Source organism: Jaculus jaculus, chromosome 1, assembly GCF_020740685.1.
Source record: "Jaculus jaculus isolate mJacJac1 chromosome 1, mJacJac1.mat.Y.cur, whole genome shotgun sequence".
Classification (NCBI taxonomy): Eukaryota; Metazoa; Chordata; class Mammalia; order Rodentia; family Dipodidae; genus Jaculus; species Jaculus jaculus.
The window spans coordinates 164,242,415-164,518,013 of record NC_059102.1 but is presented as its reverse complement, the minus strand read 5'-3'; the positions used below and the strand labels follow the sequence as shown (position 1 = coordinate 164,518,013).

General features: G+C 51.0%; 5 protein-coding genes, 1 non-coding gene and 1 pseudogene across 11 annotated transcripts; 5 read left to right on the top strand and 2 right to left on the bottom strand.

Moving 5' to 3' along the window:
• Positions 1 to 27,250: 27,250 nt before the first annotated feature.
• On the bottom strand, positions 27,251 to 27,357 carry LOC123458130. The gene has a single exon (XR_006635428.1). It is a non-coding gene; the product is annotated as a U6 spliceosomal RNA (small nuclear RNA).
• A 5,529-nt stretch (positions 27,358 to 32,886) lies between these two features.
• On the top strand, positions 32,887 to 51,947 carry Naa40 (N-alpha-acetyltransferase 40, NatD catalytic subunit). Of its 2 annotated transcripts, none has more exons than XM_045139688.1 (8): positions 32,887 to 33,013; positions 40,555 to 40,650; positions 43,279 to 43,331; positions 47,486 to 47,557; positions 47,642 to 47,800; positions 47,911 to 47,994; positions 49,322 to 49,399; positions 49,661 to 51,947. In XM_045139688.1, exons 1-8 carry the CDS (start codon positions 33,008 to 33,010, stop codon positions 49,800 to 49,802), a joined length of 690 nt encoding a protein of 229 aa, XP_044995623.1. In that variant the 5' UTR covers positions 32,887 to 33,007; the 3' UTR covers positions 49,803 to 51,947. The 2 variants fall into 2 exon arrangements, with proteins under 2 accessions (XP_044995623.1, XP_004656642.1); XM_004656585.2 differs by having other exon boundaries at positions 47,462 to 47,557.
• Positions 51,948 to 63,069: 11,122 nt separating this feature from the next.
• Positions 63,070 to 66,897, top strand: LOC101597781 (cytochrome c oxidase subunit 8A, mitochondrial). The gene is made up of 2 exons (XM_004656587.2): positions 63,070 to 63,258; positions 66,566 to 66,897. The coding sequence occupies exons 1-2, from the start codon at positions 63,145 to 63,147 to the stop codon at positions 66,659 to 66,661; spliced, it is 210 nt and encodes a 69-aa protein (XP_004656644.1). The 5' UTR covers positions 63,070 to 63,144; the 3' UTR covers positions 66,662 to 66,897.
• A 4,671-nt stretch (positions 66,898 to 71,568) lies between these two features.
• On the top strand, positions 71,569 to 73,022 carry LOC101617122 (annotated as a pseudogene).
• A 6,920-nt stretch (positions 73,023 to 79,942) lies between these two features.
• Positions 79,943 to 91,874, top strand: Otub1 (OTU deubiquitinase, ubiquitin aldehyde binding 1). Its single transcript, XM_004656588.3, has 7 exons — positions 79,943 to 80,079; positions 86,506 to 86,567; positions 86,798 to 86,896; positions 90,636 to 90,754; positions 90,978 to 91,062; positions 91,175 to 91,369; positions 91,493 to 91,874. Exons 1-7 carry the CDS (start codon positions 80,022 to 80,024, stop codon positions 91,688 to 91,690), a joined length of 816 nt encoding a protein of 271 aa, XP_004656645.1. The 5' UTR covers positions 79,943 to 80,021; the 3' UTR covers positions 91,691 to 91,874.
• Macrod1 (mono-ADP ribosylhydrolase 1) lies at positions 86,268 to 268,067 on the bottom strand. 4 transcript variants are annotated; one of them, XM_045153885.1, is made up of 11 exons: positions 267,628 to 268,067; positions 248,088 to 248,189; positions 246,917 to 247,033; positions 107,187 to 107,216; positions 94,252 to 94,410; positions 93,757 to 93,878; positions 93,624 to 93,654; positions 93,442 to 93,515; positions 93,099 to 93,180; positions 92,742 to 92,819; positions 86,268 to 87,100 (listed from the first exon to the last, which is right to left on the bottom strand). In XM_045153885.1, exons 1-10 carry the CDS (start codon positions 267,929 to 267,931, stop codon positions 92,782 to 92,784), a joined length of 1,059 nt encoding a protein of 352 aa, XP_045009820.1. In that variant the 5' UTR covers positions 267,932 to 268,067; the 3' UTR covers positions 86,268 to 87,100; positions 92,742 to 92,781. The 4 variants fall into 4 exon arrangements, with proteins under 4 accessions (XP_045009820.1, XP_045009824.1, XP_045009812.1 ...); XM_045153889.1 differs by lacking the exon at positions 86,268 to 87,100 and adding an exon at positions 92,986 to 93,020 and having other exon boundaries at positions 92,681 to 92,819; positions 267,628 to 268,065; XM_045153877.1 differs by lacking the exon at positions 86,268 to 87,100 and having other exon boundaries at positions 92,681 to 92,819.
• Positions 130,331 to 223,453, top strand: Flrt1 (fibronectin leucine rich transmembrane protein 1). Of its 2 annotated transcripts, none has more exons than XM_045153872.1 (4): positions 130,331 to 130,459; positions 201,678 to 202,636; positions 213,296 to 217,505; positions 223,120 to 223,453. In XM_045153872.1, exon 3 carries the CDS (start codon positions 213,345 to 213,347, stop codon positions 215,367 to 215,369), a length of 2,025 nt encoding a protein of 674 aa, XP_045009807.1. In that variant the 5' UTR covers positions 130,331 to 130,459; positions 201,678 to 202,636; positions 213,296 to 213,344; the 3' UTR covers positions 215,370 to 217,505; positions 223,120 to 223,453. The 2 variants fall into 2 exon arrangements, with proteins under 2 accessions (XP_045009807.1, XP_045009803.1); XM_045153868.1 differs by having other exon boundaries at positions 221,947 to 223,453.
• Positions 268,068 to 275,599: the final 7,532 nt, after the last annotated feature.

The following is a 275,599-nucleotide window of genomic DNA, read 5'->3' as shown; positions in this document are numbered from 1 at the left end:
CAGGGGGACCCCCCTTCATGCGCCCTTGGGGGCCAAAGCGGATGGGAGGCCGGACTGGCGCGGGATGAATTTCTCCAAGAGCTACTGGGCCAGAGCCTGACTTCTGGTGGATCTGTGGGTCCCCAGGGGTCACCCCAATTCCTCTTAACTGTTGCAGTTTGCACCTCAAAACAGTGGCACCAAAGACTGAGGGATGAGAATGGAAGGTATAGACGAAGGTCTGGGCTAAAAGGGGGGCGGCTCTCCCCATTGGGTCCACTGTCACCCCAGCTGGAAGCAGCATCCCCCTCCCCCCTGGACAAGCACGGGCAGAGTGACAGACAGGGAAGCGGGTTGGGAGGCACAGACGGAGATGGGGGAGGGGGTGGGCAGAGACTTTCAAAGCCAGACCCAGCCACCCTGCCAGGCACACAAAGAGCCAGCGCACTCACCGGCAGCGGCTCGAAGCCTGCGAGCTGCGCCCATGCCCGTCCCCCCTGCCCGGGGCACGTGCTGCAGCGCACACAGGCCGAAGCCCTCGCCCACCGCCCCTCCCACGGGGAGACCGGGACTCCTGGACACGCCTCTACCCGGGCACACCCCGCTGTGTGCCCAGATCGAGCCGAGCCTGCACTCGCGCCCTCCTCTGCCTTCCCTTCCTCGGCCACTCTGTAATCAGATTCCTAAATTTAGAAGCAGCCCAGGGCCCAGCCGGGGATCCCTGCCCCCACCCACAGACTGCGGCTGACCCGCTGGGGTCCTGTGGTCAGGCCATGACCTGGCTGGGGCCGCCTATTCCTGGGGGGCTCCTTGCCTGCGGCCAGCAAAGTCAGGCAGGGCCCCACTCGGATCCTGCGCTGTCGGGCCACATAGGGCCACCCAGACAGCGGCCACGTTGCCCGCCACACCTCCGGCCAGGGCTATGGGGCCTTTTTTCCTCCTCTTAAATCATGGCTTGGGCACCAAGCCTCAGGGTGGGAAGATGCCGGACAAAGTCAAGAGAATGAATGAACCAAAGGCGATCTAAGCTAAGAGGGTCTGTTCCAAGATGCAAAGCATCTTCTAGCCTTCCCTCCTGAGTGGCAAAGAGCCAGCCCTGTCTCCAACACCTCCACCCTTTAGGGAGGTGCTCTCATTTCTATCCCCTTCTGCCTGGCTGGCAACCATTGTGCACACTACCCTCTCATGATGGCGTCTTTCATCTTGCGGCTGGCGCCCATTAGGCAGGGCCTCCATGGGGTCTCCCATCCCCCACTGGCCTCCTTCCATACTCTCAGACCTAGGGTCCCGGGCCAAATGCCCCACCTCGCTACAGGCCTCAGCTTCGTGCTTATTTCTTGCCTACTCCAGGGCTGTGCTGGGTGCCCACGCACATGCCCTAGCAAGGCTCCCCAGCCACTGGCTTCCCTCTGTCCGTCAGCCTCCCACCCTTTCCACACACCAGGACCTAATTTGGTTCTCCCTTCTCTCTGGAGCCAAGCACTGGGGCCAAAGGAAGATCCTACTCTGGAGGTGGGGGCAGGGAGAATTCTTAGAGTAAGGGAATGGTTCTGGGTCCTAGTGTTGTGAGCCTTCTGCCAAGGAGGTGGACACAACAAGGAGGGGCTTTCGAGGAGCCTGGGGGCCACAAGGTCCAGAGGGGTGGGACGCTCAATTCCCAGCGAGCAACCTCCTCCCAAAGGGGCAAAGGCACAGGGGTGGGGGGAGGGGGGAGGCCCCCACCCCTCCCACCTGCTGCAGCCGCCCCCTCCCCAGCTGGCCCCCTCTTTTGTGCGAAGGCACACAAAGGACAAGGGGCCCCGGCCGGTCTGGCCATCTGCTCCCAGCAGCCTGGAGGCTCTTAAAGAGACAGCACCCCCTCCCTGCCGCCCTGGGGCTGTGGGGTGCGACTATACCACAGGACAGAGTCCCAGGACGACCTCAGATACCACTCACCTTTCCCTGGTTCCCCAAGTTCCCAGGTCAGAAATCCACCTCCCCCAGGCCTTTGGGGGACAGAGGTGCCACGTGGCCAGGAACTTGGGGTGTGGGAGGGGAGAGAGGCAGCCGGGGACCAGCCTTTCCTTTCATCCAGCCTGAGGAAGCACAGAAGCAGCAGGCCCAAGAATGGTTACCCTCACCTCCCCGAGGCCACCTGCCAGCTTGCTGAGAGCACAGGTCTCCCGGGAATGCCCTCCCGCCATTTTGACTGATGAGCTTCTACTCCTGCAGTGGGAGAACGACCAGAGCCGGCCACAGCAGCGCCTTGCTTTCATCTCAGGGTTGCAGGCCCCCGCCAAGCAGACACACGACAGGCGGCAGCCCACGATCAGGCACATTTCTCCAGATGAGGACCTAGGTTTTGCTCAGCCCCACGCAGGCTCCTGCCTCTCTTGCCTAGGCCCTGAAAAGATTCTTCAGCCCTCAGGTCCCCAGAGAAGCCTGCCCTGGACCAGCCAGACGAGAACAGCTCAGCGATCTACCACACAGCACAGGGACGCAAATGGGCTTGCTATGTGAGACTGGCCAGCGTTCTCCCGTCTGGCATACAGCAGGTACTCAGCATTTGCTGAGGGAAGGGATGTCAGGAGCCCCACAGAGCTTTCCCTTGGTGGGACCCCTGGGTACTTGACTTGCCTGGCATCTTGCCTCCTCCCTCCTCAAGGTGAGGCAGAGGGACAAAGGTTGTACAGGGATGCTGGGAAAGAAGAGAAGGGTGACCTTGGGTGAGGCACCAGCCTCCCCTCCTCCCAAAGGCGGGAGCAGCTCCAGCCAATCCCGAACTGGCCAGCCCTGCCAGACAGACTGGGACTGTCCCTGAGCCCAGCCGAGGCTGGAGGCTGGCCTCTGTGGTGTGGTGCCTGGGACCCCCGCCAGGCCCTCAGTGGCCAACGCCAAGGGGCTAAACTTGGGGAGGGAGGCAGGCTGGCAGGCCTAGGGTGGAGGAGAAAGGGGAGCTGGACCATGAGAGAAACCTAGCTGAACAGTTGGGGGGTGAGGGGTGTTTCCCCTTGATAAAGAGAAGCTTGGGAAGAGGGCACTCCAGTGGAGTTGGCCCTCCTCAATGCTGCTCAGACTGGAATTCTTACCCTCCGGCCCTCCTGCTCCTGGGGGCCTCATGGCTCGCTATGGACCCCGGGGTGCTTCCCTGCCCATCTCTGGACCCTGTTGGTAATACCCCCACTCGCCCAGATCCACCTACCCCACCCCCAATGGTGGAGGGGAAGGGCTGAGAAGTGACAGAGGTAGCAATCTGGTGTTGACACCATCTCAACGAGATGCTAAAGGAAGCACCCGGGCAAGAGCAGGAATAGGCATGAGGTCGGAAAGGGGACCCCCAGACTGCCTGACCCCTGAGGTCGGGAAAATCTGACTCTCTGAGCTGAGCTAAGCTGGAGCTGGGGAGAAAAGGGTCCATGAGAGCTCGGCTGACGTAGGACAGGAAAACAGCAGGGGATTCCACGACTGCAGTTGTGAGACCCAGGAGCCTCCTTGGGTTCCAAAAAATATCGGAAGGGGCCTTCCCCTTACCGGCTCCTGGACGGCAGCTGCGCCCTCTGGTGGTAGCAGCGTGGACCAGAGGGGACCACCTTCACGCGAGCACAGATGTCTCCCAGGGAGGCTGTGCCTGGTAACCTAAGGAGCCTAAACTCCCCGGATTGGTGTCTGGACCTTAATCCCCACTATGGGCCACTGGAGTCACTAAGCCTTACTAGATCTGTTCCCAGCAACCCCCACCCAGAACCTCCCAGAACAAAGACACATGCAGCAGAGAATAGCAGGGACACTCAGAACCAGAAAGGCCAGGAAAGCTCCCACATGAGCCCCAGCTCTGCTTCTCCCTAACTGTGTGGCCTTAGGTGAGATATTTGTCCTCTCTGAGCCTCTATTCTGTTCTCAGATGTCTAAAAGGGAATGAAAAGGCTCACCTCGTTGATTATGAAAGGATCCAGTAATGTCTTGGAATGTGGGAAAAACATCCATCAATGCCAGTCTCCTTCTGAAACCAGGGTTGCCCGCCCCCAGCGCCCTGGCCGGCTCCTGCGGCCCTGGCTCACTGCCATATGAAGCAGCCTGTAACCTATAGGCCAGCTCGAGGCCATCCCCTGGTGTGATGGACCTACAGACGGTCTCCTGCAGCTCTCTGAACAAAGAACGCTTCCTCCACATTACCTTCCCTTTAGGCTTGCCAGCAACTCATGATCTCTGTCTTGGTCTGATCCCTCCAGCCCATCATGTGCACATAGCTGCAAATCCTTTTCTAGCCCAGGCTGGCCTGGAATTCAGTATGGAGTCTCAGGGTGGCCTCGAATTTACGGCACTCTCCTCCTACCTCTGCCTCCGGAGTGCTAGGATTAAAGGAGTGTGCAACCACACTCGACTGGACGCAGATTCTTCAATACTCCTTCCATTGTGGCCCACCCCAGCTCAATAACCTTCCATGGTTCCCCACTATCTTCCAGCAAAGCTCTCCCAGCCTCATATTCAAGGGCTTTCCAGCCTGTGTCTGATCTAGCCAAACAGGTCTGTTCACCATCCCCTGAGCCCCACCTGGTGCTCCAGGATGCCTCACCCACCCTTCAAACACCAACCTGGCCCACCCATCCTCATGCCCTAGGCCCAGCCCCTCCCTCAGGACTGCTGGGCCCTACAGGTGAGCTCTGCTATGTCGGGGAACCCTCCTGCCCCCCTTCATGGTCTCTCACTACCCCTACCACATGGCCCTCAGCACATGGCTTGCCTCCCACTTCCACAGTCTGCTCCTGAGCCCCAGATTCAGCTGTTTCCCTCTCCTTGGACTGTAAGCGTGCCTTCCCCCATCTCACCCCACTCCCAGGCTGCCCAGCCCTCAGAGCCTTGGTTCCCTCAGAATTGCTTTCCTCTCAGAAACCTGCTTCATGTTTCCATCCTAACTCCAGCCTTGCCCTCATTAGCTGCCTGCCGCTTTCTGCTAAAGCCACTGCAGCCTTTCCCCTGCCCTCCCAAGGTGGAATGATTTTCGCACCCATCTACCCTTTTTCTCACCACCCACTCAAGTCCCCAACCTGTGCAGTGCAGTATTATCCAACAGAAGCTGTCCGCCAAGGACACCAGTGGCGGGGTGTGGCTATTTCTAAAAGCAAAGGTCTTTAGGAGATGCTCATTCCAGTCACGGGTTCCTCCTGGCTGGCCTATAGACCAGTGGTGCTCTTTTGGACTCCATCTGCACCTTCCATTCCCCAGGCTCTCATAGAACCTTCCCTGCTATGCCCTCAAGCTCCCTATTCCATAGTTTCATGGGCTGTCTCTCAGGTCAGTGCAAAACTGGTCTGAGTCTTCCATCTGCCCAGCCTTCTCTTCCTTCCCTTTCCCCAAGATTATCCTCCCTTGCCTGTGCTTCTCAGTCCTCACTGGCCAGTAGCTGTAGCTGCTGCTCCTCCCCAACTACTGCTCACTGGCCTCTTTCCACCATGGAGCACTGCCTGGCCTCCCTGTCTCCTTTGCCCTCTTCTTTATTCCACATCTGGGATATTTGTTTGTTTGTTTGAGGTAGGGTCTCATTCCAGGCTGACCTGGAATTCACTGTGTAGTATCAGGGTAGCCTTGAACTCACAGCAATCCTCCTACCTCTGACTCTCGAGTGTTGAGATTAAAGGCATGCGCCACCACGCCAGGATGATCTTTACAAAACCCGCTCTAGGGACTGGGACGTAGCTCATCAAGTAGGAGCCTTGCATGAGGACCTGCGTTCTATCACCACATAAAAAGTTGGGTGTGGTGGCGCACACCTTTAATCCCAGCACTCGGGAGGCAGAGGTAGGAAGATGGTCATGAGTTCAAGGCAACCCTGAGAAAAGAGTGAATTCCAGGTCAGCCTGGGCTAGAGTGAGACCCTACCTCAAAAAAAAAAAAAAAAAGTTGGGTGGGGCCACACATGTCTGCAATCCCAGTCTTGAGGGGGACAGATAGGGTAGGACGGGAGAATTGCTGAGGCGCACTAGACAGCCAGTCAACCCAAACTGGAGCTCCAGGTTCAGTGACTGTTTCAAGGAAGCAAAGCAGAAGAGCAGTGAAGGAGGATACCAGTGTTCTCTGGCCTCAGCATGTGTGTGTGTGCACGGGACGCATGCATGTGTACACACATGTTTATACACTATGCACATGCCACATATACGTACAAAAATTAAATTAGGGCTGGAGAGATGGCTTAGCAGTTAAGCGCTTGCCTGTGAAGCCTAAGGACCCCAGTTCGAGGCTCGGTTCCCCAGGTCCCACGTTAGCCAGATGCACAAGGGGGCGCACGCCTCTGGAGTTCATTTGCAGAGGCTGGGGGCCCTGGCGCGCCCATTCTCTCTCTCTCCCTCTATCTGTCTTTCTCTCTGTGTCTGTCGCTCTCAAATAAATAAATTTTAAAAAATTTTTTAAAAATTAAATTAAAAAATGCTAGCACACACCTCGGGAGGCAGAGGTAGAGGATTGCTGCAAATTCGAGGCCACCCTGTTACTACATAGTGAATTCCAGGTGAGCCTGGGTTAGAGAGAGACCCATTCCTCGAAAAATAGAAAAAAAAAAAAAAAGCTAAGACCCACTCCAATCAATGCTCTGTTGGTTCATTACCATGAGCTTATCTTCAATTTCCTTAGCATGTGTTAACCACCTTCAAAACCTGTCCTGTAACATATATTTCCCTTTCCCTTTTCTTCTTTTTTAATTATATATTTGCAAGCAGAGAGAGAGAGAAGTAATCAGTATGCCAGGGCCTCCAGCTGCTGCAAATGAGGCAAGTGCCTTAACCACTGGGCCATCTCTCCAGTCCCCCTTCCGTTTTCTTGTTTAGAGGTCCATGTAGTGCCATGGACTTGCTGGGGTGTGTCTCAGTGGATGCAGTGCTTGCATAGCATGTGTGAAACCCTGAGTTCCACCCCAGAGCCAAGTAAAGTAAGTGTTGTAGCACATGCCTGTAATACCAGTGCTCAGGATGTGCAGGCAGAAGAACCAGAAATCAAAGACCATTCTTTTTCTTGTTTTTTCGTTTTTGTGTTTGTTTTCTGCTTTTGTTTTTGTTTTTTATTTTTCAAGGTAGGGTCACATGCTAGCTCAGGCTGACCTGGAATCCTGGAATTCACTATGTGGTCTCAGGGCAGCCTCAAATTCTCCGTGATCCTTCTACCTCTGCCTCCCGGCTGCTGAGATTAATGGCGTGTGCCACCAAGCCCGGCAAAGCCCATTCTTGACTACATAACAAATCTGAGACCCGGCTGGACTACAGGGTAAGATCCTGACTCAAATGAATAGGAAGGAAGGGAGGAAGCCCTCTGGGTATAATGGCTCACACTTTTAATCCCAGAATTTGGGAAGCTGAGATAGGAGGCTGACCTAGGCTAGAGTGAGACCCTTCCTGGGCACTATAGGAGGGAGGGGAAGGAAGGGGGGGGGGGAGAAAAAAAATAAAAATAAAAAAACAGGACAGAAGTAAAGAAAACCCAACATTACACAGGCACCATTAAGAGATGGAAAAAAAAATGAAAAACTGGATTTTACAGATATCATTGAGTCCTCGGGCCCACCTGCCCTGAAGCCACTGAACATCTGAACCACATTTTCTGTATGCTTGAGCGTGTTTCATGTCTATTTTCTGTCACTTTCCTCAGGAAACAATGCACGCTTCCACACCCCTCCACCCAAAGGCGCTTCAGCCACTAGCAGCCCTATGGCTCCCAGCACACACTCCCCAGAGGCTCTGCCCTTGGGATTGCTGCCACCCGGAAGGCACTTAGCTTGTTTGAAAATGAAGCTCAGGTGTCACTTTGTCATCTCAACACTGACCACTGACCTGTTTATCTGGCTGTCGCCTCCAAGAGGCCGAACCTAGACAGGATGGAACCTCCATGTTACACACCAGCGCATCCCCAGCTCCTCCCGGGAGGGTTAGCACAAGAGAGGTTGTTGCTGTATGCCGGCCGAGTGCCTCCACCTCTCCAGGAAAGCTCCAAATTGTCCCTGGTCCTCTCATTCCACAGATAGCCACACTGCTAGGTCCCAGGTCACCTCGGTCAAGCTTGCCCTGATTTCACCAGCATATTAGCAGTTGCTTAAAGCCAAAAACTTCAATAGTAATAGAAGTAAGAATGAACTTGAAGGGCCTATTAGTTGGCTTTTCACACTACATTCCCAGACCCTAATTAGCAGAAGTACATAGCGGGTGCTCAGTAACTATTATTGAATAAATTAGTGGATGAATAAGCAAGTGAGTTGAATGCTTATGCATAGTGACTGCTGCATGCAAAATGCCCCACCTGTGTTTGTTTACTGTTTTGTTTTGTTTTCTTTTGTTTTGTTTTGTTTTGTTTTCAAGGCAGGGTCTCTCTCTAGCCCAGGCTGACCTGGAATTCACTATGTAGTCTCAGGGTGGCCTCGAACTCTCAGCGATCTTCCTGCTTCTTCCTCCTGTATGCTGGAATTAAAGATGTGTGCCACCACACCCAGCTCTGCTTTGTGTACGTGCTGAAGATTGAACTCAGGTCCTCGTGCTTCGGTGGCAAGTGGCCTTATCCATTAAGCCATCTCGTGGCCCTGTAACACTTGAATTTGGGAGGGAACCCACCTTCCATAGTATGGCTGCTAAGACACAGTGACGTACCACCATCCCAGGCAGAGCACTCTCCCTGCAGTAGTGTGTGTCTGTTGACCGAACGAGCATTAGAGTGGAGTCATCCCCTTCCCTGGCAGGTCTAGGCTTGGGCCCTGCAGTCAAGGCCCACAGATGAGACCTCATTTTCTGATGGACCTAGCAATGAGTGTGCAGAGACAGATAACCCAGGACAGACAGGCAAATGAACAGATTGCAGAGTGTTTGTAGATTAGATGCATTCAAGGGTTGAAAAGATGGCTCGGCAATTAAAGGTGCTTGCTTGCAAACCCTGACAGCCTGGGTTCAATATCCAGATGCTCAGAATGGCACATGTGTCTGGAGTTCACTCGTTTGTAGTGGCAGGAGGTTCTGGCATGCCCACACTCTCTTTCTTTCTCTCTCTCTCTCTCTCTCTCTCCCCACTTGCAAATAAATAATAAATAAAATATTTTGTAAAAAATGGATGTATTCAAGCACTCATTCAACAAGCACTCACTGTCCATCTCCCCAGTCTCCGCCTCTCCTCTGCAAGGTCTTACCCAGCGGATATTGGCTGGCAGCGTGCCTGGAGACTGTGCTGATGAGGACTCTGGTCAGGAGCTTGCTTCAGCAGGAAAGGCTGCCAGGCAGGATTAGTAATGTCTGCCACGGGCACAAAATGGGATGGCAAATAGGCAGATGGAAGGAAAGAGGCCAGATACAGAACAAATTAGACACAGAAAGACCTTGACCCTAGGGAAGGGATCCTAGCTGGGCGTGGTGGCACACACCTTTAATCCCAGCACTCAGGAGGCAGAGGTAGGAGGATCGCTGTGAGTTCGAGGCCACCCTGAACCTACAGAGTGAATTCCAGGTCAGCCTGAGCTAGAGCAAGACCCTGCCTTGGAAAAAAAAAGGAAAAAGAAGGGGCTGGAGATTGCTTAGTACTTAAGGCACTTGCCTGCAAAGCCTAAGGACCATATTCAACTCCTCAGATCCCATGTAAGCCAGATGCACAAGGTGATACATGAAAAAGTTGTGCATATGCATTAAGGTGGCACAGTGCCTGGAGTTCAATTGCAGTAGCTGGAGGCTTGTTTTTGTTTTGTTCAGGGAGGGCTATCTTTGTTTTGTATATATACATGTGTGTATACATATGGGAACACATGTGTATGTAGATGTCTATGTATGTGCATACATGAAGAGGCCAGACGATGATGTTAGGTTTCTTTTTTAATCTGTCTCCACATTATTATTATTACTATTACTATTATTTTGCTTGCTTGTGTGTGAAGGGAGATAAGGTATGTGGTATGAATGATTATGCACATGAGTGTGTCCATGTGGCACCCCATTCGTCTGCAGCCTATGATGGGTGGAGCAGGGGTCCTACTCCATTGCTCTTCCACCTGTTCTTTTTTCTTTTTTTTTTTTTTTTGAGGTAGGGTCTCACTCTAGCCCAGGCTGACCTGGAATTCACTATGTAGTCTCAGGGTGGCCTCAGACTCATGGTGATCCTCCTACCTCTGCCTCCTGAGTGCTGGGATTAAAGGCATGCACCACCCGGCTCTGTTCTTTTTTTTTTTTAATATTTTATTTTTATTTAGTTATTTGACACAGACAGAGATTGAGAATGGGCACGCCAGGGCCTACAGCCACAGAAAAAAAAAAAAAAAACAAAACAAAAAAACCTCCAGATGCGTGTGCCCCCATGTGCATCTGGCTAACATGGGTCCTAGGGAATCAAACCTGGATCCTTTGGCTTTGCAGGCAAGTGCCTTAACCACTAAGCCATCTCTCCAGCCCTCTTCCACCTGTTCTTATGTGAGCTGGAATCTCTTACTGACCCCCGAGCTTGTCATATGTGAGTCCTGTGATTCTCAGGTCTCTGTTTCCCCTACTGGACAGAAGTTACATCTGGCCACACCCAGATGTTTTTGTAAGCACTGAGGACCTAACTGGAGCAGTGTCTCTCAGGCCTCCTCAGGCCCTTATGTTTGCAGAGGAAGCGCTCTTAACTGCTGAACCGTCTCTCCAGCCACCAATTGAGACAGAGTCTCTACCAAACCTGTAACTCACCAATTCTGCTGGTCTACCTAGCCAGCAATACTCAGGAATCCACCTATCTCTGCCTCCCCAGGACTAAGATAATAGATGCCTAACACCATGCCCAGCATTTACACAGATGATAGGTATCTAAGCTTATACAGCAAGCCCTTTACCCACTGAGCCATTCTCCAACTTTTTTTTTTTTTTTTTTTTTTTTTTGTGTGTGTGCATTTGCAATGCCCCATGTGCACATCTGTGGCTGGTGGTGTCTCTCTCCTTTGCTTTTCTGTCCATTCTCATTTTGAGCGAGTCTCTTACTGATACCAAAGGTTTTTTTTGTTTGTTTGCTTGCTTGCTTGCTTGTTTTTCGAGGTAGGGTCTTGCTCTAGCCCAGGCTGACCTGGAATTCACTATGTAGTCTTAGGGTGGCCTTGAACTCAAGGCCATCCTCCTACCTCTGCCTCCCGAATGCTCGGATTAAAGGCGTGCACCACCACACCTGGCTAATTTTTTTAAGTATTTTATTTATTTACTTTATTTATTTACTTATGAAAGAGAGTGAGGGCTGGAGAGATGGCTTAGCGGTTAAGCGCTTGCCTGTGAAGTCTAAGGACCCCGGTTCGAGGCTCAATTCCCCAGGACCCACATTAGCCAGATGCACAAGCTCATTCTCTCTCTCACTCTCTGCCTGCCTGCCTCTCTCTCTCTTAAATAAAAAAATAAACAAACAATAAAAAAAATTAAAAAAAAAAAAAGAGAGTGAGATAACGGGTATGCCAGGGTCTCTAACCACTGCAAACGAACTCCAGACGCATGCATCGCCTTGTGCACCTGACTTACATGGGTACTGGGGAATTGAACCTAAGTCCTTAGGCTTTGCCGCCTTAATAGCTGAGCCATCTCTCCAGCCCTGTCCTGTTCTTTCTTTCTTTCTTTCTTTCTTTCTTTCTTTCTTTCTTTCTTTCTTTCTTTTTTCTTTTCTCTTCTTCTTCTTTTTTTTTTTTTTTTTCTAGTTGGCTTTTGGAGGTAGGGTCTTACCCTAGCCCAGGCTGACTGGAATTCATGATGTAGTCTCAGGCTGGCCTTGAACTAACAGCAATCCTCCTACCTCTGCCTCCCAAGTGCTGGGATTAAAGGCATGTGTCATCACACCTGGCAGTGTGTGTGTGTGTGTGTGTGTGTGTGTGTGTGTGTGATTTATTTGCAAGCAGAGAGAGAGAGAGAGTGAGAATGGATGCACTGGGTCTCTTGCCACTGCAAACAAACTCTAGACACATGCACCACTTTGTGCATCTGGCTTTAGGTGGGCATTGGGGAACTGAACCAGGGTTGTTAGGCTTTGTAGGCAACTCCCTTAACCACTGAGCAATCTCTCCAGCCCCTGGTTTGTGTGTGTGTGTGTGTTTTTAAAAATATTTTATTTAGTTAGTGATTTGAGAGAGGGGGAAGGTGAGACCGAGAGAAAGGAAGAGGCAGATAGTGATAAATAGGGTGAATGGGTGCACCAGGGCCTCTTGCCACTGCAAATGAACTCCAGGTACATGTGCCAACTTGTGCATCTGGCTTACATGGGTACTAGGGAACTGAACCTGGTCCTGAAGCTTTACAGGCCAGTGCCTTAACCATTAAGCCATTTTCCCAGCCCAATTTAATTTAGTTAATTAAGTTATTTATTTAAAAGAAAGAGAAAGAGGCAGAAAAAGAGAGAGAATGGGTGCACCAGAGCCTCTAGCCACCCAAATGAACTCCAGACACATGTACCATCTTGTACATCTTGCTTTACATGGGAACTAGGGAATTAAACCTAGGTCCTTTGGCTTTGCTGGCAAGTGCCTTAACCACTAAACCATCTCTCCAGCCCCATTTTTTTTTTAAATTATTTATTTGAAAGAGAGAGAGACAGGGTGCACCGGGGCCTCCAGCCACTGCAAATGAACTCCAGACACATGTGCCACCTTGTGCATCTGACTTATGTGAGTCCTGGGGAATCAAACCTGGGTCCTTTGGCTTTGCCAGCAAATGCCTTAAACCTCTAAGCCATTTCTCTAGCTCCGTTTTGTTTTGTTTTGCTTAATGCAGGTTCTCATGTATCCCAGGCTGGCTTTAAACTTGATAATGTAGCTAGGAATGACCTTGAACTCCTGATCCTCATGCCTCCATCTCCCAAGTGACAAGATTACAGGTGTGCACCATCCTGCTCAGCTTGAAGATGTGGTCTTTACAGAAGCTGGGGAGAGGGCTCAGCAGTCAAAGATGTTTGCTTGTAAAGCCTGTGACCTGGGTTCAATTCCCTAGTACCCACATAAAACCAGATGCTCAAAATGGTGCATGTGTCTGGAGTTCACTTGCAGTGCCTAGAGGCTCCCATTCTTTCTCTCCCCTTCACACCCAAGAGGCCTGGACACACTCATTTCTCTGTCTCTCCCAAATAATTTTTTTTTTTTTCTGTTTTTCAAGGTAGGGTCTCACTCTAGCCCAAGCTGGCCTGGAATGTAGTCTTAGGCTGGCCTTGAACTCACAGTGATCCTCCTACCTCTGCCTCTCAAGTGATGGCGTCTTTTAAAGGTGTGCATTGCTACAACTGGCTTCCAAATAACTTTTTAAAAAGGAAACAACCCAGGCTGGAGAGATTGCTCAGTGGTTAAGGTGCTTGCCTTCAAAGCCTACCAACCTGGGTTCAATTCTCCAGTACCTACATAAAGCCAGATGCATGAAATAGTGCATGCATCTGGAGTTTATTTCCAGTGGCTAGAGGCACCTATTCCCTCTTTCTCTTCCTCTTTTTCTCTGCTTGAAAATAAATAAATTTAAATATATATATATAATTATTTTAAGCAACCTAGGGGCTAGAGAGAAGGCTTAGTGGTTAAGCGCTTGCCTGTGAAGCCTAAGGACCCCGGTTCGAGGCTTGATTCCCCAGGACCCATGTTAGCCAGATGCACAAGGGGGCACATGTGTCTGGAGTTCGGTTGCAGTGGCTGGAGGCCCTAGCACTCCCATTCTCTCTCTCTCTCTCTGCCTCCCTCTTTCTCTCTCTGTCTGTTGCTCTCAAATAAATAAATAAAAATGAACAAAAAATTTTAAAACAAAAGCAACCCAGTTACAAATTAGGTCAAAAAAAAAATTGCCCCTGAGACTACATAGTGAATTCCAGGTTATCCTGGACTAGAGTGAAACCCTACCTCAATAAACAAAAACAAAAACAAAACAAACCAACAAAAATGAGGTCATTAGAGGACCTTGATCTAATAACTAGTGTCTTCACAAAAAGGGGGGGATTTGGACTCAGCACCCCATATGAGAATACCATGTGATCACCGTGACAACAGCTGGGAGCCAAGCAGGGAGAGCAGGGGCAGCTCCTCCTGCCGCCCGTCCCGCCAGTCCCTGACTTTGCACTGTTAGGCTGTGAGACAATGAACTTTGTGGTTTAAGCCACTGGGTCTGTGATACTTGGATCCAGCAGACCTAGCACACTGATGATGCATCATGAAGTGGCCTGTGTGGATGGGGCTCTGTCCAGATTGGTCATGAGTTACCTAGACAAAGAGCTAAAGAGGCTGGGCGTGGTGGCACCCACCTGCAAGGCTAGCAGTTTGGAAGTGGAAGATGAGGAATGGGAGTCAGCCTGGCCTGTGCAAGACCCTCTTTCTCTCTCTCTCTCTCTCTCTCTCTCTCACACACACACACACACACACACACACACACACTCCTCAGAACAGGTCATGGCGACACACACTTGTTCTATCAGCACTGAGGAGGTAGTGGTAGGAGGATAAAGTTCCAGGCCTGCAATTTACAGACATCCTCTTGCCTTTGTCTTCTAGGTGCTGGGATCATGAACAAGTTTTTGTTTTGTTTTTAATTAATTAATTTTTTATTGACAACTTCCATGATTGTAAACAATACCTCATGGTAATTCCCTTGCTCCCCCCACTTTCCCCTTTGAAACTCCACTCTCCATCATATCCCCACTCCCTCGCAACCAGTCTCCCTTTTATTTTGAGATCATGTTCTTTTCCTCCTATTATGATGGTCTTGTGTAGATAGTGTCAGGCACTGTGAAGTCATGGATATCCAGGCCATTTTGTGTCTGGAGGGAGCACGTTGTAAGGAGTCCTACCTTTCCTTTGGCTCTTACAGTCTTTCCATCATCTTTTTCACAATGGACCCTGAGCCTTGGAAGGTGTGATAGAGATACTGCAGTGCTGAGCACTCCTCTGTCACTTCTTCTTGGCACCATGGTGCCTTCTGAGTCATCCCAAGGTCACTGCCATCTGAAAAGAGAAGGTTCTCTAACCAAAAGTAAGAGCATTAATATATGGGTATGAACATTAAGAGAAGTGCTTACTGGGCAGTTTGGTGAGCATAGTATATACATTTAGCCAGACAGCAGCAGATGTTACACCCCTAGGGCTCATGACCACCCCTGCTGTAGGTTTTCAGTATCAAGGATGAATTCCCTCCCATGGAGCAGGCCTCCAGTCCAATTAGAGGGCAGTTGTTTTCCCCATAACAGATGTGCCACTATTGCACCCATTGGCTCATTTGGCCTGGCTGGCCAAATATAAGGCTTGCAGTGACAAACGGGTTTTTGTTTGTTTGGTTTTAGTTTTTTTATGGTAAGGTCTCACTCTAGAATTCACTACAGAGTCTCAGGCTGGCCTCAAACTCATGGCAATCCTCCTACCTTTGCTTCCCAGTGCTGGCATTAAAGGTGTGAGCCACCATGTCTGTCTAGGAAGGAACAATTTTAACTGGTGGATCCTGACTTGGGGTTCCCTATGAGACTAAGATGTTGGCTAGGACATCAGTCATTGGGAAGTGTGATGGGTGCTGGTCCATCCTCTTCAACATGGTTGCTCAGTTGGCAATAAGTCTCCATTTCTTGTCACATAGAGTTCTCCATGGTGTTGCTTGCATAACCTGGCAGCATGATGGCTGGCTACCCCAGTGGGAGTAATTCCAAAGAACAGGCAGAAACTAAACTGCAGTGTCTCTTAGAATCTAGTCTTTTTTTTTTTCTTTTTTTGAGATAGGGTCTCCTTCTAGCCCAGGCTGACCTGGAATTCACTATGGAGTCTCAGGGTGGCCTCGAACTCACCGCGATCCTCCTACCTCTGCCTCCCACATGCTGGGATTAAAGGCGTGCGCCACCATGCCCAGTTTTAGAATCTAATCTTGGCAACCATCACCTCTGCAGGATTTTCTTGCAGAACAGGTCAGCCGTATTCAACATGGGAGAGACTACAAAGGAGCTGAGAGACATTGGTGTCATCTTGAGGGCTGGCTGCTACAGGCCACCATTATTAGTTTCTTATGGCCAGAGTCGTGAAGCAGCACACACCAGAAAGACAGCGTTTCCTTTTCTCCTGGTTCTAGAGGCCAGCACACCAAAGGTCTTCCACGATGCTTTCTGCTTGGTATTCCCTGGCTAATAGCTACATTGGTCCAGTCTTACCTCTGTCTTGATATGGCCACTGGTCATATTCCGTGTGTGTGTGTCTCTGTGTGTGTCTGTGTGTGTGCATGCGTGTAAAACCTTCCTCTCCTTTCTCTGATAAAAATACCAGCCATTAGATTTAGGGTCTACCCTAAGTTCAGGATGATGTCATCTCAAGATAATATTTGTTTGTTTGTTTGCTGTGAGACAAGGTACTGTGTTGTCCAGGATGACCTCAACCAAACCCATCGTGTAGGTGAAGGTGATCTCGAACCTCTTCTATCTTCCAAGTGCTGGGATTGATTATAGGCTTGTACCACCACGCCCAGCCCAATATTCTATTTTTTTTTTAAAAAAAGGTTTTTATTTAGGACTAGCATGATGGTACATGCTTTTAAACCCAGCACTGGAGAAGCAGAGATAGGGCTAGAATGAGACCCTATCTAAAAAAAAAAAAAAAAAAAAATACTAGGAACTATGAACTGAAGAGATGGCTTAGTAGTTAAGGTGCTTACCTGCAAAGCCAAAGGACCTAAATTCAATTCCCCAGGACCCACGTAAGCCAGATGCACAAGGTGGTGCATGCATGTGGAGTTTGTGCGCAGTGGCTAGATGCCCTGGCACACCAATTCTCATTCTCTGTGTCTCTATCTGCCCGCCCCTCAAATAAATAAATAATGTGTAGGAACAGGTGTGGTGGCACGTGCCTTAAATCTCAGCACTCAGGAGCCTAATGTAGGAGGATCACCATGTGTTCAAGACTAGCTTGGGCTACAGAATGAGGTCCAGGTCAGCCTAGGCTACAGGGAGACTCTGCTACAAACACACACACACACACACACAATGGCTAGAGAGATTGTTCAGTGGTTAAGGTGTTTGCCTGCAAAGTCTAAGGACCCTGTTTTGATTCCCCAGTACCCACATAAAGCCAGATGCACAAGACGGTGCATGTGTTTGAAGTTTGTTACATTGCAGTGGCTACAAGCCATTGTGTACCCATTCTCTCACTGTGTCTCTTTCTCTTCTCCTCTCTCAAGTAAATAAATAACATAATAACATAAAGAAATTTTAAAATGCCCATTTTAATCCCAGCACTTGGGAGGCAGAGGCAGAGGAAGAGGTGGATTGCTCTGAGTTCAAGGCCAGCCTGAGACTACAGAATGAGAGTCAGGTCAGCATGGGCTAGAGTGAGACCCTACCTTGAAAAAAGCAACAACAACAACAACAAGTCTAAATATCTAGGATGGAAATAATGTAAGAGCCAGGGCTGGAAAGACGGCTTAGCAGTTAAGGTGATTTCTGGCAAAGCTAAAGGACCCAGGTTCAATTCCCCAGTACCCATGTAAAGCCAGATGCACAAGGTGGCACATGCATCTGGAGTTTGTTTGCCATGGCTAGAGGCCCTGGTATGCCCCTTCTCCCTCTCTCTCTCTATCAACCTTTACCTTTCTCTCCTTCTCTAAACTAAATAAATAAAGAACGTAAGAGACAAAGGATAAGGAGACTTTTGGAACACTGTTTTCTAGAAACCAAAATGGCCATTGCATTCATGACCTCACAAATACTGTTGTTACCTGCACAAGACCTGCATGATATTGGGCCCATCAACATATCATCATAGATTGGGAGTGGGGGGGGGGAGACCTCAAGGTAAAAGAAGGACTAGTTGGAAAGAAGGGGCTCAGTGAAAGGGCTATAGGGAGAAGGGGACAAAAGAATGTAATGGAAGGGGATTATTATCAAAACACATTATGTAGCCAGGATTGGAGGCTCATGCCTTTAATACCAGCATTTGGGAGGCAAAGGTAGGAGGATCGCTGTGAGTTTAAGGCCACCCTGAGACCCTACGTGGAAAAAAAAAAGTGCATTATGTATAATAGAAAATTAATAAAGCACATCTCTGGTTGTGTCTGTGAGGGACTTTCCAGAGAGCAGTAGATCATGATGACTCTGACTTAAAGATGAGATTGTCCATTGAGTGATTCATAATATGATGACATTACTGGGAATACGGTAAAAGGTAGGAGGTGGGTGTGGTTGGAGGAAATAGGTAACTGAAGGCATATCTCTGGGTTATATCTTGACCTGGCATCTTCCTGTATGCTTCCTTTCTGCCGAGAAGTAAACAAGAACCTCCACCACACACATCACCATGATATTCTATCCAAGTACATAGGAACAAGTTAGCATGGGCTTAACCCTCCAAAACCCATGAGCCAAAACAAATCTTTCAGGCCAGGTGTGGTGGTGCACACCTTTAATCCCAGTACTAGGGCGGCTGAGGTAGGAGGCCATGAGTTCGAGGCCACCCTGAGACTACATAGTGAATTCCAGGTAGGCCTAGGCTAGAGTGAGACCCTACCTTGAAAAACCAAATTACAAAAATAATGGGCTAGAGATGGCTTAGTGGATAAGGCAATTGCCTACACAGCCAAGAAACCCAGGTTCAATTCCCCAGTAGCAACATAAACCCAGATGCACAAGGCTGCACATGCATGTGGAGTTCATTTATAGTGGCTGGAGGCCCTGGTGCACCCATTCTCATTCTTTCTATCTCTATCTGCCTTTCTCTCTCTCTACCCCCCTCCCCAAGTAAATAATTAAATGAATTTTTTTTTCAACAATAATTTTTGCTGGGCGCGGTGGTGGCGCACATCTCAACCCCAGCACTCGGGAGGCAGAGGTAGGAGGATCGCCATGAGTTCAAGGCCACCCGGAGACTCCATAGTGAATATTCCAGGTTAGCCTGGGCTAGAGTGAGACCCTATGTCGAAAAAACAAAAACAAAAAAATTATTAACAACTTCCATGATTATAAAAAATATCCCATGGTAATGCTCTCCCTCCCCCACTTTCCCCTTTGAAACTCCACTTTCCATCATATCCCCACCCCCTCTCAATCAGTCTCTTATTTTGATGTCATGATCTTTTCCTCCTATTATGATGGTCTTATGTGGATAGTGTCAGGCACTGTGAGGTCATGGATATCCAGGCCATTTTGTGTCTGGAGGAGCACGTTGTAAGGAGTCCTACCCTTCCTTTGGCTCTTACATTCTTTCTGCCACCTCTTCTGCAATGGACCTTGAGCCTTGGAAGGTGTGATAGAGATATTGCGGTACTGAGCACTCCTGTCACTTCTTTCCATCACCCTGATGTCTTCTGAGTCATCCCTTAAATGAAGTATTTTAAAAATAATAATAAAAATAGGGACTATGAGCCCTAGGGGTGTAACATCTGCTGCTGTCTGGCTAAATGTATATACTATGCTCACCAAACTGCCCAGTAAGCACTTCTCTTAATGTTCATACCTATATATTAATGTTACTCTCACTTTTGTTTAGAGAACCCTCTCTTTTCAGATGGCAGTGATCTTGGGATGACTCAGAAGGCATCATGGTGCTGAGAGGAAGTGACAGAGTAGTGCTCAGCACTGAAATATCTCTATCACACCTCCAAGGCTCAGGGTCCATTGCAGCAGAGGTGGCAAAAAGACTGTAAGAGCCAAAGGAAGGGTAGGACTCCTTATAACATGCTCCTCCAGACACAAAATGGCCTGGATATGCATGACCTCACAGTGCCTGACACTACCCACATAAGACCATCATAATAGGAGGAAAAGATCATGACATCAAAATAAAAGAGAGACTGACTGAGAAGGGGAGGGGATATGATAGAGAGTGGAGTTTCAAAGGGGATAATGGGGAGAGGGAGGGAATTACCATGGGATATTATTTACAATTATGGAAGTTGTCAATAAAAAAATAATAAAATAGTGGCTGGGCATGATGGCACACGCCGTTAATTCCAGCATTTAGGAGATAGAGATAGAAGGATTATCATGAGTTTGAGGCCACCTTGAGAACTCATAGTGAATTCCAGGTCAGCCTGGGCCAGAGCAGAAACCCTACATCAAAAATAAATAAATAACCAGGCGTGGTGGTTCACACCTTTAATCTCAGCACTCAGGAGGCAGAAGTAGGAGGCTTGCCATGAGTCCAAGACCATGCTGAGACTGCATAGTAAATTCCAGGTCAACCTGAGCTAGAGTGAGACCCTACCTTGAAAAACAAACAAATAAATAAATAAAACAAATCTTTCCTCCCTTAAGTTGTTTCTGTCAGCTATTTTGTCCACAATGATGAAATATCTATACAGAGGCTAAAAGTCCAAGAACAGTCAGCTTCATAGGTTTGGCTTCCGGTGAAGGTCAAATAAAAAAGATCTTTATGGCAGGAAGGCAGCCAAGGAGAGATCGTGTGACAGGACAGGAAGCAGGAGAAAACAGCAGGGATCAATATTGCTCTTGTTCTTTTTTTTCTGAAGTAGGGTCTTTCTCTAGTCCAGGCTGGCCTAGAATTTACTATGTAGTCTCAAGGTAACCTCGAATTCATGGTGATCCTCCTACCTCTGCCTCCCAAGTGCTGGGATTAAAGGTGTGCGACCACGCTCCACAGTATTGCTTATTTATTTATTATTTATGACACTGTGAGTGCACCAAGACCTCTTCCCCTTGTGAATGAACTCTAGATGCACATGTCACTTTGTGCATCTAGCTTTATATGGGTACTGGGGTATCAATTCCAGGCTGAAGCTTTTCAAGTACGTGCCTTTAACCTTAGTCATCTGCTCAGCCCATCTTGCTTTTCAAAGAAAAAGAAAAAAAGGCTGGAGAGATGGTGTAGCAGTTAAGGCATTTGCCTGCAAAGCCTAAGGACCCAGGTTCAATTCCCTAGTACCCATGTAAGCCGAATGCACAGGTAGTGCACGCATCTGGAGTTCGTTTGCAGTGGCTGGAGGCCCCGGTATGCCCATTCACACACACTCTCTCTCTTTCTCACTCTCTATTTGTGTGTGTGTGTGTGCCCCTTTCTCTCTCTCTCTCTCAAATAAATAAAAATTTTTTTAAATAATAATAACTGGAGCTGGGTGTGGTGGCGCACGCCTTTAATCCTAGCACTTGGAAAGCAGAGGTAGGAGGATCACAGTGAGTTTGAGGCCTGAGACTACATAGCGAATTCCAGGTCAGCTTGGGCCAGAGTGAGACCATACTGCAAAAAATAAAACAAAACAAAAGCAAAAAAAATAATAATAATAACTGCCTGGCATGGTGGCACCTGTCTTTAGTCCCAACACTAGGGAGGCAGAGGTAGATGGATCACTGTGAGTTGGAGGCCACCCTGAGACTACATAGTGAATTCCAGGTCAGCCTGGGATAGAGTGAAAACCTACCTCGAAACAACAGCAACAAAATGTATGTATGAATATATTTTACTTTCCTTGTGAGCCAGGAGGAAGGAGAAGAGAAAGTGAGTATGCACCTGGGTCTTGTGCTTCTGTAAGCAAAGTCCAGGTGCAGGTGCCATTTTGTACATGTGGCTTTATCTGAGGAATCAAACTTGGGCTGGCAGGCTTTGCAAGCATATTTAGCTGATGATCCATCTTTCCAGCCCAGTCTTAACTCTTACAACTCTTTTCTAACAGGCCATTATTGTAGCAACTAACTTGGATCTCAAGAGAACTACCTCAATCCCTTCCTGGTGTAGTTCCCCAGTGGTCTAATTAACTTACAGTACTAGCCTCCACCTTTCAAAGGTTCCATCACCTCCTGACATCATCATACTGGGAGAAAGTTTAACCCACAACCCTGGTGACAAACTTAAGCAGTAACATACTGTAAATCACTTACATACAAATAAGGTCATATTTATAGGTACCAGAGGGTTGGGACTAGGACATCTCACTGAGGAGGACACTACTCAAACCACCAAGGGAGGCACATCACCGTAGAGGGGCTTGATGTCTCCATCTGCTTCACCTCAGGTGCCACCTTCTCTACAGAGCCTGCTACCTTTCCTTTGTGACCTGCGATGGCACCTGTGCCTGCCACCCTTCCGGCCTATTAGTCCTTCAACTCATATTTACCAGATACCAGCTGGGTCCCAGGGGCACAGTTAGGGCTGCCCAACTTACAATAGGAAAGTAGGGGCAACTGGGTCCAATGGCAATGTCAGATGAACAGTAAGTTGAAAGCTGTCCCAGGTATTGAATCTGCAGCCGTAACAGGAGTAGCAGAGGAGCACCTAGTCCTCAGTGGCAGCTAGCTGACGAGAAATGGAGGCAGGGACTGGAGATCTGGCTCAGTTGGTGGAGTGCTTGCCTAGCACACAAAAGGACATAGGTCTAATCCCCAGACCACATAAACCCAGCGTGGTAGCACACATCTGTATCGCAGCGCTGAGGAGGAAGAGGCAGAAAGTTAATGAGTTCAAGATCATTCTCAGGTATACAGGGAGTGTGATGCCAATTTGGGATATATGAGACACTGTCATGGGAGAAATAGTAAGGATAAAGGATGTTGGGAGCCCCTGGACAATTCACCTAGGCCAGCCCCATGGAGGGAGAGAACTCCTCCACCAACTAAGCTGTGCAGAAGGAAAGAGAAAGCTTCTGACAGGGGGAACAGCATGGGGCAAATTTCAGGAAGAAGGCTGTGGATGTAGTTCAGTAGTCCAGCATTGCCTAGCATGCATGGGCTTCTGGGTTCAGTACCAGAAAAGGAAGAAAACCTCAGTGAGAACCTAGTACTGGAGGAGGAAAGAAGTTCAGGGGCTATGACCTGTGTGGAGAGGGGGGGTGCTGGCTGGGCAGAGACCCAACATGAAGGACACGGAGTTTACTATGCAGTTCAGGTTGGCCTAGAACTCACAAGCTGCTTGCAGTGTGTTGCTTGCCCTTCCCCACAGCCTCTCACAGGCAGCGCTGTCTCCTTACTTGTTCCCTGGCCCGCAAGGCAGCACAGACTTTGCCAGGCCCCGTGCCTTAGCTGAGCAGAGGGAATGACTGGTACCAGGACGCCTGAGAGCTGAAGGGCAAGGTGTTTGGAGGAGAGGCTGTCTTAGAGGACAGGCAGCAAAGAAAAGGTGGGAGAGTGTTGGTGTCTTGGAAACCTTTTTCCTGGGTAGCACAAACATACTCGTTGGACCCCACAAATGACAGAACAAAGGACAATGACACCAAAACCAGTTTTGGTGAACCAGAGTTTAGTGGCATTAATTACCGAACAGAGGCAGTCAAATCACAGAAAAGCCCACCTGAGCACAGCTGGGATTAAAGGTGTTCTCTACCTCTCACAGGAGAGAATTTTTTTGTTGTTTGTTTGGGTTTTTCCAATCACTCTAGCTCAGGCTGACCTGGAGTTCATTGTGTAGTCTCAGGGTGGCTTCGAACTCATGGAAATCCTCCTACCTCTGCCTCCTAAATGCTGGGATTATAGGCGTGCCCCAGCATGCCCTGCTAAGAGAGAATATATATATATGTTTTTTTTTACACAAAAGCAACAAATTTATCTTAAGAAATATTAAGTATCATATTCATAGCCTACTCCTAATTATAATTACTTCTTTTTTGTGTGTGATTTCTTGGTTCACACCCAATAACTTTATTTTTTTTTTAGGCAAGCTTAACCGACTGGCTTTATTTTTCTTTTAAAATTTTTATTAACAACTTCCATGATTATAGATAATATCCCATGGTAATGCCCTCCCTCCCTTCCACTTTCCCCTTTGAAACCACATTCTCCATCATAATCCCTCCCCATTTCAATCAGTCTCTCTTTTATTTTGATGTCATGATGTTTACCTCCTATTATGATGGTCTTGTGTAGGTAGTGTCAGGCACTGTGAAATCATGGATATCCTGGCCATTTTGTGTCTGGGGGGGGAGCACGTTGTAAGGAATCTTACCCTACCTTTGGTTCTTACATTCTTTCTGCCACTTCTTCCACAATAGACCCTGAGCCTTGGAAGGTGTGATAGAGACATTGCAGTGCTGAGCACTCCTGTCACCTCTTTCCAGCACCATGATGCCTTCTGAGTCATCCCAAAGTCACTGCCATCTGAAAAGAGAAGGTTTTCTAACAAAAGTGAGAGTAGCATTAATATAAGGGTATGAACATTAAGAGAGGTTGGGCTGGAGAGATGGCTTAGTGGTTAAGCGCTTGCCTGTGAAGCCTAAGGACCCCGGTTTGAGGCTCGGTTCCCCAGGTCCCACGTTAGCCAGATGCACAAGGGGGCGCACGCGTCTGGAGTTCGTTTGCAGAGGCTGGAAGCCCTGGCGCGCCCATTCTCTCTCTCTCCCTCTATCTGTCTTTCTCTCTGTGTCTGTCGCTCTCAAATAAATAAATAAAAATTAAAAAAAAAAGAGAGGTGCTTACTGGGCAGTTTGATAAGCATTGTATATACATTTAACATGACAGCCCCAGACATTACATGCCTAGGGCTCATGACTACACCTGTTTTACGTTTTCAGTATCAGGAATGTATTCCTTCCCATGAAGTGAGCCTCCAGTCTAATTAGAGGGCCGTTAGTTTCCACCATGACAGATGTGCCACTATTGCACCAGTTGGCTCATTTGGCCTGGCTGGCAAAATATAAGGCTTGCAGTGTCCACTCTTGAGTATCTTCACTGGTGATTTCTCTCTGCCATTGAAACGCATGCAGAATGGCTTCTTCCAGCTTTCTGTCAGGTGGTCTACATAGAGGAGATGTTTAGCTCAGCTCCAGCAGGATTTCTCAGTGGCCTTGCAGCCCAAGTATGTGGAGTCTTCAGCAATATGTAATTATTTCTTAAAGCAACATTTGTCTTTGTTTACAAATTCAGCAGCAGGTGATAAAACCTAACATCTCATATTGCTTACAGTTCATAGTACAAACGTGTACATCTCAAATCACATTTTAGGCAGTTTAACTTAAAATGCATAGACAATTACACACACCAATTTTGCTATTATTAAGTAAATGAAATAATCACAATTTCTAGAAAAAAAATTTAAAAACCCTTTATATAGCACACATAAGAAGTCATGACTTTTTAATTTTTTTTTTTTAATTTGAGAGCGACAGACAGAGAGAGAGAGAGAGAGAATGGGCAACAGAGCCTCCAGCTACTGCAAATGAATTCCAGATGCGTACACTCCCTTGTGCATCTGGCTAACGTGGGTCATGGGGAATCGAGCCTTGAACTGGGGTCCTTAGGCTTCATAGGCAAGCGCTTAACCACTAAGCCATCTCTCCAGCCCAAGAAATCAAGTTTATTTAATGGCAACAAGTCAGTATCTGTTAATCAGTGACAGGCAGTGAAAGTGCTTTTATCCAAAAGAGAGAAAGGAGCTGGGCATGGTGGCGCACACCTTTAATCCCAGCCCTTGGGAGGCAGAGGTAGGAGGATCTCCATGAGTTCGAGGCCACCCTGAGACTCCATAGTGAATTCCAGGTCAGCCTGGGCTAGAGTGAGCCCCTACCTGGAAAAACCAAAAAAAAAAAAAAAAAAAAAAAAAAGCAAAAGAGAGAAACGGGAAATATACTATTACTTTGCACACTTGAATAGTTGCACTGATGAACACTACACTCTTGAAAGAGACTCTAAAAAAAAGTATATCATATTTTGTCCTTTAAAATGCTCCAAAGCAGGCTGATAATTTCCACCAGCAGCTATCTTCTAATACTTTGTACCTAGGTAACCAATCATGGGTATAAGTATTGAGTTTTGTAAGGTCACCAACCCTAGACTGAGCCTCAAGAACAGGGATTGCTTCCATCTCTAGGGGGAGTATTTTAATTCTAACTGCTATACAACAGTTGGTATACCCCTGTGGTCCCAGTGCTTGAAAGACAGAGGAAGGAGGATCAGGAGTTCAAGGCCAGTCTCAGCCACATTGTTTGAGGTTAGCCTGGACTACATGAACCCTGTCACAAACAAACAAAAAACAGTATCATTAACAATAAAAGGCCAGGGGTGGTTGTGCGTGCCTTTGATATCAGCACTCAGGAGGCAGGGATAAGGAAGATGGCTGTGTGTTTGAGGCCAGCTGGGGCTACAGAGTGAATTCCAGATCATCCTGGGCTAGAGTGAGACCCTATCTCAAAAAACAAAAGAGGAGGAGGAGGAAGAAGAGGGAGGAAACTGAGTCTCACAGCTTTTAAAGTCATAAAGCCAATGAGATGCAACAGAGGTGTTTAAGGTCTAGCTGGTCTGGTTCCAAGACAGGCTCTGTCTGCCATTGTAAAGACCAAAGAATCCCCAAGTAGAAGGGAAATCCACACTTGGGGCAGCACCCAGGGAGGATGTTCCCTTAGGGGCAGGAATAGGGCATTAGGCCTTCTCAGGCTCCTAGGGAGTGGGGGAGGGCAGCGAAGTGCCTGCCATCTACTCAAGGGGCTGTTCTCCTCACCTCCTAGGACTTGTCTAGGCTCCAGCAAGTTGCAGGAGGCCTGGGGATGTAGCTCAGTGGCAAAATGTCTCCCCTGTATACGTAAGGTGCTGGATTTGATCCCCAGCACTGCAAAAGCCAAAGCCAAGAAAACCAGCAGCAGCAGCCCTCACGGTGAGTATGGTGGCTGCCCCTGCACTGTCACAGTTGACTGTGAAGCTCAATGTGGAGAAGGAAGGGGACAAAAAAAAAAAAAAAAGCCCAAACAGGATGGGGCTGCTCTGGAGCCGCCTCCTTCTTTTCCCAACTCTTTTTTTTTTTTTTTAACTAACTTAATTTTTTTTAAATTTTATTTTAGGGCTGGAGAGATGGCTTAGCGGTTAAGTGCTTGCCTGTGAAGCCTAAGGACCCCGGTTCGAGGCTCGGTTCCCCAGGTCCCACGTTAGCCAGATGCATAAGGGGGCGCACGCGTCTGGAGTTCGTTTGCAGAGGCTGGAAGCCCTGGCGCGCCCATTCTCTCTCTCTCCCTCTATCTGTCTTTCTCTCTGTGTCTGTTGCTCTCAGATAAATAAATAAATAAATAATTTTAAAAAAAATTTTATTTTAGAGAGAGAATTGACCCACCAGGGTCCTCAGCAGCTACAATTGCACTCCAGACACTTGCACAACCTAGTGGGCATGTGCGATCTTGCACTTGGGAGCTGGATCCTTAGGCTTTGCAGGCAAGCCATCTCTCCAGTCTCCAACTCTTTTTTAAATTTGTTTGCAAGCACAGAGGTGGGGAGCGGGAGGAATGGATGCACCAGAGCCTTTTGCCACCTGTGAATGAACTCCAGATGTATGTGCCACTTTGTGCATCTAACTTTATGTGGTTACTGGGGAATTGAACCTGGGCCATCAGGCTTTTCATGCAAGTGACTTTAACCCTAATCCCCCAATTCTTTCATGTTTTTCTGCTCTATACATACTGTTTTCATAGGATTTTTTTTCTTTCTTTTTTTTTTTAATATGGAACGCTTCACGAATTTGTGTGTCATCCTTGCGCAGGGGCCATGCTAATCTTCTCTGTATCGTTCCAATTTTAGTATATGTGCTGCCGAAGCGAGCACTCATAGGATTTTTTTTTAACAAAAAAATTTTTTACAATTTTTTTTCCAGGTAGGGTCTCACTCTAGCCCAGGCTGACCTGAAATTCATTAGATAGTCTCAGGGTGGCCTCCATCTCATGGTGATTCTCTTACCTCTGACTTCTGAGTGCTGGGATTAAAGGGTTGTGCCACCACACCTGGCCAGGATTTTTTTTTTTTTAATGAACAAAGTTTTTATTAGACTTAGCATGTATTCAGTGTACAAACTAATGGTGTTTATTATGATGTTTTCATATGTGCATATTCTCTTCCTCATTACCTAGTTTGTCCTCTCTTGCTGATCTCCATCCTCTTTCCTAGTATTACTCACCCTTCTACTTTCCTGACAAATGTATATATATGAACATATATATATTCTGTCTTATGGATTTTTTTTACAAAATTATTTGTAACCAGAGAGAGAAATAGACATTGAGAGAGAGAGAGAGAGAGAGAGAGAAAGGGAAGAACACAAGAGAATGCACACACCAGGGCTCTTCACTACAAATGAATTCCAGATACATGCACCACTTTGTGCATCTGGCTTAACATGGGTACTAGAGAATCCAACCCAGGTTGTCAGGTTTTGCAAGCAAGCGCCTTTAACCACTGCTCTGTCTTGTGGGTTTTTTAAAAATATATTTAAGCCAGGAGTGGTGGCACACTTGAGAGGCAGAGGTAGGTGGATTGCCATGAGTTTGACGTCACCCTGAGACTACATAGTGAATTCCAGGTCAGCCTTGGCAAGAGTGTGAACCCCTACCTCAAAAAAACAAATATATATATACATATGCATAATTTGAGCCAGAAGAGAATGGGTGTACCAGGACCTCTTACCACTACCAGGGCCAGCAGGCCTTGCAAGCAGGCACTTTAAACCACTGAACCATCTCCTCTCTCGTTGGAATCTCTTGACTATGAGTCCTCCTCCTCCTTCAAGGGCTCAATGGCTCCTCTGCCCACCTTAGTCACCCTCTTGCCCTTAGCTCCCTCTCCTGGTGTCCAGAGTGCTAGCAGCAGCAATACATTTTCTGACCTCTGTATAGATGTGCACTGAAGTTTCATTCCTGTCTCACAACATTTGCGTACTCCTTGTTTGTTTTGCTTTGTGTGCATGGGTGTGTATGTGTGTGTGCAGGTGCATTGCCTGTTGATTAAAGGAGAACCTCAGGTGACATTTCCCCCTCCCCCTTTTTTGTGGGTTTTTCGAGGTAGGGTTTCACCCTAGCCCAAGCTGCCCTTGAATTTACAGTGATCCTCCTACCTCTGTCTCCTGAATGCTGGGATTAAAGGTGTGCAACACCACACCCGGACTGGATTACTTTAAAAAAAAAAAAAGTTATTTGACAGAGAAAGAGGGAAAGAGAAAGAGAGAGAGAGACTGGGTATACCAGGGCCTCCATCTACTGCAAACGAACTCCAGACGCATGCGCCCCCTTGTGCATCAAGCTAATGTGGGTCCTAGGGAATTGAATCGAACCTGGGTCATTTGGCTTTGCAGGCAAGCACCTTAACCGCTAAACCATCCCTCCAGCCCTACTTTAAAAAATATATTTATTTTTAAAAATTTATTCACTTGATAGAGAGAAAGAGGGAGAATGGGTGATCCAGGGCTCCAGCCACTGCAAACAAACTCCAGACACATGTGCCCCCTTGTGCATCTGGCTTACGTGGGTCCTGGGAAATTGAACCTGGGTCCTTTGGCTTTGCAGACAAACACCTTAACCGTTAAACCATCCCTCCAGACCCCACTTTTTTTTGAGACACACTCTCTCATTGGCCTGGAATGCACCAAGTAAGGTAGACTGGCTGGCTGGTCTGTGAGCTACGGGCATATACCTTGTCTCCACCTCCCCAGACCTGGGATTTCAAGCAAGGACCACTATGCCTAGCATTCATGTGGGTAATGGGAACTGAATTTAGGTCCGCATGGTTGTGGTAGGCACTTGATCCTAGCCCCCTCATTTGCTTTAAATACACCCAAAACAAAAATCCCCGATCTTCCTCCTGGCCCACACTGGGAAGAGATCTTAAAGACTTCTCTTTCCCTCACACCCTACATTCAGTCTGCAACACGTCCTGCTGGCTCCAGCTTCTTCCCCACCTACTGTTAGCCAGCTGTGGGGGACTCATTCCGTGCCTCAATTTTTTTATAAGAATTTTTAATTTTTATTTATTTAGTTGAGAGCAACAGAGAGAGAGAGAGAGAGAGAGAGAGAGAGAGAGAGAGAGAGAGAGACAGAGACAGAATGGGCGCGCCAGGGCTTCCAGCCATTGCAAACAAACTCCAGACGTGTGCGCCCCCTTGTGCATCTGTCTAATGTGGGTCCTGAGGAATCGAACCTCGAACTGGGGTCCTTAGGCTTTACAGGCAAGTGCTTAACCACTAAGACATCTCTCCAGACCCTCAGTTTTTTTTTAATTAACTTTATTTATTTATTTATTGTTTTTCGAGGTAGGGTCTCACTGTAGCCCAGGCTGACCTGGAATTCACTCTGTATTCTCAGTGTGGCCTTGAACTCATGGAAATCCTCCTACCTCTGCCTCCCAAGTGCCGGGATTAAAGACGTGTGCCACCACACCCGGAAACTTATTTTTTATTGACAACTTCCATGACTGTAAACAATATCCCATGGTAATTCCCTTGCTCCCCCCACTTTCCCCTTTGAAACTCCACTCTCCATCATATCCCCACCCCCTCGCAACCAGTCTCCCTTTTATTTTGAGGTCATGATCTTTTCCTCCTATTATGATGGTCTTGTGTCAGGCACTGTGAAGTCATAGATATCCAGGCCATTTTGTGTCTGGAGGACCACGTTGTAAGGAGTTCTACCCTTCCTTTGGCTCTTACATTCTTTTCGCTACCTCTTCTGCAATGGACACTGAGTCTTGGAAGATGTGATAGAGATATTGCAGTACTGAGCACTCGTCTGTCACTTCTCAGCACCATGATGCCTTCTGAGTCATCCCAAGGTCATTGCCATCTGAAAAGAGAAGGTTCTCTAACCAAAAGTGAGAGTAGCATTAATATAAGGGTATGAACATTAGGAGAAGTGCTTATTGGGCAGTTTGATGAGCATAGTATATACATTTAGCCAGACAGCCCCAGACATTACATGCCTAGGGCTCATGACTACCCCTGTTGTAGGTTTTCAGTATCAGGGATGAATTCCCTCCCATGGAGCAGGCCTCCAGTCCAATTGGAGGGCAATTGGTTTTCCCCATAACAGACATGCCACTATTGCACCCATTGGCTCATTTGACCTGGCTGGCCAAATCTAATGCTTTCAGTGTCCACTGTTGAGTATCTTCACTGGTGATTTCTCTCTCTCTCCTATTGAACTGCATGCATAATGGCTTTCCCCAGCTTTCCGTCAGCTGGTCTACATGGAGGAGGTCTTCAGCTCAGTTCCAGCAGGATTTCTGAGTGACCTTGTAGCCCAAGCATGTGGAGTCTTCAGCAATAGGGTCTTACCATCTATTCCTGGTGGGAAACCAAGGGCCTTGACAATGGCCTGTAATGTTTTGGGGGCTGCCACAGTTTTTGTTTTTTTGTTTTTTGAGGTAGGGTCTCATTTTAGTCCAGGCTGACCTGGAATTCACTATGTAGTCTCAGGGTGGCCTCGAACTCACTGTGATCCACTACCTCTGCCTCCTGAGTGCTGGGATTAAAGGCGTGCGCCACCATGCCCAGCTGCCTCAGTTTTAACAGTGGTTCTCTACTGCTCTCCCTGAGACCTTGCCTCCACCCTCTTATGTTAACCCAGCAGTTAAGCTAGTCAGTTGGCTCCTCCATTCAAACTCAATAGTATCCGTACTAAGTTCCAAAGCCTTTCCAACCTATGATCTCTCCTTATCCCTCTGTACCCATTTCCTGCTAAATTCCACATCTGTCCCAACCACCCAATCTTCCTGGAGTTCCTTTAACAGGTCAATCACACCCCTGCTTGAGGGGTCTTGTACTTGCTGCTCTTGGAATGCCCTGCCTTCTTGCCCCTTCAGGTCCTGGCTCACCTATCACCTATTTAGTTATCTGCCTATTCCTCTCATATTTTGTTTTGTTTTGCTTTGCTTTGCTTTCTTCCTTCTTTCCCTTAATTCTTCTTCTTCCTTCTTTCTTCTTCCTCCTTCTTTCTTCCTCCTCCTCCTCTTCCTTTTCCTCTTCCTCCTCCTCTTCTTCCTTTTCCTCCTCTTCCTCTTCTTCTACCTCCTCCTCCTTCTGTTCCTCCTCCTCCTCCTCTTTTTTTTTTTTTTTTTTTTCAAGGTAGGGTTTCATTCAGTCTGACCTGGAATTCACTATGTATTCTCAGGGCAACCTTGAACGCAGAGATCAACCTACCTCTGCCTCCTGAGTGCTGGGATTCAAGGCGTTCGCCACTATGCCCGGCTAAATATATATATTTAAGTTACAGAGACTGGGGAAATGGCTTAGCGGTTACGGTATATGCCTTCGAAGCCTAAGGACCGTGGTTCGATTCCCCAGGACCCATGTAAGCTAGACGCACGGGGGGGGGGCATCCATCTGGAGCTCCTATGCAGTGGCTAGAGGCTCTGGTGTGCCCATTGTGTTCTTTTTCTCTGATAAGTAAATAATGAAATAAAAGTTACAAGGAGGCTGGAGAGATGGCTTAGCAGTTAAGGTATTTGACTGTAAAGCCAAAGGATCCGGGTTTGACTCTCCAGGAACCCATGCAAGCCAGGTGCACAAGGGGGCGCATGCATCTGGCAATGGCTGGTGGCCCTGGAGTGCCCATTTTCTCTCTCTCTGCCTCTTTCTCTCTCTCAAACAAATAAATAAATATTTTTTTTAAGTTACAAGAAAGCAAAGACTCTGGCTCCCCCTTGAGATTCTGGGTTAGTCTTGTCCTGGGGACTTGCGCTTCCCAGGTGTTTTTCTTTGCAGGTCAGGTGGGGGGGGTCATACACATCTACTGAAATGAACACTCCCAGGACAGCTGAGGTCTCGTTGTAACTACAAGCTGCATTTTAACAGCTCTTAAGCAGTGTTACACGCCCATTTCCCCCATAAAGCGAGGTTTTGGACTACAACAGCTCGTTGCTCTCCGTGGCCGCTGGCTTGGGCGCGGCAGAGGCGCTCGTAAAAGCCGAAGTGAAGGGCGGTGGATGACCGCGCGGCCCGCGGAGGGCTGAGTGCTACAGGACTAGTGCAAGCGCGCCGCGGGGGTCCGCGGGAAGACAGCGGGGGCGGCGGGCGGGCTTTTCAGGGCGGGGGCCGCGCTTGGGGGCGCCGGGAGGGGGAGACGCGGGGCGCGGGGCGACTCCGCGCTGGGCGCCCGCCGTCTGGTTCCGCGTGGCCGTTGCCATAGCTACAGACACAGCCGGGCGAGGGGGCGGGGCCTGGGCGGCGCGTCATCCTAGCGCGACGCTGCGGCGCGCCTCCCGCCTTTCTGGCCCGAGACCCTCCGCCGGCCGGCGGGCGCTCCACCTGCGCGCTCGCCGCCCGGGCCCGCCCGGGTTCTGCGCCGGCGCGGGGCCCGCTGGGGCGCGCGGGGGAAGCCCACGGCACGCATGCGCAGTGTGGGACCCGCCGGACCGGTGTCTTTGCGGCCGCGGTAGCCGCCTCACTGCCAGCTAGTGCGAGCCGGGAGGAACCGAGAGGGGCGCCGCCGCCATGGGGGTAAGTGAGGCCGGGCGAAGAGATGGGAGGTGCAGAGGCTCCCCTCGTTACCCTGCCCCGCATTGTTCCTTGGACCCCTTCACGTGACCCCAACCCCCGCTAGTCTCACGTGATTCCCCCAGCACCCCCCCCCACATGACCCGACACCCCGTTGTAAGGGTCTTCATGTTTAGCCTAGTTTAGGAATCCCCGAGGAGCCCCGCGGCCCCTCGCGTCACGCCCGCCCCCTCCTCCCTCCTTGACCCCAGCCGGTCTCCCTCCTCCCGGACCCCCCGCACGGTCCCTGAGATTATCTCCCTGCTCTTCGGGTCACTCATCAACTGGCTGTCACTGGCCCCGCGGCTTCCTACGACGGAGACCATCCTGCCTTGGAGGGAACTGAGGCCCGGAAAGAAGGCGCGCGGCCAAGGTCACACCGGCAGTGGCTGGGGCGTCAGACCCTCCTCGAGTCTCCTCAGTCCCCAGTGAGGTCTTTCTGTTACTGGAGCCCCGGCCTACCCGGTTTCCCCAACACTTTTGAAATCTCGCAGCCCCTGATCCTCAGAAAACATAATCTTCCTTCCCCCCCCCCCCGAGGCCTGCCTGCGCAGCTCCTGACAGCGATGAAAGTAGTCCTAGTTTGCACTAGAAATTGGGTTATTGGTAGTCTTTGCAGGTGGGAAGGTTTTGCAGGTGAACCCTTAGGATGGGGCCACTGGTGATAGCCCTAGCTTGGTCATAGTGACGGCATGTTTGTGCTGGCAACAAGAGAGGTGCATTTTAATGCCCTTTCCTGGTATGTGTAGATTATGCAGTTGGGCAGAGCAACTTCATGTTTCTGTGAGTTTACTTTCCTAAAAACATAGCTAGGTAACTGTCCCTCTCCTGTTCTGGCTCACTGGTATTTATATAGAGCTTTCACTGCCTATAGGGAGGCCTGACTTTGGGCCCCAAGGCACCCCAGTGCCAGCCCTTCAGTGGTTAGTAACATGATGCCATGCCAGGAACACACCTATATAATGGGGTGATGAGACCTCCCCTTAGGGTAGTGGTGAAGATACAAGATAATGGATGTAGGTAGCCAAGTAGGCTTATATGCTAAATATGCAAAATAACAGTTCAACGACTGTTATTTTGCCTGGATTCTTAGTCTTCATTTTAGTGATCTAAAATAGATTTGTGCTATTTTTATCCCACTGGGCTTTTCCCTATTGTTACTAACCTAGATTTTCCCCTTCTCACTCAAATATTTATTGACTGAACAAAACAACGTATTAGACAAAAATAGTTGTTTAGTTCATGTCAGAACACTTGAGCTGGGCTGAAGAGATTGTTCAGCAGTTAAGGCGCTTGCCTGCAAAGCCAAAGACCCAGGTTCATTTCCCCAGAACCCATGTAAGCCAGATGCACAAGGTGGCACATACATCTGAAGTTCTTTGCAGTGGTTGAAGGCCCTGGCACACCCATTCTCTCCCTCCCTCTCTCTGCCTCTTTCTTAAATAGGTAAAATGAACAAAAAGTTTTTTTAAAAATAGTTAAAATTTTTGAGGTAATCCTTAGCAAAACAAACGCTGGGGGTCTGCTTGTAACCCAGCAGTACAGTGTATGCTTAGCACATTTGAGGTCCTGGGTTCAGTTCTTCAGTATCCAGAAAAGATTCTGTGAGCCAGGTGTGGTGACACACCCCTTTAATCCCAGCACTTGGGAGGCAGAGGTAGGAGGACCACCATGAGTTCGAGGCCACCCTTAGACTATGTAGTAAATTCCAGGTCAGCCTGGGCTAGAGTGAAACTCTACCACCCCAAAAAAAAGAAAAAAAAGAAAGAAAGAAAAAGATTCTGAGATGTTTCAGGCAGGAATATTGAGTGATATTGACCTCAAATGTAGAAATCAAGTTTAAAGACTTTGAGTATATTTAACTTAGAGTTTAGTGAAAGGCCCAGTCCTTAGTCCCCGTTGTAGTAGCCCAATGAAACCTGTATCTCCAATACTATCCAGTAACTGCCCAGAGTCAGCCACAGCAGACTAAGCCCTTAGCAAGAAGCTGGTCCCAGCACTCCTCATCACTTGAGTTCACAAAGAACAAGGTCCAGAGGTGCCGCAGACTTTGCTGTCTTTGTCTTTCCCAGTCTTAGTCCTCACACTTCAGTTATTTCTCTAAATGGCCCCTTCCAAAGTCTCTTCTAACTTAAAACTCACTGCCACAGTGGCTCGAATTCTTCTCACTAGATCAGAGCTGGCACCTGCTCATTACCCTCATTCCTCATCAGTGGGGGTGCCCCACCTGAGTGGCAGGAAGTTGTTAATCCTACTGCTCTGCTCTCCTGCTCAGGCTGATAGAGAGGGACATCAGGTGGAGCATCTTCTCTTCAGAGTTCCCCCCTCCTACACCAGGGTGGCCTGGAGCTCAAGGCTATCTTCCTAACTCTGCCTCCCTATGTTGGGATTAAAGAAAGGCATGCTGGTACCACCACACCCGGTTCTTAAGAGTTCTTTTGCCTCAGCTGCCTCGTGTCATTTAAGAGTTAGATGTTTGGTCTCTTGCCTGCCCTTCTCCGAAACCATGTTCTTTCCCTATCCTGGATGCTGTGTGGGCTGGAGATGTCAGATCCTTTTTGTGGAAGATGCTTCCTGTCTCCTGTTTCTTTTTCTTTTTCTTTTTAAATCTCTCTTCTTGACCCCTGATGGTCTTAGAACTGTGTGTGTAGTTACTGCTTTGATGAAACTAAGAGGAGCTTACATATATAAACACAGCTACATATAAAAACAGCATTTACATGACATTTACATAAGTTATAACAAGAATGATACGTGATGTAATGGGAGGAACATAGAGTTTAGGATTCAAACCTGGATTTGCATGTTGAGTAATTTATTTAACCGGGTGTTTTCTGTTCACTGAGCAGTGGGTATACGTTGACAAATAAAGCAGAAACTGCCTCAGCCTAGTGGAGCAGAGTCTGGTGGGGGTTGGTAAAACCTCTGAGAAGTCTGCTTACTGGCTCTGGTACCTGAAACTTATTTAGCCCTCTGTGTGCCTCAAATTTCTCATCAAAGAAATGGGCATACATACCTTGCAGAGCTATTGTAAAGATAAGTATACATGATCATCATGAAAGCACTGGCAGAGGGCAGGGGATGGAACTCATTTGGTAGAGTGCTTGACTAGCATCCTGGAATCCCAGGATTTGATCCTCAGCAGCTACATGAACTAAGCATGATAGTGCATGCATGCCTGCAATCCCAGCACTGGAGAGGTTAAGGCAAGAGGATCAAAAGTTCAAGATTGGACTGGGGAGATAGCTTAATAGGTGAAGTGATTGCTTAGCAAACATGAACTATCAGATACCCAGTACCTACATTAAAAAACAAAACAGAAGCCAGATGTGGTGGCACACTCTTTTAATCCCAGCACTCTGGAGGCAGAGGTAAGAGGATTGCCATCAATTCGTGGCCGCTCTGAGACTACATAGTGAATTCCAGGTCAGCCTGGACTAGAGTGAGACCTTACCTGGGGGGGGAAGGTGCGGGGGGGGGGGGGCGGACAGGCCTGGTGTCTCCTGTAATCCCAGTGGTGAGGAAGTGGAGACAGGAAAATCCCTGGGGCTTGCTGTCTAGCTAGTTTTACCTCATCCATGAGCTCCAAGTTCAGTGAGAGACCCTGTCTCCAGAATCAGGTGGAGAGCAGTTGAGGAAAGCTACTCAATATTGATCTCAGGCCCCCCACAAGCATGTGTGTGCAAACACGGACACAAAATAAAATAAATAAATAAAAACTGGGAGGCTTTGGCTGGAGAGATGGCTTAGTGGTTAAGACACTTGCCTGTGAAGCCTAAGGACCCATGTTTGACTCTCCACATCCCATGTAAGCCAGATACACAAAGGTGAGGCAAGCGCCTGGTGTTCCATTGCAGTAGCTGAGGCGCTGGTGTGCCAGTTCTGTCTCTGACTCTCTAAAACAAAATTTTAAATTAGGGGCTGGAGAACGGGCTCAGCAGTTAGGTGCTTTCTTCTTTTTTGTTTTTATTTTTTGAGGTAGGGTCTCTAGCCTAGGCAGACCTGGAATTCACTATGTAATCATAGGCTGGCCTTGAACTCGAGGCCTCCTCCTACCTGTGCTTCCCAAGTGCTGGGATTAAAGGCACGTACCACCATGCCTGCCTTATTGTTTTTATTTTTTATTTTTTGTTTTTTGTTTTTATTTTTTGAGGTAGGGTCTCCCTCTAGCTCAGGCTGACCTAGAATTCACTTTTTTTTTTTTTTTTTTTTTTGGTGTTTCAAGGTAAGATCTCACTCTAGCCTAGGCTGACTTGGAATTCACTATGTAGTCTCAGGGTGGCCTTGAACTCACAGCAGTCCTCCTCCTGCTGAGATTAAAGGCTTGCACCACCATGCCTGGCTTAAAGGGGTTTTCTTGCAAAGCTGACAACCCTGGTTCAGTTCTCAGGTACTCATGTAAAACCAGAAGCACAGCTGCACCATCTCCAGCCCAGTGAGTTCAAGGCCACCCTGAGACTACATAGTGAATTCCAGGTCAGTCTGAGCTAGAGGGAGACCCTACCTCGAAAAACAAAAACAAAAAACAGGAAAAGGAAAAGAAAGCGCTGTTAGTGACACAAGTGGGACCCTGTAAAGCCATTTCTGGAGCTGGGAATATAGTTTAGTGGTAACAAACTTTCCCACCGTGCTTGAGGCCTTTGGTCCCATTCCCAGAATGGCCAAAAAATCCAAAAAGATTTTATAGCCAGCACAGCAATCCCTTGACTATTGGTGTTGGTATTGTTAACCCCATGTTATGAGTAAGGAGACTGAGATTCAGAGAAATCAAGTAACTTGCAAAAGGGTTTTATGTAGCATGCCTAAAGTCACACAGCTATTAAGTGAAAGAGCTGAGAATCAAATCCAGGCCTCCTGACTCAAAAGCCCACACTCTTTATTATATAAAGCTCCCCTGGGAAAGACACTTAACCACAATGAGCTTTACTGTTCACTGTGCTTATTTCCCATTTTAATTAGGCAAGTTTTCCCATATCCCTGCAGGACAGCCTTACCTCCACAAGGCTTCTGTGAAGCTAATTGGAACCGTAGGAGACCACTCTTCTTGGGGCTTGCTGGAATTGAGCGAGAGCCCCTGCCTTTCTGGCCCAGCCTGCCTCTACTGTGTTCAGGCAGCTGAGTGCTTGAAGGGGTGCTTCCGTTAAGCCCGTGTCTGGGGTGGCCGCCGTGAGCCTCACTGCGTGTTACCATTCTCTCCAGTTCCCGTGTGAATGAACAGTGTACCTCCTGGAGGTTCAGGCTGGCCTTCTGGTGCTTGTGCTTAGGAATGAGATGCTGTGGAGGGGACCCAGGTTTCCTGCTTGCTGGGTTCTGGGGGTCGCGCTTGCATTATGTTACGAGACGGCGGCTCTGACTGTAGGGTGGATGGAGATGGGGAGCTTGCCTCTACTGTGGTGTGCTAGCGTCTCACCTACTTCACAGCTCTTGCAGGAGGCCAGCATTTGCATGCCCAGCTTCCTGGAGGGGGAGTTGTTTTCACAAGCCATGCTGGGGGTGCCAGGAATGGCATCAGCCTGGCCTGGTTGATGCCTAAGCTCATATTTCTTGTGCCCTTTTGTGTACCTCTGGAAACTTCCATCTAGGCTTTCTCTTTTCCCTACTACCTCTGCAGAGGGCAAGGGTTGCCTTATGTTGGCAAACTGTAGCCAGGTAGATGAGCAATGAGAAATGAGTTACTGGGGGCACCTGAGGCTCCTGGCCTTATCACTCCCTGCAAGGTGTGAGGCCTTTGGTAACTGACTGAGAGTCAGGCATGCTAGGCAGGCTCTCCCATGGTGAAACAAGACTGTGCATCTGTGACCTAGCCCTGAGGTGGTCTCCCTTTGGTCACTCACTGCCTGGTGGACTCTCCATGAGCTCAGGTTTGTGTAAAGGGAGGCTGTGATTTCTTCCCTGAGAACTAAGCCACATAATGTTTGGGAAAGTACTTTGTAAACTGTATCTCAGTGTTGTCTTGAAGCCCAACCAGAGAAAAAGATACTGTAAAGCCAATACAGGGCATAAGGGATGATTTTGTTCTCGGATTGCAGCTTTGTACAGACAGTGCAGATCAGTGCTAGAGCACTGGGCTAGCACGCACAAGGCCGTGGGTTCCATCCCAGCACCACAAAAACAAAACAAAACAAATCCATTCTCTTCTGTTCTCTGTGTGTTTTCCTGTAGGGAGATGAGCTGGGAACTAACCTGGCTTCCAGCTGGGTGCTCAGCTCAACTACAAGCCGGTTAGCTCGTACTGGTGGCATTTGTCCCTATCAGAGCAGTTCCTCCTAGTGAGTTCCTGTGTCATCCCTCTGCTTCCTGGTTGCTTGTGGTAGGAAGTGAACAGTGTCTGTCATTCCTTAGAACATCCAGGCTGTTTTCCAATTATCCTTAGAAGCTTGCCTAATAGCTGATTCTGAGTGCCCCGTCCTGTCAGGGCCAGGTTATCACTGGGCTTGTCAGACTACTTTCCAGTGAGCTCCCCGAGAGAAGTCCAAAGACCTGGGCAGGGCAGCACCTCTGCCTGCCTGTGCTGCAGGGTCTTCTGGAAGTGAGAACGAACACTAAGCAGATGTCAGAAGCAGCACGCTCAAACCCACTCAGACCCGAGGAGGTGGCACAGAGAAGGGCTGAGTCTTGTTCTAGGACCTGGCTGAGTAGGAAGAGGCTCTGACAAGTAGCTGCTCCTGTCTGTGATTTTCATACTTAAGAGACTGAGGCCAGATTGCCACAAGTTCAGGGCACTTAGTTTCAGGCCTGGCTCAACAGCTTGTTACCATAGGGTGAGAGGGTCCTTTTAGGAGAGAACCTCACCGTAGTCTCAGAACAGGATCTGGTTAAGATGCAGTGCTGGGCAACTTGCCCTGTGCCTTTTGCCTGCTGCCTCAATGTTGTAGTTTGATCTTGCTGACCATGTTGTACCTCTGCCCTGAGGGGAACTCCTTGGAGGTCCTTACCTCTGTCCCATTGTTCCTAGGTGCATAGTGTGTCTGCCACTTCCTGGCCTTGGCTGAGTAGGGCTTCTGGGGAATGACTGTGTATTCCAAAGCCAGCACACCCTCCTCCTCATGTAAAAATGGGGCCAGCTTCCCTCAGGGTTACCCCTGTCAGGCCATGTCTCTTGGAGCTAGAAGCGCCAAAGGAACAGCCACCAGCAGCTACCTCAGATGCCATGTCGTCTCAGAAAGCTCCCCTAAGTGGACTGATCAGTGGATGCTTGTGAAGGAGTAACTGAGGGGACATTCCTCACTGCTGGGGCCAGCTTGGCCACAGGCAGTCATTACTTTCTTGAGGGCTGCACAGTGACCTGGTACCAGTAGAGTCAGTATTCTTCCTGAAAGGAAGTGGGGGAAGTCTGGTGAGCCTCCAAGATCACAGTGATGGGGAAACAGTGTTCCCTGCTTGCATCACATGCCAGGTAGAGAGCAGCCTGGGTGGGAGGTTTCTTGCACAGGGTCCTGGGTTTCTTCAAAGGGACAGTCAGGACCACAGGCCTTCTCGATAGTGTTGTTTTTCCTCTTTTGCAGAGGAAGTCGAGCAAAGCGAAGGAGAAGAAACAGAAGCGGTTGGAGGAGCGAGCGGCCATGGATGCTGTGTGTGCCAAAGTGGATGCTGCCAACAGGGTGACTGACTCCAGTTCCTGCCTTCTGCAACTTCAGCTTCGTTTCTTCTTTTTCTTGTTCAGCTTGATTTTTAATTTCACTTCGTTTGGTGCCACCATGTGGCAGAATTGTGACAGCACCCACCCAAGGCCTCTGCCTCCTTACAGTCCAGGCAGCACTGAGAGGAGGGGCCGGCAGTGGGCCCGGGTGTTCAGGGAAGTGTGGGCTGCTTCTCCTCCCAGTGGTAGAGACTGGAGAAATTTTTACTAGAAATTTGATTTGGGGGAGGGAACCTCCATAAAGCGTGGCGGACCAGCCTGAGAGTACAGAGTGAATTCCAGGGCAGCCTGGGCTAGAATGAGACCATGCCTTGAAAAACAACAAAGCAAAAAGGCATATGTTTTCTCATTCATTCCCTCAGAGGTTATTGATTGCCAATGAAGTGCCGAAAGCCATGCCACACTCATGGATGTAGTGGCCTCATCCTCAGTGGGTCAGTCAGGGAAGCAGTAAATGTGAATGGGCATCAGATTCAAATAGAACCTAAAGAGTTCTGACCCATGGCACACCTCATTTTTTGTTCTTTTCCCTCATAGTAAACACTGCACTTCTTTAAAGATGCTGCTCAGTGGGGCTGGAGAGATGGCCTAGCGGTTAAGTCATTTGCCTGCAAAGTCTAACCACCAGGATTTAATTCCCCAGATGTACAAAGTGGGGCATGCATCTGGAATTAGTTTACAGAGGCAGAAGGCCCTGATGAACCCTTCTCTCTCCTTGCAAATAAATAAGTACTATTAAAAGGCCGGCGTGGCAGTACATGCCTTTAATCCCAGCACTCTGGAGGCTGAGATAGGAGGATGGCTATGAGTTCAAGACCAGCCTGGAGCTAGACTGAGTTCCAGGTCAGCCTGAGCTACAGTGAGTTAATACCTTGAAAAAAGGGCTGTAGAGATGGCTCAGCAGTTAAGGTGCTTGCCTGCAAAGTCTAATAACCCTGGTTTGATTGCCCAGTACCCCTGTAAAGTCAGATGCACAAAGGGGTGCATACACCTGGAGTTCGTTTGCAGTGGCTGGTGGCCCTGGTACACCCATTCTTTCTTCTCTCTGTCTCTCTGTATGCAAATAAATAAACAAATAAATAAAATACTCTTTTTTCCCCCTTCAGTTTTTTGAGGTAGGGTTTCACACTAGCCCAGGCTGACCTGGAATTCACTATGTAGTCTCAGAGTGGTCTTAAACTCATGACAGTCCTCCTACCTCTGCCTCCCGAGTGCTGGGATTAAAGGCGTGCACCCCCACACCTGGCTAATAAAATATTCCTTAGAAAGAAAAGGCAAGCCGGGCGTGGTGGCGCACGCCTTTAATCCTAGCACTCAGGAGGCAGAGGTAGGAGGATCCCTGTGAGTTCAAGGCCACCCTGAGACTACATAGTGAATTCCAGGTCAGCCTGGGCTAGAGTGAGACCCTACCTCAAAAAACCAAAAAAAAAGAAAGAAAGAAAGAAAGAAAGAAAGAAAGAAAGAAAGAAAGAAAGAAAGAAAGAAAGAAAGAAAGAAAAGGCACAGGTAGGAGGATCGCTGTGAGTTTAAGACCACCCTGAGACTACATAGTGAATTTTAGGTCAACCTGGTCTAGAGCAGACCCTACCTCAAAAAAGAAAAGGAAAAACAACAGATGCCATTCGGGCATGGTGGTGAACACCTTTAATCCCAGCACTCGGGAGGCAGAGGTAGGAGGATTGCTGTGAGTTCAAGGCCACCGTGAGATGACATAATGAATTCTAGGTCAGCCTGGGCTAGAGTAAGACCCTACCTCCTCAAAAAAGTGCTTAAAGCTGGGCATGGTGGTTCATACCTTTTGTTAATTTTTTTTTGTTTATTTTTATTTATTTGAGAGTGATAGAGAAAGAGGCAGATAGAGAAGAGAGAGAATGGGCATGCCAGGGCTTCTAGCCACTGCAAATGAACTCCAGACGCGTGTGCCCCCTTGTGCATCTGGCTAATGTTAGTCCTGGGGAATTGAGCCTTGAACTGGGGTTCTTAGGCTTCACAGGCAAGTGCTTAACCACTAAGCCATCTCTCCAGCCCAGGTGGCTCACACCTTTAATTCCAGCACCCAGCCTGAGCTAGAGTGAGACCCTACTTCGAAAAACCAAAAAAAAAGAAAGTGCTCAAGCCGACTGTCTCACCTCTAGTTTAACTGAAATGGGAACAGGTGTTATCATGACCCCAGGCCAGTGAAAGTGGCTGCCACCTATCATTAAAAAAAAAAAAAAAAAGCTGAATTTACCACCAGGTGTGGTGGTGGATGCCTTTAATCCTAGCACTCAGGAGGTAGAGATAGGAGGGCCACCAGGAGGATCAAGTGAGTTCGAGACTACATAGTGAATTCCAGGTCAGCCTGAACTAGAGTGAGACCCTACCTCAAAAAACCAAAAAAAAAAAAAAAAAGTTGAACTTGGTCTCATGCCTGGTCACCAAAGTCTCCATTGTCCCTGTAGGTTCAGAGCTGAGGCAGGTGGGGGCCCCTGTGTGGCTGCCTCTGGGCTTGCCTTCTGATGCTGAAGTAAACTGCCCCTAGGCAACCAGGTTCTCAGGCAGGGTCAGCATTTTTGCGTATCTGTCTGTACTATTTTCCTTCTCTCCACAGCTTGGAGACCCACTAGAGGCATTCCCAGTGTTCAAGAAGTATGACCGTAATGGGTGAGTCTCATTGAGCATTCCTAGAAGTTGTCTGCTGGAGATCCTCAGGAACTCAACTCTCCAGTATACACTTCCTCACACCTACATTTTCTTCATTATTAAAAAGCAGGAACTGGTTGGTACCTCTTGCTGGTGCAGTCTGTTCTTATAAATGTTTTTTTGAGGTAGGGTCTCACTCTAGCCCAAGCTGACCTGGAACTCACAGTGATTGTCCTACCTTAGCTTCCCAAGTGCTGCAATTAAAGATGTGCGCCACTGTGCCCAGCTTTTAAATTTTATTTTATTTTATTTGTGAGGCAGGATCTATCTCACTTAAGCCCAGGTTGATCTAGAATTCATGGTGATCCTCATACCTCAGCCTCCTGAGTGCCAGATTACAGGCATGAGCTACCTAACAAACTCATTTTAATATTTTTTTATTTTATTATTATTAGTAGTAGTACTAGTATTGTTTTTTCAAGGTAGGGTCTTGCTCTGGCCCACGCTGACCTGGAATTGACTCTCTAGTCTCAGGCTGGCCTTGAACTCAAGGCAGTCCTCCCACCTCTGCCTCCTAAGTGCTGGGATTAAAGGCATACGCCACTGCGCCCAGCTGTTTTATTTATTTTTGAGAGAGCGGCAGATGGAATGAGCATGCTGGGGCCTCTAACCAGTGCAAACAAACTCCAGATGCATGTGTCCCTTATGCATCTGGCTCATGCGGGTACTGGGGAATCGCACCCAGGTCCTTAGGCTTCGCAAGCAAATGCCTTAACTGCTGAGCCATTTCTCCAGCCCAATGGGAAACTGAGGATTACAGAAGTTGAATAAATGTTTCTAAATTTATGGAGTTTGCTTCTCACAGATGAGGCTTTTGTTCTGTTTTGTAAGGTAGGGTCTTACTCTAGCTCAGGCTGACCTGGAATTCACTATGTAGTCTCAGGGTGGCCTCGAACTCACAGTGATCCTCCTACCCCTGCCTCCCAAGTGCTGGGGTTAAAGGAGTGTACCACTACGTCTGGCACAGCTGAGGAGGCTTTTAATTACCCAGTCAAGTGCTGTTTCCTGGAATACATCGTATAATTGTGTTGGTTATTTGTCTTTAGTTAAATCACTTAACCTTTTTGGGCCTCATTTGAGATCCTATCTCAAAAACCAAGGAAAATAAATGACCATAGTAATCCTTCCTCAAGAGTTAGGATGGCTTGAACCCTGCATAGTGGTGCACACCTTTGATCCCAGCACTTGGGAGGCAGAGGTAGGAGGATCACTGTGAGTTCAAGGCCACCCTGAGAATACGGAGTGAATTCCAAGTCAGCCTGTGCTAGAGGGAGACCTTACCTCAAAAAAACAAACAAACAAAAGTTAGGATGGCTTAGCAGTTAAAGTGCTTGCTTACAAAGCCTGTCAGTGTGGGTTTAATTTCCCAGTACCCACATAGACCCAGATGTACAAAGTGGTACTTGTGTCTGGAGTTCATGTACAGTGACAGGCCCCGGAACAACCCTGTACACGTGCTCACACTCATTCTCCCTCCTTGAAGGTAAGTTGTTAAAAAAAATAATAATTAGAAGCTGGTTGTGGTGGAACATGTCTTTAACTCTAGCACTCAGGAGGAGAAGGTAGGCAGATTGCCATGAGTTTGAGGCCACCCTGCAATTACACAGTGAATTCTAGGTCAGCCTGGGCTAGAGTGAGACCCTACCTTGAAAAACCAAATAAATAAACAAATAATAAAGAGCTAGGAGGCTTAGATGCAATGCTTTGGCTCCTAGAGCCTGCTGACAGGACTATTGTGACTTCTGAACCGCTTACTATTGGGTTGGATGAAAGGCTCTTCCCTCTATCTGCTCCAGTCATGTTTCTGCAAAGTGCTCTCGTCTTGAGGATGTGCACGGCTTCTCTGTATTAATGGGTTGTATATTGGCTGGGTCTGTTACTACCTCCACTTGGATAAGTCACCTTCACTCGTCAAGTCTTGTTTTTGTAAACCTTTTGTGTGTGTGCGCCTGTGTGCTTACACATGCCACAGTGTGTGTGTGGAGGGCAGAGGACAACCCGGGCTGTCAGTCCTCAGCCTCCACCTTGTTTGAGCCAGTGTCTCTTCACCACTGCGTTTGGCAGGCCACTTGGCCTGCAGACTCCTGGGATTCTCCTGCTGTGCCTCCCATCTCAACATAGGAGTGTTAGGGTTATAGACATGTGCTACCATGTCTGGCTTTACACCCGTTCTGGGGATCCCACCCAGGTCCTCACACTTGTCGGCAAGTGCTCTATCCATCGTGCCATTTCCCCAGCCCAAACCTTGTTTTCTTGCCTGTCAAATAGGATGACGACAAAAATTACAGGCTGTGTTAGGGAGGAAAGAGAAAATATCTAGGGCAGAAAGTGACAGAGAAGGCGCATAGATGTGGATGTGTGAACTCTGCAGCTCTTGTTTGCTTCTCACGACTGCATCAAGTTTCATAGTATGGCATGGGCGTGCAGGGCCTCCAGCCGCTACAAATGAATTCCAGGCACATGTGCCACCTTGTGCATCTGGTTTTATGTGGCTATTGGGGGATTGAACCTGGCCCGTGAGGCTTTGCAGATGGCACCTTTAATCAGACACATTACATGTTACAGTTCCTGGAAAGTCCTTGGACATGGTTTAGAGATCCTTTCCTGAGATTCTGGTGTTTCCATAGGCTGTGTTCCCAATTCCAGCACAGCTCCAAAGCAGCCAAGCTAATGGACTTAGTTTTCAATGCCTTGAATTTTGTGATTTTTGTTTGTTTTGTTTTTTGAGGTAGGGTTTCACTCTAGTCCAGGCTGACCTGGAATGCACTGTGTAGTCTCAGGGGCCTTGAACTCACTGTGATCCTCCCACCTCTGCCTCCCAAGTGCTGGAATTAAAGGTGTGCACCATCATGGCTGGCTTTGTGTTTTGTTTTTTTTTTTAATATTTTATTGGCCAGAGGTGATGGTGGATGCCAACAGGAACATCCTAAGGGTAGTATCAAAAGAAAGGTATTGCCAGGCATGATGGTGCAGGCCTTTAATCCCAGCACTTGGGAAGCAGAGGTAGGAGGATTACCATGAGCTCGAGGCGACCTTGAGACTTAATTCCAGGTCAGTATGAGCTAGAGTGAGACCCTACCTCAAAAAAAAAAAAAAAAAAAAAAAAAAAGATACTGATAAGGCAGTTCATTAAAGGCTTAAGCAAGTGTGTAATCCCAGCGCTCAAGAGAGTGTTCCAAGCCAGTCTGAGCTACAAAGACCCTATCACAATCAAGAAGGAAAAAAAAAAAAAAAAAGCTTAAATTTTGCTGACTTAAGATTTTACAAACTGGTTGGGAAGCTTAATGTATTTTACTTAATTTTCTTAGAAACAAATATCTGAAGATATCATGGTGCATACATCATTTGTGAGTGCAGGGACCAGAAAGGTGGTTAGACCTTGTTCTACCTATTTTAGTAGCTATCAAAAGTCTCAGGAGGAGGGGCTGGAGGAATGGCTTAGTGGTAAGACATTTGCCTGCAAAGCCAAAGGGCCAGGTTTGATTCCCCAGGACCCATGTAAGCCAGAAGCACAAGAGGGGCTATGCATCTGGAGTTCGTTTGCAGTGGCTGGAGGCCCTGGCACACCCATTCCCTCTCTGTCCCTCCCTCTCCCTTCCTCTCAAGGAAGGAAGGGAGGAAGGGAAGGAAGGAAGGAAAGAAAGAAAGATGTCTCATGAGGAAGAGGCTGGTGGGACTTACTGCCTAGCTGGTGTTGAAGGAAAGATTAGTAAATGATAGGGCAGAGGTCCTCTGAGAGCCAGCTAGTGACAGCAGGCGCAAAAATAAAAGCAGCAGGAGAAAATGCCTCAGGCAGGAACTAGGGAACAAAGAGTGTTTATAACAAAATATGGTGGAAGAACAAGGAGGTCTGCAAAGAGGTAGCAAAGGAGGAGAGAAGTTGCTGGAGTGCCAAGTCTGACAAGGACCACTCAGGTGAGGCCAGAAATGGGCCTTTGGTTAGGGTAGCAGGCCAGGTGATGACAGTTGTTAGTAGTAAATCTTGAATTTGGAAAGCTTGCAGGTCCTGATACTATTGTGCTTTCCTGTCACTTTCAGGGAGGAACACCAGATTTCTGGCCAGCTCTAACCCCTTCCTGTCCACTTCTCAGGTTGAATGTCTCTATTGAATGTAGGCGAGTATCTGGACTGGAGCCAGCCACTGTGGATTGGGCCTTCGACCTGACCAAAACGAATATGCAAACCATGTAAGCACGGCCTGACCTGAGGGTGCTTGTTCCCTGGTGGCTACCTCTCAGACTGCCCTGTCCTGACCAACCCAAACTTTACAGGTATGAGCAAAGTGAGTGGGGCTGGAAGGACCGAGAGAAACGCGAGGAAATGACAGATGACCGAGCGTGGTATCTCATTGCTTGGGAGAACAGTTCTGTCCCCGTTGCCTTCTCTCACTTCCGGTTTGACGTGGAATGCGGGGATGAAGTCCTGTACTGGTAGGAGCCAAGGCTTGGAGTCAGGTCCAGAGCTTGGGAGACCAGGGGCCATAGGCTCCTCTGGCGGGTCTTTGTGCTGTCTGTGCACTCACCCTCTGCTCTTTCCTCAGCTATGAAGTGCAGTTGGAAAGCAAGGTGCGTCGGAAAGGCCTGGGGAAATTCCTCATTCAGATTCTGCAGCTCATGGCCAACAGGTAAGAACCCCTGTCTTAGGAGTCAGCACATCACTCAGGAGGAAGAAGCTGCCACTGATTGAGGTGACTGCTGGTCTCTGAGTTTCTTGGGAGGACAGTTGATAGAAAGTTATCTGTATCCTGTGTGACTCCAGGCTTTGGCCTGTGCTCAGTGCAGAATTTATTTTGAGGGTTTGGCCTGTGCTAAGTTCTGTGCCTTAGAAATGGGACTGCAAAGCCGGATGTGGTGGTGCACGCCTTTAATCCCAACACTTGAGAGGCAGAGGTAGGAGGATTGCTGTGAGTTCAAGGCCAGCCTGAGAGTACATAGTGAATTCCATCCAGATCATCCAGGGCTAGAGCGAGACCCTACCTCAAAAGAAAAAAAAAGAAGAAGAAATGGGGTTGCAGAGTGTGAGGTCCATGACACCTGAGCGTTTTCACCAGCCGGTGGTAGTGGGAGGGGCCGAGTACCATGGTGTCTAAGACCTGCAGATTAGAGAAGGGACTTGAGGACATCTCTTGTGGCAGATAGGACATAGCAACAGAGATCAGAGGGAGAGGAGACCTAGCTTTAGTCTCGGTTATCTTTTTTGTTTGTTTTTAATATTTTATTTTTTTATTTGAGAGAGAGGGAGAATGAACACACCAAAGCCTCTAGCCACTGCAAATGAACTCCAGACACACGCACTACCTTGTGCATCTAACGTGGGTCTTGGGGAATCAAACCTGGGTCCTTATGCTTTGCAGGCAAGCAGTGAGCCATCTCTCTAGTTCTTGTTTGTTTTCCCGAGGTACGGTCTCAGTCTAGCCCAGGCTGACCTGGAATTCACTGTGCGGTCTCAGGCTGTCCTCGAACCCACTGATCCTTCTACCTCTGCCTTCCAAGGGCTGGGATTAAAGGCATGCACTACCATCCCTGGCTTTATTTTTGCTTTGTTTTTTTAAAGACAGGGCTCTGGGGCTGGAGAGATGGCTTAGCGGTTAAACACTTGCCTGTGAAGCCTGAGGACCCCGGTTTGAGGCTTGATTCCCCAGGACCCATGTTAGCCAGATGCACAAGGGAGTGCATGTGTCTAGAGTTCATTTGCAGTGGCTGGAGGCCCTGGCACACCCATTGTCTCTCTCTGTCTCTCTCTCTCTATTTGCCTCTTTCTCTCTCTGTCTGTCGATCTCAAATAAATAAATAAATGATATTAAAAAAAAAAAAGACAGGGTTCTGTAGACCACACTGCCCTTGATCTCACAGCAGTTCTCTTGCCTCAGCCTCCTAAGTGATAAGATTATAGGTGTAAGCCACTGTGCCCAGTTTCTCTTTCTAAAAGATGCTCACCTTGCTTTATCTCAGCACACAGATGAAGAAGGTGATGTTAACGGTGTTTAAACACAACCACGGTGCCTACCAGTTCTTCCGAGAAGCACTACAGTAAGGAGCTGGGCCCTGGTGTGGTCCTTCAGGTGGTAGGAGGTACTGCCCTCTGTTGTTTGCCAGTGCTAATCCCTCAGCTTGCACTCAGCAGTCTGGTGGGCTGTGGGGCTTGGGTTGGGGAGATGTTGTGCCACTACCCTCTGACTTGGTCCCCTGAGCCTCATCCCAGAGGTCTGAGGACTGTTGGGGAAGTTCTTGGCTCAGGGAGGAAGGCATTCAGCTGCTAGCAGTCAAGCCTCTCTTCTGTCTGCCTTGCAGATTTGAAATTGACGACTCCTCCCCCAGCATGTCTGGTTGCTGTGGGGAGGACTGCTCCTACGAGATCCTGAGCCGGAGGACCAAATTTGGAGACAGCCAGCACTCCCACACAGGCGGGCACTGTGGTGGCTGTTGCCACTGAGCCGGAGTGGCTTGCAAGTGCAACATTCTCCTTAGGGCTATCCTCTTCTTTGGTGTCATGCAGCTTGCCAGGTATCCCCAGAGCTGTGGGCTCCTCAGGCCTGAAATGCACCAGGTGTACCCTGAGAGCACAGAACCCTGGGGAACAGTGGTCCAAGCTCACCTCTCTCCTGGAAGAGCAGAGTGCCAGGAGGGGGCTGCAGAGGAGAGGGTGCTGGGGGGAAGAGCTGACATCAAGGTCCCCAAGCCTGTCCTCAAGGAGCAGCTGCCTCCACACTCCACTCTTGCTCAGGCCCTCAGATGGAAGGGTCCCCACTTCTCTGCAGCTGGATTCCATGCCCCAGATGGACAAGTGGAATGTTCACACCCACCTCTGTGAAAGTTATGGAGTCTGCTGATTCCCAAAGAGGATTGCACTCTGAGATCTGAGCACAGAGCTGACCATTGGAGAGAGTAATGCCCTGGGGACTGTGTAGCCCTTTGATGCTGAGGTGCAAAGGGGCTCTCCAGCCACATGAGTTCTTATGCATCCACAGAGTGGAGTTGTCTCAGGGGACCGGCCAGTTCTAGAAGGAAGGCTGCCTCTCCATCGCTGTCAGTGAGGGGCTGAGGACCACAGGGGTGTCTTAGTGGCCAACATGGAGACAACAGCTTCTCTGGGTTTTTAACTTTGCTGCATCTCCTTGTACTTCAGAAAGGAAATCAGAGGTCCAGCCTTTTGTCTGTGTTGTCCCCTCACTCTCCCCTGCCTCTTGCCTCAGCCAAATACCTCCGTTTTCAGTCTCAAGGGGGAGTAACATCAGGGAGCCCTCATCTTCCCCAGAAGGACCTCATTCCTGGTACAGTTAATGTCATTGCCTCTCACACTTGGTGCTGATACCTCTGAAAGTGGGGTGCTCCTCACCATCAGAGACCCAGCCAGCAGCAGGCCCCTCTGCCTGCACTCCTCATTCCTGCCCCCCACTGCCTCAGTGAGGCATTGGTGCCATTGTCCTGGCCCAGCTTGGCCTACAGCAGGGAAGCCCTTCAGTGGCCCAAGTAGCTGCTTTTCTGTCCCTGGTATCGCCCTGTACTAGCAGGCTAGAGCAGGGAAAAGCTTTTTTTTTTTTTTTTTTTTTCCTTTTTCAGAAGATGTGGGCTCAGTATTTACATTCATCCCAAGCTCTAGGCCTTGTTCCTCTTCCAGGGAAGCAAAACCAAATCCTCCCAGGAAAATGCACTTGCTGCTTCTGGTAGGCCTCCCTGAGGAGTGTGGTGTAGAGCTGTCCTTTGTGTGGTTGCTCTTTTGGGGAGAGTCTGTTCACCCCACCCTTTATCCCGATTCAGGCTGTCTGTCTTGGAGAAGTTCCAGAGCAATCCTCACTTGCCTAGATCTCCTGCTGGGGCGGAGACTTGGGCACTTGGGGTCTGGCTTTTTCCTGAGCATCCTGTGCTGCCTTGACTTTGTCACCCTTGGGGCTGGGTGCTACATGTAGAGGCCCTTGCAGTTTCATGTTGGAATAAGCCTGCCTTTGCCTCCCCAGTGGCCCCTGGGGGACCGTTCCCCTGGTGAGAGGAAGCTGCCTGGAGGGGTTTGGTATGCTTCTACCCAGAATCACATGCTGTGGAAGTTTTTCCTCTGGTTCCTGTCTCACAGGATACCAACTGACAGCTGTTATCTTAGACCATGGATTTCTGATGCCTTCCACTCAAGGAAACCCCAGTGCATACCCCATGTGAGATGAATTTAGTATGTATGGTCTTGTCACTGGACACCTGGCACTGGGGCGCACATGAGTACTCGGTACCATGCCCTGCACCTTTGTCTCTGCAGGTCACGTCCTGAAGGGCCCTTCAAGTTCTGCTGGGCCAGAGGAGCACTGGCAGAGTCGAGCAAATCACTCCTGCCGGCCCTGAGCCTATTGGTGTGTCAGGCACCAGTCTTCCTTGGCCTTCCTGGGTCTTGGTTTTAAGAAGCAGCAGGCCTGTACCAGGCTTTTGTGTTTTGTTTGGGGCATGTTGAAATACTTTTTTTTGGTTTAAGTTGTATCTATCCTATTTCAACTTATTTTTATTGGTGTCAAATGTGTATATAGCATATATGGTTCCTTTTAACCTTTGCTGGTTTTTAGAGGACACTTGGAAGATAAATTTCTTGATATATATATATTTTTTTCTCTTTCTTTCCCTTAGCAACTTGTTATCACTGGACCCAAAGAGAAAAAGTGATCTCTTTGCATTGGTTGTATTTACCACTAACAGAAAACACCTGTCTTCTGCTCCTGGGTGGCTCCCAGCTGCTGGGGTGCCACGGGCAGTGAGCATTGAGCACTGGGCTTAGGCCCTGGGAGGCACATGACAGTGCTGGTGACGTCCTTCCTTTCAAGGAAGCCTTGGAGTGTCTGGAGTCTCAGCCAGAACTGGAGACAGAGAGTGCATGATTTTGCTACTTCCCAGAACTTCTGGGGAGAGGGCTAAGATCTCTGAGTGTTGTCTGCCTAGCATCTTGGAGCATAGTCCCAAGCCAGCCATTGTGACATTTATCATAGGCAGCCAAACATAAATCCCAGTGCCATGGGCGAGAGGTGAAGAGATGAAACTTCGTTTCCTCCCTTTTACTTACTGGCTTACTCAGAATAGCTGTCTCCTCCCTCCCTCACAGGACAAAAGCTCAAAGGAAGGGTAAGTCATGTCAGGCCTGATGGGAGGAAAGTTACGAGCTGCCTCCTGTAGTGTGACAGATGGAGTTAGGTAGCTTGTCCCGCAGGCTCCTGCCAGTTCCAGGCTCAGGGAGGGCTGGGTGGAGAGAGAGGATGTGGGCCCATGAACTGGAGCTTAAAGATCCTTCCTGTGAACAGAAATGGCCAACTTCATATGTTCGGTGACCTTGGATGGGAAGTGGAGAGGGAGGCCCTGATCCGCAGGAAGAGTTTCCCTCTGATAGCAGATGTGTGGAAAGGAGAGGGAATGTCCAGTAGGTTCCAGAGGCACCAAGTTGTGGCCTCTGCAGCTCATGCTCTGGGTGGCATGGCATGATTGTCCTGTCTTTGAGGCCCAAAGAAAGGCATCACAATCCTTGGGAAAGAAGGAGCAATTTTCTGGACTAACAAAATTCTCACAGCACAAAATCCTGCCCCAAGAGTGCTCTGATTCCTTTGGTATGTGTAGGAGAAAAAGACTTGGCGTGCCAGGGTCTCCAGCCAGTGCAGCTGAACTTCAGACTTGCGTGCATGTGCATCCTGTGCGCTTCAGTCACATTGTGCATCTCTGGCCTACGTGGGACCTGGAGAGTGGAGCATGGGTCCTTGGGAATTGAACCTGGCTCCTCAGACTTCACAGGCAGGCATATGCCTTGATGCTAAGCCACCATCATCCCTATTACCAATTTTGTGTGTGGGTGGACATGAGTGTAAATGTGCATGCACATGTGTGTGGAGGTAAAAGTTGACATGGGTGTCTTCCTTGGTCACTGCACTTTGTTTAATGCAAGTTCTCACTGGACCTCCAGAGCTCACTGACTCAGTGGATCTAGCTGGCTTGCTGGGTTTATAGGCTGCCTGGCATACATGGGTGCTGAGGACCTGATCTGAAGTCCTTATGATTGCATGGCAAGTACTGTACCATCTCTGTAGCCTTTTGGTGATAGGGTCTCAATGGCTTGGAGTTCTAGAGATTCCCTGTTCCCACCTTCCCAGCTCAGATTACTAGCCTGTGCCTGGCATTCCTTTTTTTTTTTTTTTTTTTTTTCTTTTTTAGTATTTATTTGAGAGAAAGATTTAATAGAATAGTTGTGCCAGGGCCTCCAGCCACTGCAAACTCCAGATGCATGTACTACCTTTTGTGTCTGGCTTTATATTGGTACTGGGGAAGCTGTGCAGGCTTAAGGACTCATGGGGATCCTCCTCACCTCTGCCTGCCGAGTTACTGGGATTAAAGGTGTGCGCCACCACACCCGGCAGCCTGCCTTCGTATTTTTATAGTGCTGGTGTTGGAACCCAGTGCCCTATGTGTGCTAGACAAGCACTGGTGCTGAGCTAGAGCCCCAGTTCCTTCCCTCCCTATGGGCATGCCAGGGCCTCTAGCTTCTGCAGATTAACTCCAGGTGCATGCCACCACCATGTGCACCTGGCATACATGGACACTGGAGAATTGAACCTGGGTCCTTTGGCTTCACAGGCAAATGCCCTAACCACTCCAACCCCTAAAGCCCCAATTTTTTTTTTTTTTAATTTTTTGTTTATTTGTGAGCTACAGAGAGAGAGAGAACAGTCGTGCCAGGGCCTCCAGCCACTGCAAACGAACTCCAGACATGTGCGCCCCCTTGTGCATCTGGCTAACGTGGGTCCTGGGGAACTGAGCCTTATACTGGGATCCTTAGGCTTCACAGGCAAGCACTTAACTGCTAAGCCATCTTTCCAGCCCTAATGCCCCAATTCTTGAGAAAGGAAAAGGATTGTGTAATATAACGTAAGTCTGACCTGGAATTCACTAGAGAGCCAAGGCTGAACTCAAATTTATGGTGCTGGGATTGCATTCCAGGTTTAGAGGATGTCTTAAGCCCAGGCAATTTTCTCTGGGTGTTCATCTGACTTCAGGGTAAATTGGAAGAGCTGGAAGCTGGTAACCTGGAAACCCCATGGTTGGCACCCACTTTCTGCCACCTTCCTATATGGCTGCTCCCCCTCCTGCTCTTCTGCAGTGTCTCTGACCCAGATGTGGTACGACTCCTAGGTTGCCACCCAGATCCCTGCTTCACTCAGGACACAGATGGAGCAAGAGAGACACACCTACTAGCTGAGTCATCTCCACTGCAGTCACCTTTGCTGTTTGGAAAGAGGCTGGGTCTCAAAGGCAGGGGCACCGACAGTTTCTATAGCAAAGTTTGGAGATAGCTCAAAAGGCTGGGATAATAGCTAGGCTAGGTGGTGCATTCCTTTAATCTCAGCAGAGGGAGGAGGATCACTATGAGTTCTAGGCCACCCTGAGGCTACATAGTGAATTCCAGGTCAGTCTGGGCTAGAGTGAGGGGTGGGGGAGGGACATGCTAGTGAAATAAGTGCTCTTAACCTACTGAGCCATCCCTCCGGCTCAGTTTCTCTAGTTTTTGCTAAAGTCTTCCATCATTAAGCTGTTCCTACTGCCAAGGATGAGGGTCTTTTTCGGAGGGAAGGGTATTGTGGGCAAGCCTAGCAGACCACAGCCTGGTGAGATACCACTCCTGGACTGTGAACTGGCAGGAAACAAGCTGGTGAACTCAAACCGCCTTATCCTGCTATTGGTGGCCTTGCTCTCAATGTAAAGATCAGAAAACAGCAACTTCTGCAGTCTCAGTAGTGCGCAGCAGAGCCAGGACTTGTGCCCAGGGCAGGGAGTGCTGTCCCCGCTGCAGTCTGCATCTCAGAAGGGTGAGGTGGCATCCTTCCCTTCTGCGACGGTCCCACCTACCTCACATCAGAACACTGCCCTCGCATCTTACATGATGGGAGGGGAAGCATTCCTGGAGCAGGCTGTGTCTTACACATTGGTTTCAAGGGGTTAGGGGTTCTGGACTAGGGATTTAACTGCAGTGTCAGGGCCCACTGAAGGCCTGCCACTGAGAGTGGATTAGAGGGAGGATGAAAAGAAGTGGGGAACTAAGCAGTTGGTCCCCAAGCAGACAGGTGACTAGGGACTGGAATTTAGGACTCCACTCTGGAGGTCCAGTGGGGGTTGGATACGCCTGCTCGCAGCGGGGGGGCGGGTAGTGTCGGTGTGTGGTGCCAGGTCTTTGCCAAGCTTTAGGCATCGTCCCACTGCATCACAGATGGCTGGTTGTGGTCTACAGGCCCCAAAGGGTTAACGGCTGGTACCCCAGAGTCCTAGTCACAGATGGCTGCACAGCAACATTCCCTCCTGCAGCTGCCAGATCTCAGGGTGCCAGGCCAGACATCTGTGCCTGTGGGAGGAGCAAGCAGCACCCGTCCTGCTTACAGCTGCATCAAGCCACCTCCGGATATCTGGCGCCTGGTGACAGCTGTGCCCCAGCAAGAGCAAATACTCCTCGGGGACCCTGAGTCACTGTCCCCCACCCCCACTGCTCTGCCACCTGCTTAGGTTCCCAAACCAGCCACCTTTTTCTTCCAGTGATCCAGCTCCTCCTGCTGCTGGGCTGGACTTTGTTGAGGCCAAGAAGGGAAAGGACATTCTTTAATATATATATATATACACATACATACATACATACATACATATATATATATAAAATCAGCCACTGCAAAAAAATGAACTCCAGATGTATGTGCTACCTTGTGCATCTGGTTTATGTGGGTCCTGGGGAATTGAACCTGGGGGTCCTTTGGTTTTGCAAGCAAATGCTTTACCTGCTAAGCCATCTCTCCAGCCCAGGACTTTGGTTTTTTGAGGTAGGGTCTCTTTCTAGCTCAGGCTGACCTGGAATTCACTATGTATTCTCAGGGTGACCTCCAACTCTTGGTGATCCTCCTATCTCTTCTGCCTCCCGAGTGTTAGGATTAAAGGTGTGTGTCACCACACCTGGTGGGACATTCTTGAGCCATTTGGTGATCAGCCCACACCGATTAGCTGGAAGGAGTCCTGGCCAGGAGGAGACTGCAAAGAAAGAGCCCAGGTTCTAAGCTCCATGCAAGATGCTCTGGTGGTGGTGGTAGCAGGAGGACTTATTCCTGCTGCCCCTCAAGACCAGGGCAGACCCCTCCCCATGCTTCATAAGCTTTATATTTGATCATTATCCGAGGTACTATTGAGTCCAAGCTTCTAATGGGCAGCAGTGAGCCCTGGGGTGGAAGACACCCAGTGTTTATTCAACCTGTATACAAAGTGGTGTGTGGGACTACCTGTGAGATGGGACCTTTCCAGTCTGTGTATGTCTATTAGGCACTGAGGGCTGAAGCATGAAGCTCGTGTGCGAGCCAGGGACCATTTCCTTGGCCCATCTCCAAGACTGGAAATTCTTCCTGGTATCCTGTTAGGAAAGGGGCAGTAGGGTGGAACCACTGGGAGCTTTGAATCAGAGGCAACATCTCAGATCCCATCTTACACCTTACTTTATGGCAGGGAGGTTACCAGCGGTCAACATGGCGGAACATCTCAGGATAGGGGATGGGGCTCCTCATCCTTAAAGGCAACACAATTAGCCATGGTGTTAGAAGGAATTCTCCATAGCTACTTAGCCAGGTATGGGATTCACAACCATAATCCCAGCAGAAATTGCCACAAGAGATCAGCCTGGGCAACAAAGTGAGAGTTGGGGGAAAAAAAATAGTGGGCCAAGTAGATTGTTTATTTACTGTGCACAAAGTCCTTGGTTGGATCCCCAGGCATAGTTAAAGCTGGGCGTGGTGGCGCACGCCTTTAATCCAGCACTCGGGAGGCAGAGGTAGGGAGGATCGCCATGAGTCCGAGGCCACCTTTAGGCTGCAGAGTGAATTCCATGTCAGTCTGAGCTAGAGTGAAACCCTACCTTGAAAATCGAAAGAAAAAATATTAAATGGCAAATACTGTGAGGGTATAAGGAAAGGAACCCTTCTCTATTATTGGTGGAAACAACATAAACTGGTATAGCAATTGTGAAAATCAGTGTGGAGTTTTTTTTTTTTTCTTTCGAGGGTTTCACTCTAGCCCAGACTGACCCGGAATTCACTCTCTATTTTCAGGGTGGCCTCAAACTCATGGTGATCCTCCTACATCTGCCTCCCAAGTGTTGAGATTAAAGGCATGTGCCACCACGCCTGGCTTAAAATATTTGCTTAATTTATTTATTTGGGGTGGGGGAGAGAATAGGCATGCCAGGGCCTTTAGCCACTGTAAACAACTTCCAGACACATGTGCCATCTTGTGCAACTGGCTTACATGGGTTCTGGGAAATCGAGCCTGAGTTCTTGGGCTTTGCAGGCAAATGCTTTAACTGCTAAGCCATCTCTCCAGCCCTCAAAATAATTTTTATTTATTTGGAAGGGAGAAGGAGAGTATGGGGGTGCCAGGGCTTCTTGCCACTGCAAATTAACACCAGGTGTATTTACCACTTTGCACATCTGGCTTTACTTGTGTACTGAGGGACTGAGTTCCAGCCTCCAGGCTTTGCAAGCTCCTTTAACCACTGAACTATCTCCGCAGCTTCCCTCTATTTTTTCATTTTTCAAGGTAGGGGTCTCACTGTGGCCTAGGCAGACCTGGAATTCACAATGTAGTTTCAGGATGACCTTGGATTCATTGTTACCTACCTTTCTGCCTCCTGAGTGCTGGGATTAAAGGAATGAGCCACCATATTCAGCACATACCTGTCTCAACAACAAAAACAGCCAGGGCTGGAGAGATGGCTTAGTGGTTAAAGTGCTTGCCTGAAAAGCCAAAGGACCCAGGTTCAATCTCCAGGATCCATGTAAAGCCAGATGCACGGGGTGGCTCATGTATCTGGAGTTTGTGGTGGCTGGAGGCTCTAGCATGCTTATTCTGTCTGTCTCTCTCAAAGCTAAAATTTTTCTAATGTTAAAAAAGAGGGGGGGCACTGGAGAGATGCGTTAGTGGTTAAGGAGTTTGCCTGTAAAGCCAAAGGACCTTGGTTCAATTCCCTAGGACCCTTATAAGCCAGATGCACAAGTTGGCTTGTGCATCTGGAGTGAGTTTGCAGTGGCTGAAGGCCCTGGTGGCGCCCATTCTCTCTCTCAAATAAATAGCTAATTTAAAAAATTATATAAAATAAACAAAAAACTGGAGCTTGAGACTGAGTAAATAGGTCAGTTAGTAAAATGCTTGATTTGCAAGCATGAGGACCTGAGTTCAATCCCCAGAATCCATGCAAAAATGCCAGCATGGAGGTGTGTTCTTGTAATCTCAGCCCTAGGGAAGAAGACAAGTGGATCTTGGGCTCACTGGTCAGCCAATCTAGACTACTGGAGTTACAGCCCAATGAGAGACCCAGTCTCAGAAAAAAGTGGATAACCTCGAGAAATGATACATGAGATTGTCCTTTGGCAGGCAGGCACACACACAAAATTTTCTTTTTCTTTTTTTTTTTTTTGCTTTTTTTTCATAATTTTTATTAACATTTTCCATGATTATAAAAAAATATCCCATGGTAATACCCTCCCTCTCCCCCCCATTCCCCCCTTTGAAATTCCATTCTCCATCATATTACCTCCCCATCTCAATCATTGTACTTACATATATACAATGCCAACCTATCAAAATTTTCTTATAAAGTGCTCCTGTAGATTCTGTCTTTGAAGCAGCTAGTTAGTGCCTTGGTGAAAACCTGGCTTCAGAGCTCTCACCTGCTGCTCTGAGCACATCAGCCTCAGAGCTGTGTGGTCTTTACTAGTCTGTTTCTGCATTTCTGAAATGTTGCTAGCTCAGTTCACAACACCTTACAAAGACACAGTGGAGTATACAGCTTACAGCTAAGGTCTGGCTCTGTAGCTGGCACCACACGCCCCTCCTCCCTACTTAAATACCATTCAGTCCCCATAGTTCATAAACATTCTGTGAGGTGTGTCAAGCCAATGGGGAGGTGGACACAGGCTAGTGCTGTCACTGGTGCTACTGGACACAGGAGGCACAGGCCTGCGGTGGTCAGCAGAGGTTCCTGAGATAGTTTCACCTGTCACTTCCTACGGAGTGTGGTTTTATTTTCACTGCGGCCCTTAGGTAGTTTCTCACTAATTGTTTTTATTTATTTATTATTAAAGCATTTTATTTTTATTTATTTGAGACAGAGAGGGAGAATGGGTGCTCCAGGGCCTACAGCCACTGCAAATGAACTCCAGACACATGCACCACCTTGTGCATCTGGCTTACATGGGTCCTGGGGAATCGAACCGAGGTCCTTTGGCCTTGCAGGCAAACACCTTAACTGCTAAGCCATCTCTCCAGCCCCTCACTAATTGTTTATTTTCTTTTCCCTCTGAATTTCAGTTCTGTAATAAGCATTATCTGAGTATGGGCCTTTAGTATCAGCAATGGGGAAGCAGAGGTAGAAGGCCACCCTGAGACTATATAGTGAGTTCCAGGTCAACCTGGGCTAGGGTGAGACCCTACCTTGGAAAGCAAGAAGAGCCGGGTGTGGTGGCACAGCCTTTAATCCCAGTACTTCGGATGCAGAGATAAGAGGACCTCCATGAGTTCAAGGCCACCCTGAGACTATATAGTGAATTTCAGGGCAGCTTGGGCTAGAGTGAGATCCTACCTCGGAAAAAAAAAAAAAAAAGTTGTTTGAGTTGGCCATAGTGGTGTACACCTTTAATCTCAGCACTGAAGAGACAGACAGGAATATTGCTCTGAGTGCAAGGCTGATCTGGGGCAACAGAGTGAGTTCCAGGACAGCCTGGACTAACTAGAGTGAGATCCTACCTTGAAAAACAAAGTTGTTTTAGGGATACCCCATTCCAGGACCTCTCCCAGCTCAGGGGTGGGGTTATTGGCATGGGGGCTTTTCTGCTTTACTTCTATTGTTAAAATAAATTTTGGCTGAGCAATAAAAGGTGATTGCATGCGAAGCCAACTAACTGGCACAGGTTGAATACTTCAGCACCCATGCAAAGCCAGACGCACAAAGTGGCACCTGTGTTTGGAGTTTCTTACAACCATAAAAGGCTCTGATGCACCCAATCTCTCTCTGCTTGCAAATAAACATTTCATATTTTTTTTGTTTGTTTGTTTATTGGTTTGTTTGTTTGTTTTTGGAAGTAGGGTCTCACTCTGGCCCAGGCTGACCTGGAATTCACTATGTATTCTCAGGCTGGCCTCGAACTCACGGTAATCCTCCTCCTTCTGCCTCCCAAGTGCTGGGATTAAAGGCGTCCGCCACCATGCCTGGTTCTATAAAAATATTTTATATAACATAATTCAGGGAGGGTATTACCATGGGATATTTTTTATAATCATGGAAAATGTTAATAAAAATTGTGAAAAGATAAAAAAATAAAATATTTAAAAAATCATAATTCGGGCTGGAGAGATGGCTTAGTGGTTAAGCACTTGCCTGTGAAGCCTAAGGACCCCGGTTCGAGGCTCGGTTCCCCAGGTCCCACGTTAGCCAGATGCACAAGGGGGCACACGCATCTGGAGTTCGTTTGCAGTGGCTGGAAGCCCTGGCGTGCCCATTCTCTCTCTCTCCCTCTACCTGTCTTTCTCTCTGTGTCTGTCGCTCTCAAATAAATAAATAAAAAATTTTAAAAAAAATCATAATTCATTTATAACCGTAAAGGGTCAAGGTCACCCTGAGACTATATAGTGAATTTCAGGTCAGCCTGGACTACAGCAAAACCCTACCTCGAAAAAAAAAATATAATAATATAATATATATATAATATATATAAATATATATGTGTATGTATGTATGTATATTACCTTAAAAAACCGATTCTCTAGGTAGAATGGAATGTAAATGCAACAGGCAAAAGCATGGAGCAGGCGGAGAGAAGGCCCAAGAGCAAGGACAAAATTATGGAGTGTTGAGAAATGAGGCTGGGGGCAGGGTCATCTAGGAACTGGGACTTGTCTAAGAAGCATGCCACAAGCCTGGCGTTGTGGGGCACGCCTTTAATCCCAGCACTAGGGAGGCAGAGGTAGGAGGATCACCGTGAGTTTGAGGCCACCCTGAGACTACATAATGAATTCCAGGTCAGCCTGAGCTAGAGTGAGACCCCACCTTGAAAAACCAAAAAAAAAAAAAAAGTATGCCACATGGTCAGATGTGTGTCTGTAAGAGCAAGGGGGCAGAGAGAGTATAAGAAGGAAGAGAAGCCAGGTGTGGTGGGGCCTTTAATCCCAGCATTTGGGAGGCAGAGGTAGGAGGATCACCATGAGTTCAAGGTTACCCTGAGATTACATAGTACATAGTGAATTCCAGGTTAGTCTGGGCTAGAGTGAGATCATACTTAGAAAAAAAAAAAGTGGGGAGGAGGAAGGAGGTTGGGGAAATAGCTCATTGGGTAAAAACATTTACTTTGCAAGCCTTAAGGTCTGTGTTTGATCCCTAGCACCCACTTAAAAAGCCATGCATGGGGGCTGGAGGGATGGCTTAGCAGTTAAAGCATTTGTCTGCAAAGCCAAAGGACCCAGCTTCGATTCCCCAGGACCCATGTTACCCAGATGCACAAGGGGCCACACGCATCTGGAGTTCATCTGCAGTGGCTGGAGGCCTTGGTGCATGCTCTTTGCTCTCTGTCAAATAAGTAAATAAAATAAAATATTATTTTTTTAAACAAGCTATGCAAGAGCTGGAGGGCTGTCTTAGAAGTTAAGGCGCTTGCCCACAAAGCAAAAGGACCCAGGTTTGATTCTACAGGACCTACGCAAACCAGATGCACAAGGTGGTGCATGCATCTCCAGTCTCGAGTTCGTTTGCAGTGGCTGGAGGCCCTGGCACACCCATTCTCTTGTCTCTGACTCTCAAAAAAAAAAAAAAAAAAAAAAAGCCATGCATAACCGCCCATGCTTGTAACATGATACAGGACATCTGATATCCTCCTCTGGCCTCCACATAAAGTGCATGGGATATGCACATCAGTATACACATGCTTACACAACACTCTGCACAACCACCAAAAGAAGCAAAAAAAAAAAAAAAGGCTGGAGAGATGGCTTAGCGGTTAAGGCATTTGGCTGGGAAGCCTAAGGACCCAGGTTCAAGTACCTGCGTGGGTAAACCAGATACACAAGGTGGTACATGAATCTCGAATTTGCAGTGGCTGAAGGCCCTGGTACACCTATTCTATCTGCCTTTCTCTCAGATGAGTAAGTATTAAAATATATATGTATATTAATTATTTTTATATATGTGAGGAAACAGCTCATGGGGATGGATGAATCCTGTAATTCCAGTACTATGGAAGTTGAGGCCAGATGCCCAGAGTTTGAGGGTCACAAGAGACCTGTGGGGGTTGGGGAAGGAGGAACCATTGCATGGAAACTGATAACAGTAAATGAGAGTTTGATCTCGAGCATCAAGTCAGCAGTTCCGTCCAACTTTGATGCAGAAAGATGGTTCTTAAATAGATATTAGTTTGAGAGGAGGGAGGAGTCAAGCGTGCAGCGAGATTACGTGATTGGGCGGCCATAGGCGTCGCTCTCAAAGGGAGATCATCGTGGAGGCGGGGCATACGCGGAACCACGCCCCTCTGTTTTCCGCGCATGGGCGGCAAGATGGTCTTGGTGTTGATTGGCTGTTTCGAGGAACGCGCCAGAAGCAGCCAGGGCGGCCGGGAGGCGTGTCCTTGCGTCATTTCCGGGGCCTTCTGGACTTCGTTTCCGGGCCACCCCCAGTACCGGAACTTCCGGCCGATGCAGCCATCTTGGTTTCCTGACCTTGGACTGCAGCTGGCTGCTGTCTTTGGTCGCACCGAGCCGTCATGTCTGTCCTGACGCCGCTGCTGCTGAGGGGCCTGACGGGCCCGGCCCGGCGGCTCCTGGTGCCGCACGCGCAGTTCCACTCCAAGCCTCCGCGGGAGCAGCTCGGCGTCATGGTGAGGCGCGCGTCCGGAAGGGCCGGGGAGGCTCCGGGTCCCGCGGCGAAGCCGGCCCGCTGTAGCGGGAAGCTGCAGTGCCGGCCTGGGCCTGTCTGGAGGCCCCGAGGGGATGCTCTTCAGCATTAGATCTTTCCCCAAAGCCCTAAGATCTCCGCTCAGACCCTATCCAGCTCTGCCTTGCTTGCAGCCTCGGGCAAGTTTCCTGACCCCGTTTCCTCATCCAAGAAATTGGGGGTGTGTGACGACTGGCAGCGACCATAATGGTTGTTACCGCTATTTATTATTAGGAGAGCAAGAAGATTCGAATAGGTCTTTAGTAGCGTTTTGCCTTTTGGTGACAGTTCTGCCTTTTAAAAACATCCAGCCGATGCAAAGAATTCCAGATACACGAGTCCCTGTGTGCATCTGGCTTTACATAGGTACTGGAGAATCGAACCCAGGTTGTTAGGCTCTGCAGGCAAGTACCTTAACTACCGAGCCATCTCTGTCCCCTCTCCTTTTTTTTGTTGAGGCATGTGTCCTATGCTGTCCTGAAACTTGCAGTGTAGGATGACCATAAGCTTCTGATCTTGCTGCCTCTTACCATCCTAAGTGATGGTGTTATGGGCGTGCACCAATGCTGGGGATCGAATCAGAGCTTTGTGCTTGGTAGGCAACACTCTACCAACATTCCCAGCCCCCCTTTTTTGGAATTTTATATGTCAGTGGCAGAACTTCCCCTTCAGCCCAGTCTTCAGAATTCAGGCTGTCATTAAGCTAGAAGCAGAGTCCACTGAGGACACAGTAATCATGATCATGTCGGGCACACCTGCAGTTTCTGGGGAGGTTGAGGCAGGAAGACTGAGCCATCCTCAGCTCGGAGCGGTTTTAAGAGTCTTCCCCCGATCCCTCCCCCCCAGGTGTAGGGTCTCACTGTAGCTCAGGCTGACCTGGAATATACTATGTAGTCTCAGGGTGGTCTCGAAGTCATGGTAATCCTACCTCTGCCTCCCCGAGAGCTGGGATTAAAGGCGTGTGGCACCATGCCGGGCGAGAGGTGACATTTTAAGAGCTACGGGCCTTGGTGAGGTTTTCAAGTCTCAGATCAGCTTGAGGCTTAACCTTCTCCGTGGATCTAGATCTAGTCTGTCCCTCCTTCCTGTCACTTATCACTTTTTTTTTCCCCTTAGAAATAGAATGGGTATTCCAGGCCCTCCAGCCACTGCAAATGAATTCCAGATGTGTGTGCCCCCCTTGTGCAGCTGGCTTTTATGGGTACTGGGGAATTGAACCCAGATCCTTAGGCTTCACAGGCAAGTGCCTTAACTGCTAAGCCATCTCTCCAGCCCACTTATCACTCTTTCTCTCAAGGCTTAGAATGGGCCTTGTCTCTAATGATGTTGGAGAGAGGTGCATGCGTGTTGGCATGTGTGTACGCGAGCAGATGCACCTGTGTGTGGGTGGGTACTGTTTGCTGAGGTCAAAAGACAACCTCAAGTGTTTCTCCACTTTTTTAAAAAGCGGGACATGGTGGCACATTCCTTTATTTTTATTTTAGAGAGACAGAAAGGTGGGCATGGTGGTGCATGCTTTTAATCCCAGCACTGTGTAGGAAGATCGCTGAGAGTTCAAGGCCACACTGAGCGTAAACAGCCTGGGCTAGAGTGAAACCCTACCTCCAACTCTCCCCCTCCCCCCCCCCCAAAAGAAAGAGTGAGACAGACAGATGTAGACAGAGAGAATTAAGTATGGGCACACCAGAGCCTCCTGCCCCTGCAAATGAACTGCAGATACATGTGCCACTTTGTGCATTTTATTTATGAGGAGGGGGATGGAGAGATGAGAGAATGGGCATGCCAGGGCTTCTTATCACTACAAATGAATTCCAGGTGCATGTATCACTTTGTGCATCTGACTTTGCGTGGATAGTGCAGAATTGGACCAGGTTCAACCTAGGCTGGCATACTTTGCAAGCAAGTACTTTTCAGCCATCGAGCCATCTCCCCAGACATACACTTATATTTTTATTTAAATTTTTTTGGTTTTTCAAGGTAGGGTCTCACTGTAGCCCAGGCTGATCTGGAATTCACTATGTAGTCTCAGGGTGGCCTTGAACTCACAGCTATCCTACCTCTGCCTCCTGAGTGCTGGAATTAAAGGCATGTGTCACTACGCCCAGCATATTTTTAAATTTCATTTATTTGTTTTGGTTTTTCAAGGTAGGGTCTTGCTCTAGCCCAGGCTAACCTGGAATTTACTATGTAGTCTCAGGGTGGCCTTGAACTCTCTGCAGTCCTCCTACCTTTGCCTCCCAAGTGCTGGAATTAAAGGTGTGCACCACCATGCCCAGTAAATTTTTTATTTATTTATGTGAGAGAGACAGAGAATGTGGGCACCATGTGTATCTGGCTTATTTGGGTTTTGGGGAATTGAACCTGGGTCCTTAGGCTTTTCAAACAAGTGCCTTAACCACTAAGCCATCTCTCCTGGTCACTTGTTTTTTTTTTTTTTTTTTTCAAGGTAGGGTCTCACTCCACCCCAGGCTGACCTGGAATTCACTATGGAGTCTTAGGGTGGCCTCGAACTTACAGCGATCCTCCTACCTCTGCCTCCCGAGTGCTGGGATTAAAGGTGTGTGCCACCACGCCCAGCTAGGTCACTTGTTTTTTTGAGGTAGGGTCTTGCTCTAGCCCAGGCAGACCTGTAATTCACTATGTAGTTTTAGAGTGGCCTCAAACTCTGGGTGATCCTCCTACCTCTGCTTCCCAAGTGCTGGGTAGCTCACATTTTAAAAACTATATTTTTTATTTATTTGAGAAAGATAATGGGCATGCCACGGTCTCTAGCCACTGCAAACGAACTCCAGACACATGTGCCACTTTGTGCATCTGGCTTTATGTAGGTACTGGGGAATCAAACCCAGGTCCTTGGGATTTTCAGGCAAGTGCCTTAGCCATTGAGCCATCTCTCCAGCCCTTTTTATTTTTTTGAGACAGGGCCTCTCATTGGCCTGGAGCCCCAAGGGTCCTCTTTTAACCCTCCACAGTGCTAGCATTTTAGGGGTGCCTGTCATTTTTACAAGCATTCTGTGGATTGAACTCAGGCCGGCATACTTGCAAGATAAGTACTTTACTGACTACACTATCTCCTCCATCCTTGCCCCCACCTTTTTGGGGGATTCTGAGGTTTGAGCCCAAGCCCATGTTGGAAGACCTACCTGTGTCTTGCTTCCTTGGGATGCCTGGGGACTATTATACTATAGAAATGCCTATAAGAATCTTTGCCCTGAGCAATCATTTTTTTTTTCCCCTCATGCTTTGTATAGGAAATGACCATTGCGCTCACCTCCTGCTTCCTGTGTTGCCTGGTGCCTGCAGGCTGGGTCCTGTCACATCTGGAGAACTATAAGAAGCGGGAATAAAGGGGCTTGTCTTCTCCTCATCTTGTGACCAGAGCACCCCTGCCAGCCTTCCCTGATCATGTTTCATGCATTCCTTGCTGGCCTTCCCTGAATCATGTCATTCAATTCCACTCACCTGTAATGAAACCATGACATCTCAGTGTCTCCATGGTGACGTCTGGGACCACATATATTGGGCTCTGCTTGGTGGGGTCCCTCTTGTAACAATAAAGTCTATTTAAAATTTGCTCTGAAAACACACTGTACCTCTTATTTGGGCCCCTGCAGTTGAGGGTACTGCTCGATAAGCAGAGGATGAGAGGAACAGCTGGCTGGCAGCGGGCCCCAGTGCCATCGGAGGGTTGTCCTGTGTCTTGTTTTGTTTTGTTTTGTTTTTTGTTTTTTGAGGAAGGGTCTCACTCTAGCCCTGGCTAACCTAGAATTCACTATGTAGTCTCAGAGTGACCTCAAATTCATGGGGGTCCTTCTCCTTCTACTCCTGCCTCCTGAGTGTTGGAATTAAAGGTATGTGCCACCATGCCTGGCCTGTGTCATTTAAATGGTTCTTGGTTTCTGGAGACAACAAACTGTTGTCACTGGGCAACCTATCTTGGCTGTCCCAAGTTCAGTGGCTCTGTGTGTGTCCTGTTCAGGGCTAGCTCTCATTGGCCTAGAGGCCCAAAGAGCCTCCTCTTCCAGACTCCACAGTGCTAGGATTTTTGTCATTTTTACTAGGGTTCTGGGGATTGAACTCAGGTCCTTGTGCTTGTAAGATAGGCACTTTAATGACTAAACTGTCTCCTCAGCCTCTGTCTTTTTTTTTTTTTTTTTTTTTTATTCTGGAAATTGAGCCCAGGCCCATGTTGGAACTCCCATCTACCTGAGTCTCAATGGGAGCCCCATCATTTGGGGGCCAGCTTCCCTGTCTATTTGTCAGGTGCTCCTTGCCCTTCCTGGCTGGGGGTGAGTATGGGCAGTATTTTGCAAGTGCTGGGGATGGAACCCAATGGGGATCAGATGACTGGTAGTATTCTCTCCACTTGGGAACCTTAGTAATTCCTTCCTGCAGGGTCTCAGGGTGGGAGAGGCCAGATGGAGCCTGTGAAGCAGCACATGCCAAGCTGGAACCCTAACTGCCAAGATCTAGAAGGGAATACTCCAATGTGCCCGCATACCCACGAGATGGATGGCGTACCTTTATCTCACTTCATACCCTCTTTGCCAGCCTTACTTGGTTGACTTCTGGAGAGATGCACATTGGTATGCCCTGTGGTGTAGAACAACAGAGATGGCAGGTAAGAGCTGAGGTGGGATTGGCTTAGGTCATGGACGTCCACATCTTTCTAGCACCCATTCTGCAGACTTTTGTTTCCTGGTGCATGTGAAAGCTGCAGGTGGGGTGCCCTCGCCTCGTCTAAGTCACTCCTGACCTTTCTCAGATATTCAGAAATGCCTGTGTACCTACAGTACTGTAGCAAGTTCAGCTCCTTTCCATGGAGGCTTCCCTAAGGGTAGGATGGGGCTCCCAGCCTCCTGAGGGGCTGTTTACTCACATACTGGCCTCTTGTCTAGGTTGAAGGGGCAGAGCCACAGAACAGCTGTCTGAGCTTGTTGCTGGAGTGAGTTGGGAATTCCATGATGTGTTCACAGGTTGGGAAACTGGCCAGGGACAAGGTGCACTCATGTTGAATCTAAAGGGGCAATCTGCCCAGTGTGGTGGGGCAGGAAGATCAAGAGTTCAAGGCCAGCCTTGGCTACCTACTGTATTCTAGGCTAGCCGGAACTATACATAATGTGACCTTTTATTCTGAGGTAGGGTCTCACTGGCCCAGGCTGACCTGGAATTAACTATGCAGTCTCACGGTGACCTTGAACTCATGGCGCTCTTCCTACCTCTGCCTCCCAAGTGCTTGGATTAAAGCCATGCGCCACCAAGCCCAGCCTTTTTTTTTTTTTTTAGTACGTCATTTTTTAAAAAATTTTTATTAGCATTTTCCATGATTATAAAAAAATATCCCATGGTAATTCCCTCCCCCCCCACACACACTTTCCCCTTTCAAATTCCATTCTCTATCATATTACCTCCCCATCTCCATCATCGTACTTACATATATACAATATCAACCTATTAAGTACCCTCCTCCCTTCCTTTCTCTTCCCTTTTTGTCTTTTTAACTTACTGGCCTCTGCTTACTAAGTATTTTCATTCTCACGCAGAAGTCCAGTCATCTGTAGCTAGGATCCACATATGAGAGAGAACATGTGGCGCTTGGCTTTCTGGGCCTGGGTTACCTCACTTAGTATAATCCTTTCCAGGTCCATCCATTTTTCTGAAAATTTCATAACTTCATTTTTCTTTACTGCTGAGTAGAACTCCATTGTATAAATGTGCCAAATCTTCATTATCCACTCATCAGTTGAGGGACATCTGGGCTGGTTTCATTTCCCAGCTATTATAAATTGAGCAGCAATAAACATGGTTGAGCACGTACTTCTAAGGCAATGAGATGAGTCCTTCGGATATATGCCTAGGAGTGCTATAGCTGGGTCATATGGTAGATCAATCTTTAGCTGTTTTAGGAACCTCCACACTAATTTCCACAATGGCTGGACCAGATTGCATTCCCACCAGCAGTGTAGAAGGGTTCCTCTTTTTCCACATCCCCACCAGCATTTATGATCATTTGTTTTCATGATGGTGGCCAATCTGACAGGAATGGATGGAATCTCAATGTAGTTTTAATCTGCATTTCCCTGATGACTAGTGACGTAGAACATTTTTTTAGATGCTTATATGCCATTCGTATTTCTTCCTTTGAGAACTCTATTTAGCTCCATAGCCCATTTTTTTTTATTTATTTAGTTATTATTTATTTGAGAGCAGCAGAGAGAGAGAGAATGGGCGTTGCCAGGGCCTCCAGTTGCTGCAGACAAACTCGAGATGCATGCGCCCCCTTGTGCATCTGGCTGATGTGGGTCCTGGGGAATCAAGCCTTGAACTGGGGTCCTTAGGCTTCATAGGCAAGTGCTTAACCGTTAAGCCATCTCTCCAGCCCCATAGCCCATTTTTTGAGTGGCTTGTTTGATTCCTTATTATTTAACTTTTTGAGTTCTTTGTATATCCTAGATATTAATCCTCTATCAGATGTATAGCTGGTGAAGATTTTTTCCCATTCTGTAGGTTGCCTCTGCTTTTTTCACTGTGTCCTTTGCAGTGCAAAATCTTAGTAATTTCATGAGGTCCCAGTGATTAATCTGTGGTTTTATTGCCTGAGCAATTGGGGTTGTATTCAGAAAGTCTTTGCCAAGACCAACATGTTGAAGGGTTTCCCCTACTTTTTCCTCTAGCAGTTTCAGAGTTTCAGGTCTGATGTTAAGGTCTTTAATCCATTTGGACTTAATTCTTGTGCATGGCGAGAGAGAAGAATCTATTTTCATCCTTCTGCAGATATATATCCAGTTTCCCCAACACCATTTGCTGAAGAGGCTGTCTTTTCTCCAATGAGTATTTTTGGCATTTTTATCGAATATCAGGTGGCTATAGCTACTTTGGCTTACATCTGGGTCCTCTATTCTGTTCCACTGATCTACATGTCTGTTTTTGTGCCAGTACCATGCTATTTTTGTTACTATGGCTCTGTAGTATAGGTTAAAATCAGGTATGGTGATACCACCAGCCTTATTTTTGTTGCTCAGTATTATTTTAGATATTCGAGGTTTTTTTGTGATTCCAAATGAATGTTTGGATTGTTTTTTCTATTTCCATGAAGAATGCCTTTGGAATTTTGATAGGGATTGCATTAAATGTGTAGATTGCTTTAGGTAAGATTGCCATTTTCACAATATTGATTCTTCCAATCCAGGAACAAGGGATGTTTCTCCACTTTCTGGTGTCTTCTGAAATTTCTCGCTTGAGCGTTTTAAAGTTCTCATTGTAGAGATTCTTTACTTCCTTCATTAGGTTTATTCCAAGATACTTTTTTTTTTTTTTTGATGCAATTGTGAATGGGTGTGATTCTCTGATTTCATCCTCTGTGTGTGTGTTGTTGGCGTATATGAAGGCTACTGATTTCTGTGTATTTATTTTGTATCCTGCTACATGCCAACCTTTTTTTAAAAAACAAAAACAAAAACAAAGCATTCCACTCTTCTCATCAATCACCATTTCTTATTTGGTTTTAAAGATTTATTGATTGATTGATTGATTAAAGTGAGAATGGGCATGCGAGGACCTGTAGCCACTGCAAACGAACTCCAGATGCATGTGCCATCATGGGCATCTGGCTTACTTGAGACCTGGAGAATGGAACCTGGGTCTTTAGGCTTCGCAGGCAAGCCTTAACCGCTGAGCTGAGGTAGAGACACTGTAGTCCCATCTAACCTGGAATGCACTCTGTAGTCTCAGAGTGGCCTCACGGTGATCCTCCTACCTTTGCATCCTGAGTGCTGGGATTTAAAGGCATGTGCCATCATGCCTGGCCAACCCTGTTTTAAAACCTAAATAAGGGTTGGGGAGATGGCTAAATGGGTAGTGCCTTTGGCTGAGCAAACATCAATACCTGAACTCAACTCCAGCATCCATACAGAAAGCCTGTGTTAGGGGCTGGGGAAGTGGTTCAGCAGTTAATGTTTGCAGAGCCCGATGGCTGGGATTCAATTTCCCAGTACCACATACCCTGTTGCACCAGGTGGAGGATGCACTGAGTTCATTTGCAGTGGCAAGAGGCACTGGTGTGCCCATTCTATCTGCCTCTTTCTCATAAATAAATACATTAAGAAAAAACATGGGAGCCTCCAAGAAGGTGCCCGCGGGGGGGGGGGGGGGGCGGAGCGTGGCCACGGGGGCTGAGTAGCACGTTCTGTGGACCCGCATCGTGGGTGCGCGGAGGCCGCTGCCCGCGTCCCGCCACCTCCGTCCTGGCGCGTTCATGAACTCCGTGTCGCCGGCCGCTGCGCAGTACCGCAGCAGAAGCCCCGAGGACACGCGGACGCGCGCCGGCCCGGGGACAGTGCACCCCAACCTCCACGGCCTGGGGCCTGCGGGAGCCAGCGCCGGAGAACCCGTGGAAGTGGACAAGTTCAAGGCCAAGTTCCTGACAGCCAGGAACAACGTCAGGTATGGTGAGGAGGGGGCTTTGAGGGCAAGGTCAAGGAAACCCATACCCTAGCCCTGCAGTGTCCGTCTACACCAGCCTACTCTGTGGCCCCTTTCTGTTGGGCATTGAAAAGCCAGACCAGCTTTAGCAAGATCTCCAGTGTTCACCTCTGTGGTCGCCTTACCGTTTTGAGGGCCAGGATGACATCCAACATTTCCAGAGGGACTTTATGTCCAGACTGTGGCTCACATATCGCTGGGACTTCCCATCTCTAGCCATGGGCAGCTTGACTTTAGACTGTGGCTGGGGATGTATGTTACGAAGTGGGCAGATGATGCTGGCCCAGGGCTTGCTTTTGCATTTCCTGTCCAGAGACTGGAGGTGGGCAGAAGGCACAGGCCTGGCCCCCTCTGAGCTGTCAGGGTCCTCTTCCAGCCGGTACTGCGTGCCTGCCCGCCAGGTGCCCCCATGCTCGGCTCAGGGTGCCTCTGAGCTAGAGCAGGATCAGTTGAACCGGCCGATTGTGTCCTGGTTCGCTGACCGTCCTCAAGCCCCCTTTGGCCTGCACCAGCTGGTGGAGCTTGGGCAGAGCTCAGGCAAGAAGGCAGGAGACTGGTATGGGCCATCAGTGGTGGCACATATCCTCAGGAAAGCTCTGGAGCGAGGCTCTGAGGTCACCCGGCTGGTGGTATATGAGTCACAGGACTGTACAGTGTACAGTGTACAAGGCAGACCAGACCCCACAGCAGAATGGAAGTCTGTGGTCATCCTTGTGCCTGTGCGACTGGGTGGTGAGACTCTCAACCCTGTGTATGTTCCCTGTGTGAAGGAGCTCCTGCGGTCAGAACTCTGCCTGGGCATCATGGGGGGCAAACCCCGACAATCACTTTACTTCGTAGGCTACCAGGATGACTTCCTGCTCTACCTGGACCCTCACTACTGCCAGCCCACCGTGGATGTTAGCCAGGCTGACTTCCCCCTGGAGTCCTTCCACTGTACCTCACCCCGCAAAATGGCCTTTACCAAGATGGACCCTAGCTGTACTGTGGGGTTCTATGCTGAAAACAGGAAGGAATTTGAGACTCTGCTCAGAGCTGACCAGGATCCTCAGCTCCTCCTCAGCCACAGAGTGCTACCCCATGTTCACTGTGGCCAAGGGCCATTCTCAGGACCACAGCCTGGATGACCTCTGTACACAGCTCTCCCAGCCCACGCTCCGGCTCCCTTGCACAGGATGCCTCCTCAAAGCCAAAAGGCCCAGATCTGAGAACTTTGTGTTTTTATAATGCTAGGGGATGGGGGAAAAGATGTGAAACTATTTATTTATTATTATTTATTTATTTGAGAGCGACAGACACAGAGAGAAAGACAGAGAGAGGGAGAAAGAGAGAATGGGCACGCCAGGGCTTCCAGCCTCTGCAAACGAACTCCAGACGCGTGTGCCCCCTTGTGCATCTGGCTAACGTGGGACCTGGGGAACCGAGCCTTGAACTGGGGTCCTTAGGCTTCACAGGCAAGCACTTAACCGCTAAGCCATCTCTCCAGCCCAGAAACTATTTATTTTTTTACTTATGTCATCTTGGATATGGGATCTAGGACTCTGTAGGTAGATTTCCTGACCTCACACCCCACAGAGCAGAGAATAGTCTAAGGCCTCAATCTGGGGCCACGCCCGCAGGCTGCCAGCATCACTGTGGTCCTCCTCAGGGTGGGCAGGCAGATTCCCCGGCATCCACTCAGGGCCTGACTGAAGTACTGTAGCTTGCACTGGACTGGCTGTGCTCCTCACTGCTCCCAAAGACCCTGTCCTGGAAAAACTGGCTGCTGGGGGCTAATAAGCATGCTGGGACAAGAACCAAAAAAAAAAAAAAGAAAAAGAAAAAACAATCCACAAGGGCCGGGCATGGTGGTGCACGCCTTTAATCCCAGCACTCCGGAGGCAGAGGTAGGAGGATCACCATGTATTAGAGGCCACCCTGAGACTATGTGGTGAATTCCAGGTCAGCCTGGACTAGAGTGAAACCCTACTTCAGAAAACCAGGAAAAAAAAAAAGAAAAGCAAGCCCCAGGGCTGGTGAGATGGCTCAAAGGTTAAGCCACTTGCCTGCAAAGCCTAACAACCTGAGTTCGATTCCCCAGTATTCACATAAACTCAGGTGCACAAAGTGGCACATGCATCTGGAGTCCGTTTGTAGAGGCTAGAGGCTCTGGCACATCCATTCTGTCTGTCTCATATCTCTCTGCTTGCAAATAAATTTTTTTTTAATTTATTTATTTATTTTGGTTTTCCAAGGTAGGGTCTTGCTCTAGCTTAGGCTGACCTGAAATTCACTAGGTAGTCTCAGGGTGGCTGTGGACTCATGGCAATCCTTCTACCTCTGCCTTCCAAGTGCTGGGACTAAAGGTGCATGCCACCATGCCCAGCAAAAATATTTTTTAAAGGGGCTGCAGAGATGGCTTAGCAGTTAAAGTGCTTGTTTGTAATGCCTAACAACCTGAATTCAGTTCCACAGTATCCACATAAAGCTAGATGCATAAAGGTGACACATGCATCTGGAGTGTGCTTATAGAGGCTAGAGGCCCTGGCACACCCATTCTAGGTCTTTGCCTGGTGTGGTGGCACATACCTTTAACATCAGCATTCAAGAGGCAGAGGTAGGAGGAATGCTGTGAGTTTGAGGCCACCCTGATATAACAACAAATTCCAGGTCAGCCTGGGCTAGAGTGATACCCTACCTTGGAAACCCAAAAATAAATAATCAAGCCTAGGGACTGAAGACATGGCTCAGCAGTTCAAAGCATTTGCTTGCAAAGCCTGCCAACCTAGGTTTGATTCCCCAACACACGTGTAAAGTCAAATGCACAAAGTGATACATGCATCTGTCTCTGTCTCTCTCTCTTTGTTAAAGATTTATTTGGGCTGGAGAGATGGCTCAGTGGTTAAGGCATTTGCCTGCAAAGCCAAAGGTTCAATTCTCCAGGACCCACGTAAGCCAGATGCACAAGGTGGTGCATGCATCTGGAGTTCTTTTGCAGTGGCTAGTTGCCCTGGCACACCTTCTCTCTCTCTCTCTGTCTTTCTCTCAAGTAAATAAATAAATAAATAATATATATTTTTTTATTTTGTTTGTTTGTTTTTTTCTTGGTAGCATTTCACTCTAGCGCAGGCTGGCTTCAATTCACTGTGATCCTTCTCCCTCTGCCTCCCAAATGCTGGGATTAAAGGAGTAAGCCATCACATCTGGCCTAAGTGAAGATTAAAAATAAAAAATAAGCTAGCCTGTGGCAAGGGCTAGGGAGATGACTCAGTGGTTAAAGGCACATGTTGATCAGCATCCAGGGAAAGCTGGACACATAATAGCAATGCCCCAGTGAGATCCCAACATGCATACAACAGTGGGAGGTAGAGCCAGGAGAATGGAAAGCTTGCTGGGCAGGTAGACTGGTGTTCAATTGCAACAGCAAGAGACACTGCAGGCCTTTAGTGCCAGTATTTAGGAAGAGGCTGAGGGTAACAGTGAAATCCAGATCAGCCTACTTATAAAGAAATTGCCCAAAAATAAAAGGGTGGGCGTGGTGGTACATGCCTTTAATCCCAGCACTCAGGAGGCAGAAGTAGGAGGATCACCTTGAGTTTTGAGTTCCAGGTCAGCCTATGTTCTTAGAGTGAGACCCTGCCTTGGGAAGGAAAAAAAACATGAAAGAAGAGCACAGACACCTTCATGTTGTCCTCTGACCTCCACATGTGCACTGTGGCACATGTGTGCCCTTACATGCACATATGTACATATATGTGCACAGACATACAAATGAAAAAAGGCTGTGGCAGGTGTTTATAATGCCAGACACATCTATGGGCGAGAAGAGAAGCGGAGAGAATCCACCAGAAGCTTGGGGGCCAGCCAGCCTGGGGAAAACAAAGGTGGACATGAGACGCTCCTCAGAGGAAACAGAGGCGAGGATTAACCCGGAAGTTGTCCTTGGACCTCATGCATACCGGCACTCGCACTCAGCGTTCACGTACAAGAGAAAACCTGCATAGATGCTGGGGAGAAGGCTCGGTGTTCAATCCCAGGCACCCACATGAAAAGCCAGGCATGGGCTGGAGAGATGGCTTAACAGTTAACACACTTGCCTGCAAAGCCAAAGGACCTGGGGTCTATTCCCCAAGACCTACATAAGCCAGATGCACAAGGTGGCGCATACATCTGGAGTTCATTTGCAGTGGCTGGAAGCCCTGGTGCACCCATTTTCTCAGCCTCTTTCCCTCTCTCAAAAAAATAAATACATTTTTTTAAAAAAGTTGCCAGACATGGTGGTGCATGCCTTTAATCCCAGCACTTGGGAGGCAGAGGTAGGAGGATCACCGTGAGTTTGAGGCCACCCTGAGACTACATAGTGAATTCCAGGTCAGCCTGGGCTAGAGTGAGACCCTACCTTGAAAAAAAAAAAAAAAAAGTCAGGCATGATTGCACACGCTGTGCTGCTGGGGCGCTCTCCCAGTGGTGGATTGGGTGTTCCCTGTCAGTTCCTTGGCTTTCTTGTGGGAAATGTGAAATCCCTAGTAGAAGAAGACTGGAGTTGGGTTGATGGGGGCCACAGTGGCCAAGGTTGAGCTTCTCAGGAGAGGGCTCCAAGGTGCCTGGCTCTGATGGCTCAGGTTGCCTTCTAACCATGGGAGCAGATTACACATTTGTCTCAGACCCACGAGGTTGCCTCCTAGCAAGGATACAGCACCAGAAGAGAGTTGTCTCTGATTTCTGCACTGCTGTTAAGGATTTCATGAGATATCTCCCATTTTCCTGCTCCTGAAACTGAAAGCAGTGGGTGACAGTGACGTCCACCCCTTCCCAGGGGAGCTGCTCCCCACCAAAATTCTACTTTTTTTATTTTTTATTTTTATTTATTTAGTTGAGAGCGGCAGAGAGGGGGGGGGGGACAGTGGGCGTGTTAGGGCTTCCAGCCACTACAAACTAACTCCAGACGCGTGCGCCCCCTTGTGCATCTGGCTAATGTGAGTCCTGGGGAGTTGAGCCTCAAACTGAGGTCCTTAGGCTTCACAGGCAAGTGTCTAACTGCCAAGCCATCTCTCCAGCCCCAAAATTCTACTTTTAGTCACTGTTCAGGTTGGCAGGAAGCCAGTGGCTATAAGACACTGGTCTGAGGGCTGAAGAGATGGCTTAGTGGTTTAAGGCATTTGCCTGCAAGCCTGCAAAGCCAAAGAACTCAGGTTTGATTCCCCAGGCCCCACATTAACCAGATGCACAAGGTGGTGCTTGCATCTGGAATCCGTTTGCAGTGGCTCTAGGCCCTGACATGCCCATTCTCTCTCTCTCAAATAAATAAATATAGAATATTTAAAATGCTGGTATTAAAGGCATACATCATCACCACGCCCAGCATTGTAGTCTTTTTATAAAATTTTAAATATTTGCAAGCAGAGAGAGTGAGTGTGTATGGGTATGCCAGGGCCTCTAGTCACTGCAAACAAATTCCAGCTGCATATGTCTCTTTGTCCACCTGGCACGTCTGGATACTGGGGAATTGAATCCAGGTTGTTAAGCTTTGCAGTCAAGTGCTTTAAACACTGAGCCATCTCTCCAGCTCCATTGTGTAGTCTTGTAGGAGGACTGCTGTAAGTTCAAGGCTACCCTGAGACTACATAGTGAATTCCTGGTCAGCCTGGGCTAGAGTGAGACCCTACCTCAAAAAGAAAACAAAACGACTACACCTGGTATGATGGTGCATGCCTTTAACCCAGCACTCAGGAGGCTGAGGTAAGAGGATTGCTGTGAGCTTGAGGCTACCTTGAGACTACATAGTGAATTCTAGGTCAGCCTGGGCTAGAGTGAGACCCTCCTTCAAACAAAAACAAAAAACAAACAAGAAGACTACAGAATGAAGATATTGTGGCAAGCCAAATAAGATTGCAGCAGCTCTAATCCCTGGAACCTGTCACAGCCAAGGCGATTTTGCAGATGCGATTAAGGCTAAAGGCCTTGAGATGGAGGATTATCCTGGATTATCTGGTGGGCCCAATGTGGTCACCAAGCCTGCCTCAGAAAGGAACCTGCTTTTGCTGGCCTTTATCTTGAAGGAAGCAGGTTATGAGCCAAGGAATACCATGGCTTCCACAAGCTAGGAGGAGCCTTACTTTAGAGCCAGCAGGAGGGGTCTCCATTGCTAGAAGGAACTGGACTTTGCCAGTGGGAAGGAAGGACACGGATTCTTCCTCAAAGCCTCTGGAGAGGGGTGAGGGTTGCTAGCACCTCCTTTTTCTTCCTCTTCTTCGAGGCAGGGTCTCATTCTAGCCAAGGCTGACCTGGAATTCACTATGTAGTCTCAGGGTGGCCTCTAACTCACAGCAATCTTCCTATCTCTGACTCCCCAGTGCTGGGATTAAAGCCGTACACCACCATGCCCAGCTTGTTTAATATTTTGAGGTAGGGTCTCACTCTAGCACAGGCTGACCTGGAATTCACTATGCACTCTTAGGCTGGCCTTGAACTCATGGTGATAATCCTACCTCTGCCTCCCAAGGGCTGAGATTAAAGGCATGTGCCGCCATGTCCGACTTTTTTACTTTTTAAATATTTTATTTATTAGAGAATGGGCATACCAGGAATTTTTTTTTAAAGCCTTGGAGCTGGGACATGCCTTTAGTCCTAGCCCTTGGGAGGCAGAGGTAGGAGGATCATTGTGAGTTTGAGGACAGCCTGGGTTGGAGTAAAATCCAGGCTTTATGTGGGTGGCTGGGGAATTGACCCAAGGCCTACAGGCTTTGCAAAAGCACCTTTAACCACTGAGCCATCTCTGGAGCTCCTCCAGAGGATCTTTATCACCAAAATTACCTATGAATCATCTAGAAAATATGGCAAGGTCATGGGTGCCAAAGATGCTGTTATTTAAGAGTGGTTTTTACAGGGGTGACGGGATATGAGCATAACCTGTTATAATACATATAAAATAAATTTAGAAAAATGAGTGGTTATAGTTCTGAGTTCTGGTTGTTCCCAACTTTTCACTAAGGAGGACCTTCTATAACAGTGGTCCATTAGCACTCAAGGAGACTGGGCCAGATAGTTTTTGAAGGTTTGAGAAAAGATAGGCATGGACTAGTTAGGGCCTAATGAGGTGGAGACAGAGAATGGACACAACAGGGCCTCCAGCCACTACAACTGAACTCCAGGCACTAGCACCACTTTGTGCATCTGGCTTTACGTATTTACTGGGAAACTGAACTTGGGTCATTGGCCTTTGCAGACAAGTGCCTTAACCACTGAACCATCTCTCCAGCTTTTTTTTTTTCCGTGGTAGGGTCTCACTCTGGTCCAGGTTAACCTCGAATTCACTATAAAGTCTCAGGGTGGCCTGAATTCACAGCAAATCCTCCTACCTCTGCCTCCGGAGTGCTGGAATTAAGGGTGTGTGCCACCACGCCCGTTTTTTGAGACAAGGTCTCAAGTAGCTCAGGCTGGCCTTGTACTCTAGCAAAAGGTGACCTTGAACTCCTTTTTGATCCTCCTTTTTTGATTTTTCAAGGTAGGATCTCACTCTAGCCCAGGCTGACCTGGAATTCACTATGTAGTCTCAGGGTGGCCTCGAACTCATAGCGATCCTCCTACCTCAGTCTCTGAAGTGCTGGGACTAAAGGCGTGCGCCACTGCGCCGGACGGAGCTTTCTTAAATCTAGGACAGAGTCCAAAGTTAGGTCTGAGGCTTTGACAACCAAGGGAGATAGAATCCCTGCTGGGAGCAGATGACCAAACCTAGCACAGCACACAGGGTTGGTTCAGTGGTGGCTAATGGCCTCGAGCTGGGGGCTCCGAGGGGCGTCAGGATGTTGGCACCACTTCCTGTCTCGTGGTGCCCCCCCCCCCCCCGCGCTCCGCACCGTAGCTCCGATCGCGAACGATGCGAGCAGGAACCCGCGGCAGGAACGTGGCCTCCGGTGACTTTAACCTTATCTTTCTACTTATCCCAGTAACACCGACAGCGTTTCAAACGCCAGGGAAGAGACAACAGAGCTGGCCCCTGGAGGCTCTTATCGCCCCTGCACCTTTGGGAGAGAGGGAACGTGGAGCCCCGCCTCCGCGCTGGCCGAGACGACCGGCCTCTTCCCAGGGCCCGTGGCTGCCTCTGGAGTCGGTGCCCATCAGGTGACGACCCGCCCGGGATCCTGTTGCTAGGGTCGTTGCGAAGGAGGGGCCACGAGGAGAGCCTCATTTCCGGGAGGAGGCCGACTGATAACCCGGAAGCGATCGGCAGTGCGGCGCTGTTTAAAGATGGCGGCGGAGGAACCTCAGCAGCAGAAGCAGGAGCCGCTGAGCAGCGACTCCGAAGGTACAGACGGAGGGAGGGAGGATGTCCCGCCCAAGCCAGCAGGGCTGAGGCCCGGCCGGTTGTGCCCGCCGAGGTCGCGGAAGTGAGGCCGCCGACGGCCTGGGCCGCACGGTGCGGACGGCCCCTTCCTCCACCTCCGCCGCCTCCCTCTCCTCCCCTCCCCTCCCCCTCACAATGGAAGGAGCCGCGGCCGCGACCCCCGGGCCGGGCGTGGCGGACTAGGCCCGCGGCGGCTCTCGCCCTCGCGCACGCCCGGGGCGGGGCCTGGCCCGCTCCGCCCTCCGCCCGGCACCGCGGCGCTGCACACGGGCTCCCCCGGCCCGCTCCTCTAAGTCAGGCCCAGGCCTCCGAGGCCTACTGCAGGCCTCGGTCGCCAGTTCCCGGAGGGCGTCGGGTGACGACGCCGGGCTGCCGAGCACAAAGGACCCGTCATGTCACGGACGGCCCGGGTGCTTCCCTCTTTCCCGTCCAGCGCTTTCTGTTCGCCTACTGGTATTACACTCGCCGAGGCATTGTTGTCTTGGACTACACAGAAGTCATTAAAAAAAAAAGGGGGGGGGCTGGGGAAATGGCTCAGCAGTTAAGGCGCTTGCCTGCGAAGTCTAAAGGACCCTGGTTCGATTCTCAAGGACCCACGTAAGCCAGATGCACAAGGGGGCACATGTATCGAGTTTGTTTGCAGTGGCTAGAGGCCCTGGCGTGCCCTTTCTCTTTGCCTCTTCCTCCCTCCCTCTCTCTCTCCCTCTCTCTCTCTCTCTGAAATAAATAATTTTTTTTTTTAAAAAAGATTACACCTTCTACATGCCTACCCAGGGCAGAACTTGAACCCTGTAGACTGAGAAGGTCTCTTGGGTAGGAGGGACAGTCCCGGAGGCCCACCCGAGAACCTGGGATAGCCAGATTCCAAAGAAGTGACCTTAAAAAGGTCATTGGTCACACATACACCCCACTGAAACCCCACACTTAAGGAAAAGAGGACTGGGAAACCATGTCACCAAAAGAAACTTCTTCCCCATCACATTTGTAAGCAAGATCCAGCTGTAGAATTCAGGTCTCCTAGATCCTCTCCAAATGGCTACTTAGGGTGGACCTTCTCAATGCCTCTAGAGAGTTCTTAGGACCCACCTGCTGTTATAAGAATCCCAGCATATTTTAATCCTGGCAGCAAGTTGCTGGTATTAGCACCACTTTGCTGATGAGGAAAAGATCTTCAGTGAAATAGAATGAGAGGCATTATGGTGAAGAGCTCAGACTGAAATGGGAGACGTGTAGCTTACTTCATCTCTCTGGATTTGCTTTGGAAAATGGGCATCATTAAGAGTACCCAGGACAGGCATGGTGGTGCACGTCTTAAATTCCAGTACTCTGCAGGCAGAGGTATTTGTATCACTGAGTTTGAGGCCACCCTTAGACTACATAGTGAGTTCCAGGTCAGTCTGGGCTAGAGCAAGAACCTATCTGGAAAAAGCAAAAAGAATACCCGAGACCTCAGAAGGATGAAGGGTGTGTACCCTGGTAAAGTGCAGACTGACAGGACGCTCTGTCTCAGCTGAGGACTTTGCCTCCTTGTCTTGCTGATCCTGAGAGACAGCCAGAGTTGCTAGGGAGTGATGTTAGAAAGCAGGGAAATAGGAGTAAGAATGGAAAGAGTGTGCTTTGGTGTGATCACCTTTTCCCTGTCGTTTTATTTATTTATTTTTATTACTTTCTGGCATTGCTGGGGTAGAAGCCAGGGCCTCACATGCTCTCCCATTGGTGCTCCAGCCCCAGCTTTATTCCTTTTGTCTTTCTCAGACGGGCTCACTATGTAGATCAGCTTAGGTCTAGAACTCACTGTGTAGCTCAGTTGACCTCAAACTTAAAGCAGTCCTCCTGCCTCAGTCTCCCAAGCACTGTGATTGCAGGTGTGTGCCCCTATACCCAGTTACGTGTGCACTGTTCTCCCACTCCTCTCTCTCTCCTCTCCCCCAGGAAAGGTCTCACTTTTAACTCAGGCTGACCTGGAAGTACTCTGTAGGCCCCCGGGCTGGCTTCAAACTCACTGCAATCCTACTTTAGCTTCCCAAGTGACGGTATTAAAGGTGTGTTCCACTATACCAGGCTCCCGAGATTTTGAGACAAGGTCTGGCTATAGTTCCCAAAATAATCTCAAACTCCTGAATGTTGGGACTTACAGGTGTACAACATCACACCTAGTTACTGCTCTCACTTTATTTTCTTATTTTATTTCATTTTATTTACTTTTTTTTATTGACAACTTCTATATTTACAGACAACACACCATGGTATTTCTCTCCCCTCCCGTACATTTTGTTTGTTTGTTTTTGAGGTAGCATGTCACTGTAGTCCAGGCTACCTGAAACTTACTATATAGTCTCAGGGTGGCCTTGAGTTCACAGTGATCTCTGCCTCCCAAGTGCTAGGATGCAACACCCAGCTATTTATTTTTTAAACAATTTTATTTATTTATTTATTTGAGAGAGAGCTATATTGAAATAGGCAGAGAGACAGACAGAGAGAGAAAGAGAATGGGCGTGCCAGGGCCTCTAACCTCTGCAAACGAATTCCAGAGGCATGTGCCACCTTGTGCATCTGGCTTTCGTGGGTCCTGGGGAATTGAACCTGGGTCCTTTGGCTTTGCAGGCAAGCACTTTAAACTTTTACCGCTAGCCATCTCTAGCCCATGCCCAGCTTTTTTTTTTTTTTTTTTTTTTTTTTTTTTTTTTTTGAGGTAGAGTTGACCTGGAATTCACTATGTAGTCTCAGGGTAGCCTGGAACTCATGGTGATCTTCCTACATCTGCCTCCCAAATGCTGGGATTTTAAAGGCTTGCTCCACTATACCCAGCTATTTTTATCTACTTTTAAAAATATTTAATTATTTGAAGTGGAGAGAGGATGGGCATGGCAGGCTCTCCTAACCACTGCAAATGAACTCCACGTGCATATGCCACTTTGCATCTGGCTTTACATGGGTACTGGGAACTTGAACCCCAATCCATAGGCTATGCAGGTAAGTGCCTTAACTGCTAAGCCATCTCTCCAGCCTTTTCTCTATTATTATTATTATTATTATTTTTTTTTTTTTGAGGTAGGGTCTCACTCTGGCCCAGGTTGACCTGGAATTCAGTATGTAATCTCAGGGTGGCCTTGAACTCACAGCAGTCCTCCCACCTCTTAAGTGCTGGGACTAAAGGCATGCAGCACCACACCCTTCTCCTTTATCTTTACTTTTTAAATATATTTTATTTATTTATTTGAGAGAGAGAAAGAGGAAGAGAGAATAGTGCGTCAGGGTCTCCAGCCATTTCAGATTGCAGAGAACTCCACATGCATGTGTCTCCTTGTACATCTGGCTTATGTGGGTCCTGGAGAGTCTAACCGGGATCCTTTGGTTTTGTAGGCAAGTGCCTTAACGACTAAGCCATCTCTCCAGCCCTTGTTTTTGTTTTTTTGAGGTAGGGTCTTGCTCTGACCCAAACTGATCTGAAATTCACCATAAGATGTCAGGGTGGCCTCCATCTCACAGTGATCCTCCTACCTCTGCCTGGTGATTGCTGGTATTAAAGGGGTGCACCACCACAACAGGGGTCCCCCCTTCCCTGAGGTAGAGTCCCAATCTAGCCCTGGCTGACCTGAAATTCACTGAGTAGTCTCAGGGTGGCTTTGAACTCATGCCAGTCTTCTTACTTCTGCCTCCCAAATACTGGGAATAAAGGCAAAGATGTGTGCCACCCCTGCTGGCTTTTTTAAAAAAAAAAAATTTATTTTTAAAATATTTATTTATTTGCAAGCAGAGAGATAGAAGGGAGACAGAGAGAATAGGCATGGTAGGGCCTTTAGGCGCTGCAAATGGACTTCTGATGAGTATGTCACTTTGTGTATCTGGCTTTATGTGGGTACTGGGGAATTAACCTAGGTCCTATGATTTTGCTGGCAAGCACCTTAACCACTAAGTCATCTCTCCAGCCCTAAACTGTTTTTTTGTTTTGTTTTGTTTTGTTTTAAGGTAGGGTCTTACTCTAGCCCAGGCCGGCCTGGAATTCACTGTATAGTTTCAGGGTGGCCTCAAACTCATGGTGATCTCATGATCTTCCTACCTTAACCTCCCAAGTGCTGGCATTAAAGGCATGCCCCCCCCCCATGCCCAGCCTAAAGTTTTGTTTTAATTTATTTATTTATTTTAGGGAGAGGCAGAGAGAGAGAAGGAGAGACATGCCAGGGCCTCTAGCCACTGCAAAGGAACTCCAGGTGAATGTGCTGCCTTGAGCATCTGGTTTACATAGGTACTGGGGAATCAAACCTTTGTAGACAAGCTCCTTAACCACTAAGCCTTCTCTCCAGCCCTTTTTAAAAATTAATTATTTAGTTTAGTTTTAATTTTTGAGGTAGGGTCTCACTCTAGCTCATGCTAACTTAGAATTCACTATGTAGTCTCAGGGTGGCCTCAAACTCACCTCAATCCTCTTACCTCTGCCTCCCCAGTGCTGGGATTAAAGACGTACACCACTGTGCCTGGCCCTTTTTTAAATTGTTTTGTTTTGTTTGTTTTTTTGAGGTAGTGTCTTACTCTAGCCCTGGCTAACCTGGAACTCACTATGTTATCTCAGGCTGGCCTTGAATTCACAGAGATCCTCCTACCTCTCAAGTGCTGGGATTAAAGGTGTGCGCCACCATGCCTGGTTCTTTTAAAAATATATATTCATATATATGTTTTGTTTTGTTTTTCAAGGTAGGGTTTCACTCTAGTCCAGGCTGACCTGGAAGTCACTGTGGAGTCTCAAGCTGGCCTCAAACTCAAGGCAATCCCCCTACCTCTGCCTCCCTAGTGCTGGGATAGAAGGTGTGCGCCACCATGCCCCGCTTAAATATATATTTTTTAAAGATTTATTTGAGACAGAGAGAGAAGGAGAGAGACAGAGACACAGAGAGAGAATGGATATGCCAGGGTCTCAGGCCACTGCAAATAGACTCCAGACACGTTCATCACCTTGTGCATCTGGTTTTTGTGGGACCTGGAGAATCAAACCTGGGTCCTTTGGCTTTGCAGGCATGCACCTTAACCGCCAAGCCATCTTTCCAGCCCTTTAAAAAATACTTTTATTTTTTTGGGCTGGAGAGATGGCTTAGTGGTTAAGCGCTTGCCTGTGAAGCCTAAGGACCCCGGTTCGAGGCTCGGTTCCTCAGGTCCCACGCTAGCCAGATGCACAAGGGGGCGCACGCGTCTGGAGTTCGTTTGCAGAGGCTGGAAGCCCTGGCGCCTCCATTCTCTCTCTCTCCCTCTCTCTGTCTTTCTCTCTGTGTCTGTCGCTCTCAAATAAATAAATAAATAAATAAATAAATAAATAAATAAATAAATTAAATTTAAAAAATATTTTTATTTATTTGAGATGAGAGAGAGAATGGGCATGTTAGGACCTCTAGCTACTGCAGATGAACTCCAGACACGTGTCACCATGTGCATTATGTGGGTTCTGGGAATCGAACCTCTGTCCTTAGTCTTCACAGGCAAGCACCTATACCACTAAGTATTCTCTCCAGCCCTTATTTATATTTATGTATTTATTTGTTTATATATTTTTTGAGATAGGGTCTTGTTCTAGCCCAGGCTGACTGGAATTTAATTTGTAGTCTCAGGGTGGTCTCAGACTTACAGTGATCCCCCTACCTCTGCCTCCTCAGAGCTGAAATTAAAGGTGTGTGCAACCACACCTGGCCTTTATTTGTAAATATTATATTTATTCAGAGAGAAAGAAGCAGACAGAGCAAAAGAAAGTGAGCAAGAATGGGAGTGCCAGTTCCACTAGCCACTGCAAATGAACTCTAGAGGCATGTGTCACTTTGTGCATCTGGCTTTATGTGGGTACTGGGGAACTGAACTTAGGCTGTCAGGCCTTACAAGCAGGTGCCTTTAACTTTTGAACCATCCCTCATTTTCTTTCTCCCTCTCCCCTCTTTTCTTTCTTATCTATGTATCTATTTAGTTATTTTGCTTTTTCAAGGTAGGGTCTCACTCTAGCTAAGGCTGACCTGGAATTCACTATGCAGTCTCAGGATGGCCTCGAACCCACGGTGATCCTCCTACCTCTGCCTCCCGAATGCTGGAATTAAAGGTGTGTGCCACCACGCCGGGCTCTTTATTTTATTTTTTAAGGTTTATTTATTTGAGAGAGTTAGAGAGAGAGGGAATGGGTGCACCAGGGCCTCCAGCCAGTGCAAATGAACTACAGATGCATGCGTCACCTTGTGCCTCAATCTCTCATTTTAAAGATGAAATGTAAACCCAAATGAGAAATGCTGCCAAGATTACATAGTGGGGTGGAGCAGGGTGTAAGAGACAAACTTCTAGATTCCCAGCCTGCTCTCCTGCCTCAGCTATCTGCAGTAGGTCTCACAGTAACTCTTGGCACTTTTTTCCTTTTTATAGGTGTTAACTGTCTGGCCTATGATGAAGCCATTATGGCTCAGCAGGACCGAATTCAGCAAGAGGTAAGGAAGGGGCTGAAGAAAGTATAGTGGGATACATAGCTAGGGCTTAAGGCCTTTTGTTTCTACTTTGAAAGTCATTTTCTCCCCAGTTTGTACTAGTACCCAAAGCCTTTATGGGAGGAGGGGGTTAGTATGCCACTGGCTGACTAGCTTAGCACCCCTTTTGTAGGTGTTAGACATGAGTTACTCCATCTCCCTGCCTGAGCACAATGGATTCCTGCCTCTTGCAGATTGCTGTGCAGAACCCGCTGGTGTCAGAGAGGCTGGAGCTCTCAGTCCTATACAAAGAGTATGCTGAGGATGACAACATCTACCAACAGAAAATCAAGGTGGGCGTCTGGCCAGAGGGCCAGGAGGTTGCCTGCTTCAGACTGCTTCTTGCTAGTCTAGTCTCTGAGATGGTGTAGGGTGTTGGGGGAACACCTCATTGTTAGTTCTTGAGGTGTTCAGGCTCTGGACTGAGACCAGATTGCCACTCAGCAGCTGTCTTCTTGGCAGGTCCTTCAGTGTCTCTGAGCCATGAGTGTCCTCATCTGTAAAATAGGGACAATGAAAACATCTACCTGTAGGGTGGCTATGAGGTTGAGGTAGGTGATGGTCAGTTGGGGTCATGTGCAGGCTGGGTGGAAGCTGAAATCTCAGTGCCTATGGGCTAGGGGCTGATGTGGCTGCTGTTGGGTTGAGCAGAAGGATTGCCCAGGAACCTGTCCACAGCCTCTGCGTGGGGCCCTGCTGCGTCATTCATAATGAGGCAAGCTCCTTCACTACCTACTTCTAAGGCTGGGAGCAGGGGCAATTGAGTACACATGGGTGTATAAACAGTATCCAGTAGATTCAGCCTGGGGAGTTAAGAAACGGTATTCTTTCTATCCTCCCCCATAGATGGAGAAGCTAGGGAGATGGCTCAGCAGTTCAAGGCACTTGCTTATAAAGCCTGCTAGACCAGATTCACTTGCACTGGCAAAAGACTCGGGTGTGTGTCCACATATACATGCAGATAAAAAAAAAAGGGGGCTGGAGAGATGGCTTAGTAGTTAAAGCATTTGTCCACAAAGCCAAAGGATCTCACTTCAACTCTCCAGGACCCATGTAAGCCAGATGCACAAGAGGGTGCATGCTTCTGGAGCTCGTTTGCAGTGGCTGGAGGCGCTGGCAAACCCATTCTCTCTCTCAAATAAAAAATATAAAAAAAAAAGAAAAAGAAAAAAACAGAGATGTTGGGGCTTCAGAGATGGCTTAGTGGTGTAGGCACTTTCCTGTAAAACCTAAGAACCCAGGTTTGATTCTCCAGAACCCACATAAGCCAAATGCATATGGTGGTGCATACGGCTAGAATTCATTTGCAGTGGCTAGAGGCAATGGCACGTTCATATTCTCTCTCACTAATAAATAAGTATTTTTTAAAAATACAGATGCTTACATTGTCCATCTGAAGAGACTTGGGTGGCTAGGCAGGTAACTTAGTGAGTGAAGCTGGCTGAGAGGTTATCAAGGAGAGGGGGCACTACAGCTCAGAAGCAGCTAAGTAAGGAGCATCCATATTCTCCTTCATTGCCAGAAAGGCCAGAACTCTTAGATCTCCTGACTTCTCATAGTCATCAGCTAACTCACAGTTTAAAGGGTTGTGTAGGGCTTGGGTGTAGCTAGCTCAGTGGTAGTTTGTGCCTAGCATTCTTTAGTTCTGTCCTTAGCACCCAAAAATGAAAATTATATGTGTGCCAAACAACCTACCCGCAGGCCAGATCCAACTGCATGTGGTCTGTGAGCTGCTCACACCTACTGCTCAAGGCATTTGGACTTTCTCCAAGATCCAGGCAAGACTGCATTCCAGCTATGTGACCTTGGCCAATATGCTGAACTTGGAACCCTCAGTTATTAGCTTATTGCTAGTTGGAATTGTTTCCTGTCTCATGGGGCAAGTGGAGGAACTCAGCATTGCCTCTGCTGCATGAGAACTTGGGTGCCAAACTCAGTACTACTGCTGCCCAGAGGAGCTTAGGAAGCAGTAGGCTCCTCTCCACGTGGCCAGTTAGGACAGTTGTGCTCCCATTTCCAGTCATACTAGCCCAATGTATAAAACCAACATGATGGTCCTCAGGGTCTTCAATTCAAATGTTTGAATGTCTAGAGGGTGTCTTTAGGAATGTGCCTCAGCACCTCTGACAGGCTCCCCTTCCTCTCCCCCAGCCTGTGTGCTGTGCTTGAGCCTACTTGTTCTCCCTGGGAAGAGACCAGTGATAACAGCAGAGCCCAAGGGTATGTCTTGACCCCTGTGCAGTGTGGGCTTGTGTGAGAAATTGTAGGAAGCAAGCAAGCAAGCATGATCACTCAGCAGTGAGCCTGACAGAAAGTGCCCCTTGTGATTATAGCAGCAAAGCCACCACTGCGTGCTGGTCATGTAATTGTAGACTGGGCACATGCTGCTCAAGGTGGTGGTGTAGGGATTGGAGGTAAAGAGTAACGACTGAAGAACTAGCACATCCCTGTTCTTGTGAAGCTTACAGGGAAGGGTGCAAGGTAGATGTAAGTGAAAAAGGTTTCTTTCTGTGGTGGCACACACATGTAATCTCAGCACCTGGGAGGCAGAGGCAGGAGGATCAAGGCCAGCCTGTGGTGGTACATAGCGAAACCTAGTTCCCTCCCCCCAACAAAAGTTGGGTTGTCAGAAGTGGAAAGTAGGGCTGTAGAGATGTCTTAGTGGTTAAGGTGCTTGCCTGCAAAGCCAAAGGACCTCAGTTCAATTCCCCAGGACCCACATAAGCTAGATAAACAAGGTGGTGCATGCATCTGGAGTTCATTTGCAGTGGCTGGAAGCCCTGGTGTGCCCATTCTCTCTCTCACTCTGTCTCTTTCCTGCTCTCAAATAAGTAAATAAAATAAAATATTTTAAATAAAAAAAGAATTGGGAAGTGGTGTGGAAAGAAATAAAGGAGATTGGGAGTGGGGCAGTTTGCAATTGTAAGTAGGGTGGTGAGTGAAGGCCTTTCTGAGAAGGTGGTATGTAATGAACAGAAAGTGCAAGTAACCGGCTGTGGTGGAAGCAGATGGGTGTCTAGGTAGGTGAAGCCACTGTGGAGGCAGTTGTGGCCAGAACAGGGTGGGGGAAAGAGGTTTGGATTGGGAGTTTGTGCAAATATGCAGGGAAAGGGCTTTGAGGGAGACAGGGTGTGCTTGAAAGGTCACTGTGGCTCCAGGCTTTGGCAATAAAACACAGGAAATCTGGGTGTGGTGGTGCATACCTTTAATCCCAGCAGGCAGGCAGAGGTAGGAGGATCGAGTTCAAGGCCACCCTGAGAATACAGAGTGAATTCCAGGTCAGCCTGGGATAGACCTTGAAAAATGAAACAAAAACAACAACAAAAAACAACAGGAGGTTGACCTACTTGAAACCAGGTGCTGAGATTGGGTACTAAGTATTGAAGAGAGAACCTCAGCTGTCTGTTGTTGGGTGATATGGTTGGGGAGAAGTGAGCCAAACATGAAATTGGGGTGACAGGTCCTGAAGCCTGCATGAAGAACAGGTTAGTCCAAAGGTGAAAACCCAGGTGTGGGCTGCTGAGGTGCCTGTGGCGGGCAATGGGGAAGAAGGGGGTAAGGAAAGGAGAGAACACCAAGTGAGCTATGGAGCTAAGGGGTAAAGGGTAAGCTCTGAGCTGCGTGCGTCCTTGTCACTGCTGCCTGAGCCTGAGCTATCTTGAGGTGCTCCACATACAATCTGGAGCCTGTTTTCTTGGTTTTTTCTTTCTTTCAAGGTAGGGTCTTGCTCCAGGCTGACCTGGAATTCACTATGTAGTCTCAGGGTGGCCTTGAGCCCATGGCAATCTTTCTACCTCTGCCTCCTGAGTGCTGGGATTAAAGGTGTGTGCCACCATGCTTGGTCCATGCAACCTGTTTATACATAAGTGCACAGCTTTTGGGGGGACTTTTCAGTGGGTGTCATCCACTCCATTCAGCAGTCTGGAAGTGGAAACCTGGAGCTTGGTTGCCAGCTGTTGTTGGGGGCGGTTCCTGAACTGGCCCTGGCCTGCTGTAATGTTGAGGGCTTGGGTGGGGGCTGCTTCTCTGTAGGACCTCCATAAAAAGTACTCATACATCCGGAAGACCAGGCCCGATGGCAACTGCTTCTATCGAGCATTCGGCTTCTCCCACTTGGAGGCTCTGCTGGATGATAGCAAGGAACTGCAGAGGTGAGGAGGATGGGCACTTGGGCAGTGAAGGAGTGACAGTGGTCTCCTGGCCCCTCTGATGAGTAGGTGGGCCAGTCCTGGCCTTAAGCCAGCAATTGGTGGTTCTGCTTGGGGCATCCCTCTGAGCTGGGCAAGTGGTCTTGTCCGAGGTGGGATAGGGCTGGCTGGGTATCTGCTCTGCTGATTGAGGAGCTTATGTTAACCTCCCTTCATCTATCTGTAGGTTCAAGGCTGTATCTGCCAAGAGCAAAGAGGATCTGGTGTCCCAGGGCTTCACTGAGTTTACAATTGAGGACTTCCACAATACGGTGAGCCTCTACCTGCCTCAGGCTGGACCAGTGGGGAGGGTGGTTCACCTGGCTATGGCTGGGTTTGGCCCCTCTGCTCCTTCATCTTGCTTTTTGTCCCTTGGTGGGGCAGTTCATGGACCTGATCGAGCAGGTGGAGAAGCAGACATCAGTAGCCGACCTGCTGGCCTCCTTCAATGACCAGAGTACCTCGGACTATCTTGTGGTCTACCTGCGGCTGCTCACCTCAGGCTACCTGCAGCGGGAGAGCAAGTTCTTCGAGCACTTCATTGAGGGCGGCCGGACTGTCAAGGAGTTCTGCCAACAGGTGCTGCCCCTCCCCACCTCTGCCCTGGAGCCCTCCTTTCTTTCATGTCTCAAGTTGGGGGGCACTGGGTGTGGGGCTTGGGGAGATGTGCCAGGACAGGCCTGACCTGATCCTGTGCCATAGGAGGTGGAACCCATGTGCAAGGAGAGTGACCACATCCACATCATCGCGCTGGCCCAGGCCCTCAACGTGTCCATTCAGGTGGAGTACATGGACCGCGGCGAGGGCGGCACCACCAACCCGCATGTCTTCCCTGAAGGCTCTGAGCCCAAGGTTTACCTTCTCTACAGGCCTGGACACTACGACATCCTCTACAAATAGGGCCGGCTGGCCTGCTGAGCCCTGCCTGCTCCCCCTCCCCTGCCAGGCGCTAGACATGTACAGAATGGTTTTTGTTTTTTGTTTTTTGTTTTTTTTGTGTGTGGTTGTAAATGGTCATTTGTCACTCCCCCCCTTTCCTGTCACACAACCTTCCATGTTTTATTAAAGGGGATGCTGGTGGTGAGCCGCGTGTGTGCGTGTCCCTGCTCTGCTGCTCCTGCCTACCTTACCCACTGGCTGCTGTGTTTTGCTGTCCCTTTCCTTCAGATGTGTCCCCAGCTTTCCACCTGGAGCAGGTTGAGGGATTTGTTCTCTGGGGTTCCTCCTGGTTACTTGGAATTCTGCTTTCTTTTTTTAAGGCTTGCCCCCTTCCCTCCTCCTCTCTCAGGGGCTTCCATGGGACCCTAGGCTCTCCATACTCAAGGTGCCCCTCACAGGCTTGCCTTGCTGTCCTGGCTAAGGCTGCAGGCCCCAGCTTCCTGTTTCCCAGCGGGGTCTGCATGCTTGAGAAGTTCTGAAAAAAGAGGCCTAGAGGAGGGGGCTAGCTCAGGGCAGATGGAGGAGCTGGGCACCTTCAGTGGTCCCTGGGAAGGACCAACCTGGTGCAAGAAGGAGGCCTTCAATCCTTATTAGGCAGGGTTTGCCAGTTCCCTGTTCTCCCTTTCCTAAGCCCCCTGCCTGTGCCTGCTGTACACCCCCTTTGCTTAGGCTATGTCTGCATTGCCTGCCTTTCTGCCTTCCTCTCTCCTCCCCATTCCACCCCAGCACATACGGGGTCTCAGCCCCAGGCTGTGAGCTCCTTGGGGGCAGGCCCTCAATAAATGTGAAGTGCTGCTGCCGCCTCTGCAGTCTGGCCCATGCCTCTACCCGCCTGGCTCATCTAGGGCTCTCTTTAAGCTAAAGCGCTGCCCAAGGTCTTACCCCCACGGGGCTACCTCCATCAGAGCCAGCTGGGCCCAGCTGCCGTCGCCAGCACTCAAACATTGGGAGTGGGAGTGCCATCAGGCCACCTTTATTTGGAGGCCCTTTAGGGGCGGGGTTAGGGACGAACCCAGTGGTCAGGCTGAGAAAAGCTGCAGGCCTCGGAGACATCAGAGCTGGGAGCGAGGTCCCTCAGGCTCAGGCTGGTCTGAGGACAGAGAGGTCAAAATGAGCTGAGGATTTCTGACACCTCCCAGTCTCCCACCCTGGCTTCCCCACCCCCTGCGTGGAGGTGAGCAAAGGGAGGGCCAGCGAGTGTTACAGGGCCAGGTTAGTGGAGGGCAGCCACACCGCACCGGCCAGGCTCTGCTTACCAGTCCCGGTCAGGGTAGGCTGCGGGAGCCTCAGGCTGGAAGGCAGAGTTCAGTGAGAGCTGCCCTAAGGCCATGGGGGAGGAAGGGGCGTGGCGGGGGTGACTGGTACATACCCACTGGGAAGTAATAGGGCAGCCGTTGCTGGTAGATGTTCTCATCTTTCTCAAGGAACACACAGATGATGAGCCGATCAACCTGCGCCAGGGCCTGCTCAGTCTGGGCCGTGCCTCCCGTCACCCTCACCCCGCCCCCCCGTTTTAGGACCTGGCAGGTTCTTTCATGCCTTGCCCTGGGGGCACACCCCGCCGGAAGTTGAGAGTTTACAACTAACCCCAAGGAGGGACCTGCCCCTTCCGCCCCGCACTCCGCGCTTTTGTTCTCACGGCCGTGACCTAAATAGCTGGTTAGCTAGGCCAGGATAAGACTCATCCCACCTTTGGCGGACCCAGGCCCCACCTTGTCCTTGTGCTGCTCCAGCCACTCCCGCAGCGCGGCCAGCACTACTTCCGCCGCCGCCTCACTGGGGTAGCCTGGTGGAGTAAGCTGGTTAGTGTGACGACTCCTGAGCGTGCCCCGACCACCCCGTGGGTGGGGCCCCAACCGCCCATTCTGGGCACTCCTTTCCAGACCCCACTCACCAAACACACCGGTGGAGATGCAAGGGAACGCCTGGGGCAGGGGCGGAGGGGAAGGAGATTTGGTCACTGCTTCTGCGTCCCGCCCGCTGCCACCCACGAGGCCGCCCCGGACCGGTGGGCTGGCCGTGCTCACCACGGAGCGGAGCCGGTGCTCCAGCAGCAGGTCGAGGCTGCTCAGGTAGCAGCTGCGCAGCTCAGCTTCCTGGCTGGCACTGGGCTTCCCGACAGCGATGGGCCCCACCGTGTGGATGACGTCTGCGGAGGCGGCGGGCTCTTTAAACTCGCCCTCTCACTGCCCCGCCGGCCCGGGCTGGAGGGGGCCCGGTAACAGCTTCCTTCCCCAAGTTTTGAGACTCCCTTAGGGAAGGTCCCCACCCTTGCGGCAAGCACGGGCCCTGGAGCGTGAACCCATGCGTGTATGTCAACTCGCAAGCCTCTGCCAGGGTGGATGCAAACAAGCCAGCGCTCACTGAGACCTGGGGCGCGGTGGGTGTCTCCTAAGCTCTCCCCGCCATTCTGGTCCCTGCGGCTCCCTAGGCCCATTCCATCTTCCTGCGGGGCCGCTGCCCTACTGCCCGGGCTGGGCAGCTCATCAGCGTCCCTAGGCCGTGGGATGTGGGGGACTCACACTTGGCTGGCAGCCGATAGCCGCAGGTGATCTTGGCTTTGCCGGTCTCACAGTTCTGCAGAGTCCGACACTCGTCAGTTAGCAGGGGTCCAGCAGCACGATGGATGCAGCCGTCCACTGCGGGAGAGGGGAGAGTGAACCGTGGGGCTCCTTGCGTCCCTGAGGGGTTCAGATGTGACTGACTGTTAGATTGAGAAAGCTGGACACTCCAACCCCAAGAAGCCCTTCGACCGTGCTGCAATCCACCGGCCTTCGTGGCGTTCTCTCTGGCATCCAGCCGCTCCTATCATCCCTTCCAGGATTTGCCCCACATCTGGGAAATCTAAGGCGCAAATGGGCTGCCATGGGCCCGGCCCTGGTGGCAAGCGACGCGGGGCGACCGGCAGGGGGCGCGCTCGGCCACCCTGTAGGTTCAGGGCGGCGCTGCAGGTCCCAGGTTGGAGCAGCTGGGGAAGTTCACCCTGACTCTGTCCAGAATGCGCTGCGCCTGTCACCAACTGTCGCTCCCACACAGGCCTGAATGGCGGGTGGGATCTCATAGCTGTGTCAAGCTCCAAGGCCTATTTCCCAGTTCAGGAAACCGAGGACACCAAGTTGCAAATGGTAGATCCAGTCCAGGTCCTGAGTCTGGCTGGGTCTTCCAGCTCTTACCTGTGCCATGCGGGGGAGGGGAGTGGGCCAGGCCCTGAGGTGTCTCTTGGTGCGCAAACCCTGGCGGGTTAACGAGCCGCCTCTTTAGCTCATCCGGTTTAATTGATGTCAAGTCTGGGCTTGTTTATCCAAGGATGGCTCCAGGGCCTTGAAAGTGACCCTGGGGAGCCAGGCCCAGATAAACAGCTGGCATGCTGCAAGAGGCGCACCAGAGCTTCTGCTGCCTCTGACCTAACTCAGGCAGTCCTGGAAGCAGGTCTTGGTTCAGACTTTCCTCTACCCAGCCACTGTGTCATCCGCAAAATGGAGATAGTGGTCTCTGGGTGTGATTGCTCGCTCATCGCACTCAGACCTGTGCCAGAAGCTCTGCTGTGTGATGCCACTGCTACGGGCATTAGGGAAGGTCCATCCTTGCTCCATTGTCATAGATAAGCAAACCGAAGCCCTTTCTCCTCCAGGTCCCTTCAACATCTTGGCACAGGTCCAGGGACACTACATGGACCACCCATCTACCTATCTCCTTCCTTCCTTCCTTCCTTCCTTCCTTCCTTCCTTCCTTCCTTCCTTCCTTCCTTCATTTCTGTCTTTCTTTTTCTTTCTTTTAAAAGACAGAAGGAGGCAGAGAGTGGGAGAATATGGGTGCACCAGGGCCTCTAGCCACTGCAATTGAACCCCAGACGCATGTGCCACATAGTGCATGTGGTGTTATGTGGGTCCTGGGGAATGAAACCTGGGTCCTTTGGCTTTGCAGGCAAGCGCCTTAACCACTAAGCCATCTCTCCTGCCCTGCATTTATTTATTTATTTATTTATTTATTGAGCAAGGCAGAGAGAGAATGGGTGTGCCAAGGCCTTTAGTCATTGCAAACAAACTTCAGATGCATGTGTCACCTTGTGCATCTGGCTTATCCATCAAGTCCTCAGCTTGGCCAGCCTCCGCTGTGTGATCTAGGGCTCATCACTCAACGCCTCTCTGCCTAGCAGCAATATCCACTTCATGAGGTGTTGGGAAAAAAAACCTCAAAAAAAGAAAAAAATTATCGGGCTAGAGAGATGGCTTAGCAGTTAAGGCACTTGTCTGCAAAGCCTAAGGACCCAGGTTCAATTCCCCAGTGCCCTTGTAAGCCAGATGCACAAGGTGGCAAATGCACATGGAGTTTGCAGCAGTGGCTAGAGATGCTGGCACACACATTCTCTAGCTCTCTATTTGCTTCTTTCTCTCAAATAATTTTATTTTATTTTTATTTATTTATTTATTTTTTGGTTATTCAAGGTAGGGTCTCATTCTAGCCCAGGTTGACCTGAAATTCACTACGTAGTCTCAGGGTGGCCTCCAACTCATGGTGATCCTCCTACCTCTGTCTCCCAAGTGCTGGGATTAAAGGCGTGTGCCACCACGCCCCGCTTTCTCTTTTGCTTTTTAGATTTTTTTTTCCTTGAGTAAAGTCTCATGTAGCCTAGGTTAGATTCAAGTTCACTATGTAGTTGAGGATGATCTTAACTACTGATCTTCCTGTTTCTACCTCCCAAGTGATAGGATTATAATATGCACCACCATGCCAGGCTGTAATTCTTGTAGTTTACATGGAGCTTGCCATGCTCAGAGGCAAAGTGAGTCATGACAATGTGGCAGTGTGGCAGGTCCACAGTGTTTACAGGGCTCTGCAGAATGTGGGGTGGGCATGGGGATTTGGAGAACCTGTACTCCCAGGAACCTCCAGGCCATGCCCAGTGGTCTCAGCCTCCTGGCACCAAGCTGCCTGATACTCCAGCACTAAGTGCTCTGCAGGCAACCATGGCTGGCTGTGAGGTCATGCGGAAGTGCATCCTGGGGAGAACCTATTTCAGAGATTTAATGTTTCCTGCCAAAGTGGAGAGGCTTGAAGCCAGGCCTTTGGGACTGACCTGGGGGCATGAGGGAGTGGAGGTTGGCATTGTGTTGGCAGAGTCCCCTAACAGCTTCCAGAACAGGGCTATGGCTAGGTGAGTGTTGTGCAAGCAACTAGGGGAGGGCGTCCCTGAAAGCAGAGACATGGAACAGACTCTGGTTTACACACTCTGCCCCACCCCTCCCAGACAACCTGGCCTTGGCACCCAAGTTTCTACAGGGTGATTCCCCTGCCCAACTGGCCCTCCTACCCAAACATCAGCCTTCATGCTGTCCTACCTGCTGTCCTTGTCCCCTGCACAATGCCCATAGCCCCTGGCTGTGACCTTGGCCTAGGCTGACAATGGCACCCAGTTGGCTTCTTATGGTCCCATTTAAGGTAGAGTTCTCTTTCCCACCTGCTCTGGGCAACTGCAACAAAAGACTTGACTCTGAGGCTACCCATGGCTTACTTATACCAGTCACCCACCCTCCATCTACTGACTGTGATCATCACTGCTATTTTTTTCTTCTTTCTTCTCCTTTTTTCTTTTCTTTATTAATTTTGGCTTTTCGAGGTAGGGTCTGACTGTAGCCCAGACAGACCTGGAGTTCACTGTGTAGTCTCAGGTGGCCTTGAACTCAGTGATCCTCCTACCTCTGCCTCCTGAGTGTGCCACCATGCCTGGAAGCCCCAGGGTTTTTTTTTTGTGTTTTTTTTTTTTTTTTTTTATTAGAGCTGGGCATGGTGACACACGCCTTTAATCCCAGCACTCAGGAGGCAAGAGGTAGGAGGATCACTGAGTTCAAGGCCACCTGAGACTACACAGTGAACTCCAGGTCTGTCTGGGCTATAGTCAGACCCTACCTTGGAAAACAAAACAAACAAACGAATAAAAGGTAAATGACTGAGGAACTGTCTGCAAAGCTTTAAAACTGGTCTGTCACATATATGACACACAGATGACTCATGGGCACAGGAGACTTAGTCTTACATATTGTACTTTGTATGTGATGCTACCAGAAATGTGTTATGGGTTCTGTATTTCACACATTTCCATTGGTATGAGCTCTCAGGACCATACCACAGTAAACACAGCCTTTAGACAGTGTTATCGTGTTTGATTTGTGGTTGGGGACAAAGTTGGATGTTTTTGTTTAAATAGTCAAGATTCACCTTATGATTGGATATGTAATCACTTGCTATATATTGTGACCTGTGCAATAAAACAGAATTGTACAAAAACAAACAAACAAACAAAAACCCGGGGCTGGAGAGATGGCTTAACAGTTAACGCGCTTGTCTGCAAAGCCTAAGGACCCAGGTTTGACTCCCCAGAACCCATGCAAGCCAGATGCACAAGGTGACCATGCGCACAAGGTGGTGCATGTGCACAAGGTGGCGCATACATCTGGAGTTTGTTTGCAGTGGCTAAGGCTCTGGCAAAACACCAACTCTCTCTCTTCGCTCTCTTTCTCTCATAAATTAAAACAAAACAAAACATTTTTTTAAACCCTGGACTGGGTATGGTGGCGTACATCTTTAATCCCAGCCCCTAAGGAGCTAGCGGTAGGACGATCACTGGGAGTAGGAGGCCAGCCTGGGGCTGCAGAGTGAGGTCCAGGTCAGCCTAGGCTATGCAGCCAGCCTGGACTCCTTGAGACTTTTAAAAATAATAAATAGCTGGATGTGGTGACACCTTTAATCCCAGCACTCAGGAGGCACAGGCAGAAGGATTGCTCTGGGGACGCTTACTTTTCTGTTCTGTTTGGTTTCAGGACATGGCTGTCTACTTTTGCCACCCAGCAGGGCTCTGTGAGACCCTCTCCTGCCACCCTTCTTTCTTCAGACCTCTCCTCTGAGGCTACGGCCATGTGAGGACTTGGGCTGCCCTTCTAGCTCGCTCTGGGCTCCAACCTTTGCCTATGACCAGCCCCTTCCCTCCCTGTTCCTCTCCAACCTAGGAGGTGCTGAAGTGGCTCAGGGACACCCTCCTGGTGCCAGTGTGGGCAGGCTTCCCACCCTGCTTTTTGCTCACATGCCACCCCTGGGCAGCAGCAGTCTCCTCGTCAAGGGTGGGGAGGGAGGCCTGCAGGACCAATCAAGGCAGAAGGCCATGGGCTCCAGCGGAGGCCACCCAGCAAGGCACAGAGGACTGTCGGCCGCTATTTAGGGTGCTGTAATATTCATGAAGGGAAGATTAGATATTTAAATTTATTCAGCAATAAATGCATCTCAGTGGGGGACCATCCCTCATGCTAAACAAACAAGTGAGCAGGGGCTAATTAATTATTTACAGGAACCAGAGGAGCCCGTGGCCTGGGGGACATGGAGGGTGACTATGCCCCTGCCAAAGGGTCAGTCACCCTGGCTGGCCCTCCACTCCTCAATTCCCCTCGGCCTGTGGGGCTGGCCTCCTTATGGCCCCTTCTGGGATTTCTCTTTCGAGAAATTTTAGCTGAAGATTGCTATTGGCTCTGGGCTGGTTACTCAACTTCTCTGAGTGTCACAGCCCAGACCTCCAGACTTACAGGGAACACAAGTCTGAGAGGTGTCCAGTAGCCAGAAGACTCAGCAACTTTCCAAGGTCTCACAGTCAGAAACCAAGATCTATATGACTCACCACTGCTTTAGAGAAGTAGAGACCAAACCACTCCTCAGGGTCACAAAGCTGGGGCTGGAAGGCCTTGTCTGGGCAGCCTTCACCCCTGCCCTGCCCTTCCGTGGCTCCAGTGGGCTCCCCAGCAGGAAAAGAACATGGAGGAGCCGGAGACAGCGACCCAGTTTCCAGTAACAACAGACCCAGCCTGAGGGACTTCAGTAAGGAGCCTCCAAGGACATGTCCCTCTCCCTTGGCTCTTCCAATCAGTCTCTGGGGCACAGTCACCACTCTGTGTCTGTATGGGGGGTTGGTTTATTTGTTTTTGGTTTTTCAATGTGTGTCTCCCTCTAGCTCAGGCTGACCTGGAATTCAATATGTAGTCTCAGGGTGACCTCAAGCTCACAGTGATCCTCCCAAGTGCTGGGATTAAAGGTGTGCACCACCACGCCCGGCTAACTCTGTGTCTCTGTTTCCTCACTGTACATCACTACCCTCCTTGCCCAGCTGGGCATTTGGGAAGAGCCTGAATCTCTGTCACACAGTTACCCTCTTTACAGGTGGGAGACCCAGGTTCTGCCCTGTCATGTGCTTGGCAACCTCCCTCCCAGGGATAGAATGCCCTGCTTGGTACTGGCAGGTAGAGATGTCCTGAGAGGTCCAAGCAAACCCTCCAGGCCAGCTACCTCAGCCAGGGAAAGAGCAAAAAGGGCCAGGGCCGTGGAGGTGTAGACGCTTTCCTCCAGAAAGGTCCTCCCCACCTGGACAGCTAACCCTGGTGCCCCAGTGCTGGCTACTTGTCTGAGACAGCTCACAGCAGCCAGGCCTTGCTACAGTCTGCAGCTGCCAGCCAGACTCCAGGCACTGGTTCCCAGAGGAAGAAACCACGTCCACAAGAGGGTGCTGGTGGGGACAGATGCATGAGCTGCTGACTCCCAGGATGTCAGGCCTGCAGGGAGCCCAGAGGCTGGGGTGAAGGACCCAGTGGAGCCTCATACCCCTTCTCCCTCCCTTGGCCTGCGCTATGTTCTCCTCTAACCTGGGTCCTAGGGACTGACACCCTGATATTGCTAGGTCTCTCGTCCCTCAGTCCACAGAATGGCACCAACCCTGTTCCCAGCTAGGCTTGGGCTTGGCTGGGGATGGGGGGACATGCAAAGCCCACCCTGGCCCGGCTCCATCCTTGAGGTGCCCAGGTGGGTTGGCGCCCTGAGGAGAAGACGGATGGACGACGGCACTGCGATGTGATTTGAAATTCATTACAGGGTGAGATCAGCTCCTTAAATGGGGATTTGAAAACATTAGGGCTTCATTATGTACACAACGGCGGTGCTTCATTCATCATGCAAAATCACTCCTGTTATTAAAGGACTGCGGCAGCTGCGCGCAGGGCCGGTGGCATCTTGCCTACTGGGGGTAAGGGGCCAGAGTTGTTGCTGGAGGACCAGCTCTCTCTATTGCCCAGGGATGGCCAGCTGTGGGGTAGGATAAGTAGCCTTGGTTTTCCCATCTGTAAAATGGAACTGTGGATGATGGTCTCCCGTGGCACTAGGGGGGAAGTACTGCCAGGTCCGGGGTGACACACAGCCAGTGAGCACCCAGAATGGCTGGCACTCAGGCACGGTGCCCCCAACAGTGGTTAGGTCAGGGGCTCTGGGCCTCAGATAATCGCGTAATGCACCCTGTAACAAATGTGTCACGGGTGTCAGGGAGGGGAGAACGGTGCTACCATGAGGAGTGGTGACATAGGAAGAGGAAATGGAGCAGGAGGGAGCAGAGGAATGGAACTGGGCTCATTCAGTGCTTGGGAAGACTCCTCTAGCAGGGGGCAGTGCCCCTGTGGAGCCCTGGGTGGGTGATAGAAAGCACGGGCTGGGAGGGACACAGGAGGAGAGGTCCAGGCTCAGGTTTAATTCATGGTGGGAGAATGGGTCCTGTGGATGGCGAGTAGTCTGCAGATGACTCTGACGCAGGTGGGTCCTCTGACCCTCTGAATGGAGTGGGGGTGGAGGTGGGCACAGGCCCAGCTGGCCTCTGGGCTCTTTGCTGTTCCCTCTGGTGGCTTACCCTGCTCTTTGGTGCTGAAGCCCCTATGCCTGCAGACAGACTGAGCCCTGAACCTGGATCCTAAGCCCCTGAAGCAATGGCTGGGAACCCTGGGGCCACTTGCGCTTCTGGGGTCCACGGGTAGCCGAGACCAAGCAGGGCAGCCACTCACAGTCTGGCCACCAGATCACCCAATATGGCCCACGGGCCAAAGGAGCCATGTTATCCAGCCCACTGAGCCAGGCCATGGCTCATCAGGGCAGCTGAGCCAGCTCTCCCCAGGGGCCACTGAAGCAATCGCAGATAGCAGCCATGGCCTCAGCCTGGGAAGTAACAGGCGGGTCATGCTGGGGTCAGGGGCACAGAGGCCTCTCTAATCCTCCTAGGAACCGGGAACCAGCTAGAAGGCGGATGAAAAGATGAGGGAGCCCAGGAGAGAGAGGGGAGGACAGTGGGCCAGGGGGCAAGGAAGAGAGGTACAGCAACCTAGGAGGTGTGGCCCATGGCGCACACTGAGCAGGAAGCAGGAGTGGAGAGGGTACAACCGGTCCAGAGCCAGAGGACTGTGTGAGGTGCCAGATGGCCCAGACATGCTCACAGGTGCAAGGCTGTGGCTGTGGCTGGGCACTATGACCAGTGACAAACTGGCTTTCAGCAGCTGCTGCCTGACATGCCTGTGCCCCTTAGGTGGTCGAGTGTGTGTGTGTGTGTGTGTGTGTGTGTGTTTGTTGGTAGAATGTGAATAGCCATCAAGGGCAACCGAATACCATATTGGGCAGGACCTGACATGACCCAGAACAATGCTGGGCACATGGCAGGCCCTTGATACTTAGAGCTGGGGGCACAGCCATCAGGCTATCCCAACATGGGCAGGTCATAGCCAAGTAGGAAGTCAGAGGAGCATCAGGTGTAAAGGCCCTATGCCAGGGGACAGCCCTGGATGCCCACCCTGGTCGCTCCTGGCATGAGGCACTGGGACCTGGATGTACAGGTCACGCAGCATGACCCAGGGGCTGTGTGTGGACAGATGTATGGGTGGAAGTTCCTGCTTGCTGGAGGTTGGGTGGGGCGGTCAACCTGAAGGCCCAGGCAGGAGATTATGGTATGTGAGCATAGGGTTTCCTCCTATCCTGCCCTGCCCTTTTGCCAGCAACCTGCCTGACTTCAAGTCACCAGCTCCTGAAGCTGGCTCTTTGGGGTGCTGTCCAGGGCAGAGATGGTGGCCACACCATCAGAGGAGGCGGCACTGAATTAATCTGTCACTAAGGCTTGGCCATGGCAGGCACAGTCATGATTTAGATGAATAATTGAAATGCTCCGATACATTTATTATCCCTTTAGTGCAAAAGTGGCAGAGAAAGGCGAGGGGTAATTGAAAAAGAGCGCACAAATCTCCCCAAGAAAGCCAGCTCCTTATCGCCAAGTAAACATTTCACTCCTAATAAACAGGAGAGGTGCGCAAGGGCCCTGTTGATTCCAGTCCTGATTTAGGGCCTGCCTCCTTCCTTCCCATACAATAGGAGAGTGTTTGAAATATTTTTTATTGCGCCAATAGCAGGCTTTCCAGGAGGGAGGAAGGATGAAGGAATGGGGAAGAAGTGTGCAGATGATCACCAGCTCTGGCAAGGTGTTGGGGCTACTCCATCAGGCTGCCTGCCCTGGGGCGCTCCGACCTGCTAGACTGCTATGGTAGTTTGATTGTAGTGTCTCAACAGCCTCATGTGTTTGTGATTAGGTCCACACTTAATCCCCAGCGGGTGCAGCTTTGGGAGGTGGAGCCTTGCTGGAGGAGGTGTGTGACCAAAGCATAGGCGTTGAGGTTTTCTAATCCAGCCCCGCTTGCCAATGCTTGCAGCTCACTCTTGCTTTCTCCCTGCTGCTGATATGTGAAGATGTGAGCCAGCTTCTTGCTGGCTTCTTGCTAAGCTTTCCCTGCCATTAAGCTTCCCCTAGAAACTGTAAGCAGAAATAAACTCTGCCCTTTAATAAACTGGGTATTTGGTCACAACAATGAGAAGGTAACTATTACAACTGCTGGAGTCCTTGAGAAGTCAAGCCCTAAGTCCCGAGGGAGCTCTGGGAAGGGCTTCCTAAAGACTTGCTGTAGGGCTGGATGGTTTAGTGGTTAATACGTTTGCCTGCAGAGCCAAAGGACCCAGTTTCAATTCCCCAGTACCCATGTAAGCCAGATGTACAAGGTGGCGTAAGCGTCTGGAGGACCTGGTGCGCCCATTTTCTCTCTCTCTCACACACACAAATAAATAAATAAAACTTTTTGTTTTTAAAGCCGGGTGTGGTGGCACATGCCTTTAATCTCAGCACTCGGGAGGCAGAAGTAGGAACATCACAGTAGTCTGAGGCCACCCTGAGACTACATAGTGAATTCCAAGTCAGCCTGGACTAGAGTGAGATACTAGCTCAAAACAAAACAAAACAAAACACTTGATGTGTTAAGCCAGGCGTGGTAGCACACACCTTTAATCACAGCACTCCACTCAGGAGGTAGGAGGATTGCAGTAAGTTTAAAGCACTCTGAGAGACTATATAGTGAATTCCAGGTCAGCCTGGGCTAACGTTAAACCCTACCTTGAAAAACCAAAAAAAAAAAAAAAGCAAAAGGCTCACTATGTTGACAGCACCATTTGTGTGACATGAGAGCCTGATCCCTTCTGGAGTAAACCCCTCCAGCTCCAGAATCTCCTAGGGGTTCTCATGAGGTTGGAGAGGCACCCACAGTACCTTCTCTCTGTTCCACAGACCCCTCTACCCAAGTGTCCACTCTATTGGTGCTGGCTGGGCAGGGGCCATAGCACAGGGACAGTTCAGGAGGCTCAGGGTGACCCGGACTCCTGACCTTGCATGGAGAACATTCTGGTGGTGGAGTGAGTGCTTTAAGGTATAAGTGTGTTCTGAAGGTTAGTGCTGGGTGGTCAGCTGCTGGCCTGTGGCTGTGCGGACAGGGTTTGTTCAGCACATGGGCGGAGATCAGCGAGGAACTGACAGTGTCCTGAACCCTTGCAGGAGACACCTCAGGTCCCCATGGGAGTCCTGAGGTCTGTCTGGAGTCAATGACAGGGCTAACAAAGGTGGCATAAGGTGAGGGCAGAACATGCCTGGGAGCTGGCCATTTCTGTTTCTACCCTAGATGGTGCCAGACCCCACCAGACCCTGGCCTTGTCCCTACCACAGTCCTTTCCCACACCTCACCTATTCCAATCACACTAGCAGAGTGACAGCCCCAGCTAGTAGTGTGGTGGCTCCATAAATCTCTGTGACATGGAAGGACTGGACTCCAGGACCACTTCCTCCAGGGTCACTTCCCTATCCATCTCCCCATCTATCAGCCTCCCCACATACCCAAGGCCACAAAAGGAGCCAGAGACACCCCTGCAGTGTTCCCCCCGCCCCCCAGGTTCTGGACAGTGCAGTTGCCTAAGAGCCACCCCTTGCTTGCCTGATAGGACTCACAACCATCATGGCTGAGTCCCTTCCTTAATGTGTAAGGCTGTCCCAGACCCAGTTCAGGAGAGCCTGCCTTTGATTATCGGGGGAGGGAAGACAGTGAATGTAATGAACAGTAAATCACCAGACATAGTAGAGGAACGAGGTCCAGAAAACCAACCATGATGGAGTGAGTAGCCAGGGTGCCCCAGGAGGACTGGGGCATGTGGCTGTAACCTCAGCAAGGGGTCAGGGTGAGAAGGCATTCAAGTAAAGATGGTGAGCGGATGGGAGCAGGCACAGGACATCCTCAAGAAGAGCAGCCCAGGCAGATGGCACAGTGGGCGCAGAGGCTCTGAGGCAGGAGTAGGCCTAGCCTGTTCCTACGGTATATGAGCCCTAGGAGGCCGTGTGGCTGCAGCCCACTGTGGAGGGTCTGGAATGCAGATGTGAGTCTGAGATGTTTTTGGGGACCTTGTGAGCCATGGTAAGGGCTTTGACTGTGACTCTGAGGGAGGGGTGGGTTTGGAGCAGAAAAGGAGCCACAAGCTGACAGAAAAGTCCACATGTGTGCATAACCTTCCCACTCTGAATGGACATGCTCCTGCATCAATGCTGACCTCCCTGCCTCCTGCCTGGGATCTGAGGCTCCCCTAAGGCTCCTTTCCCTTTATTTATTTATTTATTTATTTTTGCCTCCAGATGTTTACCTGAAAATTCTCTGTCCAGGACATCTTTTCCATCTTTCCTCATCAAATTCAAAAATCTTCTAGAAGGCTCCCTGCTGTTCAAGCTGAACAGATGTTCCTGGCCAAGCTCCTTGGGTGCCTAGTATCTCCCACCTTGTCATGGCCAGTACTCTTTTATTTATTTTATTAAAAAAAATTTTTTTTTGTTTATTTGTCTTTATTTCAAAGTGACAGGCATAGAGAGAAAGAGGCAGACAGAGAGAGAGAGAATGGGCACGCCAGGGCCTCCAGCCACTGCAAACGAACTCCAGATGCGTGCACCCCCTTGTGCATCTGGCTAACGTGGATCCTGGGGAATTGAGCCTTGAACCAGGTTCCTTAGGCTTCACAGGCAAGCGCTTAACCACTAAGCCACCTCTCCAGCCCTATTTTTTATTTCTTGAGGTAGGGTTTCACTCTAGCTCAAGCTGACCAGGAATTCACTATGTAGTCTCAGGGTGGCCTTGAACTCATGGAGATCCTCCTACCTCTGCCTCCCGAGTGCTGGGATTAAAGCTGTGCGCCACCATGACCAGTTTATGGCCAGTACTCTTAAGGACACCTGGCAGGGCCTGCACAAGCCCAGCACAGTACTGAGTAGGGGAGAATGAATGAAAGAGCGTAAAGCTGTGGGTGGGGGCGTGACAGCTCCTCCAAACCGCAGGGTTTACGTAGAGAGGCCTAAGGGTCTGTCTGTGGACGCCCAGTCCCCCTCCTGGGTGGCTGTGACCTCCAAGAGGACAACTAGAGGAGAGTGGGGGAGGAAGGAAACGCATTTCCAGCGACAAACAGCCCCCTGCATCCTGGCTGGTCACCGACAGCTCTTAGTGCTGCTCTTATTTATTCCTGACCTTCGCTGCCCCTTTTATTTTTCCCCCTTTTAAAACCTGGCCTGGGCTCCGCCACCGCCGCGGTAAACACGGCCCCCGGGATTTATCCGACGGCGCATTAACCCCTGGCCCCTGGCTCACCAATCATCATGCTGCTGCGCAGACAGCGGCTGCCGGGCAGGCTGGGGGCCGAGAGGCTGGGTGGCTGGTGGACGGGCAGGCGAGAGGGCTACAGGGACTGGGACACCCCTGTCTTAGCACCTGTTGGCGTTGGCCTGGCGTCCTTCGCAGCCCAGCTCATCCTTGGCCTCCGGCCTGCTGTGGGGGCTGGGGGTCCACGGAAACTGCGCCACGGTGTAGGCTGGGACAGTGCATAGGGGCTCTTCATGATCTACACTAGCAATCTACACCCAGGGCTAAGGTGCCCGCGGAGTGCTGGTGCCAGCTGGGCGCTAAGGTGGATACTGATAGGCAGAATCACCTGGGAGGCTCCAGGCAGAAACAGTCATTTTACCCTCAAAAGGGGGGAAGCTGAGGAGAACTGGCACAGGACTTTCAAGGCACTAGGGCATCCCACACAGGGCTGGGCTTTCCCCACCGCCCTGTGGCCCTTGGCATCAGTGTCCCCCACTTACAGAGCAGGAGCCGGCTTCAGAGCAGCAGCTTGCTGGGGAGGGGGGGAAGCTGGCCGAACCAGTGAGGACAGGCCAAAGAAGGGAGACCTCCCACCCCACTCCACCCTCACCCTCACCCAGCAAGGCCCGCGCACTTACCACCTCCACCTCCAAGCAGGGAGCTGTTGGCTGCAAGAGAGAGAGAGACAAAGGCAGGTGAGTAGGGGAGGAGCCGGGGAGGTGGCTGTGGGGGCCAGGGAATTGGGGTGGGCTGTGGGCTGGCAGGCTGGGGCCTCATGCTCCAGTCACAAGGACCCCAGCCCCTCTGGGCAGGGGAGGAGGGAGCTCCTCTTGAGCCTGGGGTTTGCAGACAGTTAAGGGGATGAGGCACAGTAAGGCCACTAGGGCCCCCTGTTCGTCCCGAAGCAGCTGCAGGCGGCATTGAAGTGGGAGATGCGTGCATGGGCACACACTGCGTCTCTTGCCTTCTCTTTCGCCCCACACCATCTCCCGAGGCCCGTCAGCGCCCAGCCTAAGGCAGAGGTGTGAGGAGGCCAGGCCAGCCTGGTTCCAGCCCTTGGGGCTCACAGGCTGCCAAGGGCCACAGACTAGAGGCCACCAGGAAGCGACAGTAGCAGGTCGGGTTGGTACGTGTTACAGGGGAATAAGCAGAAGGCCAGGGAAGGAAACCCGAAATGCCTGGCAGAGGACAGCCACACTGTGTGCTGTGTTGGGGATCAGAGCATCTACACGGTGACCAGCACCAGGGCCACCTGCTCCCAGGCTTCAGTTCTCTCATAAAATAGGCGGGACACCCCAGTTCCCCAAGTTGGTGTCAAGGTCAGGGGAGCAGGAGTGAGCAGGACCTTGCCTGGCCTAGAGGTGGTCTTGCCAGACAGAATGGGCCTGATGGCCACCACTTTCCAGAGCAGCCTTGTCCTTCTCACTCTGCCCAGCTGCCCACCCATCCTGCCTCTCCACATAGCTATGTGGCTGATGTATGGGCAAAGTGAGGCCAGTCTGCTGGAATACCAGGGCTGTGCTGGTCCTGTCCAGCCTGGACTTTCCTGTGGCCACATGACCTGCCCTCCCCCCAGTGGCAGTACTGACCACAGAAAAAGCTGGGGAAGTTACAGGGGCCTGGGCCTTGGTATTGTGCAGGTGGGAGGCCCAAGGCAGGAGGCCTCCATGGCCTGTGAAGCCTGGCTACCAGACTGGGCCTTCAGCTCCTCCCAGGTAAGGGTTCTGCCCCACTTCCAGATCTTTCTGCACGAGGATCAGGGGCCAGTTCCAGGCGTGCCAGGCTCTGGTCAGTGGGTTTGTGCGGAAGCTGTGGACGCTGCTAAGTGGTGTCGGGTGGCTCAGAGTGGCTGGTCTCCCAGACCTGACAGCTCTTCGCTTGGGGAATAATTAATTCCACAGCCCGAAAACCCAGCGCTGCAAGTTGCCACGTTACTTGCAAGATTAATACAAGCAGCTAATTAAGATGGAGAGGCAAAGAGCGGCCGGGTGCTCCTAGAACCCAGTGGGGGCCTTGGAGATGAGGATGAGGACACAGCCAGCTGTGTGAGCAGAGCAGCAAGGTGGTGGGAGACACTCTAGTGGGATGAGAGCTGGGGTTGGCCACTGCAGGGGCCCCAGGAGGAAGGGGGGGCAGGCTGTGGAGGGGTGGTCTCTAAGGGCTCTCTAGGAGTGCGAATTTCCACAGACAAAGAGGGAGGACAGCTTTCTAGACACAGGCTGAGCGCTCTTCACAAATGACCCCATTTATCATGATAGAAAAGCCGCCAGGGAGGGGCACTTGTTCCCACTTTACAGAAGGAACCAGAGGCTCAGTGAACACGGCTGGAACTGAGGAGGCCGGGGATATGCTTGCCAAGCACACACAAAGCCCTGGGTTCGATCCCCAGCACTGCAAAAATAAGGCAAGGTGGCACATACCCAATTTCAGCATTTGGGAGGTAGAGATAGAAGGATCAGAAGTTCAAGGTCATCCTCCTCTACATAGTGAGTAGGAGGCCAGCCTGGGCTACACAACAACCTGTCTCTAAGAAAAGAAAAGAATCAAAACAAAACAAATTAAAAAACAAAACAAAACAAAAAAAAACCCACTACTGGAACTGGGTCTGTCTGACCCTAAAGGCAAGCCACTACAAAGAAGTAGCCCTCAAGGACACTGCCTGAGGGGCTGTCATCTAGCTTCACCCCCTGGCCAGGCCTGGGGCCTGTCTTCAAGCAGCACCCAGGCTCTGTCACCTGCTGCCTTGCTGCTTCCTGCCCACAGGCTCTGGGCCCTGGAGAATCTTGTCTGGGAGACAGCAGGGGAGAATTCTGCACCTCAAGATGGGCACAGACCTGGCTCAGAACCCCTCGGTCCTTGGAGTAGAGCTGGTGGCTGTCGGAAGCTGCCCTCCACTGCCCTTCCCACCTCCCCCCATCACCTCTCGCTTAATTAACACCGGCTGCAAACGAGATGGCTCCTGATCAAAGAGGGCACAGTGCCAAATGGGCTGGCAGACAGCCTTGTCAGGAGGGAGAAGGAGGGGCAGTGACCTGTGAGCTGCAGACCCTTGTCAGAGAAGATGCCAACTTTGTCTGCCTGGCACCTCAAACTCCACTGTGTTGCCTCCTTGGAGAAGCAAGTGGGTGAAGCAACCAGTGCCCACCAGGCTAGGGTCTGGAAAGCAGAGGGACTTTGCCGGGTCCAGCTGGGGAATGGAAGGCCAGGTGGCAAAAAGGTAGGTGAGGCCTGCCACCATCAAGGTAGCACCCACTTGTTCTGCACCCGGTTCCCACGATCTGCCCCACCTGCTCCTTCTAGCAAACTTTTTGTTTATTGAGATAGGTTCTCACTCTAGCCCAGGCTAACCTAGAATTCACTATGTAGTCTCAGGGTGGCCTCAAACTCATGGCGATCCTCCTGCCCTGCCTCCCTGCCTCCTGAGTGCTTGGATTAAAGGCATGCACCACCACGCCTGGCTTTTTTTTTTTTTTTAATTTTTTTCATATATTTATTTGAGTGAGAGAGAGAAAATAGACATACTAGGGTCTCCAGCCACTACAAACAAACTTTAGATGCATGTACCACCATGTGCATGTGGCTTATGCGGGTTGTGGAGAATTGAACCTGGGTCCTTAGGCTTTGCAGTTAAGTACCTTAACCGTTAAGCCATATCTCCATCCCCCTTGTTTGGCTTTTAAATAAAGGTCTTTGAACCCCACCAGGGGCTGAGGATTGTTCCAGCTCTGGTAGGTTTCAAGTTCTCAACCACGGGATTCATGTTCCAGACCACAGTGCATACAACTTAGGCCCTGAAGGTGTCCTGGTCCCTTGCCTGCTCTTGGGGACTGCTTGTCACTGCATCACAGGTTGAGGTGCCCCCTCCCTGCCACACTCCACTGGACTAGCTTTGAGCCCCTTTGGCCTTGGGATGATCCCTCATGCCAGTCACCATCAAGGCCTCTGACCTCTGAGGCCTGAGACTGGGGGTGGGCGGGGGGAGGAGGAAAGGTTCATTCCCAGCCTCACACACATTCTGCAAGGCCTGCCTCTGCCTCTGCCTCTACTTGCTGCACGGCAGTGCCTTCCCCAAACCCATGTCTCCTACCACCTACCTCCACCTTCCCAGGCTCAGGCCTTCTGCTTCTACTCCAGCACTACTGGCCCTGAGAGTGGCAGGATAGGTCTCCTCAGGGTGCGTCCAAGCTTTCAGCTAGTTAGGTGCTGGCAGATGGCCAATGCCCAGCGAGAGAGGGCCAGACCCAGGTGCTTGGCAACTGCCACCACAGGACAGAGGAGGCCCAGGAAAAAAGGTGGCCCTGGGGCGCTACTTCATTGTCTACAAGGAACTTTTTTTTTTTTTTAAGGTATGGTCTCGCACTAGCCCAGGCTGACTTGGAATTCACTTATGTAGTCTCAGGATGGCCTCGAACTCATAGCGATCCTCCTACCTCTGCCTCCCGGGTGCTGGGATTAAAGGTGTGCACCACCATACCTGGCTACAGGGAACATTTTAATTGAGTGTCAACTGTGTGTGGGGCTGTACTGGGCACCAGGCCCTGGAGGTGACAATGACAGTCCCTGAGATCTAGAGCAGCAGGTCCTGACAGGAAGTGGACTTGGGAGGCAGAATAGAGGGAGAGCTGGTGAGACCTGGTACCGGGGGCAGAGAGGAAGATGTCACAGGGCAGGTGGCTCAGAAAGGCATGAAGAGGGCACAGCAGTGGAAAAGGCCTGGTAAGACCCAGCATTTCCCTGTACTGGGCAGGGAGCTGGTATTCCTACAGGGAAGGACGAGGCTGCTTCATCTGGCTGTACCTGCAAGATGGAGAGAAGGATTCAGGGGACCCACAGAGCCTGGAGGTACAGGCAGGTTTTCCTAGATACTGAGGGGGCTGGGGTAGGAGGATTGTGAGTTCAAGTCCTGTCTAAGCTATAGAGTGGTTCCTGGCTATCCTGAGCAACCTAACAAGACCTTGTCTCAAAGTAAAAACTAGAGCTGGGGCTTGAGAGATGGCTAAGTGGCTGCAGCGATTGCTTGCAGAAATTGATAACCCGAGTTTGATTTCCCAGTACCCATGTAAAGCCAGATGCATAAAAATGGCACATGCATCTGAAGTCTGTTTGCAGCATCTGGAAGCTCTGGTGCCTTTTCTATCTGTCTGTCTCTCTTCTATCTCTGCTTATAAATAAATAAAAATGTTTCTTAAAAAAGGTGGTGTTAAGCCAGGTGTGGTGGTGTATGCCTTTAATCCCAGCACTTGGGAGGCAGAGGTAGGAGGATCACTGTGAATTCAAGGCCACCCTGAGATTACATAGTAAATTCCAGGTCAGCCTGCGCTAGAGTGAGACCCTACCTCGGGGGTAGAGGGAAGAGGTAGGGTTGGAGAAGTGGCTCAGCTAACTGCCTAAGAGCATATTGACCCAGATTCAATTCCCACTACCCATATAAAGCTAGATGCACAAAGTGGCACAGGCATCTGGAATTCATCTGCAGTGGCTAGAGGCTCTGGTGTGCTCACTCTCTCTCTCTCTTTGTTTCTATGCTTTCAAATAAATAAAAAATAAAAATAAAAACTGGGCTGGAGAGATGGCTTAGTGGTTAAGCGCTTGTCTGTGAAGCCTAAGGACCTCAGTTTGAGACTTGATTCCCCAGGACCCACGAAAGCCAGATGCACAAGGTGGCACATGCGACTGGAGTTCCTTTTCGGTGGCTGGAGGCCCTGGTGCACCCATTCTCTCTCTATCTGCTTTTCTTGTCTCTCTCCCTCTCTCACTTACTCAAATAAACACATAAAATAAAATAAATATATATTTTTTAATTTATTTATTTATTTTTTTAAATTTTTATTTATTTATTTGAGAGTGACAGACACAGAGAGAAAGACAGGTAGAGGGAGAGAGAGAGAATGGGCGCGCCAGGGCTTCCAGCCTCTGCAAGCGAACTCCAGACGCGTGCGCCCCCTTGTGCATCTGGCTAACGTGGGACCTGGGGAACCGAGCCTCAAACCGGGATCCTCAGGCTTCACAGGCAAGCGCTTAACCACCAAGCCATCTTTCCAGCCCAAAATAAATATTTTTTTAATAAGAACTAAAAAGAGGGCCGAGGATGCAGCTGAGCGGCACAGTACTTGCCTAGCACGTGTGAGGTCCAGGGTTCAATCCCTAGCCTCATTCCACACATACACACAGGGGGCTGGAGACCGAGAATGAGGCTAAAAGGGGTTTTCTAGGAAGTGGGTGATGGGGTTCAGAAAGGAACAGCAATTAGGCAGGCAGTATATCTCTTCTTTTTCTTCTTCCCTACCTACCCACTCCTGCTTCTCTGGCCTGGCAACATCTCTGCCACCTGGGACTATCAAGTTCCCACTGGGAAAAGTACTGGGAAAAGTAGGCCTTAGGCCAGCAAAAGTGCTGTGTTTTATTTTACTATCAGAGGAAAACACAACTTCTAGGCCAAGGAAAATGCTTTTTTGTTGTTGTTGTTTTTGTTTTTCGAGGTAGGCTCTCACTCTAGCCCAGGCTGACCTGGAATCCACTATGTAGTCTGGGGGTGGCCTCGAAGTCACGGCGATCCTCCTACCTCTGCTTCCCAAGTACTGGGATTAAAGGTGTGCGCCACCACACCCAGTTTGTGTTTGTTTGGTTTTTGATTTTTTTTTCAAGGTAGGGTCTCACTCTATCCTTTCAGGGTGGCCTCAAACTCACAAGTGATCCTCCTACTTCTGCCTCCCAAGTACTAGGATTAAAGGCATGCACCATCATGCCTAGCCTTAAAAATTGTTGTTTTTTTTAAATATTTTATATCTGTTTTTGAGAAAGAGGGAGGGAGAGAGAGACAGAATGGGTGTGCCAGGGTACCTAGCCATTGCAAATGAACTCAAGACGCATGTGCCACCTTGTACATCTGGCTTTATGTGGGCACTGGGGATCAAACCTGGGTCCTTAGGCTTTGCAGGCAAGCGCCTTAACTGCTAAGCAACTCTCCAGCTCAGCAGCCTTTTTTTTTTTTTAAATTTTTATTTATTTATTCATTTAGTTGAGAGTGACAGACACAGAGAGAAAGACAGATAGAGGGAGAGAGAGAGAATGGGCGCGCCAGGGCTTCCAGCCTCTGCAAACGAACTCCAGACGCGTGCGCCCCCTTGTGCATCTGGCTAACGTGGGACCTGGGGAACCGAGCCTCGAACCGGGGTCCTTAGGCTTCACAGGCAAGTGCTTAACCGCTAAGCCATCTCTCCAGCCCACAGCAGCCTTTTTTTAAAAAATATTTTTATTCAGTTATTGACAAACAGAGAAAGAATAGAACAGACAGACAGACAGTGGGCACGCTGGGGCCTTCAGCCACTGCAAATGAACTTCAGATGCATGCATTACTTTATACATCTGGCTTTACATGGGTACTGGGGAATTGAACTCAAGTCTTTAGGCTTTGTAGGCAAATGCCTTAACCACTGAGCCATCTCTCCAGCCTTCTCCTTTTTTCAATTAAAAAAAATTATTAGAGAGAGGGAAAAGGAACATAGAGGAGCCAGGTGTGGTGGTGCAGTCCTTTAATCCCAGCACTCAGGAGGCAGAGGTAGGAGGATCATCACGTATTCAAGGTTACCCTGAGACTATATAGTGAATTCCAGGTCAGCCTGGACTAGAGTGAAACCCTACCTTGAAAAAAGTAAAATAAAAAGAAGAAGGAGGAGGAGGAAGAGAAGAAGAAAAGGCACATAGAGAAAGAATGGGTGTACCAGGGTCTCCAACCACTGCAAATGAAATTCAGACAAATGTGCCACCTTGTATATTTGGCTTATGTGGATACTGGGGAACCAAACCTCGGTCCTTAGGCTTTGTAGGCAAGTAATCACTCCAGCCTCCTTTTGTTTTTAAAAATATTTTTATTTGCAGACTGGAGAGATGGCTAAGTGGTTTGCCTGCAAAGCCAAAGGATCCAGGTTCAACTCTCCAGGACCCATGTAAACCAAATGCACAAGGGGATGCATGCATCTGGAGTTTGTTTGCAGTGGCTAGAGGACATGGTGCGCCCATTTTCTCTCTCTCTCTATCTGCCTCCTTCTCAATTTTACAAATAAGTAAGTAAAAATAAAAGTAATAAGAAATAATAAATAAATAAAGGCCTCTGGGGCTGGATAGATGGCTTAGTAGTTAAGGCGCTTGCCAGCAAAGCCAAGGGATCCAGGTTCAATTCCCCAGTACCCACAAAAAGCCAGATGCACACAATGGTGCATATGTCTGAAGTTCATTTGCAGTGGCTAAAGGCCCTGGTGCCCATTTATTTCTCTCTCTCTCATAAATAATTTTTTATAGAATTCTTGTATTTATTTGAGAGCTACAGAGAGAGAGAGAAAGAGACACAGAGAGAGAATGGGCACGCCAGGGCCTCCAGCCACTGCAAACGAACTCTAGATGCGTGTTCCCCTTTGTGCATCTAGCTAACATGGGTCCTGGGGAATCGAGCCTCGAATGGGGGTCCTTAGGCTTCACAGGCAAGTGCTTAACCACTAAGCCATCTCTCCAACCCCTAATTTTTTTTTTTTAAAGTAGGACCTCCCTCTAGCCTAGGCTAACCTGGAATTCACTATGTAGTCTCAGGGTGGCCTCAAACTCTTGGCAATCCTCCTACCTCTGCCTCCCAAGTGCTGGGATTAAAGGCATGCGTCACCACACCCAGCAAAATATTTTTTAAAAATTAAAATATAGGGCTGGAGAGATGGCTTAGCGGCTAAGCACTTGCCTGTGAAGCCTGAGGACACCAGTTTGAGGCTCGATTCCCCAGGACTCACGTTAGTCAGATACACATGGGGGCATATGCATCTGGAGTTCGTTTGCAGTGGCTAGAGGCCCTGGCATGCCCATTCTCTCTCTCTATCTGCCTCTTTCTCTCTCTGTCTGTCACTTTCAAATAAATAAATAAAAGCAAACAAACAAATTTAAAAAATATAAATATAAATATAAAGGCCTGGGGAGATGGCTCAACAGATAAACATACTTTCTTGCAAAGCCTGCTAGCCAGGGTTCAATTCCCTAGTACCCACATAAAGCCAGATGCACAAAGTGGCCCATGTGCCTGGAGTTTGTTTGTTTGCAGTGGCAAGAGGCCCTGGCATACCCATACTCTCTATCTTGTGCATATATACACATACATATATATATATATATATATACTTTCAAGGTAGTGTTTCACTCTATCTCAGGCTGACCTATAATTCACTATGTAGCATGTAGTCTCAGGGTGGTCTCAAACTCATGGTGCTCCTCCTGCCTCTGCCTTCTGAGTGCTGGGATTAAAGGTGTATGCCACCACACCTGGCAGGTAAAACTATTTTTAAAATAATTTTATTGGGCTGGAGAGATGGCTTAGCGGTTAAGCGCTTGCCTGTGAAGCCTAAGGACCCCGGTTCGAGGCTCGGTTCCCCAGGTCCCACGTTAGCCAGATGCACAAGGGGGCGCATCGTCAGGAGTTCGTTTGCAGAGGCTGGAAGCCCTGGCACGCCCATTCTCTCTCTCTCTCCCTCTATCTGTCTTTCTCTTTGTGTCTGTCGCTCTCAAATAAATAAATAAATTAATTAAAAAAAAATAATAATTTTATTTATTTATTTGAGAGAGAGAAAGAGGGAGAGAGCACATGTCTTTAATCCCAGCACTTGGAGGCAGAGGTTCTTCACTGCCCAGCCTGGCAGGAGAGCTGACCCCTAGGGCTAGGGCTGGGGTAAGTGCTGGTCCAAGGGCAGTGGCAAAGGGCCCAGCAACCTTCCTCTGGGATGGAGAGGGTGCTGATTGTTTCCCTGACGGTGACTAAATCCTGCAGGCCTAGGAGGAGAGCCCCCCGCTACGAGGGAGGCCGAGTAGGGGGCAGAGAGGAGAGTCGGTGACCAGTGACCCAAGGAAAGTGCTGAGCAGGTGCCTGGGCCAGGGAGAGGCTGGGCGTGCAGGCACAGCACTGACTTTGAAGTTGGCACATCCCATCTGCCTATCTGGGAGGCTACCGCCCCCGTATTACTGATTCAGCTATATATACCTCATCCTGGTCTCGCTTGGAGGGGCTGGAAGCTAGGTACTGCTCCCTTTGACCCCCAGGCCTTACTGAGAGAGACAGGCCTCAGCTTTGGCAGAGACACATTGTGTCCCTACAGTGTGCCAAGTGCTGGGACAAGATGGACAAGCCCTGCTGGTACAGGGCTTCACAGGGGGAGAAAGCTCAAGACAGCAGCACGGAATGAACTCAAAGCAGAATTACTACTGTTAGTGCCAGAGGTCATGACGGAAATCAAAGCAATGAAAGAGGAGGTCTGGCCAGTGGTCTGGAAGAGAGGGGTAAGCAGGAGCATACTTTAGGCCGCAGATGGCTGTGTAAAGGCCCTGAGGCAGGGCCTGGCCTGGAGGAACCCAGAAGGCCCCGTGCCTGAGGTAGAGTCAGCAGGCGTGAGGAGACAAGGTCACAGCAACCCAGAGGCTTCTGAACCTCTGTGAGCAAAGGGTCAGACGGAGCTCTGCAGAGGTCATGGTACCACTGTGCATGAGGTGCCTGGCTGGTACCACCAAGGGGCTCCGTGATGGCTGCAGCCCACTGGCACCCTGGAAGTCTGGGCAACTGGGGTTTCGGGGCGCAGGCTGTGTTCTGGGAAGTGCCTTGCTCTGTTGTCTCCCTCTCCCTGCATGTGGATGATGGTGACCCATGTTGAGGAAGCATGAGTTGTTTAAAATGTGTTTTAGATTAACAATGTTCCACAGATGGAATAAAACACAAAATGTGCTGAAATTTGAAGATAAATAAGAGATTTCAAAGGCATCTCCTGCTGTGAGAGCAGATGCCATGTTTGACAAGCTCTGTTGCCCCAGGCCAAGGTCACTGTCCTCCAAGGTATGGCTGCTCAGGTGACTAACTGGATACTCCCTCTTGACAGCAGAGGGAGGGGAGCAGAGGCCTCATGGGACTCACATTTATTATCCCAGCAGGTGGCCATGTGGGGCTTCAAAGATCACCCTAACATTGACATTCTCTCCTCTGTCCCATATTCCGATGGGGAAATTGAGGTCTCAAGAGGAGAAGCAAACTGTTCAGGGCATAGGCCTGAGGAAGAAGAGACAGTGTTTTGTTTGTTTGTTTGTTGGAGGTAGAGTCTCACTCTAGGCCAGGCTGACCTGGAATTCACTATGTAGTCTCAGGCTGGCCTTGAACTCACAGCTATCCTCTTACCTCTGCCTCCTGAGTGCTGGGATTAAAGGCGTGCGCCACCATGCCTGGCTTCACTAGGAGCTTTAAGGAGATTAGCTGGCTGCTATTCCTGTCAGCCTGGCCTTGGATTTGGCACCTTGCTGCCTGAATTCCTTGGGTCTGCCCCTGCTGGACTGTGGTGGTGAGGGGGGCTTGAGGACCCCCACGCCTGGGTCAGTAGTCCCACTCTGCAGCTTGGAGGGATTCTTAGCCACTTTCCAAGTACAGGTCTTTTGCAATATGAATAGCAAGAGAAGTGAGCCAGGCTCAGCTCCTCACCCATAAAAATGGCCCCATTCACGTAACGCCATGGACCTTTCAGACTGAACCCAAAACACATGGAAGCTGCAGGCCTTGACCTAGCGAGTTCTCTAGGCCTGGCCTCCAAGGTGCTTCTGGTAGATTTTTTTCTTTTCACTTCAGCCTGGATAGAACATAGAGAGGTTCAGAAAAGTGGAACAACTGGCCCAAGGCCATACATCAGGGAACCAGCTGGCTGGGGTTGAATCTGTAAAGACTTCCTCCAGTTCCAAGGGGCTTTGAGACCCCCTAGCTGAAGCCACTCTCCCCTCCCCCAGAAGCCTGGGCAGCACTATCATCCTACTATTAGCATAACCACGAGCATCCCTGAAACCCAATTATGAGGAGATGGCTTGGGCCCCAGCCAGTCTCGTGTCGGTTCCATGGTTCCATCTCCGCAGGAATGAGGGGCTGGTACCAGAGGCAGTCCAGGGCAGAGTGGAGGGAACCAGGGCACAGGGGGGCACGGCAAGAGCCTGTGGGTGGCTGTGGACCCCAAGGCAGCCTTGGCCTTCTGCTCAGCCTCAGATGCTCAGGTCTATCATCCCCAAGGGGTCATGGGTTCCTCTGCCCTCAGAGGTGATCTCAGGTGGCCTTGGCCCTCTCAGCTTCCTTCTGAAAGGAGAAAACCTGGGCTGCTGGCTTTTTTCCTCTTCTCCCCTCCCTTTCTTCCCCCTTTCCTTCTTTCCTCCTCTTCCCTCCCTTTTTATTTCCTTTCTGATTTGTTTTTTGGGGGTGGGGGGGAGGGTTGTTCAAGATAGGGTCTTACTCTAGCTCAGGCTGACCTGGAATTTACTATGTAGTCTCAGGGTGGTCTCAAACTCACAGTGATCCTCCTACCTCTGTCTTCTGAGTGCTGGGATCAAAGGTATGTGCCACTACACCTGTCCCTCCTTTCTGCTTTTATGTTTTGTTTTGTTTTTTTAAGGTAGGGTCTCACTCTAGCCCAGGCTGACCTGGAATTCACTGTGTAGTCTCAGGGTATCCTCAAACTCACAGCAATCCTACTACCTCTGCCTCCCGAGTGCTGGGATTAAAGGCATACACCACCACACCTGGCTTCTGCTTTTTACTTTATTTTTACTTAATTTTTATTTTTGAGAGAGAGAGAGAGAGAGAGGGAGAGAATGGGCACTCCAGGGCCACTAGCCACTGCAAATGAACTCCAGATGCATGTACCAACTTGTGCATCTGGCTTATGTGTGTCCTGGAGAATCAAACTTGGGTCCTTTGGATTTGCAGGCAAGTGCCTTAACCACTAGGCAATCTCTCTAGTCCCTGCTTCTTTTTTTTTTTTTTTTTAAATAAAGTTATTTATTTATTTTGAGGTAGGGTTTCATTGTAACCTGGCCTGGCTGGAACTCACTATGTAGTCTCAGGGTGGCCTCGAACTTAAGTGATCCTCCTACCTCTGCCTCCCGAGTACTGGGATTAAAGGCATGTGCCACCATGCCCAGTTCAATAAAGCTTTTTTAAAATTATTTTTTATTTTTACTTATTCATGAAAGAGAGAGGGGGGAGGGAGGGAGGGAGCGAGCGAAAGAGGGAAGGAGAAAGAATGGGCATGCTAGGGCCTCTAGCCATAAACAAACTCCAGATGCATGTGTCACCATGCGCACTTGGCTTATGTACATACTGGGGAATTGAACCTGAGTCCTTAGGCTTCAACAAGCAAATGCCTTAACTGCTAAGCCATCTCTCCAGTCCTCCTTTTTGCTTGTTAAAAAAAAATATTTTAGTTATTTGCCAGGTCCTCTTGCCACTGCAAATAAAATTCAGATGTATATGCCAATTTGTGCATCTGACTTTCCGTGAGTACTGGGGAACTAAGCCCAAGCCATTAGGCATTGTAAGCAAGCACTTTTAACCACTGAGCCACCTCTCAAGCACCATGGTTTTTATTTTTTGTTTCATTTTATTTTTTTGAGGTAGGATCTCACTCTAGCCCAGGCTGACCTGGCACTCTGTAGTCCCATGCTGGCCTTGAATCCATGGCAATCCTCCTACCTCTACTTCTCAATTACTGGGATTAAAGGCATGTGCTACTTTGCCTAGCACTGGTTTGATTTTGTGAGGCAGTATCTCTTGTAGCCCAGGAAGTCCCAGAACTCATTATGTAGCCAAGGCTGAATGCCTGACCCTCCGGCCTCCACCTCCAAAGTGCTTGAGATTCCAGGCAGGTACCACCAATCTCATCTACACAGTGGCTTTATTATTTTAATTTTAATTTATTTATTTGACAGTGAAAGACAGAGAAAGAGGGGGAGAGAGAGAGAGAGACAGAGATAGGGCGTGCCAGTGCCTCCAGCCACTGTAAACAAACTCCAGATGTGTGCGCCGCCCTTCTGCATCTGGCTAACATGGGTCCTAGGGAATCAAGCCTGGAACCAGTGTCCCTGGGCTTCACAGGTAAGTGCTTAACCGCTAAGCCATCTCTCCAGCCCTACATAGTGGCTTTCTAAGATGAGGGACAGAGACTGGCACTTTGCTGTCTCGCCCCACGATGCCCTGGGCCACATCAGGATGCAGCACGAGGACAGCACTGCCCCAGAGCCAACGCCATGATCTGGAGTTCCCAGTCTGCAAGACCAGCAGCTAAATAAATCCCTGTTCCTTATAAACCACCTAGCCTATGGCATTTAGTCACAGCAACACAGGCAGACTCACCTCTGAGCCTAACATTCACTGTAGCACAATGGAATCCATCCCCCACTGAGCTGCCAGCACCCTGAATTAACATGAATTTTTGAGTTTTCTTTTTGATTGGGGGCCGGGGATAGGGTCTTGCTATGTAGCCCAGGTTGGCCTCTTGCCTCAACCTCCCTGGGCTGGGATTACAGTTTAGCTTGTGTTTTCCCCAGAGTTCTACCGAGTCTCTCTCAATAAGAGTCTCTTGGGGTTGGGGAACTGCATACAAAGTGACATTTGCCTAGGGGATGGGCATGTGCTCTTTGAGCCTGTCCCCCCCATGGTCCCTTACTGTCTCCACCAATGGATGGGCAGGCCCAGCACAGGCCTCTTGCACACATGGTGGTGAGGCATCTTTGCCCACCCGGTGGGTGTGCACAGCGGGCGGTTCTCTGGGAGGCCCCAGGCTGTGGTCTCTGTGCATCTTTAACTTTACTAGTTACTGCCAAATTGCTCTCCAAAGTGGTTGTTCAGATGATCGTTTTAAAATATAAATTAGATCATGTCACTTTCCTGCTTAAAACCTTCAAATAGCTTCCTATTATACTTAGAATAAAATCCATATTCTCTTCCATGAATGCTCTGCCGCATCCCACGCTCTGCTCCCTCGCCCCTCCCCCATTTCCTGTCCTTCTCTTTCTATATCAAATAGGTCTCACATGCTCAGGCCCCAGGGCCTTTGCACATACTGCTTCCAACGCCTCAGTTTTCTTCCAGCTCTTTCTTAACTGGCTCCTTAACCTTCAGGTCTCAATTCCTTACTCATTCAACAGACAAAGCTTGGGGCTCCATGTCCAAGGTGGAAATGAGAACGAGCCTTGCGTGTCAGGGTGGGAGAGCTGGCTGAGTTGAGGGCAGAGGGCATAGCCAGGCTTGCAATATCCTCCCTTTCCATGGCCACAGGGAGCCTGTGGAAGGTTCTGGAACTGCAGACTGGCGGGGCGGGGCTGGCACTTTCATGAGATGGAGCGGAGCACTCGGGCATGGACGGGCTGAGGAGGGCCGGCAGAAGAGGGAGGACAGAGCCAGTGGGCATCAGTTAGAGGAGTGGGCAGACAGGGCTGGGTCAGGGGCCAGTCAGCTTCAGAAGGAAGCTAAGCTGGAGTTCTCCACAGAGGCCTGCTTGCTGTGTCTGCCCCCTGCTCCTGCCCACCACCTTCCACCAGCCTTCCTGGGAAGCTGGGGTTCCTCTGTGACCAGCTGCACCTTGGAGGTAACTGGCCCCCTTGTTCCTAGGGTCAGCTTTGGACCCTTACCATGCATAGGCGTGCCATACTGCCCACAAGTTGAGTGGAGGGCAAACTCCCGAAGCCCCCTGAGGACCCCTAAAGACTTAGTGTAGCTCCCTTATAAGGCTGGGAAAGAGGGTCCTAGAGGAAGGGAAACAGAAGATGCCCTGCAGAGCCCCCACTGCTTTTCTTTTCTTTTCTTTTTCTCAATTTTTATTAACATTTTCCATGATTATAAAAAATATCCCATGATAATACCCTCCCTCTCCCGGCCCCCCACTGCTTTTCTTCTTGAGTTCAAGGCTGCCCTGGGAGCGGAGAGGCAGGAAAGACAGCTCAAAGGCAGGGACTACTCACTTTCTACCCAGGGAATTTAAACCAGACACCAGGAAGGACTTCCTTTGCACCAGACATAGGCTCATTGGGCTCATCTCTGTGTGGCGCTCAGGTCAGGGGCTCAGACCGGAAAAAGCCTGTTACCTCTGACTCTAAAACGAGTACTTCTGCACTGCCCAGGAGACCCAACTCCTTCCTATTCTGGGCTGTAGGGCCTTTGCTGGGGGGGTCCTGAGCCTAGGGTGTCACCTGTCCTGTGGGCCTCAGAGTTGCCATCTGATCCCTCCCAGGCCTTGTCCTGTGGGGACAAACAGGAACCCAGCCTGGACACTGCTCTGCCAGCCTAAGGGCTCTCCTGCCCTTAGCTTGGGCTCCGCTCCGTGGATGGAGGAGGGAAGCCTAGACTGGCTGCCATTGGTATGCGAGGCTCAGCCTCAGCCCTTGGTGTCTCAGCCTTTCTGCTCAGCTCTTTAAGAATCCCTCCTCCGTGGTGGCCGCGTGGTGGTTGCCTGGCAACCCATCCCGCCCCGCCCCACGGCTGGCGCTGGCCCTCTTCCCCTTCCCCAGTGGCTCTTCCTGGCACCCAGCCTCAGCAGCCTTCTGAGCTCCGGAGCCTGCGGGGCGGGCCCAGCTGCTGCCTGGGGCATCTGTGCCCAGCAGGTAAGGGCCTTTGGGAGAGCCCACCCAAAGCCGACCCTGGAACCTCAGCTGTGTAGTGGCAGGTCCTGGAGGAGGAGGCCCTAGGCTTAGCACCTCCTTTCCCCTGCTTTCCAGCCCCTGCAGCACACAAGCAGACAGGTGAAGGTTCTAGAACATGCCATCTCTCCTGCCCCTGCTCTGTAATTTCTCAGAGGGGACCCTGGGCTCATAATACAAACCTCTGATTTCCATTCCCTTCCCAGGGCATTTCTCCTGTGACTCCGGTTGCCCTGCTGGGCTGGAGTCAGCTGAGGGGGCCAAGGGGCTACACAGAGAGGGCACCAGGGTTGCCTGAGTCCCAGAGAGGTCTTTGTCAGCCCTTTGCTGGTCGAGCTGGGCACTGGGCCTCACGGGGCCACAAAACCCACCAGAAGTGAGGGAGAGAAAGGAGGTGAGGAGGATCTGAGAGCTCTTAGTTCTCCGAAGAAGGGGTCTGCAGGGGCCAGAGAGGTGCTGTGACCTGGCAGGACTGTGACTGCAGGTCAGGGCCCCAGCAGAGGCCTCTGAGGTGCTGAGCCTGAACGCTAACATCCTTCCTTCCGTCCTTGCTTATTTGTTCGTGTATTTGAGGTAGGGCCTCATTCTACCCCAGGCTGAGCTGGAATTCACTGTGGAGTCTCAGGGTGGCCTGGAATTTATGGTGCTCCTCCTGCCTCTGCCTCCTGAGTACTGGGATTAAAGGCGTGTGCTACCACGCCTGGCTTGCTAACATCTTTATCCTTCCCTCTCTTGGGGCAGTCCTGGGCAGCCCTCTGGTGCCCTTCTATAGAAGTTGTGCACGGATCTCTCACGCCATACAGCAGCCCCTGCCCCCACCTTTCCACCAGTCACACAGCCAGGAGTAGGCCTTCATCTCTGGCCTTATCTCTGTTGTCCCTGCCCTGCCCCTGCCCCTAAGCTGAGGACACCAGCACCATTCAGTCCTCATGACTGGCACACGCTGGTCCCTCCGAAACAGCGCACTATTGCCCTCTGAGACAAGACTCATCTCCTTGCTGAACTCGGATGTGTAACAGGTGAATGATAGCTCTGTGAAGGAAGACTTAAATCACTATAAAAAGCGTGTCCTTTGCTGGGAATGATGCGGGGAGGGAAGGAAGGGGAACCCTGGGTGCCTGGAAGACATGGGTGGGGGGAGGGAAATGATGTCACTCATAGGGAGTCTCCTCAGAGGAGGAGGGCTCCACCTGAGAATCTTGGGAACAGCAGCCTTAGACCTGCTCAGGCTGGGGAGTCAGGCTGCCATGGAAATGTTCCACTATGAAACAGGACCTGCCCCACAGCCCAGGCCTGGAATTTCCTCCCCATCCGCCCAGTATCCCCACGTCTGCACACACACCAAGACTCCACCCTGCACATTTTCCAGTAGCTGGATGAGGAATCTGGTTCCTTTGGAGTCCCTGGAATTGTCGACCCGGGTAGTTGCCACTTTTATGAGTCTGCTGGCCCTCGGGACAGCTTTGTGTTGCTGCTGTAAGGGCTCTTTCAGTCTATCCCTTCGTTTGTTCTTTCAGCGTCAGTGAAAGGTGCCCTCCCTCTGTGCTGGGTGGTGCAGCAGGTGTTGGGGATATGCAGTACCAAATCAGGTCTCCCAGCCAGGTAGAAAAGATAGGGCACTCCCAAGACACCCATCCCTCAGTGCAGATGCCCAGATCCTAAGTCACCATGCTGTCTGCTGCTGTTTTCCTGTGGTCTGGGAGGCAGACACACCTGTGACAGGACTGGCCATGTCCTGACTTCAGAGAGATGCTGAAAACTATGGTCGGGGGCTGGAGAGATGGCTTAACGGTTAAGGCATTTGCCTACAAAGCCAAAAGACCCAAAGGACCCGGCTTCATTTCCCCAGGATCCATGGAAGCCAGATGCACATGCATCTGGAGTTCGTTTACAGTGGCTGGATGCCCTGACATGCCCATTCTCCCTCTCTCTCTCTTTCAAATAATAATAAAAAACAACATATAAAATTGCTAGGAGTGGTGGTGCATGCCTTTAATTCCAGCACTCTGAAGGCAGAGGTAGGAGGATCGTCATGAGTTTGAGGCCACCCTGAGACTACACAGTGAATTCCAGGTCAGCCTGGGCCAGAGTGAGACCCTACCTTGAAAAAACAAAAACAAAAACAAAATATATAAAACTGGTTATACAAGTAAGGGACATTACAAAGTAAGCTTAGGGCCAGCAGTGAGAAACACAAAGGGGGCTGGGGAGATGGCTTGGTGGGTAAAGCACTTTCTGTGCAAGCACGAGGAGCTGGGTTTGGAGCCAGGGCCCCTTCCTCCCAGTTCCCAGCCTTAGTACTTGCTGGCCTTATTCCACCCAGCTCTGTCCCTTCTGCGGCACCCTCTCTGGAGCTGAGCTTCCAGGCTGGAGGCCTGGCTGCTACTCTGCCCTGGCTGCTACTCCTTGCCCCGGCCCTGCTTTCTGGGAGAAGCCATAGTCCTCTGTGTCACACCCACAGGAAGCCTTAATGCAGAATGGCAGAAGATGGAACACGGGAGAATTGGGACTTGGATCCAGGAAGCTGCTGATGAGGGCTGGTGTGCCAGCCAGGTGTCCCTGAAGCAGAATGCACAGCGAGCCCACACACAGGCTATGTGCTCATGAGTCATAGAAGTGTCCCAGAGTGTACCAGGGGTCAGCTGGATGCAAGGCTGGGGGCCAGGTGGGACTCTCTCGGGCCCAAGAGGCCCTGAGGACCTTGGAGGGCACTGAACTCCCCTCTGTGGTCTTTTGACTCTAGTCTCTACTTTTTTTTTTTTTTTTTTTGGCTGTTGTTTGTTATTTATTTATTTGAGAAAGAGGCAGATAGAGAGAGAGAGAGGGAATGGGTGCGCCAGGGCCTCCAGCCACTGCAACTGAACTCCAGATGTGTGCGCCCCCTTGTGCATCTGGCTAACGTGGGTCCTGGGGAATTGAACTTAGGTCCTTAGGCTTCATAGGTAAGTGCTTAACCACTAAGCCATCTATCCAGCCCTTGACTCTTGTCTTTAGGTGGGGCTTATTGGAGCATCCCCTGGAGATGATGTACAGTTGGGCTGGGGGAAGGGATGAACCCAAGGCTGTGCCCTACAAATATCTGTTGTCTGTGCCTTGGTGCAGGCCCTGTACCACTGTCTCGGGCTGGTGTCAGGCCTAGATGCTCAACCCAGAGCCTGGGAGTAGGGGAAGGTCCCTGACGGTACTCTACACCGACCAGCATGTGGCGGGGGGTGGGGGGGAGACTGTCCCTTGCATGGGTCTGGTTACTCCCTTCCCTTTTCCCTACCCTGAGCCCAGATGAGGCTCAAGTGAGAGGAAGAGGGGCTCAGCTTTGGTTGGCCACTTGTATGCAAAATATTTTCCTCTCTGGATCTCTCCAGACTGTCACACTAACCGCTTGTGATGGCCTCATTACCATAAGACACTGTTGGCACTGTTGGTGCATGGGGCTGGGGAGATACTCAGTTGGTGAAGTGTTTGCCTCCCAAGCATGAGGACCTGAGTTCCAGGCTCAGAATCCCCTGAAGCCAAGCATGGTGGCACATGCTTGTAATCCCAGCACTGGGGAGAGAGGCAGAGGCAGACAGGTTCCTAAGGACTCACTGGCTATCCGGTCTGGTCTACTTAGTGAGTTCCAGTTCAGTGACAGAACCTGTCTCAAAAAAGGTGGACTGCAGGCTGGAGAGATGGCTCAGCTGTTAAGGCACTTGCCTGCAAAGCCTAACAACCCAGATTTGATTCCCCAGTACCCATGTAAAGCCAGATGAACAAAGCTGTGCACGCATCTAGAGTTCCTTTGCAGTGGCTGGAGGCCCTAGCACACCTACCTTCTGTGTGTCTGCCTGCTTCTCTATATCTTTCTGCTTGCAAAATAAATACATTAAAAAATTTTAGCTGGGCGTGGTGGTGCACACCTTTAATCTTAGCACTTGGGAGGCAGAAGTCGGAGCATTGTCATGAGTTTAAGGCCACGCTGAGACTACAGAGTGAATTCCAGGTTAGCCTGGGCCAGAGCAACACCCTACTTCAAAAAAAAAACCCCAAATTAAAAAATATATATCTATGTATAAATATATAGATATATATATTTAAAAAAGGTGGATTTCATTCCTGAGGATATCTGAGGTTGTCCTCTGGCCTCCACATGCACATGTACCTGCACACACAAATCATGCACACACACACATACACGGATGCACAGACACAAAGAAGCTAGAAGTGCAGTGAGGCTCAGACAGAGCTGAGGGACACTGGGCAGTAAGCAATGAGATGGAGAACAGGAGCCGAAACCACATCCCTCTGAGAAGGTACGTGGTGGCCGGGTCGGAGCTGTGTTGTGGCTAGGCTGACCTTGTTGCCCACTGGGAGGGCCCACACCCAGCTGCTGGACATGGCGTGGGTTATTGCTGCTCTGGGAGCCAGGGAGCTACAGCTTGGCAAACTCAAGGTTGAAGTCACAAATCACTGCTGGGTGACTTGCACGTCCCTCCTGCTGAGAGCTTCCCACAGGGGTCTAGCTAGCTCTGTCCTTCTCTTTCACCACCGACCCATGTGATCACTAGGCTCCGGGCACACAGTGGCTCAGCAACGGTTTGTTGACTGACCAAGTGATCTTTCTCAATCCCAGCTGACTGTCGCACTGCACTGGAATTATCCTTCTTGCTAGGGCCCTGCTTCTCCAAGCATGAAGTTCGGGTTACCACTGGCTTGTGCAAAGCCCCGCACGCCAAACTTGGCTGTCATCAGCAGCATCTTCTTCTACCATGATCCCCCTAACTCTGTTCCCCAACTTCAGCCAAGAGTTCTTGCCAACCAGTGCTCAGACTCCCTGGGCAGCACTTATGAGAAGGCTGCAATGAGCTCCTGCAGCTGCCAGCCTCGAACCTTCTTCCTGACCCTCCAAGACCCAAGTCAACGGCCACTGCCCCTGGGAAGCTGCTCAGAGTCTGGTGTCACGTGGGAAAGCCTGTTGTAGCGAGCTCCTGCTTGGCTGTGACTGTGTGTGTACCCACCTGGCACCGCTGCTGATAAACCCAGCTTTGCCAGGGGCGAGGTCCAGCACAGCCTGGTTTGTTCACAGCCCCTGGTGCCCAGCACACAGTAGACCAATATTCCCTGAACTGTGTGTAGCCACCAGGCATGGCAGAGTTACAGTACCTCAGTTGGGAGGAACATCACATAGCTATTAAAGCCACAATTATGAAGGTGATATTTTGATATCTAAGTGCGGCATGTCAAGCTACATCCATACCATCCGCCCAGTACGGGGCCAAGTGGCTGCTTGGCGCCAGCCTTGTATGGGGCGACAGGAACTTGATGGGGCTCAGTTTAGAAGAGGAAGAAGACAGACACAGAGTTCCTGAGCCACATGCTAAGTGACACCATAGAGGAATGATGGAGCCCTGGGGCCCCGCACGTCCATCTGGGGGTCTGGAGAGGCAGAATGGAAACCGCAGCTCTGTGAAAATTATAGCCAGCTCTACATGGACAAACCTGGAAGGGAACGGATGACAGGAGGCTGTGGATGCCACAGGGTGGTGGCATTGTGGGTGATTTTTCCTTCCTTTATTGTTTGTATAATGCTGTTTGGGCAATAAATAAAAATTGGGAGGAAAAATAATAGCTGTTCAGTGAATTGAGCACACACCCAGAGAAGGAAGAAAAGGTGTGTGTGTGTGGGGGGGGGTGGATGAGAAGCCAGAAGGACAAAGACTGGGAGCAGGGGTGAGGGTAGGGGTCAGAGGTGGAAGTCTCAGGCAAGGTCCTACTCGGGCTCAGGCAAGAGGGTCAGGACAGCACAAGGGGTGGGAGATCCTAACCCAGGGGTGAAGGGGGAAACCCTGAGAAGGAGGTGGCCTGGGAGGCCTTGAAGGACAGCAAAACAGCGGTTGAACTGGGACCCTGTTAGGTTCTGACACAAACCTGGGGTTGGGACCTTGGGGGGTGTCAGAGGAGGTCTGCAGAGAGAGGCCCCAGAAAGACTGTGGGGAAGGCTTAAGAGTGGACTTGTGAGCCGTAGAAGCGCCGTGTGAAAGTTCTAAATAGAGTTAGGGATGCCCTCAGAGTGGCCCTCCAGGGGAAAGGAGCCCAGGAAGGGGCCACTGAGCTTTGTGACAAGGTGACAGGGTCTGTACAGGGCAGGTGAGGTTATGCAGAGGCCAGGGCTTGTTAAGTGTCCCTACAATAGTGCCTCGGTATTTTTCCCTGCTAAAAGAAGACTGTTTGGTCCACCTGGCCTCTGTTCCTCACAACTCTCAGAACTGCCACCTTCATGGGGACCAGCAGCCACCTTCCCCATTCAAGGTCTCCTGAACCTTCATGATCAACCTGGAGCCCAGAGGCTAATGCTCCCATTTTCAAATCAGGACACTGAGGCTTGGAGAGGTTACCTAACGTGAACAAGGTCACAGCTGAGGACAGGAGCGGAGGGGAGGGTTGGCACCTGTGACCCAACCTACTCGCCTAGGATGCTGGGTGGGGCTGTGTCCAAAGAGAGCTCAGGGGTTGAGAGCCCAAACAGGAGGGAAAGCTGAATATGCGTGTGTGCGTGCGTGTGTAATGTGTGTGTTTAGGGGTAGTCTGCAAGGGGCAGGGGTGCAAGGCAGGGAGGAAGGGGTTATCCTGACACACAGAGTAGGTGTAGGCGGTGGGCTCTGTTTGTGAATGAATGCATGGGTGGACGGATAGATGAATGAATGAATGAATGGATGAATGAGTAAGGCTAAGAGGAGGGGTGCAGGGGAAGGCGGTGCATAAGAATGAGCGAGAACCCCTTTCTCTCCCCAGCCTGACCTGCTGGAGGCAGGCTCTGGGAGCCTCCCTCCCTCCCTAGTCTCTAGGGGGGCCAGCTCCCCAATTCACCCTCCCTCTAGCCGTTTCAGCTGAAGGTAGGAGGAGGGAGACGCGGAGGCCGCTTCTCCCGGGCTGGGCCAGAGTCCCCGCGCGGCGGCGCAGCCTCCCGCGCCGGGTCCCGCCGGCCAGTGCGCAGCGCAGCGCGGCGCCCCCGCCCCCGCCGCCTCCTCCCTGCCCGCTGCCTCCCCTTTCCACACCCCCCCCCGCCCCGCTCCGCGCCTGCACGCACGGCCCCGCCGCCGCCACCGCCGCCGCCGCGAAGGGAGAGGCGGCCGCACAGCCTGCTTCCCCGCTCCCTGCTCGCCGCCGCCCGCGCGGGCATCGCCGCTGCCCTCGCCCCGCCGAGCGCACCCGCCCGGGCACACGCACTCCGCCGCCGGGCGCAACCCCGCGCACTCCTCCCGCGGCTCCTCCGGGCGCCCGAGCCGGGCAGATGCGCCGCCGCGCGCCCCCCGCCCCGGGCCCGCCACCGTGCTCCGCTGTGTGCCCGGGGGGTCCTCTCTCGGCACCCCCTGGGTGCCCTCGGGCTCCGGTTCCCGCCTGCTCCTTGGAATAACCCCTGAGGCTCCAGCCATCGCCGCAAAGTTTCCCGAGGAGACCCGCCTCCCTGGCCGCTGCGCAGGTAAGGCTGGCTGCGCCGGGCGGGGGCCGGGGCCGTGCGTCCGGGACGGGGCGCCAGGGCGCGCGGGGCGGGGGCCGCGGTGCACGGAGGCGCGACGGGATCGGGTTGCTTGGCTTTGCCCGGCGCGGCGCGGCAGGGGCCGTACAGCTTTTGGGATCCGGGGTGGGGGGGCCCACAGCCGAACGCTGGTGGCGCTGGCCTCGCCGCGGAGAGGTGTGGGGTTCGCGGCCGGCGGCTCCGCTTCCCCGAGCCCAGACTGGAAAGGGCGGGGGCTAGCTTGGAGTCCCAGCCTGAGCCCTGGCTGCGCCCTGGGGGAGGCAGCCCAACCCGTGGGGGGCGCCAGGCTGAGCAGGTCGGTCCCTGCTTCCTGCCCCGCACCCCAGAACCGGAGGGTGAGGGGCGCGCGGCCAGGGCAGCGGGCCGGCCCCGGCGCCGCGCTCCCGTCCCCACCAGCCGCGTGAGTCACGGTTCGAGCGAGGTTTTATTTTTAAAACGACTTCAAGGGGGGCAGAGGTAGCCTCCAACTTCCCTCCCTGCGCGCGTGGGGGACTGCCAGCCTGGTGCCGGAGGGGCTTAGGGCCGTGCACCTGGTGGCTGCCTAGGTGGAAGGAGGGATTCTGGGCTGGGGACGCAGCGCTGTGTCGTCCCCCCACCTCCACCCCAGAGCCCAGGACAAGACGGCAACAGACCGCGCGCGCGCCCCTCCTCGCGGGGACAGGAGGCCTAGGGGCGGAAGGCTGGGGAGCGATGTTGCCCAGCTGCAGGGAGCCGTGGTTGATCAGAGCTCTCCGAGGAGGAGAAAGTTGTGAAGCGGCGACATCAGGGAGCTGCCCCAGGCTTCCTGGGGCCCTGGGATGGCTTCAAGGCTCTCCCTGGTGTGTGGTTTAGAGAGGGAACACAGCTCAGCTGGGGTGTGCCAGGCCCCGGAGGCCCAAGTCAGAGCTCTGATGTGAATAAATAAAACCAAGGCAAGAGGACAGAGGTGAGGGGTGACTAGGTCCAGCCCTGAACCTTCCAAAGGGTGAGACCAGTCCTACCTTTGGCCCCTTCCCAGGTGGCTTAGGAGTTAGGAGAGGCGGGGGGTGGGGGGGTGGGGGAGGAAATCACAGAGTCTGACAGGAGCCAGGATGCTCAAAGGGATGTGGGCTGGGGCACCCCTCCCTGCCGTTGACTGGGGGAGGCTGCTGCTCACAGGGGCTCTAGGCTCAGGTTTCTGGAGTTGAAAGCCAACTGCGTTTTTTCCTGCCAGCCCCAGGAGGAGAGGCGCAAACATCACCTGTCAGCTGGTGCCTGCTGTGGGCGACTGCTTAGGGCTTCTTCAGAAGGTTTTAAATGGAAAGGGCCTGGGCTGCCAGGGCCAGTGCCTGAGAGGGGATGCTGCCCAAATGGGCTGGCATTGAGGGTCCCTGGGAGGTCTGAGGGGCGAGAGGAACGGAGGGGTTTTGACATCTGACTGGAGGGTCAGCCAGGGACCGACTGAGAGCAGGAGGGAAGGAAGACAGGGTCTGTGAATCAGAGAGAGAGAGAGAGAGAGAGAAGAGAGAGAGAGAGAGAGAGGGAGAGAAAGAGAGGGAGAGAGGGAGGGAGGGAGAGAGAGGGAGAGAAAGTAGGGGATAGAGGGCTAGGTATGTGAGTTCAAACCAGACAGGTCAGGCTCTGCAGCGCATGCCCTGACACGGCTGCAGATGGCCTTCACCCAGACCTGGTTCGTGTATCTACCAGGGTCCATGTAGCTATATTCTACCATGTGTTGAGTTGTAAGTTCCTCCCACTTGTCTGTGCCTCAGTTTCCCTTGGAAAATAGGCCTGATATACCCACTTCCTGGGCCTCAGCTGGGGGGGGGGTGTCTGCTTTGGAAAAAAATACTTGAATTTGCTACATATCCTTAATGGTACTTCTCCTGGGCTGAGGGATCTTTAAGGAGGGTACCTATAGATACCTTGAGAAGTTGGGGGATCAGCTTCTACCCACCTGCATGCTGGCCCTCAACATCCATGTCCCCTGTGTCCCTCTCACACCTCCTCTGAGTCCTCTTGTGGAAGCCCCTGGGAGATCGACCCAGCTTGTTTCTAAGGAGGTAGGGAGGGGTGTTGCCACCCCCACCATGTCACCTGCTGCCAAGGCTACAGAGTCAGGGCGTTGGCCCACAGACTCAGCTCCGTGCAGACTAAGACCTCGTGGCCCAGCCTGTGTCCCCTGCTATGTGGCCCAGGGCCTGCAGCCCTTCCTCTGGGAACCTGCTTACACAGGAGGGCATAGCTGTCATTTCATCTCATGAAGAGGGATGGGGGCCCTGACTCTGAGAATGGGCAGGCAGGGAGTTGCTAGCATACATAAGGTATATGAGATGGTCTGGACCTGCTCCCAAGTTAGAGAGAGTGGGACTGGAGCCCCAGGTGACCCTGATTTGGCAGGTACCTGTGGGAGTAGAGAGGCAGGTCTGAAGCCAGCTGACTGCCTACAGAGGCCCAGTACGGTAGCCATTGTTAAGAAGTGGATTATCTGGGCTGGAGAGATGTCTTAGCAGTTAAAGTGCTTGCCTGTGAAGCCTAAGGACCTGGGTTTGATTCCCCAGAACCCACATAAGCCAGATGCACAAGGTGACACGTATGTCTGGAGTTTGTTTGCAGTGGCTGGAGGCTCTGGCATGCCTATTTTCTATCGGCTTCTTTCTCGCTCTATGAAAGAAGGAAAGAAAGAAAGGAAGGCAGGAAGGAAGGAAGGAAGAAAGAAGGTGATCTGGTAAAGGGAGCAATGTCTCTGAGGCCAGCTGAGCACAGCCACCTCTGACAGTGGCAGGGCTGTAGGGAACTGGGCAGGCACAGGTTGATACCTGCTGGCCACCCCCTTTCTAGCTAGCTACAGTGTTCCAGAGTCAGGGCTGCAAAGTAGCTTGTCTGGGATTGTGCCAGGGAGCGTCCTGCTGGGCTGGTCCTTCTGTCTCTGTTCTGAAAATGATGTCAAACACCATGTCATTCCAATTCATTATGTTCCTGGGACACTGAGATGCAGGCCTAAGGTCGTAAGGACCCTGTGGTTCCTGGGGAAGATGTCTCTGCTGGGCCATCTGACCTTTAACACATGACAGGACTTCCCCTGGGCTTCAACTTCCTCATCTGTCAAGTGGAGCAATAGAAGGCCCCACTTCAGGGTGCCCACCGTGAGGTGACACAGGAAGGTTTCTAGCATAGTCCATACCTAGCCATATGGGGCCCCTGTTATCTCTACTCTGTTTCACTCTAGGCCTTGGCTTCCAGCTTCTTCAAGTCTTGGGAGTAGCGGCAGGGATGGCACGGTCCCCTGCTTTAGCCACTAATGCCCCCTGCTGGTAGGGCCCTTCTGCACCAGTTCCCAGCCCCAAGTGATGGTGGGAAGGTTCAAGAGGAGGAGTTTTCACTCAGGTCCTCATGGGTTGCAGTATATGAGGGATGTAGGCCTGGCTGAGGGTCCCAAGGCCGCCCTGGGGAGCGTGAGGGTGCCTTTGCTAGGCTGGATATCCCAGCAGGATGGGCTCCAGGGCTCTGAGAGGGTGGGGGTCATCCAGGCCTCTACGTGTATGTGTGTTGATGGCAGGGCAGCCCATCCCGCAAACAGGCTGTCTTGTCTTGTCAGGCCTGCTCTGGCTCTGCCCAGGGCCTGAGCAGCTGCATTCTGTCCTCTGCTGGAGGGCAGTCACCTCACCTGGCCGGGCGGGGGCAGGGACATGTTGGAGGGCTGCAGTGCCACTGCGGCACCTTCTACCCCTTCCGGCCTGGGTTCCCTGGCAGCAGCTGGAGCGCAGAGGGTCCCAGGCGGCCGTGTCTGTGCGGGCCTGTGTTTGCCTGGGCTCTGGGTGGATCCTGTTTACTGCTGCCTGCCTGAGGTCCCCAGAGCCCAGCAACTCCCAGGGGTCAGCAGCTCTGCAGATGATGTCAGGATTTGGGGAGCCTCCACTTGCTCTGTGGAAGAGGTTTTCTGGATTCACTCCAGCCCTGGGTCTGGGGCTCCCAAGGTAGGGCTTGTGTGTGCTGTCTTTCCATACCACAGAATTCCACAGAAGTCAGGCCAGTGCGTGTGGAGACAGAACCCAGAGGAGGCCCCATGACTGTGTGTGTGGGTCCAGGCTGGGGCAATCTTGGATCCCTATCTCTTTTCCTTTCTTTCTCTCTGTGTCTGTCTTCCTCTCTCTCTTTCATTCTCCCCCCTCCCCCCTCTGGTTTTTCAGTGTAGGGTCTCACTCTAGCCCAGGCTGACCTGGAATTCACTTGTGGCCTCAAACTCACTGAGTTCCTCCTACCTCTGCCTCCTGAGTGCTGGGATTAAAGGCATGTGCCACCATGCCTGCCCTCTTTTTTAAAAATTTAAAATATTTTATTTATTTTCAAGAAGATAATACACATATACACATACATATAGAGGGGGGGGGGAGGAAGGGAGGAAGGGAGGGAGGGAGGGAGGAAGTGAGCATGGGTACACCAGGGCCTCTAGTCACTGCATGAACTCCAGATGCATGTACCACTTTGTGCATCTGATTTACATGGGTACTGGGGAATCAAACCTGGGTCCTTAGGCTTTACAGGCAAATCCCCTGACAGCTGAGCCATCACTCCAGCCCGCCTTTCCCTTCCCTTCTTTTCTAGATCACTCACTCACTCACTCACTATGAGAATAGTGACTTGCCGTGGGCTCTGAGACAAAGGCACAGAGCAGAAGCAGTCCTGAAGCAAGCTGTGGTGGTGCACACCTGTGGTTTCAGCACGTGGAAGGCTAAGGCAGGAGGATTGCTCAATGTTCAAGGCCAGTGTGAGTTGCATTGTGAATTCTAAGTTATCTTGGGCTACACAGTGAGACTCTAACTTAAACAACAACAAGAAAGTATTTCTGGGGCACTGGAAACCAGAAATGGGGTCATACCCTAACCAGAGGTGCCCTGCCACCAGGCAGCCTCAGCTGGAGGAAGCTTCCTGGGAGGGCTTGTCCAAGGGATGAAGGAGAGGAGAACTGGTATCATAAAGAGAGGTAGGAATGAGGGCCTGGTCAGCAGAAGGAACAGAGCTGTGCATGGACAGACCTCTTGAAGTTTGGGGAACACAGGCTGGTGTGTGTGTGGCATACCTAAAGGCCAAAAAGGTGTCCACAGCGGGGCTGTTTGGAGCTGGTGTCTGCCTTCCTGTGTCTCTTTCTTTCAGGACCTCCAAGCTGGCCTACTCCTGGGCCTCCCTCCTCTGTTCTGAGAGCTGTGTATTCATCTGTACCATGAGGAGCTGCCCAGGATGTGTTGGGTTTGTTTGTGACAATGGTGGTGGCTGTGATGTGGAGCTAGGGCCATTCACGATGAAGGAGATTCCTTCAAGTCCTCCCCCACCCACACCATGAAGGTTCCCTGGATCTGGGAAGGGCTATTGAACTGAGAGGCAGGGCTGGAGTCCAGACCAAGGGAGAAGGGAGCAGAGGTCAGAGGCTCTAGATCCCAGCTGTGCAAGGCCCAGCTAACCACTAGGGGACACTGCCTACCACGCAGAGAACAGAACCTCGGCATCCAGAGGCTGGGCACAGGTGCAGCCAGCCTCCTCGAGAGGGCAGGCAGGGAGGGTGAGCTGCTTGAGCTGGGGTTCCCGGGGGGCCTGGCTAGAGAAGCAGCTCTATGGCAGTATTTTTTTTTTCACTCCCTTTTCCCTCCTTCTGCCTGAATTAATCATTGGCACCAGATTACAACAGATTTAGAAAACTGTAAAAAAAAAAAAATGAGAGAGAGAGAGAATGAGCGCGTGCAGGAGCAAGAGGAAGAGAGAAAAGAAAGGGGGATGGCTTTGGGAGACATGGCGTTTATCTACAGAAACAAAATTACTCTTGTGGAGGCTGTCTGCCCCCATGGCCTGTCCCTCCACTCCTCTCCACCATCTGGAGATGCCTGGGAAGTGCTGCTCAGGAAAAGGTTCTTAAAAATGCCACTGGGTGCTGGCACCAGGATGGACTCTTCTGGGGGCTGTATGCCAAGGGCTGACTGGTAGAGCTGTGGTGAGCTCAGGGTGTGTGTGGAGGGCACCTTGGGGGAGTGATAGGGAAGGCAAAGGCTTTTGGCCCTTGGTGAGGCTCAGTTTGAGGCAGGATGAATGAATGGCTGGACCAATGAGGGAACTGCCACCTTACACTACTGTGAGTGGCCGTCAGTAGAAGGTCCAGCCTGCCTGTTGTGAATTCAGAGGACGTCACTAGACTGACCTGTCCTAGGGTCCCAACAGGGTCCATGACACATGTGGGGATCTGTCTAGCAGCTGTCTGCTGGCTTTTCTGGAATGACCCTGACTTAAAATCCACTGCTGTGTGGTCAGATTGTAGCAAGCCTAATTTGGTTTAGGATGTGTGGCTGCCCATAGGGGTGGATGAGCATTCTTCCAGGGAGGGGTGCGGCAGGTTGCAGAGGATCATGGAAGCCTAGCTGAGCTCCTAAAGGTGCATGGTCGAAAGCACGGGGTTGGGTTCCTGGGCCTTGAGGTTACTGGGAGTTAGGTGGGGTTCCCTCTGTCCCTTGCTAGTCTCTCAAGGCAGCAGCCTGTGGTAGGCAGGGCCTGGAGCAAGTCACAGAGGAATTGGCTAGGTCTTAGTCCCAGAGCCAGGTCAGGAAGGCAAGACAGGCTCATACATCACACACGCACCCTCCTTTCCTCACCTGCCTTCCCTGAGCAGTCAAATGAGCCACCTCACCTCTACTTAAGGCAGCTGCTGCTCACTTACCAGTGCTGTGCGTCTTCTGTCTGTCTTGCTGTGTTCCTATGCCCTGGGCCCCTATCTGGCATAGGATGAGTGCAAAGGAATGAGGTGTCAGACAGGTACCCCTGAGATAGCCAAACCTTTGACCCCAGGGAGTGAGTGGGATACCAGTGAGCAGTGGGCAGGGCCACCTGCCTGGCAGCATCACTGTTGAGCAGAAGGGAGCTGCGGGGGTCTTGGGAGCCCTTCCTTTCCTCACTGAGGCTGTACCCCATAGATTTCTCGTCTGTCTCAAGAGAAAGACAGTGCACATTTCCCTTCCCTTCAGCCAGGGGTGGGGAGGAGTCTCCATGCCCCAGTTTCGCTGTTACTACTGGACAGGGGTTGGATCACAAGGTCTCCAAGGGCCTAACAGAACCACCCGTAGCTCTAAAACCAAACCCTGAGATTCACCCAAGCTTGGGTTAGTGAGGGGCTGGGTGACACCACACCCCATCTTTCAGAGCCTTCTGGCTTGACAATCTAGGCCAAGCTTGTCTTCTTCCCACTGAGAGAAGGAAAACTAAGGCACAAAGGGAAAGCAAGCTTTGCCAAGGGTCCACTGTCATGCAGCAAGGTGGCAATGTGGTGGTGCTGGATGCTAGAGTCCTGTGGTGGTTTGATTCAGCTGTCCCCCACAAACTTCTGTGTTCTGAATACTAGGTCCCCATCTGGTGTCAATTTGGCAATTGGAGCCTCCTGGAGATAGTGTTTGGCGCATTCTCCTGCTGCTGTTGTCCACCTAATGTTGGCCAGTAGGTGATATCCACCCTCTGCTCATGCCGTCATTTCCCCCTGCCATCATGGAGCTTCCCCTAGAGTCTGTAAGGCAAAATAAACCCTTTCCTCCCACAAGCTGCTCTTGGTTGGGTGTTTTCTGCCAGCAGTGTGCAGCTGACTGCAACAAGACCCGTGGACTTGGGTTACAATCCTGCCTCTGTTACCAAAAAGCTGTGTGCCCTGAACACCTCACTCCTTGTCTCTGTGCTGCAGACTCCGCATTTGTGTAGTGGGTCAATTGAGCCAATGTTTTTAGTGATTGCCTATGGGAAGGCGTGGTAGGACAGAAGTCCCTGTGGTCAGATGACATACTAGGACCCACCTGGACACAGTGCTTGGGACACTGACCACCCCCTTTAGACTCCAAGGAACTAGCCTCCTGCTTCTGAAGCACCCTGCCCTCCCTGGTGGGTGGACTTATCGCAATTTGCGGAGCTGTCTGGGCCTGGCCCCAGCACGTGGTGTGTGGCATGGATCTGGGACAGAGAAGACCCTAAAGTGCTGGATCAGGGCTGGAGGGATGGCTGAGTGGTTAAGGCACTTGCCTGCAAAGCAGAGGACCCAGGTTTAGTTTCCCAGGATGCACATAGACCAGAAGGTGGCGTGTGCATCTGGGGTTCCTTTGCAGTGACTGAAGGCTCCGGTGTGCCCATTTTCTCTCTCAAATAAATAAAGTGTAAAGTGCTGGGTAATGAATTGGCAGGTGTTGGTAAAGCCCTAGGGTAGACCGAGCCCCAGAGAGCTCAGGAAGTACTATGGTTGGGAGATGGGAGGCAGAGTGTGGTGCTCAGAGGTCACTTTGTGCCCAGGATGGCTCTTGAGGACAGGACCATGTGGGACTCCATTGTGACTACTTGTCCCTGACAGCTGCTATTCTTTTTTATTATTATTTTTGTTTTTTTTTTTGAGGTAGGGTTTCACTCCAGCTCAGGCTGACCTGGAACTCGTTATGTAGTCTCAGGGTGTCCTTGAACTCACAGTGATCCTCCTACGTCTGCCTCTTGAGTGCTGGGATTAAAGGCATGTACCACCTCACCTGGCATTTTTTCTTTCTTTTTGTTTTTTGAGGTAGGGTCTCATTCTAGCCCAGGGTGACCTGGAATCCACTATATAGTCTCAGGGTGGCCTTGAATTCACAGTGATCCTCCTACCTCTGCCTCCCAAGTGCTGGGATTAAAGGTGAGCACCATCACACTCGGCTGACAGCTGTTATTCTTTTTTTTTTTTTTTTAATTTTATTTATTTGTTTGAGAGCAACACACACAGGGGGAGAGGGAGAGAGAGAGAGAGACTGGGCGTGCCAGGGCCTCCAGCCACTGCAAACGAACTCCAGATGCATGCGCCCCTGTGAGTATCCGGCTAACATGGGTCTTGGGGAATCAAGCCTCGAACTGGGGTCCTTAGGCTTCATAGGCAAGTGCTTAACCGCTAAGCCATCTCTCCAGCCCTGACAGCTGTTATTCTTGAGTGCTTACTGTATGTACTGCATATCTCCCAAAACATAGCTAAGGGATCTATAAAGTACAGAAGCTTTGCAACAGTCTCATTTTACAGAGGTAAAAACCAAGGCTCAGGCAGAGAAAATGACTGAACCAAGGTCACCCAGCCAGCATGTGGCAGCTCACAGCAAATGTCCTTTCATTTTCATTTTTTATATATGTTTTTAAATATTTTATTTATTTATTTGACAGAGGGAGAGGGGGAGAGAGAGAGAATGGGGACGCCAGGGTCTCTAGTCACTGCAAATGAACCCCAGACGCATGCACCCCTTTGTGCATCTGGCTAACGTGGGTCCTGGGGAATCGAACTGCAATCTTTTGGCTTTGCAGGCAAATGCCTTAACCGTTAAGCCATCCTTCCAGCCCCCTATATTTTATATTTTATTGATTGATTTGAGAGAAGGAGGAAGATAGGTATCTACAGTCAGACAGACAGAGAATGGACACACAAGGGCCTCCAGCCACTGCAAACGAATTCCAGATACATGTGCCACCTTGTGCATCTGGCTTTATGTGGGTACTGGGAAACTGAACCTGGGTCCTTTGGCTTTGCCGGCAAACGCCTTAGCCGCTAAGCCATCTCTCCAGCCCAGAAAATGTTAGTATCCCTTCAATGAATGATGGGAGTCCTTGTCATCACAGTGGTGGCCACACCTACACTATGCTTACTACATGCCTGTGGTTGGTGGCTCCCCCAACCAGCCCCTGGAATATGCATTGTAACTGTCCTAATTTTATCCCTCAGTTTGTATTATGCTGATACAAACTGAGACAGAGTGGTGTAACAAATTGCCCAGGGTCACAAGGAGGCAAGGGAGCAATGGTCTTGTTTATTGAGATGTATTTGGTCTCTCTTTGGGTTCTTCATGAGTACAGATGGGAGACTGAGGCACAGAGACAGTAGGTAACTGGGTGAGTCACCTGTACCAAGATCTCTCATGCTTCCCTCTTTTATTTTTAATTTTATTTATTTATTTGAGAGAGAGAGAGGGAGGGAGGGAGAATAGGCACGCCAGGGCCTCCAGACACTGCACAGGAACTCCCGATGCGTGCGCTACCTTGTGCATCTGGCTTACATGGGGCCTGGGAAGCAGAACCTGGGTCTTTAGGCTTCACAGGCAAGTGCCTTAACCGCTTAGCCATCTCTCCAGCCCTCATGCCTCCCTCTTGACTGGCCTGCTCCTTTACCAGTGGGCCATCTGCCCAGGCTGCTGGGCCATCTCTTCTGGTGGCCAAGACTTATGTCAAATGTGCCCTACTATGTGCTGGCTATGGTGTGGCAGTGATATCATTTAACATCCTTGCAGCTTCACAGGAGAGAGGGAGGGGAGTGGCAGTGGAGCTGGTGAAGGGCATCATTTCCGGAGGCGATGACCTCGCAGAGGTGTGACAATGAGAGAAAAGTGGATCTAGTCTGGGTGGGGGGGAGAAGGCGGGTGGCACATGTGTTCTCTGCCAAACCTGCTGCCAGCCTGTGACGTCAGCACATGGCTCAGCTGGGCCTCACCACCGCTGGTGCCCTAGGGAGGAGCTGGGCAGCATGGGGCCCTGGGAGGGCGCTGGCAGCCTGCGGTCACGGAGCAATCTCCATTAGGGTGGTGAGCGAGTGGCTGCAGCTCCTGGAATCCTATTAAAAGCTTTTTCATTGTTCCCTGCGATACGCTCCGCTCCGCTGGGACCTGGGCATGTTGATAATTTATTTGTGGAAGAGAAAGGGGCGAAGAGCAAGGAGAGGGGGAAATGTCATTATTTACTCGGCCAGAACCAGTTGGACTGCGGGGCAGTTCGCCATCTCTACTCCGGCGGCTAGGTCTCTTTGGGATCCGGTTCTGGAGGTGGGGGAGCAAGACTCCACTGAGTTATAGTTAAGTGAGCATGGTGGGGGATGAGGCTGACCTGGATTTCACTATGTAGTCTCAGGGTGGCCTTGAACTCATGGTGATCCTCCTACCTCTGCCTCCCAAGTGCTGGGATTAAAGGTACCACCACGCCGGCATGAGCTCTTGTTCTGTTAGCAAAGCTCCTACCTCTGGCGTCCCACAGATGCCTACGCTCCTGAGCCAGTGTGTCCTGGTGCAGCCTCAGTTTTCCTTTCATCCCTAGCCCCTACTTGCATGGTAAGGAAGCCCCAGGATGGGGTCATCTCTTGCAGAACCTTCTAGTTTGGAACTGAGTTGTTAGGCCTGGGGTATAGCTCAGTGGTCAAGAGGTGGACTAGGCGAGGCTCTAGGTTCCATTCCCAGCACTGCAAAATCAAACAACACAAAACAAAGCAAAACAAACCCAGGTGCCATATCTGTTCTGTGGAGTATAGGCGTTGGTCCCACTCTGACAGCTGAGAACGCTGGGGGCCTTCCCAGGCTCACAGAGGGTACTGCACACAAAGGCAAGTTAGAGCCGACCCAAAGTGTCCCCTGTGCTAGTTATGACAGACGGAGCCAGCCCTGAGTGTGGAAGAGAGCTCCGGGAGGAGTCGCCGTCACATGCATTCACATCTTCCTGACTCTCAAACCACAGCATGGCATTAAGAAGGCTTACAGTGTAGATGTCCCGAACTCCTGCCCCTCTCCAACCTGTCAACATAACCACATGTTTTAAAAGTATCTAATTTGGGCTGGGGAGATGGCTTTGCGGCTTAGGTGTTTGCCTGCAAAGCCAAAGGATCCCGGTTTGATTCCCCAGGTCTCATGTAAGCCAGATGCACAAGGGGGCACATGCACCTGGAGTTCATTTGTAGTGGCTGGAGGCCCTGGTGCACCCACTCTCTCCCTCTCTCTCTTTCTCTCAAATAATAATAAAAAGAAGTGTCTAATTTAATTTAGTCACTGGTTCTAAGATCATCAGTAGCTCCTTAGTTCCTGAAAAATCAAGTCCAAAGCCTTTAGGTTTGGCCTTTCACCAGCCTGGCTTTGCTGGTTCTGTAGCCTCAATTCCTTCCTGTACCTACCCCCAGCATGCTGGATGACATGGCTGTCACCCCCCAGCTGTCAGCTGGGCTCTCCCCATGCATGGAAGACCACTCACTCCCCACTCTGGCCACATGCTGTCTCCTGCGAGCTTCCCTCCCTGACTAGTGAGGAACTAGATTTTGTGCCCCTCTAAGTGCTTGGCATGTCTCATATTCCATGACTAGTTTACAATGTACCACACCCGCTCACCGCATTGCTCCTCCTACCCCACCCCACCCCAAGGAGATGCTGCTTAATTGTGACATTGAATCTGACATCAATTCATTTAGCTAGGAGTGCTAATGAATTACTTGTTCTGAACAGCAGGTGGGTGGCATTAGTCCGTTCTATAGAATAGGATCTCTACACTTGGTGAGATTCAGACACCCAGCTAAGGTTGCCCAGCACTCTGACAGAGATGGGGACAAAGCCATATCCTCTTACCTCTGCCTCCCAGGTTCTGGGATTAGAGGTGTGTACCACCACAACTGGCTCCTATGTCATTAAAAAAAATTATTTATTGGAGACAGAAGGAGGGAGAGAAAGAGAGAGAGTGAGTAAGAATGGGTGTGCCAGGACCTCTAGCCACTGCAAACGAACTCCAGATGCATGTGCCACTATGTGCATTTGGCTTACGTGGGACCTGGAGAATCGAACCTGGGTCCTTTGGCTTGGCAGGCAAGCATCTTAATGGCTAAGCCATCTTTCCAGCCCTTTTAATTTTTTTAAATTTGTATTTTATTTACTTATTTGAGAGAGAGAATGGGCACACCAGCCACCACAAATGAACTCCAGACACATGTTCCACCTTGTGTATCTGGCTTATGTGGGAACTGGAGAATTGAACCTGGGTCCTTAGGCTTCACAGACAAGTGCCTTAAACACTAAGCCATCTATCTCTCCAGTCCCTAAAGTATTTTTTTTATTTTACTTTTTTTTTTGGCTTTTTGAGATAGGGTCTCACTGTGACTCAAGCTGACCTGGAATTCACTACGTAGTCTCAGGGCAGGGTGTCCTCGAACTTACTGTGATCCTCAAGTACTGGGATTAAAGGTGTGCACCACCATGCCAAGCTTTATTTTTTATTTTAGAGAGAGAGAGATACAGAGACAAAGGGAAAGAGAGAATTGGTGTGCCAGGGCCTCAGCCACTACAATTGAACTCCAGATGCTTGTACCACCTAGTGGGCATGTGTGACCTTGCACTTGCCTCACCTTGCCTCTGGGTGTATGGTTTACATGGGATCTGGAGAGTCAAACACAGGTCCTTAGGCTTTGCAGACAAGCGCCTTAATTGCCAAGCCCACTCTCCAGCCAACAATTTTTTTTTTTTTGAGGCAATCCCAGTGGACTGGCCTTTTTTTTTTTTTTTTTTTAATGAGAGAGAAAAAATTGGCATGCTAGGGCCTCCAGCCACTGTAATCAAACTACAGACACATGTGCCATCTTGTCCGCATGTGCGACCTTGTGCATGCGTCACCTTGTGCATCTGGCTTATGTGGGATCTGGTGAGTCAAACATGGGTCTTTAGGCTTCTCAGGAAAGCACCTTAACCACTAAGCTATCTCTCCAATCCCCTATATCTTTTTTTTTTTTTTTTTGGTTGTTCGAGGTAGGGTCTCACTCTAGCTCAGGCTGACCTGGAATTCACTATGTAGTTTCAGGGTAGCCTCGAACTCATGGTGATCCTCCTACCTCTGCCATCCTAGTGCTGCATTTTTTAAAAACCTATAAACATAGAACTGTAACCCTATTTAAAAAAAAAAAAAAACTACTTTATTTATCTGAAGGTAGAGAGATATAGAGACAGACAAAAAGAGTATGGGCACATCAGGGCTTCCAGCCACTGCAAACAAACTCCAGATGCATGCGCCACCTTATGCATCTGGCTTTATGTGAGTACTTGAGAATCAAACCTGGGTCATTAGGCTTTGCAGGTAAGTACCTTAACTACTGAACAATCTCTCCAGCCCCTTCTATACCTTTTTTTTTTTTTTTTTTTGGCTTTTCGAGGTAGGGTCTCACTCTAGCCCAGTCTGACCTGGAATTCACTCTGTTTTCTCAGGGTAGCCTTGAACTCATGGTGATCCTACTACCTCTGTCTCCCAAGTGCTGGGATTAAAGGCATGTGCCACCATGCCCAGCCCCTTCTATACCATTTTTAATATTTTTATTTATTTATTTGCAAGTACAGACAGAGAAGGAATGGCACGTCTTACCACTGCAAACGAACTCCAGATACATGTACCACTTTGTGCATCTGGCTTTATGTGAGCACTAGGGAATCAAACCCAGGACACCAGGCTTTACAAGGAAGTGCCTTTAACCACTGAGCAATTTCTCCAGCCCTCCTATACCATTTTTACCCCCAGCAGCCATAGGGCTGGTAAAGGTAGCTATTGCTCTAACATTCAGTTGAATCCTTGCCATCTGTCTGGTCCTGTATTGGGCATTAAATGTGTGTCTCAGTAAAGATACTGGGGCCCAAGTGTACTTGGGAGGCTCCATTTTGGTTTTTTGAGGTAGAGTCTCACTCTAGTCCAGGCTGACTTGGAATTCACTATGTAGTCTCAGGGTGGCCTTGAACTCACAGAGATCCTCCTACCTAAGCCTCCCTGAGTGCTGGGATTAAAGGTGTGTGGCATTTTCTAGATGGAGGATCAAAGGCTAAAACAGGAGGCAAGCAGGGAGGCGGAGTCCAGGCCCTGTAGTGACTTCCTGAGTGAAGGAGGACTGGGCTTGTCCCATGCTCACGTGGAGGCCTGGGGCTGCCAATTCATCATGGGGGTGCTGGCCTGTCCTACCAGCCTGGGGCCCAGCTTAGCTCTTGGGCATGCCGATGGGCATCCTCAGAGGACAGTGAGGAGGCCGGGAGGCAGCTTGCCCAGGAGCAGGGCGGAGACTGGGCCCTGCCCCCACGGCAGCTGTCTCTCTGGCCTGGTGGCCTCATAGACAGAAAGGGCTTGTGAGAGCTGGGGGCCTTCAAGGAGAGCCCTGCTCCTGCCGGCAGCTGCTCAAAGGCCTCTTTGTGGCAGGAGGACTGGTCATGGGCAGCTGCCAGGCTAGAAGCACAGACAGCCCAGCCTTTTGTGTCAGCACCTTACCCCTGCTCTGACCTGAGGTCGACAGGACAGAGGCCCTTGTCTGAGGGAGGCTGGTGGCCTCCTGCCCTTGATCTGGGTTAGGTATGGTCTGTGTCACCAGGCAGGGACCCAGGAAACCCCTGCTCACTGATCTGACCATAGAGGCAGAACACGGGCTTGAGGAAGAGGGGACAGCATTGGGGGGAATGATCATGATAGGGACACGTCCCATGTGGCCATTGATGGACATTTTATGTATTCTCTTTGATTATCCAAAGTAACCCCGCCAGTTGTATCTATAGTTATTCTGTCCATTTAGAATTATGGAAACAGAGGGTCCCCTATGTTAAAAAGCTCACCCCAGATCACAGAGTGGATCTGGGTCCACTCAAGGGCCACCGAGTGTGCAGTTAGAGTCATCCCCACCTTGTCCTCTCAGAGCTCCCAGACTTGACCTATCACCCCATTTTAGAGCCAAGGAAACTGATGCTTAGGGATGCCATGTCTGAATGTGGGTGTGGCATGCACTTTGTGAGTGAGGCACAAGTTCACTGCCATGGGGGATAGGAGGGAAAATGATGCAGCCCTAGAAAGAATGGGGTCTCTCAAGGAAAGCCACCCCCACCAGTAGTCCTATTCTTGGAAGACCTCACAGGGTTGCAGCCCATTGTATGGTTAGGGGAAGTGAGGTTCAGGGTGGGGGAATAGGGACTGGCCCAAGACCCCCAAGGTCTTCAAGACTGAAAATGGGCTTGCATATCCCAGACTAGGATGGAGTTTGGGGGGCATGCTCACAGCCCAGGAACCTTTTGCAGAATGGGCTACAAACCAGCTTGCCTTCTCACCCTGAGCAGGATCAAATTTTCCATCTGTGAAATGGGCACTGAGCCTATGGTAAGGCCCAGAGTGAAGTCCTATGTAAAGATGTCTCGGGCTTGGCTAAGCTATTTCCTTCCTGTCCCCTAGGACTTTCCCTGCAGGCCCTTGGCTCTGCCCCAGAACAGCTCTGCCCTAGACCAGAATCCTACAGCCCTGGTGAGGAGGTCAAGCCTCCCTCAGGGCCCATGTGGCCTGGGGAATTGTTCTCAACCAGCCCAGGTATGGATTGTAAATAATCAATGCTATGAATATTAATAATAAGTGGCCTCATAACATGAGAGTGAGCATGAGGGCCTGCTCTTCCTGGGGCTGCTTCCAAGAAAGTCAGGCCCTTGTATCCTCAGGTTCCACAGGGAAGCCAGGTGCAGGATATGGGCCTATCACTCAACCAGGCAGCTCTGTCTCCTCCTCCCTCTCTCTCTGGACACCAGTCTCAGGAGGTGGGCGGGGTTCTAGTGATCCATTTCCCACTGGAGGGACCTGGGCCCTAGAAAGATTCATCAACTACTGAGACTTGGCTGCTGAAAGGTCCAGCTGGAGCGCAGAGCTGGGCTTCACGTCTGGTTCTCTCCCTTTGCTCTTCTACACACGTGCAGGCCGCCAGGGACAGCTGGGCAAGGCCAGTATGGGGCCTGCCTTCTGTGCTTCGATGGGTCAAGGGTGGGACACTTCTGTAGCTCCCAGTGTGACAGTAATAACAAGCCTAATACCTGTTCTTGGGCTGCCTCTTACTGGCCCTGTGGCTGTGGACATGGTCACATCTGGACCTTCCTGCTTTGGTCCTCAAGATGAACATGGCTTGTGGTCAGACCTGGCATACAGAGAGGGCCGCATAGCAGTGATCATTACCTTGCAGTGGACAGTGTGTGTGCGTGCACATGTGTGTATATGTGCATGTATGTGTGGGCACATGTGTGGTATATGTACATGTGGAGGTCAGAGCACAACCCTGGGTTTGGTCCTCTTGAGCACACTGTTGGGGAAAGACCAGACGGTTCTTGCAGCACTGGCTAACTCCTGCTTTCTGTGAGGTGGCTCAATGAGCGCAGAGGGGTGGAGGCTCTAGTCTGAGCTCTGGGGTCTGACTGGGGCCTCCTTTATCCACAGCCTTGCTTTCCTGAGCCTCCAAGGCCTGCTGGTTGTAGGCAGCTGAGCCTGACACTCTGTGGTGACAGCAGCTTTGCAGCCCCGCCCTCCCCAGGGCCAGTGCTGATTGAGTCTCATTATTACAGGGCGGGCCCCTCATGGAACCTCTCTTGGGTGGCAGAGCTGTCTGCAAGCGGGTGAACAGCTGTTGGTGCAGAGACAAAATCTGTCCAGAGCTGACAGACAGCTGAGAGCCTTCACTGGTGGAGGCTCAGCGTGGAAAGGGCCCTGAGCTGTGGCTGGGGTACTGGCGCAGGTCCCCATGGAAGGGGCCAGATTGCCACAGCTAATCTGTCAGATGGGCTAGGAATGAGCTCAGGCTTTTAGGGTGAATGCACCCTGACTTCTTTGCTTTAATCACAGTCCCTGGTCTCTGCCTGTCCACCTCACACCTCACCCCCCACCCCCAGGGTTGTCAGACCTAATTGGGCTCCTATGGATACTGGGAGCCACCCACCCATCTCAAATTGAGGTCCTGTCTTTCCTCTCTGGGGGCTCCGAGAGAGGCAGGGAGTAAATATTTCAAGGCCACTTGGTCCTGAGGCATTGTATGAGGTATTCCTGCTATTCTTGATCATTTAAAAATTGTCCAGGTCAGGGGCTGGAGAGATGGCTTAGCAGTTAAGGCATTTGCCTATGGAGCCAAAGGACCCAGGTTTGATTCCCCAGGACCCATGTAAGCCAGATGCACAGGGAGCACATGCATCTGGAATTTGTTTGCAGTGGCTGGAGGCCCTGGCGTTCCCATTCTTTCTCTCTCTCTCTGTCTCTCTTCTATCTCTCTGTTTGTAAATAAATAAATAAAATTAAAAATAAACCTGTGCAGGTCAAAGGTGGGGGCTGCTCATGAACATGGCTGGCAGTTCAGCTGGCTTTTGGGGGAGAAGGTAGACAGGTTCCCTGCACCAGAGGAAGCCCCTCACCTCTTTCCTGAGAAAGAGAGGGCTCAAGGCAGACAATGGCTGTAGCTAAGACCTCAGTGCCTCAGGTTTAAATTTTTTTTTTTTTTTTTTGAGGGCTAGAGTGATGGCTTAGCAGTTGAAGGTGCTTGCTTGCAAGCCCTGATGGCCGGGGTTATATTCTCCAGTACCCATGTAAAGCCTGATGTTCTAAGTGATGCATGCATCTGGAGTTCACTTGCAGTGGCAGAAAGCACTGGCATGTTCATAACCACTCACTGTGTCTGCCTCCTTTTCTCAAATAAATACATAAATAATCATTTAGGCAGTCTTTATATAGTCCAAGCTGACCTTGACCTCAATAGCAGAATGATCTTAAACTCATTTTTTTTTAGAGGTAGGGTCTCACTCTAGACCAGGTTGACTTGGATCTCACTCTGTAGTTCCAGGCTGGCTTCAAACTCACCATGACCCTCTTACCAGTGGAGTGTTAGGATTAAAGGCATGTGCCACCATGCCTGGCTTGTGTGCCATTTTCATCTGGCCTATGTTTGTGTGCAGTGGCAGGAGGCCATGCATGCATTCTCTCTGTCTCTCTCTCTCTATGCTTGCAAATAAATAAACAAACATACATACATACATACATATATTTTTAATTGTAATTTTAATTTTTTTGGTTTTTTTGAGGTAGGGTCTCGCTCCAACCCAGGCTGACCTGGAATTCACTATGTAGTCTTGGGCTGCCCTCAAACTCATGACAATCCTCCTACCTCTGGGATTAAAGGCATTCAAGCTGGGTGTGGTGGTGCAAACCTTTAATCCCAGTACTTGGAAGCAGAGGTAGGAGGATTGCTGTTTGAGGCCAGCCCGAATTCCAGGTCAGCCTGGGCTAGAGCGAGACCCTACTTGGAAAAACAACAAAAAAGGCAGCAAAAAAGAAAATGACAACAAAAAAGAAAATGGCATATAAACCTTCACTTCTTACCCACTGCCCTTGGCAGACATGACCAATCAATCCCAGAACTGTTTCCTGCTGAGTCAGGAAGGGCCCTCTTGGAAGGGAAATCTGCTGGGTATACCTTGCAGGTGCTTTGCACATGGGCATCTGGTAGAAGCTTTAACCCTAGCTCTTAGGGTGGAGCTGAGATTTGAATCGGGTTCTCCTGACTTTTAGATTATGGAAACTGGGGTTCCAGGGTCCCTTCCCTGCTCCCAGTGGGTCCGGCCAGCAGTACTTCAGATAGAACTACCACTACTGCACCTGTCTGAACGGCACAGCAAGGCCAACCCTACCCAATCTACCTGTGGCGGCTCTCTCTCCTGACCTAGTCGCCATTATTGCCTGCAAGCTTGAGTGGGGTCTAATTAGGGTACTTACATTCTGGGCTCCTAATTGCATCTGAGCGCACATGAAGGTGGGCTTCTGATTCTTGCCACGCACCAGGCCTGCCTGTGGATGAGTGTACTGCCTGTGGATGAATATGTGGTTCCAGGCAGAGGGTCAGTGGGTCACAAGCTGACATGAGCCACAGGTCAGAAACTGGGAGCTGAGACCAGGTTTGGGGACTCAGGAGGGCATGCCTGGGCCAGGGGGTGGGTGAGATGCCCCTTGACATCTCCAGCTACTTCCTGTAGCTTCCTGCTCATTAGGAAGGAGTTCTGCTGGCTGTGAGGTTACTCTTTTAATTAAGCCAATTAATTAGTGCCTTTAATGAAGCAGATTAACCAAGCTAGGCTCTGTAACTTGTGGGGGGGGGGGAATGTCGCAGCCTGCACTTTCTTGCAGATCTAGGTTTAGAGGTGGCTTCTAGGCGAGGCCTCCCTTGGGTTGCTGAAGCACTGGGTCAGATTAGGCAGGGACTCTGTGTCCCCCACATGGAGTGAGGCCAGGAAACCAAGCCTGGGTTGGACAGAAAAGGAGGGTCAGAGGCTGCAGGCTTAACCCTAGCCCAGACACCTCCATTGAAGCAGCCAGAGCTGAAGCTGGGAGCGACAGGGCCAGACAGATGGGGACCCTAATTATCAACTCCTGTGGTGCCCTCAGCAATCTCCGCTTTCTCCTCTTGCCCTCTTCACTCTGGGGTGACTGGACCCTAGTTACTTCCCAGCTGGAGAAGGCCCATGACCAAGGCAGCCCCTTACCTGCCTGCAAAGGGGAAGAAAGATCCACTCAAGGTCACGCAGGAGCAGTGGCGGGGCTGGGATGCAGGGCGATGTCCCCACCTCTGTGTTCTGTCCCACCTCTGCTGGCGCAGGCAGTTACACCTCCACCAAGCATTTCCTATGTGCCAGGCACCCTACTGAGCACCCTCCCCTGTGATCTGGTAGACTTCTCTCCAGCAGCTTCAGGCACAGAGGCCATGGTGGCAGGAGGAAGCTGCAACCCTGGCCTATGAATGGAGATCAGGAACCCAGTTCCTGGGTCTTCGCACAAATAGAGGGGAGCCTGCTGTTAGCCAAGGGTACGGGAGAAAATGCAGATACAGAAAGAGGAGCCATAGGCTGGGGGGAAAAGGCCACCCTGCCTCCTTGGGGACATCTTTATGTCTCCTGGGGAGGACAGATTGAAGTCTGCGACAGGATGCGCTAAGCCAAAGCAGAGTTGGCTCAAGGCATGACAGGAGAGATTTAGGTTAGACAGAGGAGGAACTGCCTGACAAGGAGGATTATTAACAAGTTTGCAAAGGCAGGAAGTGTCCCTCCCCCAGGAGACTGTGCACTGGCCTGTGAGGCCTGGAGTACTTTAGAAAACACGCTCTATAAATCCAGAGGAGTGCTTCCAGTAAATACCAACAGGGTGGGGGCAGGTTCCCCAGAACAGACCTCCGCCGCCCTCACCCCTTTCTATCTCCTCTCTGCTTAGGTGCCACCAGCCAGAGGGAAGAGGGTGGTGCATGAACCAGGGTGAACCCCAATTCCTGACCTTAGTTCTTCAAGCCTTATTTGAGCTGAGCACCCCAATATGAGCAGAGCACCTCAGGGAGTAAAAGGAAGTCACACCTCAGTTCTCAGAAGATGCCAGCCCCCCCCCCTTCACTGTTGCCAAAATAGAATGTTCCTGCCATGTCCTCCCTGCCTCCATGGAACCTCCCTCTGTCACCTATACTCCTTCCTCTAGGTTGGCTACCTTTTGGGTTGGCACTGTTCAGCCAGCTTCTGGGGGTCTTCTACTATCACTTATTGAAATAAATATCCCTTCTCGCCTTAGGGACATTGCTTTGTGTGAAAGTACATGCTCAGCATGTGTGAAGCCCCAAGTTTGATCCCTCACACCCCCCAAAACAACTAACCAGACATACAAAATGCTCCTGAGCGCCTCTTTCCATGTTAGCTATAGTCTTGCCCTTCTTCCTAGCTTGAGCCAGCACCACCTCCAACCTGTGTGTCCTGGAAGCAACCCTGGCCCTTCACTGTCCCCAAGTCTGTTTTGTCCAGCACAGTCTGTCTGGGAGCCCAGCCGGGCTGAGGTGCTCCCCGAGGCAAAGTTTGTGTCGGGGAGAGGTAGCTGGCAGCTTTGCCTCTGGTTTACCTTAAAAGGGACTCTGTGGGTTGTGTAGAACAAATGCCATAGTCACACTCAGGCATCTCTTGAAATAGCCAGAATCAGCCAGTTTTGGGGTGCTGGAGTTGCTCCTCGCTAGCAGTCACCATAGGGGAAAGCCACTTTACACAGGGCAGGAGAGGCGGAGATAAGCAGCTCCTGGCCCCAGGGTTGAACCCTCACCCCATCCCAATAGTGCTAAGGAGGAGCAGCAGGGGACACTGGGGTACACTTTATCTGTCTATTGTCCCCCACGAGGCAGTGAGCTCTGAGCTCTGCAGAAGCAAGCGCCTCAGCCTGCCGCTCAACCCCGCCTCCATTCTCAGGGCCTGGTTCTTTACACCAGAAACCCTCATCTGTGGATGGACACAGGAATGAAAGGTGGATTTCTTGCTCCTCAACTCTGCCTCAGTTTCTCAGGGCAGAGAGTACTGGGGAGGCTCATTGTCCTCAGGGTATAGTTATTAGCATTAGGCCTGAGCTGGTGACTGTTGGATATGCCACTGTTCCTTCAAGGGCTGCTGGGGCAGGCCAGGCACAGCTGGGTGGGACACAGGCCATGTTGGCTTCTGCCTCCAACGTCATGCACTAGGTCCCTGGGGGCCCTGGTGAGGGATATGCTGTCAGATCTCCCCAGAGTGGCAGCATGGTTTGTTGATGCGTCCTGGCTGAGGGAAGGTTGGCAGAGAGCTGTAAGAGGGATCCAGCCTCTATTCCAGCCCCCACCAGCTATTCAGAGCCTTGGCAGTTGCACCCACACAGCTCCCCAGTCTTGGGGTGATCCAGCCAACCTGTCCTGGGGATCCTTGCCTGTCTCAGCATTCACAAACCTTGGCAACCCTTCCCCTGCTTCCTGCTCTGTGGCGCCCAGCTTCTGTTCCCTGCCAGTACGACAGGGCCTCCCTCCTTGTGGAAATTCACACCCACAGCCCCACCGAGCTGTCTGGGGGATGAGGCTGGTGAAGAGAGGACCAGAAGCAGCTGCAGGAACAGGAGGCACAGCTAGAAAGGGACAGACGGAGAGAGAGACAGAGCCCAGCTCTCCATCTGGAGGTGACAGCCTGGGGACCAGGTGGGCTGGCAGCCCCACCCCATCCCACCCTCACCCTATTCCCCAGAGGGACAGTCTGCCTATAGTGGCACTCACTGCTGAGACCTCCCCCCTAGGGATGTTAGGTCAATCCTGGGGGCTCCATGGGCATCACTCATGAAGTCCTCCACTGTCATCCAAATCAGACCCCAGGGTTGGGACTGGTCTCCACCTGGTAGGACTGCTCCCCCTTCCCACCCAGCTTCCTGACCCAGCCCAAGGCTGACATCTGACCTCTACTCCAGTGACTTCACAGGACAGCTGAACCACATCTACCCAGGTGTGATTTAACAAGGTTCTGCCCTGGCTTCTGCATACCAGGTGGCCCTGGCCACTTATTTCTTTTTTGACAGTGGAACCCTTTGTGCATTGAGGCCTGTAAGCTCTACCACTGACTTGTACCCCCAGCCCAAGGTCACCCTGGGTCTTTAGCAAGCCCGAAGTTTATAAGTTTATAGGGCTGAAAGGGCAGGAGGGAGGCACCAGGGCTGGGGACGGCCCTGTTGGTGCCTTCCTGAAGATTCAGGTTAGGTGTCCAAGCTGGAGGGATGGTGGGTCCCTCGTTTGTCCCATGCATGCATAACTCCTGTTCTGGGCAGTTTTGTCAGCTGAGGTGGAATTAAAACCTGGAAGTGAGTGACATGGTGCCAGGCTCATGCCACTTCTGAGGATACAGAGGAGCCAGGCCTTGCCCTCAGAAAGCCCTGGCCAGGACAGAAGCTAGGCAGGGAAACACATCAGTGCTTTGCAGACCAAACAAGTCATTGTACAGATTAGAAAAAAAAAAAAAAAAGGTTGGGGCTGGAGAGATGGCTCGATGGTGACAGGCACTTGCTTGCAAACTTTGCCATCTAGGGTTTAATTTCCCAGCCACCCATATAAAGCCTGGCACAAAAAGGGTCATGAGCTGGCTGGAGAGATGGCTTAGTGGTTAAGCACTTGCCTGTGAAGCCTAAGGACCCTGGTTCGAGGCTCGGTTCCTCAGGTCCCACGTTAGCCAGATGCACAAGGGGGCGCACGCGTCTGGAGTTCATTTGCAGAGGCTGGAGGCCCTAGCGTGCCCATTCTCTCTCTATCTGCCTCTTTCTCTCTCTGTCTGTCACTTTCAAATAAATAAATAAAAGTAAACAAAAAAATTTAACAAAAAAGTGCCATGAGCATCTCTTTGCAGTTTTAACACACACACACACACACACACACACACACACACACACACACACACAAATTTAAAAAGAAAATGGTGTGATGTACTGAGGTTATCTGGCGTACCATTGGAGCAGGACCTATCTGGGGACCATGGTTTGTTGAACACATACTATAATCTGCACACAGAGTTCATGTGCCTAAGCCTATGCTTGTAATCTGGTAAGCAGGTGGCTGCACCCCCACTTTAGAGATGTGGGAACTGGGGCATGAACGGGTGAAGTCACAGGATTTGATGTCAGGTGGAGCCAACCCAGAGCCAGTTCTCTTGGTCCCCCTGTCATGCCTTGGCAGTGGCTCCTGAGATAATGCTGCTAGTTGCTGTACCCTTGCCTCAGCCCTCCTGGGACTGGCATCTCTCCACCATCTGTGAGCCACCTCATACTGCGCAGGGTAATCTTGTAACACTGGGCTGCGTTATGTCCAATTGTAAAACCATTACAGTCCTATTTTCCTAATATATGACACCCTATCATAGCCCCCAGTGACTGCATTTCCCAGACAGAAGCTGGAGTGTTGTCCATGTACAAAATTATTCATCCTTTCGGCGGTGGCTGGAGGAGCAGGGTGGGCATCTAAGAAAGGTGCCCTGCTCCTGCTGTCAAGGAGGGCACCCATCCTTGCACACCTCGGAGAGGTCAGTGTCAGGTTAGGTCTTTCCAGGAGAGCTGCCTCCGGCCTCCGGAAAGGGACAGCAGATGCCCCTGGTCTGGAGATGTGGTAAGGACACTAGGGTGGAGCAGCCAAGGAGCTGGCAGCTGCTGGGTGCAGCGGGCACTGCCCTATAATTGGGTAGCCTGTTTCCAGATAAGACCCGTGACACTAAACAGCTTCCCGCTCCACGCAGCCTGCGGTCGCTCATTTCCTGCTCTCGCCTCCTGCTTGCCAGCGACAGCTTCTGGGGCGGCCAGATGATGTCTCTGTCATCAGTGGGGCCTGGAACGTGTCTGGAGGGTGGGAGGATATGGACAGGGCAGCCGGATTAGGAAGGACCTGTGATTGGGTGGCTCCCAACTTCAGTCTGGCTTAAGCAGGTGGGTACAGCCAAGATGTGGTCCCAGGTCACCCAGGGAAAACCTCATTCCCTCCCTCCCCCCTCCCCATTCTTGATCTCCTAAACAGGGCTTACCCTTTACTAAATGGGTTGATGAGCTGGCAAATGGGTATGTGAACAGACCAACTGAGACTTAGCTAACCTGGGCTTTCCAGCAGCTTCTCTGGCTTGGTTCTAACTTGCCCTACCTTCCAAGGCACTTATATCTTTTTTTTCAGTACTGGGAAATTGAACCCAGGGCCTCGTGCACCTAGGCAAACACGCAATTATCGAGCTACCCTGAAACCTCCATTCTTATTCGGGGAAACAGGTATCAAGGCTGAGACCATGGGGAAATCAAGGAATAGGTCCAGAGAAGGTCAGATCACTCAGTACCACAGAGTCAACCCCATACCCTTATGCCCTTTCCTTAAGTCTGAAGTCTGGAATTCACTATGTAGTCTCAGAGTGGCCTCAAACTCATGGCAATCCTCCTACCTCAGCCTTCCAAGTATTGGGATTAAAAGGTGTATGTGGGCTGGAGAGATGGCTTAGCGGTTAAGCGCTTGCCTGTGAAGCCTAAGGACCCCGGTTCGAGGCTCGTATCCCCAGGTCCCACGTTAGCCAGATGCACGAGGGGGCGCACGCGTCTGGAGTTCGTTTGCAGAGGCTGGAAGCCCTGACGTGCCCATTCTCTCTCTCTCTCCCTCTATGTCTTTCTCTCTGTGTCTGTCACTCTCAAATAAATAAATAAATTAAAAAAAAAAAAAAGGTGTATGTCACTGTGCTTGCTTTTTTTTTTTTTTTTTTTTGAGGTAGGGTTTCACACTAGTCCAGGCTGACCTGGAATTCATTATGTAATCTCATCTCAGGGTGACCTCAAACTCATGGAGACCCTCCTACCTCTTCCTCCTGAGTGCTGGATTAAAGGTGCATGCCAGGCTTTTTCTTTTTTTTTTAAATTTCATTTATCTATTATTTGAGAGAGAGAGAGAGCAAGAGTGAGAATGGGGCACGCTAGGGCCTCCAGCCACTGCAAACAATCTCCAGACGCATAAGCCACCTTGTGCATCTGGTTTACATGGGACCTGGAGAATCAAACCTGGGTCTTTAGGCTTTGCAGGCACATGCCTTAAACAACCACTAAGCCATCTCTCCAGCCCTTGTTTTTGTTTTTTAAGACAAAGTTTCATGTAGCCTAGGCTGGCATTGAACTGGCCATGTTGCGAAGGCTGGCCTTTAATTACTTATTAATCCTCTCGCCTCAACTGGGATTACAGGGGTGCACCACCACACTCAGTTTATACTATGCTGGGATTGAACCCAGGGCCTCGTGTGTACTAGGCAAGCCCTCTACCAACTGAGCTGCATCCCCAGCACCTCCCCTTAATTCTGCATCTATTCCATCCCTGAGGTATCTCAGATACTCATTTTGAAATTCACAAGGGAACCTACCAGCAAAGGCCCACTTGCCACTGACCCAACAAAGAAAGAGATGGGCAGGCAGTGGCTGCTGGTGTCCACAGGGAGAGGAATGTGGTTGGGGTGCCCTGGTCACTGCAGACAGGGAAGGGCAGTGTAGAAGGCTGGGAGGCCCCTCCCATGTGGCAGAGGGGAGGAGTGGGAACAACTCCCTAAGGGGCAACTAACAGACCAATTAAGCTGCCAATAAAAAATTTAATCAAGTAATAATGCACCTTACTTTGTTTAATTAGTGTTCTGTCAAGTGAATGAATATTTAAGGCGCGGGCGGTGGTGCCAGCATCTGCCCAGCGGGCAGAGGCCGGGTCCACATTTCAAACAGCCTGACAGCTCCCCATGCGGGCACTGATTACTGCCACCATGGTCCAAGAGGCTCCAGATTGTGGGTGCTCCCCAAGTCCCCACTTACAGGATGGGGGCAGGTCCTGTCCCTGCCCAAGCCTCAGCTTCCTTATCTGTAAAGTGGGAGGAAAGCCAACCCAGTGATTTTGCCCACTCTGGATAAACTTTAGAATAAGGGCATGGTGGTGCACACCTGGACTTCCAGCAGGAGTATCTCAGAGTTTAAGGTCATCTTGACAGACTAGAGATGGAGGCCAACCGGGGCTACATGAGACCCTGTCTCAAACCCCCAGAACACCCAAAAGAAAGACCACAGAATGACTTTGATCATGAAACCCCAGAGTCCCAGATAGTAGTGGAAAACATTTGGGGTCTGGGGGCCTCCCGGTGATGTTGGAGCTTCCTCCAGCTCCACAGCATCACAGGGTAGCTGGCATCTGGAAGCTCTGTGGCTCCAGGGCAGAGCTGGGTGTGCCAGTGAGCCCCGCCCAGGATTCCCTGGAAGGTGTTTCCACCCCCACCCTGCCATGGCCCTGGAGGTGTTAGGTCTGAAACTGGGTGGGTGTTCCAGACTGCGTGACTTGGGACCTGGGCTGTCTGGTTCTCACTTTGTAGGTTCCTTCATACACTGAACAACTTGGTGGCTGTGTTGTGTGCCGAGCCTAGTGAGCCTTCCCCGACCAGTTGTGGGGCTTGCACCTTATCCCCGCTCGGCCTTGGAGTCCTGCAGGTCCCAGGCTTCCCAGCTCCCCTTACCCCCCCCTGGCCTCGGGGACCACAGCCCTCCAGCCCGGCGCGGCCGCCGCCCCACACATCGTTTGCATATTCATGACTCTGGCGGGCATGCGCACCGCGACCGCGCGGACGGCGGCGGCGTTTCCCTTCGCTGACCCCGGGCGTCCTCCGCCCCGGCCGCCGCTTCCCTTCTCTCCATGGCCGGGCCTGGCCTCTCCCCCTACGCACAACCACCTGAGAGCTAGCGCTGGAAGGACTTTGGTAATTATTTGTTTCAGCTGAGCTGTTTTCAGTCTAGGCTAGGCTGAGTCTTGTAATGAGTATGGATTTGCTAGTAAATAAGTCCCCCGCTTCTAACCCCTGTAATAAATGCATTTGGAGTAATCTGGCGATCACGCGGTGTAATTGCTGGCTGTCAGGGCAGATGGATGCTCCCGCGCTGACTTCCCCGCTGTCCGCCCTTCCTTCACGCGGTGCTTCCGCCCCGTCCCCAACTGTGATGGGTCAAGGTGATGACCTGAGCTCTGGGAGAGGAGTGGCCCTGGCCTGCTGAACCTTGGGGACCCTCCCTTACCCAGGAACCTCCCTAATCGCCTGCCTGTGACCCCAGGGTGTCCTCAGCAGCTCTGCATGGCATCACCCAGGCTGGTTCAAAATGCAGGCAGGGTCTTAGGGGCTGGGAATGTAGCTCAGTTGGCAGAGTGCTTGCCTAGAAGGCACAAAGCTGTAAGTTTGATTCCCCAGAGTGGAGGTATAGGCCTCTAATTCTAGAACACTGAGAAGTAGAAATAGAAGTTCAAGGTCACTCTCCAGCTACATACCTAGTTCAAGGCCAGCCCAACCTAAGATACATAAGACTAAAAATCTCAGGGCTGGAGAGATGGCTTAGCGGTTCAGGCACTTGCCTGCAAAGCCAAAGGACCCAGGTTCAATTCACTAGTACCCATGTAAACCAGATGTACAAAGATGGCACATGTGTCTGGAGTTCATTTGCAGTGGCTAGAGGCTCATTCAATCTGACTCTTTTTCTCTGTCTCAAATAAAGAAATAAAATATTGTGTTTTGTTTTGTTTTTTGAAGGTAGGGTCTCATTCTAGCCCAGGCTGACCTGGAATTCATTCTACAGTCTCTGGATGGCCTTGAACGCATGGTGATCCTCCTACCTCTGCCTCCCAAGTGCTGGGATTAAAGGTGTGTGCCACCACACCCAGCAAGAAATAAAATATTTAAAAAAAAATTATTCAGAGGCTGGAGAGATGGTTCAGCAGTTAAAGGCACTTGCTTGCAAAGCCTGACAGCCTGGGTTTGATTCCCCAGAACCCATGTGAAGCATCTGGAGTTTGTTTACAGTGACCAAAGTTCCCAGCAGTCCCATTTCTCTCTCTCAAATAAATACAAATATTTAAAAAATAGGGGCTGGAGAGATTGCTTAATGGTTAAGGTGCTTGCCTGCAAAGCCAAAGGACGCAGATTCGACTCCCCAGGAACTACGTAGGCAAGATGTACAAGGTGTTGCATGTGTCTAGAGTTAGAGGCTGGATGCCCTGGCACACACATTTCTCTCTCTCCCTAATAAATAGTTTTTTTAAAAAATAAAAAACACTCATGGCCTAAACCATGCGTGGGGTATAAGTGTGTAATCCCAGCACTCCAGAGGCAGAGGACTGCCACAAATTTGAGGCAATCCTAGTCTATATGGTGAGGTACAGGCCAGCCAGGGATGCACAGTGAAACCCTGTCTCAAAAGACAACCCGGGGGCGGGAGAGATGCTGAGTGCTCACTGCACAAGCCTGATGACTGGAGCTCAGGTCCCTAGAACCCATATAAAGCTGGACACACACAATGCATGTGTCTGCAATCTAGTGAGCCTACAGCAGTGGTAGGCAGAGTCAGGGAGCCCCAAAGCTTGAGAGTCACATAGGCTGGCATTCGTTTGCAGAGGCAAAACAGGAGAGGCCCTGTCTCAAACAAGGTAGGTAGAAGGCAAGGACCAACACCCCGAGGTTGTCCTTTGACCACACATGTGCCATGGCAGGAATGTGTGTATGTGTATGAACCATAAAAACCTGCCTCCCTCTGGCCCCCAAGTCAGGTTGCCAGGGCGCTTTTGGGAGCACAGAGTTCCAGTTTTAATCTTCAGAAGTGTAAATCAGATGTTTTGAACTTGGCTATTCCCTCCCTCCCTTTCCCTTCCATTGGCTTCTGTTTTCTACTTTCCCAAACAAATCCTGCTCTGTTTATTCTCTGCCTGGCATGGCTTTACCCAGTCTGTTGAGCAAATGTCCACTCAGCTGTGCTCCAGTGCTCCTCCTCCTCCAGGAAGTCCTCCTGGACTCCCCAAGCAGAGGTTCTCATGGACATCACAGCTTTTTTTCCCCCCAGATATATATATATATATATATTTATTTATTTATTTATTTATTTATTTATTTATTTATTTATTAGGGACAGAGAGAAGAACAGAGAGAGAGAGAATGTATGTGCCACCATGTGCATCTGGCTTATGTGGGACCTGGAGAATCGAACCTGGGTTCTTAGGCTTTGCAGGCAAGTGCCTTAATCGCTAAGCCATCTCTCCAGCCCCCACCATAGCATATTTTTGAATATTTTATTTATTTGGAAGAGAGGGAAAGAAAGAGGGAGGGAGAGAAAGAATGAATCAGTGCACCAGGGCCTCTAGCCACTGCAAACGAACTCCAGACGCATGTGCCACCTTGTGCATCTGGCTTACATGGGTATGGGGGAATCAAACCTGCGTCCTTTCACTTTGCCAGTGAGTGCCTTAACCACTAAGCTCTCTCTCCAGCCCACAGTTGTCTTTTTACTCTTTAATTTTTTTTTTTTTTACTTTGTTCTCTTACTTTATCTTATCCCCCTCAATTACCCTGTCTTGTCCTCCTCCTCTTCCAGTAAAACCCTTCTTCCTAGTTAATTCCCACCTTACTTTAATACTTTTTTTGTTTTCAATCCACTGAGTTAAATTAGGACTGCTTACATAAGCATGGGTGGGAGGTTACATAGTTATATAGGAGCATCTTGCCAGTGGCTACACCATTAAAGACTATGACTTCCCTCCCCAGTAGCTGTCTTTTAAAAAATATTTTTATTTATCTATTTGAGAGAGAAAGAGAGAGGCAGAGGGAGAGAATGGGCACACCAAGGGCCTCTAGCCACTGCAAACAAACTTCAGCCACACATGCCATCTGGCTTTATGTTGGTACTAGGGAATCAAAATTGGGTCTGTAGGCTTTGCAGGCAAGTGCCTTAACCACTGAGCAATCTCTCCAGCCCACACCTGTCTTTTAAAAAATTTTTATTATTTATTTATTTGTTTATTTATTTTGAGATAGGTCTCAGTCTAGCTCAGGCTGACCTGGAATTCACTATACAGTCTCAGGGTGGCCCGAACTCATGGTGATCCTCTTACCTCTGCCTCCCAAATGCTGGGATTAAAGGTGTACACCACCATGACCAGCTTATTTATTTTTTAATAAAAAGGTTGTCCTCTTAGATCCCCCTCCCCTTCCCCAATTCTGCTGAGGGTCTTCTTTGGTGGGGTTCTTGGTAACAGCTGTCTTTTTACATGTGAGTCCGGCCCTGCCATGCTGTGAGCACTGCACCTCCCTTCACTTCCCGGAGTGGCATCTGCTCCTTGCACAGCACCTGACACACCATAGCTGCTCAGCAAGCACGAGGTGCATGAGTCGGTGAGGGGGTGACAGAGGAGCCCAGATGTGATGGCTCTTCATAGATGCTCCCAAATCTGGGGTCTTCTATCTGCCGGCCACACCGTGGGGCTAACTGGGCTGGATAGGGGTACTACTGTATCTCTCAGGGGCTGAAGGAAACACCACAGATCTTGGCAGGTTCGGCCCAGCCTGCCCCTGTGCTCTGGCACCCAGACTGGGGAGAACAGATGCTGTCTTGGGTGCTGCCCAGGGAGCCAGGTTCTGCCCTCTGTATCTTCTGCTTTGCAGTGAACCCTCTTGGGAAATAACACCCCTCTCTTGACTACCTCAAATCCTGACCCCTGACCACCTCAAATCAGGCCAGGAAGGTTAGGGTATGTGTCCTCATGGCAGGGCTGGCACCGAACTCGGGAGGACCACCTCCACCCAGCCACCCACTTCTAGGCCAGCCCTTCCTGGCCATAGCCCTGTCTTCTGGCTGTGAGGGTTGAGGTGAAGCAGTGCCTAGCTGCTGGTAACAGGGAATTGTGCTGTGCGAGCTCTGCGGCTCATACAGATGTAACCTTCAAGGAGCAATAGTGGGAAGGCCAGCACAGTGGTCACAGGCGCAGATGCGGCAGTCCTGGGGGGGGGGGGGGCTCACTGCTCTGTGTACTTGCTGCCCACTTAACCTGTCTGTGCCTAGGCTTCCCCAGCTGAACCACATAGAGAGTAATACAATGTTTTTTCTAGGGTTAATACTGGCCAGTGAGTTAACAGGTAAAACACCAGGATTTGTGGATACAGGGACAAGTGTCACAGACCTCCTCATTCAAAGCACAGTCTGGGAAACTGAGGCCACACACCAGGGAAACTCAAGGAGCACAGGAGGCTATGGAGTAAACTTCCAGAGGAGGAACCTGTGCTTATCCTCAGGGATGAGCAAGAAATCCAGGCAGGTGCTAGGGCTGAAGAGGCCTCCAGCAGCTGCCCGGTTGTGGCCACCCTCAGGCATCCCTGCTCCCTGAAACTGCAGTGGGAAGACAGTGCTCCGAGGAGTACGGTTTCAGTGCCATAGGTGAGGGTTAAAGGGCAGCAGGATGGGATGGAGGTCTGGAGGTGGTGGGAACACAGCAGTGTGGATGGAAACTGCCCCCCCCCCATGTGGGCAGCTGAGGCTGGTCCTCTCCCCACTGTCAGCCAGCAATCATGTTAAATAAAGGGCCCAAATTAGACAGGCGAACATGAGTACCTTCGCTCTAACAATGCAATTAGCACAGACAATGCCTCCCGCTTCCTCCCGGGCCCCAGCAAGGGTGGCAGCAGAGGGCGGGGGACGAAGGCCCTCCCTAGTGAGCTGTGGAGAGGTTTGAAGGGAACCGGTGATAGACTAAGAAGTGACAATGAATCGCTTCCGAACGGAATGCCAGCCCTCGGCTTGTCAGGCAGCGGAGGAGAGAACTCATCTGTGTTGGATCATTCTAGACTGCCCAGTGGAAGGGCAGCGCCCACGCAAACCCCGAGGCCTCAGTCTCTGTGTGTGTTCCTCTCTCAGCCTCTCCCTCCCGGTATCCCCCATCCTTCTCTTCTCTTCTGAGCACGGACGCAGGCTGCGTTTACATGAATAAAACATTAATGAAGCGGGGGGGGGGGGATCCTAAACTGCACAGCCCAGGCTTGGGGACAGAAAGCATCAGACATATTGCAGTCTCCATGGACAGCCCTGACCATGCTAGGGGTGTGGCGCCTCCCCCAGGAAGGGTCCTTCTAGTCAGGATAAACCCTAGTGTGCACAGGCCTGTGGTGGAAGGCAGAGCAGGGCCTGACTTGGCTAGGCCTCTGGGCTCTGGGGTAGGCAGTCTGGTTTCTCTTGGCCCAACAGCCAGAGGCCCTGGGGCTGCTGTGTGCTGGCTGTGTGGGAGTATGGCGTGCCTTCTTCTGAGACCTGCCTGCCAGTTGTAAAGGCCTGGCTTCTCTTGCCATCAGGCCCAGGTCCCTGCAACACGAGAGTGAGCTGCAGAGAGCACTGGGGCTCTGGTGAAATGGGCTTTTTCTGACTTCTCAGCTGCCTCCCCTGCCCCATGCCGCCTCAGCCAGGCCTTGAAAAGGCTAGCAGGGAGGAGCTGCTGGCCAACACTGTGGGCACTCAGGAGGCCAAAAGCTAGTCCCACAAGGACCTCAGTCATTCGTTTGTTGAGAGCTTCTGGAGCCCTCCCACAGTGCGTGTGACCAGCAGGCACCAGGCAGTAGGAACACTTTGGTGACCCAGACAGATGCAGGTCCCGTTCCCCAGCCCCTACCGGTGGAGCAGAGCCTAGAGGGAAATACAGGCCAGATCTGGGGTGGGCTATGGTCTAAGCAGAGTGGGCAGGGTGTTGAGCAGGAGAGAAGTTAGCCAGAGCCTGGGCAGGGGTGGCAGGCAGGCCTGGCCCCACACTTACAGCAGCCTGGGGCCTTGGAGGGTTTGTTTCTGTTTTGGTGCTGGGGTTGGAACAGTGCCTTGTGCGTGCTAAGCACAGGACATACCTGCACCCCACCTTGGAGGGTGTGAAGCCTGGTCCTCACAAGGTCAGATTTGTCATGTACCAAATTCCCACCTCTCCAGAGCGGAGTACTTGGCTGAGGTCCGAGTGAGCCCAGCAGGGTAAGCTTGTCCTGGAAGCTTCCTCAGGGAGGCGACCTTTGCATGGGTCTAGCTGGATGCATAAGAGCTTCCCAAGTGGCTAGAAAGATGTGTTTAGATGATTACTCTGAGGTGGAACTCGCGCTTAGTGACAGACCACTTGCCTGACACTCATGCAGCTGCTAGGTTCCACCCTCATACTACCAAAAAACAAAAGAACAAAACAAACAAACAAACAAAAAAACTGGGCCTGGTGGTGCACACCTTTAATCCCAGCACCAGGAAGGCAAAGATAGGATTGCTGTGAGTTCAAGGCCACCCCAAGATTACATAGTGAATTCCAGGTCAGCCTGGGCTAGAGTGAGACCCTACCTTGGAAAAAAAAAACAATCAGTCTCATCACTGCATATGGTGCAAAATGGTGCATTATGGTTCCCTGCCCAGAGGAACACAATGCGAATGTGAGGTGTACTTACTACCTCTGGGTGCTCGGTGCACTTTGACCCATTGAACCCAACTCGAGGCCCAAGGTCCAGAGCTGGAAGGGAGAGCCAGATTTCAGCCCCAGGGTATCTCCTGAGCTCACAGCCCTGACCACTCTGCAGGACTGCACAGCCCCCAGCACCAGGGCCCTGCCTCCTTCACTGGTGGCTACCAAAGAGATGGCACAAAGTGTCCACTGACTCCCCTCAATGACCTGGTCCCTGATCCATTCCTGGACTGGGCAGCTTCCTGGGGGAATGTGAGGCTTGGAGGAGAGGTAAACTGAGGCCCAAGGGGGCAATAGTTGGGAGGACAGAGCAGCTTCTAGGAGATGCATACATGAGTAGGGTAGTGGAGAGAAACCTTGTGGGTACCCCATGTGGGGAGGAGGTCCTCATTAACAGGACGAGGCCTCCACGTCAGTGCTCTGAGCTTCCAGAGAATACTGAGGGGGAATCCATTATCGAGCAAAACAGCAGCTGCGGACGTGAAAATGAAATATAGATTCAATACCTGCGCCTTTCAACTCACAAACCTGACCCCAATCCAGGTGATAGCTGGCACAGATCACAGGAGGGAAGGCACTATCAGGGACTGGGGGAAGTGGGGAGACAGGCCTCATCTTACCTCCGCAGCAGTTCTCCCTATGGCTCAGGGACCCAAAACAGTCCAGGATGCAGGTTCAGCTGTCCTGGTTGGATGACACCACTGTCATACCTGAGGTACACACAGGAGCTGACCAGAGGAGACCCTGCTCCAGGCTGTGCTGACTTCGACCTCTGAATTGCCCTTGAGAGACCTGGCCAGCTGAGGGCCCTGCTTACCACCTGGGGGGTGCGTGTCCCCAGAGCTGTCTATTTTTCCAATTAGGGAAGGCGGGTAACTGTACCACCCCCACATCTTTCCAGAGGAGCCCATGGGGCCCAGAAGCAGCAACTGCTTCCTGTTTCTGTGCATGCGTGCTTTTAGCCAGAGGTTTGCTCAACTTTTATGAGTGGGCTGCTGGTAAACTCATCCCGTTACAATGCACTTAGGGACCCTGACTACTAATTTAATTTAAAACAGCCTTACAATAAAAGCTCAAGACGGAAAACCACTGAGTCTTGGGGGTTATTTAACAAATTGCCTTGCAGATAAATACATTAAAATGCTCCTCAAACTGGAGTCGTGTGAAGTTGAAGTAAAATTAAGAAACTCGAATCAAAATGTAAATTAATGGCACTGAGAGACAATGTTTGAATTGGCAGGACTCACCCTCAGGGATGTTGGCAGTGCTTCTGCCTTCCGTTCAGGTGACGGGTCCCCTCCAAACATGTCAGGGACCCCCTGTAGTCCGGGCAGCAGAAGCTGTGGGCAAGGGTGCCCTGCCAAACCCAGCACCTGCCTGTCTCACCTTTCCTCCCGCAGGGACAATCCCACCTTTTGCTGGTGGCACAAAATGTAAAGGAGAGTAGGCACGGTAAAAGCTGGCACAGATTAGAACCTGCTACCAGCACAGGGTCCTGGACTGAAGATGGCAGTCTCGACTGAGCACAGTGACCGCTGGGTAACTCTTACAGCAGCTCTGTGAAACTGGCAGGACCGGCGTTCCCGTCTGGTTCATGGTCGCGCTGTGCTCAGGCAGCCTGCACAGGACTTCATGCACTGAGGGGCTTTTGCTTCTGCACCCCCAGCGTGCACTGCCTCTGTTTCTCCAAGCTGCCAGCCCAGTCCTGCCGTTGCTGCCTGTGCCTACAGCAGTCCTCCCACGTAGGCCAGGGCAGCCTTGGGGCTCCTTGGGAGGAAGTGATGGGCATCCATGCCTTCCTCCTCCCCAAGCTGGAGCAGCCCCAGGTGCCAACAGAAGGCACCGGGAACATTATCTGGAGCTGTCTGGCCACATAGTGTTGTGTGCTAATCAGCTGGGGAGAAGAAAGAGGAGGGAGTCCCTAGGGAGCTGTGTGGGGCAGGGGATGGAAGTCCAGGAGTGAGTGGGAATGCAAAGACAGCCTGACCCCAGTCTTGGATGGCAGAGTAGGAGAGCAGCTGTGTAAGGAGGGGGGGTAGGCACCTTTACCTTGAGCCACAGTCCCATCTGACACCTGAGACAGCTTCCATCCTGAGGGGGGAGGTACTACGAGGCCTGGCTGTGTGGGCTGTCTGTCAGCACCTTGCGGAGGTTGGGGGGCCAGTACAGGGAGGAGATGGGCTCCAGGGTTTCTCTGGGGCTCCACTGGGCCAAAGAGCCTCAAGGAAGATAGCAGAGGAACAGAGGCAGACACTTCCCACAGGCTAGCCTTGGGGCTGGGGTCTTCATGCACACCCCTGAGGAGATGCAGACCTCAAAGGGTGGGAGGGTGAGCTGCCTCCAGGAAGTCTGAGTGGGGACGTAGGGGAACCCCCGAAGTTATGCTAGGAGTAGGCCAATTCCTTTGTAATGGCCTGGCCTCTAGACCTAGGCACAGGGCCTTGGAAGCAGGGCACGCATGCATGACTTGAATGGTAGTAGCCACATCACTGACATTTCACTGGGAAACCTCTAGCTGCTGGCTGTGGTGCCACAGGCTTCTTATTGACAGTCATTAAGTCTTTAGGAAATGGTTCAGGAAGAAAAAAAAAAAAAAACAACTCAGGATGATTCTTGGGAGTCCATCCCAAACCTCAGCTGTGAAGGCATGTGCTACCTGGACCCTCCCTGCCCCTACCAAACCATGTGTCTCTGCAGGGGAGTAGAGCTGCCGACAGGGAAAATGGGGACAAGAGGTGGGGGTGAGAAAGGCAAGTTCCAGGCTCGGTCCCTGCATCTCCTTATTCCCCATGGTGGCCTGAAGGGGGCGCTGTTGTTAGACACCCCATCCTCCATGGATTCAGTGACTGAGGCTGGAGCCACACAGCGACTTGGTGGATGCCAGAGATGAGAGGGTGACCTCTGTTGCACCAAGGCAGTCTGAGATGCCAATCAGAACATCAGAGCTATTCTTTCTCTCAGCCTAAGGAGACCAGGCAGGGTAGCTTTGGGGAGGAGATCAAGCTTTCTGGGGAGTTTCTGGGTGTCTCAGAGCTACTGGATGGTTTGGAGCCTCTAGCCTTTGGGCTTATGTCCTTTCCTGCAAAATGGACCCGACTATGTCATCCCTTGCTCCCACAGAGAGGCCCAAGCAGGAAGTGTTAGGAAAACTACAAAATGCCAAACAAACAGGAGGCTTTCCCAGGGCTCCTGATGGGCAGGCTGAGGATTGGCTGGTCTCCTGAAAGCACAGGGCCAGGTCTGGGGGGACCCAGGCCGGGAGGAGGAGAAAACACCAAAGGACCTGGGGTGTGCTGGGGCTGAGGGAGCCTCCCAGTTGATCCCTGCAGATTTAACAGGACTTTGAAAAATAAAAAAGGTAAAACAGCCAAACCGCTGCCCGCTCCTCCTGCTGCAATAAAAATGGATTTATTTGTTCGTGGAATGAAATTTAATAACTTTGGGGGGAGATGAGGCGTGAACAATAATAGGTTTTTTTTTTTCCTTCTTGTTTTTTTGGAAGGGGGAGGGGAGGAAAAGGGAGGGAAGGGGCGCAGTGGTCCTCTGGGACAGTTGGGGAAGGAGGCATTGTGGGACCAAGCCCTCTAGGGATTGGTTAAGTAGATGAGGAGGGGCTGGTTGCTTCACGCTCCAAAGACCTCTAAGGTTCACAGCGGGGCCACACGCATCTGTTGCCCAGGGTGCCAGGCTCTATGCCAGGCTTTTGCCCCCAATGGGCTCTCCTCTTGCATGCCTCCCTGCTCCGTCAAAATTCTAGTCAGCCTTCAGCTGCTTCCAACAAGGCCTCCCCAGACCTCCAGCTGCCAGCAGCCTTCCCATCCACAGCCTCCCTACTGTCTCTGGGAACCACATCCTCTACCACACTATGTGTATGGATCTGTGGGGTGCTGGACTCCCAGATTCTAGCCAGAAACCCCCTCCAGTCTACAGCACTGCTGAGTGAATGAATGAGGGAATGAATGAGTGTAAGTCATAGCTGGAGACCCAGTGTCTATTTTCCCCTCACCAGTATAGCCAGGGTTCATTCTGGTTGGAAAGAGGCCAAGGAGAGTGTCACCTTGGCCTGGTTCTTCAGGTGTACCCCCAAAAAACACTGCTTTGCCAACTATGAATAAGTATCCCCTTACCTCTCTGGCTTTGGTTTCCCCATTTTTGAAGGTACCACAGAATCTTCCAACCTGGCAGTTTTGGGGTCCTTTGTCAAACAAAGGCCTTAGGATCAGGTGGGGCCAGTGAAAACCTATCTTTTCCAGGACTGTGGGACCTTGGGGGTCTGTGAGCTGCGGCACACAGGTCAGCTTGAGACACTCCGCTCCCCCAGATCAGCCTGATGGTAGTTCCATGTCCAAGCTCCAAGGCCTGTAGAGGCCCGTGCTGCCAAGGGGGACCAGCAGCTCCTCCGGAGCTGCTTGGCGGGTCGATAGCAAAACAAACACACTATTGACCGTGACCGCGCACTAAATCCTCCCGGCAGACAAGATGATGTGAGCCCCAATCGAATCAACTCAGAGCTCATAACTCTGGCCCTGCCCCCCCCCCCCATGCTAGGGGAGGGGCAAGTGGATCTGCAGCTGGGCCTGAGGCACAGGCCAGGGGACCCACTACCTCAGCTGCCCCAAGCTGGAGGGTTGATCCTGGGCCAGGCACACAGGCCAGGTGGGGTACTACCCTCAGGGAGTCAGGCTGGGGAGCAGCAGCATGCAGGTACATCTCCAGGCCCTGGGGGCTGCCAAGGGAGGCTGCCGAAGCCAGAAGGCAGGAATCCCAGAGGCTAAAATTAGGTCCAGCTGATTCTGTGGTTCTTATTTTAAAAAAAAATTAAAATGATTACATAACATTAGCTAAATACCAAAAAATACATGTGGCACCTCTAGGTTAGAGAAACATAGTGATCCCTCTATACCGATGAAGCCTAATGGAGGATGCCAGCTGCCTGTGGCCCTGCTGGGTTCATTACCCACCTGTGCTTGGTCTCCACTGTAACGGGGGGAGGGGGTGTGTCAGGGAACAACAAGGCACCCTGTACCCAGTGGGTACTGGGTTATCCTGAGGGTAGACCTGCAAGGTGCCAGGGCATAGTAAGAAGGAATACCCATGGAATTGGACGGACAGATGCTTCTTGGTTCGTATTGTGACTTCCTACCACAGGTGGCTCAGGGGTCCTTAGCCTGAGTATCTGGGAGTCTGAATCCTGGCACTTCCTTGCACACCCATCTGTCGGGCGATGGCTTCATCCTTGTAGAAAGGTCAGATTATCTCTCTCCTCAAAGCTGCTCAAATCACTCCATTTTTGGAAGGTGCAAGCAACCTGGGAAGGGGTTAAGACTCAACCACGAGGGCCAGAAGCAGAGCCACAGGTGGGCTCCTGATGGTGCAGAGCCACTGTCCCTGCCCCAGGAAACCCTGATCTAAACAGAGAGCCTGGGCAGGACCAGAGACATCCATCTCAGGTTTCTAAGGACCCCGAGGGCCGCCTGCTTCTGCCTCAGGTTATCTAGTCATACAGCCATCTCTGCACTCACAAATACTGCTTGGATACCTGCTATGTGCTGGTGTGGATCTAGATGGCAGTGACCCGGGGGCTGTCAGCCTTCCTCCTGCCACCTCCTCCTCCTCCCAGGCCCATCATACTCTCGGAAGCAGCCCAGGCCAGGCACAGGTCACAGAGATCTGCCTTTGCACCACACTTGCCCTGCCTGGCTTCTTGTCTGGTTGGGGCCACTCTCCTGTCCCAAATCTCACTTTGGCACCCGTAAGATGGACAGAATGAAACTGGAGAGTTTTGGAAGGATTCACTGAGGTTGGATGTGGCACTTACTAATTAATTTATTAATTTACAATTAGTGCCAGGCGCCTGCCGAGCTGGGGCTGCCCTCCCTGGCCCAGGTACAGGTACAGGAGGCGAAGGCCAGAGACGTACTGGGGCTGCACAGCTGTGCTGGGCCGCGAGCCTGGGCGGTCTGGCACGTCAGATGGTGCGAGAGTACGTGTGTGCGTGGGTTCTCGCCTCCTAAACACGCTCCTTGGGGAGTAAAAGCTGGTCTCAGTGGGGTAAACACTAGCTTCCCAAGGATATAAAATGCAGGCTGTCTGGGATGAGTCTGCAGCCCTTAGGGCCCAGATGCCAGATCCCAGAGCCCCAGACCCTGAAGCACTAGAACCAGGTAGGGACCACCTCTGGGCTCCAGTGACAGAGGGCTAGCTGGCTAAGACCAGGGAGACAGGGACTGGGCCTCTGGCTCCCAGGGTTGCCTTGGAGGCTCAGCACTTGTGAGAAGGCCCTGGCCAGCTCCCTACAGCGTCACTATGCACCCCCACCCGTGGTCTATCAGCCCAAACAGCCCAAGGATGTGTGTGTGTGGGGGGACCTCCCATGAAGAGAAGAGGCACCTAGAATGTCATAAGTAGACATGAAGCTGGCTGGGGGCAATGTTTTCTTTTTATGGCAGGAAAACTGAGGCACAGAAAAAGGAAGGGCTTCTCTAAGGTCACAAAATCCAGTTAATGGGGTTCTTGTCTCTACTAAGGAGTGTGGTTTGAGGGGCCCTCTTCTGCCTTTGATGTGTGAAAGGGTCTCACTCTATAGTCCAGGCTGGCCTAGAGCTCACTATGTAGGTCAGGCTGGCCTTAAAAATCATGGTGATCCTCCTGCCTCAGCCTCTGGAGTGCTGCGATTACAGGCATGAGCTGCCATGGCTGGCTCTTTTGCCTCTTCTGCCGGCTGAACTCATTCATTCATTCATGTGTGCATGTGTGTGTTGGGTGCGTGCCAGGGTCTCTTGCCATCGTAAACGAATGCCTGTCCGGCTTTAGGTGGGTGGCTGGGGAATTGAACCTGGGGCCAGCAGGCTTTGTGAGCAAGCACCTTTAACCTCTGAACCGTTTCCCCAGCCCCAAACTGCTGAACTCTTGGGCATCCTTCAAAGCCCCACCTCTAGGAGAATTTCTTTGCCTGTCACCCTGAAGTTAATGACAAGGCTTTCCTGTGCTGAGTCTGGTGGTGGCTCCCACCCCCAAGAAGAGCCAATGGGGTTGGGAAGAAAGAAGCCCAGAGAGGTTGTTCTTGGCCTATGGTCACAGAGTAAAGGAGCAAGGAAGCCATCATGCGAGCACTGTCTGTGCTGCCCCCTGCTGGCCCTCCACCGCAACTCCTATTCCATGATGAATGGAGCTCTGGCCAAGGGGGGGGCACCTGGGCCCTGGCAGCATGTCCTTGTTGTCACCCCTCACTGTGAGATACTGTTAAGTGCCTTGTAGACCCTAACTAACTGCTGTCTCAGAGGCCCAGGGATGCCTGGGTCCATGAAAGCAGGAGGATGGATAGAACTGTTTCCCAAGTCCTGGGGCCTGGTGGGAGAATGCTGAGGTACTCTGGACCAGCCTTGGGTTCCCGCATCCTCTTTCCATCTGGAAGTCTCTTCTGCAGCCCATCAGGGTGATGCCATGTTGGGCCACAGGGGCCACTTCCCATCTGATCAGCCTGGCTCCTTATCCCTGTGCCCTTCTCCCCAGAGCTGGAAAGGGAGATTGGGAAGTGTGGGGACAGGGCGGCCTTGGTCTTGAGCAAGCCTGGGTACTACTCTGGCTCCAGGAAGCACCCCAACCTCTCTGTGCCTCTTTGTTCCCCTCAAGGAAATGGAGATGTGATGCTAACCCCATAGGGTGGCTTGTGAGGGTTCAAGACCAGGTCAACACATGTCAGCTCTGCCCTCCCAGGGAATCCTGGGTCATATCTACACACTGGTGACGTGCTGGCCATGCGTCCGGGCCCCTCCCTCCAGATGACTCCCATAACTGTTGTGAGGGAGGCTCCCCTGCATTCTTCCACCTGCTGAGTGCCTACCCGCCCTTCAACGGCCCAGCTCAGGGGGAGTTTTGGGCTCTGGGTCTAAGCCATCCACTGGGCATCATCTACAGCCTGACATCCGACACACAGTCACTGCCTTTCATCCTTGTCACAGCCCCTCCTAGATCCCATTTTACAGTGGTGAACCTGAGCTTATAATAGAGGTTAAGTAACTATCTCCAAGCCGTCCAGCTGGAGGTGACAGAGCCCCAGGCAGGCACAAAGTGAAGGCACAGGTAGGTGAGCTGTCCAGCCCCTGCCTCCTCCCCTCTCTGGATGGGTCTTGTCCCAAGCCACCAGAAATGAGTATAACTTACACAGATGCAGTGATACACAGGGAGATCCCAATACTGTGGAGAGGGCCTAGAAGGGAAGAGCCCAGAGGCCCCCTTCCACACTGCTCTCTCCCTGACCCTCCTTCCTGTATCCCACTGGCAACCAGAGGCACCTCTCTACAATGCCACCAACCCCTCTGTCTCAGGCTGCAGGCTTCCATAGCCTCAAAAACATCTTCCCTAGGCTCCTTACTGAGGTGTCCCAGGATCCTTCCCTCCTTGCTGAGCTCTGACTTGGGGTGCAGCAGCTCAAGTTGAGGCAAGTATGGAGTGTCCCTGTGTCCACAGCAGATGTCTCTCCCTCATCGCCCATAGCACCCAGAACCACACTTGGCACATCACAGGCTGGCCACATGCCCTGGTGAATGAATGAGCGAATGAGTGAATTAATGAATGAGCAGATGAATTGCATAGATGATTTGGGTGCTGGGGAGGGGTCTGTGGATCACTTATATTCACTGCTCTAAGCACTCATGTACTCCACAACACTGTCCCCTAGAAAACACTATTACTACCCCATCTCCTAGAGGAGAAAACTGAGGCTCAGAGAGGGAAGGCAAGTCACACAAGGTCACCCAGCCCAGGAAGAGGCTATCCCTTTCCATCTTAGGAGCTGGAGGTCTGACCAAGACAGACCTGCAAAACCTTCAGGTGATGGATTCGAGGTATGAAAGTGGAGGGTGTGGCAGCTGCGACTGGTGGGGAGAACCTAACAGGAGGATGCAACCAGAGGCGCAAGCACTTGGCCTGTACCGCTTGGACTGGGTTTGGCAGGGGTTGGAGAGAGACTTGTTCCAAGCAAGCAGGGTTGCCAGACTAAGCTGATCAAAATACCAGATGCCCACCTGAGCTTAAATTTGAGAAGGAACCCATCATCTTTGCCATGTTAGTTCACTTCACACAATATTTGGGATAGTTCCCCCCCCCCCCCAGAGGTAGGGTTTCACTGTAGCCCAGGCAGACCTGGAATCCACTATGTAGTCTCAGGGTAGCCTCGAACTCACAGTGAGTGATCCTCCTACCTCTGCCTCCTGAGTGCTGAGATCAAAGGTGTGCACCACCACACCCAGCTGGGGATAGGTTTATACTAAAAAATTACTTGTTGGTTTCATTCTTGAATTTTATCTGATGATCCTTCAAGGAGAAGGTGCAAAGGTGCAGAGGTGAGAGTCAGACGGTGACACAGGAGGACAGTGCCCTCCTGGTGCAGCCAGGGAAACAGGCCCAGAACAGTCAAGGACTTGTTCTTGGCTGGGCAAAGGTGGAACCTGGTTCTGCATACCTATCCATCCTCTTGGTGAGCAGCAAGAGGCCCAGGCATGATTACACTGTCCTCAGCCTCTGCCCCAGCCTGCTCTAGTCTTCCTTGTGCCCCAATGTCCTGCCTCACCATCAGCTTGGGGCTGACTTCCTCACGTGGAAGGGATCAGTGTGGAGTGAATTTTCACAGCTGGGTTATCACCTCCTAAAAATAGGGCTGAGTGATGGATGGGAGCTGTCGCCAGCCCTGGAGCCACATGGAATGGGTGGGAGGGAGACACGGAGGAGGAGGAGGAGATGGGGTGAGGTGCCTCCAATGGGGGAGGGGGTGACACCCACCCTGCTGGGTCTAAAATCTCTCACTACTTAAGAAGCTGCTCTGCCCCTGAGGGTTCTGTGTTGGGTCAGAGCTACCTGGGTACCACCACAAACCGTAAGAAATATCGGCCTCTGGGCAGGGCCCAAGTCTGGCCTACCTGGGCACAGTGCCTCCCACCCTCCAGCTCTCCCAGGGCAGAGTCCACCCATCCCACCGCCTGTGAGCCTGGCTCAATCCTGTAGGCCACCGTGGCCATGTCTGACTGCCATGCCTGCTCAGGGCGAGGCGGCTGTGGAATTACAATATTAAATGCAGCTGCACTGAAACATGGCCTCAATCCAATTACACCGGGAAACACGAGGAGCCGCTTAGGCTAATCTGGTTATTTTGCCCCGGCTGCCCCCCCCCCTGAAGCTGCAGGGAAGCCCAAAGAGGAGTGGCCTGGTTGGGCGGTGGCCCTGGGCTCCACAGGGGGTCCCCAGAGGCGCACACTCTGCTCCTATGGGCAAGGACAAGGGTCTTCTTTCATTTCATGAAACACTCCCCCAGCATCGGTTCCCCAGCCTGTGTGTAGGGATGTCCTGTGTACTTAGGAACATTAGCGTGAAGCTGAGGGACGAGTTTCTTGTTTTTGTTTTTTTTTTATGAGAGAGAAAGAGAGAGAGCAAGAGCAAGACAGAGGGAGAATTGGAATGCCAGGGCCTCCAGCCGCTGCAATCGAATGCCAGATGTGTGCATCACCTTGTGCACATGTGGGATCTGGAGGGTCAAACATGGGTTTGGCTTTGCAGGCAAATCCCTTAACCACTAAACCATCTCTCCAGCCCAAGGGACCAGTTTTTATGGGGTGACCAGAGGAAGGAGGTGAAAGGGTGGGATTTGAGGCAGAGGCCAGTGCAAGGATGAGGAGTGTCCTGATGGAGGGAACAGCATATGCTGACTGGAGAGGGATGTTGAAGGTTACAGAAGACAAAGAAAAGCCAGGGATTTGGGAAGACCCAAGGGCCCTAGCAAAAGCAGTGGGTCTGTTTCTAAGGCAGGGCTTCAGTGGGATTCAGTTCCCAGAGGCCAAGTTACTGGCTGTTGGATGGATAGACGGGGTAACAGAGAGGCCTATGCTGTCTGTAGGTAGGAGATACTCAGAGCAGGGTGAGGGCAAGCCTGAGTTCCCTCCTTCCTGCCAGAAAGTCTTGCTGGCACACCACGATGTGTGGGATGAGGGGAGAAGGGGCCTTGGCTGGCACTTACTCCATAAGCCATCCATGTACCTGGTGCTATAATGGACCCCAGCTCCCTGCCTGGTGCCTTCAGAGTTAGGGATGCCCTGAGATTAGACAGACAGGGTTCAGCCTTCTGGGAAGAACTAGGTAAAGGGAAGATAGTTGTTTGTAGCAAAAGATCACAGGAGGTGGTGAGCAGCTCTGAATCATGTGCTTAGGATAGTATGTGTTGCCAAGAAAGATCTGATGGAGGGACGAGAGTCATGCAGGCTGGAAGGGGAGGGCAAGCATGAGGACTCTGCCTTAAGCAGAAAGACCAGTAAGTGCTAAGGCTCAGTAGCACTGAGACAGACCGGCTGTGGCAGAGACACAGCAGGAAGGGCTGGGGTGGGAAGCAGGCTGTGCAGTGGAGCAGAGACGGGCCTCACAGCTTGGGAAGAAAGGGATGGGTGTCACGGGTGGGGCTGGGGACAGGCAGAGGGTATGAAAAGGGAGTGGAGGCAGTGAGAGAGAAGAGGCCATTTCCATCCAGCGGTATAAACCCAGGCCTGAGAATGAGTGGGGTCCAAGGAAGGGACAGTAGGGAGCCAGTGAAAATACTTGAGCAAGGGCGCAGCCAGGTGAAAGCGGTGTCTAGGCATAGCTGGAGCACGCAGGCTGTTCCGCGAGAAGAGCTGAACTGGCCCAAGCTCAGGGCACAGCTGGCTTTTCTTTACTTGAAACTTTGAGGGACTTCCTTCCCATCTCTGAGCCTGGGACTATTTTCTTTATAAGCTTGGTTCAAAATGATTTTTAAAAAATATTTTATTTATTTGGAAGCAGAGAGAAAGAGGGAGAGAATGGGTGCAGCAGGGCCTCCTGCCACTGCAAACAAACTCCACATGCATGTGCTACTCTGTGCACCTGGCTTTGTGTGGGTACTGGGGAACTGACCCTGGGCCATCATGTTTTACAAACAAGTGCCTTAATCACTAAGCCATCTATCTCTCTAGCCCCTAAAATAAATTTTAAAATATTTATTTATTTATTTTTGTGATGATGGGGATGGAACCCAGGGCTTCATGCATGTCAGAAAAACTGCTCAGATACTAAATTCCCTGTTAAATATTGAGATAGTCAACTCACAGCATCCACAGGAACTGGTTCCAGGGCCCTCTCTTCCCCAAGGTACCAAATGCTGCAGATGCAAAAGTCCTTTGTAGAAAATGATGCAGCATTTGCATATAACCTACGATCATCCTCTTGTATATTTTAAATTATCCCTAGATTCTTTCTAATTCCTAATACAATGTAAATGCTATGTAAATACTTGTTACACTGTATTGTTTAGGGAATAATGACAAGAAAAAAAGTCTGTGCTTATTCAGTACAGACACACTTTTTTTTTGTTCAGTACTGATATATTTCTCTCCCAACTATTTTCCATCCAGGCTTTGTTTGAATCCCCAGATATAGAACCTATAGATATGGAGGGCTGGCTGTAATTTACATAGCATAGTAGTCATCCTTTAAAAGTGCATACTTGGGGGCTGGAGAGATGGCTTAGCAGTTAAGGCATTTGCCTGCAAAGCCAAAGGATCCCGGTTCAACTCTCCAGGACCCACATAAGCCAGATGCACAAGGGGACACATGCATCTGGAGTTCATTTGCAATGGCTGTAGGCCCTAGAGTGCCCATTCTGTCCCTCTCTCTCTCTCTCTCTGCCTCTTTCTCTCTCTCAAATAAAAGTATATATTTGGGGGCTGGAGGAAATAGCTTAGTGATTAAGGCATTTGCCTGCAAAGGCTAATGACCAGATTAGCCTTTTAACCCAGTACCCACGTAAAGCCAGATACACAAAGTGGCACATGCATCTGCAGCTTGTTTGCAGCTGCTGGAGGCCCGAGCACGCCCATTCTCTATGTCTCTCTCCTGTCTATGTTTGCAAATAAATAAATAAGTAATTTTTTTGAAAAGTGTACATTTTGACTGGGTGTGGTGGTGCACACCTTTACTCCCAGCACTCAGGAGGCAAAAGTAGGAGGATCACTGTGAGTTTGAGGCCAACCTGAGACTACATAGTGAATTCCAGGTCAGCCTGGGCTAGAGAGAAACCCAACCTTGAAAAGCAAATAAAAAATAGTATATCTTGGGCTGGAGGGATGGCTTAGTGGTTAAGGCATTTGCCTGCAAAGCCAAAGGACCCAGGTCTGATTCCCCAGAACAGTCCACATTAGCCAGATGCACAAGGAGGCGTTCTGGAGTTTGTTTGCAAAGTTTGTTTGCTGGAGGCCCTGGCATGCCCATTCATTCTCTTTCTCTCTCTCTTTCCCTTTCCCGTTCTCTCCCCTCTCCCCACCTTTCTCTGCTAAACAAATAAATAAATTTAAAAATAGTGCATCTTTTCTTTTGTTTTTAGGCAGGTATCTTTCTAGCCTACACTGACCTAGAACTCACTGTAGCCCAGTGTCATAGGAAGCTCCATGTTGCTGGAATGAACATCGAATCAGGCACAGTTTCTGAGAGGAAGGGATTTATTTCAAGATTGCAGATTGAGGGGACGTTCCATCAGTGGAGGAAGAAGCTGGCCACCTTGCACAGATCCAAGCAAAGAGAAACCAGCCAACAGCCAGCACCACAGGCAAGCATGAACCGCCAGAGCTCAAGCTGCTCTCTCCACACCTTTGGGCTGGAATAAAGATCCACATCCAAACACACCTTAGGGTGGGACCCCAGAACCTGCCCCAGTGATATCTCCTCTGGCTGGGTCTCCCAGCTGGGTGGCTAGAGACTCAAGTTAAAGTTTAATTTTATTTTATTTATTTGAGTGAGAGAGAGAAAGAGAGAATGGGCACACCAGGGCCTCCTGCAATTGCAAACAAACCAGATGCCTGCACCACCTTGTGCATCTGGCTTTACGTGGGTACTGGGGAATCTGATCCAGGCTGTCAGGCTTTGCAAGCAAGTGCCTTTATTTACCTGCTGAGCCACCTCCCAGTCCTCAAAAGCTTAATTTCAATAAAATACCTGAGTCTATGGGGCCATGCATTTACACTGTCACATTCAAACTACCATATACAAGCTGACCTCAAGCTCATACCAGCCCTACTACTTCAGCCTCCTGAGTGCCAGGATCATAGTGAGCCACCACGCCCTGCTAAAAGTGTACTCTCCGTGGGGTTTCATGTACTTGCAAGGTTGTACAAACATTTAATTCATGTTCATCACCACAAGAAGCAGCCCTGGGTTTGTCATCTGTAAAATGGGGACAAAAACAAGCACCCGAGGACTGGGGAGATGACTCAGTGGACAACGCACTTGCCATGCTGAGGACTTGAGTTTGGATCCTCAGAACTCCAGAACACTATAGCGGGTATCTGTCATCCCAGTGCCTATAGTAAGAAGGGAGGTGGAGACTGGAGAATCCATAGGAAACTGGCATGCCCACTTGTCTACTGAACAGAGTAGTGAACAAGATACCGTCTCAAACAGAGTGGAAGGTGAGGACCAATGCCCGAAGGTTGTCCTCTGACCATGGTGCATGAATGCCCACGTTCATACACATGAACGTGTGTGCGCACACACACACACACACATCATACTAAACAGAAGCGCCTGATTCCAAGGGTAATGGTGAAGGTGGAGTGGAAAACACCCCATATAGTGAGGGAATGGAGCAGGTGCTCAACAAGGGGTGGGTTTACATTTAGGGTACAGGGATATAGCCCTTGCCTGTGTGGTCCTCCCCACTGGTCCTGAAGAATTTCCCTCCCCCATGTGCCCACTAAACAGACCTATAGCACAGAGAACCAGGGAGCGGGGTCGGGAATACAGGAGGCATGAAGGAATGTGGGGAGGCTGGAGGCCTCTGTTGAGGTCCCTAGGTGCTTTTGAGATCTAGCTTTTGTTCAGAGGGGATCAGAATGGCTTCAAGGTTATAGTGATGGGACTCTCAGAGCATGGGGAGAGGTGCCTTAGGCTGGCATCACTGGTTGGTCACTGTGGGCAGCATGAAGATACTTCCTGGTACCAAGAACTCAGTCTGGGGGGTCTTCAGGAGTTCATAATGCTCCTGAAATCCCCATACTGAGTCATAATCACGTAAGATTTCTGAGGCCTGTCCTCCCCTCAAATGGCTCCCTTCAAGTGGCTCCCTTCTTGATTATTTAAAATTGATAAGGGGCTGAAGAGATTGCTTAGTAGTTAAAGCATTTGCTTGCAAAGCCTAAGAACCCAAGTTCGATTCCCTAGTACCCATGTTAGCTAGAAGCATAAGGTGGCTCATGGGATTGGAGTTCATTTGCAGTGGCTAGAGGCCCTGGTACACCCATTTTCTCTCTCTCTAGCTGCTGCTTTCTCTCTCAAAAGTAAATAAATAACATTTAAAATTAATAAGTACTGAGGAAGTACAGATCAGAAGTTCAGTGCCTGCCTACTATGTGCAAGGATGGAGGTTCAATTTCTAGTACTGCAGGATATAAAAATAGGGCTGGAGTGATGGCTTAACGGTTAAGGCGCTTGCTTGGGAAGCCTAAGAACCCAGGTACTCTTCCCCAGGACCCACATAAGCCAGATGCACAAGGTGGCACATGTGTCTGGAGTTCCTTTGCAGTGGCTGGAGGCCCTGGTGTACCCATTCTCTCTCCCTGTTTCTCACTCAAATAAATGTCTATTTATTAATAGACAAAAATTTAAAAGATAAATAAAATTAAGTCAATGTTCAGTAATTATTTGATTTGGGCTGTGTAGTGGGTGGGCATACTTAGGGACAACAGAGCACTATGGTCCTACAGCTTGACCTGGCCATTACCTTCAAGAATGGCCCAAGATAGGTCCTGGCTTTCTGAGGGGCTCTCTGGTATGTGGGACTCTGTTAGCCATACGGACCACGGATATCATCTGAGTAGCTGGCTGTGGGCAGCAGCCAAAGAGGGGAGGGACAAGATGTGGGGAGCCTTGCAGGGGCAGACTGTCTAGTGTTCAGCCAGTGCCCATGTTTCTCCAGTTGAAGTGAGCAGATGAGGGTAAAGCAAAAGCCTGTTCTGCTGGGGGAGCCAGCTTCATGCCCTCACAGTCCCTGGTGGAACTGGACAGAGCCCTGCTGGGGAAAGTGACAGGACCCTCCCACCCAATTTGCAGACGTGAAGACTGAGATGTGGACAGGCACTCCGTGATGAGGGCTTGGCAACACTCAGCACCCCATGCATCCCCAGGCTCGTGAGCATGAGCGCACAGCTTTCCGCTCGCCGTCTTCTAAATGGCCATAGCTGTGTCAATAAACTGGTCAAGTATAGAGTGGGCAGACAGCTCCCATGGTGGGATTAAAGTGTGAGCAAGCCAGGCGTGGTCTTGCACGCCTTAAATCCCAGCACTTGGGAGGCAGAGGTAGGAGGATCGCCATGAGTTCAATGCCAGCCTGAATCTACATAGTGAATTCCAGGTCAGCCTGGGCTACAGCGAGACCCTGCCTAAAAAAAAAAAAAAAAAAAAAAAAAGGTGTGAGCTGAGGAATTAATTCAGCTGGGATAGAGGAGTGGGGTGGGGCTGTGCTATCTCCCCAAGCCCCTGCTGGCTGCCAGGCCTGGAGCCCTTGTAGGGGGGACAGACCAGGAGCTGGTCCACAAGCATCCGTGGGGCAGTGTTACTGTGCCCTTGCTTGGTAGAGGGTGGTTGAGCCCTGGGGGAGAAGGAAGTTCTGATCTGCCAGGGAATGCTGGGCAGGATGTTGGGGAAGGAGGAAGCCCAAGCATCCGGGCCACTGAGGCCTTGAAGCCCCAGCACTGACAGAATGAATTTTGAGGGTTGACTTGCCAGGCTGATGCTAATGGTGGTCAAGGCTCAGAGCTGGCGTGAGGCTAAGGGAGACAGGGTTGAAGATCCTGGCTGTGGGTGCTGTACCAAGTAAGCTCCCCTCTGAGAGGACTCGAGGATTCCTGAACTTGGCATGTGCAACAACTGAGGTCCTTGGAGGTCATGTGTCACCGACCCCAGACCTTCAGCTGATCGTGCCCACCCCTGCAGGGTGCCAGATGCACAGATGGGCAGGGTAGTACCTGCCTCACCTAGCCTCATCCTCCTCCACCCTGAGGTGCCAACAACTCGTAGAGCCCATGCTGTCGACCTCCTCGGTGCCCAACGTGTGCTGCGTATTCTCACTCACCCTGCTCGTAGCGAAAGGTGTGCGCTGTCACCCGATGGTATGCTAAAGAAATCGCACGCTCAGAGAGGCGTGGGCACCTAACTTGCAAAAGAGGACCAAGTACGTAGTAGGACTTGAGTCCCAGCCGGAGTGGTGCAGCCACCCGGGCTTCCCACCCTGTCTCCCTCCCTCCTCCTCCTGATTGACTTGTATTATGTTGTATTTTTGTAAGCTCCGCAAATCCTTCAGAGACGGGCTGGGAATAAATAAATGCACACATAAGTAAATAATGAGAGGCTGCAGTGAGAGGCTGACTCCAGGTCAGAGCTGGCACCCGGCCGTCCTCGATCCAGTGGGAGACAGTGCGGGAGCGTGGCCCACCAGCCTGCCGTGGTGGTCAAGGCTGGGTCAGCAGGGGCTGATATGCACTGGTGGGCTGGCATAGGGAGACACTGCTCAGGAGGTGCTGGCTGAGTGAGGGCGGCTGGTGGCGGGCTGGCAGGGCCTTGAGCCTCCTCACCATGCTGCTAGCTGCTTGCTCCAGCTGCAGTGCTAATGTGTTGACACTTTAATCCCTCCACTCTCATGAGCACACCAGGAGATTAGCTCTGCACTGGCAAGAGACAGAACTGAGTCCCCCAGATAGAGAATGCAGGGCCCTTCGGCCTGGGTGGGAGCAGAATATGGGAAGGGAGGGTGTTTGTGGGAAGGGCTGAGTCCAGGTTCTCAGACTCCAGGGCATCTGAAAGGGGGTGGCTGGAGGGTAGAGGGGACCCCTGAGAGCGGCACGAAGGACCTGATGTGTGTGAGTGTCTGCATAGCTCTGCCGCAGGCCACTGTGGAAGTGACCGAGACCAGCCCTGGCCCTGCCAGCATCTGCTAGGAGCCTTGTTTATGCAACTGGGGCAGGGCCAGGTTCAAGTCTGCTGGTCCGTCAGGAAGTGAGGCCAGATGGAGGTGACGCCCTGCATACAGGCATGAGTGTATGCCTGTGTGTGCTCTGGACACATGTGCCTCCCACTGCCTACCATCGTCAGCCCCCTTCCCAGGCCTAGGGCAGAGCAGCCATGGGGGCTTGACTTCCGAAGGTGACCAGCAATTTCTTTTCAGGGCCTGGATTCCTGCCAGCAACACTATGGGAGAGTGCTGAGAAGGTGCCCCTACCCCAGCTCTAAGAGCCCCTTGGGACAAGCTTTACCCACATGCACTTCTTGATGTGAGCTTCCTAGTGGAGTAGCTCCAAACCCCTCCTTTTCTCCCCACCATGGACAGGGGGAACCAGGGCCCACTCAACCTCCCTGAGCCTCACTTTCCTTAACTGTAAGATGGGTGGACAGTGTCCACTTGAGAAAGTACTAGAAGGGACCTAACATGTGGCAGAGGGTAAAAACAGTGTGCTCAGGAGGGACTAAGGCATGTATTGGAGCCTTGACCCTAACCCTCTGGACCCCAGCATGATTCCTCAGCAGCCCATTGGAAGACAGAAAACTTCACACGCTCATAAAGGTGGCCAAGTGGGAGGCGAGCCTACATAATTGTAGGGGAGCCAGAGATGTGTGGATCAGCATGCTCCCTGGTTCTGCAGCATCCCTTACTCAGCCTCAGTAACAACAAGCTTCTGTTTACAGGGTATGCATTATGCTATCTAATACTTATTAGATGTTATTACATCATATAATAACTGGACCTATTGTTGGATCCATTATCAAGATGGGGACACTGAGGCCCAGTCTTCATCACTTGCCCTAGTTCCTTAGTACGGCAATGGGATTGGAACCGCAGCTGTCAGGTCCCGTAGATGCTTTGGAAGGCTGGGTAGAAGATGGGCATGGGCAGGCAGTAGTTTGAAAGGGCCCAGCAGAGTGGACAAGGAGCCCCAGAGCCGCTAGGCTCATGAGGGCAGCCGACAGAGCTGAGCAGGCTGTGCTGGCAGCGGAGCGGCTGCATAGGCCATAGGGAGGCCTCAGTGCAGGCAGTTCCCACCCAGCGCCAGTATGTCCTGTTCAATTTCCAACCGAAGTGCAAACAAGCCCCAGTGCCCGCCACTCCTGCCCAAATCGAATTGGTGCTATGATTTCTCTGCGGGCGGCGGACAGCCTTCCGGAGAAGGAGGAGGAGGCTGGCATTGGGCATGAGAACCAGCGGGGACGAGGCCATTTGTCTGGGGCAGCCGGCTTGGCTGGCCGGGATCTTCCACCCAAATTAAATTTTAACCCAGCTCATAAATCTTCCTCCAAGTCTGTCCCCCGCCGGGTCCACACGAGCTACAGCGCAGGAGGCACAAGGACCTTGCTATCCTTCTACCCCTGTGTCTGCTGGACCACGGGGCCTGGCTACTTGGGAAGCAGGACAGTGATCGACAGACAAGCTCTGAGGCCCAGAGGCTGCTGACCACAGGGCCTGGCCTGGCTGTCCCGGGTGGTATTGGGTGGGACTGTGCTGAGGCTCTATGGGGCTGGGGTGGGCTCTGCTGCTAGAAAGGCCTGTGTTCAAAGTGTGCTCAGCCTCCTCCCAGCACCTAAAATTTCCTAACTTCTCTGGGCCCAGCTTCCCTAACTGCACACCCAGGGATATTAACATTCCTACTGGGGTGCAGCAAGTGTGTGGGAAGTGATGTGGGGGCCAAGAAAGGAGTTCTTCTCAGGACAGGTGGCCTGAGGGGCCCTTTCCTTTAAATATTTTTATTTATTTATTTGCAAGCAGAGAGAGAGAGGGGCAAGAGAATAGATGTACCAGGGCCTCTAGCTGCTGCAAACAAACTCCAGATGCATGTGCCCCTTTTGTGCATCTGGATTTACATGGGTACTGGGGAATTGAACTCCAGTACTTACATTTTGCAGGCAAGCGCGTTAACTGCTGAGCAATCTCTCTAGCCCCCTGAGGGGCACCTTTCTGAGTTGCATAGTGTGAGTGGCATTGTGGCTTGCTGGGAAAAAAAGCAAAGGAAAACCCCTCAGGGTGCTAGATTACAGGCGGGGGCTGCTCTGTCTCATACCCAGCTCTGGAGCTGGATGGTGTGTGCCATGTGTACCCTTGGACTCAGCAGTGTGGGCCCCCAGAGTTTGGGCCCTGTACACAGGGCCACAGTGAGATCTTTTTTCTTGTGGCGCACAAGAGGCCTGCCATCAGTCATATGGACATATGTGTGAGGTGGAGGACCTTACGCATGCTGTGCCCTCATGGCCACCTTCAGCTCAGGGGAAAGGAGCCTCCATGGTACAAGCTATTGCCGTGGTCTGCTTCCACCTCCACTCAAGCCTGAGAGTGGACTCCATTCTGCTGTCCTCAGGATCAAGTGCAGACCCCCATGTGGGCTTCTCTCCACAGGCCATCCGGAGGATTGCCTTTTTCCTGTCCCTGGACCTTTGCACAGCTACAGCTGGTGTTGGAGGTGCCTCTTCCTTTCCTGCAGCCCTATCTTTGCCTGTTGACTCCTGCCTCAGGGGTCACACTATTCCTTCAACTGTGTTTAGGGAAGAAAGACAGAAGGAAAGAAGATAGGAAGGAGGAAGGAAGGTATAGTAGACAGCCTCACGTTGCTGGGATGAACATCCAAACCAGGCACAGTTTATGGGAGGAAGGGGTTCATTTCAAGCTTACAGATCCAGAGGAAGTTCCACGAGATGGTGGAAGAAGCTGCTTCCATTCATAAATCCAAGCAGAGGCACTACCAATCAGCCAGCACCACAAGCAAGCACCACCGGTGATCAGAACCTCTCGCTGTAGAACTTCAGGCTGGAATGCAGAACTGCCCGCAGTGACCCCCCCTCCCCATAGAGAGAGTCTGTCTACTAGGGGCTGATGCTGCAAACTTAATTTAAAAAAATTATTTATTTGAGAGAGACAGAAAGACAGGAAGAGGCAAAGAGAAAGAGAGAATGGGGGTCTCCAGCCACTGCAAACAAACTCCAGATGCATGTTCCCCCTTGTGTATCTGGCTTACGTGGGTCCTGGGGAATCAAACCAGGGTCCTTAGGCTTCACAGGCAAACGCCTTAACTGCTAAGTCATTTCCCCAGCCCCCAGTGTTTTATATTTTATTTATTTATTGGAGAAAGAGAGAGAGAGAGGCAGGGAGAAAGAGAGGAAAAGAGAATGGGCGCCAGGGCCTCTAGCCACTGCAGACGAACTCCAGATGTATGCATCACCTTGTGCATTTGGCTTTATATAGGTACCAGGGAATCGAACCTGGGCTTTGTAGGCAAGTGCCTTAACCACTGATCCAACTCTCCAGCCCCACACATTCAATTTTAATAAAACATCTGAGTCTATGGGCGACATACATTCAAACTATCACATCACACAGTATGTGTTCAACCATGTTTAGAGAAGAAAGACAGAAGGAAAGAGGGAGGAAGGTTATCATGCACTTAGTTGAGGCTTTTAACACCCACATCGATCAGGCAGCTGGTGGTACTCGAATCCTTCTCCACTGCCTCATGTTCCATGCATGCCCTTTGCCTTACTTAGCTATGCACAGGCAAACTAGAGACATTTTTTCCACGCATGGAGGGACCCTCCCCTTGGCACCCATATCTCCTGGCACCTACTAACGTCGACTATCTAGCCACCTCAGACCTGCTCCCGGCCCCTTGAAACTACAGTCCTGTCCACACACACCAGCCCCATGTAGCCCATCCACTGCTGCCCCGGTGATCTACACCCCAAGCTCAGGTTTGTCTTCCGCCACAGCACGCAATTAATATCCCCACCGGTAAATGATGTGGGCCATATTTCATCTGTACCCTAACATGTACCACAAAGGCATTAAAATAAATGATGGTGCAGTTAGGCAAGGCCCTAGATTTGTGGGTCTGGAAGAGGTGCATGTGCGCTCCAGGGCCCTGCCTGCACCGCTGCTTCCCTGGCGCTCCCAGCATAAGGAGGGCAACAGGCCCACGAGAGACCTTGGCCAACCAGCTGGGTCAGAGCTCGGCACCATGCCTTCCGTCCTGCCACCCTGCCCCACCGGCCTGGGCTGCACCCGCCAACCCTTGTGCTCCTCAAGGCTTCTGGAGCGAAGGGCCCAAGCCAAAGGAAGAGACCCCCACCTGCATCTTCCCCTGAACTATAAAGGCCATATGCTCCTTGTGGTCCTTATTGTTTAGCAATAGCAGGATGGGCTGACCATACGTCCTCACCATCCCCCTTCACCATCTCTACCACTGCCCAACCATTCTGCATCACTCCTTGCCATCTCCTCATCCCTTCACCTACCCCAGCCCCACTCCTCCATCTCCTGGCATCCCCCACATCAGCATTCCCCCTACTATCCACTGTCCTCCTTGCTATCCCCCCACGGTCTCCTTCATCCCCACCATCTCCCCTCATCTTCCTCCAGGTGAATGGCTAAAATGTCGATGCCTCCTCCAGGGAAGGACCAGGAGGCACCCTGAGAGCGGGAAGGCACAGCTAAAAGACAGGGATGTGTGTCAGGTCATGAGCCTGAGCTGCTAGGCAGGGCTGGGAGGGGCAGGAAAGTCTCGGGGCAGAAGGCCCTTGGGCTGTCCCAGGAGCCTAGGGCTCCTCTAGATGTTTGTCCGGGAAAGGGAGGCAAGCCAGCCTCATTTGGGACATGGTGTCCCAGCCCCGCTGTCCCTCGCCAGCCCTCACCTGTGGCTTCTCACCTGTGGTCAGCACACAGCCCCCTCATGGTTGGTTGCCCCATCCTTCACCTCTGCTCCTCCTCCCTGGCTTTCCCCACAAGGCTGTGTGACTCAGGGCAAGTCCCTCTGACGCCTGGGTCTCAGATGTCTTTTCTGAGAAATGGGGACAACCATGCTCTGCCATCAGGTCACTAAGAGCATGAAAGGAGTCAGTGGGGACAGTGAGTGCCGGCCCACAATGCTATCAACAGCTGTCCTACTCTGTCCCCTTTTGGCAGGGATGCAGAGCAGGAAAGCGTACAGGCTGAGTCAGTTAAGGGAGCCAGCACAGGGTGAGAGTGGTCACCACCCGGGCCTGTGACAGGGGCGTCAGAGAGTGAGTCCTCCTCCAGTGAACCACCCTGCACACCCCTGCAGCCTGCCAGGTGCCTGGCCCATGGGGCTTCCCTGAGGAGTCTCACACCTCTGGGGTGGGGCTGGGGTTCAACACAGGTGTGGTCCTTGGGCAGGGCAAGCCCCTCCCCTGCCTTCTGAGGACGAAGCTGCTGATGGCAGGGGAAGTGTTCCTGGTTCAGGTCTCTGTACCCACGCATAGTAGGTCCTGCCACCTGGAAAGGACGGGGGTCAGGGTGCTGGTGCTGTGTGCCAGATCTGCCCTGTGTGACCTTCGGCAGGGCACTGACCCTCTCTGAGCCTCCCCTTGCCCCTTTGGAAAACAGGAGGGTTGAGCCAGGTGGCTTCTGAACAGTACAGTACATTCAATCCAGGTAACACAAAGGAGAGACGGTATCATGCCTAGGATCCAACAGTCCTGCCACGCTGAGCTCAAGACTTTCTAGAATGGGGCCAGGAAGAGAAGAGAAGACACTCTGCTAGGGAGTGGGGCATCATCCAGAACTCAGCTTTCAAGTCCCAAACAGCTAAGAGTCCATGACTCAGGGTGGGGGCTGGGAGAATTAAAACCATCTATCTGAGTGAGCAGGCTGATAGCGGTGGGACCGGAGCCCTCGCAGTCCTGGAGAACTGGCGATCGCGTGGAGTTTTTCCCATCCAGGAGCCTAATAGTCAGCAGTTTTTTACTGTCGCATTTCCTAGTGGGTAGGGAAGCCACAAATAAGTAAATTCGGGCAGCAGGGTACAATTATTGAGCCCAGTGCTTTATTCTCCAGCTCGTCTCTAGCCCAGCCAGCGGTGGATGGGTGGATCGATGATAATTTATGATGTGGCCCCGAGGGGGAGGGAGAGGGAACTAAATAACGCTCTCGCGCTCATCACACTCCCTGGACGCGCCTGCATGCTCACAGGTGGTTCACAGGTGGCTGGGACAACAGGGGCCAGACACAGAGGCCTTGGGAGAGGGGAAAGTGGGACCCAGCAGAGCTGGCCTCAGCAGCTGGCATGGCCAGAGGAGGGACAGTCCAGGCTGCATACCTGGCCATGCAGAGGTGTCACAGGACTAATATGAGAGGCAGGGAGTGATGGAGAGACGTGGTTTGGGTTTGTCTCGTGTAGGGCGTGCGGAAGCAGAGCCTGAGACCGGGGCTGGTCTGAGCTCTTAGAAATGCAGGCAGGAGGGCAGGAAAAGGGCTGAGGGTGGTGCTGCAGGCTGGGAACTCCAGTACCTGGGGGCAAGGCAGTCCCTACCTCTGGCTCTATTGATCTCAGACTGCTGGCTGTTCCAAGGAGGAGGTTGGAGCCAGGGGCAGCCATTGTCAGAGCTCCTGGAGAAGGGATCCAGGCAGCCAGCTGCAGGACTTGAGATACGCAGCTGCCTCACCTCTGGAGAAATAGCAGGTCTACCTGTCATAATCACGTACCTAGTGCATCACAGCTCACTTTCTGTCCCTCTGGGGGAAACTAGGAGACTACACTGGAACTTGGGGTGGATGGCATGTCAGCACAGAGGAGTCAGACTTGGGACAAAACCTGCAGAGGACTTGGAGTCAGGCTAAGACTGGAGGGGCTTCTCAGGTACCCAAGGCAGAGCAGTGGCTTCTGGAAACATGGAAGCCTGCAGGGCATGCTCCTTGGGGTGGGGATGGGGGTGGCAGAGAGTGAGGGTGTTCCACAGTGCCTCTGTAAACCCTGCTCCCATCACATACCTGTCCCACAGATAAGGAAAGTAACCAGAGACATCAACACATTTGCTGGAAGGAGGTGAAGCTACACTGAGGACCTGCTTGACTTTCCTACAGCTTTGCACACTGGGGAGGCATCTGGGGCCATCCAGTTTTGAGGTGGTCTTAGACTGACCCTTCAGTGTATCTGAGGCCTCTCTCAGGGGTCTTGAGAAACACTCTGAAGTCACTGGGGACACTGGAGTCCCCTTTGGGCATGCTCAGTTTGCTTTAGGGACAGTGAGGTAACTGTTTCACCTGATACCAGCTCCACGTGGAGGCCCAGTGCTTGGTGGTCTTCTAGCCAGGGCCAGGCAGGATTTGATATGCAAACAGACTGGTGAGTCGGGCTGCCTGTCCACTCTTAAAAAGGCCCCCTCCCGGAGCTCCCAAACAGTCATCCCAGACTAAGACAGAAAGTACACACTGGCATGCTGGGAAGGTGACCATCGGTCCTGGATACCATCCTGGGCCTATGGTGAAGGCTGGGTGGAATCCCAGTTTTCATCATGTAGCTTTGAGCCAGACCCTTAGCGATAGAGCCAGAAGGCGCATCATGGAGACCTCCTTCTACTCACCAACCCTTCATTTTGTCTTTTCCTGCTGCCTGGCTCCTCAAAAAAAACTTCAACATGGATGGTTTCAACAGAGGGGAACCAGTATTCCATGAAGGATGGAGAGATGAAAATGGATCAGACTGGCAGGCTAAGCAGCAGAGCAAGGCAGGGTGCTGGGGTGACCAGAGGACTATGACCCATTAGGGGAAGACACAGTTCCAGGGCCAAGCTGCTTTGGGCCCGTCTAGATGCTACCAGGGAGGTTGAATGTAGCTGAAGGGCTTGGTATGGAATCTAGAACAGGAGTGGGCAGGCAGCTCAGGGCAGAGGTGGTGTCTGCACCCCAGGCCAACCTATCAACCCCACCTCCCCTCTAATTCAACCCTCCCCCTGAATGCATTGGTGCCTACTACATGTTAGGCGAGAGCTGTGGCAGAGGCAGAGACATATTGGCCCTCACCATTGCCTGCCACCAACACAGGGCCAACCAATGCTTTGCTGGTAACTGGACATAGGACACAGGGCCTGTCCCAAAGCATGCTTCCAAGAGTGCTCAAACCCTGAGAGGGTAACAAGTGTCACAAAAATGAGGTGGACCTGTAGCCTCCTTTAGCCTTGAGCACAGGCCTTTCTTTCTGGGCCACTTGGGAAAGACTGGTATTTCCCTTGGTGTTTCTAGTTGCTGGGACACCAAGACATGATGGACTTCCTCGACCAGGCCCAGGAGGACTGGGAGCCCCAGAGCCTCCTGCTGTTCATAGTGGCTGAGCATCCCTCAGGAGCCCAGAACTGAACCCTGTCAGGGTAGACACAGGCGAGGCGGTGGCGGGGGAGGGGGAGGTATAGGAATCACCTCCTTAAATTTGCAGTCTGTTCCTTTGACTTAACTTGTTGCTGGGGCAAAGTGTTCCCTGTGTCTGGTATACTCAACAGATGGCCAGGCTGACAGAAAGCAGGGCAGAGGGGACTGAGGTGCTACAGAAGAGGCTGAGGACAAGGAAGTGTCGGGGGAGGCTGTGTGGGGAGGGGGACCGTTGTCAGCTGGAATCAAATGGCAGGTTCCTAGAGTGATTTTGTTTGTTTGTTTTGCTTTGTGTGTTTAGTGCTGGGATGGAGCTCAGGATCTTGCACATGGGTGAGTGCTCACCCCCAGCCCTGCCCTTTAGATTCCCCCTTCCAGTTGTATGCAGGCCGAAGCCCCAGCAGCCCGATATGCAGACGCAGCCAGAGGATCATGTGTGTGTGCAAAGTGGCTCAAGGATACCAACTTAGAGGCCAGAGGCCTTTCCATGAAGAAATCCCAGTCTTCTACTCATCTCCCTAACTGGGGCTTTCTTGGCCCACTCTGGGGTCCACAGTGGGCCTGAGTCCCAACCACTCTGCAGGTCACAGAAGGTCAGGGGCTCAAGTGTGATTTCTACCAAGCGCCTGCCTCTGAGTTGCCCACCCACACAGAATGGGGCAGCTCTGGGCTTTGATGCTCCAGATTGAAGGTACCAGGGGTCTCGTTAGCCACAGCTGCTGAGAGAGAGGCTCCTTATTAACACAAGTGTGCTATGGATCTTTTCCCTCCTCTGCTCCCTCCTTACGGCAGGCTCCCAAATGAAAAGGGACAAGCAGGGAGAGGCAGTAAGGAAACCCCCAGGGAGAGCAACAGTGGTGGTGGTGGTGCTGCTGCTGCTGCAAAGAGGAAGAAGCGCCCCCACCCTCACAGGGAGGAGAGCAAGGGCTGGCTGTGGTTATCAAATGCCCTCCCTTCCCCTTCCTCCCAGTCCAGCGGTTCTCTCTCTCTTGGGCTGTACTTTAAGTCCTTTTGAAGTGTTACAACCACTTTCTCCTCTTTCAATTAACAACAAGAAAAGGAAGCTAATGGCTTCCTGAGCCCCGTTGTAAATATTAAGAGTCTGGACACCCAGCCTGAGCGCTGCTCCCAGCTCTCCCAGCGGCCAGAGCATGCTTACGGGAAGGGGGGAGTGGGGTGGGGGAGATTTCCAACATGCAGGCGAAAATCCCCTGGCACCAGCTCCTCCTGGTGCAGGGAAATTGGTGGGCAGGAGGATACCTGTCCCTGGGGGTGGAGACAGTGAACAGAAGGGGAGCATGGAAGCTGACGCTAAGGCTGAGGCTGGGGGACACCTCTGGAGGGAAGTATAGCTTCTAGAAGCTGAACCTGGATAGCTTGGATGAGTCCGAGTGAGTGGCCTGGAGTCACCAGCTTGTGGCTTTGAATGCAGTTGGTGGCAGATCTCTGAGGACCTTCGTTGTTGCTGCTGTTTGTTTGCTTTTGTGAGTAGTAGGTTGTATGATTGACTGGTGTATGCACTTGTGTGTGTACATGCGTGCATGCCACGTGTGTGTGTGCGCATGAAGGCCAGAGGACTTCGGTGCCATTCTCTTGTTCTTCCTTGTATTTCCTAGAGGCAGAGTCTCTTCCTCAACCCGCAGCAGAACTGCCAGCAATTCTCTGGCCTCCACCCTCCTCACACCTCACCACAGACAGATGTATGTGGCCATGCCCAGCTGTTTACGTGGGTTATGGGAAATCGAACTTGAATAGGCTTGAGCCCTCCCAGGCTGTCAAGTGGCAAGCACTCTTAATTGCTGAGCCATCTCCAGATATGTGTGTGTTTATGGGTGCACCAGGACCCCTTGCCACTGCAAATGAACACTAGATGCTTGAATCACCTTTTGTGTCTGGCTTATGGGGTGGCTTGGGAATTGAATTTTTAAGCAAGTTCCTTTAACCACTGAGCCATCTTCCCATCACACCCTCCCCCTCTTTATTTTTGAGATAGGGTCTCATGTAGCCCAGACTAGCCTCCAACTGGCTAAGTAAAAGTTGATAGCCAAGTCAGGTGTGGTGGCACACACCTATAATCCCAGCACTTGGGAGTCAGTGGTAGAAAAATTGCTTTGAGTTTGAGGCCAGCCTGGGTCTACAGAGTGAATTCCAGGTCAGCCTGGGCTAGAGGTAAGACCCTACCTCAAAACTCAAAACAAAACAAAATAAAAAAAAAGACGGGTGATACACACCTTTAATCCCAGCACTCAGGGGCAGAGGTAGGAGGAGGATGGATGGCTATGAGTTTGAGGCCATCCTGAAACTATACAGTGAATTCTAGGTCAGCGTGGGCTAGAGTTGACTCTACCTCAAAAAAAAAAAAAAAAAAAAAAAAAAAGTTGATAACCTTGAATTCCTGTTCCCCTTTGCCTCTACCTCCTGAGTACTAGGATTAGAGGCATGCACCACCATGTGTAACAGGACTGCCTTTCTGGACATAACAGCTCGAGTGGGTGCTGATGGCTGCAGGGACCACGGCATGCACACTGGGTCCCCAGTGCCAGCAGAGAGTCCCAGGGGACTTGGGAGGGGGTTGAAGGACACACAACACATCCATGTTGGAGTCAGGACCTGAAGTGGGGGGGCGGGTAGATGTAATAGAGGAGGCCTGAGGTCCCTGTCATCCCATCAGCCTTCTCCCTGGAGGACTTCTAGCTGTGGCTACCTCCCCAGGCTTTTGTGAGCCATTGAGACACAGGGCCAGAAACACCTTGTTTCAGAATCCACTCAGTAGCTATAGCAAGTAAAGACAGATGTGGTAGCATACACCTGTAATCCTTGCACTCTGGTGGCAGTGTCAGGGGTACCACTACAAATCCAAGTGCAGCCTGGTCTACGTAGCAAGTTCCAGGCAGCCAAGAATACTTAGTAAGACCCTGTCTCAAAAAAAATAAAAATAAAAATAAAAAGCTACAGTGCTGTATAGACACTATCCACAGCCAGGGCTTAGGGCATGTGAGAGCACTCAGCGCCAGGGTGGCCAGGCACGGATCAGGGAGTCTGAGGGGCCAGCAAAGGGCACCATGATGGGGCAGGGCATGGTCAAGAAGTCACTGTTTTGCTGGCAAAAGCAAACCAATTTCCTGAAATCAGAGGTTATGACCTTGGCTGGTGGCACTAGATTCATCATCTTGGCTCCCTAATCGTGTCATAGACGCTGCTAGGTGTGGGAGCTGAGGTAATGCATGGCGGCTAGGTAAGGCCAGGCCGGCAGGGCAGCCTCCATCCTAGGACCAGCAGGCATGGGTCACCAGCTGCCCAGCAGAGGACATGCCACTCCTGCTCCATCCTTTAGGCCTAGAGTCCCTGTGCCTTCCTGAGGGGAAAGGAGTAGGCCAATGCAGGGCCTCCTTGTCACCTCCCAGGGACACCATCCTCGACTGCCACCCGTGCAGGCATCCTTCTGTAGCAGCTCAGGACAGTTGTCTGCCCTGATGGATGCCAGCTGCTCTTGGCCAGCTCTTCTTGGCATCTATTCATGGGCACAGGAACTATTCCTGCCACCCTTGCTCAAAGGAGATTTCAAAGTCAAGGAGGCCACTGAGGCCTCCCAGCTCCTGACTCACTGGGGACACCCCTTGCCTGCCTGGCAGCTGCTCTGTGTGCATTCCCGCTGCTCGGCTCCACTGGAGAACAGTGTCCTGGGCACCTGGGAGCTTCTTCTTCTCTCACACCCGACACCAGGCAGAAGGGAAGGGCCACAAGAAGACATGACACATGGCAGCGCAGGGCCCATGGGGCAGGTAGCTACTGTCCATTTCTGATGTGGCCTCTCAGCACCAGTGTTAGCGAGTAGAAATGAACTCCCAAGTCACCTCTGGCCACATCTGGCCATGCATGAAGCAAGGGAGAGAGGGGAGGTGGTAGGAATCATGTTTCCTTCAAAGGAGCTCCTGTCCCAGAAGTGTGGGCCTCTGGAGCTTGGTGCTCTGGTTACGTCTGTCTCTACAGGAGGGGACTGGTGATGGCCCAGGCCTATTAGCCTGGTGATATAGGCTCCTACAGCCACCCGCAGTCTGCCTGGGACACATACCCGTTGCTGAAAATCTGTTTTTTGTCAGGAAGCAGGCTAATTAGCAGAGTGGAGGCTGGGAGGGTTCACACTGCCTAAGCAGGCTCTCGCTTCCGCCCTTCTCACCCACTGCCTCTTAGGTGCTGTGCTGCCTTGCCAGGCCCGGCCAGACGACGACGCGCTGGAAAGAGGCAGAGGGAGGAGCTGGGCTCCCAGAGCAGGAAAGAGCAGGAGGAGTCCGGCTTCCAGCCCCCTCCCCCCACACTGTACTCCAGCTGCCCAAGACCCATGGGTGTGAGGCCAGGCTTGGGAACTGTACAGGAGGCTGGCCTTCTGTGGTGCTCCCAGGAACACTCAGCCACTCTCCGGTGAGGTGAAAAGTTGGTGCCCAGGCCATGTCTCCAGGGAGTGCAACAGCAGGCCTCCCTAATCAGCTCCTCTTAACCACAGAGCTTGCCGCCCCCAGCCTAGGCTTCTCCTTGCCTCTGAGGAGACTGCCCGTGCCTCCCTGGCACCTCCAGTTCTCCGCACAGCAGTCAGAGTGGTCTGCCTGAAGTTGCAAGTTGAATCATGCCTGCTCCTCCCTGTCTGAACACCCCCTTACTGGTCGCTGTTGCCCTTGGTATGAAGACCAGGCCCCTCAGCACAACATTCGTAGCTCCCCCAAGGAGCTGTCCCCAAGTCTAGGTCCCATCATTGCCCTTCACTGGCCCAGAGCTTTGCTATGCCAGCTTTCTTAGAACAAAAAGCTGTCCCACTCCGAACACACTGTTCCCTCCACCCCATAGGATCTTCCTGGCCCATTCTCTACCCTGTTAACCTTGTTCCCAGAGCTGTCTAGCTCCTTCCCTGACCTGTGGCCACCAGCCCTCTGCTGCTCTTAGGAATTAAGAACATGAGTATGGTCCATTGGCATGACAGGAGTGACCACCTGTGGCTGGCCGTCCTCAGGATGGAGACTTGGAACAAAGTCCCCGTTCGATCACAGCCTCTTCATCTAGAAGGTCAGGTGTAGGTGTTGGCCACAGCCTGAAAGTCTGAATCAGGAACAAGCCTCCTCTCTCCCAGCTTGCTCCAGCTTTACCCTACTGGCCACAATGGGAACTCTACCCTCTGAGCCACAGGGCAGCTCTGCCCATGGAGGGGATGGCATACTGTTAATTTCAAATGCCACTCCACTAACTCACCAGCCACAAAGCCCACCTGGGTTTGTAGCAGCACATGCCAGGCATCTGATTAATGACATGTACATAAAACTCCGTCCCTGAGAGCCATGGGTTGAAATGAAACAGGAGGGCTAATTGCTAATTTAGGAATTAATATGAGCTAGCGCAGATCTTAAAGACAGCGTGAACTGTAAACCTGAGGACCTGTTCTACTTCAACAGCAAGCCCCAAGGGCCAAAGGTGGGCCACAGCTCTGGAAGACAGACTGGTACCCCACCCGGCACTGCCACTAAGCTCATATGAGGCTGTCGCGAGAATCTGGAGGATCCTTGAAGTACATGTCATCTTTCCCAGGAAGCCTCCTGAGACCTGTCTTCTTTCCCCTAGGCTGGGCAGGGTGGGTTTCTGCTACCACAGGACCTGTGTGTGTGTCTCACACTGTAGTCCTGCTAACCACTGGCCTTCCCATGGGCTGAGGCCTCCTGAAGCCTGTTGCTCCTGTTTCCTCAACGTCTTACACAGTGACTGGAATATGACTGGACTCAGGGTTTGCTAGATAGAAGTGGAAATGGAAATAGGACGGATGAATGGAGATGGAAGGAGAGGAGGATGCAGGGAAAGTGGATGGCTGGGTGGGTGATAGGCAGAGGGAAAATGGTTGAATGGAGAAATGGGTAGATGAATAGAGAGAGCTGGAGGTATAGAGAAAATGGAAGAAGAGAGGGAGTATTGGAGGGGTGGGCATGAGAAACCCAGGCTGGCCCAAGGCACCATGTTTGCCTGGTGGCATAGTCCTGCTGCACTGGGTCTTGACATGGTGCTGCAACAAGGGAACTGGCCTTGAATTTGGGTCCCTGGCTCTCCTACATGTTGAGCAACCTTGTAAAGTCCCTTCCCATCTCCTTAGCCAATGCAATGGTGTTAGCCTCCCTGCCATGCCAGCTGGTTGGTCCAGGCTATCCCATCAGGAGAGATGACAACACAATGATATGAAAAGGATCCATCCAGTGTGTGGCTCCTGCTGGATAGTGGGTATGCACAGGCAGATCAGAGCAGGGCTGAAGGACAGAGCATTTGGATGTTTTTCTTCTTCTTCTTCTTCTTTTTTTTTTTTTTTTTGCCTCCAAGTGCTGGGATTAAAGGCGTGCGCCGCCATGCCTGGAGTTTGCTGTTTTTCTTCTCTTGCAGTTTTTTTTGTCGGGGGGGGGGGGGGCCTCATGTAGCCCATGCTGGCCTTGAACTAACTACATAGCTAAGGATGACCTTGAATCTCCACTCCCTGGGTACTGGGGCTACTGGCATGACATCATTATGCATAGTTTATCAGTGCTGGGCATCAAACTTGGGGCTTCCTGCGTGCTAGGCAAGGCCACTCCCACCTGAGCAGCATCCCCAGCCTTCTAACGGGAATCTTCAAGGAAGGAACACTGCAGGAAAGGGCCCACATTTCACACATGCACATTGGCATGTGTATTCATATTGGTCTTTGGATTCATGTGTCTGCTTGTAAATGTGTATTCATGAGCGTGTACTTAACATGTGTTCCTGGGCAGAAATGTGTGAATGTGTGCATGCATCATGACCATGGGTTTACTCACATGTCTGTCTATATGTGCCTGGGTACAGATGTGTTTATGGGTAAATGCACATATGTCATCATGTGTTGTTGGTAAGACTGGTATGTTTACCCTTTTTGGTGTATGTGTGTGTGCATGCATGTGCATGATCGTGTGTGAGTGTGGGCATGTGCAGCATGTGTGTTGAGGTCAGAGAAGAAACTTTCTGGTGTTGGTCTTTGCCTTCCCCCTTGAGGCAGGGTCTTTCATACTCACTACTCACTTCTGCTTTCAGTAAATCCTCTCTTGTCTCCTCTGCCTTCCCTCTTGCCATCTGCATGCTAGTGTTACAGATGCTCATGGGGTCTGGGATCCAAAGTGAGGTTTTCAGACTTGCGTGTTTTGTCCATTGAGCCATCTCCCCAGCTCTTCGTGTGCCTGCCTTTCTACATTCATGTTTGCCCATGTCAGGGTATGACATGTGGGCCTGGTTTTGTGCACATGTGGTATGTGTTCACATGCTTTCATGGGTGTCAAAACATGCATGGCTATAATGAGTCACTTCCCCTGGGGGCACTATAAGGTTGTGAGGGGAGGGTCAAAGCTGGTGGACAGGGCTGGCCAGGCCTGTGGGGCCTCTGAAAGCTGGGGGAGCCTGAGGAAAGCCACTACCATGGGATGAACCTGCCTTCTTCCTTGACCCGTGATTTCAAAAGAAGAACTAAGTGGTTTGTCTATCATGGGAAGGTGTGTGTGTGGGGGGGGTCAGAACTCCAGGCTCTCAGGACTCAGCCATCATGTGTGTGTGGCAGCCCAGCCACCCACACCCAACCCCAGCAGTATCAAACAATTTCCCAGGCCCAGCCAGGGAGGCAGATGACCTCATTGGACTCTTTCCACCTCTCGCTTTCATAGAGAAATTACAATTTATAATTGGATGAAATCACACGGGTGGTAATAGCAATAAGGGCTTGAGCTGCAGCCGCCACTGCCCCCTCACACAGGGACAGGCCTATTTTCCTTCCTGCCCAACCCCACTGTGTGCTTGCCTGAGGCCGTGCCCACCTGCCCGCCACCCCCCCCCCCCGTGATCATTCTGACTTGTTGAACACTGGGGACATGGCTCAGTGGCTAAAGGCCCTTGCTTATATTATGGTCTGGCCTAGCTTACTGGTTCTCTGCCTCTTGCTTCCTGAGGAAAGTGGTCCTGAAAAGCCCTTGGCCTGTCACCCCTGCATGCCCCTGGCTGCACACTCTTTTTCCACATGTGTTCCCTGCCAGCTACAAACCCTGTGGGCAACTTGTCCCAATTCAGGTGTGAGTTTATTTATTTATTTTTAATTTATTTACTTGAGAGAGAGAGAGGCAGAGAGAAAGAGGGAGGGAGGGAGGGACAGAGAGAGAGAGAGAGAGAGAGAAAATGGGTGCACCAGGGCCTTTTGCCACTGCAAATGGACTCCACTTTGTGCATCTGGCTTTACTTGGGTACTGGGGAATCAAACAAACCCTGGCCTTTGGGCTTTGCAAGCAAACACCCCCAACCACTGCACCATCTCTCCAGCTTCTAGGTGTGGGTTTATTAAGCAGGAGTCCTAGATGTCCTTGTTTTCATTTCAAGCATTTCTTGAATCCACCTTCGACCCTACACAGAGAAGTGCCCAAATGCACCCAGCTGGATACAATTTCAAACCAGAGACGTACTCTCAGCTCTGTAATGAAAGCCCCTTTCCAAAGACTGGCTCCCACAGGGGACGTGGGACACCTGGACTAGGGCCTTCCATGGATGGCTGCCAGCGAGAGGGCGGGGACAGCTCAGTTTGTTTTGGATTCCTGAGAGAAGCCTGTACTGCCCAGTTCTCTGCAGGGAAGGCAGCGGGGTAGGGGGTGGGGGCGAGGACTGACCTGCCTGGATGGATGGAGGCTATTGACAATGAGACCAACTTCCTGGGCTTATTCTCAAATCCCAGCCTTGATGGCCTGTTGGAGCTTTCAGATGACATTTAGCAAGAGGAACGTAACCTAGGGGGAATGTAGCCAGCTGTAGGCTGGGTGGTTTCCCTGCAGGAGCAGTAGCTCCCAAAACTTCATTTTTCTCTTCCCAGTTCTTCCATACCTAGGAAAAAGGAAAGCAGATAGCTGCAAGCTGGGCATACCAAGCTGCTTATTATCTGTGTTTGAAAAGAGACAAGAAGGGCTGGAGAGATGGCTTAGCGGTTAAGCACTTGCCTGTGAAGCCTAAGAACCCCAGTTCAAGGCTCGATTCCCCAGGACCCATGTAAGCCAGATGCACAAAACGGCACATGCATCTAGAGTTCATTCGCAGTGGCTGGAGACCCTGGCACACCCATTCTCTATCTATCTGCCTCTTTCTCTCTCTGTTTGTTGCTCTCAAATAAATAAACCAAAAAAAAAAAAAATTAAAAGGGAAAAGAGACAAGAAGACTGGGCAGATGGACAGCAGTTAAAAGTACTTGCTTGCAAAGCCTGCCAGCCCAGATTCAATTCTCCATACCACATGAGCCAGATGCATGTATCTAGAATTTGTTTGCAGTGACAAGAAGCCCTGGCATGCCTATATCTACTAATTCATTCTTTCTCTATCTCTAATAAGTAATACTGTTTTTTAAAAAAGAAAAGTGGTGGGCTGGAGAGATGGCTTAGCAGTTAAGGCACTTGCCTGTGAAGCCTAAGGACTCATGTTCGACTCTTCAGATCCACATAAGCCAGACACACAAGGTGACGCAAGCATGTGCACACAAAGTGATGCACATGTCTGGAGTTCAATTACAGTGGCTGGAGGCCCTGGTGCACCAATTCTTTTTTCTCTTTCTCGCATTAAAAAATAAAAAAGGCCAGGGCTGGAGAGATGGCTTAGCAGTTAAGCGCTTGCCTGTGAAGCCTAAGGACCCTGGTTCGAGGCTCGGTTCCCCAGGTCCCACGTTAGCCAGATGCACAAGGGGGCGCACGTGTCTGGAGTTCATTTGCAGAGGCTGGAGACCCTGGCGCACCCATTCTCTCTCTCTTCCTCTATCTGTCTTTCTCTCTGTGTCTGTTGCTCTCAAATAAATAAATAAATAAAATAAAAAAATAAAAAATAAAAAAGGCCAGTCTTTTCAGCTTGCCTCAAAGAAGAAAGAGGAAGAAGAGGAGCTGGAGAGATGGCTTAATGGTTAAGGCACTTGCCTGCAAAGTCTAAAGACTCAGGTTGAATTCCCCAGGAGCCACATAAACCAGATGCACAAGGTGGCATATGTATCTGGAGTTCATTTGCAATGGCTGGAGGCCCTAGCACATCCACTCTCTATATATTTGCCTCTTTCTCTCTACCTCTCTCTTTTTCTCTCCCCTTTCAAGTAAATAAATAAAGTATTATTTAAAAAAATAAGAAAAGTGACAAGAGGTGGGGACAGTAATCTCAGCACTTTACCAGGATTTCCAGGAAGTGCTATTCAAGAAAACAGGATCTGAGGCTGGAGATGTAGCCTGGTTGATAGGTTGCTTGTCCTGCATGCCAAAGACCTGGGTTCGATCCCCAGCACTGCATAAACTGGGTGTGGTGGCACATAGGAGATAGAAACAGGAGGATCAGGAGTTCACGGTCATTCTTGGCTGTATAGTGAGTTTTAGACCAACCTGGACTACATGGGATACTGTTTCTAAAAACAAAACAAATAGCCAGGTGTGGTGGTGCACACCTTTAATGCCAGCACTTGGGAGGCAGAAGTAGGAGGATTGCTGTGAATTCGAGACTACCCTAAGACTACATAGTGAATTCGAGGTCAGCCTGAGCCTAGAGCAAGACCCTACCTGAGAAACCAAAACCCAAACTAAAACAAAACAAAAACAAGTAAACAAACAGACAAAAAAACCACATCAGTACCTGGGACTGGGTATGTGGCTCAGTGGTAGAGTGTTTCCCTGTCATGTGTGACAGTCCTGGGTTTATTCCCTAGCATCACAAACCAAAACCAAAGCCAGGCTGAGAAGGCATGGGCGAACCGGGGCCACAGCCTGACAGCCCGCTGCCCTGCCGGCACCCGTTGCTGTGTGCTTTCTGATTTCCTTGGGCTTGATTGCTTGTGTTGTTTTTGGCAGGTGAGGAAGCGAGTGGATGAGGACTCCTCTCTGGACAGACAAGCCCAAGGGCTGAAACAGGAATAGCAGGAACACCCCACCCTCTCCTCTCCAACTCAAGAAGCCTCTCTCTGTCCAAGAGCAGCCAAGCAGACTGGCCCCTGAGCTGCCCCCCCCCCAAAGCGGCTCCCCAAAGCGGGGCACACGGGCCTGACAGCTCAGCAGCGTGAAGCGAGGCGAGGCGGCTGCAGCCCATGGCGAACATCTGAACTCCTCTGAGGGGTAACAGCCCCCTCTCACACACACACAGCTTGAGTGGCAGGAATACCGATTCTTTGGAGAGTGGCTCCCTCTCAGCTCTGTCACGCAAGAGTGCTCTCTGCACTGAGCCCATTCTGCCAAGTGACTTAAAGGGATTTTAAAAAGAAAGAGAAAAAAAAAAAAAAACCTTGGTAAAGAAAACGGGGGTAACAGCCCCACAGCAGCCTTTCAGAAGAGGTGGCAGTCTTCAGACAAAAGGCCAAAGTTACAAAGAGCTGTAGTGGAAGTGGCCGCAGTGAGAGGCCACCCTCCCCGAGGACAGGCACTGGGCTGTAGGACATGCCCTGCTCAGGAATCCCCAGGGCTGCGGGGGGGTCCCCTGTGTACCCAAAGTGTATATCCATCCCTTGCACCAGGGGGTAAAGCCAGTAGCACCCTTGCCTCAGGGTGCTGAAGATGCAGCTTGGGACCCACAGCCTCATCTGAGGCCCAGAAGACAGAAGCGCGGGCGGCTCTTCCTCCCCAAACACCCCAGCGCTGCCCACTGCTCCAGCTTTGCAGTCTAAACAAGTGGCTCTGGGCCTGTTAGTGCCCTGGAGCCGGGGATGTGAACGTGACATGGAGCCACTGCTTCCCTAGGAGCCACACTGTCAGCAGGGCCTCTGGATCAGCGACCCCAGTGGGACCCAGCGGCTCTGGGGGCCACAGCAGCACAGGAGGTAAGAGTGAGGGGCAGGGTGGAAGAAAAAAGGGCGCCAAGGTGGCCCGGGAAGGCAACAAGGGCTCCTGAAGCACAGAGTGGGCATAGCACATGAAGAGACAGCTAGGTCCAGCCCTGTGAAGGCCCTCTCTCACTGGTTGGTCAGGGCAGAGCTGTCTCAGGTCTCCAACCCCATCCTACCCCTGCCATGCCCCGTTTCACAAACAGGAAGCCTCTGCTTGCCAGGCTGGGGATCACCTGCTATATGCTATCCCCCCCACCTTGGTGGGCAGCCAGATCTAGGGAGGGGCCTCTGGGAGTAAACTGCAGTGGGAAGGATCTCCTCCTTCTGAGCCCCTCCCTGTCAGAGTTGCTGGTGATACGGTCTGCACAAAGGGGGACTAGTAAGGCGGCGTGGTAGGTTGAAGCAGGTGCTTCAGGAACGTGGGCCATCGTCCTTGACACCAGCTACCCCTGATCTGGCTGGAATCCCCGAGCCCCCTCCACCACAACCTGTCCTGGCCCCCTGCTGTGGCCACGGAGACCCAGGTTGGACATGACTCAGACCCACCACCCCAGGCATCACCTGCTGTTTTCTAGCACAGTCCTTTTGTTAGTTAGAGGGAAAACTAAGGCCAAGAGGGGCAGTGAATGCCCCAAGGCCATGTAGTAGGCAGTTGGTCTATGCCTGGGCAGGGATCAGGCTCTCACAGGGGAGGAGGGGAAGGCGGGAAGGCCAGAAGCGCCTAGGCAAACACTAATCCCCAGCAACCTCCAGCAGTGAGCAGCAGTGAGTGCCCTGGGCAGGGCAGGGAAGCCCCAATTCATTACCAAGATGGAAAATGACACTTCCCTAAGCTCTGCCCCAGGAGAGGGGCTGATTTATGACTGCGCCAGGGCCTGGGACATCCGTCAGCGCTGCGCGAGGCACACGCAGTCTGCGGGGGCATTAATAGCCGTGTTATTAGCCACTGGCGTGAAGGATGCCCTGCGGATGGACTATTTGCTGTTATTTATTATAAAGGCGCACTGGCCCCAGCAGCAAGCACAGAGTCCCAGCTCAGACCCTGTCGGCCCTCTGCCTCTCTACATCCCCACCTTCTTCCCAGCCCTGAGGAGGAGCTGGGGGCGGTGGGGGTTGGGGGGGGGCGGGAGGGTAAGGCCAGGCCAAGCCAGAGGGGAGCAGTAGCTGCCTCACTGCAGGCCTATGGCTCAAAGCCCCGATGGGGAATCTGCTCAGCCAGTTCTCTGCAGCCTTGCTGCACTGGGAAGCCGATAAACAAAAGGGCATAAACTGAGCTTTGGGGCACAGATCCTGTGACCCAGGGCAGGTCCCTTCCCTAAGTGTTTGCACTGGGGATGTGGCCCCAGTGGGTTGTGGTCCACCATATAGAAGCTCTCCCAGCTGCTGCCAACATGCATTGTAGGGGAGAAAGGTCCACAGACCTACTGGTGGCATGAGACCCTGCTTAGGTTGGGGCACAACTCATCTTTCTACTCGGGACAAATCCCTGAGAAAGGATTTGAGAGTTGGGTAATGCAGTCCAAGGAGGTGGCTACCAGAGAGGTCTGAGCCAGGCTTGTCCCTCCACACCTGTAAAACGCAGGAAAGACTGTGTGCCAGTCTTCTACCTCTGGTTCCTTCCTGCTGGGTTCTTCACCCTTACATGCAGTCTGTGGCACAGGTGGGAAGAGGTAAAAGCCATCTATGGAGACAAGCCTGTAGCTGGATAATGCTAGGCTGGCCACCAAGTCATGGTGACAAGGAACATCCAGGCCTTCCCAGGTTTGCTCCCCCAGAGCATCTGAAACTGAAGAATGAATCTGAGGCATTGGATGGGTGCCTGGCTCTTCATGATTCAGACATGCCCCTTGACCTCTCAGGGCTGTAATGGCCAGGATCCCCAGTCATGGCCTCTGGGTAGAAGCCATGGAAAGGCCTGCCTCCTTTTCCCTAGCTGACTGGCTGTGGGTTTGAGATTCTAAAGCCTGGGTCATTCATTTAAAAGTTGTCTATGAGAGGTGGAGAGACAGCTCAATAGTTGTCAATCTGACAACTGGAATTCCAATTCAAGAACCCATGTAAAGCCTGGTGCAACTAGGGTGTGTGTCCTAATCCCAGAGCACCTACGCAATGGGAGGAGGAGTCAAGAGACTCCCAAAGCTCGACCTTGTCTCAAATAAGATGGAAGGCGAGGACGGGCAGGAGGAGTTTCCATCCTAGTGGGAGGAGCCAGATGCTTAAGGGGTACCTAAGAAACGGGGAGTAGATAAACAGGGGTCCTACTTGGAATGGGACTACTTCCCCACCTGTTGCGCATGGGGATGCTCACTGCTCTGGAGAGGCCCCGCATTCCTGGCCTGCCTGGGATTCAGGATCAGGATGTGCTCATCTGGACCCTTTCCACATGTTTGCTCCCCTCTCTCATCACCTGTGGCACAGACCCCTCAGTCCAGCCCTGGCCTTAGCGACAGTTACCAGCTCTGTTTGGCACTGTCCCTTCTCCCTCTCCTCTGGCATTGCATTGGGCTTTCTTTTTTGCATCCCCAGAGGAATTAAGTCTGTCTAAGGCAGTGTGATTTAAAAGGACCCAGGCGGAAGTATCTGGTGGAGAAACATCTCATTAAGAGATGCTAAGAAAGAATGAAACGAAATTACACGTGTCTCCCTTCATCCCCCTACCCCTTCCTGGCCCTGCATAGTTTAATATCGAACACTGTTATCAATATAATTAACCTCCTAAGACACAATTTGAAAGCCTTGTTTTTTAAAGCAATTCAAATTCTCTGAAGCCGAGGACATCGCGTAGCCTGGCCCAGGCCCCACCTAAGAGCCCACAAGCTTAGGTGAACTAGCAATGAATGCATTTCTGGCAGATTTGCATACCTGTCTGCAATTACCGCCGGTGATAACAGCTGATACATAATGCATGCAGCATGAAATTAGAAAAATAATTAACTTTGGGTTTTGAAAGGATCCCCACCCCCACTACCAAGGCATTACAAATTCTGGGTGCCACTACTGGACAAGGTCTGGGAGTGAAGTTGTTTGGGGTGGCGGGTGAAGCCGCCTGGTATCTCAGGGCAGTGAGGGCTAAAAGGTGCAAGGGCCATGGCCTGTGGGGGTCCTCAGACACGTGTGTAACCTAAAGGAGCCTCAGGTTTCCCGGCTTCATCAGTAGCTTCCATTTGGACCAGCGAGGCCAGCACCTGGCTAATAAAGTAACTGCAACCTCATTCTGAATGCTGCCCCACCAACACTGGAAGTACCCATTTCATCTCCACAAAAGTCCACGGAAGTGGTTCGTGGATGGTCCCATTTGACAGATGAAGCCCCAAGCCTTGAGACCACTCCTAGTCTATGTAGGCCCAGACTAAGGCAGGCAGATGGCCCCTAGCAGGCTGCCCTCTAATAGGGCGGCTTCCTGAGAGAGAGGGAGGGAGGAAAGGAGGGAGGGGGCTCTCCCACACCTCCCTGAAGCCTCCTCCCTCAAGAAGGAGCTTTTGTCTGAGAAATCGAGGGGCCTACTTCATTAAGTTATCACAGAAATGAAGGCAGCCCCACCTGGGTGAAGCTGGGCAAGTGCAGCCACTGTACCCTGTGGGCTGGAATCCCACCAGCCTCCTCCCTGTGGGGCTAAACCCAGTCTGCCCAGGCATCCCTCTAGCTCACCAGTGTAAAGGAGGCTCCAGAAGGCTTCATAAAGCCACAGTGAATCCCTGCTGTTGGGAAAGACACCTGCCAGAGATTCTACTTAAGAGCTGGAGGGGGAGAAGCAGGAAGACTCAAGGGCCACAGAGCCACAAAACAATGCTGAGCCACAGGGATAGACAGAACCCTAAGCACTTGCCAAACTGGGGATTGGTAAGGAAGTTGCAGGCCCTGCTGGGTGGAGACCAGTGGCTTCCATTCTGCACCCTCCAGAAACTACGTCCACACTAACACGCAGTCACTTTCCCTGCAGACATGCTATTAATGAAAGTGGCCCTCCCTGATCCGAGACCTCATACTTACCCCGGCCATGGGGCAAGAATGGAAGTAAAGAGATACTAATGTGTGGGGGACAGCAGCATTGTAGAAGCACCTGGGAGGGACTCTATGGAGAACAGTGTTGCCAGGTTCCACACACCATGATGCCCAGGCCAGCATCCCCAGTAAGGCCATGCCACAGCCACTGGACTGTGAGCCTGAGGGGCAAGGACAGGACAGGCTTTGCAGATGTATGGGATTCCCCTGCTCCCTGGGATCTAGGCTACCAGGGGAGTCTACCAGGCTGTATACCCCCATGTCAAAGCTCTGCAAAGGCCTTTGGCACCAGGAGTGTAGCTTGAGGACATCACTGCAGGGGCCTGGACAGGAGGGGTGGAAAGCCTCCGGATTCAGTGTGGCAGGCAGGGGCTGTCTTTCACAGAGCGGGCAGGGCACCCGCCAGATCACTGATTTATCTGCCTGGCAGGGAGTGAGCCTGAGCTAGAGGCAAGGGGCCTCTCCACCCTCTGTCCTCCCAGGCACAGGTGCTGTGGACAGCGGCTGAGAAGCTGGTGGGACCTCCAGGTCAGCTGCTGTATACCACCCACAGGACAGATGAGGAAGTGGGGCTCAGAGTGGGGATAAGACCTGCTTTAGAGCACTGCACATTCTCCATAGCAAGTGGAGCTACTCCAGGCCTGCCCTCAGTCCCTGCTGAGATACCCTCTTCCCTCCCTTCTCTCCCTCTGGCCCTGCAGCCCAGCTACACTGCCTTCAAGACCACTACTTCCTCCTGCCCTAGGGCATTTGCTCATGCATCCCCCACTTTCAAGCTGAAAAGTGTCTCAGAGCAGTGGATAATGAAAGAACGATGTGCTCAGGAGGGACTCCTCATTTGTGTGTAGGGGTTCAGGGAAGATGGCAGGCTGGACGGAGGGCAGGACCCAACTAGGTGTTGAGGAGGACTCAAGACACTGAGCCAGGCTGCCCTTGGGGGGACCTATAGAGGGACACACCTAGATGCCACCCCAGGACCTGGGACAGAAGGGCTTCCTGGACAGGCCCTCAGCTTACCCCTCCCCTGGTCGGTCTGTGGGAGCAACAGGAGGAAAGAGCTGGCTGAGGCCAGTCCAGTGTGCCCTGCCACCAGCCCCTAAGGTGGGGGTGTATACTTGGGGGTTCATGACAGCAGAGACTGCCCCTCACCACCCTTGTCTCTGCCTCTTGGCCCCAAATACAGCTGAGTTTGGGGTGCTTCCTCCCCTCTGTGGACAAGTGAGTCCCCCATAGCTGGGGAGCAAAACAGGTATCCCCACATCCCAGAGATGGCACAGGTACCAGCCTACCCTGGGGACACATCAAGAGCTGGACATAAAGAAGGGGCCACAGGAGGGCAGTTAACAAAGAGGTTAGACCTGTGTGAGGGAAGAACTGGGTAGCCAGAGATTCAAATCAGCTTTTAAATTTGCTGCCTTGGGGACACAGGCTGTATTTATGGGACATGCTCTGCACATGTAATGCCCTCAAATCACCTCAAGTTCCCATGGAAGGGCAGTCATCATGAGCGCATGGATAGATGAGAAGCTGCAGATCACAGGACAAGCAACCTGCTCAAAAAGTCACAGAGCCCAGAAGTGGCAGAAGCAGAACTAGAACCTATGATTCTGTTCTGGGAGTTGGCAGATGCCAGTAGAGAGAATATCATAAATAAGTTACTAGGCCCCCCTTTTGGCTAAGGGTGACCTCTAGCCTAAGCCATCCCATAGTTCCCCTCCTCCACACCAGCAGCTTGTCAAGGATCCTGCTTGTCAGTCATAGAGCTGATAGGTCATATCTCATATCACACTGAAGTCTGTGGGATCCGCACAACAATGACAAGTGATCCTATAAAAGATGGGCAATTTACCAGGTCTAATTTGATGGCCACATAACACATCAAACATACAACCAGGGATGAAAGGCCGCTAGGTTCCCAGGCAACTAAAGGGCCCCTCTAGTGAGGTTGCTGCCTCCCTCCCCAGCTGGGTCTGACCTGTTCCTGAGCCATAGGGCTGAGCCCAGGGCTGGCCTTGGGGAAGGGAGATGGCTGAAGAGATTAAGGCAAGATGGATGGGCCAGCAGACGGGGGAGTGGAAAGGCCTTGGGTCTCTGCCTTCCGTTGCTGCTTAGTTATCCATCAAGCATCTCTGAGAGGTGCAATTTAGACTCTATTACGATGCTGGGCCTCTGGAGGCCAGGGACTGTGGCTGTGAACTATGCAGGCCTGAGGACAGATGTCCAAGCCAGACAGTGTGGTAGAGATCTTGGCTTTTGGCCTTAACAGGTTGGCCCTGCTTAGGGCTCTGGTCCAGAATGGTCAAGGACAGAGGCCATTCTTGTTTGACTGACATACCAGGATGGAGTGTGTCCTCTGGTGGATGCTGGGATGCTCCTGTGCTTGGCCATGACCCAGAGACCAAGGGGACTTGGTTTGAGCAGGTCTGAGCCTTCCAGTCTTCAGCTCTGCCCCAACCCACCTGGCCATCCCTCCCTTGACCTTGGCATCTTGGCTTTGTGTAGGCAGGGGTGGGGAGAGACAAGTATGTAGACAGAGGCCCATATGAACCTCAGGTCTGCAGTTGTAAGATGGGACTACAGACTCTGTATGTGGCGGGCAGGTACAGGGATGCACTGTGGGGTCTCCGACCCCATTGCCTGTGGAGACAGGTGGGTGAGCCTGGATTCAGGGTTCAGCCCAGTGCTGGGTTTCTCCGAGGCCAATCCCGAGGTGATGAGAGACAAGGGGTCAGGCCAGGCCCTGGTTCAGCCTGGAATACTCATGCCAGGGGCCGAACTGGCAGGGACAGGCGTGTCCTCCATGCCCAGGCAGGCTGTCTTCATCTTCAGTAGAGTGTGGAGGTCAAGAGCAGAAAGCCTAGGCAGCCCTGGGAGCAGATCTGGGCTCCACCACCTCCTGCCAGAGGACTTGGGGCAGGGTCTCCCCAAGTCAGTACCAGTTTCATCCAAGTAAGGCTCTGCTGTGTACCAATCAAGCACCGGGCTAGACCCTATGGGATGATAACCCCAAATCCCCAAAGGAAAACATGCACCATTTGGTGGAGAATAAGCAAAGGACAGAGAGAAGGCATATTTTGGGTTTTGACAGGGTGACCAGAAAAGATCTCGGAGGATGTGAGGGAGCAAGTGTGTGGCCCTAGGGATGAGCTGCAAGCGAAGGAACGGCCCATGCTGAGCCCTGGGGTGGTGGGGTATGTCTGGTTGCTACAGTGGGAGAGGAGTAGAGTGGACAAGGCCACTAGGTCGCCTCGCCATTCCCCATGGTTCCTTGGTAGCCGCTGGGATGATTGTAGAGGACGCTACGTGGTAGCTCTGGATGCCCAGGAGGGGAAGACAGGATAGAGAACATGGCAAGGCTACGGGGGGAAGATGAGAGGAGGGAAGGAGGCTGCGCAGCTGCACCAGGGACCAGCTTGGGTGTCAGCCTCAGATGAGGGTCACAAAGGAAACAGACAACAGTAAAGCCCTTAGGCATGGCAGAAGCAGTTTCCCGTAACACATGAGCTAGAGAAGGGCCTCGGATTCAAAGTCTCTCTTCTCTTTCTCAGGAGAGACAGAGTGGAAGGGAGGCAGCTCAGAGGGCAGGGCAGGGCAGAGCAGGCCAAGGCCAAGTCCTGAGGGACTAGAGGACCAGGTGAGTGGGTCATGTATGCATGGCCCGGGCTGACCAGGGGACAATAACACCAAGAAGCAGACAGGAAAGAGCAGATGAGTGTCCTCACCTGCTCGGCTTATGAGTGAATGGTGGGACCTCAAGCTGGCTTTGGGGATCCAAGTGCTGGGGATGATTTCATGAGCCCCATTTCCTTTTGACTTCCCTAGCCTCTTTCCCTTGAGGGGTTTCTTCAACCCCAGTTATGTGGGAAGCCCCCTGAGGTTTCCAGCCGTGGTGGTTTTGGCTGGCCTTCCATCTGCACTGGATCCACCTTGTAGACAAAGCACCATGCTGCCAAGCCCCTGAGCAGATCTGTGTTTTAGATGTATCAAAGGAACACTCTGGGCTGGAGAGATGGCTTAGCAGTTAAGCGCTTGCCTGTGAAGCCTAAGGACCCCAGTTTGAGGCTCGATTCCCCAGGACCCACGTAAGCCAGATGCACAAGGGGGCGCACGCGTCTGGAGTTTGTTAGCAGTGGCTGGAGGCCCTGGCGTGCCCATTCTCTCTCTCTATATCTGCCTCTTTCTGTCTGTCTGTCGCTCTCAAATAAATAAATAAAAGTAAACAAAGAAATTATTGAAAAATAAAAATAAGAAAGGAGTACTCTAGAAGGCAGCAGAGCTACCGAGCGGGCATGGCTAAGGCCTGTGACTGCAAGCACAGCTAGAGCAGGTGGGGCCGCCCTGGGTCTGGCTCTTCCAGTCCTTGGGCGCTCACCAGTCCCAACCACACCAGGCCCATGAAGGCCACAGAACCCACCTGGAAACTCATTTCTGCATCACCTAATAGTGAGACCTATTGCCCATGGAGCACTACATGCCTGGAAGTGGCCAAGATTCTGGCTTAAGACCAGATGGCTCCTCCTCAGCACTTCCTACATGGTCTTGAGTAAGTTAACACTTGTTCTCATCTGTTAAATGAGACCAAAAAGAGGCTTAACTTCATGTTTGCTGGGAGAAGTAAATGGTTTGCATACTCAGAAGGTTCTAAGCAAAGTCTTTTTTCTATTTATTTATTATTATTTATTTGAGAGAGAGAGAGAGAGAGAGAGAGAACGAAAGAGGCAAAGAGAGAGAATGTGTGCACCAGGGCCTTTAGCCACTGTAAATGAACTCCAGATGCATGTGCCCCTTGTGCATCTGGCTTACATAAGTCCCGGAGAATTGAACCTAGGTCCTTTGACTTTTCAGGCAAACGCCTTAACTGCTAAGCCATCTCTCCAGCCCCTAAGCAAAGTCTTGATTATAGTGTGAGCCACCAACCCACTAGACTGGAACCCTAGGCACGTAGTAGATGTTCAATAAAGACCTGATGGATGGATGGACACAAATAGACGGAGGGGTGGATAGATGGTGGGTGCATATGAACAGGGAGTGCATGACAGCAGAAGATGCGTGAGTGGATGTGAAATGAACAGATGAGTGGGTCAGGTACATGGATGGGTGGACAGACAGGCAGATAGTTGAGTGGATATATGGATGGATGAAGGACGATGGGTGGATGGAGGATGGATATATGAATGAATGGAGGATAATGGGTAGAAAATAGATGGATAAGTAGCTAGATGACTACAGGAATAGGTGGATGGATGGATGGATGGATGAATGATAGAAAGCTAGGCAGATGGATTGGACAGATGGACTTATGGATGAGTGGGTGGGCAGAGCAGCAGAAGCTCTATCAGGGCCACATGGAAGACCTAGTAGATAAGGGGACATTTAAGCAGGGTTCTGAAGGGTGAGGAGGGACTTGCTGGATAAAGAGAAGCTCCCTGGGGCAGAAAGGGACAAGCAAGGAAAAAGGACTTCACATGGTTGAGAAATAAATACACTTTGTCCTAGGGTCATCTGACTGATGTCCCCACTGACTACTCAGTGGAAATCATTTGTTTCCACACCCCAGAGCTGTCCTCCCAGGCCAAAGCTCAGGTCCAAGAGGCCACTGCATCCTACCCTGGAAGCCTTTGAGACCCCTGAGTTTTACACCAGACCTCTGCCAGCTGTGTAAAGACACCTTCTCTATCAAGACTGAAAGATAATTTCTCTTTAATTGATTTTTTTTTTTACCACTGTGAGTGGTAAAATAATGAGAAAAAAATCTATGCTTCAGTTTTTCCATTTGTGAAAAGTAAAATTACACTTTGCAGAAAAATTTCCTCAGAGAACAGACAACACCTCCCTCCTTTTGTTTCATTTCTTTAAATGCAAGAAAGCTGATTGTGTGTGTGTTTTCTGAAATAGCTGAAAGTTTCATGACTTGGGAAGGGCAAGGTGTGGAATAGTTTCCTGGGCTTGGGAAGTCGCCTCTGATAGAAAATGCTTTCCGTAGACACATGAGGAAGCAGCTCTGTCGACACCTCCTCCTTCTTCTATGAAAAGCATGGTGACAAGCAGGAGCTGGTATTTCTCCACCAGACAACGGGCTCAGCACTCCCCACTGCCTGCCAGTAATAGGGCTGGTAACTACTTTTCTGCAGGTTCTGGCAACGCCCCCTTGAGTTCACAAGCCTTCCAGAAACAAGCTTTCCCTTCAGACTCTGTATCTGTGCCAGACAGCAAGGCCTGTCATGGGTCCAGTGAGAAACAGTGGCTCCGAGTCCATAAAACTCACCCTAAATCCATTTCATCAACGCTGACCGGTACAGTTTGCGTGAGCCTTAAGGATGGCTCAGCCTGAGTCTGGGAGGATGCAATCTAGACCACAGTGAGTGTGCACTAAATTCCCCGAAGGCCAACTCCACCCCAGGACCAGACCTGGAAGCTTTGACTCCTGATAAAGTTTACAGTAGCCAGCAGCCACTGAAGAGCTACCCTGGCCAGGGCTCTCACCTGTGACTCCATCTTGGTATGAAAAGGGCTTTGCTAGCAGCCGGGCCATGGCCCTGCAAGACCAGACTGCGGTGACCCCTTTGGCAGGCAGGCGAGTGAGCATGTGACTCCCTCCCTCGATGCTGTCACTGTCTCACATTTACCATACCTGTTTTGTGCTCCTTACAGGTGTTAAGGCCCCAAGTCGGGTGGGTCAGGCCTCCTGCAGCTATCCACCATGGTGGTGGCACACTCTACCACCACCACTACCACCACTCCTACAGCCACTGTCACAGCCACGGTCGTGATGACCACAGCCACCATGGACCTGCGGGATTGGCTATTCCTCTGCTATGGGCTCATTGCCTTCCTGACGGAGGTCATCGACAGTACTACCTGCCCGTCCGTGTGCCGCTGTGACAATGGCTTCATCTATTGCAATGACCGGGGGCTCACATCCATCCCCGCAGACATCCCCGACGATGCCACCACCCTCTACCTGCAGAACAATCAAATCAACAACGCCGGCATTCCCCAGGGCCTCAAGACTAAGGTCAAGGTGCAGGTCATCTACCTGTACGAGAATGACCTGGACGAGTTTCCCATCAACCTGCCTCACTCCCTGCGGGAGCTACACCTGCAGGACAACAACGTGCGCACCATTGCCAGAGACTCGCTGGCCCGCATCCCGCTGCTGGAGAAGCTGCACCTGGATGACAACTCGGTGTCGACTGTGAGCATCGAGGAGGATGCCTTTGCCGACAGCAAGCAGCTCAAGTTGCTGTTCCTGAGCCGGAACCACCTGAGCAGCATCCCATCAGGGCTGCCCCATACCCTGGAGGAGCTGCGGCTGGATGACAACCGCATCTCCACCATCCCATTGCACGCCTTCAAGGGTCTCAACAGCCTGAGGCGTCTTGTCTTGGATGGCAACCTGCTGGCCAATCAGCGCATTGCCGACGACACCTTCAGCCGCCTGCAGAACCTCACAGAGCTCTCACTGGTGCGCAACTCGCTGGCCGCCCCGCCCCTCAACCTGCCCAGTGCCCACCTGCAGAAGCTCTACCTGCAGGACAATGCCATCAGTCACATCCCTTACAACACACTGGCCAAGATGCGTGAGCTGGAACGGCTGGACTTGTCCAACAACAACCTCACCACGCTACCCAGAGGTTTGTTTGATGACCTGGGGAACCTGGCACAGCTGCTGCTCAGAAACAACCCCTGGTTCTGCGGCTGTAATCTTATGTGGCTGCGGGACTGGGTGAAGGCGCGGGCGGCAGTGGTCAACGTGCGAGGCCTCATGTGCCAGGGCCCCGAGAAGGTCCGGGGCATGGCTATCAAAGATATCACCAGCGAGATGGACGAGTGCTTTGAGACGGGGTCACAAGGCAGTGCAGCAAATGCGGCTGCCAAGACGACAGCCAGCAATCATGCATCCGCCACCACACCCCAGGGCTCACTCTTCACCCTCAAGGCCAAGAGGCCAGGGCTGCGCCTGCCTGACTCCAACATTGACTATCCTATGGCCACAGGGGATGGCGCCAAGACTCTGGTCATCCAGGTGAAGCCGCTGACGGCAGACTCCATCCGCATCACGTGGAAGGCCATGCTCCCGGCCTCCTCCTTCCGGCTCAGCTGGCTGCGGCTGGGCCATAGCCCAGCAGTGGGCTCCATCACAGAGACCCTGGTGCAGGGGGACAAGACAGAGTACCTGCTGACAGCCCTGGAGCCCAAGTCCACCTACATTATTTGCATGGTCACCATGGAAACTGGCAACACCTATGTGGCTGATGAGACACCTGTGTGTGCCAAGGCAGAGACTGCTGACAGCTATGGCCCCACCACCACACTCAACCAGGAGCAGAACTCTAGCCCCATGGTGGGGCTGCCCCTAGCTGGCATCATTGGGGGCGCTGTGGCTCTCATCTTCCTCTTTCTGGTCCTGGGGACCATCTGCTGGCATGTGCACCGGGCTGGTGAGCTGCTGACCCGAGACAGGGTCTACAATAGGGGCAGCAGGAAAAAGGACGACTACATGGAGTCGGGGACCAAGAAGGATAATTCCATCCTCGAAATCCGTGGCCCTGGGCTTCAGATGCTGCCCATCAACCCTTACCGCGCCAAAGAGGAGTATGTGGTACACACCATCTTCCCCTCCAATGGCAGTAGCCTTTGCAAAGGCGCCCACACCATTGGCTATGGCACCACACGGGGCTACCGGGACGGTGGCATCCCTGATGTGGACTATTCTTACACTTGATGCCAGCTGTCCTGGCTTGGCCATGTGGCTCTGCCTAGCCTGCTGTGACCCAAGAGCCAGGAGGAGAAATTCCATGATGATTTTCCCAGCAGAAAGCAAAGTTTTGGAAGGGTTGATGATTTTTGTAGAACACAACAGTGGAAAACAATTTTTTTTTTAAATATATAGAAGGCAGGAGGGGGATTTAGAGTTGTTGGAGACAATTTATACTGGGTCACGCCAGTTGAGGGAAAGACTAAAAATAACATCGCAGGAAGGGCTGGCTTTTCTTTTTCTTTCTTTTTTCTTTTTCTTTTTTTTTCCTGAACTGGAAAGATACTACCTGTACAACATCTGCGTACACCTCAGGCTCTGTTTGGGGCCATCACAAAAGAACCATCAGAGAGAAGCAGTTGACACAAGGAGCCCCCACGCAGCCACCTTGCTGCCGGCTGCTCGCAGGCAACAACCTGATGGAAGGTTTTTGGGTTCCTCACAAAGGAGCTGGAGGAAGAAAAGATCTTTTGCTATGGAGATATTGTCCTGAAATCTCTTCCCTCATTTTTTTTTCCACGCCATTTTTCTTACCGATCTGCAGAAATATGACGTCTTTTACGGCGTTCTCAGAACAATGCTATAGTTGATTAAAGAAAGAAAAAAAAAAAAAACCCTGAACTTTTTCTTCCAGTGCTGAAGTTCCATTCACCACACTCTGTAGGAGCTCGGGTGGAAGCTGTAGCGGAACCACGTGGTGGTTCTTTTCTGCCCACCTAGCTCCGTGTCGTGTCTCTCGGTAGAGATGGGTAGATAGGGCCATGTGTACTGCCCTTTCAGTACTCCTTGGGTCAGTCCGTACCATTTCCTGAGACAATAGAATTGCAAAAATTTTGCTTTTTTCTAGAAGTCATTGAATAAGTAGGCCACGTGTTGGGGGTGGGAGTGAGGTGGAGGGAAGAGCCTCAGTCTGGGGGTGGGGTCTTGCTGTTGTTAGGTGGTGGCATGTGCATTCCAGGGGTGGGGTTTCCGGAGGAGCTGGCCAAGGGTGCTTTAGTTCCATCCCATCACAGCCTGGCCAGGGCTGGACCACTCTCCTGTCTGATATAAAGAAAAACTTTCCTTGATGGCAGAGGGCCCTCATCTGCCCATCCCCCAGTAGATTCATTCACCTTGCTAGCATTTACTGTGTATTTTCTCCTGGGACAAGAGTGCAGGGACTGTTTTTATATATACACATATCAGCTGACTTAGACCTATTGGTTTCCATGGCTGCTCAAACAAAGCCCAGTTAAAAAAAAAAAAGACAGAATTTTTTTTTTTTTTTTATAAAATCCCTGGGAAACATTAGCTCACATACACATACACCCTAATGTAGAAATCCAGCCATAACAATGCCTGGGACTCCACTATCAAGAGGGAGAGACCAGCTCTCTTTGTAAAAACGCCAGCCTTGAAAAGGGTACTGATGGGGCCCTTGGAATAGTTAAGATTTTATTTCTTCCCCATGGAATCAATGTTGCTATCATTTGTCAACTGATAGTATGGTGTGGTGAGCCATGAGATTAAAACGATGGTGAAATAATGACAGCAAATCTGGAAAGGAGGGAAGAGCAGTGCCCAGGGTTCTGATGTCAGTTGCGTCCCACACTCTGGGAGCTTGGGTCACTATCTGTCAATGCATCACTTTGCCCTGCACCAGGAAAAAAAAATGTCATCAGAGAAAGACACTGCTCTGAGGGCAGGAGGATGAGACGGGGCCCGGCTCCAGCAGTGGCATTTTCAAAAGACCTCTGCCACTTTGACCAAAGCAAAGGCAGGAAGAGAAAGCCAGGCGGCTGCTACTGGGCTGCCTGCAACGTGCCTGGGTATCGTCTGCTTGCTGGACATTAAAAGAGCCAACCAGCCCTTCAGTGAAGAGATCAGATTGAAAGACGTGGACTCAGCAGGTGCCCCAGGGTAGCAGAACAAGGCACAGGTTGCTGATCGCAGCCCAAAGGGTCGTTTTACAAAATGGAGACCCCAACGCTTCAACCCCAGGGAACAGCCAAGGGGTATGGACACAGATCACTCCAAACAAGACCTTTCTTTTCTTCTTCCACCTGAGTCATTTTTTCCATAGAATGAGATCATGAGAGAAATGTTCCCAAGCCTTCATTTCAGGTCTGTATAAACATGGGCCCTGGATCCCAACCACTCCCCCAATGATACCTTGTCCCTGGCAGCTCAGGAAATCTCAGAAGATCTAGCAGGAGAAAGTCTGTAAGACTCATAATGTTCACCAGAGAGACAGAGTCCCAGATTCTGAACCGAGACCTCAAAGGCACTGTAGTGGCCTTCTCCCCAGGGCCCTAGGAAGTCAACCCGGAGGCATCCTTCCCTTCATTTGCAACATAGCACTGCCCTTGTACTCCTGGCCCCTAGCTCAGCAGGTTCTCTTCCTTTATTCCCTGCCCTAGGAAAGATCAGGTCTTGGTGGCTAAAAAGGCCTTTAGGGACAGCAGGTGACCTAGACTCTGAGGGCCAAGTGCTGGAGCCTTGTGGGTGGTAAAATTCCTCCTCCATCACAGAGTTAAGCCCAGCCCACAGGAGCCCTGCCAACTGCCCAGGCGCAGTGCCAGAGCCTGGCGTCCTGCCTGATCTTTTACACTGACAGGATACAGCCCATGTTACATCCAGCTGGAGAGCCCAGGCCCAGCCTGACTCCCCAAAGGCACTGCCCCCTCCCAGAGAACACTAAAGTGGACACTTCTAGTCAGGGCCATGGACCCTTACTGAGCCCTTCTTGTGTGTCACTTCTGCCCATTAGTATCCTAACATTTCTCCAGTGTCCTTGTGTGTGTGTGCTGTGTGTATGTTACTAGAGATGGAATGACTGAACCCAGAGCCTTTCCATGTCAGGCAAGCACTCTACCACTGAGGCGTATCCCCAGCACCCCAGTGTCCTTTCTGAAAGCAAGTCATCACATGCCTGCTTTGTCTCAGCTCCTGCAAACCAGAGAGAAGGCCTGAAGCCAGGTCCCTTCTGAAACTTCATTCCCTCCTGGCCCAACACCTCGATGTTGGCCTCATACCCTGACAGAAGAAGTTCAGAGTATCCAGCCTCTTCTGCCCCTCAGAAGTGCACAAGGCCAGGGATGACATCTGTAGGCCTGTGTGTGGCCAACATTTCCAGAAGCAAGTCTATGGCCAGCCTGGCCCTCATGGCCTCTCTAACCAGCCAGAACAACCTCAGTGGCCTCAGCCCTGATGAGTGTGTTTTATGGCGTTTAAAGTTTAAAAAAAAAAAAAAAAGCTTGTGTCACTTCTTTGGTTAAGTGGTTTACCCTTTGTGGTAATTAGATGTAGCGATTGGAATCTCTTTTTCTATTACATGGCAATTTTCCTTTAAATTTCCTCTAAAAAAAAAAAAAAAAAAAAAAAAACCTGGGAAGAAACAGGCAAGGAAGGGAAAAGAAGGCAGCAGGCCTGCGGGTCATTTGCATTTTGCGAATAGGGCCTCTGGTAGGCTCAGCTCAGGCGTGGGGCCCGACGTATGGAATGCTTAAGAGATTACTAAGAATAAAATCTATTAATTAGTCATACTCAATTCCGCAGACATGATGTGCATCAGAAGCTTGCTTTCCTCCCTCTTCTGTGTCCCCCCCTCCCATCAGAAGCCCCCATCTTCTCTGAACGGCTGCCTCCTGGCCTGCCTCCATGTTAACATGGTATCCCATGGTACCTCCCCACCTGGGGCAGGATGCCAACTTGGAGGGCAAGAGCTGGGCTGCTTCCTTGCTCTGAGTGATAGCTCTGGGAAGACAGCACTGGCTAGAAAGACCCAACCTTCCTTTCCCCAAGCCAGAAGCCCACACCTGTCCCATGAATATTCTCCTCCCACCTCAGTGGGTCTCTCAGGAACCACTGCCCAGCCTGCCCAGCAAGGGAGCCAGAAGCAGGTTTGGCCAATCCCCTCTGTAAAGCAAGGGTGCACTGGTGCAGGAGAGCTGGGTGCTCCAAGAGGCCCCCACCCCATATTCATTCTGGAAGGTTCTAGTGGACCGAAGGTAATAGAGGATCCCTGTTGGATGTGAGAAGCTGGGTGATAAGTCTGGGATGGCCTCCAGGCCTGAATCTCTTCCTCTATTACCACTGGTAGGCAGGGCAAGGAGCAAGAGTCACAGACATATTCGGGGCACCCTCCCACCCAGCCCCTCACAAGTGGCAGGCGGCACAAGTTCCAAAGCCAGTCTTCTTCAGAAACCTATTTCCTGCTGAACGTGCTGGGGAGGAGGCTAGAGCTTCTGAGCCTCATGCTTATGAAAAACACAACAAGGAAGATTAGAGTCTGCAGAAGGGGAGTGACGAGCTGCAAAGGCAGCAGGGGGGCTCGGGGCGCTTGTGGCAGAGCGGCTCAGGCAGGCGCCACGGCCTAGGGCTGTAGCCATGCCATGTGCCATGTCCCTTACTCAGACAGCCATGGGTGCAGGTGAAGGCAGCTGATGCCCAGGCTGGAGAGGTGCCAGGGTGAGCGCTAACAAGCAATCTACAGGCCTTCCAGAACGCAGAGAGAGGAAGCTTTTCTTTTCTTAAGGAGGGACAAAAAGGCTCAAAAATGCAAATAATTACCGTTTACAACCAAGCGAGTCTGCTAAATTGATTAGGAGAGATTAAACTCCTTGGAGGTGAAGGAAAAGGGGATTTTTTTGTTGTGTGTGGTTTCTGAACCTGTCCCAAATGGCCACCCACGCAACAGGGATTTCTCCATGCATGGCCAGGAGGGATTCAGTTGCTCCTGCTTGGCTCCCTGGGGAGCCAAGGTCTCTAAGGAATGACACCCAAGGGTCAGAGTACTCATCCTGAGCACTGCCCTTGGGAAGGACCATCTGGCTCCAGCTGGGGTCCCATGCTCCAGCCGCTGGGACAGAAAGAGCAGTGGAGGCTCAGACCGGTCATCGAGCAGCTATGCCAGCCCTCCCTTCTCCTCACCCCAGCCCACTAGTGCCCATCTGACACATCACCCCTCAGACAGGGCAGGTCATTTGTTCTATCACATAGTAGGGCTCCAGAGCCTTGAGCTGCCCTGCGTCCTCCCTGCGCTGAGACCTCCTTCCTGGGGTCAGGGAAAGAATGATGCCATCCATGAAAAGAATGTTGAAGGGCAGGGAAGAGAAACTCTGGCCCAGCAAAGGAATCCAGTGACGAGTTCCAGGTCCCTAGAAGCATTCCACCCCTAGCTGAGGATGTGGCAAACACCTGCCTCAGCCAGTCTACCTATCAGATGTATCTACTCTGTGGCACAAGGGCACTATAGTACCAGGATAGCTATGGATGCAACCCAACACGTTCGTAGATGACATCATGTCACAATGTCAAAAGGCTGGAAAACCCTGGGAGATCCTGGTGCCCATGCTTGCTTTTAACTTCTGCTAAGATGGGAAGTCAAGACATGTCACCCCTTCCCCAGTTTGAGCTCAAGAGGGGGAGACGGACAGGACACCTGCCAGGCCCTGTGCTCTGAACTCCAGTACAGCCTTGGGTCTGTTCCCTCAAACCTCCCAGCCGCCCACAGCCAGCAGTAACCAACACACTCAGTGCCATTAGCCAGCCCATCCATCAGGGCCAGCTGATGGTGCCTGGGGCTCTGTTCACTCTGCATTTACCAATTCCTTTGAAATGTTCCAAGTAGTTGCCTGAAATATCCACACTGCCCTCTTTTTAAAAACTGACAAAAAGATTCCTTTTGCTTCCACTCCCACCCTTTTACTTTTTCCCCACCCTTCTTTTTTTTTTTTTTTTTTGAGACAGGTTCTCACTTAGCCCTGGCTGGTCTTGAACCTCTGATCCTATTGCCTCTATCTCCTCAGAATTCTTCTGAGACATGTCTCACTCACGTAGTCTAGGCTAGTCTCAAACTCCCTATGTAGCCAAGGATGACCTTGAACCTCTGATCCTCCCACCTCTACTTCCTTAGAATTTTAATGTATGTGGGTTTGTTTTTTTCTTCTGGCTTTGGAAATTCCATTGTTCCTGAAGTCATGAGTAATAATAATGCCAGCCACCCCAGATGCCATGAGGCAGAACACCAGATCTCTCCACACCTCCCCTGAGCCATGCCCAGGCAGCTCTTAAGCTGGGACCTGCTCCCACTTCTGGAAGCCATCCTGCGCTCTCTGAGACTGCTCTGATCGTCCCTCTCAACCCCTGTCACTGAAAGGTCCAGTTTGTGCCAGGAGTGGGTAAGGACACGGGAAGGAGGTTGTAGAGTGCCTCCCTGGGCTGTCTAGCCCCCACCCCCGACAAGCCCTGTCCCAAGACACTGCAGCCAGCCCAGTGTGCAGGCCAGGCATGGCCCAGCATAGCACCCTGGCTCCATCCTCACACCCCACTCACCCTAGTCTTTTTGGAATAGAATAGACGGTCTTTACTGCCATCAGCTCTAAATCTCTTCTGATCCTCAGGGGGATGGTCCCTGGGGCGATGTGCCAGGTCCCTGCATGGCTCCACAGGATCCAGGCTGTGTGCGCCTTGCCGTCCCTGGGGCGCCTGAGGTCCTGCGGCATGCCTGATGCACCTCACACCCTCTCACCTGCTTTCGCTTCCACTTCCCTCTGCCCACTAGGGCTCTATGGAGAAGGTCAAGGGGCTGGCAACGAAGGGTTTCTCTCATCCTGGTGGCCAGCAAGGAGAGAAGCTCATCTGGGCAAGTTCTCCTCGAAGCACTTGACCCCCTCGGCCTTGAATCCATGTCTCCGGCATAAGCAGATGGAAAAGACAGCCTTGGCAAGATCTGGCAGCCACCTTAGCCTCAATGGGTGATGGAAACTAGCAGAAAACTGGATAGGCCCAGGGGGGCAATTCAGGGGACCAAAAATCCAAGGCAACAGCCAGCCTTGCCTGCCACCCCCCCAACTCCCACCCCCCAGCCCCCGCCTGAGCTTAAGAGTCCCCGCACCCCAGCCACCCGCCTGGAACTAATCAGGCTTTCTCCTCAAGAAAGAAAAACAAACGAGACAAGAACAGACAATCAAAGCCACAGCAGGTCCTAGGCTGCCACAGCTAATCCCCTGGGGCCCATCATTCCAGGAATCTCTCACTTGCCCTGGATGGAAAATAAGCTGGCAGGGTCCCCACTATCCCTCCTCCAGAGGTTCTGGGCTTAAAAGGGGGTGGGGTGCCACACACACAAAACCCAAATGTAGCCTTATACATTTTTCCCCAACCCAGCATAGACGCTTCCGGATGGTCTCAGTAGAGAAGCCACCTGGGTGACCAGGGCATCGTGTAAGAACAAGACCCCATGTAATCCTGCCCCTAATGGGAGACTCGGAGCAGCGGGGAGAAAGCCATGGGCTCAGTGAAGGTTTGTCACCTGAGGGAGAGACATAGAATAGATGGCACCAGCGCTGGTCTCCTCTGTTAGCTGCAGAGACCTGTGCCCCGGGGACACAATTCTGCTGGCTGGGAGCCACCAGCAGGTGTGAGCAGGGACTGAGATGCCAAAGGCACAGGTCAGCTCAGAGGATCTCCAGCCCAGCAAGAGAACCTCAGAGTGGACAGTTTGCCAGCTCCCAACAGTACTGCCCTCCGGGTGTGCAAAGGGTATGTGAACTCAGCATTGCCAAACATCCTGGTAAGTCCCTCTGCTAGAGAAGGTGGGATGCCTCGCCAGCCGAGGGCAGTGGGGGCCCTGCACCCTCAACTTCCCAAGCCTCTGGCCCTCCTCAGCCTCAGAATCAGCCCCATGGGGCCCCTTGGCTGCACCCTCCTTGTCTTTTCTTCTTTTTCTCTGAAGGGCAGAGCAATCCCGGGGGTCTGAGTGATGGGAAAACCCCTGCTGCTGCTGCTGCTGCTGCCGCCACGACCACCTGAGACCTGGCAGGCTGGTGAGGCTTTGTACCCACCTGCCTCACTCCTGACTCTACCATCAGACAGGGGTTTTCGGAAAACCACGAACAACACACAAACACCCACCACCACGACAACAACACAAACCAAAGTGCACTGCGAACCGCCCTTTGGCCTCCTTCTTGTAGGTGCCTTGAAACTTCAATGTTGAGATGAATGTGATTAACTACTTGGTCCTATTTTCTGTTTGTCTGTTTTCATATAAAATGTCCAAGTCCATACCTGCCTTGTCCTTTCTTGAAATAAATAGAAAGATTTAACTTTTACAGCCATCTCAGCTGCTAACTCTCAGCTCAGGGGAGCGGGGGTAGGTGTCTATGGTACCCTACAGTTTCAGTTCAGGGGAGGAGGTCAGCTCTGCTGTTGGGGATCCATATTGGTTGGCAGCTGGGCAGGATAGAGACTCAGGGATTAACAAATTCCCTGGGCCGTGGCCAGAAAAGCAAACTAAAGGTTGTGTTGTATAGCCAGGTGTGGTGGGCCACACCTGGTCATCTCACAATTCAGAAATAGAGGCAGGAGGATCGGTTGTTTAAGGCCAGCCTCTGCTACATCGAAAGTTCAAAGCCAGGGCTGGAGAGATGGCTTAGCGGTTAAGCGCTTGCCTGTGAAGCCTAAGGACCCCGGTTCGAGGCTCGGTTCCCCAGGTCCCACGTTAGCCAGATGCACAAGGGGGCGCACGCGTCTGGAGTTCGTTTGCAGAGGCTGGAAGCCCTGGCGCGCCCATTCTCTCTCTCTACCTCTATCTGTCTTTCTCTCTGTGTCTGTCGCTCTCAAATAAATAAAATTAAAAAAAAAAAAAAGTTCAAAGCCAGTCTGGGCTACATGATACATGGTTCAAAAAAAAAAAAAAAAGATTTTGCCTCAGGCAAGAAAGGGGGCCTTGGCACCCCAGGGAGGCTGGCTAAGAGCAGAAGCCTCTTAAACCCAGCAGGATTTAAGGCAGGGCAGTCTGGCAGCCACACCAGACTTGGAGAGAGTCTCCACATGCAGATGTGTTAATGAGAGCAATGGATTATCCCATAAGAGGCTCCGGCAACCATGTGGGCGCCTAGATAAGAGTGGAATTGTCCCGGCGTTTGGGAACACATTCTTACTCAACCTCCTGGCCAGGTTCACCCCTGCCAGATGTACCCTGTCCCCTGGACTTGCACACAGACATGCCCACTGCACTTACAGCTCTGAGGCCTTAATCTGTGTATCTCACACCCCAAAGGGGGATTATTTTTCATAAGAACAATAACAATTTCTGCTAAATTTAAGATGAAACAAGAACTCATTATGCCTGCCTTAGATCTGATTTCACATTTGGATAGGGGTTAATTAATTGCCCTTACAATCCAAGGAAGGGGTTATTTTCCATATGTCTTAGTGGTACATGACCCCTGCTGATGTGACCTTGGGTGCTCTGGCCTCACAGATGTTTCTGCTATCCCATCCTACTCCCCTCATAGCTCACCTCCCATCCTTCTTAGGATAGGAGCTGGCTAAGAGAGGTCATTCCACAAAGTGGCACATGGGATGACCATTAGGGACAGGACAGGATCTGCTCTGTGACTCCTATCAAGGAGATGCTTGGTAGACACTCAGGAGAGCTGCTCCCCTTTTTCTACATGAGGTGTATTTTCTAAGGCTGCTGAAGGAACTTTCTAGAACATAGCCAGCCAGCCAAAGAGGCAGTTTTGTGGGCTTTTTTGTTTGTTTTGTTTTTGTTTTTCTTTGTTGTTGTTGTTTTGAGGTAGGGTCTTGCTCTAGCCCAGGCTGACCTGGAATTCACTATGTAGTCTCAGCCTTGCCTTGAACATGGTAATCCTCCTACTTCTGCCTCTCGAGTACTAAGATTAAAGGTGTGTGCCACCACGCCTGGCCAAAGAGGCAGTTTTATAGATGGCCTGCATGCTAGGGCCAGAGATGCTGTGTTACCAGTACCTGGCAGAGGCCTGGGGTGGGGGACTCACTGTGAGTGAGTGAGTGGGGATATCCTGGCTGGAGTTGGGTCTCTGGGGAGCCAAGTCCACATTGAGGATGTTACTGCAGCTGTGGACACAGAATGTGCTCCTCACTCATCACCCGAGGCAGGGGCAGGAAGGTAAGTCTAGTGCTGGCTGTCTCTGCCCATGCTGCTCCTCTGGGCCAGCTGCAGCCCAGGTCTCAGATGGTCCAGCCCCTGGCCACACTATAGGGAGCTCATTCCACTGTCTCCAGCCTTAGTCCTCATGCCCTCCCCTACAAAGACCCTGAGAGGCTCAACAGAGGCATTCTCAGGAGATCCCCACACCAAATCTGTGTGTGGCACTGCAGAACAGGAACACTGTTCAGCTGGAGCCTGGTGGCCACATTTAGCGCCCCCCCCCCAGTTCCCCAGCTGCCCCACACATGTGAGGCAGGGTCAGCAAACACCAGTGAGCCATGGTCCAGCCACTCTGCTGCTCCATGTGGGGATCAAGGAGGATGACTTTCCAATCACAACAGCCATCAGTAATCCCAGCAGCCTGGCAATCAGTGACCTTACTTGTCCCATCTCACCTCATCCTCCATATATCTGCGGCAGCACCACAAATCAGGGGTTCTCCCATAGCTCCCCAAGCCAGGATAGAAGGGCTCTGTTCCCAAACTGTGTTCCTTGACCCAGAGCTAATAAGGCTCAGGGGAAGGGTTCCGGGTCATGCCACTGTTTGTGGAGGGCTCTTGGGGAGACCCAGAGTCCCACAGAACTAAATTGCACCACTTACTGTCTGTGTTGATCATCTTCCTGGTGCCTCAGTGTTTGATGACAGCTCTGTTCCCATTGCTGTGGGCGGGATGGTGGGATAGCACAAGGGAAGCCTTTAGGAATGGCTGGGCCCCCAAGTGCTCAGAAAATACCACTGCTATCCTTTGTACCATCTGGAGGGCTGGGTTCAGGAGGAGTACAGTCCCCAGCCCTGCTAACCTCCGTGGAGCTTATCCAATATCCCTGCCCCACCCCTAGGTACAGATCCAGGTGCAGGCATTTCTTTTTTTTTTTTTTTTTTTTTTTGGTTTTTCGAGGTAGGGTCTCACTGTAGCCCAGGCTGACCTGGAATTCACTATGTAGTCTCAGGCTAGCCTCAAACTCAAGGCAATTCTCCTACCTCTAACTCCCGAGTGCTGAAATTAAAGGTGTGCACCATCATGCCCGGCTTTACCCTTGAACTCTTGATCCTCTTGCCTCCCAGGTTCTGGGATTACAGGCATACACCACCACACCTGGTTTATGTGGGGCTAGAGCCCAGACCAAAGGCCTCATGCACACTAGGCAAGCACTCTAACAATTCTGCCACATCCCTAAAAACCTTGAAGGTTTTTTCTTCTTCTTCTTTTTTCTTTTCACAATTTTTATTAAAATTTTCCATAATTATAAAAAATATCCCATGGTAATACCCCCCCCCCGCACTTTCCCCTTTTTTCTTCTCCTTTTAAGGTAGGGTCTCACTCTAGCCCAGGCTGACCTGGAATTCACTAAGTAGTCTCAGGGTAGTCTCAAACTCACGGCAATCCTCCTACCTCAGCCTCCTGACTGCTCTGCTGGGGTTAAATGCACGTGCCACCACACCCGGCTCACCTTAAGTAGTGGGTTTTTTTTTTTTTTTTTTTTTTTTGGTTGGGTTTTGTTGTTGTTGTTGTTGTTTTCAAGTTAGGGTCTCACTCTAGCTCAGGCTGACCTGGAATTCACTATATACTCTCAAGATGGCCTCAAACTCACAGCAATCCTTCTACCTCTGCCTCCCGAGTGCTGGAAGTAAAGGCGTGCACCACCAGGTCCGGCTCACCTTAAGTTTTAATAGGTGTCCCTAGTGGTAGAGGCCCAACATGGGCTGGCCCCACAGGAAGAAGCACCAGGACTCATGGGATAAGGGCTTGTATTTGTGTGTCAGGTTGATGCAGGGAAGAACCTCCCAGCATTGCAGACCATACTAAACAGGAGTGAGTGGCCTTTGAGAAAGTGAGACCCTGTTTTCTCAGAAGAAATGCAGAGCAAGGCTAGTGAGTACTGGGCAGTGCAGGGTACTCGATGATCACAAATTGTCCCACCATCCCTTCATGTTGTCTTCAGGTGGAGCAAGCAGCTTCAGTCCCCATCCTTCCTGAAGAGGTCTCAGCACTACTACTGAGGGGAAGGGTAGGTGTAGGGTAAGTCTTGGAATCTCTACCTCACGGCAGAAGGCATAGAGCCCCTGCTTCATGTATTCCACTTTACCCGTTTGATCAAGCTCTGAACTGAAAGTCCATATTTCAGGCAGGGGAGACGGCTCAGTTGGAAAAGCACTTGCCAGGCAAGTGTAAGGACCTAAGTCGGAATCCTCAGCACCTGTCTACGTGTTGGGTGGGCATGACAACCTACCTGAAATCCCAGTGCTCAAAAATCAGAGGCTCACGCCTTTAATCCCAGCACTCGGGAGGCAGAGGTAAGAGGATTGCTGTGAGTTCGAGGCCACCTTGAGAATACAGAGTGAATTCCAGGTCAGCCTGGGCTAGAGTGAGACCCTACCTCGAAAAAAAAAAAAAAGTCAGAGGCAGGGCAAGCTAGCTAGCTCGGCTAGGCAAATCAGAAAGCTCTGGGTTTAAGTGACAAACCCCATCTCAATAAGTAAGCTAGAGAATGATCAAGGAAGATACCCAATGTCAACCTCTGGCCTCCGTATGCATGCGCCCACACATGCATTGTACACCCCCACACATGTGCACCCGGACACATCCAAACATGCATACGCATATGTGCACACACCACACACACATACATGCATAGCTAGACCCTGCCCTCATTCTTCTCCTGTCCCCAGTTCCTGGGAGGGGCCGCTGTACTCACCAAGTCCATAAGGGGTCTAATACCTCAAGCCCCAGGTCCACACCCACATCCTGTGGCTTACTCCTAGCACCCTGCTTAGGAAGTTTCTGGCCCATCCAAAGGCACCCAGTTGTCCCTGAAATTCTGATTCCATGGATCTGGGTGGTACAGGCTTGTCAACTTTGAAACACTCAAAATAAGCCATGATCCCTGGGCCACACAACAGCCACCTCCCTGCCCTCCCCCAGTCACATCATCTTGCAGTGCTGACAAGACCACCTCTCCCTGGCCTCCGTGTCTAGCCCCTCCAAAGGACCCTCCTGTCCTATGGCAAAGTAAATAGGCTCTCGGCACTAACTGACAGCGCGAATGAAATCCCACGCTCCCCCCTCGGAGATTTACAGGGGAAGTGAAATCTTATTTGCACTGCTGCCAAGCCGGGGACGCGATGAAATTATGCCTCGAGAAGAGACCCGGCTGGTTCCTCGCGGAAGCGGCTGCATCGGAGATGGGCTTATTAAAAGTCACAGTGGCCACATTTCAACCTGTTTCAGGTGTTAAGTAATTTATTGCCACCCAGGATTCAGTGGCGGATTTTTATCATTTTTATTTCTGTGATGCAGGCAGGAGTCCTGAGAGGACCCTGCACACAAAACACTGGGTCTTAGTGTCCCCCACATCCCACGTGGCAGGCCAGAGGGAACGGGGTGAGGGTAGGGCCACATTGGCAAGCAGACACTTTGACCTTCCCCATAGTATCACCAGGCCTGCACAAGGATCAGCAACACAGTAAGGGGATCCCTGAAAACCCTCAGGAGGTTTTCTGAAAGCAAAGACCCTCCCTGTCTCAAACCTGCTCCCTGAGCCACACGATCGACGAGTCTGCACTGAGCAACTGCCAAGTGCCAGGCTCTGTTCAGACAGGGCGTAGGGCAGCCAAAGGAGCCTACATCTCACGGAGGAGGGTATGCTGTACCCAAAAGTATCTGATAAGTATTCATAGATGGGCCAGTGTGTGGTGGCACACACCTTTTATCCCAGCACTTGGGAGGCAGAAGTAGGAGGATCGCCGTGAATTCGGGTCATGCAAATCTTTGGGCTGGGAGTGTAGCTCAGTAGTACCGCCCCGCTTCAGCAAGCTTCTACTCTCTGCTGTCATCGTAGTTGCCCTGGGTGCAGGGACCAGACCCAGGTTTGCAAGAACCCTTCACAGCTGTCAGGAGGACACTTCTTCACTTCTCCCCCAGCTGGTTGGGGAGCTGTGGTCTGGGTGCTGGGCTGAAGCAGCCCTGTGTCCTCCAGAGCCTGGAGCCCTCCCTTTCTCAGCAGAGCTGGATGAAGAACCACTTGATGCCTGCCGGCCTTGTGGGGATGAGGCCTATTACAGAGGCGTCCGAGGCTCATGCAACGCCCTTTCCAACGCCCCCTTTTCTCCACCTGTTTTCAGATACTCCAAGAAGACTAAGGGGAATCTTCAAAGTCCAAGCTGAGCCAAGAGCAGAAATTCTTTAATTAGCTTTCTCTTGGATCGGGGCCCTGGCGAATGGATTAGTCATGGTGGGGGCAGGAGGAAGGGATTGGAGCCCTCTTTAAAGCGGAGATTACAAGCCTGGGGTGAAGGACCCAGTGGCGGTCTCCAGGGACAGACGGTCTCCCCAGCAGGTCCTCCCCAGCCTGCAGCTCCCAGGGCACTGACAGATGGAAGCTGCCACCAAGAAGATGCGGAGATCTTCTCTATTGAGCCCACAGTCTTCGGGAAGCTGGCATGAGAGACTCCTGGCACAACCCAGGCTCTGTGCCTTGGGTCTTCTAATGAATGTGCCTCTTCCCCATATGACCGTCCAGATCTGTAACTTCATAATTAGAGGGGATTTCCTGAAGGGGTGCCCATCTGTGAGAGGCAAAACAGTGGGCCTGATGGTGCCAGGCGTCGGGCATCTGTCACCATGTCACACCCCGTGGCAAGGCAACACAGTAGGCTTGCTTATTCCCGTTCTAAAAGGAACAAACCGAGGCTCAGACCTCAGTGGCTTGCCCGAGGCCTGGTGGACAGATACTGACACAAGAACCAGCTGTCCAGACTTTTCCCACTGCCCTGAGCCCTGGCCTGTGGAAAGCCCTCCCTCTACCCATCACTTAGCACCTCTCTGTAGCCCTGCTGCTTGGAGGCTGGAGGTGAGGGCCTGTTGGGAGTAGCCACGTCTGAATCACTGTACGCCCTGCCAACAATGCAAGAGTGTGGTGGCAATAGCCTATGTCTGGGAGACTAGAAAGAGAAGGCCAGCAGGAGGCTGGGGGAACAGGCCAAGCAGGGTCTTGGGGGAGCTAAGAGGAGGCTGTGGGCCCAGAAGACACCAGCCACAGCCAAGGAAGTCTGTGGATGCCACGCTGAGGGAGCTGGGGGTAGAGTGAGGCTGGTGCTAACCTCCGGGAAACTTTTTGGCAGTTGCCAGAGTGGTAGTGGTGGTGGGGAGAAAACGGTGAAGAGAGTGCGGCTGCAGCCCCACTACACAAAGAGTAAAGCAAGCTTTCTGTGTGCCTACTATGTGCTGAGACCCTAGTGGAAGGGCATCCGAGAAATGGCCAGTCTCCAAGACTGCACGGACCTGCACAAGTGCACCCCCACCCCCCGGCGGGTAAAGAACTATGTTCCTTTGACCTGTTAGTTTTTTTCTTGACTGTTGGCAAAATTCCGTTTCTCCTCACTTGCTTACTGGGCATTTGTTTTCCTCCTACCGGGAATCAGGAATCGCTTCGCCCCATCTTTCACCCATTTTTCTTACTGATTTGAGGAGCTCTTTGCATATTCAGACACAGTGGAGAAGCTCCAGGCAGCCCCTGGACCTCCCTGGAAAGTGCTAGGTCCCAGGAATGGCAGGAGGGAGTGTATGGGCTTCAGATGGCCCTGCTGGATCTCTGTCCCTGGCAGGGCTCCCAGCTCTGCCTTCTGCAGGTAGAACCCCTGCCAGGCCTGCATCCCACCTGGCAAACTCCAACAGGCTGATTTTTTTTTTTTTTTACTTATACTGAGAAGTCTGCCACTGCCAGAGGCTGGCAGGGTTTCCTGGATGGCACCTGAGGGGAGTGCTGGGCACAATAAGTGCCAAGGATGAAAAGACTGTCATGACCCAGGCCAGGCTGGTGGGGCCACCTGACACAAGATGCCAGGGACCCAGGTCTCAGTCTAACACTTAGACTAGAATCTCTCCCCCAGGTCCTTGCCTCCCTTTCCAGCTGTGAAAGCCACTAAAGAATGACCCTGTCTTAGGGAAGTCACATCTGAGCCCTGGCCACTGTCCTAACCCTCTGACCTTTTATGTCCAGAGCCATCCTGCCATTCACTTTCCTTCCAGCTCTTCCCCTACTTCAGCAGAGGAACAATGCAGGCTATAAAACTCATTTCCAAAGCCCATAACAGCAATAACATTTAGGGAGACAGGAACAATCAAGCCCCTCCTTTCTGTGAGTAATAGCTGCCGGAAGCCCTCAGGGGTCCTTCTGCAGCTGTGGGTGGCTCATGGGCTGGGCTGCAGCCGGCCCTGCCCAGGTGGTAAACAGTTGGTTGCTCACTCGCTTGCTCACACATGCTTCTGGGCACTACTGCCTCCCTAAGAACCAGCAGAGGCTGGCTGGCACCCTTGCCCACCCCTTCACCACCGTGTCCTCTACTAAGCTCCCTGCAGGGGTCCCTGGAGCAACATCAGGACCAGGCTACAGGCCAGGGAAAGAAAAGTACCAGTGTGGGCTGGAGTGAAACCCTACCTCGCAAAACCAAAAGAAAGAAAGAAAAATACCAGTGTGTTCACTGTCACTTCTAATGGCTCTTCCAATACCTGGTCTGTCGTCAAGTGCTAGCCAGCACTCCGAGCATGGATACTGTGGGCCTGTCCCCAACTATTTCCTTATTCATTCATTCATGCAAAGGTGGCTCCCAGGAAAAGATCTGGTTTGAGCTTCCAGGATCCCAGACAACTCAGTCACTTCAGGTCCCCACAGCACAGCTTCCTCATGGGAGAAGCGGAAGGACAACAGCATCCGCCCAGGACCCTGCTGCTCATTCTGCTGTGACAAGTTGCTGAAGGAGGTGAGGACACTTTGTGCATGGCTGGGAGGGCACGTGAGGGTCAGGTCAGAGGGGAAGGGACCTTGGCAGGGCATAAACCAAAAGATCCCAACAGTCCCTGCCAGGCAAGTACGAACAAGGTTAGGAGACAAGACCACCTCCAGGGAAAAACTTCCCCCTTCAAGGCAGGTGTACGGGGTCACACATCTGTAATCTCAGCACTTGGGAGGTAGAGACAAGAGGATCAGGAGTTGAAGGCCAGCCTCAGCTATACATAGTAAGTTCAAGGCCAGCCTGGGCTACATGAGACCCTATCTCAAAATAAATAAATAAATAAACAAACACTGAGGCTGGTGAGATGGTTTGGCAGTTAAAGGCACTTGTAAAGCCTGCTGGCCCAGGTTCAGTTCCCCAGTACCTAAAGCAATATGCACAAAGTAGCAGGTACATCTGCAGTTTGTTTACAGTGGATAGAGGCTCTGGGGTACCCATTCTCTCTCTTTTTCTCTCTCCCTCTGCTTGCAAATAAGTAGGTAAATAATAGATTTAAAAAAAAAAAAAAAAAGGACAGGAATGGTGGCGCATGCCTTTAATCCCAGCACCCAAGAGGCAGAGGTAGGAAGATTGCTGTGAGTTCAAGGCCACCCTGAGATTACATAGTGAATTCCAGGACAGCCTGAGCTAGAGGTGAGACCATACCTCAGAAAAAAAAAGGGGGTGTGTGTGGCTGCAGTGATGGCTTAGCAGTTAAGGCATTTGCCTGCAAAGCCAAAGGATCCTGGTTTGACTCTCTAGGACCCATGTAAGCCAGATGCACAAGGGGGCACATGCATTTGGAGTTCATTAGCAGAGGCTGGAGGCCCTAGTACACCCATTTTCTCTCTCTCTCTCTCTCTTTCCCCCCTCTTTCTTGCTCTAATAAATAAATAAATAAAATATATTTAAAATAAAGTTTTAAGCTAGGTGTGGTGGCGCATACCTTTAATCCCAGCACTAAGGAGGCAGAGGTAGGAGGATCACCATGAGTTCAAGGCCTCCCTGAGACTACATAGTGAATTCCAGCTCAGCCTGGGTTTGAGTGAGACCCTACCTCAAAACAACAACAACAACACAAAAAAAAGTTGTTTTTTTTTTTTTTTTTTTTTTTTTAAAAAGAGCTGGTGTGGTAGCTCATGCCTTTAATCCCAGCTCTTGGAAGGCAGAGGTAGGAGGGTCGCCGTGAGTTCAAGGCCACCCTGAGATGACACAGACCAGCATGAACTAGAGTGAAACCCTACCTTGAAAATTAAAATAAAATTTTTTTAAAGGAAAAAAGGTAGGGGTACTGGAGAGATGGCTCAGTGTTTAAGGTGCTTGCCTGGCCTGCAAAGCCAAGGACCCAGGTTCGATTCTTCAGGACCCATGTAAGCCAGATGCACAAGATGAACAATGGAGTTTATTTGTAGGGGCTGGAGGCCCTAGCACACCCAAACTCTCTCTCTCTCTCTCTCTCTCTCCCTGGATCTCTCAAATAAATTAATAAAAATAAAATAGTTGGGGAAAAAAAAACAACAGTTCACAGGGGTTGGGGGAGGAAGAGAGAGTCTGAGACTGGAGGATCTGTGGGGCCCAGTGACTGAAAATGACAAGTCAGGGTTGAGTGAATGACTCCGTTTCACATGGATGAGCATTAGAGGACATCTGACATTCTCCTCTGGCCTCTGCAAGAGCACACAGGGCATGCGCATCTCCATGCGCGCATGCACACACACAAACACGCATACACCGCACACACACCATATCCACATATCACACCATGCACTTGACACACATAGCAAAAAAAGATTCCCCCTTTTAGGAGATATACTGTATAAACAAGGAGGGCAAGGGCACCCCCCCCCCCCGGGCCAGTGGGGGCCTCTTGTGGGATTTAAACATCATGACATATAATTAGACTCCAGCTGGGTCCCTGATTTCACTAAAGGTGGAGAGAAATGAAGAAGGAATCTCACACTCCCATCCTCCTGGACAGGCCTGGCAAAGCCTCGGTGGGACAGCTGACTGGAGAGTGGAGGGCTAGCTTGGGCTCAGCACAGATGACTGGCAGAGGCCCTGGGCTGCTGGAAGGGCTACCTTTGGCATTTGCATGGAACCCTCTGTGGTACACTGGAATGTATGCAGCTGCCCGTGTAGATTCCTAAGGCGAGACGAATCTCCAGGCCGCTTTTCTCAGCAGGAACAAGTCTCTCCTTCAAATCGATGGTGACACATTTTTAAACTCTGATATTAAGGAGGGAAAGGTTTTGCCAGGCCCCCTGGGGGAGCCCTTATTAGTCATAGACTCATGTGAGAGAAGTGGCAAAGGCAGGCCCAGTGGGCCAGGGCAAGATGAGGGGCTCAGAGGTCAAGCTGTCAGAGGGATGATGAAAGTCACAGCTGCAGGGCTGGAGAGATGGCTTAGCTGTTAAGGCACTTGCCTATAAAGCCAAAGGATCCAGGTTCGATTCCCCAGGACCCACGTAAGCCAGATGCATAAGAGCGAGCATGTGTCTGGAGTTCGTTTGCAGTGGCTGGAGGCCCTTGTGTGCTCGCTCGCTCGCTCTCTGCATGCAAATAAATAAATACAATGGAAGTCATAGTTTTAAAGCAAGAGCAGAGGGCCACCCGAGGCGGGAGGGCGGTGTACTTTTAGAGTAGCATAGGTACAGTGAGGTTCTGGTGCAAGGGGCAAACTAAAGAACACTTGAGGCTGGGCGTGGTGGCGCACGCCTTTAATCCCAGCACTCGGGAGACAGAAGTAGGAGGGTCGCCATGAGTTCGAGGGTACCCTGAGACTATATAGTGAATTCCAGGTCATCCTGGACGAGAGGGAGACCCTACCACAAAAAACAAAAAAAAAAAAAAAAAAAAAAACTTGAGGGCCCTGGAGATGGCTTAGCAGTTAAAGGCACTTGTTTGTAAAGCCGCCCGGCCTGAGAAGAGCCCAGGTTCCATTCCGTACCCCAAAGCTATTCCCTGTCTGCTTTTGAGGTTGTCATGTGGACTGGAGCCACAGTGGGGTGCCAGGAACCAAGATGACCCAAGTAGCCACCAACAGCACTGTCCACAATAGAGGTCTGAACACTGGTCCCTGGGGAGACCAGGTACCAGCATGAGTGGAAGGTAGCAGGTCTGAAAGGGCCTTACCAGGAACCAGGCAAGAAGCAGAGAGTTTGGAAAGCACATGCCAAGAAAGATTCCAGACAGAAGGTTCTAGTGTGGCTCTAATAAAATGGTCAGGTCAGTGCCTTCTCTTACATCTTAACATTTTTTTCTTTTCTTTCTTTCCCTTTTTTTGGGGAGGTGGGTGGGAAGGGGAGGAGGGAAGACACTGGAAATGGAACTCAAAACCTTATATATGGTAGCAGTAGCATGGCAAGCAAATGCCTTACCACTGAGCTCACCCTCAGCGGCCTTGGCTTGGTTTCAAGTTTGCTTGTTTGGTTTGTTGAGGTAGGGTCCCACTCTAGCCCAGGAATTCATTATGTAGTCTCAGGGTGGCCTCGAACTCACAGAGATCCTCCTACCTCTGCCTCCCAAGTGTTGCCATTAAAGGCATGCACCACCATGCCCGGCTCAAGTTTGTTATATTTAAATATTTTTATTTACTTACATGTGTGTATGACACCAGTGTCTCTTGCCACTACAAATGCCAGGTAGTTATGCCACCATTTGTATCTGGCTTTACATGAATGGCCAGGTAACCGAACCTGGGCCAGCAGACTCTAACAAGCAAGTACCTTTAACCACTAAGCCATCTCCCCAGCCCTGGTTCCAAGTTTTCAGTGAGTTTTGTTGTTGTATTTTTATTTTTGTTTATTTTATTTTATTTTTTGTTTTTTCGAGGTAGGGTCTTGATCTAGCCCAGGCTGACCTAGAATTCACTCTGTAGTCTCAGGATGGCCTTGAACTCATGGAGATCCTCCTACCTCTGCCTCCCAAATGCAGGGATTAAAGACATTTTGTTTATATTTTATTTTTTAAATCTTTGTTTGCTTTTTTGTTTCTAAATATATTTAATTATTTGAGAGAGAAAGACGCAAAGAGAGGGAGAGAATGGGTATGCCAGGGCCTCTAGCCACTGCAAACAAATTCCAGATTCATGTGCCACCTTGTGAATCTGGCTTATGTTGGTCCTGGAGAATTGAACCAGGATTCTTTGGCTTTGCAAGCAAACACCTTAACCGCTAAGCTATCTCTCCAGCCCCATATTTTGTTTTTGAAAGAAAGAGGCAGAGAGAGGGAGAAAATGGGCGTGCCAGGGCCTATCAGCCGCTGTGAACAAACTCCCTTGTGGTGCATGTGTGACATCACATGTTTGTGTCAATTTGCTTCCGGTTTAAACGGGACCTGGAGATTCAAATATGTGTTCTTAGGCTTAGCAGGCAAGTGGCTTACCAGCTAAGTCATCTCTCCAGCCCTAGTTTTGTTTTTTAAATATTTTTATTTCTTTATTTGCAAGCAAGGGGGTGGGAGAATGGGCTCACAGGGCCTCTTGCTGCTGCAAACAAACTCCAGATGCAGGTGCCACTTTATGCATTTGGCTTTGGGCATGGAGGTACTGAACACAGTGGCAGGCTTTGCAAACAAGCATCTTTAACTGCTGAGCCATCCTCCCAACCCCACTGTGGAGTTTGTAGATGAGGAAACTAAGGCTGGGGGAGGTGTGCAACCTGGTGAAGAGCACAGAGCTCAGCAGTGGCCAGGGTAGGACTAGAACGCAGCCTTGCCCTGTGACCCTACCATACCCCAGTGACCCCAGAACCTTCTCTGCATGAGAGGTGGGGGGAGTATCACTTCCTTATAAGGAAGAGGAAGATCAAGGGAGGGGGGAGGACACCAAGAGGTGGCCAGATAACCACAGAATTCCCTCCTCAGCTCTGTCCGGTCATCTCCTAGCCAGACCTACCTCCCTCCCTCTGACCGCCCTCACAGGAAGAGTCCCTGCAGCCACCAGATGGGCTTTAGCTCCTTTGACAAGCGAGCTGCAGAGCACTCGACGCAAATGTCAATTCTGGGCCATTTGCTTCGTAGATTTTAATGTTCCTCTTTCTCTTCAACATCCCAGCAAGGTAGCCCTTGCTTCTCAAAAGGGATGTGGCGTTTGATGATGTTTAAACCGTTCATGAAATACAGCCAGGCGGCAATAATAAAACAGACGCGGGGCCTGCTGGCAGGGGATGGCTGACAGCCTGCTCTCTCTCCCACGAGCCACCCCAGTGCTCCCATTTTGATGGCAATTACAATGTGCACAGAGGGAGGAGGCAGCTGGAGAGGGGAGTGAGTGGGGATGCTGCTCAAGGGCTACTTGTTGCCACTGGGAGGGAGTGCCAGCCATGCAGCTTCGCAGCACGGGGACGCCCAGACCAGCCCTGCCAGAGCCAGCTCCACACCTGTCCCTTCTACCCTCTGGCTGTTCTCACCAGCTTCCGCTCCTGACATGGATATAAATAGCATGTCCCAAGGCCGGCCTGGTGGCAGCCCTGTAATGCCAGCACTTAGGGAGTAAAAAGCAAGAGGACCACGAGTTCAAGGCCTTCCTGGGCAACCTATCGAGACCCTGTCTTCAAAAAGAGTGAAAAAAAAATAGAGGGGGCTGGGGACATAGTTCAGTGGTAGAGCACTTGTCTATCATGCACAAGACCCTGGATTCAAGCCCCAACCTCCAAAATGGCATGTTCCCTAAGTCCCCTAGCCTTCCTGCTGCGTGTGGTGAGAGCAGAAGTCTCCACATGGTGTCCAGAGCAACCTGTCTCCACTAAAAGGTCCCCAGTCCTGGAGAATTATTAGGTCCTGCATTTCCCTGTCTTTCCTGGAACCCACTGAGCAGGAAACCTGGATAAGCACCCACAGGAAACGCGAGCTGCTTCACCAATGCCACCAGTTACCCTGTGCAAGCCCTCCAGGGCGCTGGACACCACAGCTTTGCTCTTTCCTCTTAACCTCCAAGGCACCCGTGAGGTGACTGAAGCCTGGAGAGGGAAGGGCCCGCTCGAGGAGAGGGAAGCAGACCACAGCACGGAGAGCGGAGAGCGTGCGCTGAGCAGCTGAGCAGCAGGCTAGAGGCTGGGCTTGGGGCGGTGCCTCCCTCTGCCTACTACCCCCACGTGCAGCTATGCCCTTGCATAGGTAATGTCACCTAACTCGGTAGCGGGAAGGGCATTTTGCAGAATAAACAAAGGAGTCCTGAGGTGAGGGCAGCCCTGGGGGGTCCTGGAGATGACAGAGGCAGACTTGGGATACTTCTACTATGCCAGGCAGGACCTCAGCACATGCAGCCAAGCCCTGGCAGGGCCTTCAGTCACCCTGCTACCCAGTGGATGTCCCCTGTTCTGCCCTCTGCTCAGCCCTGTCCACTCCACCTCAGTAGAAGTTGTTCCCATGTGAACACACACAAAGCAGGGGGGAGAAGGGGCCTCCAGGCCAGGGTCAAGAAACCCCAACCCAAAGGACTATAGGGTCAGGACCGTGCCATCCCCTCGGCCTTCCCAGATCTGCCTGGTGACTCGGTTTCCCTACAGGGAAAAAAAGGAGGAGGTGCCCTTCACCTGCTCTGGGATAAAGAGCCCCTGACCCTGTCCCCGGCTCAAGCAGGTGCTAGCAGAGTGGCGGTGGGTCTGAGCAGCCCTCCCTCCCAAGACGGGACAGTGAGCAGAGGGAAGGACGGGCGTCCCGAGGGTCTGCTCTGGGCCGAGCACTGTGCAGGCACTTCACACGGGGCATCTTTCAAGCTCAAAGCTCTAGGGGATGGATGCTCGTGTGTTCCCATCCCTCTTTTACACATAAGGAAAAAGAGGCTCAAGGAGGTTGACTGACCCAAGGTCACACAGCCAGGAAACAGTAAGCTAGAGCTCCCTGTCAGGACTTCAACTCCCAACTACAAAGTGTCCCACTGTGGAATTCCTCATACTAGGTGCTGTGGGAGATGGGGAAACCAGAGCCTGGATCCCCTGAATCTGGGTTGGCTGGACCAACCAGGGACCAGGCTCACCCAAGAAGCCCAGGTTAGGATCTGGAGTATGTTGGAACCCAGTCTAGGGATCTGGTGAGAAAATCTCCTTCAGTGCCCTTAAATATCTCTATCTGCACTTGAGTGGGTGTTGGGAGGAAGGGCACAGGATGGGTGGTCCCCGGGGAGAGGCACCCACGGTTTTTACATCCCATTGTGGCAGACCTTTCATCTCCCAGGGGCACAGAGGGCCCATCCGGTCAGTGGACGGGCATGGCCTTCCTGGGGGCCTCGGTGCATCACTTCAGGAGCGCGAGCCCAGAGCTGCAGCTCCAGCCCTTTTCACGCTCCACCAGTTTAATGGTCCCCATTAATTTCAAAGCACACACATTCCCATAAGCTCTGGCCTCCTCGGCTCAGTGCTCGGGACAGCACGTCAGGGACACGGACAGCCAAACAGGTGTGGTGGCCGAGGCCAGGTGGCCTCAAGGACAGGAAGCCCAGGACAGAATGCGCTTTGGCTACTCAGCATGAATGAGCCACAGCCCCCTGACTGGGAGGAAAGGGAAGGTTTTGACACAAGTCTCAACATTGAGAAAAACATGGCCAAGGACAGAGAGGCCTGGAGTGTGAGTGCAGGAGGCCTGGGTTTAAGGCTCTGCTTTGCCACTTTCCTGCTGTGTGACCCTGAACAGATCACCACCCCTTTCTGGACACTAGGTATTCTGTCTTCATCTCCACCATGGCTTACAAAGGGCCTTCAACGCAGTCAGCAAGTGACAATGGAGCCTTGTGTCCCAGAGGCTTTCAAACAGCCAGGATGTGGAAGGGGTCCATGAATGTCGACCACCACCCTCATCTGTGAAACCAAAGCTCTAGGAGACAGCTTCCTGCCCAGAGGGGTAGACAAGGCAGGGCTGGTGCAGAAAGGGATTCAGGCAATATTCCTGTAGCCGGCCAGCTCTCAAACACATTTGGTCACTTGCCCACTTACCAGAGGTCAAATGGAACCTAGGACAGTTCAAGGTCCTCCCCTCACTCCCTGTGAGAATGACAGGAGGGCTCTGACCCATTCTGGGAACTTGGCAGAAGGCGTGGAGACTGAAGTAACTTGTGGGAGTCGCTCTGAGCACCCCCCACCACCAGTAAAGTGAAGCTCACTGGACCGAGCCCAGCAGCCCAGGAGGAAGCCTCAATAATTCAAAAGGGATCCATCATTTATGAATTTATGTAACCACGGCTCGACCTTGTGGGAATGAGCCACGTGCCTCTCCAAGCAGAGCATCCGAGGGCCTAGTGGCATTAGGCAACTAGGGGTTTCTTTGTGTAGAGGGGAGCTGTCTGGACCCCAGGCCTCTCAACTAGCCTCTCTCCCCATGCTGCCCAGTGCCAGACAGTACCCAGTAGGAGCTGGTGAGAAAGCAAACCCTGTCACATGCTGTTGCACTCCAGTGCCAAAGACAAAGGTTTGATTCCCAACCCTCACTCTTAGCCACTGCTGTGGTCTTGTGGGAGACCCAAGTCTCTTCATCTGAAAAATAGAGGGGGGCCTGCACCAAGTCCAGGACTGGGGACACAGGACAACCGGGCAGTAAGAGCCCACCACCACGCCACATGGGGTCAGTGAACCCAGGCCAGACCTGATGTTCTCCATGCAAGCACCTGCCCACCTGTCACCCATTCTCAGCTTCTCTGAAGTAAAGACAGTGACAAGCCCACTTTGGGAACCAAAATTTTCACTCACATAAAAGGAAACAAAGGGGCTAGAGAGATGGCTTGGCAGTTAAGGTGCTTGCCTAAGGATCCAGGTTCAATTCCCTAGTACCCATGTAAACCAGATGCACATGGTGGCACATACATCTGGAGTTCATTTGCAGTGGCTGAAGGCCCTGGAGCACCCATTCTCTCAATTTCAATCTCTCTCTCTCCCTCAAATAAATAATAATAAAAATTTTTAAAAAAGGAACAAAGAGGAGGTGTTCCTACCCACCTCACAGGACAAACAGCTTCCTAGAGGCTCTGGAGTCTGGCAAACCTCCCATCCCAACTCTGCCTCATGTAGCTGTGTGACCTTAAGCAAGTTGCTTCATGTCTCTGAGTGTCAGTTTCCCCATGGGAATGGTGTGGCTGACATAATGGCAGGAACACAGCCTAGGTACCTCTGTTCTTACATCTCCCATGCCCTATGCTCCACCCATTCTTCATACAGTAGCCCAGATGTTCACAGCCATCTCAGGACCCAGCCACAGTACAGCCTTCCATCTGCGTGTGCCTTATGAACAGAAGGCTGACCGGCACCAGGGGTGGGCCCGGGTCATCCACACAATGTCCAGTCTTCAAGCAAGGCTGAGATGTGGGAATGAAGTCTAGAGGGTGGTGTCCTGCCCACAGGACAGGAGGCAATCCTAGAGGCTGACTGTGGGAGGGAAGGTTTAAGTCACAGTGGGGGCTGAGTCGGCAGTTAGCAAGGGCGCTCCAGGGGTTGAACAGGAAAGCACTAACTGGGAGGGGCCGTGGATAGGCCTATGTGCTGAGCTCTGAGAAGACGGGGCTGTACTCCACTGGAGTCAGTTCTAGTTGTGACTCAAGCTACTTGCTGGAGGTGAGGTATTTCAAGAGCCTCCATTTGATCACTGACATGGGCAACAGTCCACCCTGCCACTCAGGGAGGGGAGGGGTTTGGAAGAGTGCCTCAGTGGTGAGGAGTAGTCAGTATAGGGAAGGAGGAGGGGGAAGAAGAAGAGGGAAGAAAGGAGAAGGGGGAGGAGGAGAAGGAGGGAATGGAAATGAGGAAGAAGACAATGTATAAGGGGGAAGGGAGGGAAAGAGGAGGAAGAAGCCAAGGAGGAGGAGGGAGGAGAGGAGAGGGAGGCCCAGGGCCAGGCCTAGCCCCCATGCTAGGCGGCCAGTGCAGCTGCCTCTCTGGATGTGCTCAGGCCGGCGCCACCCCTGTGCGCTTCTGCTGTCCACTGGCCGGCAAGCCTCAGCAAACACATTTAAATCTGAAGTGACAGATAAAGCGATTTACGGCGACAGTTTAGCGTCAGATCACTTCCCACTAGGCACTATCTGTCCCTGCGGCCCCCTGCTTGCTAGTCCACCAAGAGGTCTCTAAATCACTGACTCCAGCGGAGGCCCGCCCCGGGGACAGCAGCCTGCTCCTCGCCATACCAAGCTCCACTGCCGCTCTGGGCAAAACGAAGGGATGAGGCAAGGACTAAGGAGACTGGAGACTCAGGGATAAGGGGCTGGCAGAGCCTCACAAATCAAAGCCCAAGACTTACGGAAACAGAGCACCACTTCATGCCTTATTTTAAATAAATAAGCAGCTTAAAAGTCTCCCTGCGAGGCCAGCTTGTCGCTGTGAAACATGGCTTCCGACCCATCCTTGAAGGCCAGGCCCATGTGCCCGAGGTCCCTCAAAGACTTCCCCTGACCGGCCTAGTCTCCCGACACCTCCTTGCAAAATTAATTGGTCCCTGTGGCGTCGCACACGCTTTATTCAAACCTCCCTTCCGGCACTTTGTCACATTATATTCTACTTAGCTGCTCTTGCTCCTGACTTCCCCAGTACTAATTTACTGGGGCTCTTTTTGTGCCAGGCCTAAACATGTGTCATCCTCACTCCACTCCGACTTGAGCTGGGGCTCAGGACTATATCAGTTTTCCCATAAGGATCTGGAGAGTCTGAGGCACTGACAGGAACACCACCCTTCCAGGCTTCTGTGTCCCCAACCCATACATGGTGGCCTGGGGCTGCTTTGAAGGGAATGATTGACATGTCTTTGCACAAAGCATGACATTCATGTTTGCTTTGTCCCAGGATGACCTCAAGGCCAAAGCCAGTTGCTGTACCCCTTTGGCTAGCCAAGACTGAGTCTTTCTTTGTCCCCAGGCTCTTCCTGCCTGTCACAGGAACAAGGGCCCCAGGCCCCAGGCTGCTGAGCTAGAAACTCAAGATATGGAGGTGGCTGGGGTCAAGGTTACGCCCCTGAGGCAAAGACTTAAACACTCTAAAAGACACAACACTTCTGCCCAAAATGAAGACCCCCAGACCTGAGCTCTCCCCAGATACAGCCCTGGGGTCAGAGGTCAAGTTGGAGACATGGGCACTACCATCAAGAATTTTCTACTTCTGCATGTCGCCCACAGGGGCTCCCTTGCTCTTCTCACCATTGTAGCAGCCCAGTGTAATTAAGATGGATGTAGCATGCCCCTATGGGCAGGAACTGTGGCCAGCACAGATGGCAGGAGCCGGAGACTCTCCAGGGCACTGCCCTAGCAAGTGGCCTTGGCCACCAGCCCATGGGGCAGTGGCAGGGAGGGTGTAGTGGGCTTATCTTGCCCTAGTAACATCAAGACCTGCCATGCTACTCACCAGCCAGTCATTCCCCTTTCTGTCCCCCGCCCCAGCCTCCCTCATCCCTGCCACATGCAGCACACAACACCCACACAAACCGATCACATCACCCATACTAGTAAGGCAGGAATAAAGCCAGCACTGGCCTTCAGATGCCATGTGGCCAGTAGATAAGAGTCCAGTACCCAAAGTCCAAGGGTCACTGTGAAGAAGGAGTAAGGTGGAGGCAGGGAGGAGACCCACCCTACATTCTCCAAGCATCCCCTGGGTCCTATACTAAGGGACAAAGAGATGCTCATAACCTAGCCAGAAGTCCTCAAGCCCACTGCTTCTCTGGATGAAGGATGGAGATCCAGGTACCCCTTTTCCCTTAAGACCCTCCCCAGGTCCTCCTATACCATTCCCGAGCCAGGTGTGGTGGTGCATGCCTTTAATCCCAGCATTCAGGAGGCAGAGATAGGAGGATTGCTATGAGTTCGAGACTACATAGTGAATTCCAGGTCAGCCTGGGCTAGAGTGAGACCCCACCTCAAAAAAACACAAAAACAAAACAAAACAAAACAAAATTCCTGTCCCTGCATTTAGAGCAAGGCACAAGCAGAGAATCAGACACACAAAATCCTGACTGAGACCGGACCTTAAGCCCCAGCTTCTTCCCTTCCATACATGCTCCACGGACCACCAAATGTCCACAGAGCCAACACTGCCCCTGGCTTCAAACATAAAAATTTAAAAACTCCCACCCCGAGATAATTGCTCTCTCCTCTTGCCTATTGTGGTAGCTCCGCGGTCGGTGCTGAGAAGCAATTATTCACGGCTAATGATTATAATCAAGTCAAATAGAATTTAATGGACACGTATTCTCTTTCTGCTTGAAACTTTACATATGAATTAAGCACATATGGGTTTCACGAGGTACAGACGCAGATTTATGCAGACCCGAAAAGCCCCGCGTTGCCGCGACTTTTATTCCACTAATAAAGTCTGATTTACAGGCTCCAAGGGAACCGCGATCTCTGCTGCCCCCTGGTGGACACCTCGGAGGGGGCTGAAGTCAGAATCCTAGGAACCCAGGTTATGGGGTAGGAACCAAGGCCATGGAGAATCAGACCCTAAACTCTGAGGACATAGGCTCTGGGTGTAGACCCCATGTCCACCATCTGCCTGATGGTCCAAGTGGATTCTGGATCCTCCTACCTGAGACTTTCAAGGAAAAGATCATACAGGAAAATACACCAAGAGGTATTGGATCCACTGAAGACAGCAGGGAAAGGGATAGTTCTGCCTAGATGAAATGGTGCCAGCACTCAGGATGGCACCATGGCATCCATTTTGGCATCAAGGCCCACGCAGGTGTTCATCCCTTGGTTCCTTCCCTGTGGCAGGTGGAGAGCACTGAATGAACATCATTCTCATGCCCCCAACAACCCATTGGGTACCTTTCTACCATCCCAGGTGTACAGATGAGGAAACCGGCCAGACAGGTACAGGGAGCAGCACAGTCCCCAGGGAACGTGCCAATAGGGGAAACTCAGCCAACAGGACCCCCAGCCACAACAGCCAGCACAAAAAGTGCGTCTGGGAGAGCTGACAAGCATCTGTCTAGCCCAGCCATGGACCAAGCCTACAGAGTCCATCTAGCCTCACCTCATGCATCCTGTGACACACTGCCTTGGTCCCTGCATGACCTTTCTAGGCAGCACAGGAGTTCACAAGGCCAAGAGCCTAATTTTTCCTCAGCCACTTTGCAGTTCAGCAGAAGGAGGAGCTGGGAGCCTCCCATACCCTTGGCAGGGCCAGGCACCTGGACTGACCAACCAACCCCAAGGGCCTTTGTGAGGCTCCCCCAGTCATCTCCATCCCTCCTGACAGAGCCACAATGCTCTTCAGGCACACTCCCCTCCCCCCAGGACTGCAGCAGCATCTGACAATCTGGCTCTCTTTACTCTGTCTCCCTAGATGGGATCACAGACCTCAGTGCCACCCATTCGTATCAGTAGCCTAAGGGAGACATAAAACCACTCCAACAGCTGGGCGTGATGGCGCACGCCTTTAATCCGAGCACTCGGAAGCAGAGGTAGGAGAATCGCTGCTGTAAGTTTGAGGCCATCCTGAGACTACATAGTGAATTCCAGGTCAACCTGAGCTAGAGCGAGACCCTACCTCGAAAATACAAAATAACAAGAAACAAACAAACAAAAAAAAAAAAGCAGAAACCCAAAGGTGACGGACCAAGCTCTCTCTGCCAGCCCCTAATCAAATGGCAACTCCTGCCTTAGTGCATAGAGGAAGGGCAAAGTGCCACAGCTACCGCTCTGCAAACACCAACAGGGAGACACGCACCTAACCACTGCCAGAAACACGACCCAGACAAGGAGCCCAGGGCAGAGCGAGCAGCTGCCATCTCTGCCAAGCCCGTGAGCCCCGTCATCTAAGGAGACAAGGGGACGCTGACAGGACCAGCACTGTCATGCCCCTGAGCCCCTCAGCGTCCTGCTCGCTTGTCAGCACTGAAACCAGGTAGAGCAACTACAGGTCTGAAGGGGGCGGGGGGCCAGACAAGAAGGTTTCAAAAGCTTCTGCAGTGCTGGGGGGAGGGGGGTTGGCACAACAAATTTACCTTTTGAGTTGGAGCCCTATCAGAGGTTCTACCCGGATGAACTCAGGGTCTCCTAAGAAAGAAGTGCTTAAGCCAGGCAAAGAAGTACTTAAGCTGGGCATGATGGTGCACGCCTTTTATCCCAGCACTTGGGAGGCAGAGGTAGGAGAAGCACTGTGAGTTCAAGACCACCCTGAGACTACATACTGAATTCCAGGTTAGACTTGACCCACCCTAGACACCCACTTGTAAGCACTCCAGTCCTTTCCCAGAGCCTCGGCTTCAGCCAGCCGCCTCCCTCCCCCAGAGACGCAGCCGCCTCCACTCTGCTCATCACAATAAACTGCCAAGCCAGCAAGTGGAGGAGAATACATGAACGCACGCATGCAGGAAGCTGAGCAGCTCCCATTACAGGCTCTGGAGAGCTGCAGCGAGGAGATGTGGCAGGGGTGGGGCGGGTGGGGGTGGCGCCTGGGCAGGGGGCACCTCTGAGCCTACCCTTCTTTCCATGCACTTTCTCACCTGACCAGGTGTGGAGGGGGGCAGAGTCGAGGTGGGAAAGTAGCTCCCCCCCCCCAGTATGGAGATGGAGCAGTCTGGCACAGTTCCAGCCAAGCTCTCCCCCTTCCCCCACCGCTAATGGGCCTTAAAGCTACGAGGCAGCTCAGCAGAGTGAGGTGCCCCGACATGACAGGTCAGAGCTTCAAGGGAAGAGGAGCCCAAGTGGCTGCCACACTGGGCTCCCATGGCGCCAGCAGGCCATCCACACCCAGCACTGAAAGACTTTCCGGAGCCAGGTGGCACCCACCCATGCCTGGCACCGCTGGCCTGGGTAAATGCAATGAGACGTCCCCCTCTGCAAGTCTCTGGCTTGGGCCAGTCACTTACCAGCGTTGACGATGGCGTCCACCTCCAGCTTGGTGATGTCTCCACGGAACAGAGAGATCTTCTCATTCAGCTGCTTGTCCTTCTTGTACTTGGGGTCCTCCACCTTCACAGCCACCCCTGGAATAGGCAGGGTCAGGGGCTCACATGGACTAGGTCAGCCAGGGCCTATGGGCCAGGCCCCATGCCATTTGAAGGCAGCCTACAATGTTGTGGCCACCAGATTTACACACCCCACTTTACAAATATGGAAACTGAGGTAGGATAAGTGACAGGCCCAAGGCCATGGGCAACCAGCCAGGCCTGCACTTACAAGGCCTGGGAGCTTACAAGAGTGGCCCCCCACACACAAGCAAACATACCATAACTTCAAATTGCAGCTCCCCACAACCAAGTAACCAAGGCAGGTGGCTTAGTGATCTAGAGCTGGATTTAAAAAAAAAAAATTTTTTTTTGAGGTAGGGTCTTGCTCTACCCCAGGCTGACCTGGAATTCACTATATAGTGCCAGGGTGGCCTTGAACTCATGGCAGTCCTCCTACCTCTGCCTCCTGAGTGCTGGGATTAAAGGTGTGTGCCACAATGTCCAGCTTAAAATATTTTATTATTTATGAGAGATATAGAGAATGGGCACACCAGGTCCTCTAGCCACTGCAAATGAATTCCAGATGCATGAGCCACCTTGTGCATCTGGCTTTATATGGGTAGTGGGGAATCAACCCCGGGCTCTTAGGCTTTGCAGGCAAGTGCCATAACTGCTGAGCCATCTCCCAGCCCACAGCTAGTTTATTGAAATGGTCTGATATATCCCAGGCTGGCCTTAAACTCACTACATTTCTAAGGATGATTTTGAACTCCAGATCCTTCTGAATATAGTGCCCAAGTGTTGGGGTTATAGGTGTGCACCACCACTCCTTATTTATGCAGTGCTGGGGACCGAACCCAGGGCTTTGTGCATGCTAGACAACAACTCTACCAACTGAGCTACATCCTCAGCCCCTACAGCTGATCTCCTAACACTGTCAGGGGGGTGAAGTAATAATTAAATGAAGTGACGCAGCCACAGTGCTGCACATCACAAGCCTTCCATCAGCGCTGCCGGATTCTTCACACAGACTCTCCCAAGCCATGGGTCTATAGGGGCCGCTCACTATACTCAGGGGAGCATGTCCTACCTTTTGCTGTCTCCTTCCATGTGGGGATTTTCTTCAGACGGACGAAGTCCCGGCAGAAGTAATGTTCCTCCCTCTGCTTGTCACTCAGGCCCTTCAGAAAGGCTGCAGGGACAGGGTGGGGTGGGCAGGAAGGAGAGTCAGCATGGCATAGAAGGGAGTTGTCTAGGTTGCCTCCCCATGCCTCCTCCTCTTGGGGAGTCCAAGGGTGCAGGCAACCCAGCCCTCCCAGCCACCCTTCCTGGAGCCTTGTTGGGAGGACACACCATAGGGGAAGGGCGTCTCAGGAACACAGCCCCAGAAGACCCCAGCACATTTTGTCCTGCTCTCGTGGTTCAGAAGAGGAAAGCAAGAGCAGGATGGCTAAAGGACTTCTTAGGCATTGCAGACAGCAGTTCAAAATTCAATTTGGGGGCCGTAGAGTTCGAGGCTCAATTCCCCGGCTGGAGGCCCTGGCAAGCCCATTACCTGCCCCCCCCCCCACCTAATTTCTTTGTCTGATGCTCTCAAATAAATAAATAAATAATAAACAATTTTTTTTTAATTCAACTTGGCTGCTTCCTGGTATCTACAAATATCTTTATGGACCCCTAATTTATCCGTTTGGAGAAGAGGGCTTAAGACAGAGCTGATATGGAACTCAATCTGTAGCCCAGGCTTGCCTCAAACTCCTACGTCAGCCTCCCGAGAGCTGGGATTAAAGTGTGTGCTACCACACCCAGCTCAAAGAACAATTTCAAGCTCACTTGTGCTAAGCCAAGAAGATTGGTAGCACTCAACCCCTGACATTATCCATAGGTCACAAAACCATCTCAAGATGGGGAGGAAGGAGAGAAGCAGGACAAGTGTTCTCAAAGACAAACAGGATCTACTAGATCTGGTGCCTGTTGTCAAGATCCCTCCAGCACTGGCTGAGGGCTCCCCATGTGTGGGTAGTTGCCTGGCTTGGAGTTCTTACAGCCTGTAAGCATATGTCCCCTTTTTACAGAAGAGAAAGCAGGGACTCAGGGAGGATGGGAGGCAGCCTGTGCTCCCACAGCTGGTGAATGGGGCACCGTGTCCCCACCCACTCACGGACTTCAGTCTGCCCACCCGGCCAGTTCCCCCAGCTGCAGCCCTCCCCCTTGTTAAGCCTTTCCAGTGGGTGGAGGCAAAGCAACTCAGCAGCCTCTGCAAGCCGCTGGGTCCCAGCTCGTGGCTCACGGGTTCCCCCTGCAGGCCACAGGCAGCCTACACATGCAGGATCGGCCCCGCCTGGTCCCTCAAGCATGCTGTCCAGATGGAGCAGCCCCACGGACTCCTAGAATATGGACAGCACACACAAAGGGACAGTTGAGGGAACCCAACCAGCATCATAAAATGGGTAGGTGTTGGCCCTGGGGATACAGCTCAGTTGGTAGAGTGCTTGCCTAGCATTCATGAAGTCCTGGGTTCAATCCCCAGCAGGGCATAAACTAGTGGTGCACACCTACTCCTACTCAGGAGTAAAGGCAGGAGGAACGGGAGTTCAAGGTCATCTCTGAAGGGTTGATAGCCTTCCCTGAAAGCTGGAGGGAACTAATGAGTTAATAACTATCCCTAAGACTAGCAGGCAATAAAGAAGCCACCGAGGAATTTGACCTTGACAGGCCGAAAACTCCCCTGAATGATAAACTTCCCTTAGCTCAGAAAACCTTGAAGGACCAGAAATCATCTGGGTATCCTCCCGCAGACAATCCTGGCTGAAGAAGCCTATTCTGAACAAGGACACAAACAGCTACAGGTTCCTTATCTACTGCAGGCTATTCTCCTTAGGATCCTCCATATAAGTTTGGACCCCAGCCTGGCTCAGTGCTTGAGCCTTCACCCCGTGGGAAGGCTGCTGCCCCTCACTGTTTCTCTCAATAAGCAGTCTGTCTGTAGAGATCAAGTCTTGTGTTCTCTTTCGCTTTTCTCTTACACTTTCCTTACAATCCCCAGCTACATAGTGAGGTTGAGGCCAGTTTAGAATACATGAGAACCAATCTCAAAAAAAAAAAAAAAAAAAAGTAGGTGCAAGAAAGTAGGTTAAGCCGGGCATGGTGGTGCACGCCTTTAATCCCAGCACTCAGGAGGCAGAGGTAGGAGGATTGCCTTGAGTTCAAGGCCACCCTGAGACTACATAGTGAATTCCAGGTCAGCCTGGGCCAGAGTGAGACCCTACCTTGAAAAACCAAAAAAATAAAAAATAAAATAAAATAAAGAAGAAGAAGTACTAGGTTAGAGTCAAATGGACAGGGTGGTGATGTCTGAGGCAGGAAGATGAGAAGTTTGAGGTTAGCCTCAGCTATACAGCAACACCAAAAGACCAATGATGCCCCCAAAACGCTTCAACTGAAGCTTAAGCCATGAGCATGTTTCCAGCTGCTGCTTCCCAGGCCCTTCCACAGAATTTACTGGGCACCTACGACAGGTTGGTCCTACACTCATTGCTGGGGATTCGTGGAGCAAGTAGGCACTGTGATCTACGATCCAGCTGAGACATATGATCTAGCTAGTCACATCCTGCCAGATTCTGCCAAAGACATGTGGGGCTGGGATAGGAGAGGGATGCAGGGCTTAAAAGAGGAGAGGAATAGAATTGATGCATGTAAAAAAAAAAAAAAAAAAAAAAGAGGAGAGGGAGGGAACAGGCTGGAAAGGGTCTCTGTTCCCAGCAGGAGAAGTATGTGGAATGTGGAATGAGCCACTGAGGAACTTCCAAAGCCTTTGAAGGACAAACATCATCCCTGGGTATTGTGATGGCACCACAAATGTTTTCATCTAATTAAGATCAACCCTCGAGTGTTCCATATTCATTCATTTTTTAAAATATATTTTCTTGAGCCGGGCGTGGTGGCGCATGCCTTTAATCCCAGCACTCAGGAGGCAGAAGTAGGAAGATTGCTGTGAAATCAAGGCCACCCTGAGACTACATAGTGAATTCCAGGTCAGCCTGGGCTAGTGTGAAATCCTACCTCAAAAGAAAAAAAACCAAATATATTATATATATTTTTAATTTGTATGTGAGAGAAAGAGAGAAAGAATATGGGCATGCCAGGGCCTACAGCCACTGCAAACAAACTCCAGATGCATGTGCCCCCTTGTGCATCTGGCTAATGTGGGTCCTGGGGAATCAAGCCTCAAACCGGGGTCCTTAGGCTTCATAGGCAAGCATTTAACTGCTAAGCCATCTCTCCAGCCCTGTTTGTTTGTTGAGGTAGGATCTCACTCTAGCCCAGGCTGACCTAGAATTCACTATGTAGTCTCAGGGTGGCCTCGAACTCATGGAAATCCTCCTACCTCTGCCTCCCAAGTGAGTGCTGGGATTAAAAATGTATGCAACCTAGCCGGGCGTGGTGGCGCACACCTTTAATCCCAGCACTTGGGAGGCAGAGGTAGGAGGATTGCCAGGAGTTCAAGGCCATCCTGAGACTACAGAGTTAATTCCAGGTCAGCCTGGACCAGAGTGAGACCCTACCTCGAAAAACCAAAAAAAAAAAAAAAAAAAAAAAGTACGCAACCACATCCAGCTATATTTTTATTTTGAAATGGAGTCTCACTAAGTTGCCCAAGCTGGCCCTGAACTCACTCTGTGCCCCAGGTAGACCTTGAACTTGTCACCTTCCTGTCTCAGCCTCCATAGCAGCAGGGACTCCAGGTCCACCTCACCAGGCCGGGCTCACTTTCATTCTAAGGGTCCAAGAGTGGTTGTGCAGGATCCTCTCTAGCACCCCTCACAACTCACAACCCTCCCCTCTCTTGTGACCCCAGCAAGAGCTAAGGCATACCCAGGGCCCTGCCCAAATGCTCCCTTCTCTATGTGAGGTGCGGCACTGGCTGGAAGCCTCAGTCGCCCTCTTTGTAACTTATGGGCAGCCACTTCCTGCACTGAACAAGAGGTAGATGGGGCTCTGGTGTGGTATCCAGTGAAGGCCCTACCCAGGGAGGGCAAAGATGGCAGGCAGCAAAGGCCAGTCTCCATTCAGGTCTGCCTGTCATTGACAATTGATAAATAGTTATTGAGCATTCACCTGGTACCAAATCTGGGTGTGGTGGGAAAGGTAAGATCCTGGGGTCTGACCAAGAAGAGGAGAGACAGATCAGGCAAGCTTCTGGAAGGAAGTGACCCCCAGCTGTTCTGGTCTATTTCCAGGCTGCAGAAGCTCCCTCTAAATTTGTGTTCTTCACAGGCAGCTCCATCTGGCAGGCTCCAGTGGCTGATTAGGAAATACACCCCCTCCTCCTCCACTCCAGCTCCAGCCAGGCCACCACCTGCTGGTACCACTGTCTTCCCTCCCTCCCACAGCACTCAGGTCACTGGCCATGAAGGTCCTTCCTCCCAGCAGAGGCTGCCTGTGCATCTGGTTCACCTTCCAGAGAACTGCCCCTCCTGCTCCCCCTCAGGCTGCCCCATCGGCCCTCAACCACCCCCTCTCTGTACCCCCAACCACACATTCTAATGCCCCAGCTCCGCAGCCATAGCCTCTGCCCTCCAGGGAGCCCCTACACCCCCTTCTCAAGAGGAAGATCAAGGACAAGGTCCTCCCTTTGGACAGGAAGTATCCTGACTGGCCCCTGGCTTCTAGTCTGTCCTCTTTGAGGCTCTACCTCAGCTCCACGAACTCACACCCGCTTCACTGGGGGGTTGGCTCTCTTTGGGGCCCTTCCGTGGAGTCCATGTGCAACACAGAATAGTCCTTTCCTTCCTCTCATCTCTGCACCCCATCTAGACTACTAGCTGTGTCCCCGTGATGTCCCAGACATCAAGCCTCATCACTCCACCGGACTCCTCCAGAAAACCCCAACTCCTGGATGACTCCCAAGACCACCTCACCCCTTTATCCTGTGTTTCTCACACAACTGGCCAACTAGCTTCCTAGGAACATAAAACAAGCCGGGTGTGATAGTGCATACCTTTAATGCCAGCACTGGGGAGGCAGAGGTAGGAGGATTGTTGTGAATTCCCGGCCACCCTGAGACACCAGAGAGAATTCCAGGTCAGCCTGGGCTAAAGAGAGACTCTACCTCAAAAAAAAAAAAAAAAAAAGGAAAAAAGAAAAGAAAAAAAGAAGGAAGCCGGGTGTAGTGGTGCACACTTTTAATCCCAGCACTTGGAAGGCAGAGGTAGGATCACTGTGAATTGGAGGCCACCCTGAGATTACATAGTGAATTCCAGGTCAGCCTGAGCTAGAGTGAGACCCTACCTCAAAAAAAAATAAAAAAATAAAAATAAAAGGGACATAAACCAGATTCTACTCCTTCTTGGGTGACTCAGCTCAAACACCAGGGCATTACTGTACTAAAGATGGCCCTGTGATGCCTCCACTTATCTACCTAGCTCCAAATTACACCCCCACCCATCATCCTACCAGCCCAGTCCCGTTCAGCTCCTCCCTGCCTCGGGGCCTTTGCGCCTGCTGTATCTGGGAAGCTGGTCCTTGTCGGGATTCAGGATTGACTAGGGGGACGCGAGGAATACAAGAGCAAAGGAAAGCCAGCTTCAACAGCACAGGTTATTTTATTGGCGGGACAGTAGCAGCTCTCCTGGGATGAAACTCCCGTGTTTGAAAGTGGGAGACTTAAGATCTAGAGAGTCAGGAGATAGAGGGATGGGGGTCTTTGGGAAAGAAGAATAGGGGGAAGGTAAGGCCTTTTCTTTTGTTTACTAATTGCCTGTCCAGATGGCCTGATAGCTCTTGAGGTCAGAGCTCTGAGTTATGAGCTTGCTTCATAACAGAAGCCCCCTATCATGCTATGGTCCAGGAAAGTTTTATGGTCCACCGAGGCCAGTCGTCCAAGGTCAGTGGTTCATTAACCCTTCAGTCCTTTTTCACATTCTCTCTGCACAATACCCTCCCCTCTCTTCTCTGCTTCCTGCAGAGTTGCTGGACATTTTGCCCTGGTTTACATTTATTCCTTACTGGACCTAGGCTATTTTTGCTTATAAATTCCACTCAGGATTCTGTCCTGTTTCCTGTTGGATTCCCATCCCCAACCAGCACAGTGCATGCCATGGGCACATGTCTATGGGCAGCTACGAAATGACTCAGTACAGGAAAGAGCTGAGACCTGAGGGCTGACAGGAGTTGGCCGAGGGCAGTCTTGGAGGCAGAGGACCTGCCTGTGCAGACGCCCTAAGGCAAGAGGAGGCATGGGGGCGGGGGGGGGGGGGGAGAGAAGCCAGAACAGCCTGTGTTTGTTTGTTTGTTTTGTTTTATTTTTTTAATTTTTTGTTTTTTTGAGGTAGGGTCTCATTGTAGCCCAGGCTGACCTGGAATTCATTATGTAGTCTCAGGGTGGCCTGGAACTCATGGTGATCCTCCTACCTCTGCCTCCCGAGTGCTGGGATTAAAGGCGTGTGCCACCACGCCCGGCTCTGTTTGTTTTATTTTTGAGGTAGGGTCTCACTCTAGCCCAGGCTGAGAGTGAAGGCAGGGGTACAGGGAACAGAGGGACAGGACATCCAGGCCACATCAAACACTCCACTCTTCGCTGAGGGTAAAATGAGACCCAGAGAGAGCACAGCCAAACAGGACACAATCTGGGAGGAGAAACCCTTTTGTTCTGGATGGAGGGCAAAGCAGACCAAGCTTCGGACATTATTACAGGTCCCCATATTGGTCATCTTGTGCACTCATGACCAAAGACACCCCTGAGCCTTGGCATGCCTAAGTGCGAGTGACCCAACCAGCTGGGCCCAGAGCCAGGACTGACAGGGAACTACAATGAGGCTGACAACAGACTGGCCACAGGCTACTGCTAAGGTGCTCCTGCTGTGGCAGCCCTAGTGCCCATGGGATGAAATCACGTGCTCAGGAACCTCTGGCTCCTTAGCAGACATGCCTGATAATGCCACACCACCTTAGACAAGGGGCAGAGAGATCTGGCTGTGGTCACACACAGGTACAAGGAATCTGGGGCAAGGCTGTTCTACTCCATGACCAGGTGGCAGGTCTAAGTGGCTACAGCCCACAGGACCTCTTCTGCCACAGACAACACCCTGCCTCTGCCATCCACTACCACACACAGTCCTTGAGGACAGTTGTCAGACTAATATACCAGTGTTTGTCTCTGAGTGCCTGTATGAGCCAGGCAGAGAGGTACAGTTGAAAGACAGATGCAAGAGGATCAGAAGTTCAAGGTCATCTTTGGCTACATAATGATCTTGTGACCACCCTGAACTATATAGGATCCTGTCTCAAACAAACTAACAAACAAAAAAGGCCATAGCTGAAAAAATAAAGTACCTTGGAATAAACCTAACCAAGGAAGTAAAGAATCTCTACAATGAGAACTTTAAAACACTCAAGCAAGAAATTGCAGAAGACACTAGAAAGTAGAGGAAGATCCCTTGTTCCTGGATTGGAAGAATCAATATTGAGAAAATGGCAATCTTACCAAAAGCAATCTACACACTTAATGCAATCCCTATCAAAATTCCAAAGGCATTCTTCATGAAAATAGAAAAAACAATCCAAAAATTCATTTGGTATCACAAAAAACCTAGAATATCTAAAATAATACTAAGCAACAAAAGTAAGCTTGGTGGTATCACCATACCTGATTTTAACCAGTACTACAGAGCCATTGAAACAAAAACAGCGTGGTACTGGCACAAAAACGGACATGTAGATCAGTGGAACAGAACAGAGGACCCAGATGTAAGCCCAAGTAGCTATAGCCACCTGATATTCGATAAAGATGCCAAAAATACTCATTGGAGAAAAGACAGCCTCTTCAGCAAATGGTGTTGGGAACACTGGATATATATCTGCAGAAGAATGAAAATAGATTCTTCTCTCTCTCTCTCTCTCCATGCACAAGAATTAAGTCCAGATGGATTAAAGACCTTAACATCAGACCTGAAACTCTGAAACTGCTAGAGGAAAAAGTAGGGGAAACCCTTCAACATATTGGTCTTGGCAAAGACTTTCTGAATACAACCCCAATTGCTCAGGCAATAAAACCACAGATTAATCACTGGGGCCTCATGAAATTACAAAGATTTTGCACTGCAAAGGACACAGTGAAAAAAGCAAAGAGGCAACCTACAGAATGGGAAAAAAATCTTCACCAGCTATACATCTGATAGAGGATTAATATCTAGGATACACAAAGAACTCAAAAAGTTAAAAATAAGGAATCAAACAAGCTACTCAAAAAATGGGCTATGGAGCTAAATAGAACATTCTCAAAGGAAGAAATACGAATGGCATATAAGCATCTAAAAAAATGTTCTACGTCACTAGTCATCAGGGAAATGCAGATTAAAACTACATTGAGATTCCATCTCACTCCTGTCAGATTGGCCACCATCATGAAAACAAATGATCATAAATGTTGGCGGGGATGTGGAAAAAGAGGAACCCTTCTACACTGCTGGTGGGAATGCAATCTGGTCCAGCCATTGTGGAAATCAGTGTGGAGGTTCCTAAAACAGCTAAAGATTGATCTTCCATATGACCCAGCTATAGCACTCCTAGGCATATATCCTAAGGACTCATCTCATTTCCTTAGAAGTATGTGCTCAACCATGTTTATTGTGGCTCAATTTATAACAGCTGGGAAATGGAACCAGCCTAGATGTCCCTCAACTGATGAGTGGATAATGAAGATGTGGCACATTTATATAATGGAGTTCTACTCAGCAGTAAAGAAAAATGAAGTTATGAAATTTGCAGAAAAATGGATGGACCTGGAAAGGATTATACTAAGAGAGGTAACCCAGGCCCAGAAAGCCAAGCGCCACATGTTCTCCCTCATATGTGGATCCTAGCTACAGATGATTGGGCTTCTGCGTGAGAAGTAAAATACTTAGTAGCAGAGGCCAGTAAGTTAAAAAGAAGATATAAAGGGAAGAGAAAGGAAGGGAGGAGGGTACTTAATAGGTTGGTATTGTATATATGTAAGTACAATGATTGTGATGGGGAGGTAATATGATGGAGAATGGAATTTCAAAGGGGGAAGTGCGGGGGGGGGAGGTATTACCATGGGATATTTTTTATAATTATGGAAAATGTTAATAAAAAGTGTGAAAATAAAATTAAAAATAAAAAAAAGGCCATAGCTGAAGAGATGGCTTAGCAGATAAGGCACTTGCCTGCAAAGCCTAAGAACCTAGGTTCAATTCCCCAGAACCCATGTAAACTAGATGTACATGCATCTGGAGTTCATTGCAGTAGCTAGAGGCCATATTGTGTCTACTGATATTCTCTTTGTCTTTTTTTTTTTTTTAGGTAGGGTCTCACTCTAGCCCAGGCAGACCTGGAATTCACTGTGGAGTCTCAGGATGGCCTCAAATTCACGGTGATCCTCATACCTCTGCCTCCCTTATGAGTGCTGGGGTTAAAGATGGGTGCCACCATGCCCGACTTCTCTCTCTTTCTCTCTTTTAATGCTGCAAACAACCTCTAGATGCATGTGCCAGCTTGTGTATCTACATCACTAGTATGTGGGTCCTGGAGAATCAAACATGGGTCTTCTGGCTTTGCAGGCAAGTGCCTTAACTGCTAAGCCATCCCTCTGGGCCATTTTCTTGTTGTTGGGTTTTTTTTTTTTTGTTTTGTTTTTGAGGCAAGGTCTCACACCAGCCCAGGCTCACCTGGAACTCACTATGTAGTCTTAAGGTGGCCTTGAACTCACGGCCATCCTCCTACCACTGCCTCCTGAGTCCTGGGACTAAAGGCATGTGCCACCACACCCAGCAATAATATTTTAAAAAAATATGCTAGCATGCCAGCACTGTGTCCCCATCTTCAGAACAAGGTCATAGCCTGGCTGATCCCTGAGACATTCTGTATTCCACTGACCCTGCTTTACCGGGAAGAAAACAGCCACCCGTGACTGTTGCCCACCCCAGGGTCTGTGCACATATCCCTGACCCAGATGAAATCCATCAAGGTCCCACACCCTCTGGAAAGAGGAGACAAGACGACAGGAACCACTGCCCAATACATTCTGCCAAGAGGATTGATGCAGACTTAAAGCACAAGTGAGTTTTGTTTTGATTTTTTTTTTAATAAAAGATGTTAAACATGTATTTTCATTTTTTTCATTTTTGAAGAGGCTAGAGTATTTCACAGCTCACTGAGACAGGTGTTGTAAAAAGATGTTCGCAGTAAATTTTGATGGGAAGGCCTGACCCTGGACAAAGCTTTCAACAGCTCATGAGCACGAAAGCCAGATGAGGAGGAAGCAGGCTCCGCCAGAGCCATAAAGCGCACCGGGCAAACGGGAATTCAATGATGTGTTTTAAGAAGTGTTTTTATGGCACTTTGCAAGATGCTATTGGAAGAGGTGAGACGAGACTGGGCGCTGATGGGGCTGTGTGCCAGGAGAACACCAGGTGGGCACGGCTGATAAGGCTGTGCACCGGAACACGGAATGCAGCCTCGGTGGCATTAATCACCTGTGCTCACCATCCCTGAGGAGCCGCGACTCACCCCAGCCTATGGCTTGAGCAATGGGGCGGTGGGGGGCTCGAGCATGAGACATTGTGAAGCTCTGGTCCTGCCTTCGCCCACACTGAATGTGCCAAGACTATGTCTCCTGTCAGAGGAGATACACCCTCACCCTGGAGTCCCAGGTGTGCCTGGAGAATGCACCTGCTCAGCACGTCCATTGGACATCTTTGTCACTCTGGATGAGGTCCCTGGGGTTTGCAATCCATCCTGACCTGTGCCGGCCGCAGCTGAGGCTAGAGCACATGAGTCCCATAGCAAGCCACTGGGGAGACTCAGGAACCCAGCAAAGAAAAGCCCCGAGCCTGGGAAGCAATGGGGAAAGAAGCCAATGGGACCTCCTGGGCAGTCATGGTAATGTAACCCCAGCACAGGAAACAGGTTCAGAAGCTGGCCGCCTTTAATCCTAGCACTCAGGAGGCAGAGGTAGAAGGATCCTCATGAGTTTGAGGCCAACCTGAGACTAATTCCAGGTCAGCCTGAGCTAGAGTGAGACCCTTCATCAAAACAAACGTGGTGGCGCATGCCATTAATTCCAGCACTTGGGAGGCACAGGTAGAAGGATCCCTGGGAGTTCAAAGCCACCCTGAAACGACATAGTGAATTCCAGGTCAGCCTGAGCTAAAGTGAGACCCTACCTCGAAAAACAAAACAAAAAACAACAACAACAACAAAAAAAAAACATGGGCTGGAGAGATGGCTTAGCGGTTAAGCGCTTGCCTGAGAAGCCTAAGGACCCCAGTTCGAGGCTCGGTTCCCCAGGTCCCACGTTAGCCAGATGCACAAGGGGGCGCACGCGTCTGGAGTTCGTCTGCAGTGGCTGGAGGCCCTGGCGCGCCCATTCTCTCTCTCTCCCTCTATCTGTCTTTCTCTCTGTGTCTGTTGCTCTCAAATAAATAAATAAATAAATTTTAAAAAACATTAAAAAAACAAAAAACAGAAGCTTGGAAAATGTGAAGCAGTGGCACTGGGCTTGTTTGGGTCTGATAGTACCAATATCCCTTCTCTTTTCAGCACACAGCTCTGCCCCAGTGTGGAGTGGAACAAGGAACTAAGACTTGGTGACACTGACCCCAGATGCGCCCACCTTAAGTCCCGTCATGTCAACTGCCTTTCAATGTGACTGTTTGCAGTCTGTCATGAAGAGGTCCTAACTGGAGGGACACTGTGGTGCCCAGAGCCAGGACCAGCCAGTGCCAGACCAGCCACAGCCAGAAATTCAACAGTGAAATCAGGTCTCACAGAAGGTTGCCAAAAGGCCTGCATGTTCCAGGCACTCCAGAGGGGAGGCAGGAGGACAAAATCATGCTTGGCTGCATAGTGAGTCCAAGGCCATCCTGGGCTTGAGACCCTATCTCAAATAAATAAATAAATAAAACCCAAGTATGGTGACATACACCTTTAATCTCAGAGGAAGGAGAATCACTGTGAGTTCCAGGCCAGCCTAAGACTACATAGTGAATTCCAAGTTAGCCTGGGCTAGAGGGAGACCCTACCTGAAAAAAAAAAAAATAAATAAATAAATAAATAACAGAACAACAACAACAAAAACAGGGGGGAATGGGATAATGACTCAGCAATTAAAGGTGCTCGCTTACAAAGCCTAACCCAGGTTCAGTTCCCAAGTCACTCACAATAAGCAGGGCACAAAAAGTGGCTTAAGAGGCTCTGGCATGCACGCATGCACACACACACATGTAAGTACAATAATTTTTTGTTCGTTTGTTTGTTTCTCAAGGTAGGGTCTTGTTCTCTCCCAGGCTGACCAGGAATTCATAGTCTCGAATTCATGATGATCCTCCTAATTCTGCCTCCTGAGTGCTGGGATTAAAGGCATGTGTCACCACACCAGGCAATAAAAGTAATTTGAAATGTGGGCATTAAAAATAAAAAGAGCCAAGCTGGGTGTGGTGGTGCACGCCTTTAATCCCAGCACTCGGGAGGCAAGAGGCAGAGATAGGAGGATCGCTGTGAGTTCGAGGCCACCCTGAGACTACATAGTGAATTCCAGGTCAGCCTGAGCTAGAGTGAAACCCTACCTTGAAAAACCAATAAATAAATAGAGCCAAGCCGGGTGTGGTGGCACACGCCTTTAATCCCAGCACTTGGGAGGCAGAAGTAGGAGGATTGCTGTGAGTTCAAGGCTACCCTGAGACTAGAGTGAATTCCAGGTCAGCCTGTACTAGAGTGAAAATCTACCTCGAAAAACAAAAACAAAAACAAACAAACAAACAAAAAAAGCCATTGGGCTGGAGAGATGGCTTAGTGGTTAAGCACTTGCTTGTGAAGCCTAAGGACCCCGGTTCTAGGCTCAATTCCCCAGGACTCACGTTAGCCAAATGCACAAGGGGCATATGCATCTGGGGTTTGTTTGCAGTGGCTAGAGGCCCTGGTGCACTCATTCTCTCCTTCTCTCTCTCTCCCTCTTTCTCTCTCTGTCACTCTTAAGTAAATAAATAAATATAAAACAAAAAATTTTTTTAAAAGAGCCATATGTTGTAGCATATGCCTTTCTTTTGGGGGGTGGGGTTTGAGGTAGGGTCTCACTCTAGCCCAGGCTGACCTGGAATTCACTATGTGGTTTCAGGATGGCCTCAAACTCACAATGATCCATCTATCCTGCATGCCAAGTGCTGGGATTAAAGGTGTGTGCCACCATGCCCAGTGCATGCCTTTAGCCCTCAGCACATGGGATAGAGAAGTAGGGGATTGCCCACTGCCCTGAGGTCAAGATCAGCCTGGGACTACAGAGTAAGTTCCAGGTCAGTGAAACCCACTCTAGCCTCAAAAAAAAAAAGAGGGGGAAAACAGATCTGGTATGAAGCTCAATTAGTAATGTACCTGCCTAGCATGCATAAAACCTGGGTTTGATTCCCAGCACCACATAAAACTTAGCATCGTTAAAAATGCCAGGCTGGGGCTGGAGAGATGGCTTGGCGGTTAAGGTGCTTGTCTGTAGAGCCTAAGGACCCATGTGTGACTCTCCAGGTCTCACAAAAGCCAGATGCACAAGGTGACACAAGCACACAAGGTCACACAGGTGCACAGATGGCGCGCATGCCTGGAGTCCAACTGCAGTGGCTGAAGGCCCTGGTTTGCCAATTCTCTCTCTCTCTTAAAAAAAAAACAACAAAAAATAAATAAATAAATAAATTAAAAAAAAAAAAAACAACGGTGGGGAGACTGGGGAAATGGCTTAAACATTTGCCTGTGAAGCCTAAGGATCTCAGTTTAGTTCCCCAGGACCCACGTAAGCCAGATGCACAGAGGACACATGCACCTGGAGTTCATTTGCAGTGGCTGGAGGCCCTGGCATGCCCATTCTCTCTTTTTCTTCCTCTCTCTCAAATAAATAAATAATACAGATTTTTTTAAGTCTGTTGGACTTGCCTCAAAAACAAACAAACAAACAAACAAAAAATACCCAGCTGGGCTGGAGAGATAGCTTAGTGGTTAAGGCACTTACCAGCTGTGGTGGTTTGATTCAGGTGCCTCCATAAACTTAGATGTTCTAGGTTCGCAGATGATGGGAGATTTGGGAATTAACATCTCCTGGAAGCAGTGTGTTGTTGGGGGCAGGCTTATGGGTATTGTAGCCAGTTTCCCCATGCCAGTGTTTGGCATATACTCCTGTTGCTATTTGCCCACCTTATGTTGGCCAGGGGATGATGTCTACCTTCTGCTCATGTCAATATTTTCCCTGCCATCAAGGAGCTTCTCCTTGAGTCTGTAAGCCAAAATAAATCCTTTTTTCCCCAAAAGCTACTCTTGGTCAGGTGATTTCTACCAGCATTGCAAACCTGACTACAACAGTAATGTTGGTACTGAGAGTGGCATTGCTGCTAAACACCTGACTGTGTGGCTTTGGCCTTTTGGAGCTGATTTTCAAGAGGAATGTGGAAGGATTTGAAACCTTGGCCTAAGAGATGCCTTGCAGTGCTGTAAGTACAGCTTGATGGACTATTTGGTCAGAGTTGCAAGACCTGAATGCAGTAAGAACTATGGACTGTGAAGTTTGGCTTATGAGGGTGGAAAGGAACTTTGTCTGGACTGGCCTAGAAGCAGTTTGTGAGAGGCTTGCTGTTATGTCTGTGTCCTGAGAACTTGTGCAGGGTTGCTTTGCATAGAAACAGACTGGTCTGGGCAGAGGGATATCGCACAGAAGAAACGAAATCTTTGGGTGAACTGCTGCCCATTCAGCTATAATTGAGAAATTACAACTATTGAGATTAGGCCAGCTGACCTGCACTGGGGCAACAGGAAGAATGTAGACTCTTTTGAAGGAGCCTGAGTGCTCAAGGAGCATCCTGTTCTTCAAAGTCTGCTTTATTCCCCCCTGGATTAATAAATTGGCACCCTACCTGGTATTGTGGAGTATAAGAAACGCAGGAAAGAGAGGGCCATTGAGCTTGTAAGGCAGTCTTGTGTTTTGGAAATGGCCATGAGCAGTGTGAAGCAGGTTTGCTGGATGGAGTGTGGGTGTTATAGCCAGTTTCCCCATGCTAGTGTTTGACACACTCTCCTGTTGCTATTGTCCACCTTATGTTGGTCAGGAGGTAATGTCCACCCTCTGTCATCATTTTCCCTGCCATCACAGAGCTTCCCCTCCAGTCTGTAAGCCAAAATAAACCTTTTATTTTTTTTCCCCAAAGCTATTCTTGGTCAGGTAATTTCTGATAGCAATGCCAACCTGATCGCAACACCTGTGAAGCATAAGGACCCAGGTTCAATTCCCCAGTACCCACTTGAACCAGATTCACAGGGTGGCACATGCGTCTGGAGTTTTTTTTGTAGTGGCTAGAGGCCCTAATGTGCCCATTTTCTCTCTCACACACAAATAAATAAATATTTTTTAAATGCCTGTAGAGCCGGGCGTGGTGGTGCACACTTTTAATCCCAGCACTTGGGAGGCAGCGGTAGGAGGATCACCATGAGTTTGAGGCCACCCTGAGACTACATAGTGAATCCCAGGTCTGCCTGAGCTAGAATGAGACCCTACCTTGAAAAACCATAAAGTAGCAGCAGCAGCATAAATTGTCAGAATATACACAAATGGACCACACAGTGGGTTCTGGGTCAGTCTGTGCAGCAGAGAAGACCTTGGGGTGTTTTTAAAAACTATTTATTTATTTACCTATTTATTTATTTGTGTATGCACATACATAGCAAGATCTCTTGCCACTGCAAATGAATGCCAAATGCTTCTGCTACTTTTGCATCTGGTTTTATGTGGATGCTAAGAAATCAAACCAGCAGGCTTTGAAAACAAGCACTTTTAATCATTGATTTATCTCCCCAGGCTTGGCCCTATGTAAGAAAATGAGTGTAGAGGTTATCAGGGACCATTAGCCAACCAGCCCTGTTGACCTAACTCAAGTGACTCTTCAAAAGGTGAAGCCTGGTCTAGAGAGATGGCTCAGCAGTTAAAGCGCTTGCCTGAAGAGCCTAATGACCTGAGTTCAATTCCCCAGTACCCATATAAAGCCTGATACACAAAGTGGTACGTGTATCTAGAGTTTGAGTTCGTTCGCAATAGCTGAAGACCCTAGTGCACCCATTCTGTCTGTCTGTCTGTCTGTTTTGTCTCTCTATGCTTGCAAATAAATAAATAAATAAGGGCTGGAGAGATGGCTTAGTGGTTAAGGTGCTTGCCTACAAAGTCAAAGGACCCAGGTTTGATTCCCCAGTACCCAAGTAAAGCCAGATGGCACATATGTCTGGAGTTTGTTTGCGGTGCCTAGAGGCCCTGTGTACCCATTCTCTCTCCCTCTCTCTTTTAAATATTTTATTTATTTTATTATTATTACTATTATTATTATTATTTGGGTTTTCAAGGTAGGGTCTCACTCTAGCTCAGGCTGATGTGGAATTCACTATGTAGTCTCGGGGAGGCCTCAAACTCACGGCAATCCTCCTGCTTTCCAAGTGCTGGGATTAAATGCATGCAACATTCTTTAAAAAAATAAATAAATAAAAAATTAAGGGCTGGAGAGATGGCTTAGTGGTTAAGGCGGCATGCCTGAGAAGCATAAGGACCCAGGTTTGATTCTCCAGGTCCCACATAAGCCAGATGCACATGGTGGCGCATGCATCTGGAGTTTGTTTGCAGTGTGGCTAGTGGCCCTGGTGAGCATATTCTCTCTCTCTCTCTCTCTCTCTCTAATAAATAAGTAAATAAAATAGATTCATTTATTTATTAGAGAAAGAGGCAGAGAGAGAGAATGACTCCACCAGAGCCTTCAGTGGCTGCAAACAAACTCCAGAAGTATGTGCCACCTTATGCATCTGGCTATTCATTTGCAGCCACAAGAGGCTCTGGGGGTCCTAGGGAATCAAATCAGGGTCCTTCGGTTCTGTAAGCAAGTGCTAAGCCATCTCGCCAGACCCCCCCCCCCATCTTCCTCTTTCTCTCTCTCAAATAAATAAACAAAATAAAATAATTTTGAAAAGTAAAAAAAAAAAAAGTGAAAGTGTCTGTGCTGGAACCATGGAGGGTGTGTGGCACAGTGGTAGCCACTTGTCCCTCAGGGTAAGGCCCTGGGTTCCATGCCCAGCCCTGGAAAAAAAAAAAAATGGAATCTAATTTCCTTCCCTGGGCCACACTCTGTGTGACTGAATAAAGCAGAAAGGGCAATATGGCATCTTGAAGGCTAGGCCACAAAAGGTTCCTGTGGCTTCCACTTTGGTTCTGAGCCTTCTACCCATGGGTCCCATGCTCTCGGAGATGCAAGTGCCCTGACCTGAGCTCATTCAAGCAGCTCTCCCTAAGTAGGCCCCACATGAGGAGGCCAGGTCCCTGAGCCCCAGGTGAGCCCCATGAATGATGATACAACTTTCTGTTGGCTCCACCTCCTGGGGACTCAGGGCCAGAGGCACTGGCTTCCAGCTGAGCTAAGCTACCCTACATTCCTGTACTCAGAGATTCAGCGTAGCACAACCTAGGTCCCAAGTCACAAAGGCGTAGGATAACCTGTTGCTCAGCACTAGGTAACTTGGCCACCAATCACCATTACAGCTGCCGTGGGAGGGCACATTTGAGTGCTGGTGTCACTGGGATTCTAGGCCGAGGGGACTAGAATTGATGGCAGTGAGAGGCTCCCATGCTAACTCTGTTGCCCTTCCTTACCCTGCTCCTTCTCCTTAGACTTCAGCCAGCTGTCCTGAGACACTGCTCCATAGTGCAAGCAACTCAGGGCAGGCCTATGATGGCTAATCTTCATTGACAGGATCTAGACTGACCCAGGAGACAAACCTCTGAGCACATCTGTGAGAGTTTCTAGACTGGGTTAACTGAGGTGAGGAGACCCACTCTAAATGGGGGCAGCGCCACTCTATGAGAAAGCAAGCAAAGCACCAGCATTCTCTCAAGACCTCCCGACTGAGGACACAATGTGATCATCCAGCTCAGGCTTCTGCCACTATGGCTTTGCTATGAGCCAAAATAAACCCTTCCTCCCTTAGTTGCTTTTGTCAGAACAATGAGAAAAGTAACTACTTACAAGTGTGTCCCACTCACGGCTGAGTCCAGAGCACCACAACACTGGCCCCATACAGGCCCTCAGTAAAAGTATGCTGAGTAGCTGGGTGTGGTGGCACATACCTTTAATCCCAGCATTTGGGAGGCAGAGTTCGAGGCCAGCCTGAGACTACATAGTGAATTCCAGTTCAATCCTACCACGAAAAACCACCTGTGTGGGGGGGATCATACTGAGTGAGTCAAATCCCACCTCCCTGCAGAAGAAAAAGAAACCCCCGAGACAGCATAGCGGCTGGTGGCTGGTGAACTCCCCAGGTTAGACTGTTTTCAGGGTTACCAAGAGGGCACTGGTGGAGGGCTGGAGAGGCTGGAATCTAGAAATTACAGCTGACCCTAGAACAGTCGCAGCTGCTGCCCCACCTATATATCACCACCCTGGGGTGCTGTTCTCTGACAGAGTAGCAAGGCAGGGCACCTTTTGGGGACAGTGACTCCCTCTTCTGGTTAGATAGCGCCCACCCCTGCCACCCTGCCTGGGTGTTCTGGGACAAGGGGGCTGAGGAGGATTTGGCAGGTTGTCTGGTCAGAAGGGAACATCAGGTGCTTTAGGATCCCAAAGCAAACAATTTAAATGACTGGAACGAATCATTCTCACTTCTACATTACTGTCACCAGCCACAAGACTGCCACCTTGCATACACCCTCAACCTGGTCTTGCATACGGCTGCTCAGCCCCGTGGTCACACCCACCAACAGCCTAGCCAATGAGGTGCCTTCCCAGCACTTTTGAACCGGGATCCACCCCCCTGGAATGATGAGGGGGGTGGGGGAAGAGGCAAGCCCTGAAGGGCGGCAGCAGCTGAGAGGCCAAACAGAGCTATTTGGGGCTCTGCACATGGCATTCCCTCCCAATCCAGGGACCTGTGGCACTTCCCGGCATGCCTGACCAGCAGAGGAAGAACTTTGATTTTGGGGGTGGGAGGGCAGACAGGGAGGGTTTACCCAAAACAACACTCCCTCCCTGCCTCCTCCCCACAGCTGTAACCTCTGCTCCCCATAAATGAGGCAGACAGACTGATGGCAAGGGGCCAGAAGCAGGGGATGAGGGCAATAGGGTACCAGGACAAACGTCCAGGGAAGGTCCACCTGAGCTGGGGTGCCACTCTGAAGATCTATCTGATCAGGCGAGGTGGGTGCCAACCTGTTGTTACCCTCAGCCCGTTCTCTGCTACTCGGCCCCAAGTGTCACCTAGAGTGTCTTCCATACCGGGCCAAGTGCTAACTTGGCCTTTGCACTCGCGCCGTGTGACCTTGGGAGAGTGGGCTCTGGTTCTGGGTCTGTCTCCCTCCGGCACACGGAGGAAAGTAGCAGGTCGCCTAGCCTCGACCAGTGGGGATACTGTGGGGGCCATTCCTGACGTAGGGCCGCCTTCCTCGCTCCGGTGCCCGGGTTAGACGTAACCCGGAGGGTGAAGCGGAATGGGAGCGGGGCGTGGCTGTGGGCTGAGGAGGTCCCCGGGTCTCCGGAGTGGAAGAGGCTGCTCGTGGGGGTGCTGTCCATCAGGGAGGCCCACGTGGGCCGCCCCCGCCCCGCGCTCACACTTACATTTCGCCTCCTTCCAGTCGGTGGAGGTGCTCAGGTCCACCTTCGCCGCCATGGCCAGGGGGGCCCAGGTGCGCACCCCGGCTCTCCGCCCCACTGCCGCCGCCGCCGCCCCCCACGCCCCAACTCCCGCAGGGGGCCACGCGCGGGGACCCTGCGCGGTCAGCGCCGCCGGGGCCACGCAAGCACTGCTGCGGGTCCGCGCGGCACCCGCCGACCGGCCGGGCCAGGAGCGCGGGGAGACCAGAAGCCGGCCCGCCGCGCGCAGCTGTGCCAGGCGGCCGGACACTTGGCTCGGCAGCGACATGGGCGAGCAGGCGGCGTCGGGCGGCTCCCCGCCCACTTCGACTCTATTTACGCGGCTCGGGGAGACTCTCCTTTATTTACTCCGGGACCCGGCGGCGCGTGCCAGCCCTCAGCGACCGGCACCAAGTCGAGCCGGCGGGCGGCGCAACTAGAAAAGCCCGGGCGCGCCGCTGGGCACCCTGGAACTTGTAGTCCCGGCCGCCCGCCGGCTGAGGCTCACGCGCTCGGGGGCGCACGTGCTCGCCCGCCCCGGGGACCCGCCCCGTCCCGTCCCGTCCCGCCCCGCGGCTAGGGCTTCTAAATCCTAGGGATGACTCGGCTCCCAAGTCCTTCCGCCCGGCTCCCGCCTCTCGGGACTGAACTCGCGGTGCGCGACCCCGTTCCCAAGGTGCCCAGTGGTTTGTAGCCGGAGGCGCCGGGGTTTGGTTTGCCTCCCCCACGCTGCATTTTCGCTCCACATCCAGACTGACCCCCACCCCCACCCCCAAGCAGCCCCTGGCCCCAGCCAGCCCGCCAAAGGGAGGTAGGTGGCAGGTGCTGCGGCGGATGTGTCCGGTTTGGTGACTCTGCCCGGCCGGAGCGGAATCCAGGTCAGCCAGAGAGTAGTGGAGTGTGAAGGCAAAAACCAACCGGGATTGTCTAGCTGGCTGTGGTGACGCATGCTTTTAGTTCCAGCACTCCCAAGGGCAGAGGCAGGAGGATCGCTGCAAGTTCGAGGCCAGCGCAGTCAACCCATACATCCCAAAGTGGTTAAAGAGCCAGGCATGGTGGTTCATGCTTTTAATACCAGCACGGGGGGCGGGGGACGGGAGGAGGAGGGTCACCCTGAGTTCGAGGTCAGCCTGGGCTAGAGTGAGATCCTATCACAAAACAAACGGGGGGCTGGAGAGATGGCTCCACAGTTAAATGCACTTGCTTGCGAAGCATGGAGGCCTGGGTTCAGGTCCCCAGTACCCACATAAAGCCAGCTGCACAAAGTGGCACATGCATCTGGAGTTTGCAGAGGCAAGAGGTTCTGGAGAGCTCACTCATTCTCTCTGTTAAATAAATAACAGGGCCAGAGGGATGGCTTAGTGGTTAAGGTACTTGCCTGCAAAGCCAAAGGACCCAAGTTCGATTCCCCAGTGCCCACATAAACCAGCTGCACAAGGTGGCACATGCGTCTGGAGTTTGTTTGCAGTGGCTGAAGGCCCTGGCGTGCACATTCTCTCTCTCAAATAAATGTATAAACACAAACAGAAGCCAGGCGCAGGCCTTTAATCCCAGCACTCCAGAGGCAAAGGTAGGAGGATTGCCGTGAGTTGGAGGCCACCCTGAGACTCCATAGTTAATTCCATGTCAGCCTGGGCCAGGGTGAGACCCTACCTCAAAAAACAAAAAAAAAAACAAAACAAAAAAACAAAGTCAAAGTCACTTGCAAAACTTGTCTTCAGGAGTTCAACCACCACATAAAAAGCTAGTCTGGCATTTGTTGGCAACAGCAAGAGAATTTTTTGTTTGAGGTAGAGTCTCACTCTAACCCAGGCTGGCCTGGAATTCACTATGTAGTCTCAGGGTAGCCTCAAACTCACAGCTATCCTCCTACCTCTGCATCTCAAGTGCCAGGATTAAAGACATGTGCCACCGTGCCCAGCTTTTTATGTTTGTTTTTCAAGGTAAGGTCTCAACTGTAGCTTAAGCTGACCTGGAACCCACACTGTAGTACTAGGCTGGCCTCAAACTCACAGCAATCCTCCTACCTCTGCTTCCTGAGTGCTGCTGGAACTAAAGGTGTGTACTTGGCATTTTTTTTTGTTTTGTTTTTGTTTTTGTTTTTGTTTTTGTTTTTGGCAAGAGGAGAGAGAGAGAGAAAAAATATGTGCACGAGGGCCTTTAGTCACTGCAAATGAACTCCAGATGTATGCGCCACTTTGTGCATCTGGCTTTATGTGGGCACTAGGAAATTAAACGCAGATCACTGGGCATCACAGGCAAGCACCTTAACTGCTGGGCCATTTCTCCAGTCCCTACTTTAACTTTTTATTGACAACCTCTGAAGAAATAGGCATATACATGATCATAAGCCTTCTCACCATCTTCGTCTTCACCCTACCAAATCGCCCCTCCACTGAATTCCTTCTTTCCATCCCTCTTATTTATTTATTTATTTGTGTGTGGTGGGGGGAGAAGCAGAATGAAAGAAAATGGACAGACCAGAACTTCCAGCCCTGCAAACAAACTCAAGACACATGTGCCCCTTATGCATTTGGCTTACATGGGTACTGGGAATTGAACCAGGGTCCTTAGGCTTCACAGGCAAACGCCTTAACCACTGTTGCAGTCCGGTTCTCACTGCTGGTAGAAATCACCCAACCAAGAGCAGTTTTCTGGAATAAAAGATTTATTTAGGCTTACAGGCTCGAGGGGAAGCTCCACGATGTCAGGGGAAAACAATGGCATGAGCAAAGGGTGGACATCACTCCCTGGACAACATAAGGTGGATCACAGCAACAGGAGACTGTGCCAAACATTGGCATGGGGAAACTGGCTATAAAGCCCATAAGCCCGCCCCCAACAATTCACTCCCTCCAGGAGGCATTAATTCCCAAATATCCATCAACTGGGGACCTAGCATTCAGAACACCTAAGTTTATGGGGGACACCTGAATCAAACCACCACATTCCGCCCCTGGCCCCATAAACTGATATCCATACATGATGTAAAATACAATGCATTCAGTCTGACTTTAAAAGTCCCCATAGTTTTTATCAATTCCAATGATGTTCATACATCCCCATAGTTCAAGATCTTTTAACTGAGCCGTAATACCAAAAAATAACCTCAAAAAAACCATAATGGCACAGAATAAATATTCACACTGCAAAAGATGGCATTGGGCATAGCAAAGAAACATTCAACCAATGCAAGATTTAAAACAACCAAGGCAAACATCGAACTCTGTAGCTTCAAGTCCAGCAACTCTAGCCAGTGACAAATCTTCAAGTCCGATAATTCTAACCAGCAACAAGTCTCTGGCATTCCAATTCCGCCCCTCCAGTTAGGCTACTCACAGTTCTGGGAAACTTCATCTGGGCCGGCAGCTCCTCAGCAGCCATCTCATGGTCCTGGCATCTCCACTGCAAGCCACGGTTCATCCTCATGGCCCCATGGGGTCTCTATGCAGGCAACCAGCAAACCTGCTTCACACTGCCCGTGGCCATTTCCAAAACACAAGACCGTGTTGCAAACTCAATGACCCTCTTTCCAGCATTTCTTATACTCCACGATACCAGGTAGGGTGCCAATTTGTTAATCCAGAGGGGAATAAAGCAGACTTTGAAGAACAGGACACTCCTTGAGCACTCAGGTCCCTTCAAAAGAGTCGACATTCTTCTTGTTGCCCCCTCACAGGTCAGCTAGCCCAGTCTCAAAAGTTGTAATCTCTCACTTGCAGCTGAACGGGCAACAGTTCACCCAAAGATTTTTCTTTCTGTGCCATATCCCTGTGTTCACACCAGTTCATTTCTACGCAAAGCAACCCTGCACAACTTCTCAGGACATGGGCACAAGAGCAAGCTTCTCACACAAACTGCTAGCCCAGTCCAGGCAAAGCTCTTTCTCACCCTCATAAGCCAAACCTCACAGTCCATAGTTCTTACTGCATTCAGGTCTTGCAGCTCAGACCAGAATAGTCCATCAAGCTGTACTTGCAGCACTGCAAGGTGTCTCTTAGGCCAAGGTTTCAAATCCTCCCACATTCCTCTTGAAAATCAGCTCCAAAGGGCCAAAGCCACATAGTCAGTCATCTAGCAGCAATCCCACTCCTGGGTACCACCTTACTGTTGCAATCTGGTTCTCACTGCTGGTAGAAATCACCCAACCAAGAGCAGTTTTCTGGAATAAAAGATTTATTTAGGCTTACAGGCTCGAGGGGAAGCTCCATGATGGCAGGGGGAAACAATGGCATGAGCAAAGGGTGGACATCACCCCCTGGCCAACATAAGGTGGACCACAGCAACAAGAGAGTGTGCCAAACATTGGCATGGGGAAACTGGCTATAAAGCCCATAAGCCTGCCCCCAACAATACACTCCCTATAGGAGAGATTAATTCCCAAATATCCATCAGCTGGGAACCTAGCATTCAGAGCACCTAAGTTTATGGGGGACACCTGAATCAAACCACCACCACCACTAAGCCATTTCCCCAGCCCTCTTCTTTTACTTTTTAAAATTTTTATTTTAGTTTTGGTTTTTGGAGGTAGGGTCTCACTCTCTAGCCTCTTTTATTTTAGTGCCATCAATTTTCCCTGCCATTGCCAAGGTTTTGTGTAGGTAGCACCTTCTACTATGAGGTCATGAATACCATGGCCACTTGTGTCTGGAAGACAGTATTGCAAAGCACTCCTCCCTTTCTTTTGGTTCTTACGTCCTTTCTACCACGCACCATCTCTTCCACAGTGGTCCTTTGGTAGAGATGTCTCAGCGCTGAACACTCCACAGTCATTTCTTCTCAGCGTTTAAATGAGTTTTGAACCTCCCTAGAAATCACTATCACCTGAGAAAAGAAGCTTCACTAACCAAAAATGAGAATATGATTAATATATAGGCAAAAGCATAAGGATTTAAAGGGCAGCTTAGTGGCATAATATATCCATTTAGCCAGACAATAGTAGTAGTTTTCCCCTTCTACTTATGTGTCTATTATATCCTCTCCTAAGGCCTTCTCCCTCCCTCATGGGCCCTTTCTAGCTTTCTGACCTGTATTACTGAATACTACTCAAACTCACATAAAAATCCAAATATTTTAAGATAGGATCCACACATGAGACAGAACATGTGGTGTTTGACTTCTTGAGCCTGGATTACCTCAGTTAACATAATCTTTTTCCTATAAATTTTATAATTTCATTTTTTTTATAGTTGAATAGTACTCCACTGTATAAATGTACCACATCTTAATTGTCTGCTCATCAGTTAATAGACATCTAGGCTGGTTCCATTTCCTAGCTATTGTGAACAGAGTAGCATAGATGTGCAAGTATTTCTGTAGTAATGTGTAGAGTCCCTAGGATATATGCCAAGGAGTGGTATAAATCTATTTTTAGCTGTCAGAGACCTCCACATTGATTCCCAAAATGGCTGTACCAGTTTCCATTCCCAGCAGAGACTCCAGCTTCCTGAACTGTTCCTTAGGAAGGAGGGACCTCTGAGCCACCTGGGACCAAGTCTAGCTGACTGCAAACCTGGGCTTAGAGCAACCCTGGATGGGTATGTCAGGGTTTCTGGTTTGCTGTGGTACCGAATGCACAAGCGCCATGGTGGGACAGTGAGCCAGTCTGAGGGAGGGTCAGACTGTAGCCGCAAGGTAGGCAGTTAGCAGAGAGGGTGTACGGGGCAGGTGAGAAGCTAGGGGCCAGGAATGAAGAAGCAACCCTCAACAGTCCTTACACCTGGACCCTCAGCAAGCCTTATACCTTGTCCTAAAAGGGCCAACAAGGGCTGGGGATGAACCTCAGTAGGTAGTGTGCTTACCTAACATTCATGGAGGCCTGGGTTTAAATTTCTAGCACCAGATAAACCAGACATGGTAGCCTGTAATCCCAGCACTTAGAAGGGGTAGTAGAAGCTCAAAATCAGAAGTTCACATTCAAGGCCAGCCTGGGCTACATGAGACCACATCTCAAAAGAAAAGGTCATCAGTGGGCTGGGGAGAAGGCTCAGTGGTTTCATAAAGAGGAGGAACTGAGTTTTAATTCCCAGCACCCACCCACATAAAACCCAGGCCCAGTGATTGGAACCTGTAATCCCAGTACTGTGGAAGCAGAGATAGGAGGCTTCCCTAGAGATTGCAGGCTAACTTGTCTAGTGGAATTGGTGAGTTTTAGGCTCAACAAGAGATCCTGTCTCCAAAAATAAGATGGAAAGCCAGGCATGGTAATGCACGCCTTTAATCTCAGCACTCGGGAGACAGAGGTAGGAGGATTACTGTGAGTTTGAGGCCACCCTGAGACTACATAGTGAATTCCAGGTCAGCCTGGGCTAGAGTGAGACACTATGTCAAAAAAAAAAAAAAAAAAAAAAAAAAAAATATATATATATATATATATATATATATATATATATATATATATATATATATGGGGGCTGGAGAAATGGTTCAGCAGTTAAGGTGCTTGCCTGCAAAGCCTAATGGCCTGGGTTTGATTCTCTAGTATCCACATAAAGTGGCAAATGCATTTGAGTTGGTTTGCAATGGCTACAGGCCCTGGTGCACCCATTCTCTCTCTACTTGAAAATAAATTAAATTAATTTAATTTTAAAAATAGCAAAGTGCCAGGTGTGGTGGCACACGCCTTTAATTCCAGCACTAGGGAGGCAGAGGTAGGAGGATCGCTGTGGGTTCGAGGCCACCCTAAGTTACATAGTAAATTCCAGGTCAGCCTGAGCCAGAGTGAGACCTTACCTTGGAAAAACAAAAACAAAATCAAAAAATAGTAAGGCAACTGGAGAGATTGCTTAGCGGTTAAAGCACTTGCCTGCAAAGACAAAGGACACAGGTTCAATTCCCCAAGACCCATGTAAACCAGATACGCATGGCACATGCATCTGGAGTTCGTTTGCAGTGGCTGGATGCCCTGGCATACCCATTCTCTCCCCCTCTCTGTCTCTCTCACACATATCTGCCTCTTTATGTCTCAAATAAATAAATTAATTAAACATTTAAAAAATAACTCTCTGTGTCTTTCTCTGTGTCTCTAATAAATAAACCAGAAAAAAAACATTAAAAATATTTGGTGAAGGGGCTGGAGAGATGGCTTAGTGGTTAAGGTGCTTGCCTGTGAAGCCTAAAGACCCAGGTTCAATTCTCCAGGTCCCACGTCAGCCAGATGCACATGATGGTGCATGCATCTGGAGTTCATTGCAGTGGCTAGAGGCCCTGGCATGCCCATTCTCTCCTTCCCTCCCTATCTCTCATAAATAAATCAGAAAAAAAAACATTTAAAAATAAAACATAAACCTGGTGTGGTGGCACACACCTTTAATCCCAGCACTTGGGAGGCAGAGGTAGGAGGATTGTCATGAGTTAGAGGCCACCCTGAGACACCGTAGTGAATTCTGGGTCAGCCTGAGCTAGAGCGAAACTGTACCTCAACCCCCCCCCAAAATAATAATAAATAAAACTTTAAATACACACACACACACACACACACACACACACACACACACACACACACATATATATATATATATATAGAGAGAGAGAGAGAGAGAAGAGAAGAGAAGAGAAGAGAAGAGAAGAGAAGAGAAGAGAAGGGAAGGGAAGGGAAGGGAAGGGAAGGGAAGGGAAGGGAAGGGAAGGGAAGGGGAGGGGAGGGGAGGAGAGAGGAGAGAGGAGAGAGGAGAGAAGAGAGAGGAGAGAGGAGAGAGGAGAGAGGAGAGAGGAGAGAGGAGAGAGGAGAGAGGAGAGTAAGGGATGCCAGGTGTGGTGGCACCTGCCTTTAATCCCAGCATTTAGAAGGCAGAAGTAGGTGGATCTCCAGGAGTTCGAGGCCACCCTGAGACTACATAGTAAATTGCAGGTCAGCCTGGGCTAGAGGGAGACCCTACCTCAAAAAAAAAAAAAAGAAAAGAAAGAAAAAAAGATGAGAGAACAACAGAGGAAGACACTTGAACACCAACCTTTGGCC

What these genes read in the sequence shown, in the direction of transcription:
- Naa40 (XM_004656585.2), top strand. An exon ending in AAGTGGATGCTGCCAACAGG is followed by an intron (nt 40,651 to 43,278) that starts GTGACTGACTCC and finishes TTCTCTCCACAG; the next exon opens with CTTGGAGACCCACTAGAGGC. An exon ending in AAAACGAATATGCAAACCAT is followed by an intron (nt 47,558 to 47,641) that starts GTAAGCACGGCC and finishes CAAACTTTACAG; the next exon opens with GTATGAGCAAAGTGAGTGGG.
- LOC101597781 (XM_004656587.2), top strand. Translation starts at nt 63,145, where the DNA reads ATGTCTGTCCTGACGCCGCTGCTGCTGAGGGGCCTGACGGGCCCGGCC. An exon ending in GGGAGCAGCTCGGCGTCATG is followed by an intron (nt 63,259 to 66,565) that starts GTGAGGCGCGCG and finishes TGCTTTGTATAG; the next exon opens with GAAATGACCATTGCGCTCAC.
- Otub1 (XM_004656588.3), top strand. Translation starts at nt 80,022, where the DNA reads ATGGCGGCGGAGGAACCTCAGCAGCAGAAGCAGGAGCCGCTGAGCAGC. An exon ending in AGGACCGAATTCAGCAAGAG is followed by an intron (nt 86,568 to 86,797) that starts GTAAGGAAGGGG and finishes TGCCTCTTGCAG; the next exon opens with ATTGCTGTGCAGAACCCGCT. An exon ending in TTGAGGACTTCCACAATACG is followed by an intron (nt 91,063 to 91,174) that starts GTGAGCCTCTAC and finishes TTGGTGGGGCAG; the next exon opens with TTCATGGACCTGATCGAGCA.
- Flrt1 (XM_045153872.1), top strand. Translation starts at nt 213,345, where the DNA reads ATGGTGGTGGCACACTCTACCACCACCACTACCACCACTCCTACAGCC.
- Macrod1 (XM_045153885.1), bottom strand. Translation starts at nt 267,931, where the DNA reads ATGTCGCTGCCGAGCCAAGTGTCCGGCCGCCTGGCACAGCTGCGCGCG. An exon ending in CCTGCTTGGAGGTGGAGGTG is followed by an intron (nt 94,411 to 107,186) that starts GTAAGTGCGCGG and finishes TGAACCCCTCAG; the next exon opens with GGACGCAAGGAGCCCCACGG. An exon ending in TGGAGCAGCACAAGGACAAG is followed by an intron (nt 93,181 to 93,441) that starts GTGGGGCCTGGG and finishes GCCCTGGCGCAG; the next exon opens with GTTGATCGGCTCATCATCTG.